Here is a 225,000-nt window from a genome sequence, read left to right as displayed (position 1 = left end):
GAGAGTACAGTTTTCAGTTGAGACTGAAGAAGTCTGGTAAATGTTAATCTAGTCTCATAAATCAAATTCATGCAGCCTGGAGATGAAAAGTTAGGCAATGTGAGAATGTGTTTGGGATATTTTTTGCACCAGCATGTTATTTCTTTTCTTCTTTTTTTTTATTCGTGCATACAGCCATGGGTCAGCACTAATGTTTTTGTTTGTTATTTAAGCCATACTGCTTGGACCTTCTGGAGCCGGAAAGGTGACTCGTGGCCCTCAGCTCGGAGAGAAATACTGCATTTGACACCTGGAGGCCGAAGGCATGCTGACGTCCACGGTGGCTTAGGGCTGTGAGCTTGGCAAGAGCTCGGCTGTGGACGAGGAGATGACAGGAAGAGGAAACGCAGAGCGGCAGCCATCTAAGCTTCACAGGGCACACACGGCACCACGCAGAAAAATCACTTTCCTGAGGCCCAGCCCAAAGCATGTAAAAAGATATCCATCTCCATCTCCTGACACTGAAATCTCTGCTCATTTCTCTTGTTTTTCCCTTATCAGTGAGCCACTCAGAGTGTGTGTGTGTGCGTGTGTGTGTGTGTGTCTTTTACACGAGCAGTACAAGTAAATGAACTTGAAACAACTTTAACATATAATGCACAGGACTTTCCAGCTGTGCGCCCTCCTGTGGAACACAGAGGCAATTGATTGTCCCAAGCTGTTCAGATCCACTGCGCGAACACCTTCTGACACTTTGTACCGCATTGAGCCAGCAGAGGGAGCGCCTCTTGTCAAATCCCAGTTGGACAGCAACTGCCCTGCTTCTGTCTGTGTGCTCTGGTGTGTGTGTGTGTGTGTGTGTGTGTGTGTGTGTGTGTGTGAGACAGAGAGAGAGAGAGAGCGCCACTTGCTGTGCATTTAAAAACCAAACACTGAAACAAACCAAAGCGAATGAAAGAAGCAGAAAGACACTGTATTATTTGTTGTAACCGATGATGTCTTGCTCTCCAATTGTAGAGTGCATCCAGAAGGCATATGTGTGCACGAGAAGATGACGCAGTGCTCCAAAGGCCTGGTTCTGCTGTCCCTTCTGCTGTCTCCTGCTGCAAGCGCTTCTGTGCAGGTAAGCTTCTTTCGAAAAAGGTTTAGAGCTCTATCTCCGGATAGGAGTGTCTGACAAAGACAGCGCAGGCACCCTTGGAGTCGGGGAAGGATTCTGCATCCGTGGATGCATCACACGACCGTTCTCCAACTACTGCCCCATCCTGCAAAGTTACTCTGAACGATGCCTTGTCGGGCGTCCACGAATGCGCCTGGACACAAGCAACGCAATGCCAGTTGAACCAGGCCCTCTGGACCTTCCTTCCTCCGATTGGGACCGTTTCGTCCCATCCTTTTTGGTCCCATTCGCCATATCTCCAGAACCGAAAAAGCCATCGGCGTGGGCTCTTCACCACAGTGTCCGGAAACCACCGGAACCCCCACCTAGACACCAACATCAGCCCTCTACACCTCTTACTTTTTCAGTTATTCCACTTTTGTCCCATCCTCTCCTGGCTATTTCCCCATAACCCTAACCCTAACCCTAATTTAACCTAATTTAACCAATTCTAATTGGACAGCCCATCCCAATTTCGAACCCTAACCCAACCAATTTGTTTATCTCAAATTTCTTAACCCTAATTTGGAATCTAGCCCTATTGTATCTACCCCCTGATCTAATCTGGCCCTAAAATTTTACAATTTTTAAAAATCCCATTTTTACTTCATTTTTGGAAATTAAATCTTAAACCTCAGCCCAGTACTGGATCTGAAGCCCAAGTAATCCTAATCCCAGCTGAAACCTAAAGTCTAACCCAAAGTCACATCTCCTTTCTAAATTTACTCCCCAAGTTGGGTTGAGTCCTCCCCAAGCATGGTCGAGAGTTTTGTAGAAAAAGCCAAGTCGGCATTAGTAGTAACCTAAAATTGGAAGAGAAAGAGGACAGATGTAGGCCAAAAGGAAGGGTAAAGGGCAGAGGTCAAGAGAAGGGAAGAAAAGGATGATGAAAAGGGAAAAGACAAAGGGGAAAGAGGAGAAGACTGGAAAAGAAGAAAGAAAGAAGAAGGGAAAGATTAGAGCCAAAAAGTCTGGCAGAATTGGAAAAAAAGCAAAAAGCTGAAAAAGATATTACAAGAAAGCCAAAGAAAGCCAAGGAGGCAGGATCAGAGGGGAGAGTATAAATAGGAGGCTCAAACACAGAGCTCTTCAGTATGCCCTCGCCTGAGGAAGAAGCAACACCTTCAAAACGTCACGACAAGGGCATACTCGTTTAATTTTTTCTACTTTATGTTAATTTGTTATTAGTGTGAATGCTTGTAAAAGCATTCACAGTATTGTTCTTCTAATCTTTATTTTTCTATTTTATTATTATATATTCCGTACGTTTTTTGTACTCCTACTCCTTCAAAACCGTTCAACTTAGAAAAACCATTCAAACACCATTAGATCCCTCTTCTTTTGGACATGACTGCTTCTATTTTTCTCATTTTTAACATTTATATTTTTAAAATTATTCAACTTTTTTCATCAAAAATTTGCCATGTATTTCAATGGGAGACTCTTCAAATTTTCATTAAATTTCCTAATTTTTCAACTCTAACTACTTCCACATACGTTGACATAGAGCCACCATTCAAACTTTAAAATGAAGCCAAGACATTCAACTATTCAACTTGTATTTATCTTTTCAATATCTATTATACTTTTTCTTCAGTTCCAGTTTAAGTTTCATGCTGTTTTTTCACCCGTTTCAGAGTTTATAATGGGTGTGTATGGGACGGAATGTTGGGGCTAGAGTGAGACAGCTCAACTGCTAGAGTGAGAGGAGCGAAAAAATTAATCTTAAAATCTTTTCTTAAAACTGCTGCTGTGTCCGCAGCGTTTGCTCTACAGGTATGATTTTACCCTCAAAACGTAGCCATCGCTGTCCTCTTTCATCCAATGTGTTTACTATTGTACTAGGTGTTATGGTTCTTTCTTAAATGTCACCAATGCACAGCCACCTCCCTCCAACTCTTCCATAGACTCTAATGTTAAAATAGCTCAGAAGGTTCGTTTGAAAATCAGAAGAGCATGGTGTCTTTCCACTGTCACCACGTCAATATAATAAACTCCACAGGCATGAAAACTGAGAGTTCAGTAGACCAGACATTGCTGCCGCTCACGGTGAAAGAATTTTGTCAATACGACCTGTACTTTTCATTTGGGAACGATTTGTTTCGGGCTGACTTTTCTGTTCATTTTAAGCATCAAAAGTGAGGCGCATGTCTGTGTCCTTGTGTAGGGAGCCATTGGGTGCAGTCACTATAGCAACCAGGCTCACACCTGCCTGCCTAACGAGCTCTCTCTCACTCTGCCATGATTCATCTTAAACACTTCTCTTTCAACTGCTGCTGTGTCCACAGTGTTTGCTCTACAGTCATCATTTTACCCTCAAAACATTGCCATCGTTGTTCTCTTTCCAACACTGTGTCTTTCAAAGCTCAAACATTTAAAAATTTTAAACTGTGTGGATCCAATTGGAGGGATCACATTTTAGTTATTCAGTGATTCAAAGACTATGAACTTTTAATATTCATTCAGATGTTTTCTGACTCTAAATTGTGTTTTCTCATTTCTTATGTTTTTCTCATTTACAATTAAAACATTTTCAGCTGTTTTCCAACTTCTTCTGTGTGGATGTCAGCTTTTAGCAGTTCAGCACTTTTGTTTTCAGGTTAAAATTTCTGTATTTTTCATCTCATTCAACATTTTTAACTTAAAATTCAGCAATTAATTCATTTCAGTGCATACATTCAGATTCAAGCATTCACACTGCAGTTTCTTCAGAAAATGCACTTTGTAGTTTTAGTTTGTTATTTTGGGGGATTTTATTTCATGTTTTATTTCATGTTTTATTGATTTTCCTTAAAAGCTCCAATCAGAGATCAATTTGAAACTAAATTTGAAAAAGACCACACAGAAAACAAATTGGGATTAATAAACAGTTTATTGGGATCAAGTCCAAAGTCACGGACACAAAAAATGACAACCTGAAAAAAAGAAGTACTTACCTGTGAAAAGTAACGGACATGGTAAAAAGAAAAAAACTTGAAAAATAAATACTTACCTTTAAATTAAAAAACAATTATGGAGGTAGAGGGATGTGAGGCTGCGGACCATCGGGGTTGATGGTGATTTGTCATGGTCCTGGGTCGGTGACCCAGCGCTTTCAGTTGATGATTATCACTTTCTAGTTTATTTCTGATCTTGTATTGGTTGTTGGTGTTTGGTTGTGTTTATCTTCCCTACCTGCGTCTCCCTCGGTGCTCTGTTCATGTCCTCGTGTTGTTATGTAAAACAGTCTGTGTTTCCTGTTTACTTTGTAGGGTTGTGTCTCGTTATGTCCATTAGTTCCAGCTGTGTCCCCTCCTGTGTGCCATTTCCTGATTACCTGGTGTGTGTATTTATAGTGGGTGTCGGTCTGTGTTCGTTGTCGGCTCGTCTGTGTTTCATGGTGTCTGTTCCTCGTCTGTGTCTCTCTGCCTCCCACCCCATTTGTATGATCCGGTTTGTTATTTAGCTCACCCAGTTTAGGTTTATGTTCTGTCCTGCCCTCAGTTCTGTTATTTGTACACTGTAAATTAAACCCTCACTCTTATCATCACATCGGCTGTCTGCATTTTGGGTCCTCCGTTTCCTCCACACCACACGGCTCACCCCGCCAGCCGTGACATGATTAGATTAAAAAACCGTGGAATCACGTAAAACATTAAAAACAGTGTATTCAAAATAATATTTTCTAAAAAAACAGTTTCATAGGACAGGGCATAAACATCAGTGTTAAAAAAGGAATATAGTATGGTAACACAGTTAAAAAACGGTTATTTCGTGACATCATTTCACAAAAAACAAATACAGTTAAAAAAATATTAAATATTAAAAAGTTTATTGTACAATGTTTACAGTTAATATTTAATGGTAATGGTAAAAAGGATTCACATACAGAAGGTTAATACAAATTTTACAAAAGGAGAATTGGAAAGGGGTTGACAAAACAAAAAAAACATTCATAGACAGAAGGGTATAAAGGGAGGTGGAGTCAGCCAGGAGCTCATTCGGATTTGGAGCATTGAAGAGTGAACATCTCTTACCAGCTGCAGCACTGTGCATTACAGCCACATTTTCGCAGCAGTTTTTTTGTGTGCCAAGCGCCTGAAGAAGACCCTTGAGGGGTCAAAACGTTGTGCGTACGGCACACTGTTTTTTGTAATTAATTAAATAAAACTTTTGTTTTAATTTTTCTTTCTTTTTTTCTTTTCATTTTTTACATTTGTATCTCGCCACTTAAAAGCTCAAATAAGAGTTATAATTATTTAGATAACAAAGGCGAACCCACATTACAAGGACTACAATAATACACAAAATATAAAACACAACAACACAAACACAACAATTTGCCAAAGACTGAGGACCGGATGGCCTCAGCAGGTTGGACCGTTGTCCGATATGGAAAAAGGCAGAAGCTTTCCTGTAATCGTGACAACCAGCAGGGTGGGTTTCCTTCGGGAGGGATGGCCCGTGCATTTCCTGCCTCACACAGGTGGCAGGCTCAGTCCCCTTCCCCTATCTCAAATTATAGCATCATAATGATTACAGGACATCAGATTACTTGTTCTTATCACTTAATAATGCAGAGTTCATCATATAGAAATAAAAAAATAAAAAAAGTGGAGTGAGCCGTGTGGAGATGATGGAGGATCAAATAGCAGGCAGTCGTAAAGGTGTGAATGTGATTTATTGAAAACCAAGCACGGGGAGAAAAAGGCAAACGAAGATAAACTAACTATACGGGGACAACTAAACTACTGAACACAAACATGAATGAGAGCGAGCTGAAGCAGATGACGGTTGACAGCAGGGAAACACACAGATGAAGCAGGGTGGATACACAGATGGACCAGCAACTACAAAGACAGAAGACGCGACTTAAATACACACAGAGAAACACAGGGAGATTACACAGAGGTGGGGGTTAGGGGAAATCAGATTTGGGGGTCTCCCACGCACTGGCCATACCTGCTCCCATCTCAGGTGTCCACGTCCCCCGCAGCAGGCCCCAAAGAGGGGGGGGGTTAATTTCAGACCTGCGTATACGGTCCCATCAGGTGGGGGGGAGGCATGAAGGGCAGAAGTTAAGATTATGGCCCACACTGAATCTTGTATGGGGTCTACTAAGGTTAGGATTAGGGCTCGTTTCAAGGGCGGGGGCGTGCCCAATTAGTCTTTCCAATCAGGTTTTGAGACGGTTAGGTTTAGGGCTGAAATCACCTTTTGTATAGGTTCCACTGAGGTAAGCAACTATATACAGTACCTGAAATCATGTTCATTTAAATCCCTTTTCATTAAGACCTTTTGGATATGTTGTATCCAATTTAGCGATCCAAATTCTTTCAGCTCTCCTCCTCTGTTCTGCTGTCCACCTTGGATTCGTCTGCAATGCTGTGGCACCAACCAATTCCCAGCCATGTGCTACAAAGTGGTTTACCAGGTACGTGTGAGTGTTCTTATGTAAAATATTGTATCTGTGCTGGGTGAACCTAACCAAAAGTGTATTTCTTGTTTCTCCCACATATTGGATTCCACAGACCCTACAAGTGATTAAATATACACAGTTTTTAGATCTTGGATTCCCTTTGCACAGTGATAGAAAAACATTACCATTGAAATAACTATGCACCCACTTGTGGTGCTGGAAAAATTGCCCTTGATCTCTGCGCTTAGGTTCAGAGAGAGGTGAGAGTTTAGCCTTCACAAGGAGATCACCCAGCATATGTGTATCCTGAGCAAACCTTTGAAAATTACTCCTGATAACTCTGGCCAATTTGCAGGTGGAAGGAGAGTATGTGATCACCACTGGGATGAGGGGAGAAACATCAATTGGCTTGGTCTGCAAAAATGAATTGAAACATTTTCTTAAAAAGGACCAACAGTACCCCCTAGTGGAGAGAGCTGAGAATAAAATCTTGACCGCTTCCCCAAAATCAACATGTTGAGTGCAGATCCTGTGAAATCTCAGTAATTGGGATTTAATTATCCCTGCAAATGTGTGTTTTGGGTGAAAACTAGATCTGAACAACAAGGCATGTATATCTGTAGGTTTGAAAAAGACTTTAATATCCAATTTGTGGTCATTCAGGAAATTTGGGCCCTTAAATGTGGTTGTGTCTAAAAAATCAATTGAGGATTTGTTAATGGTGGATTTCAGTTTGATGGAAGCATTATGGTCATTGAGAGTCCTCAAAAACTCCTCAAAGTCTTGCTCAGGATGTTGCCAAATACCCCAGATATCATCCAAGAATTGATAATAATATAATGGCTTTTTAGCACATTTCTCCAATGCAGAGGTCTCCCACTCTGCCATGAAAATGCTGGCATAGGCTGGGGCAAACTTTTTCCCCATAGCCGTACCCTTAATCTGTAAATAGAATTCCCCGTTGAACTCAAAATCATTCCTCATGAGATTTATTTCCAACAATTGTAGCAATTCTTTATCTGGTCTTCTCTTATCTGGATATTTTTGAAAGATTCTTCTAATGGAATTAATTCCTTCTCTAATGTCTATATTTGTATAGAGGCTGATATCAATGGAGAATAAAAAGGCATCAACGGGGACTTCTATTCGTTTCACTTTCTCTACAAAATCATACGTATCTTTAATATAGCTTGCATGCCTAATAGACAGAGGGTTCAGAAAATGATCCAAATATTCAGCTGTGTAATACGTCTCACTGTCACAGTACGAAACAATAGGCCTTCCTGGAGGAACCTGGAAAGGAATGCTCCATTTGGCAGGATCCTTATGGATCTTGGGCAGCATGTAAAAGAGCCGTCCCCTTGGTTCAGCGGAACCCAGTAAATAGTTCCTTTGTTTTATGTTAATGAATTTCTTTTGGTGTAAATTGTTAATGATTTTTTCCACCATTGGCACCGTTTCTAAATAAATCGGTTTATTTAATTTCAAATAATATGTTTTAATCTTTAATTGTCTGTAGCCTTCCTCCAAATACTGTTCTCTATCAAGGATCACCACAGCACTTCCTTTATCCGCCGGTTTGATGATGATTTGTTTGTTTTCTTTCAGTTCTGTTAAAGCTTTCAATTCGTCTGTTGTCAAATTGGGTTTAATATGGTCTATATGGAATTGGTTTTGGAAGTACTCATCGTCAGATCTCACCAAGGTAAGCACCTGAGGTGGAAGCTGGCCGATCGGTGGAGACCAGTCTGATTTTGGAGTGAAAGGCTGGGGTGCAGAATCATTCTTCTCTCTGTAGAATACAGCCAATTTCACACGTCTGTGATACTGTTGGAGATCATACTTACACTGTAAACGTAAATTTTTATTGTAACCTTTTGTGGGAATGAATGTAAGGCCTCTATTTAGTAGGGTCCGCTGAGCAATGGAGGGCTGGAATGTTTTGCACAGGTTAATTACACCATCAGTTACTTTCTCATCACTTGTCCCCTCCCGGTTAAACGGGCTTATGGGGATTCCCCATTTACATACATTTCCCAATGCTGTAACATGGTTTCTGCAGTTCCATGTGACCAATGAAGGTCATCACCTTCTGTGGTGAACACGTCTGGAGTGAGGGCCGGAATGTGATCCTTTAAACCTGCAATAAAATTGTTCAGGTGCAATAATGTGTCTTGTTCTACCTGAGGAAGGGCAGAAGAAAAGTTAATTTCAGGCACATAAATGTCAACCTCAGGGAACTTTTCACGAGCTGCTCTCAGTGTCCTTTTCAGCTCCATTACTGGCACATTCTTGTGTCTTTGGGTCCTGTTGTTAATACCAAAGGATAAGATTAATTTTGTCACCGATGTGTCAGCGGTTGCTTTCTCCAGTAGGTTCTCCACATGCCACCATTTGGCTCCCGGGAAGCTGTCAATTTGTAGGCTGTCAGCTGCAAAAGGAGGTAGTCTGCTGACATTGGAATCGCCAATGATGATCCAGGGCTCCTTAACGTGTAGGTGCCAGTCCTTCAGCTTCCTGCGAGTGTTGGGATGTCTCGTTGGGGTCCGCACCTGTTGTCCGGGTGAGGCTGGTGAAGGAGGAGAAGACGATGAAGAAGACAATTCCTCTGCTGCTCTTATTTGGAGCCGAGTCTGTACACAGGAGTTCAGTCTGTCTAAGCTGCTGCGAGGCGGGCCCAGGTACGTCGCTGGTTGTGGTTTAGCCACTGTTACTGTGTTAACCCGCTTTGTCTTCTTGGGGGTGGATTCCCCCTGTATGAGGTCAAGCACCTCAGTGTTCATCTCCTCCACAGGCTGTGGTGGCGTGATGGAGAGAGAGGGCGGCTCATCCTGGATTGGAGTCTCTTGGAGTGCGATGAGGATTCTCTTCACTCTCTGGTCCCTCGGTGCCGCCGGATTGGGCTCTGCTGTTTGTGGAGTCTCTGGAGGGGAGGTAGGTCTCAATTCACTCTCCTTCTCTCTCTCAGAAAAAGGCGACCAATCTCCAGTGATGTGATCCATCATTGTTGCCGTTGTTGTTTTAGATGTTGTGCTCATTGCAGGCGGGTCATGGACCTGTGCTGAAGCGGTTATCATTCGGCTGGCGCCGGTCTGTGGTGGGGCGGGTTGTGTGTGTAGAACAGTAGGCTGGGTTAACTCAGTAAGGAGTTCGATCGTGTCCAGCTGCATCATCTCCCCGCTCTCTCGTGGCTGTCGTGTCGGTTTGCTGGTGATATTCACATCCACTGTTCCAGTGGCTGCCCTGAAATCCGCCAGCTTCGCCACGATCTCCGCTTTAGCCTGTTCCAGTGATTTTGGGTGAAGGCGTCGGCCCAGGTTTCTTTTTGCCCAGGACGTGGCGATCTCAAAAGGGCCTTTCCAGTCATGTCTGGGGCACTCAAGCAAATTATTAGTTTCCTCCTCTATACTATTATTGTAATGTTCTCTGAGGATTAGGATAGCTGTGTGGGCCCAGTTCTTTGCATTGCCTTCAATTAAAGACTGTGTTCTTCTAGTGGGGATGGCTGGTTTGATGACAGTCATTAAATTGTGGGTTATTTTATTCAAAGACGGAGGATAAATGTCATTTGATACGTTCTTCAAGTGATGGACCGCCTTAATGAGTCTGTGAATTATACGGACCTTGGCAAAAAATTCGGGTCATCTGATTGTATTCTGTCTTTGGGCGGCCCAGTTCGTTCAGAACAGGTGGGTTTTGAATAGCGATTACCTCGGGCTGGTCTCCGTTCAAACTTCTGTCCCTGGTGTCGGGCTGGAAAGCGATTCGCGGCCGGCTGTTCCCTTCTCCAACTCTGGTCCCGTGCTTGGAAAGGGCGATGCTTGCTGTTATGTTCCCGTCCCCTAACAACTGTCGCGTAGGACCTCCGGCCGTTGCGGCTGGGGTAGCTGCTACGTTGGGTCGACCTCTGTCCGCTCGTTCCGGTCGACCAGTAGCGATCTCCCCTCCGGTCTCTTCGTCGGCGCACCACAGTCCAATTATCATCCATCTCCCAGGCGGGCATGTTTAAAACACTGTCTCTGATCTCCGTTTAGCTGCGTGGTCACTACAAGCTATAAAAAGTAGCATCAAGCCGCTCTATGCTAACAGATGAGACACACTGTGATTGTTTAAATCAATGAGTGCTTTATTTTAGCGTAACTCAAAAGTTCAGAAATTCAATATACTTGCAAGCCAAAACGCGACGTTTCGGTTCCAAATGAACCTTCTTCAGGCTGGCTTGCGAAAGAAGCAGTAATAAATCCAACAATAAATGTCCGGAGCAGATTGCGTGCTGTCTGCAAAGCGTCCATAAAGGTTGCATGAGTTGATCTATAATATATATAAGTTGATCTATAGTGTTACATCATATTCTATAAGGATGTTATGTGTTTGTAGACTTTCTGCCCAGTTTGACCCAAGGCTCTGATATCTATTCTGTATGACTTAAAGCAGTTATGACATGGTCTGATTTTCTCACCCAATAAAGGAATATTTCATATATCAGTCTACTCTTCATTCTATCAGAAACAGTTTTCACAGCTCGTACATTTTGTTTTCATACATATATGTAAGCATTGAGCCAAATTTAGTAATGCCAACATATTAAACAAACAATATTTGTCTCTTATATATATCACATCTATATATACACTGTCAAAGATACTCGTCTTTGAGTGAAGATTTAAGGTGATAGGACATATAAATAACTGCAACTTGAATCTTTAGTATCATGAACAACATTAGCTAATTGTTATTTACTAACTAATATTAAAATGACTGTTCAGTACAGAAATGAAGCCCAACAATCATGTTTTACAGTCCTGTGGTCTCAGCCTCAGATACTCATTAAATCACACAGAGTTCATGTAGAAACAAATGAACAAAATGTGTTCTCCTTCATTTCTGTCAAACAAAGCTGTATGAAACGTTTCCAGCGGTTAGTATCATGGTTGCTAGGCAACCTGGGCAGCGCGACGAAGGCTAGACCGTCCCATTTCACAAGCCTCGCACTTCCGGCCTTAGCTGTCTTTGAGTACGCCCCTTGAGGACCGTTAAGGCTGCGTACTTCAAGGCTGCAGACCCTGAATTGGGATACAGCCGCAGTTTGTTGCTGTGACTTCACTCTGAGGTAGTGATGGTAAATTTGATTCTTTTTACTGAATCGAGTTTTAATGAGTCACTCACCAAAGTGAATCGGATTTTTGAGTCATTTGATTCACTGAGTCAGTTGACCAGAGAGTGCAAAAAATGTACATTTTCACTCAAACTTAATTTGTTTCTCTTTTCATGTAAATCCTACTGCTAAGATGAATGATTCTAAAAGAAAACAACTATTTTATAGAGAAAAAAAGAGCAAAAACATTTCTAAAATCTAAATCTAAAATTTCCTATCAAAATTGCTAAATAAACATTTATTTTGTTTATTTTTATTTTATTAGTATTTTCCTTAAATGCGTTAAATATATATTTTCTCATCTAAATGTCCACTGAAATGTGAGCCAGGGGGCGGTAATGCGTCTTAACATTGGTTGCCAACCAAGAAGAAGAAGAAGCTGTGAGCCAGGAGGGAGGGGGTGAGTGAGTCCTGAGTGATTCGCTTACGCTCTATGATTCGGCACAGGAGGGAGGGGGTGAGTAGCTCAAATGTGCTGTTAGCATGTTAGCAGAGCGATGCTACTGTGAACCGAGGAGCTATTTTCTTGATGTGAGCTTCTACTCAGGGTTTTTTCTTCCAGTTCAGAGCAGGAAATTTTTTGTTAAGATACTGGATGTTGTTTTTCTCCACAATTTTAATTATAAGCTAGATACATTGCTGCTAACAGCAACAAGGATGAGTCAGTGAGTCAGTTGGGCTTGTGAATCATGATTCATGAGTCAGTAAAGTGATTCTCGAATATTGAACGATTCGTTCATAATTCGCGCATCACTACTCTGAGGGAATCATGGGAGGAAGTGTTTCAAAGTCCAGCTGAGTGTGCGTTTCTAACACCCTCGGATCACAGAGAGTGTGTGTGTCTGTCATTGTGTGGACCAGCATGGAACAGCAGAAGAAGATTCTATGTGTGGGGCTGGTGTGTCTCGACATCATCAACGTGGTGAACAAATACCCTGAAGAAGACACTGACAGCAGGTTAGCACCCAGGCTAACTCACAGCAGGTTAAGCTGCAGGCCAATTCTGACAGCAGGTTAGCCTGCAGGCTAAAGCTGATAGCAGGTTAGTCTGCAGGCCAATTCTGACAGCAGGTTAGCCTGCAGGCTAAAGCTGACAGCAGGTTAGTATGCACTCTAACGCTGACAGGTTAGCATCAAGGCTAATTCTGACAGCTGGTTAGCATCCAGGCTAAAGCTGATAGCAGGTTAGCCTGCAGGTCAATTCTGACAGCAGGTTAGCCTGCAGGCTAAAGCTGACAGCAGGTTAATATGTTAATATGCAAGCTAACTCTCCAGGTTGGTACAGCTTATGTTGAACCAGCTGTTTAGAGAAGTGGATCTCTAAAAATCGATTTACTGTGACATTGTATACAGTCAGGATTAGGGGTTTACGGGTAAGGGTTTTTGGGGATGTTTAGGTGTCAGGGTTGGCAGTTTTTTTAGGTCAACGTGTGGGCAAAGGTCACACTTTCATTACGTAACAGTTTTCAGTGCAACACTATCGACATTTGATACTCCATTTAGTTTTTTATTTTAAAAATGAAAAAGCCAGAATATGATGTAAATGATAATAATGCATCTCCTTGGTGCTGCAACAAGCCCTAACCCCACAAACAGGGGTGTCACTAATCTGAAGAAGAGAATTCATCTTTTACCTCTCTCCTAACATGAGGACATTAGCATCACTGGTTCTCCTGCTCTCTTCACTCGTGTGAATGAGGCCAAGCGGACTGATCTTCTATTATCTAAGTTTTTCTGGCTGAGGCCCTGGCACTAACCTGACTACGACCCGGCTGTCCCCCAACCCTTTGCTTTTAAGTGTGGTTGATAACTGTAGCAAGGATTGCAGGCTGACAGTTTCTCCAGCACATGAACGTTTTTATATGAGTAAAACAGCATACAGCATACTGAGTGGCAGGCTTTTCAGCCCCACTCTCTCCAGCTCAGTGCTCCTCACTTCTCCTGTATAGCACACACCTCACTTCTCTGAGATCCTACTCATAGGGGCGACATGATTAGGCCTTGGGGAACAGCTGTGTGTGTGAGGCTCCCCTGACATTGTGAACCCACTGCTCTGCCACAATGACTTTGTTCGTGATGCACTGGTGCTTGTTTCTCATTGGCGATGACAAACACACTCCTTTGACTTTAATGTTAGCAGCTTCTTTTTGTTTCTGTGTGTAATGTTTGACTCCATGAAGCCTTTCATCACTCCTGCCATCAGACTAAGACCACCAGGTACCGGAACAGCTTCTTCCCCACAGCTGTCAGACTCCTGAACTCTGCCTCCTGACATCTGACCCACGTTAAACTCATGCACTGAACATACACACACCCACAACCACCTACACACACAATGGACAACTGTACCCTCAATCACACAATGGATGGACTGAACCACCACTCACAACCACCAGCACTTTATATACCTCTGTAGAAATTATCCACATATCTCACTGATCTTAACTGCACTACTGTATAGCTCTGTGTAAATAATCATTCTGTACATACGATAATTTTTAATCCTACAACTGTTTATAACTTGCATAGTTCACATTTCTGTATAGCTGTATATCTCAGATTTCTGTATAGTTTTTATTTCATATTTATATCCTGTTCATAGCCTGTACATAGCTTGTACTCACTACAGCCTGTACATACTTATAGTTATAGAATATTCATAACATACTTCATACCGTGTACATTATAACATACCATAATAGACCCATTTCTGTAATATACTCACATATCTATATTATTGCTAATATATATTGTAATATATCTATATCATGGCTAAAGCACTTCTGGATGGATGCAAACTGCATTTAGTTGCCCTGTACCTGTGCATGTGCAATGACAATAAAGTTGAATTCTATTCTAATTCTATTCTATTCTATCAGTATTGAAAATTAATGATTGCCCCTCTGATGGATGATGTCATCACTTTGTACCTGCAGATGTCTGTCGCAGCGTTGGCAGCGGGGAGGAAATGCTTCAAACTCATGCACAGTGCTGTCGCTGCTCGGAGCGCCCTGTGCCTTCATGGGCTCCCTGTCAGCTGGTCCTGTGGCCAAGTGAGTCCTTTTCAAATGCTCATCAATAAATCCATTTGTTCAGAAATACAAGAAATACACATCATCAATGTTTGAGGGCAGAATCCAGACTGTTAATACCACCGTTTTTTACTGAAACTGTGGTATTTTGGAGATTCTACACACACACATACACAGAAATGAACATTATCAACCTACTGAAATAAAAGACTTTCTGCTACTTATCTGGGATATTTATCTGCTCAGTTGTTTAACTGACTGTATTCTGATTAAAAAGTATTGCTTTAATTTTTAGCAGTATAAATAAAAATGATACTGGCAACCACCAGTCTTTAATTAGGTGTTTGTGTGATGAAAATTTAAAAATTCGAAGTTAATTCCTTCTTATTGCATTGACAAAATTCATTAAACTTCACCTCATACTTTAACCCCGATATCAAGTCGATGAGACTGGAAAGCGTTCACTATGTTTAATAACCGCACCAGTTGCATCAGTTTGAAAGTGACTTCCCTTCTTATTACATTCATGAGGAAACTGGACCTCTTACCTTAACCTGAGATTCAAACCTGTTAGAGAATTTTAGCAAATGCACGCGAGATATGAATTTTAAAATCTTACGGTGCCTGATTCTCAAATTATCACATTAACAGACCTAGGCGTCCATGCTGCCAGCCTGGCAGGGTGACAGCAATACCACATCAGCCTTTAATGGCTGAGGAGTAAAACCTGTAAACATCTGTAAACCATAGATTCTGTTATTTTACCAAAATATTTTCAGGTTATATTTTTAAGTTTCGAGTTCACATTCTATCACAGGAAGGTTGGACGAAAATATTGTAGCTGCCAAGAAATCAGTCATTTTTGCATAAAGTAGTAATAAAGTAAATGAAGCAGGTTAAAGGTGTGGAGATGGTTCTTGATGTTTGAAGCTGTGGTGAAGCACAAAGGGGGAAACTCCTCTGGTGCTCACATTTACAAAGTGCTCTTCAAAGGGTAAAAAAGAAAGCCAGCTATTTGTTCACCATCAGTTTCACCTGAGCACTAAAAACAGGAGATTTATCATCTTTATTTAACATCCAGTCAAAAAGTGCATTACTAACATACTTGTTACCACCTCTGACTTTAATTTTTCTGTCTGCCACGTGGAGGATTTGTGTTTCAGGAAGCCACGTCAGTGTAAACAGTTACCTGTCTGTAGTTTTATTTTGGAAGATTTTCAGAAGTACTGCATCGATGTGTCTCTGCTGTCTGAGCACCCTCAGTGCTTCCTTCCAGCCTCCATGGTCATCAGCAACACCAGCACAGGAAGTCGCACCATCCTGCACATGAACAGGTGTGTTTGTGTCACTAACGGCATCTGTTTCAGGGTCATCGTAGAGGAGCTCCGCCCCTCCCCTTCTGCCAGTCAGAGTTCGGGTTTCTGCCAGAGTTTTATTTTCGAGGGGACATGATCTTTCCTGTCTGTCTTTCTGTCAGTTTCATCATGGCTGACTTCTCGCAGCGGGACATCGACGTGTCAGCGGTGGTTTTGCAGGTCGAAGGTCAAACTCCATGTGCTTGTTGTGTGGTTTGTCCATCCACTGGAACTCGAACCGTCGTTCTCTCTGATACGTAAGGCATCAGGTCGTCGAAGAGCTGCGATTTTCACAGCTCACGTTAGATATTAATTAATAATGATTATTACAATGATCGAGGTTTTCATCCAGCCTGTTTGATCAGTGTGTTATTTCTCACATCATGCCCGGCTAATCAGCACAGCAGTGAAATAATCAGTCTTCCCTTTGACAAAAATACATTTTTAAATAAAATTCTGCAGAATCTTTCCCGTTTCTTTTGATTCTCTTTCTGGTCACCTGAACAAACCCATCAGTGGTTCAGGTGAGGCTTTACTGATTGGATTGCACCACGCCCTCTCAGACTCTAAGCTCCATCCATTGGCTGCTGAACGTGGATGAAACAAATACACTGATGAGTTTAGTGAATCTGCCATCAGGAAGCATGAAAACCTAAATGCCAGCCTAAATCTGGTCTAATGACAACTGGGCACATGAGCCACTGCAGAGCAATGGCTCCACCAATCAGATGAGGTGAATAACAGATGACTTTTTATCAGGTCAGAGGCGAAGTTGGAAAATGTGGACCAAACTCTTTAAAGGAGTTTCCTAGAGCAGTTTGTGTGAAGGTCGCATAGAGGAAACTGATGACGTTGGTATTCTTTTCATTTTGACCTCAACAACCACTGTAGCTCATTCATTTCCAGTTTCTGTTAAAAAATGTCCTGGTTGAGATATCCACAACGAATGTTAGGTGAGCAAAAGAAAAGCGTGAAGCAGTCAGTAAAACCTTCAGGTAGGTAAACTGTTTATAAAGCAGCTTCCCTTTTCTCGCTGAGCCTTGTCACAAACTTTTCTGTTAGCTCTGCAGTGGTTTCTGGGGATAATTCATCATAAATTATTTAATTTCTGCCAAAGTATAAACAAGTTTATTAATCAAAAGTTAGTCTGTATGGGTTTTCTTCCACTATAAATAGAATAAGCAAAGATAAGCAAAACTGTGCAGGTGTTGTTGATCACACTTGAAGCCTAATATGGCGTCTTGTTGCAATAAACACCAAAGTATGCTTTTCTACAGTGGGCACCAGAGATGGGCAGTAGCGTGTTACTGTAATCTGGTTACTTTTTTCAAGTAACGAGTAAAGTAAGGGATTACTATTGCAAAAAAGGTAATTAGATTACCGTTACTTTCCCGTAATCACCCTGCGTTACTGTGTTACTAAAACCGTGATTTTTTTTGTGAGGGTGTCTCATGACAGTGACGTAAGCGAGTGCGACGTTCGTGGCAACAGCTGTGTGCAGATCAAGAATGGATAATATATCGAGTCTGGGAGCGAGTATGACCGCGCAGCATTTAAAGCGTGAAAGTACTGACCTTACTTTGAGTTTGATTCCGTAAAAAGTGACAAAAACATTAGCTTCTGCTGTTCACTGCGTGGGAAGAAACTTCTTTTTACAGCGAAAAAAACCCCTAAACATCCGAGCAAGCACTGAGTACGCTACCAGGGAATGGGAAGGAAATTCACAGACAAACTCGCGGATTCTTCCACTGACCGCTGAGACACACCTGCACCAGGGCAAACATCCGCCTACCTCACTTTTTACTTGCACCTATTTGAAAGAGTGAGTGTAAACACAAAAAAACCTATTTTATTTTATGTGCTGGAATGTGCAGAAAATAGGTTTAAATGTTAAATTTCTTGCAGTCAGAGAATGTTGCATATAATTTAATGTTTGCTTGATGCATAAAGTTAAAAGATTAAAACTAATAAAACAAATTTTAAAAAGAGACTTTTCCATTTGATTACATTTTATATGATGGATTAGGCAGAAAGTAGAATTGGGCTGAAAGATCTATCGCCTTATTACCTATTCAGGTTGTAAATCATGTTTTTAAAAAGTAACTAAGTGACTAAGGTAACTAATTACTTTTGAAAATAAGTAATCAGTAAAGTAACAGGATTACTTTTTTGGGGAAGTAATTAGTTACTGATTACTTTTTTCAAGTAACTCGACCAACACTGGTGGGCACTGAGGGACAAAGGCCTGAATATAAGAGATATTCATGGTTTAATGGTGAAATTTCTTTACATTGTTGTAGGAAAATACGAAATGAGTGGAGTGATTTATTGAAAACTATGCAAACAGTTGCCCTTCCACAGTTGCCCTTCCACTGAGACCATTTCTAATGAGACTTTAATGACAGTAGATGATCAGCTGAAGTTCCAGATTATCTGTCAGGTCTTTTTTCCCCTTACTTAAAGACGTGACTTTCAGATACTGTTCATCTTCTCTGAACAGTTATTTTTTTGTCCTCCAAGTTTCCTTAGCTTTTTAACACTAGGGGTTATTTTCACTCTGGCCTGCAACAGGCCTTTTTTTTTAAAAGAGGCTGAGTTCTCAGTATATTTTTATTTTGACAACATTTTGAAACTGACCTGCAACAAAACTAATGAATTCATTATTATGACATGATAGGGTGGGGCAAGGTCTCACAATGGGTTCACCCAAAACCTTGGCTGATGGTGACCCATGCTCATTTTTCATCTTGGCTCATGTGATTGCATATATGATCAACAGTGGGTCCATCACCCTCTTAGGGACACTACCAATAGGTCTTAAAAATCACCAATTGCTCTTAGAACTGAAGAGGCATCTCGGATGAGAGGTGAGACGTGTTGAGAAACGTAAAGAAGTCCACACGGTTTTCTTTCCAAGCTCTTTAAATTATTGTAAATGTACAAGAGTGAAAGTTTATCACACCATCCACCTCTGCCTGTAATCCAGCATTCCCCTCAGCAGATATAAACACGTTTACAGCAAATACAAAAATTGTTCCGGTCTATTTTGTCTTCCAGGGGCCAGAGCAGGCAACATTGAGGGAAATTTAAAACTGCTGGCTAAATGTAAACATGAATTCAGTAAAATTGTAATTCACTTCAGCAGTAATGACACCCGGTTACGTAATTCCGAGGTCACCAAAATCAATGTTGAATCGGTGCGTAACTTTGCCAAAACAATGTCAGACTCTGTAGTTTTCTCTGGTCCCCTCCCCAATCAGACCAGGAGTGACATGTTTAGCCGCATGTTCTCCTTAAATTGCTGGCTGTCTGAGTGGTGTCCCAGAAACGATGTGGGCTTCATAGATAATTGGCAAACCTTCTGGAGGAAACCTGGTCTTGTAAGGAGAGACGGCATCCATCCCACTTTGGATGGCGCACCTCTCATTTCTGGAAATCTGTCCAAATTTATTAAACCCCCCAAAATATGAGGCAGGGGACTCTCCTGGGAACAACAAGCATAAGCGGAGGTGCAGCAGACGGGGAGGAGCTGACTGAAGGCGCTTGGTTAGCAAAAGAAGGTTAACCCTCCCGGTCATACTCCTTGCCAATGTTCAGTCTTTGGAAAATAAAATAGACGAATTCCATGCTCGAATTTCCACGCAAAAGTCAGGAGTGCTCCATACTGTGTTTTTGCAAAATACTGGCTGGGGGAGAGAACACCCGATAACACCAGATAGTTACAGGGTCTTCAGAGCGGGCGAAGTACTCCGGGCAGTGACAAGATACGCGGCGGAGGAATGGCCGCCCTCATCAAACAATCGTGGTGTACTGACTGTAAGATCATTTCAAAATCCTGCTCTGAAAATGTGGAATTTCTGACTTTGATTAAGGCCTTGTTATTTGCCTAATTTTATACAGCAGAGCAGTTTACCAGTCCTGCTGGTTTGGTGTTATAATGATGTGATAGGAAGGTTAACATGAATCTGCTAAATGCAGGGAGAATCCAGAAAAAATGGCCATAAGCTCTGACCTCACTTCCTGTCTGTCAGGAACCTTCCAGATGTCACAGCAGAGGATTTTTCAAAAGTTCACCTTCATCAGTTCAAGTGGATCCACTGGGAGGTGAGTAAAGTCCAGTAAACGAGCCAATCTAACCTAGTATTAAACTGACATTGGTAATCAGAATTTTAAATTAAGATCATAAACACAACCTGTTAATGATGAGTAACCAATCAGAAAACACCTGTCACCATCTTAACACCTTTCCAGCCTGCACTCCTCAGAGGTTTGTGCTCATTTAGAAACAATATTTTCACCAGAAGACTTAAAAAACAACAACATTAATTTGAAATTGATCAATGATGATTAATTCATTAAACAAAAGTGCACTCTAACCCACTGGAAACCGTTTTGTCTCATAAATCTTGTTTGTTTGCTGTCACACTTTAACTCCTGTAGGGCCGAAACGCAGAGGAGCAGGTGAAGATGATCCAGCAGGTAGAGCGATATAACAGCATGTTGCCACAGCAACAGAAGATCACCATTTCCGTAGAGATAGAGAAGACCAGAGAGCCGCTGTACCAGCTGTTTCCTCATGGCGATGTGGTGAGAGCTTCTGTGCCAGAACCAGGAGAACATGAACTGCCCACTCTACCAGACAAAATGTTATTGCCTGTTTTCTGTCACGTGTTGCGAGTTCATCGCGGTTTCATGTCTTTAGGTGTTTGTCAGTAAGGACGTTGCTCGTGATTTTGGGTTTGAGTCAGCTGAAGCTGCCCTGAAAGGACTTTACAGTCGAGTCAAACAGGGGTGAGCGGTCACAGGTCAGCAGTGTAACATTAGTAACAACCATAGAAATAAAAATATGATGCCATCCTTCCTCAGGGCCATCCTGATCTGTGCCTGGGCAGAAAAAGGAGCTGATGCTTTGGGTCCTGATGGTGTGATCATTCATTCTGATGCATTTCCTCCTGAAAGTCTCGTTGATACACTTGGAGCTGGGGACACCTTCAACGCCGCTGTCATCTACACACTGTCCAAGGGTGAGACTTTTAAACATCTATGTAGCAGGAAGCCAGCAAAACCTCAGTATTCTGTAGCAAAAAGCTTCATTAATATAGTGCTGATCCTGATACACTACAGAACAAAACCTGTTTTAACATATATCCGTTGTTGTAAGTGTACATGGATTGGCTCTTATATAATCCTTTTCTACGCTACTTGAGCACTCAAAACTTTATACAACATGCCTCATCCACCCATGGACAGACAGTTTTCTATCCACAAGCTGTGCGACTTGGGGTCCTATTTTGGCATGCACACTGGAGCAGCCAGGAACCCAATCACGACCGTTCAGGTCGGTGACCTGCTCCCATGACCCCACGGAGGAACAGATGAGATGAAAACATTTCGACACAGGACCATCACAATAAGACTGTTAATTAAATTAAAACTGTTAATTAAACTTCCCTTTAATTAACTTTTATTTATACAGCACCAAATCACAACAACAGTCGCCTCAAGGTGTTTTATATTGTAAGATAGACCCTACAATAATACATACAGAGAAAAACCCCATATGACCCCCTATGAGCAAGTACTTTGGCGACAGTGGGAAGGAAAAACTCCCTTTTAACAGGAAGAAACCTCCAGCAGAACCAGGCTCAGGGAGGGGCGGGGCCATCTGCTGTGATTGGTTGGGGTGAGAGAAGGAAGACAGGATAAAGACATGCTGTGGAAGAGAGACAGAGATTAATAACAGATATGATTCAGTGCAGAGAGGTCTGTTAACACATAGTAATGCCCTTTAATTCCCCTTTACTTTTAAATAAAATAAATCAGTAACACCTGAGGACTGATTAATTTAAAAGATCAATGTTTTCTGTCTATAGGTGGAAGTTTGCAAGATGCCCTAACCTTTGGCTGCAGGGTTGCTGGCAGGAAGTGTGGTTTCCATGGTTATGACAGCATCAGCAAAGTCTTCGATGACATGCAACCACAAAGTTTGTTTTAGGGAAACCCAGTCCACAAAAGCACATGACCACATGAAAAACAATGTGTAAACATGAACATGCGTGTTAACATGAAAGTGTTTGAAGTCACAACTGAAATTTTATCTAATTTTCAGTTTAAGGAAAATCATCTGTGGTATAAGGGATCTGCATAATTACAATCAGTAACTGACATTTAACATCCATTAGTTCATTCATTCACAGATCAATAACTGGATTATTGTTCAATAAATTATTAACTGAAGTGACAGAAGCAAACGTTTCTTTGGAGTGTTTTTACTTGGTGGAATTAAATCTCACTGATCAGTGATCGGGTTGATTGTTTTTGTCCTGATAGTTTGTTTTTCATTAAAACAATTACCACTCAATGGTCAGACACAGCTTCCTTTCATTCTCTCTACAAATAACCGTGTCAGGGTACTCACTCGCAAGGTCTGGTTTCCTGCGCAGAAAGGAACAAAAAGACAACAAACATGTTTTTATTGAAGACCCAATTCTACTAACGATTTCCAGTTTAACAATCAGGCATCAAACGACTGTTGTACTCCAGCTTCTCACAGGTGAGTTAAGCATCCCAGGTGCAACTGGCAGTGGCAAGCAGGAAGGGCCACCTCTAAAACACAAGGCATAATTGGCACACATACACATGAGTGAGAGCGATGGAGAGAGGAAATTGAGTCATCAGAACCACAACAATAGCAGAAAGCTTGCTGAGCACCAGTTCAGCTCACTGGGATGAGCAGGTGACCATATGCCTCTCAGTTTTAAGAAAGGCTGGTGACGCCTGTTATAGAGTCTGGCAGCTGCAGGGATTATATACAAATATTCAACTGGGGGTTAGGGTTTAAAAATTAAACCAGGTCTAAATTTAAAAAAAAGACTTATAAGATAGACCTTCTGAGTATCACTACAAAGATAACCAACAGTGGTCCTCATACCACAGTTTGATATCAGCAAACACTGAGAGCATACATTGATATGACACCACAGCCATGCTATCATTCAAACACTGATAACAGCATAAATCGAATTAAATCGGGACTTGATGAGACCTTTCAAGTATCACTAGAAATATTATAAACAGTCGTCTCCGTACCACAGTTTGCTTTCAGTAAACACTGATAGCATACCACATCCATGTTAGCAGTGTATAAACGGATGGTTTAGCATATATTAGCACAGGTATCAATAAAGGACTACCGTATTAAACACTTTTACTAACCTCAAGCAGATGGACAGGCGCTCTGCAGGTGGGATTGAGCGCCTGTAGTTGTTGTCTAGTTGGGCGATGCTTGGACCGCCGCGGGACAGCAGCTCCTCAAACTGGGCGAAGGAGAGACGGTGGTATCGCTGAAAGCGGCCGTCATCCAGGCGCAGCTCCTGGAGCAAGTGGTGAAACTCACCAAACTGCTCATGCTTCTGGAGGACCTGATGGACCCAGGTACGGCGAGGACGTCCTTTACGCCGCTGCTCTGCTCTCCACAGTAAATAGAGAAGGGAGACTCTCTATTCAAACACTAGATCAACAGCTGCCATCTTGCAAACATACCATCTGGCACTACTTCCTCCCACATTTCCACGAATAATTGCGTTGGACACGCGTTGAGGTGCGAATGTGCACGGGTCAAGCTAGGGGCGTCTGGCACGTTTTGGTCGTGTCCGTCGCGTTCAGTGTGAACACACCGTAATGACAGAATGGCAGCTGTTTTTTATGAGCGGAAGTTTTAATTCAGTTCAATTCAATTTTATTTATACTGCTCCAATTCAAAACAAGTCACCTAGAGGCGCTTTATATTGTAAGGTAGACCCTACAATAATCAAACATAAACTGCTGACAGGTCTCAGGTTTAGCTTTCAGTTTATTTTGAACAGGTCCATACTCTTTAATGTTCAGGTAAGTACAGGTGAGACAGGTTTTCCAGCAACAGCACAGATGAAAAATAAAATCTCCTGAGTGGTTTCCAGTATTATCATGTAGTTTTAACCTGTTTACACTTCCTAATGAGACAAAAAGCGAAAGATTCATCAGGTCAAAGACATCTAAGTACATCAGACACCGAAGCATTTTCTCCCCGATCGGCTTGACAGTGATGAATCGTGTTTCATGTGTAAACTGAGCCAATGAGGAGGCTTCCAGCTACCTGACATTCAGGTGTAAATAGAAACAACATGAATCAACATGAAGTGAGAGGTTTTAGAGAGAACATGAAATATAAATTGATGTTCTCGGGCAGAACGTCAGTTCTTTAGAATAAACTAACAAAAGGTTAAAGAAATAAACCTTGACAGTTACCACATGATCACTTTTCTGCCCACTGGAACAACACCCTCAGAGGGGGGGCAACTTTAGAGTTGTTCTGACACAGTGTTGTCATGGATACAAGTGTTTCCCTTCATGTTTGATTCAGTCCTTCGTATTTATATTGTTTGACCTTCACAGCGTCAGCGTGCATGTGACCTATGGTGAACAACACTGTCTGAACTATAATTACCTGTAATCTTGAAGATAATCTATGAATAATACATTAAACTGTGAGAAGGAGTAATAGTGTCTGTAACTGTAACCTTGTTAGTTTGGACTCATTGCAAGGTGTAAGGCTCACTGTGCTGCTGTCAGTTCTTTTCTGATCTGTTCATCATATACTCATCCTTTTAATGATGTGTTGTATATATTCACATTAATTGTAGATCTATGTAAACCCTGCGTATGAACATTTAGGCAGTGCTGGTGGTGGCGGTGGAGTTGGCAGTCTGTTGCTCCATCTCTGAGCTTCCTACCACCATTTCTCTCAGCCCTTTGCTGAAGTGAAGATTTGCTCCGATCACGATGAAACCCTGCAGAGATGGAACAGCTCCTGTCAGCCAGGGGGCAGCACTGAGTTTATTTCTGCATAAATCTGACTTTTAAAAAAAGAAAGCCTAAAACAAATAAAATGATAATACAAGACTTTATTATAAAAAAATGTGTGACGCCCACAAGTGTATGGTCACAATTGTAATTTTTTTGTAAATTGTTTTTTTGATGGTGGTATTGCACTTTTCATTTAGAGTTATGGAGAATGTAATTGCGTGGCATGGCCACAAGGGGGAGGTAGTGGTGAGCGCGATAGGCCGTTGCAACGCTCCTGTGCCTCAGACGAGGAAGAGCCTGCAAACCGAATGCAACTCATGTCTCCTATCAATGCTTTTCTGTTAAAAAAAAAAACAGGTTAGTAGCCCAAGTTTGCTAACTGCAACGCACACATAAAAGCAAGAAACCTTTTTCTGTCTTAATTTAAAGACCGCGAATGTTGTGAGAGAGTGTGTTTTCACAGATTGAGATAAAGCTAACCTTACCGCCATTTGTAATGGGAATCCGCCATTTCACTTGTATTCTAAAGAGGTAACTGGTCTTATTATCTGTTTTATTTTATGACAAATGCAGCTCTTAGACACATTTCTTTTATACTGACATTATTGGAAGTTACAGTTGATTAAGATTATTCCAACCTACCCAGTTATCATGTGTCAAACGATTGTAAACTGTTTGTGAGCAATGGAAGAATTTTTTTTTTTTATTTACAAATGTAATATATTGTTTGAATCTGTTAAAATATAAAGAATGTATAATGGAATATTAGCAGGTTAATTGCAGTGTTAATGGTACTGCACAGAGATATAATTAATGCTTAACAGCAGTAGAATTTGGTTACAGATTTATTGTAAAAAACCATACAAAATAATAATTGTATATGATTAAGTTTATTCTCGCAAGAAAGCAAGGTAACCAAAAGGGTTTAACCTATGGACCTGATTGAATGTGTTTTTGATGTTAAAAGAGAAATGTGTGTGTCTAAATGAAAAGAAAAGAACGCTGTTTAATTCTGTTAATAAATCAGACAAGGAAGAGCCTGCAGACCGAATGCAACTCATGTCTCCTGTCTCTGGTTTTCTGTTAAAAAAACAGACCCTATTGAAGGCCAAATGCACCAATCTTACATCTCTGAGGTATGTTTTTGTTTTTTCTTTAATATGGCAGTTGGCAGAGGTGCACCAATCAGAGTGCACTTACATCAGTCACAGGATTTTCCTGTTTGGGAGAGTATCTGTCCTGAATGCAGAGCTAGAAAAGAACTAATCAGCAGTTTGAAGAAGTTGGGTTGTTCTCAGTTCCTTCAGAGTGTGTTGGATCAATTAAGACTTTGGAAAAGTTCCCGAGGTCTCACAGCTCACCATCACTGACCAGAAAACAAATTCTGAATTACAGCTGCGGAGCATCAACTCCAGAACATCTGAGGACTGAACTTAAGAGATTCAGTAAGACAGCAGTCCTAAGCTCACAAACTGTTCCATCCCAGAAGAAGAAAGAGTCCAAATCCTGAAATGCTTCTGTGAGTAAACCACAAACATCTCAGTGCTAAAGTTGTCGAAGGAATTAAAGTCCTCACAAGTGATGTTCAACAGTTAAAGATGAGAAAATCCAGCAGATCCAGAGGTTCACACACAGAAATGTCATATCAGGTCATTTATCTTATTTAAATCACAACAACAGTCGCCTCGAAGCGTTTAGGTTGAGGTAAAGACCCTACAATAATACGGAGAAGGATCACCACTGCATTTGGTAACAAGTGCACTCGTGGGTCAAAATGTTCACCAGTACTGAATATCCAGTGACATGGGAACAGTAAAATAATTCTATTTAACCTCAGACACACACAGCTAGATGCTCTTCGGGGTCAGTCGGCTCACTGAAATGATTTATCTGCCACCTCAGTTGTGGTCCCAACTCGAGAACAAGAGCTCAAACTGCCCGACTGACATCCTGAAATATGACCGAAAACTCCTCTCTCTTCCTTTTGTTTCTTAGCAACATCAGGACCCGCTCATCATCACTTCACGTGTACTCTGTGTTTGTCAGTGCATTTTTGAGGACAAATTTTCCATAAAAGCACTTTCGATGTGCATCTATTTACACAACAGGTTTGCACTCAAAATATTTGAAAATTTATTCAATTTTTTTCGCAATCCACTCAATGTGTTACAACTAATCAAAATCAATTTTATGTTTTATTTTCATAAATATGAAAAAAGGCTAAAACTCCTCAAATAGTCGAGGGGTAAAATCACACTCACGTTATGATATTCAACCACCTCCTCAATGAAATCCATCCCATCAGCCAGCGGGATCCGAACGCCTCTCTTTGTCCAGTCTAAGAGAGCACACACAAACAGAGTGACACTGTCACGGTGTGTTCAGGGTCTGTGAGTTTTTTGATTGATGAATTAGGTTCTTACTGTTGATCAGTGGAACTACAGACATCTGCAGCATCGTCTTTAGAGGAGCCTGCAGAGGAATCAACTGCAGACACACAGAGAGGTTTTAGGGTGTATACGCTTCATGTTTTGGTCAGAACATGTAAAAATCAGGGAGAAAGTGTTTGTTCTGTAGTTTTGTGTCTTGTGGAGATCAGAGAAATATTTTACTGCTATTGTTCATGGTCATCATCATTATCATTGCATTAATAACATAATCTACAGCATTGATATTGTATTCAGATGTTTAAACATATTGGCACCCAATCTGCCTTTATTACAGGTGCAGTTATAACCACTTTAAACTGTTGAGTTAAATCTATAATCTTAAATGCTTTTGAATGATTTTCATAATCTTAAATGTTTATATGCAGATTATATTGCATTATAAAAGAAAGGCCTAACTCTGAGTACACTCTGTGCCAAAGTAGACAGGAAGCGCAGGCTTTTGCAGAGCGTGCTTGTGAAAGTGAAACTAAAGCAGAGTCTAAGTGTGAGTTATTTTGAGGAGCAGTTTGGATGGGGCTATTTGAATAACCAGGTTATTCATTGTTATCTTTTATTCTTTTATATTCTTTTATTAAGTTTTAAGTAGTATCATTTGATTAAAACATTTATTCAATATAAAATGTTTATGAAACACATATAGTTTCAGTTGCGTACGTGCTGGCCTTCTGTCTGGTGGAAAGGTTTAGCTGGTGAGGTGAGAGGTGAAACTGAGTGCATTTCAGGTCGACACAAACACACACAGTAGATGGACTCATTTATAGGTGAAGGTTTAATCATATTTTGCTTGTGACTGCAAAATTGTGCCTGCATGAGTGACAGTTTGTTGCAGAACTGCTGCTGATGTTCCAGACGATAAGCGAGCGTCTGGCAGCGACAGGAAGACACCTGGCATGGAGACGAGGCGATGTTGCTTTTTCAAACTGTGTTAAAAGTCATTGTGGTTTTGAAACTTATGCATGTGATGACGCATGAGGGGGCATTATAAATTTCCCTGATGATATAAAACAACTGATTGTGTATTGTTCGAGAGAGATCGATGCTGTCTGCGTACAGTGTTCATCTCTCCACGCGTGTGTTCATTAAAATCATCTTAACTTAACCCGGCCGGACCAGTGTTGTTATTTTGGATTTCTTCCTATATCCCTCCTCAATATTTGAACCCTTAACAGTCTCCTTGCTGTCTCATTGAACCAATTACTGTAAGATGAAAACAAACTTACCGCCAGAGACTCGAGAGCTGACTGGTTGGAGAAGATCTTAAACCTGAAAGGTGAAAAAAAGTCAATAAATAATCAATAATCAAGTTGTGCCATAAAACGGTGGATCATTACGAAGCCAGTTTTAACCAACATGGCGATGGTGTTGGTGATGAGTTCGTTCTGTTGGAGAACCGGTGTGAGAGAATAATGTGGTGGGTTAGAGTTTTTCCTTCCTGTGGAAGGTGAGCGATGACAGGTGTAGTCCGTGGTGTCAGGGGTGTGTGTGGGTGAGAGGACCCAAACGCAGGAATAGCAGGTAGGTGAAGACTGGTGATTTATTGTAGACAATGGAGAAATTAACAGAACATGAGATGGCTGACTGACTGGACGACTGAAAGACTGGCTGAATGACTGAATGGCTGACTGAGCATAGGGCACACACAGGAACAACAACATCAATGACAAGACAATGACCAGGTTGAAACTGAGGGCTTAAATACACCGGCTGACTGATTGGAGACTGGTGAGTGAGCAGCTGAACACAGAGTCCAGAGTGAATCGGTCCTGGTGGGTGGCCGTGTGGCCAGCGGTGGCATTGGAGTCGATCTTGTGGGCGGCCACGTGGCCAGCAGTGACGCTGGAGTCGATCTGGCGGAAGGCGGCGGCGGCCACTCAGCAAGTCCAGAGGCCGGCTGCGAGGAAGACAGCGGCAGCCACTCAGCAGGTGCGGAGGCTGGCCGCGAAGAAGACGGCGGCAGCCACTGAGCAGGCCTGGTGGCCGGTAACGGCGAGGAAGGTCAGTGAGCGGCCTGTAAGGTGGCCACCGATGCCAAACCCGATGTGGACGAAGCAGTGGCAATCGCTTGATCAGGCGGTGTGGAAACGTCTGGCTGAGGAGAGAGAGCTCACAGCTGGCTCTGGGTGCTGTGACTGCAGATTTGGGAACAGAGCTAAAAACTGACTGGGAAGTTGAACAGCAGGAGACTGGACTGCAGACTGGAGGACAGGAGACTGAGCTACAGGTGACTGAACTGAGGATGGTGACAGTGCTGCAGCCTGAGACAATAAACCGGGAACATGAGATGGAAACAGATCTGCTCATTTACTAAGGGAGTGAGCTAGGGCCTGAAAAGCTGGATGAGGATGTGGATGAGGTGGTGAACGGGCAGGTCAACATGCTAGCTCTTCCAATCCATCCTCCAGAGCGCGAGGGCAATGCCTGGAGAGCCTCAGCTGAGTCTCTAGGGAGGTCAGGTTAGATCCTGGCCGCCCTCACCTTGGGTGCTGGGACAGGCGTGGGAGCTATCTGGACATCAGTCACCCCCACCCAAGATACAGGAAGGGGGGTAGGAGTGGACTGAGGTTCAGCTGCCCTCGCTCTGGGAGCTGGCACGGAAATGGGTGTTGGCTGGGCATCAACTGCACCGTCCCGAGGGCCTGGCACGGGTTCGGCGACGCGCTGAGCCCTAGCCACCCGAGGAGCTGGGACAGGCTGAGCGTTAGCAGCCTTCAACTGAGCAGGTAGAACAGGTGAAGGGGAAGGCTGAATCCGATCAGTCTCTTTGGAAACAGAACGATAATGAGTAATAATTGGATAGTCCAGAATGTAATCACAGTATACAGTCTTTGATTTAGATCATTGGCGAGCAGTCCCTGAGTTGTGGTGAGGAGAAAAAAAGTCAGTTTAGCTCACCACCGGATCTTGCTGCTCCAAACCGGTAACACGAAGGCTGCATGAGCCTCGTCTCCCCTGAACAAAAACAGCTGAGCTGCTGAGCAAGGGAGCCTCCATAGAGCCGAGGTGGGAGGTGGAGCCGTCGTGGCACAGGGAGGTTGAAGGTCCAGTGAATGAAGCGGCTGGCGGGCAAGCGAGGAGCGGAGCGGCGGGCGAGCGAGGAGCGGAGCGGCGAGCGAGGAGCGGAGCGGCGAGAGAGCGAACGGCCGAAGCTTGGCCAGTGATGCCCACTCTCCGCGGTGAATGCTCCGATGCAGGTGAGGCAGCAGGTGGGGGACCACGGCGTCTCCGAGGGCTGCCCAGAGCCAGGCGAAACCCCTCGAAGATGTGCTCTCTTTCAATTCAATTCAATTCAATTTTATTTATATAGCACCAAATCACAACAAAAGTCGCCTCAAGGCGCTTCATAGATACAGAGAAAAACCCAACAATCATATGACCCCCTATGAGCAGCACTTTGGCGACAGTGGGAAGGAAAAACTCCCTTTTAACAGGAAGAAACCTCCAGCAGAACCAGGCTCAGGGAGGGGCGGGGCCATCTGCTGTGATTGGTTGGGGTGAGAGAAGGAAGACAGGATAAAGACATGCTGTGGAAGAGAGACAGAGATTAATAACAGATATGATTCAATACAGAGAGGTCTGTTAACACATAGTGAGTGAGAAAGTATATTATATATAAATAAAAAATTGAATTGAAAGGTGACTGGAAAGGAAAAACTCAATGCATCATGGGAATCCCCCGGCAGCCTACGTCTATTGCAGCATAACTAAGGGAGGATTCAGGGTCACCTGGTCCAGCCCTAACTATATGCTTTAGCAAAAAGGAAAGTTTGAAGCCTAATCTTGAAAGTAGAGATAGTGTCTGTCTCCTGAATCCAAACTGGAAGCTGGTTCCACAGAAGAGGGGCCTGAAAACTGAAGGCTCTGCCTCCCATTCTACTTTTAAATACTCTAGGAACAACAAGTAGGCCTGCAGAGCAGGAGCGAAGTGCTCTAATAGGGTGATATGGTACTACAAGGTCATTAAGATAAGATGGGGCCTGATTATTTAAGACCTTGTATGTGAGGAGCAGGATTTTGAATTCTGGATTTAACAGGAAGCCAAAACAGGAGAATTCTGCTCTCTCTTTCTAGTCCCTGTCAGGACTCTTGCTGCAGCATTTTGGATTAGCTGAAGGCTTTTCAGGGAGTTTTTAGGACTTCCTGATAATAATGAATTACAGTCGTCCAGCCTGGAAGTAATAAATGCATGAACTAATTTTTCAGCGTCACTCTGAGACAGGATATTTCTAACTTTAGAGATGTTGCACAAATGGAAGAAAGCAGTCTTACATATTTGTTTAATATGTGCGTTGATGGACATGTCCTGGTCAAAAATGACTCCAAGGTTCCTCACAGTGTTACTGGAGGCCAAGGTAATGCCATCCAGAGTAAGAATCTGCTTAGATACCATATTTCTAAGCTTTTCAGGGCAGAGTACAATAACCTCAGTTTGATCTGAATGAAGAAGCAGAACCCCTAACCCCTTCCATAGAGGCCAGCAGGTGGATGAGGGAAGGGGACGCAGGAGGAGGAGAGACCCGAGGCGGCCGCCGGTCCGAGTGTCAGGTGAACTTCAGGTAAGAAGTTATGAGCTGCAGTCTATCTGGGTCAGATATAAACCAAGTTTAGGTGGAGTTTATTTTCGTTGTCAGTTGAGTTATTGTAACTGTATTGTAGCTAGCATGACGGAGTTTCTATACAGCTGGGTGGGTGCTTTGATGTTACTGATGGTGAACTTTGTTTTATTCATAAGGTTAGTTAGTAGAGTTTCCAACCGTCCCGTAAAAAGACGGAATCGTCCCGTATTCAGTGAAAATATTACGCGTTTCTTATTGAGGTGAAAAGGAACAGTTTGTCCCGAACTTCAGCCAGGATGGAAAAAGACACAAAGCTGCAGTTATTCTGTGTCTTTGCTGCACAGCTGCCTCTTCTTCTCTCATTCTCTCCCCCTCCCTCTCCTGTTGCTACCTCAATCATGAAACTGATCAATGATCAGCTGATCGGCTTTTCTCTCATGTTTGTTTATCGCCCACTTTGCGCCAGAAACAGGAAACCAGCGGATGTCGCGTTAAACAACAGCAGCACGTTTAAGCTTGATCAGCTGTTGTTAGAATTTATTTAATATTAATTTCTAGTATCAGCTGATGTTTGCTGGAGCCACAGCTGTAAAGCTGCTGGTCATGATGTCGGTTTGGATATGTGATGAGAGGGAAACATGAAGATGAAACCAGGAGATGTCCTTACTGAATCATCAGAGCTGAACAGGTGATGGAGAAACAGGTTTACCTTTTAGGTGACATGAATGAGTCAAAGGAGCTTGCAAAGAAAAGCGTCTGGACTTCTTTAAGTTACTTGAAGACGTTTCACCTCTCATCCGAGAAGCTTCTTCAGTTCTAAGGTCAAATGGTGGGGAGTCCCAGATTTAAACCTAGTGGGAGTTTCCCCCCACAGAGGGACAAAAGGACCCCCTGATGATCCTCTAATCGCCTGAGTCAAGGTGTGAAACTGGGTGTGGGTCCCAATCAGCCAGGGTTTCGGGTGAGCTCATTGTGAAACCTGGCCCCACCTTATCATGTGATTTCCTCAGGTCAGATGTCCCAGGATGTGAGTGGGCGTTAAGGCGTCTGGGGAGGGAACTCAAAACTGGATTATAGATGGCAGAGAGTTGGTGTCGTTAATATAGAGCGTTATTAAATTTATTGTTAATGCAATCATATGGCACACTGACTTCTGAGGAAATTTTAGATGCACTCATCATCAGAAAGGTTGCCGACTCCTGGGTTAGAGAATAAGCGAGGCTATATAAAAGACATGAGAAGCCAAGCAGGGAAGATAAGGGAGAGAGAGAAAGTGCGGCCGCCTCCCTCAAGAGCCAAGGAGTTACAAGGATATACTATGTTTTGTATTAGTATTACCTTGTGTGCAATTTTGCTTTTTTCTACATGAAATATTGAGGGGGCTCTGAGCCTAAGAATTTCTTTGCTGGTAGTGATGTGCCACTCTTACATATATAGGATCAAATAAAACTTGAAACTTGAGACTGATTGATTTTCACGGTAAAGAAGATCAGTGGAAATTTTGATTTTAAGGTTTTTGAGATATTTGTATTCAAATATTGCTACAGGAAAAAAAATCTTGCCACAGATTTCAATGTGCAAACACAATCAAGTGAGTGTGGGGTGACTGGGTTAGGCCAATCTGATATTTAATGAACAAAGAAGTGAAACGTGCAAACCTGCGTAGGTCAGCGTGAACAGACAGACGTTTTCCTCTCATGGAAACTTTGGCATTGAACTTGGTCTCCTGCAAGAAGGGAAAAAGACACTTTTAGTTTCCACCTCAAAGTCTGTGAGTTTTTTTCTTGTTGAGAGGCTCAAAGATCATAAATCACAAGAAGGCGCAAACACTGAAGCCACAGGGATGCTTCAACCACATTTCTGTCACGGTTCTGGGTCACGTTGACCCAGCTTTCTGTTTTTCATGTTTTGGTGTTTTTCTAAATATGATTTATGATTTAATTAATCAGTGATACTGTTTTGATTATGATTATTATTTAGTAGACTTTGGTCAGTGTCAAGTCTGTCTTAGTAAAGTGTGTTTTGTTTCCTGTTTTACTTTGAAGGTTCTTGTTCCTGTCTGATGTCAGTGTTCCAGCTTTGCTCTCCCTGTCTCGTTAGGTCTTATTTCTCCCAGCTGTGTCACCCTTCTGTCTCTAATTCCTTGATGACTCCCTCGGTGTATTTAAGCCCAGTGTGTCTTTGTGTCCCTGTTGCGTAGTTAACGTCTGTCCACCCTCTCTCCCTCTGTGTGCTCTGTTTGCCAACCTGTCTAGTTATTCGGTAATCCCAGTTTAGTTAGTGTTTTTCTGTTCTGTTTCATCCCAGCAGTAAAGCTGTGTATTTTGAGTTTCTTCCGCCTCTTCGAGTCCTGCATTTTGGGTCCTCTCCTCCTGCCTGCCTACACACAGACACAGACACAGCTCAGGAAGAACGATGGGGTTTCAGCAGATCAGAGATATACTGGGAAGCTTTGCCATAGTGATGGTGAGATGAAGCCTCATGATGAACTGAAGCTTTCCACCCAATTGGTCGACTCATGGTTCGAAGCATTGTGATGATTCATTTGCTCTACTGCGCCATCAAGTGGACAATTCAAGTGAAGCGGGCTCTGTGATTATAATGATGTGCAAACCTCTAAACTGAATAAATAAATTGTTTTCTTGGTTATTTATCCCGAATATTGTCTCAGTATGTGTGATACAAAAGAGAAAGTGGAAACTATCAGGACAGAGTTTTGGTATGATTGTGTAACTGTTAGCCTCAGACAGTCAGTCAATAGTATAATTCAGATCATAGATCAGTACATTTGCATATTTTTATAACTATAAAAAGAAAGCTGACACTTTCGAGACTTTATCTAATGTGTAAGCATCACAGCAGATGCCTTAGATTAGAATCAGTGAGCTGTCGGCTTTCAGCCCCGACCGTGTCCGTGCTGTCTGGTGAGAAAGGCAACATCTCGCTGATTCTGATGCGTCGGCGCTTTGTGTTTACGTCTTTGTGCAGAATTGGTGTACCTGTTCTCATTTACTGTTTTAGCTGTTTGGTGGTGGTTGAAATGTAGTAATATTTATATTAATAATCGATTCAGGATTTTAATGAATCGATATCATGTTATCCAAGCTAGAATCGATTTTAATCGATAATCAAAACCCGCTAGTACCTGTGTAATCATGCTTATGTACATCTGGATAATGACACAAACTAGTATTTGGCGCTTCACTTTTTAATAAACTAAAAGACAGAAATCAGATTATAGGATCTGTAGTGTTGTTTATTTATATTATGGTGCTTATCATTTGTGATATTTATTACTGTGTGCATACTTTATTAGGAGAGATAAAATAAAATAAAAAATCTCTTCCTTGCTGGTTCCATCGAAGAAGAAATGCTCAAGTAACTATGTAACACGTACGTAATCCAATTCCACAACACAGTGTGACGGGAAATCAGCTGTGTTTTTCTGCCCATTTTATTTCGAATCTGGCGCGAACCGGTGAACCAGTCCCTGAATCAGTCACGTGGTACGGACTGCCCGCGAGGCCTCGAACGTCACTGCATACGTAATCAAAGCAAGCCTCGATACGCGCTTCACAGACACGCCCCCGAGATTACCCGACACACTATTCGACGCTTCGACACACAGGACACATCACTACTTTGCCATGTAGGGTGCTACAAGTTAAAACTAGAATTTTAAGGTGAAACCTAAAATACATTTAAAATGGGGTGGTTGTAGCTCAGGTGGCAGAGCAGGTCAGCCACTAACCAGAAGGTCAGTGGTTCGATCCCAGGCTGCTCCAGGCTGCATGCCAAATATCCTTGTACCCCAGGGCAGCTGTGGCTGCAATGTAGCTGCCATCACCAGTGTATGAATGTGTGGATGACTGAACGTGTAAAGCGCTTTGGGGCCCTTGGGGACTAAGTAAACCGCTATACAAATGCAGGCCATTTATTTTACACTGGCAGCCAATGAAGAGAACCCAAAACTGGAGTGACATGTGAGCTTCAGCTGGTGACAGGTAAAAGTCTTGACGCAGCATTTTGCACAGTCTGAAGACAAGTCAAAGCTGATTTGTTAAAACAGAAGAAAGAGGACGGTCACAATAATCAGTAAGAGCAGTTCAGCCTTTTGACACCAGCAGAGTTTAGAAATATTCATTAGATGATAAGGAAGTCATGAGAGGCTCCGTGAGCCTGCGGTGTGTTTTTAAAGAACAGCTGTTATCCTCCGTCCGGTTAGGGTGGATTTGGAGTTTGTCTTTCTGCCTCAGATTAAAAGCCATCAAACACATATAATCAGCCTTTTAAAAGGACCAGTGCAGCCATCCAGTCTTCACCAGATTATCAGGTCACCAATGTGGCAACCAGACCAGCCCAGCTAAGACAATTTCTATCAAAGGCAGAACTGTTATTTCAGATATCACTGACTCATACAAACAGTAAAAGATCTGTTAGATATGACATGACCCATTTTAAAACAACACCAGTAATCCTAAACAAGTCCTTAAGAACATTATCATGACGCAGTGATCAGCAGTATCACAGTGTACAGTCTTTAGAGTCTGCTTTGGTTGTGTCCAATGTGTGTGCGTCTGTGTGTGTGTGTGTGTGTGTGTGTGTGTGTGTGTGTATGTACCATGGTCATGCTGCTCAGCTGAACCGGAGGCTGACCTGGAGGCAGCACCATCACATTGACGATGGCAGTCATGACAACCGTGGCTCCAGACGTCTTGATGGAGGTTTTGGGCGGAGAGTTGACGGCAAGCTGGAGAGACAGTGGAGCATCCACCAGTGCCGGGTTCTACCCAGAGTACACAAGGAGAACAGAAAATCAGGCTGGTGTTACACACTGAAAAGTTGAACTTTATTAACTTGTTAAGCCCCAGGGTTATTCCTAACATTCCTGCTTGAAAATGACGTGCCCAGAGCTAACTGACTATTTCTCAGCAATTACAAACTGTGTAAATCATCTTGATATCAAAATAAAGCTGACACTTGTGAGACTTCATCAAAAATACAATGATATCACAGCAGAGGCCACTGTTTCAAAGTAATTGAGGACAAACCCATATCTTCATCATATCATACTTGTCTGATCGCACTCAGTTCATTTAACTCAAATCCTTTACTTCTCAGCCCTTTCCTCTGACCACTGGCGTGCCCCAGAGATCTGTCCTGGGCCCCTTCTTTTCATTATCTACCTTCTACCGCTTGGACACATTTTCCGTAAATACAATATCCATTTTCACTGTTATGCCAATGACACCCAGCTTTATCTGTCCACTAAACCTGATTCTGCTCTTCCCCCCTCCTCCGTCGCCCTCTGTTTAGCTGAACTAAATTCATGGTTGTCTTCTAATTTTCTCAAACTCAACAGTAATAAATCCGAGCTTCTCTTGGTCGACACTAAATCAACATTATCCAGAACCAACAGTTTCTCTGTTACTATCAATAACTCGCCGGTCTTCATTTCTTCCTCTGTGAAAAGTTTGGGTGTCATCCTCGACAGTACTCTATCTTTCAATTCACACATTAATAACGTCACTCGGTCTGCATATTTTCAATTGCGCAACATTAATCGTCTCCGTCCTTTTCTCTCCCCACATGCCATTCTTGTCCACAGCCTTGTTACTTCCCGGACTGATTATTGTAATTCACTTCTTTATGGTCTTACTCAAAAATCCACCCACAAGCTCCAACGCGTCCAGAACTATGCTGCCCGTATCATCTCCAGGACCCTTCTGTCCACCACATCACTCCTGCCTTGCAGCAGCTTCATTGGCTCCCGGTCAAATATCGCATCAATTTCAAAATACTCTTGTACACATTTAAGGCTATTCATCATGTCTCTCCTCCATATCTCTCTGATCTGGTTAAGATCACCGCCCCATCTCGTTGTCTCAGATCTTCTTCTTCCCTTTCACTCTCCGTCCCTTCCCCCCGTCTTGCCACCATGGGGAGCCGGGCTTTCAGCTGCTCCACGACTCTGGAATTCCCGACCTCCTGATTTAAGAAACATCTCTTCCTTCTCAAAAATAGCTTATCCCACATAACCTTTCCACTCTGCTATTTTACTTGTTTTTGTCTTATGCTTTTATGATTCTGTAAACTTCTTGCTTTTATGTTGCTTTTATGTTGCTTTTACTCTACTATGTACAGTGACCTTGAGTGTTTTGAAAGGCGCTTTCAAATAAAATGTATTATTATTATTATTATTATTATTATTATTATTAAAACACAAAAATATAAAGCCAAATATTGTACCTATGTTTGTTGTTGCTGGTGTTTGGAATTAGGACGCTGCGGCTGTTCATATGTATATTCAGCAACTGTATGTGCAAATAAAATATGCTGCAAAGCACAAATATGGCTTCGGGTCTGCCGTGGAGTTTCACTTAAGCAAAACAGTCAGAGCTCTGTTGAGCCAACCATCCCTTTAACGTTAACTAGTAATGACTTCATGAACTTCTTCACAAATAAAACTTTTATCATTAGAGAAAAATTACCAATAATCATCCCACAGATGTAATATTATCTACAGCTACTCTTAGTACCATTGATGTTAAGTTAGACTCTTTTTCTCCAATCGATCTTTCTGAGTTAACTTCAATAATTACTTCCTCCAAACCATCAACGTGTCTTTTAGACCCCATTCCTACAAAACTGCTCAAAGAAGTCCTGCCATTAATTAATTCTTCGATCTTAAATATGATCAACCTATCTCTAATAATCGGCTATGTACCACAGGCCTTCAAGCTGGCTGTAGTTAAACCTTTACTCAAAAAGCATCTCTAGACCCAGCAGTCTTAGCTAATTATAGGCCAATCTCCAACCTTCCTTTATATCAAACATCCTTGAAAGAGTAGTTGTCAAACAGCTAACAGATCATCTGCAGAGGAATGGTTTATTTGAAGAGTTTCAGTCAGGTTTCAGAGTTCATCACAGCACAGAAACAGCTTTAGTGAAGGTTACAAATGATCTTCTTATGGCCTCTGACAGTGGACTCATCTCTGTGCTTGTCCTGCTAGACCTCAGTGCAGCGATACTGTCGACCATAATATCCTATTAGAGCGATTAGAACATGCTGTAGGTATTACAGGTACTGTGCTGCAGTGGTTTGTATCATATCTATCTAATAGACTCCAGTTTGTGCATGTAAATGGACAGTCCTCTTCACACGCTGAGAAAGAGCTCACCCGAAACCCTGGCTGATTGGTATCCACACCCATTTTCACACCTTGGCTCAGGCGATTAGAGGATCATCAGGGGGTCCTTTTGTCCCTCTGTGGGGGGAAACTTCCACTAGGTTTAAATCTGGGACTCTCCACCATTTGACCTTAGAACTGAAGAAGCTTCTCGGATGAAGGTGAAACGTCTTCAAGTAACTTAAAGAAGTCCAGACGCTTTTCTTTCCAAGCTCCTTTGACTACGATGACCTGGATGACTGAGAACCTTCACAGATATGATGCATTGAGTTTTTCCTTTCCAGTCACCTTTCTCACTCACTATGTGTTAACAGACCTCTCTGCACTGAATCATATCTGTTATTAACCTCTGTCTCTCTTCCACAGCATGTCTTTATCCTGTCTTCCTTCTCTCACCCCAACCAATCACAGCAGATGGCCCCGCCCCTCCCTGAGCCTGGTTCTGCTGGAGGTTTCTTCCTGTTAAAAGGGAGTTTTTCCTTCCCACTGTCGCCAAAGTGCTTGCTCATAGGGGGTCATGTGATTGTTGGATTTTTCCCTGTATCTACCTTACCATATGAAGCACCTTGAGGCGACTATATAAATAAAATTGAATTGAATTGCAGAATCTGTTTACCAGTTCTTTAATTGTTTGTTGTTTTAGCTGTTTGGTGGTTGTTGAAATGCTTTTGTGAGGTTTTAGCTGGGATTCTGACATTTGTGCTTTACCCAATATCTGGTGGTGCATCCCATTAAACAAACCTCTTTTTTAATGAGCCTTTACTCTTGCACTCCATCTCTGTTCTTTTTCTATTGTGTTGCTCTTGTGTTTCAGTCATGTGTCTGCTGTGTCTGCTCACCAGCATCATGATGAATCCAAAGTAGGTGGTTCTCAATAACATCTCCAGATCTTTGGGCATCTGAGCAGGTACAAGAAACAAACAGCAAACAGGAAACTAGTGACTTCTGTGATGGTTTTAGATGTTCTGGTTTTTATGGTTCTGGTTCTAAGTCTAAATGTTTTGTTTATGCTGGTTGACCTTTTCATTGACTATGTGCGTCTGAAAGACTCCGGCCGTGTAGTAGGAGAACAAGCCACTGTCAAAGAAGAACTCGGACAGTGCCAAGTATACCATCCGGTCATACTCTTTGATGACGGGTTCCACAGCATAGTTCACCAACGAGACGTTCTGGTGAGAAATGTCGAAGAACATCCCCTGAGGAAACAACAGACACAATTCATTTATGGTCTCTATAAAAACTATATCAGGTAATCTCAGGTAATCTTCACCCTGAAGTGCATGTCGAGGCTCCGGGACGTCACCACGGGATCATCAATCAGCGAATAATCGATTCCAATAAACTCATCAACTTCTGTCCTCACTGGGATCGTCTCCAACAGTGAGTTCACAAGAACCAGAGCGGCATGATCCAGAGCCGGGCAGATCTGAGCGAAAGAGATAGAGGAGACGGGTGAGAGAGAGAGAGGGAGTTATGGGACAGGTGACACAGGTGACACAAAGGAGACAGGTGAGGGAGATGACACAGGTGAGCGCAAGAGGTGAGGGAGAGAGGGATGGGTGAGGGAGGTGAGACAGACGGATGGGGAGACAGGTGAGGGAGGAGAGACAGGAGAAAGACAGACACGTCAGAGAGCGACAGGTTACCAGGTACCTTTTGGTTGAGGAGGAAGCGCATGCCTGTTGTCAGAAACCGGGCCAGGAAGCCGTAAACTCTCCTTTGAAAAAGACACAGAGCTTCCTGGTTGGCTGATACTGTCACATAAGTCACATCATGCATTTATTGTTTATTGTTTATTGAATCACTGTAATTGATTACCCCAGCGTTCCACTGAACTTTGCACTCATTTTGCTGATATTGGCATCACAAGTGATGTTATTGATCTTCAGCCGTCCCTCCTCGTCTCTGATCAGGTTCAGAGCTGTGTTGATGTTCACGCCCTCAGCCGACGCGTTGATGTTTCCTGTGTCGTAACTGAGAGGCAATAACATTATCATCAACAACAACATCATCTGCAATTAGTGTTCCTGTGAGCAGCAGCTCTAGTGGAGTGATTTGGTTCTCTATGGTGGAACTGCTTGGGTTGAACCATGTGTTCTGGAGGAGAACTCACAAGAACCAGTAGAGGATCCGTCTGTTGAAAGTCAGTGAGATCGATGAGTTCTGAACATCGAATAGCAAACCAACATCAGGGATGAACCGCAGATCAGCGTGAGTCAGATTCAGCTCTGTAATCTTCACACTGAGAACATAGCCGACAGAGAGGTGATGTTACTAAAACACATGTGGATGGGTCTAAATGATCACTTCAAATTTTGTGGGGTCACGTACTCAGTGATGGTGTACTGGAATCGTCCGTCTTGCCCCTTCATCTCCGGCATGCTGATGTTACTTAGCTCCTCTTCAACAAATTTTTGAGTTTCATACTTCACTGTAAACACAAAACAAACCTGATGATGACATTTCTAAAGTAGACATTTAAAGAGATTTGGCAGAGAAAGTTCTTCAAACTTCCAAATAAATAACTAAATAGATAACTACCTCATCAGTAACTCTCTGGAGTTTAGAAGGACTTAGCAGCTGAGCTCAAAAATGTCCTGAAGGTTCCCAAACTCATTTAATCAGAAGAACTTTTCAACCTGACCAGTGATGTTTGGGAGTGGCAGAAAGAGCACTTTGACCAACATGTCCTCCATGTCATCCATCAGCTCCTTGTTTCTGTCAGTGATGGCCTCTGTGATTGCTCTCCTTTCTACAGTTCTGCTCAATGTAAACTTGATACAGTCCTGATCAAAAGATGCCTTTAAAAGGCAAAATCTGTGCAAAAATGTGGATTCATTGTCATTTTCTGTCAGGTAGTCAGACTGTCATGATGTCATTCTGACTTTTGTGTCTCCCTCTCTGATGTCCATGACGTTCTGACGGCAAAGACAAAAAAGCTTTCCCTTTCTGAACGTGGTCGGGTTGTTGAACTGCATAAGCAGTCACAGCACGCCGTCACTACTGAGGTGGGACGCCGTAAGACAGTCATTTGGAATTTCTTAAATGATCCTGAGGGTTATGGAACAAAAAAGTGAAAGACCCAAAATAATGTCACCAGCACTGAGCCGGAGGATCCGATTGGCTGTCCATCAAGACACTTGACAATCCTCGACCCAAATTAAGGCCGTTTCTGGTGCCGACTGCAGCCCCATAACCATCACATGGCATCTGAGACTGAAGCGCTTCAAAAACAAAAACACTTCTTCAAAGGCCTCGTCTACGTGGACATAATACGCTGGTCAACTCAGAGTTGTCATTAGCTGAATAAAACATGGTGGACTCATCTGTGTACATTACAAGATGAGATTTACCCAGGACATACGGCAGATCATTCATGAAAACAGAGAAGTGGGTCGAGGCAGCTGCCCTGGGGTAGACCACGGCTCATGACGAAGCCCTCTGAAAAATACTGTTATAATAAACCTTTTGCCTTCTTCCACACAAATAACTTTTCATCCAGCACAAAGCAGCTGCTGAAAATCCATAACATTTTAGTTTATCAATCAAAAGATCACAATTTATTAAATCAGATGCAGCAGTGAAGTCCAAGAATACCACCCAGACCACTTTCCCATCATCTAGATCTTTATACCAGTTATCTGTCATGTGAATGAAGAGCTGGTGGAGTGACCAGGTTTGTAAGCATGTTGAAACTTAGTGAGTCAATAATTTTCTGTTAAATAATACTGAATTTGTCCATAAACAACTCTCTCCATGACTTTACTTTAAACAGGGAGTAATCGGTCTGCTATTGACACCATTAAAACCAACATTCTTATTTTTTGGAATGGGAATTATTTTCAATTCTTTTCACTGCAGTGAAAATAAGCTGCATGCAAACATCTATTAAATATGTGACATACAGGAAGAGACACAAACTTGGCCTTAAATGATTAGGTCTTAAAATGGGCCTTAAATAATCAGGCCCCATCTGATCTTAATGACCTTGTAGTACCATATCACCCTATTAGAGCACTTCGCTCCCGCTCTGCAGGCCTACTTGTTGTTCCTAGAGTATTTAAAGTAGAATGGGAGGGAGAGCCTTCAGTTTTCAGGCCCCTCTTCTGTGGAACCAGCTTCCAGTTTGGATTCAGGAGACAGACACTATCTCTACTTTCAAGATTAGGCTTCAAACTTTCCTTTTTGCTAAAGCATATAGTTAGGGCTGGACCAGGTGACCCTGAATCCTCCCTTAGTTATGCTGCAATAGACGTAGGCTGCTGGGGGATTCCCATGATGCACTGGGTGTTTCTTCTTCACTCACTATGTGTTAATAGACCTCTCTGCATTGAATTATTAGTCATTATTCATCTCTGGCTCTGCTGGAGGTTTCCTCTTGTTAAAAGGGAGTTTTTCTTTCCCACTGTCGCCAAGTGCTTGCTCATAGGCGGTCATATGATTGTTTTAGGTTTATAATGACTCATATACTCACACATGTCCAGTCCTCTGTCAGTGATACGTATTTTACAGCCTGCAGGTTCAGCAGAGGCCATGACAGACAAAGACCAGAGGAAGAGGAAGTGCACAAAATAGGAAGTCATCCTGAACCTGAATATGCCAACCTGAAACAAAGAAGAGTTCACATAAAATAATCCCACCTTTGTATTTCCATCTGCAAGGACAATAATACAGGTTTTGTAAGATGTCCTGAACATGCCATTTTTAATGTTAAACCCTTGAAATAGAGCTGAAAGAAAATGTTTGGACCTACAGTGGGGGGAAACCTAAAATAAGAACTGTGCACTGAAAAGTGCTTCTAAGGTTCTGGTTCTGGCTCTTGGTTGGACTGTTTGGTAATTGAGTTTAGATGTGCACAGATGTTGTTTTCATTGTTAAATGTGCTTTTCTGGCCTTTTTAAAGAGTCACAGTCATGCTTTATAACGACATTTGTAGGATCATCTATTTCTGGTCCATCGTTTCTCCACAGCAGAACGTCTACCATCGAGTCAGGGTTGAGTCATCAGGAAAAGGAGGCAGGAGGTCATTTATGAGGTCTTGGGGATTTTTTTAATAGACTTTTCAGAAGAGGTGTTTGTACCCTGAGCTATGACTTACAGGCATCCTCACTTTATTTTTTTCTCACTCAGTTTTTTTCTAAAGCCAACTGCTCAACGATAACACGAAGTGTTTTATGAACCATTTAAAACCTGAAACAAGAAGCTGCGTTGGGGGTCAAAGATGATGATGGCCACACAGATCTGTGGGGTGAACACATTTCTCCATACAAACACAGTTCAACTTGAACTGCAGTAACCTCTGTTCCTCTGTTGCAACAACAACCCTCCCCCTGCTCCGAGTGCCTCTCAGCAGCTCCTGGCCTGATTTCTCTGCTTTTCTGACAGGAAGTGAAATTGTTGACTTTCTGATTAGAAATGTCCACTTTGTGGTTCCTTCTTTTACTTTATTTTAGATTTTAACTGTTTTTAGACTGCAGTCAAGCAGTCAAAGGTCTTCAGCAGGAAAGCACACTTCTTGGTTTCTCTTTGAGCTGAAACGTTTTCTCTAATCCCATTAAAATGTCCGCCTATAAAACCAAAGTCACAGCTCCACAGCTGTTAGAAATAAACACCTCTAAATCTAAAACACTGAACCATCCTGAGCTCTCTCTACTCACATTAATGAACTTTTTTGAGTTCTGGTCTGATGTTGGTCTGTCTCCAGATTCCTTGTACAAAGAGTTGCCATAAATTGCAAAATTCTGATGTTCTTATCATGGGTTGATTTCCTTCTTTAAAATGTGGACTAAATCCTCTCAAAGATGTAAACAGAGCAGCTTGGACCTTAAAAGCGCTCCTAACATGAGAAATTGTAGAAGCACTTTAAGAGGACAAAGAGTTTCCTCAGCAGCGATCAGTGGAAACAAAGTGTTGTGCTACAGGAAAACCTGGATGGCAAATAGAGCTCCCAAAATCCCATCAGTTTGTTTTGTCAGGCTTTAGAGGATCCAACCCTCTCTGAAATGTGACATGCAGAGCCAATAAAAACAAACTGTATGGACAAAGTGTTGATATTAAAGGTAGATGGACTCATCAGCTCACTGGCTAACACACAAGAAAACCTTCAACCTTAAAAGCAGCTGCTTGTCTCCTACAATCCATACAGGCTGGTGGAAGCAGGTGGAGATGACTCACTGACTTCATGCACTCAAACATGTGATCGTGGGCTTACAGTCAATTCATATATATAAACATGAGTATATAAAATGTTTGATGGTACAAACAGCCCCAGCAGTTACAGCACTTTCAGAAAGACATCTACTGTATTCAAACGTATTCCCCACTGCTGTATGATCCACTATTGTAAATGTAAATGTTGTTAAGAAGATGGTTTGAGGTAAGTTATTTGGAACTATCTTCTACCTCACAAAGTGTCAGTGCCTAAAACCCAAATTCTCTTTAATGGCCACCAGGGGGCGATGCCTGTGGCTTCCAAGACCTTTCCAGTCCTAAAGAAAGTCCACAGATGCTCTGACATGTGTAAACACTTTGCTGATGAGTTCGTAGTGCATCTTGACAGATTTTAAAAAATTAGATGTCATGATGAGCCTTGAACAGAGAACAAGACCTGAAAGACCACACACACATTACTCATCAGGTTCGAAGCTTCCAGCAAACTTCCAAAAAGCAGAGCATCCTCACAAATATTGACACAAGCTCAGAAAGACCACACGAACATTACTCATCAGGTTCGAAGCTTCCAGCAAACTTCCAAAAAGCAGAGCATCCTCACAAATATTGACACAAGCTCAGTCTGTAATCAGTGTGTTTAATAACAGCTCAGTGTCAAGAGCCAATCCGCATCCAGCTGCTGCTGCACCCACATCTAAACATCTGGCTCACCACTAACTGCTAAGGGCTAACCTTTAATTACACTCCTTCAGAGTCCTCATTCGTTCAGCTACTGAAGCTCAAACACAGACTCCACACCCAAACGCTGACCTCCAACCTCTGACCTCCCAGTCTCAGAGGCAAACAAAGCAGCAAATTTTCCCCAACAAACAATGAAAGAGTTAAATCAGTGACCTCATAACATTTTAATTCAGTCTAATAAGTCCAGCAGTTTCAGTTTAACCCTGTCCTGTCCTGCAGTCTCTCAGTGACACTGTGGCGACGGGCGAGCTTCCTCCTGCTCTAAGAGTCTTTTTAAGGATCTCACATCTCATTAAAATCTCTCCACCAGACACGGTCCGTTTTGAAATGTTTTCCTCAGTGAGCTGAAAGCCTGGATGAGGATTATACTGGAACAGGAGGATATGGGGGGGTACAGTTTAAACCTCCTCTTCCTCAGACCTGCATCCACTGAGCTGCAAATTCAAACTAACAATCACAATAAATAAAAAACCTCGGATGGGGCTCACCTGTCCATGATGTCACGCTCTCTGTTTGTTTACCTGCCTGTCTGGTGTCAGCTGACCTCTGTCTGTCTGTCTCTTCTCTGAGTTGAACTCTTCCTTTTGTGTCTCCCTCTCTGATGTCAGCTGTTTTTCCTGCCTCTGAACTCTGCTCTGAATGTCTGAGTGATGAAACTCACAGATCAGCAGCTGGAGGATGAAGAGGAGGAGGAGGAGATCACGTCGCAGTTTCTGGTTTTCTGTCCCTGTTCACTCTGAGCACCGATGTCTCTGTGGAGACTTTTATCCCGAGGGAGTCACAGACTCCTCCCCCTACCCCTCACGCTTCCCCCTCCTCCCCCTCCCCCTCCTCTGCGTTTCTCTTCATGTTTTAGCTATTTTCTCTTTTTCTTTTGGAGAGGTCTTGAGTGAGCTGAGGGGTTTTTATTGTCTAAGGGTTCAAACCGACAACAAAACAAAAATACTGTCATGAACTCATCATTGGTGGTTTTATCTAACAGAAACTGACTTTAAAAAAATCAGAATGTGCCTCACAGTAAAAACAATAATATTGGCATAAAATAATCAGGTGTTTAAAAACCAGAACATTTATTATTAATGTTCTTTTTGCATAATATTTTAAATAAATTTAGTCCCTTATTCAGATTTCAAGGATTATTTTGAACATACAAAGCTACTTGAGTCCTCCTGGTCTCAAACTGGGAGCTTTCCTGTGTGAGGCATAGTCACACCATAAAATAACAAAATAAAAAAAAGTAATAATAATTTTAATCCATATTAAAAACAGTACTGTTCTGGTAGTTTGAGCAAAAGAAAAAATAAATTAACAAAATAATATTAGTTTCCCATCACATCAATCTACAGATTATAAAACTGTAAATAATAAATGATCAAAGTATTACAATGCAGTAAATTAAATACTTTTGTTGTACCTTTAACTTAAGGTGCTTATGCTTCTACTTCATTTGTATTATAAAGAACCCCAGAGAAACCCCAACAATCAGACAACTTCCTTTAAGAAAGTTTGGAGACGGGAGTGTGATGGATGGGAGTCCAGCCTGGAAGTAATAAATGCATGAACTAGTTTTTCAGCGTCACTCTGAGACAGGATATTTCTAACTTTAGAGATGTTGCACAAATGCAAGAAAGCAGTCTTACATATGTGTTTAATATGTGCGTTGAAGGACATGTCCTGGTCAAAAATGACTCCAAGGTTCCTCACAGTGTTACTGGAGGCCAAGGTAATGCCATCCAGAGTAAGAATCTGCTTAGATACCATATTTCTAAGCTTTTCAGCGCCGAGTACAATAACCTCAGTTTGATCTGAATTAAGAAGCAGAAAGTTAGCGGCCATCCAGGTCTTTATGTCTTTAAGACATTCCTGCAGTTTAACTCATTGGTGTGTGTTACCTTCATGGACAGATAGAGCTGGGTGTCATCTGCATAGCAGTGAAAATGTATGCTATGTCTTCTAATGATGCTGCCTAAGGGAAGCATGTATAATGTAAACAGAATTGGTCCTAGCACTGAACCCTGTGGAACTCCATAATTAACCTCAGTGTGTGAAGAGGACTCTCCATTTACATGCACAAACTGGAGTCTATTAGATAGATATGATACAAACCACTGCAGTGCAGTACCTGTAATACCTACAGCATGTTCTAATCGCTCTAATAGGATATTATGGTCGACAGTATCGAACGCTGCACTGAGGTCTAGTATATGATCTATAGCCTTAAACATTCAGAAGGACATCTACTGTAATGAAGTCAACTCCCCACTGCTGTGTAATCAATTATTGTAAATCCAAATGTTATCAGGAAATGATCGGCGAAGGGAGGGAACACTGTTAACCCTGTCATCCATGAATTATGACAACCTCAGTCAGGATTTTTATTCACCTTTAGGCATGAAAAAAATATTTTTGTACTTCATTTTTTTAAACATGTACTTTCAAATAGTTTTTTACATGTCCACTTAGGTGGACAACATACGTTTTGACTTGTGAATTTGACAAATGAATAAATACAAATGTTTTGTGTTTATGTGCAAGTATACCTTCGACACTGACACAAATACAAGAAGGCAGCCTTTGAATTGCTGTCCACTGTAGTGACCAGCCAGCATTTTAAGGAGAACGTCACTCCTGGTCTGATTGAGGAGGGGACCAGAGAAAACAGCAGTCTGTCGTGGGTGTGTTGAAAAATGATTACAAATACGAACAGGTTGGCGGTGTACCAGAGGCCTCTATTTTGGATTATGCTTTCGCCTCATCATCAGCCAGCTGGCCTTTCCCCCAACTGCTCAGGACAGTCTGCTTGGGCAGAGTTAAAGGCTGCTACGTGACCTTTGGCTGCACCGACTACAGCGACCTGGTTAGTTGTAGTCAGTTTGTTCCCAGTATAGTTTAGTCTTTGTTCCGTTCACCTTTTGTCCATTTTTATTTTTACTTTACAAGTGCCTGCGTTTGGATCCTCCTTTATTTTTCCACACGGCTCATCTCACTCGCCGTGACAGTTTGTTTATAATGGAGCACTGTAACGAAAAATAATTTCCCCTAGGGATCAATAAAATATTCTGATTTGTCCCACAGTGGGGACATTTTGAGTGCTACTGCAGCAAAGATTATAATATTAAGAATACTTGTTAGATTTGAATGGTTATGATTTTATGGGATTAATATAGAAATATAGGAGGCCAAGCTGAAAATGTTTTAATCTTCACTGAGCGTAAAGCAGGATGGTCACGATTAGAAATGCACACATTAAAGGGACAGTCCAGGGTCAAAGAGGCCAGAGGGAGAGGCTGAGATGTTTGGACATGTACGGAGGATGTTCACTTGTCCTCAGCAGGGTCATGGGAGAGGGGCTGAGCCTATCCCAGCTACCATAGGGTGATGTACACTAATGACAGGTTGCCAGGAAACAAGCTTTTATTAAAGGGAATGTCTTTCTTCAGCTTTTAATAATAAACTTCTTAACCAGATTAAACTTGATTTTCAATTCAATTTCAATTCAATTCTAATCTTTTTAATCAATTTTAATCTCATTGGTTGAATTTTAGACTCAGTGATCTCAGTGTGTGAGAGTAAACCTTTCCAAACAGCTGACTTCTTCTACTGGCTCACCTCAGGGTTTTTGTCTCTCCCCTTTACTATATGTTTTGTACACTAACGACTGTCCCAGTAACAGGCATTTCTTTAAATATGCAGATGACACAGTTATTGTAAGCCTCCTTCATGGTGGAGAGGATTCCCGTGGGCCTGTTGTGGATGAGTTCTCTTCTTAGTGTGATCAGTCCTTCTTAAAGATCAACACCTTGAAAACTAAGGACATGGTGACTTCAGGAAGACATCCTCCCATCCTGCACTAACAGTGGTAGATGGTGCAGCCATTGAACTGGTGGACAGTTGTAAATATTTGGGGGTTGTTCTTGATAAGGCTCTGTCCTTTCAGTCACATCTTGATGCTACAGTGAAAAAAGGTCCAACAACGACTGTACTTTGTGTCATGATCGGGAGTCTGCGACTCCGTGTTTATGTTATTATGATTCTGTGGTTTTGGTTATTTTGGGGTTCTTGTACATTCTCTGTTCACGTTTCTGTGTTCCCCAGTCTGTGTGAATCTGTGTGTTGTGTCATTGCGTGTATGTGTTTCCTGTTTTATTGTGAAGGTCTGCGTCTTATGTGAGTGTTTTCAGTTTGCCTCCCTTGTCTCGTCACGTTAATCACTCCCAGCTGTGTTCCCCACCTGTGTGTCATCTCCCTGTGTCCTCTGAGTGTATTTTAGTCGTGTCTTCTGTCTTAGTAGTTGCTGGTTTGTCTGCGTTATTCCCCTCCGTTATTCCCTGTTTGTTCCTCCGTCTTCCTGGTGATTCTCCCTGCAAGGTACCCTCGTTTGTGTTCTGGCTTTGTGTTAAGTTTTCCCAGTTTAGAGTATTTTCTGTTCCTCGCCCCCTTCCTGTTGTGCTGTATTTCACCTTTTGTTAATAAAGCTCACTCACTACTTAGCAGTCCGCATCTTGGGTCCTTATCTCCTTTCCACACGTCTGCTACGCCAGGCGTGACACTTTGTAAGGAAACTGGGAGGTTTTAACGTTTCATCTGAAATGATGACCCTTTTTATAAAAGTTTTATTGAATCTGTTTGAATGTTTTGTATCATTGGTATGGTACTGTGTCTTTGACCAATAAGACCAGACTTGCTAACCTGGTTAAAGTGGCTGGTCAGATTTCAGGGAGGTCTCAGGTCCAGCTTGTGGGCTTTTATAACAGGCAGGTGCTGAGGAAGGCGACCTCGGTCATGTTATGTTCAGACCGTCCTCCCTTTAATGATCTTCAGCTGCTTCCCTCAGGTCGTTGGTATAAAGTGCCTGCAGTGAAGACATAGAGTGTCCTTTGTACCTGCTGCTATTATCATGGTTAACAACACTAAACCATGAGTGTTGTTGCCATTGCACTTTGTTGATAACATTTGGGCCGTCCTCTCTGGGGGGTTTTTCCTGTGAGTTGTGCTTGTTTACTTTTATCTGTGTGTGGACAAACTGCAAATCAATTTCCCACTGGGGACAATAAAGTTACCATTGACCACTTACCAATCTGTTGGGTTGCCAACACATAGGCAGACAGCCATTCACATTCACACCTATGGGCAATTTAGAGTCACCAGTTAACCTAACCCCACTAACTACACGTGCAGGCGGAAGCTGGAGTCCTCGCAGAGAACCCATGCAGACACTTTTCATCATCAAAACAGTCAAGCTTTCCTGATGTGACTGAGATTTTCAGCTTCAATGAGATGAAGTGTAATATTTAATGGAGGATAACCTGTGACATAAAAAGCAAAATCAGAGAAAATTTGGGATTAATGCGAGCACACTGAAGGGTTCACAAAGGCCAAACAATAAAATTATAAAGAGAACCATGGAGTTCAATAATATCTACATTCTTTATAGCCACTCTCTCTACTTTGCACATGTTCAAATCAGCTAAGCCTCTCTGACTCTGAGCTGTCTCTCTGATGGACTCATTTCTAATCCTGTCCAACCCCTCTCAGTTCCAGTGAACATCTGGATCATCTTCAGCTCTGCCACCACCATCTCCAAACCATCCATCACAGAATCCAAGACAGTCAGGTGTTAATGATGATGTTAAACTGCTCAGCAGCAGATTTAAATAATCCAAGACATTCATTCATTTGAGTGCAGGCGTACAATAATCCAGTGTGATGGTTGGAGGCTCATTTGAAAAATCTACCACTTCTGGCTTTAACACCCTTATTTACGTATTGTTTGAATGGGACGCTGTGACGTGTGCTTTCTGAAGCACCGTCAGATGTATTACGCTGGCTGTAGTTTTACGCTCGAGCTGACGGGGGCAGCAGTGCGCCTCAGAAGTGCCGGAAAGCCTGGCTAAGGAAGAAGAAGTCAACCGGAAACAAACGATTGCGTTTCCTGTTTTCATCAACACACACGTGTGTGACTGTGTGGACGACGTCTTCAGAACCCGTTCAAACCCGGACATCGGACCACCATGTTGGAGCAGCTCGGTCTGATCGGGACGATCCGGGACGAGGATCCGAGTCCCGACGAGGCGGAGACCGAATCCGAGCAAGAGGTGAGTCGGATCCGGGACCAGAGCCCATCCGCTGGTGTTGGTGTGAATAATTTTCGGTGAGGTTCAGCGGCTCGCTGTCATTTCCTGCGGACTGTCCCGAAGAACAAACATTATCTGACACTGAAATCAATGGGATTAGTTACCGCTCACTGAAGCTTTAAGTTCACCGTAATATCGGGCCCGTGGGACCTGGTGTTGGACCTGGTGTTGGACCTGGTGTTGGACCTGGTGTTGGACCTGGTGTTGGACCTGGTGTGGGACCTGGTGTGGGACCTGGTGTGGGACCTGGTGTTGGACCGGTCCCACAGAGCATCGCACAGCTGAGTGTAAACTGAGGAGAGCTGAGTGCAGCAATGGCCACTAATGCAGCATCGCCTCTCCCGGTCAGTCATAAACACATAAGCAATGAAGCCAACTATGAATCCAAAACCAAACGGGGGTTAAAGGTCAGAGGTGAGCGGGGGGTCTGTGTGCGGGGGCCGGACGGGGGCTTCTCCCTTTGATGTTTGGTGGTTTCAGCTGCGGGCAGTGTTGGGGAGTAACGGAGTACATGTACCGCCGTTACGTGTTTAAAATACAAACTATGAGTAACTGTATTCCGTTACAGTCACCATTTAAAAAGGTGGTATTTAGAATACAGTTACTTTGTTGAAATAAATGGATTACAGGCGGTCTTTTCCTGTTTCATATGTTCGGCTATGCTCTCTCTGTTTTTGGTTTCCACGCCGGTGGAAACCCAAACAAAACACGCATTAAGAGGCTCTGATGTCTGTGTCTCTATCTCGCGGCCCGTGTCACCTCTACTTGCAGCCGCATAATGACGTGAAGAAATATTTTTTTAAAATGATTTAGTATGAAGGCAACAGGCAGAGAGTTACAGGCATCGCCCTACAGCATGCAGCCTGATGGGCAGTGTAGTCCGTGCTGCAGGGAGGATGGACCCGTGATGTGTCTGTGAGCGAGGGAGGGAGAAAAAGGAAAAGTACGAGCTGTCTGAGCAGAAACTGGAGCTGGAAGCATGTAAATATAATAATAACCACTGCAGCCAAGAAGAGAGCCTGACGAGCCCAGCTGTAAGTAAGCTATTAAGACTCGACTGTACGCTGTTCGTGTTTTGACCAAGCGTCAGATCTGACTGCTCAGCAGGTCTGGATCTTAAAGGCTGTGTCTGCAGTATCAGCTGCTGTGGTGACATAAAGAAGCGTGCTGTGAACTCCTCTCATAATGCTGAAATTACAGAATTAAACCTGAAGTTACCTGATGTTGCATCTGTATGCAGTTTCTATGGAAATGCCACCGTCTGCGAGGTTTATTGCTGAAGGGTTACTGGGAGGGGTCACTCACCTGTCGTCTGTCTCACCTGTGCTGTGTCTGTTCCAGGAGGAGCCGATCGTGCTGAAGAAGAAGAAGAAGAGTCGCGGGTCGAGAGATTTTAACTGTGGCTTTGAGTTTGGAGAGAGAGACGGGCCGAGCCACGACGATGACTGGGCGATGGCCGATGTCATGAAGCAGCTCAAGAAGAAGGTAGAGCAGAACCACAGTTACTTCATCACATGGAACAGCGGGAAGAGCATAACGCTCTCCACCTGTGTTTGTTCTCACGTTCTGCGTTCTGTCTGCAGAGAACCTTGACAACTCTGGACCAGAAAATAGAGAAAATCCGCCGAAAGAGGAAAGCTGAGGTGAGTGTGAGGCTAACGAGCCTGCAGGTTGGAGTAGGTTCTCTTTAGAACGTGAAACCTTGTTTCATGTGGAATATGACAGCATGAAGTCACCTGACAGAAATACCCACAGTGCTTTGCAGTAGTAAATCTTGCACAGGTTAAGCAGAAAAGCACAGGTGAGTTGACCCTGGTATCAGTCTGTTTTCTGTGCGTTTTTACCTTCAGGAGAAATCATCTCAGAGTGACGCTGCTGAAGCTTCATCAGAGAACCACCAGGAGGAGGATGTGAAACCTCCAGCTGGAGAGACAGATGCTAGTGATGAGGACGACGATGAGGACGAAGATGAGGAGTTTGGCTCGAGCGACGAGGAAGTTTTGACCAAATCAGGTAAGAAACGTGTTTTTAAATCTAGCAGGAAGAATTCTTCCAGACGTTATTGTTTGTGACTAAAGTTTGAGCCTGAGACGATGAGTGGCGCTCTCAGTTGTTAATACTGTCAGCGAAGTTTGTTTTTTTTACTTCCTGTTTCCTGTCAGACACGCTCAGAGACAAGGAACGCCGGGGGAAGAAGAGGAAGGTGGCAGAGGAGGTGAGGAAGACAACCGAGTAAATTCCCGTGTTCGTGTCGCGGGTTACATGTTAACAGCCATCGTTGTGTCCAGGCAGCAGAGTCGTTCTATGAAGACGCGTCGCAGTACGATGACCGACTGACTTTCGATGACATGAATCTGTCCAGGCCGATTCTGAAGGTAAGACCAGCACGTCGGCTCAGACCTGGACGTCTGCTGCTGTGTGACTCGTCTGAGTAAACTCGTGTTCCTGCAGGCCGTCACTGCTCTGGGCTTCAAGCAGCCCACTCCGATCCAGAAGGCCTGCGTCCCTGTCGGTCTGCTGGGCAAAGACCTGTGTGCCTGTGCTGCTACTGGGACAGGTAACACTGGGTCCCGTTTATCATACTGGGTCCAGTTGATCTCAGTTTAATTGGACACGTGAATTCCTCTTTTCTGTGCAGGGAAGACGGCAGCCTTCATGTTGCCTGTGCTGGAGCGATTGGTTTACAAGCCCAGGACTTCCCAGGTGACCCGCGTCTTGGTTCTGGTTCCCACCAGAGAGCTGGGGATCCAGGTTCACTCTGTTGCCCGTCAGCTCGCCCAGTTCACGTCTGTCACCACCTGCCTGGCTGTTGGTGCGTCTGTTTGTGTTCGGTCTGACTCCGTCTGACTCTGGTCCGATTCAGACTTGGTCTCATCTGTGTTGATTTGTCTTCAGGTGGGTTGGACCTGAAGTCTCAGGAGGCAGCTTTGCGGGCCGGCCCGGACATCCTAATAGCGACACCTGGTCGGCTGATCGATCACCTTCACAACACGCCGAGCTTTGAGCTGACGCACATCGAGATCCTGATCCTGGACGAGGCCGACAGGTAAACGGGGGAATCCGTCACACCAGAAACCAGAACCTGCCGAGACACTTACCTGTTGTGTGTGGTTCCCTCAGGATGCTCGACGAGTACTTCGAGGAGCAGATGAAAGAGATCATCAGGTTGTGTTCCTACAACAGACAGACCATGCTGTTCTCTGCGACCATGACAGAGGAGGTATGCATGCTTGACCATGTGTGCTGCTGTATCATTGGATCACCGAGTGACTGTCCTGTGACGCGTGTTTGCAGGTCAAAGACTTGGCAGCGGTGTCACTGAAGCAGCCAGTCAGGATCTTTGTCAACAGCAACACTGACGTGGCGCCGTTCCTGCGGCAGGAGTTCGTCCGGATCCGACCTCACAGAGAAGGAGACCGCGAGGCCGTGGTAGCTGGTAGGTACTCGTTATACCGCAGTAACATGGAGGTACCAGTGACTACAGTTGTACCTGTTTGTGTTTCTCAGCTCTGCTGACTCGGACGTTCCAGGATCACGTCATGTTGTTCACTCAGACGAGGAAACAGGCCCACAGACTGCATATCCTGTTGGGACTAATGGGATTGAAGGTTGGAGAACTGCACGGAGAACTGAGTCAGAACCAACGACTGGAGAACCTCAGGTACACATACCCCGGAGATTAGAGAACCTCAGGTACACATAACCCGGAGATTAGAGAACCTCAGGTACACATAACCTGGAGATTAGAGAACCTCAGGTACACATAACCCGGAGATTAGAGAACCTCAGGTACACATAACCTGGAGATTAGAGAACCTCAGGTACACATAACCCGGAGATTAGAGAACCTCAGGTACACATAACCCGGAGATTAGAGAACCTCAGGTACACATAACCCGGAGATTAGAGAACCTCGGGTGCACATAACCTGGAGATTAGAGAATAAGTTGCTCCTCCATATTAGAACGGCCCCCACGCTTGATATTTTTAAATCACTTTAAAAAACACACTTTTTCTCCAAAGTGTTTTAGGAGTGGTACCAGACTTTTTGGTCGCTTCTTTATTTTGTTAATTTTATTTATTGTCTGTTTTATTCGTGTTTTACTACTAATTTTATTTATCTTTTACCTTGGGCGCGTTACCTCTTATTTATGTGTTTATATGTGTAAAAACCACAACCAATACAGCCTTCGTTCTCACAATATCACACGATTGATTTTCCCAAACCTTCGGTCAACCGTGTCGACTTTGAAGTGCTCTGTAAAAAAAGAAGCTACGCTCAGAGCCATAAATTGGAGAAACTCGGGGTTAGAATAAGGAACTTTGCTCTTGTCATGTTGTTGTTTTGCAGGCGTTTCAAAGATGAACAGATTGATATCTTGGTGGCGACAGATGTGGCAGCCAGAGGTTTGGACATCGATGGAGTCAAAACAGTGAGTGTCATGGCGGGGTTACCATGGTGACGTTCCTACAACCACTGAAAGATGAATAAAGACAGAATTCGATGGTTTAATGAAATATGGTCACAAAAGAAGAAGAAAAGTCACATGACACAAACTTTTCTCCCCCTTGTTCTTCAAACTGTTACCATGGTAACCAGAGTAAACAGAAGCGTTAAAGCTGCTTTTTAAAACGTGTTTCGCTCGCCTGTCCTTCAGGTGATAAACTTCACCATGCCCGGCACGGTCAAGCATTACGTGCACCGCGTGGGGCGGACTGCGAGAGCGGGCCGATCGGGGCGTTCGGTGTCTCTCGTCGGAGAGTCCGAGAGGAAGATGCTGAAAGAGGTCGTGAAGTCAGCCAAGAGCACCGTGAAGGCTCGCGTTCTGCCGCCAGGTAAACAATCCTGTGAGCAGGTGGCCCAGGTGAGGAGTGTCCTCCAGGTGAGAGAACCCGTCACTGAAATGTGTATTTGTGTCATTCAGAAGTCATCCTGAAGTTTAGAGACCTGATCGCCAAACTGGAGACAGACGTGGAAGCTGTGATGAAGCTGGAGCGAGAGGAACGAGAGCTGGCTGCGTCTGAGGCCAAGGTACACCTGGATACCTGCATAACTGCCACTAAAATACCTGTTTTTAATTTAAAAGCAAAGCTGAACAGCAACAAACAGGATTTATTTAAACCATGTGTGTGTTTGTCTGTGTGTAGCTGAGTGTGGCTCAGAGGCGTCTCACTGACTCCGCCTCCTCTGATCAGTCACAGCGGGTTTGGTTTCAGACCCAACAGGAAAGGAAACAGAGCCGCAGTAAGTACTAATTCACACTCTGTGGTATGTCGTAAGCACTGTGTGACTGTGGGTCGTCCTTCGTTCAGTGTTGACGGCTGACCAGGAAGTAGTAGTGCTGTCACAGTGCTCGGATGTTAAACTCGATCCTGTTATCAAAGGAGAGTGAGGTGCTCTAATGGGCGATCGTGGCTCAGAGAGTTGCCAATTCGTCTTGTAACCGGAAGGTTAACGGTCTCAGTTGTTGTGTCCTTGGGCAAAACACTTCACCTGCCGCCTACTGGTGTTGGCCAGAGCCTCCACCAGTGTGTGAATGAATAGTGGACTACAAGGTCATTAAGATAAGATGGGGCCTGATTATTTAAGACCTTGTATGTGAGGAGCAGGATTTTGAATTCTGGATTTAACAGGAAGCCAAAACAGGAGAAATCTGCTCTCTTTCTAGTCCCTGTCAGTACTCTTGCTGCAGCATTTTGGATTAGCTGAAGGCTTTTCAGGGAGTTTTTAGGACTTCCTGATAATAATGAATTACAGTCGTCCAGCCTGGAAGTAATAAATGCATGAACTAGTTTTTCAGCGTCACTCCGAGACAGGATATTTCTAATTTTAGAGATGTTGCACAAATGGAAGAAAGCAGTCTTACATATTTGTTTAATATGTGCGTTGAAGGACATATCCTGGTCAAAAATGACTCCAAGGTTCCTCACAGTGTTACTGGAGGCCAAGGTAATGCCATCCAGAGTAAGAATCTGGTTAGATACCATATTTCTAAGCTTTTCAGCGCCGAGTACAATAACCTCAGTTTGATCTGAATTAAGAAGCAGCACAGTACCTGTAACACCTACAGCATGTTCTAATCGCTCTAATAGGATATTATGGTCGACAGTATCGAACGCTGCACTGAGGTCTAGCAGGACAAGCACAGAGATGAGTCCACTGTCAGAGGCCATAAGAAGATCATTTGTAACCTTCACTAAAGCTGTTTCTGTGCTGTGATGAACTCTGAAACCTGACTGAAACTCTTCAAATAAACCATTCCTCTGCAGATGATCTGTTAGCTGTTTGACAACTACTCTTTCAAGGATGTTTGATATGAAAGGAAGGTTGGAGATTGGCCTATAATTAGCTAAGACTGCTGGGTCTAGAGATGCTTTTTGAGTAAAGGTTTAACTGCAGCCACCTTGAAGGCCTGTGGTACATAGCCGATTATTAGAGATAGTTGATCATATTTAAGAAGCTTTTTTGACTGGACTCTCACACAAATGCAAAACAGAAGATGAAGCATTCTCATCCCCAACGCGTAATACCGACGATTTGTCCTAAAGCATCTCATAGTAACGCTTCCGCGTCCTTATGATATGTTCCGGATTTTCCATTGAATCCAACAGAATTCCACTCACAGCAGTAACACACACTCCAGCCGTGTATTCCACCCTAACCTTAACCATATGAAACCTTTACATGTATGGATTCATTCCAAATGGCTGTCATGGAGCCAAACACGTAACATACTGAGGATTTGTCACATAGCATCGGTGTGTTACGAGCTGGGATGAGAACGTGTTGATCTCGCCTTTGGCTTCACCTGCATTACGACGGTGCCGAGGTAGGCCTCCCCAGCAGGATTAGTTTGCGTCGGGAGCACGCGCTGGGCGCTCCAAATCACGGACAAACAGTGTCCCACAGTTGTTTTTGTTTTTAAGATAACAGAAATTGTCAGCCGGCATTTTTTCCCCAACTGCTGAGGACAGTCTGCTGGGCGAGAGCTAACAGTAGCTACAGTACTGCTCCAGAGCTATACTGAAACTAGCACCACTAACAGCGGGCTGGGAGGTCAGTTTATGATCATTAATATGCAAACGGTCACGATCATTGATCAACACCTGCTGATCATTGATCAATGTCCATGAGTACCACTCACAGAGTGGGGAATGGCTGCAATCACAGCATTACTGACAGATGGACCCTTAGGCCCAATGGGCAATTATAGTATCAGTTCATATAGTTAATATATCAGAGTATTGATTAGTACAGTGGAGTCCCTTTGTGTAACGGTAGTACTGTGTTCAGTGTCCAAGGCTCTGCAGGAGTTTGATCTCGCCGTTAGAGGGAAGAAGAAGAGAGAGAAGTTCCTGAAGGACGGCAGGAAAAAGGAGCTGACGGTAAAAAACGATCCAGCATTAATCAGTACTCACCTCCGATCAATCACCTGCTTACCTGTTACCTGTCTGTCAGTCTGAGGAGCGTGCTCAGTTTGAGATTTTGAAGGCCCAGATGTTTGCTGAGCGAGCAGCCAAACGAGAGCGCCGACCGAAGAGGGCGAGGGCGATGCCAGAGGATGAAGCGCCAACTAAAGGTATGTGATGCTGTAAACACGCTAACAAACACACTAACCCTGATAATGTCCTCGCTCTCACCAATCCTCTGTGTGCAGCAGCCAATCAGAAAGCAGGAAAAGGAGGCAAGAAGTCGGTGTTTGACAAAGAGCTGACAAACACCAGCAGCAAGGCCCTGAAGCAGTACCGAGCAGGGTACGTAAGGTAGCCAGCTGTCTCGCCGTCTGTCCATCTGTCCCGTCTGTCTCACCGTCTCTCTCCCTTACAGACCGGCCTTTGCAGACAGGAAGCGTCTGGGTGTGGACAGGAAGCGACCTGGCAGTTCCAGGTAAGTTTCACCTGTTCTCTGGTGTCACACTGACCTGAATGAGGTAAAGATGGCTGACACTCTGCTCTATCTGCCAGGTTCAGGAGGAAGTGACAGAGCACGCAGGAAACGCCTTGTTTTTTTCTATTTGTTTATTACAGTAGTTTTAAATAAAGTTTCAATGTGTATTAAACCCATTGTGTTTGTTTTTTTATCTCTGGGTCATTCAGACGGGCACAAAACGAACCAAACTAAAGGTCACATGACAAAACGTGAAAAATGAAACGTAAACTGGAAGCTGAGGAAGAACGGGCGCGGTGCGGGCAGATCAGCTGACCTCAGCACACCAATGGAAGTCTGTTGTATGGCAGGTTTTCATTGGCTGAATACTGAGCAATGGCAGCAGGTGGCTGTGGTTCAGAAGTTAAAGCGGGTCAGCTGCCACTTCAAAGACTGCCTGCTCCAGTCCACAGGCGTCCACAGGCGTCCACAGGCGTCCACAGGCGTCCACAGGCGTCCACAGGCGTCCACAGGCGTCCACAGGCGTCCACAGGCGTCCACAGGCGTCCACAGGCGTCCACAGGCGTCCACAGGCGTCCACAGGCCAGATATTGAACCACAGGCCAGATATTGAACCACAGGCCAGATATTGAACCACAGGCCAGATATTGAACCACAGGCCAGATATTGAACCACAGACCAGATATTGAACCACAGACCAGATATTGAACCACAGACCAGATATTGAACCACAGACCACTTCTAACAGAAGGGAACAGAAGCAGTTTGGACGCAGAGGACCAGAGGAGGGCGCTACAGCAGGAGAGCGCTAACAGTTATCAGCTGAATTTTTTAACCACCGTTGGTTTAAAGTGGAACATTAAAACACTCGACTGCTAACTCGCTGCTCCTTACAGTTGGTTTCGTTCAGACTGCGTCCGAGCTCGCGGTGCTCCTGAAGTGATCTGTGCGTTTGAGCCGATATGATGTCCGGCCTCAGTTTGTGTGAAAGTCACAGAGAAGACTGGAGACGCTCCGGTCTCGTGGAAGCGTTCAGCGTGGAGACGTGCGGCCGTCTGCAGAAACAATATGAAGTGTGAGTTCTGATATATGAAATGGTGAGTTTTGAGGTTGTCTTCAAACAAGTGCATCCAGGAAATAGGTGTTTAGTAATGAATATTTTATATTTATGAAAAAAACCTTCATGCAGGAAAAGTAGCAAAAAAAACAAAACATAAAACATAAGACATGGACACTTTTGTCCATGAACAAGCTGAAGGGATGGTGATTGTTTTTTTTAACAAACCCGGAGTGTTAAAAAACACTTAAAAACATGTTTATTTCTCATCAGCATCAATAGTAACAAAAACGCAATTTAGTTTTCGCTGTCAAAGTCAATTTAACTGACGTGTTTCCAGTTACTGTGGAGGTCACAATATGGCGCTCCCCAGTGGCTGCAGCCAGGTACTCTTGGGGCAAATAGGCAGACTTTTATTTTGATAGGTTTAGTTTGGTTTCCTGAAGTAATTCCTTACTGCCCCCTGTTGGTTGGATTAATTTCATCTAAGAAAACATGAAGGGCCAGATTTACTAAGAGCTGTAGCACCATGCATATTTTTGACATTGTATTCTGCAGCATTCTTGTATTACAACAACTTCAAAGGATAAAACAGGGGTCTCAAACGTCAGTCCTCGAGGGACGCTGTCCTGAAACTTTTCCATGTGTAAAGTTGCAGCCTGGATAAAATTAGTAGGTCATTAGCAAGACCCTATAGCACTTCGCTGCATGCTGAGGTGGCAATTCAGCCATTTGATTCATATTACAGCAGCTCTGAATGAACATGGTGCAATAAAAGTACTGTTAGGAGTACATTTTTCCAAACATGTCTGTGAAGGTTCTCAGTCATCCAGGTCCTCGTAGTCTAAGGAGCCTGGAAAGAAAAGCGTCTGGACTTCTTTAAGTTACTTGAATACATCTTCATCGGTTTGTGGTACATCTGCGTATGTTGTGAGTGATAAACTCATCATCTGTGAAATTACAGCCTTTAAACAAAGTATAACACAAGTAAAGAAAAGCAAAATAAAATAAAATATAATAAAGTAAAATAAAACCAGGAAAACTCCAACGCCGATCAACAGTCTCTTTAGAATCTGAAGCCATGTTTAAAGAATGTACATTATCTGGTATGTAGGTGCAGCACATGGTGTTGAATAAGACACAATCCTCCTTTCTCAGCCAGGATCATGTCCAGTGCTACACGATATTGCATTACAGCAATTCGGAGAGCGTCCATTTCTTGGTTATGTCCCTCGTTGACCTTGCAGGATGCATTGAGGAACAAGCCGAATCTATAGTCCAGTGTCTCACTTCCGAGAGCATGTTTTCCAGTCCCTATCCATGGGAAAAGGGCGTGGAGAACTTTCTGTCCTGTGATAGGAATACTTATGACTCTTCTACTGCAGAAAAAACCCCTCTGTGGAAAGGGTGCTGGGTCCAGTTATCTTACTGCTGTTATGATCCCAGCAGTCTTCAGAGTGTCATCGTATGCACAGTACAGTGACACAGCATTAGGTGATGTTCATAGGAAACTGCTGTCATCACCACCATAGCTTCTGGTTCCTGTGCTTTTCACAGAATCATGATGTCATCCTCGGACTCCCCCTGCACTGTCGATGGAGCTTGGCACGCTCCCCTCATCCTTCAGGTGCCCGTCTGTTGTCCAAAATCTCCTCTGTTGGCCTCTGGAAATCCCCCTTGGCACAGTTCTCATTCCAACGCAGCTTATATATATAATGTTCATTGTTTCATGTTAATCCTGGGCCCCTCCTCTTGACACATGGACACTCCCATGAGTCAACTCATCAAACCTAGATTCCTGTCTTAAAGAAAAAGGTTAGCTAGATCACGTCCCAGGCAACATCAGGGCATCTTCCCCTCTGGAGCAGCACCACCTCGGACCTATAATCCTGCAGTAAAAGATGTTAGTGTGATTTGCATATTAAGTTTGCTTAAAAACTGGCTCCGCCAGGAGCCTGCATACACACCATCATGGCCTGAAAAACAAGATCTGGAAGTGAAATCAAAATAACCTTCACATTTTCCCTAAAACACAGTGTAACAGCATCACCACTCATAACCTGTAAACACAGTTTCTTCACACATAAACCCAGAAATCCTGCAGTAGAAAAACATTAACTAGTTGTTCTGGTATAAATCACATGATCAAATCACATGAAGAACTGTAATGCTGTAGAAAAGAAATGTAAATGTTAGCGCTGCGCGGGTGTATACACTGTTTCTCACAGTAATCTCTGAGCAATACAAACCCATGAATAACACCCCTGGTAGATTCACAGACACAGAAAGTGGCATTTAAAGTTAAATCGGTATGCAACCTCGGATGTTGCTGTCATCTTTCTGCTCCTGTAAAAAGAAACACATAAATTCATCCACCCTTTTGGCCTGTCTAGGTGGAGGTTAACTTTGAGTCGTGGTCAAGTCTTGTCAGCTTTTACCAGTCAGTCAGTTTGTTTTTATTTCCATTCATTCATCCATTCTTTCTTTCTTTGCTGATAGTGGAAACTATCGCCGCATTTGATTTCCACCCTCAGCAAAATGACGTCATTTCAAAAGAAAAAAGAAGAATTTTAGATCGGATTACCTCGCTGAATCCTTTTTAGGCAGGGACTCTCATTTTCTAATCGTCCCAAATAAGTGGCTTTCTCCTGAGCCCATTTTGATGTGGAGAAACTCACTTGTAACAATTTTCTTGACGACGTATCGTATAGCGCTTCTAATCGTGCAGATCTGCTCAAACAGAGATTATCGAACAAAACTTTCAGTGCACAGTGAAAGTATCAAAATAAAAAGGCCTTGTTACGTCATGACACAAGCTCCTCATCTCAGGAGGGTAAATCATACCATTAGCATGGTTTATCATACTATCATACTAATTGGCAGGCTCAACTTCACAACAAAAGAAAAATCATCAGCTAGATTCACTCCGAACCAACCATCAGCTGCACAACACACAACATAAGCCTAACGTCTTATTAGCTATGAGTTTAATCCCCAGATCTGTGCTTCTCACTCATTTAGGCCACACACACATTTTATTCAGTTTTCCTTTTTTCCTGTCATCATAAAACATGTGACATGTTGTCATGCACTTCACAAAAGAAGTTTGTTCTGACGTATTCAGAGTTGCGTATCTAGGTACAGGATTCACTCACACATCAAAACAGGAAACTCAGTGTTTTAGAGTCTCCACTCTAACAAACTCCAACACATCTCATTCACTCGCGCTAAGATTCAGTCACCTTTCCTCAATCTAAGAACGATCAACTAATTTGCATATCAGCTATTAACCCACTAAGATGACAGGACAACAGAAATGCATGTTCAAAATGTTATCACAAAAATAGAATTTCCCTCATACAGTAAATTACTTGTGCTGCATCAATCAAGCAGGAAGCATCTCCCAGTTTACTATATTAACAACTAAATTTATTATCTGATCAGTGGTTGGTCAAACCAGAATCTTTTTCCCCACGAAAGTTAAACTGTTGTCCTGCAACCTAGAGAGTCAATTTTTTTATTATTGGATAAATTCAGCATTTGATAACAAGTGTCTGTTAAATTCACACTATTTTAACACTGATGAGAGATAACAAGCTAATTTTCATTGCATGTGTGTTTGTGTTATTAGGCAGGTTTAATGCATGTCTGTGGAGCTGCATCTCCAGCAGGGCATGTTCTTAAAGCTGCCTTTCCTACACACTTCTCTGCTATTATTTAATCATTTTGTAACTAATGTGCTATGAGTCCACTGATCTGTGCATCACACGAGGTGACTTGAACAAGATGATAAACAGACTCACATGCTTAAGATGTTGTCTAATCTTCATGAGCTCTCTTGTGTTTGTGTTAGTAGGGTTAATGCATGTTCTGCTTGTGTGTGTGATTTTGTATGTTTCTTTTTGCAGTGTTTCAGACTCTTTCACAATTTTCCCACTTAACCAGTCAGTTTTGTTTTTCCCAGGTTTGCTAACCCAAATTTTAATTTCCCACTTTAAACACCAGCATTCTCACTTACTCTCACTGTTGTCCTCTCCCACTTCAACAGTCCAACAGCCGGCAGTTCTCTTTCAGCTGTGTCCTGTGTTTCACTGTCTCTTCTTGCCATTTTCTCCAAAGGTGGCAAATGTCAAACTCCAACAGTCTCCTCAGTTCTCCTCAAACGTTCTTGTCACATGCACAGTGAAGTTGCAGCTTGTTGGGAACACAGTGCCATTCATCCAATCAGGCAGGATGATGGGTTTGCTCTTCTTCTCTGATGCTGTTTGTCCACACTGCTGCTGCTTGCTGGGACTCTTTGCTCAGGACTCTGCTGCTGTCTCTTTATCTGCCATGTTATTGCTCTTTGGAGCTGCATTCCTTGTCTTCAGGGAGGAGTGAGAGCTCGCTTGTGAGTTTAAGAGACACATGGTGCTGTAAATAAGTTAGCCAGAAACTTGTCCTGAATGTTTCTAATGATGTTAAACTATAACTTTCTTCCGACCGCTGCATGTGGAAAATTGATTCAGGTCTGCTTGTCACCTGAAAGTGACAAACTAAGACATTTTCATTATTATTATCACTGCTTAACCAACACACACAACTCTCTCTCTCTCTGTTTTTGTGAACTGTCCTTTCTTAAAAGCAGAAAATGAGATTGTAGCTGTTCTTGGCTGATCAACACAAAACCTTTTTCCTATGATTATTTTTCATCTACAATGTAAATTTTGTCTCTTTGTACTCTTTTTTTTTTTTTTTTTTTTAATAGCTGGTGACCTGCAGAATCACCGTTCTCACAATCAGAGGCAATTACTTTTACACAGCGCACAAAAACACTGTGACGTCAGACACATTCACACTCACTTTTTTCATCTGCGTAAATAAATCATTTGGCCAATGGCATGTGCTATCGTGATCCATAAATATGATCACAAGTTTATTTAACTATTTTCAACCCTCCAAAACAAATAAACAAAAACATGATGCTATGAACACTCTACACACATGAGTCAAGATTCAGGAAAACTGCTCACGGAAACGCTTCACACTCCAGTTATCACAGTTATCATAGTTCTGTTTCCCTCTCTTTGAAGAGTTCTCAGCCAGCTCCTGATCTGATAATGTGTAGCTTGCTCATCAGCTCAGAAAAAACCAAAACGTAACCTCACACAGTGGTTGCGTGCTTTGCCCCACAGTGCAAAGACTTGCACTTTCATATTCAATTCAGCTTCTCCGTCATGTAGTTTTCAGCTGTTTCATACAGGGTTCAGCATATTAGTATGAATACATTAAAGATAAGTTGTAATTTAACCTTTTGTTTATGTTTATTTTACTTTATTCCTCTTGTATTTATATCTATTCAGTCGGGTCTGTTTCCAACCCTTTTTAAACTACTTTGATCTGCAGTTTTTACTTGATGAGGGATTATTATGTTCTTCCTGATATGGGTGAATGTATAACGGGTGGTGCTGCAGATGCGGCTGCAGGAACGGGTGGTGGATTAATAAAAGGATTTCGAGGACTGCACAGTGTCTCGTCTGATTTTACGTTGAATACTGTTTTACACGCCCCCGTATCACAGAGTGCGATCAGTAACATACCATTAACGTGTACTGTGATCTCGGGTTTGTCTACAGCTTGTGAAACTAATTGGTGAACATTGAACACCTGTGTCTTCCTCACTTTCCTCAGCTTGTTCTCTATCCTCTAGTCATTCATCCTCATGCTGACGCCTTCCTGTCCCTGACCTGCAATTCCTTGAGAAATGACCTTCCTCTCCACATGTCCAGCATTTGTTATCTTTCTCCTCACCATCTCGTTCTGAGCGTCTGTAACCTCTCCCTCTGTAACTTCCTCTGCCTCTTCTCTGTCCCTGCCTTTGTCCCCTGAATCCTCCTGAAAATGCAATCAATCCTGTGGCTGGATCTACTGTGAAAATACCTGCGTCTTTCTCTTTTTTTGTAACTACACGGAAAGCATGTTCTGCATACTGCAAAGCCTCAGGTAGAGGCCCTGTGTTCCTGGTCACCCAGTGTTTCTCTACGTATGTTTTTATGGCAGGTATTGCTGCCGTTGGTGCAGGAAGTGATGCTGGTGCATAAGGTGGAGGGTGGCCGCACGCAGCTTGAGTTCCGCCTAAAAGGGGATTTTGCATTTTTGATTGCTTAGCTTTCCGTTGCTGTTTTTTATTTTTATTTTCTTGACGTCTATTTACTTCCTCCTCCCAGGCTGCATGAAGCTGCAATTCGTGTGCACGTCTACTTTTCTTTTTTAAGTTCTTTGTGTCATTTAGTTCCTCTACTAAAGCTTCTTTTAGCTGAATTACAGCTGAGGGGTTGCATTTTCCTTCCCAGCTGGGACATTTTGTTTCTCCATCTACAAACACTAATTTGTCCGGCGCCTGGACATTTTTTCTCTAACCACTGCTCGTCAGCAGTGAGTTTGGTGGGCTGATTACCCATTATCACACAACTGCAGAGCCGTCTCTGCCACGAGACGCGGGGGTGGTTGCTGACACGCCCTTCTACTTCCTGCTAATCAGGAAGCGGTGTCAGTTTTATGGGATGAAACCCAACCTTTCCCCTTTGTCACCAGTACTTGAGCTCCTTACAGTAAATAAAAAGACAGTAACAATGGAAGCAGTTCAGCATCTTACTGTGCTGTAAAAAATCACTTACTTCCGACACACAAACATTTACACACAGTCGCGCAGATCCTTACGGCGGATCACTCCTAAACCCTTACGGCGGGTGAGACCTTTAACGTGTTTTACTTTACAATCCTTTCGGCGGATTAGTCCTATGAACCCTTACAGTGGGTTAACCTTATTACACGTATTTTTAGAAATCCGTACAGTGGATTAGACTGTCAAACCCTTTCGTTTTACGCGAGTGTGACTGAGTGGATTCTTTACCTTCCAAGATCTCTCCGTCTATGTTTGAGGTCTTTCACTGGATCCCAGCGTCGTGGACCACTGATAAGAACACCGGCCACTCCTTCCATGGAGGAGGGTGTCAAAAAAACCTTCGGTGCGGGGTCCCCATGACAACAGGATACAGGTAGATCTCTGGTTTGGAGTCACAACAATCGAGTTGCTTTTTCCAACTCCGACTCGGAGGACCAAGAAATGTAAGGAGAAAAACCTCAGGAAAGCAAAGAATCACGGGCCCAGAGTTGATTCATGTACATGGGCGAATCCTGTGCAGGAAAGCGCCCAGGCATCTGGTCAGACTTTATTATATACTCACGTAACACTCATGGGTGGAGTACAAGTTAGGAAAAAACAACTTCTTATCTGGTGTTTGCATACGAGGCTGCACAGGATGCAGCCTTGCAAGGCGAAGATGGATAAGTTGATTAACGATCTTGTAGTGGGTTAAAACAATACATGTGGGTGTTGTCTAAACTTGAGCAGACACTTTGTTCCAGTTAAAGAATTTGCTGACACGCTATGTACAGGCATTACTACAATTTAAATAAGCTAAACAATTATCACAGTTGAATAAAGATAATAAAGTAATATAATTCAAAATCTTTCAACAGTTAAATAACCAGAATATTAAAAAACATATAAACAGAGTTCATTGATACTGCTGCAGCCTCTAGAAAGCAGAATAAGATACAGATCCCATACATAGCCAAAGTTACCTGAAAGCTCGTGGTTCACCTGAAAGTTAAAACCCTGCATCCGGATCTACTTCCTAAATTTTGGACAGGAAGTAGATAAACAAACATCTTTCCAACTTTTCTTTGTTTAAACGATTAACAAATGTATTGGTGAGCTGAGATTATGTGATAGCATTATTTTATACATAGAAACAAGCAACCAATCAGGTGAAAGCGTGTCCCAGCAGTGTGCCAGTTGGTGACAGTGTGGACAGATGTTTGCTGTGCAGAATCTGTCACGTAAATCGTACCATCATGGGCGCGGCCGCTGAGCTCTGTACATAATAATCCTTTGCTGTGAGCCTCCAGCTGGTGGTTTAAATCTTCATGTTTACTTTTTATTCACATTTTGATGAATACTTTAAATGTTCTGCTGGTTGTGACTCTGGATTTCTCGCAGCTTCATTTGGTTCCAGTCCAGGCCCGGTCCGAGTGTGGCGACGGGGCACAGAGCTCGGAGTCGGAGTCTGACTCCCCCTCAGCGATGTAGGACCGGACGGCGGTGCAGCAGGCAGCTCCTCCCCCACCATGGCGATCTCCCAGGTTGTTGGAGGAGTAGAATCCATTGTTGAGGAAGTCCAGGTTGTCTCTGGACTGGGAGATGGAGAAGCCACTGAAAGAACGCTCCAGCGCCTCGTGGTCCACCGATGGAATGGAAATAGAGGTGTCACTGTCAGGCTTCCCCTCCTCGCCTCCTCCTCCCATCCCATTGGACCCCTCTCCTGCCCTCTCCTGTTTCTCCGCCCCCCCTCGGTCTCCGGTGCTGTGACGGCTCGATCGGTTCCCACTGTGTCTCTCCCCAGATGGAGGAGGGGGCAGTCGAACCAGTGACCCATCCCCCACCGGACTTGGAGTATTACCCTGGCTACGATGAGGAGGGGGCGGAGCCTGCTGGTGGAGCTGGGAGCTGATGGGCTGCCAGGAGGTGGAGGGAGGACATGTGGGGGCATTGTAGTTCCTGTGTCCGGTGGAACTGCTGGAGCGAACCATCTTCGTCACAACCCGAGCCTTCTCCACATGTTCACCTGGCAACCCTCTGTGCAAGATGTAAACACATTAGTAAGTAACCGCCATTTATCAACAGGAAGTTCTGAGATTATCAAAAGGAAGTTGTTTATGAACAGCCAGATGGAAGATAACAGATTCCTTTTTGCTAAAGCATATAGTTAGGGCTGGACCAGGTGACCCTGAATCCTCCCTTAGTTATGCTGCAATAGACGTAGGCTGCCGGGGATTCCCATGATGCATTGGGTTTTTCCTTTCCAGTCACCTTTCTCACTCACTATGTATTAACAGACCTCTCTGCATTGAATCATATCTGTTATTAACCTCTGTCTCTCTTCCACAGCATGTCTTTATCCTGTCTTCCTTTTCTCTCCCCAACCAATCACAGCAGATGGCCCCGCCCCTCCCTGAGCCTGGTTCTGCTGGAGGTTTCTTCCTGTTAAAAGGGAGTTTTTCCTTCCCACTGTCACCAAAGTGCTGCTCATAGGGGGTCATATGATTGTTGGGTTTTTCTCTGTATTGTAGGATCTACTGTACAATATAAAGCACCTTGAGGCGACTGCTGTTGTGATTTGGCGCTGTATAAATAAATTGAATTTAAGTGAATTGGATGGTCGGGCCTTTAGGTCAGGTTCAAGTTAGATTAAAATTGGGAAATATTTATTATATTTTTCTCATCACTACTGTAACTTTGATGACGCTACCCTTTACTTGTATTTTCATTTACATTAATGACATGATGAACGAATGACAAGACACTGACTGCACGATCTTGGCGATGGATTGGCTCTTCTCCAGCTGATCCACTGGACTGTGATAGGGTGGTGCTGGGTCTGGCTCCTTGGATCCAAAGTAGGCGTCGGTCTCAGCCTGAGGGATTCCCATTCGCTGGATATAGATATTAACCAAAAAGTCGAGCTTTCTCTCCATGGACAGGACCTAAGTGAGAAAACACCAGCAAAACAGACTCATGTCTGAAACCATAGCAGAAAAGCCACCAGGTGTACTCTTTATAGTCTGTTGGTTACCTGCTTCTCCACCTTCCCCAGACGTCCCATCATGCTCGGGTCTTCAGGTAGCTCCTCACTGGCTGCTTTGGGACGATCCTTATCTGCAATTGGTGTTCCTCTGCCAACGATCTGATCCACCCTGCCAGTCAGGAGACAGAGTGAGTCAAGCCATTCAAAACCTCATAAAGTCTTACCTCACGCAGTTTTACCTAGACTGGAGGTTCTTGATACGGGCGAGCATGTCCAGGTGTCCGGCTGAATACTGTTCAATCACATCCATGACATCGTAGGGACGAAGACTTTCCTTAAACTTCCTCTTGGATACCATGAAGCGCATGATGCTAAGAGAGGAAACAAGACAGCCAGCAGTCACACCACACAGACTTGTCTGAAATCAAAAAAAACGACTCTGAATACTTAGAAGATATTCTGAGGCTTTTCTGTACAGGGTGCTGTGTGGTTTCTTTATCCAAGTCCTGGTGACTAGTTTGAGTTGCACGCTGTTTACCGGCATGCTTTGGCATGAGTGCCTGGATTGCTAATGAGGTCAATCAAGTCTTGACCACATCCATCTACAGTCTGTGGAATGGAGATAAGGAATGGTCCATATCTCTGCTTCAGTCCTGAAAATTGTGGCTCACAGTCCTGCTGATAAGCTCTGGGCTCAGGGTCACCACAATGGAGAAACATGGTTTCAGCTTGGCCCAAAGATGAAGACCAGATCAAATCTACAAAGAGCAGGCAAAGACTGTTTCGTTCTCTGACAGTCGAGTCAACCAGAACTTTGAAGGGTTATCTTTAAAAACGTCAGCGATACCTGGGATAGAACAGTAACGTTAGGGTAGGCCACATTGTGTTCATCCTTTTATCACACTTTGTAGACATTTATATATTCCATCCATCCATTCGCTTCCGTTTATCCTTTTCAGGAGCCTATCCCAGCTGTCTTAGGGCGAGAGGCGGGGATACCCCGGTCAGGTCGCCAGTCTGTCGCAGGGCTAACACACAGAGACAGACAACCATTCGCACTCACGTTCACTCCTGCATTCACACCTATGGGCAATTTAGTTTCCAATTAACCTATCCCCACTAACTGCATGTCTTTGGACTGTGGGAGAACCCACACAAACACGGGAAGAACATGCAAACTCCACACAGACAGACCCCGGCCTGATGGTGGAATTGAAGTCAGGACCTTCTTGCTGTGAGGCAACAATGCTAACCACCGTGCTGCTCCATGATATTTCTATATCTTACTACAATGTTGGTTTTATTCTGGGGGTTTTAGGAGGTGAGGTTATAGCGGGTGTAGTGTGCCTTGTAGACGGTGGGTCATGGAAGTCCCGGAGGTAGGGCCCCTCCATTCCCACATGCTCCAGGATCAAAACAAACATGGAAGCTAGCCCACAGCTTGTTTGTTTACATGCTGTTTCTTAGTCTCTGCTCTGAAGTGAGCTGAGGGGGGTAGCATACAGCATACAGCAAACTAAGGACAGCCAACACTTCTGGACATTCAGCGTACGTCCTGAGGGAAGCTGGTTCTCTTTGAGGAGGTTTTATTTCTACTGGAGCTGCTGCATGTCTCAGAATTTAGTTCTGATCCAGATTCCAGAACCAGACAGCTGGACTGCTGGAGAGCTGCTGAGGCAAGACCTGAGAGTTCAGATAACTGATATGCCTGAATGCACCAACAAAAAACACATGAGAAATGATAATAACAATAATAATTATAATGTCTTAGCAGAGGTGCTTTTATAACACAACAGAACACAGTGAAACAACATAAAGCAATGAAGCTAACTGAGGTCAGACTGACTGCTCTTACCCAACAGCTGATGGGGACCTTTGACCCTGGGGTGAGTAGAAATTGAAAAAAAAATACAAAAAAAGAAATAAAAGTAATGTGAATAAAAAACATGATTCAGTGCAGAATAAACAGCAAATAAAGGGTGAGCAAAGCGATGAATGGTGGCAGAAAAACGAATATTTGCAGGAAACTGTTCGTACCAGATGGCTCTAATGGTAACCTTTAACGCTGGGGTCAGGTCCTGAGGGACAAACTCACAGTGGCAGCTCTTGTTGTCATCAGCCATGTCTTCTCCAGGAAGGCTGGCCTCTAAAACGGCAACAAACAGAATGGATGTAATTGACCACACACACACGGGACTGCAGAACCCGTGGGACCCAACATGTCATTACAACCAGAGACCTCAAACTAGTTCACATGATGTCTGGACAACAAAAACCAAACAACTAAAACAAAACTAAAATGTTGTCACAAACACGACCTGCAGGTGGCAATACAGCCCCTCACGTCATAATGCCCAACAAGACGCCACTGCATGTAAACAAAGTAGGAAATGTGACTCGCTTTTATCCTGCTGAAACGCTCATGGTAACCAAAGCTCTGCACAGACTGAAACCCCATGTCCCTGTTTACCTCTGCCCTGATGGCCTCCCTCTGTGTATTCTGGTGTGTGTGAGTGTGTGCTGACCTGGGGAGCTCTTCTGTCTGAACTCTTCGTCCTGCATCTCTATCAGCACTACAGGAGGAAGAGGAGAGAGGAAACACCTTCATCACGGAAGATCACACTCATCATCACAGTCACCCAGAAAACCAAACAATTACCAAATTTTATACCTGCAAGTGTTAGCATAGCTTAGCACACACCGAATGTGCTAGCCTAGCTTAGCACACACCGAATGTGCTACCCTAGCTTAGCACACACCGAATGTGCTACCCTAGCTTAGCACACACCGAATGTGCTACCCTAGCTTAGCACACACCGAATGTGCTAGCCTAGCTTAGCACACACCGAATGTGCTAGCCTAGGTGTCGCTACCCGATCCGTACCGGAAACCCGATCGGTACCCCGCATGCGCGAAAGGTGTCTACTTCCGGTCGAAGCGTTTTACGATAGTTACGGGTCAGAGTATCTGTTAAGATGTTAAGAATAATAAGTATCTCTTAAAATGTTTCCAATAATGAAACATTTCAATATAATGTAGACAAAAACGAAAAATAAAAAGATAGTTACGGATCAGGACTCCTTGATCCTTACTGTGCATGTGCAAAGTCGGACCGTACAAATTGGAGCTGTGTCCCAAAACGTCGGCTGCATCCTCCGGAGGCCGCATTTGAAGGCCGATTACATCACAGACAGGCGACGAAGGCTGTCCCAATTCGCCAACTCCTTCAAATGCGGCCGACAAATGCGTCCTTCATTTCCCCTAATTTGAAGGATGGGTCGGGTGTGTCCTTCGTGGCCCACCATATCCCAGAATTCATAGCACGGCCCAGCCAAATTTCAGCTGTTTCAATGGCGGCCGCTACTAAGTTTTAAAATTACTCTTATTATTCTTTCTGGGTCACAAAATAAACTTTTAACATATTTTCAGGCGAGAAAGTAGCTGTGTAAACCTCAAATATCTGCTCAGTTTATCAAGACATTGCATATTTGCAAAAGTGTGCCGACGTTTTCGGAGACGTCTGCTACCCACCAGCTCGATAGCAAGCCGGGGGGGGAGGGGGATTCAGTGGTCACTCCAGCCGATGAGAGCAGCGGACTCCCGGCTTCATCGTTTTCAGACCCCCGCTCTTTCGCTACTCAGGTTAATCATGATACAAGTCACTCGGATAACTGAAAAATGTAATTGTTTGCCTTTTTTCTGTGTTTTATTTGTTCCGGAGTAAATCGGTTTGGCTGAGATCAAAGTTATTAGATTATTAGATAAAATAAAACTTTATTAATCCATCGAGTGGGTTCCTGAGGGATTTTCACACAGCTGAATAAACGTTAAACAGAAAACTGATTAAACAGAAGTGTGAGACGGTCGAGAATTTACTCCAGTGTCCTGTTATATTTTAGATAGCAAGGAGCAGACGGCCGAGTTTATTAAACTCCACCGACACAGCGGTGACGCAAATCTGAAGGCCAGACCGTCCAATTTCACAGCCTCGCACTTCCGGCCTTCTCGGTCTTTGAAGGACCCGGCACACGTAGACTGCGAATGCCGGGTCCTACGAAGGATGCAGCCGACGTTTTGGGACACAGCTCGGGTCTACCTGATTCGTACCGCGCATGTGCAGGGGTTTTCTTCTTCTTCTGTTTGTTTAATGGCAGTTTACTCCCCAGTGTACGAGGACACCGCCACCTGCTGACCGAGCGAATAAACCCTATTGTAAACTGAATTAGCGTCATTACAAACGTGTGTTTAATTTGATTTAGTGATAATCGAGTGTGTTTATTCTTGTCTGTGTGGAGAGGATTGTTGGAATAGTGATGATGATGTCCGCTATCACTGTCAGTTGCCAGTAAACACTTAATCTGGCTGATGAATCTTCACGTGACATGTTACAAAGTCTGTGTTATTAACTCTGTAATTAGCTGCCATTCTTCTTATTTTACGGCGCTGTTGTTCAATCGGGAAACGCTCTCTGTTGAGGAGAAAAGCATGAATTTGTTTGTATATGGATTATCCATTGTTTAAATGTCCCGGTTGTCAAAAAGGAGGCAGAGCTGTGGAGAAATGCTAGGAGCTAACTGGGCGCTAACCGTATCATTCAAATATATTGAATGTCGCAATGTTGGCAAAGAGAGGAAGTGACGTAAGATTTGCGCATGTGTGGTACCGATCGGGTTTCCGGTACGGATCGGGTAGCGACACTAGCTTAGCACATCGAATGTGTTAGCCTAGCTTAGCACACATAGAATGTGTTAGCCTAGCTTAGCACACACAGAATGTGCTAGCCTAGCTTAGCACACACAGAATGTGCTAGCCTAGCTTAGCACATCGAATGCGTTAGCCTAGCTTAGCACACATAGAATGTGTTAGCCTAGCTTAGCACACACAGAATGTGCTAGCCTAGCTTAGCACACACAGAATGTGCTAGCCTAGCTTAGCACACACAGAATGTGCTAGCCTAGCTCAGTGTGACTGGAAGATGAGGAACGCTGTGATCTAAAATGGATGCAGAGCTTAAACTTGACAGTCAGGTTGTAAGATCTAGCTTTTTTTAATGTGAGGCACTTCATCTAAAATAGACCCTATTTTATCAAGGAAGCTTTTCGAGACGGTAATCCATGCCTTTGATACATCGAGGCTGGATTACTGTAACGCACTTTATTGTGGGGTTAGTGATGCGTCCATCAGGCGTCTGCAGGTTGCGCCTAATCCTAACCCTGCAGTGCGACGTTTAACTGGCACATAAAAATCTGAGCACATTTTTAATTAACTCCAGTGGCAACCTGTGCATTTCAGGATCCTTTATAAATCTCTTAATGGCCTGACTGCCCCCCTCCCCAAAACTACTACAGCCATATACACCTGCCCGCTCCCCTAGGTCTGCCAATCAGCAGCTCGTTAAGGTACCAAAGACTAAGTATAAATTTAAAGGTGGCTGTGGTTGTGCTGTAGCTGCTCCAAAATTGTGGAATGATCTGCCCTCGCACGTTAGGCAGGCCTCTTCTCTTTCTGACTTTAAGACTCTTCTAAAAACACATTTTTTTATTTCAAATTGCTTTATAAAGGTGGTATGGTAAATGGACCCAACAATGGACTATGGGAAGCGCTTCGGCTCCCTTAAGGCCAAAACAGAGAGAATGAGGAGGAGCTTCTTCCCTCAGGTATCTGGTCCCTCAACCAGGTGTAGGACTGGACTCTCTCTCATTCCTGTACATCAGCAACTGTTTATTCCCACACGGTTTATTTGCACAGTTTTATAACTTCTTAAATTTGTTTATCTGCACATTCTATTTGTTTTTATTTATAATTTTTACCTTCAATTTTACTGTAAATTTTTACATTTTAAACGTGTATATTATGCAAATTTCTGGCTAGTTTAGTTTTATGTTTAGTTTTTTATGGTCGGGCATTGCACAGCAACAAGCATTTCACTGCATGTCGTACTGAGTATGATTGTGTATGTGATAAATAAAATTTGAATGTGTAAATATTAGAAGCAGAGGGAAGTTTATTTGAAGAGCAGAACCAGAGGGATCCCACGAGCTTTTCTATAACGCTGGAAACAGAGGGTTTACGTGAACTTTACATGAACGCCGTGAACTTGAATGCTAGAAGTCTGATATCACGTCTCAGATTACAGTTCCTGAAACATCCAATAGCTAACTGCTCATTAAAGGGACGTCCACACAGGAAGAGGCTGCACAGCCAACGGAGAACATAAATATCAAAAGCATTCAGGTAAACAATGACATGTGAAATGACTTCGAGGTGGGCGGGTCCTTTTGTTAACCGCCTAAGACCCCAACTCTTTCATGGCAGCATTTTTAATTTCTCTTTGCTATTTGGGCTGATTGGGACCTGATAAATGTAAAAACAAAGAATTACCTGATTTTTTTTTTTTTACCGGATTTTTGTATCTGAGAAACATGAGATCGACATAAAAGAACATTCGTTTCAAATTTCGATCGAGCAGTGGCAGTATAATGTCCTCGTAAGTGGATATCAGGCACTTGTAGAGCAACATTTAGTATTTTGGTCTAGACCCAAAATGTGATGTCCACATATGTGGACGCAGGTCCTCGGAGGTTAAACTGATCTCAGCTTTGAGGACAGAGAGGAACCACTGACTGACACAGAAGAAGGGGGAAGTCCACCAGAGGATTATCCCACTGTCAGCTACAAATGCATCCACTGTGGGCAAGGAGTCTGCTCTAAATGCTGATATAAAAACCATTGAAACTGTAATCAGAACCAGTTAAACCAGTCAGAATCATTCACACACCACCACTGATGCTCAGATGATGAGCGTGAATCAGTCACACCTCCAGTTTCCTCTCACGACCTTCTCCTCTCACCTCGTTCTTTGTTTTTCCCCTCTCTCTCCTGCATGTGTCACAGTGACCTCAGGTGATGTCTAATGAAAACAAAGAGCTGGGTTCCTCCACTTTTGTAGAAGAAATTCTTTATTTGACACAAACGTTCGTCCCACAGCAGTGTGGAAACGGCTCCGGCCACGCTCACATCCACTGTGAAGCCTTGGACATTTGCACCTGTACCATTGTAGTGCTGTGAGCCCACACATGATGGCGCCATGGTACTTTTTTATGTCCGATACCGATATCATAAATTTGGATCTGCCGATACCGATATTTGTTTTTTTAATGTCTCGCTGTTCATACTCACATTTTAAAAAACAAAACAAGCTATTCTGTTACTCTGTATGCAAAAAATACACCCCAAATATTTCACAGTTCAGCAATACTGATCTTTGTATTTACATATTTAGCAGAACTTTAAGTATTTAAAGTAAAATTCTAAAATAATTTAAAATGCAATTTTATGCAGATTTCAAAAAGGTCTTTGTTCTGAAAAAAGTGCAATATCAGCACAAAATAATCTTTATATTCAACAACTAAAAAAGTGGAACCTTTTACTCTTAAAGCTGAACATAAACAGACACCCAGCGTGGAAAACAGTGCAAATAAATGCAAACACTTCATGACACTCACCTGATCAGGATGGATGTCAGTGTGAGCCGTTTCTATCACATTTAACCTAAGGCTACATTTTGTGTCCTTTACATACATATAAACACATATTTTTCATAGTTTTTTTCTGAACCATGAAACTGTTTGGCCATGTGTCGTCCCTGCGTCGGGAGCACACGCTGGGCTCTCCAAATCACACACAAACATCCCACATTCCTGATTTTTAGTTCACAGACACGTCTCATAACGACTAACTTCTCCTGAAACGTTGGAGGGTTTTATACAGTAAAGTCACAGTTATCAGTCATTTGTTAAAATAATAATTTTCTGTTGTAACCCTCAAACTGAATGGTAATGTAACCACAAACACTTCCACATCTAATGTCTTTAATGGAGTCGGACTAAACTGGATCCACACTCCGTGCCGGCGAATGCTCGCGGCATGGGGGCAGCGGGTTTCTCCCCGATATCCGATCCAGTAATTTAGGTCAGGATCGGATCGATACCGATGCTGTATATCGGTCCGGTCCAGAAGAGTTTGTTCACCCTGAGTCGTCATCACTGGAGCTCAGATTCCTAATTTCAGCTTTTTAATCTGATGATCGAACTCTGAGCGGACAGATCAGAGAAAGTTTGCTGATGGAGGTGAGACAGCAGCAGACTCTGGATCAGTTTGAATCCAATAAAAACGGTCCTGCCAGGTAGGTGAACCCTGATTCACTGATTCCTTCGGGTGGATTCGGTTCCAGGCTGACAAACACGATGATGAAGTCTTCTAAACCAAACATTTAATCTCAAAATAACAGCAGTTTAGTGACTAATGCTTAAGTAAAGACAGACCTCATCTTACAGTGTCCTGGTATGCAAACAGGACAAGCTGCTGATTTTTCTGAACATGTGATTTCAGTGCAGATTTTTGGGCGACTGGTATCGACACTGCTCGGCTCGGCCGGTCTTACCTTCAGAGTTCTGACGGGATGCCGCTCCCCGGATCCTGAAGGCCTGCCTGGTTCTGCTGCGTTCTCCAAAGCTCCAGCTCTTTGGAACCTTGCTGGGACTCTCTTCCAAATTGGGCTCTATGCTCGGGGACCGCCGCAAGGCCTGGACTCCCCCAGGACCTCCAGGTACTCCAGGACCAATGCCAGGAGCAGGACCCATTCCAGGTGCAACTCCTGGGCGAACGGGAGGAACCAGTAAGAAGGAAGGAAGACAGAGTGCTACTTCAGGTCCTGATTACAAGTAACGCTCTTTGCTTAAATGGCTCCTCCTGGATATGACTGCCAGTCCTTGATGAGCACAAACCAGTAACCACCAGCTCACAGGGGTGCAGTGTTACCTATGTTGCCTCACAGCCTGAGGGTCCTGATCCAACGATCAGTGGATGGCGTGTTGTCTGACTCTATGTTTAAAGACTCCTTTAGCGCGTAGATGACATCAGTATCAGGATTGCTCCCAGACCAAAAACAAGAACGTTAAAAAATATCAACACCCACCGTGCTGAGGAGAACCTTTGCCTTTGGTTCCTGAACTCCGAGGAGACGAGAAGACCCTCTCCTTTAGACTCACCTTCTGACTGTGGGAGGGAGGAGAAAGACCAGGAGATTTTTAGTCACATCTGGAAAATGATCAGCTCTTTGGGTTATGGTCATATAATTACATAACTAACCAAACAGATACACTTTAGTCTTCCTAGGTGATAAAAACTAAGGAGCTTGGAAAGAAAAAGACTGGAAGACATTTCACGTCTCATCCAACAGTCTTATTCAGCTGTGAGACCTCACCCCATCAGGTTTGGTCTTACAGTGGTTTCACCCGAAACCTCTGGTGATAACGACCGACACCCTTTTTTCACTCCTTGGCTCATGAGATGAGGAACGTGATTAATAATGGGTCAACGAACCTCAACCAAGACACTTCTTGGATGAGAGGTGAAAGGTCATCACAAACATGTCAGAAGTCCAGGTGCTTTCTTTCCAAGCTCCTCATAGTACGATGACCTGATGGCTGAAAACCTACACAGACACACAGGTGTTAAACCTGGAAATATTCCCTGATTGCAGAGACTCAGAGGAACAATTTAGGGTGATTGCTGCTGATGACTTAGACAACAGAGGGTTCACCTCTTGAACTTCACCAAAGGAAATATTCAAATAGAAGGATGTAAGGCAACATGGATCTAAAAGGCTTTATGTGACAGCGTTTCTAAAGCGATGGTTGAATAAGATGTTGGGAAATCTGATGTGAGTCCTTGGAGAACACGGACCTGGGAGAAGGTTCAGGCTGAGCATCCTTCCTGCAGGGAGATAAAGATTGCCATCAATCACTGACTTTAAAGACGATTATTCATCAGATTATTAAAGATTATTATTGTTCTTCAGTTAAACACCAATGAGCCAAACAGTGACATGGTCAGCATGACATCACCCTTTGGTTTAAATGTTCTAAATTCAATTCAGTTTAGTTTTATTTATTTAGCTCCAAATCACAGCATCAGTCGCCTCAAAGCGCTTTGTATCGTAAGGTCAAGACTCTACAATCATATGACCCCCTATGAGCAAGCACTTTGGCGACAGTGGGAAGGAAAAACTTCCTTTTAACAGGAAGAAACCTCCAGCAGAACCAGGCTCAGGGAGGGGCGGGGCCATCTGCTGTGATTGGTTGGGGTGAGAGAAGGAAGACAGGATAAAGACATGCTGTGGAAGAGAGACAGAGGTTAATAACAACTATTAAATGCAAAGTGTCTGTTAGCATTTTAGCTCCTGAAATGTTCTCAGGTGTTCTCAGGTGTTCTCAGGTTAGTTCGAGGAGGTTTTTGGCTCACTGGTGCAGTTATGGTGCAGTCGTTGTGTGGAAACTTTCAGACCTGAATGAGAGTCCGGATTTGTTCTTCAGGTTCCTTAGTAAGTCCAACTGATTGAGAGGAGGGATCAACCTGCAGACACAAATTTCACAATCACACAGTTTCAGAATCCCTGAGGAGTGATTGGCTGCAGGTGCACAGGTGCAGTCTTACCTATACATGGGGACAGACACTGTGCTCTCGTAATAATCCCAGGTAGATGTCAGATCGGTTCGGCTCAGATTTGTGGCGTAAACCCTCCAGGCCGCCTGTCGACACAGGAAGGAAGCAGCTGACTCCTAAAAGGTCTCACGTGAGGGTGCCAGTGTAGATTCTCACCGCACAAAGTCAGTGTGATGTCAGAGCATGGCTCACCTGTATGAGTCCTGCTGCAGGGTTTCGTCTCTTCTCAAAGTGTTTCTGTCTGTGCTGCTCCTGAACCTTCAGAGCAAAGCCAGAACCCAGAATCCCCTGAAGAGAAACACAGACAGGTGAGCTGGCACGAACAGGTGTCTCAGGTAAACCCAGGTAGATAAAAAACTGACTCACAGCCGGCAGAGCAAAGAATGAAACTCCAATCAGAGTGAAGGTTGCAGCCAGCAGACGTCCATTCCAGGTGATGGGGAACTTGTCTCCATAACCGATGGTTGTCAAGGTGATCTGAGACACAAACAAACCGACTACATCGTCCCATCACGGAGGAGGAAACACCAGTTGTTTCAGCTCAGGTGTACACACCTGTACCACACCTGTGCTGTCAGTACTGATTAGGTGAATGTGTTTTTTACTGCCATGCTTTTAGTTCATGTATTTTGTTTTGCACTACGCATATTTTATATGTCATTCGGTCATTTATTGCGGGAATTCTCAGGAACTTTTGTACTGCATTGGTTCTGCTGGTGCACCTGAGTGAGGTGCACGGCCATGTTGAAGCAGCAGAGGCCAATTTAAGTTGGAGGAAGTTCAAATGTTCTTAAAAGTATGTGTGACGTGCTCAAAGCATGGGTCAGCCAGCGAGGTATGTTGTAGTACGGCGGTCCCCGGACGGTTTAATGTCAGACAATATTTTCACGGACCGGCCTTTAAGGTGTGGCGGATAAATACAACAAAATAAAATAATACAACCGAGACAAAAGCGGTGGGATTTAGTAACAATAAACGTGAATTCACTGTGTAATTGTGTAACTTTATTAGCAGCGTCCTCCTGAAGTGCACCAACAACACAGAGTAACGTCCTCCTCTCTGCCCCTTAATGCTCTCCGGTTGCTATGGTAATGCATAAATATTTATTTCAAAATAAGACGCACACGGGAAAGATCCAGGGAAACAGTTAACGATAAAAACCCTGAAAACCATAAATTTCACACCCGCTGCTGTAGATCATTTGTCTCTATTTCACCCGTCTTACTATCTCATTGAATTTTATGCTGTTTGAGTTCGAAGGCGGCGTAATTTGTGATCAAGGTGATGCTGTAACAACAGCAATCCTGAGATTTTACAGCTCAGCAAAGCCAACCTCATGCCAGTGATGCTGTTTATACCTGCTGCTTTGCAGCTCAGGTAACTAATCACAGGTAAACACCTGATCTCAGGTGAGGTGTGGGTGTGTATGTGCATTCATCTTACCAGTCCCCACCAGAGGGCGTCAGCATATGTCTCAAACTGTTCATTATCTTCTTTTTCTGCCAGGTAAACGAGGAAACTTGCCAGAATGAGACACAAGAAGCCGATGTACCAGGCTGTGATCAGCTCCTGCAGTGGGCGAGAGACTAGAGGGTAAAGTCAGGACGGAGAGCGCGGGAGGCATCCTGCTGAAACGCCTCAACCGGCTTCTAGCAGCACAGCAGCTACTTTAAGCTCCTCCACAGCTCGAGGTTCACAATCCATGACACACTGAAGGTTAAGGATATTCCCTTAGACTAATTTCCTCGTCCGTTAAGAGAAAAAACGACTACACCTGTGAACTAGTCTAAAAGTAAGAAAAGTTTCGACTACATGACCTGACAGTTTATGACATCAAGGTTTGGAGGTGCCGGTCAGAGAGCGCACCCTGAATTTCTAAAAGTTTGTGGACTTTGAATTTGAAGGGTGAGCCCTGCGTTTGTGAGCTCTCCACCATGGACATGAAGCTGGTGCACGGTGACCTCTGCAGCACCAACTTGAATAGAATAAAATAGAATAGATCTTTATTGTCCTGTTACAAGAACAATAAAAGATCGTTTGGAGTCTCTGTGTTAGCAGCCTGCAGATTTTTACATTGAAATTCCTTCAGAGAAACCAAAAAGAGACTTAACGATGTTCCTGCACAGATCTTAGTTATATACGCCATATAAAGGAGCAGCGTGATGATCGGTGGTAGTGCACACAGGGAGAGACCAGAGGTGGGAATGTTGGTTCCATTATAATAAAGGTAAAATATCCGTACATGTAAACAGCACAGTCGACGTTAAATTAGGGTGGAGGCAGGACATGCTGGGCTGGAGGTAGCTGGGCTCTGCTGGTTGGCAGTGCAGAGGTTTCACTGAAGGTTTCTGGATTGTTTTCCACAAACTTTCTCCGTACATGTTGCAGTTGGTCGTGTTGTCCTTCTCCAGTTGTTGCGTCTGAGGTGGACAACCAGATGTAACTAACCCAGATGCTCCTTAGTTGACTGGCTAGTTGAGGGTTAATGTTTTTCAAAATCATTTTAACAACATCACCTTCACTTACAGTCGGCTTCCAGCGTGTGCAGAGTGATTGATACATGTAGGCAAAGTCTCTGATGCTCTCAGCCTCTTTTTGGACTGTGCTCCGCACTCTCTCAGCCAGCTCATAGTCTCCTGATAGGAACGCATCATTTCCAGGTTTGGATTTCATGGGATCCCTTGAGGTTCCATGTAGAACATTACAAAGAGTAATAAGCCCCTCGTCAGTGAGTGGGTTGAGGCCCAAGAAGTCTCCCCCCTCTCTAGGTACTGACGAGGATCAGACTCATCAGCTTTTCCAAATGTTGGGAAAGGCACTTTGATAGGCCGCTTCCCCCCATTCTACTCCTCGTTTCACCTCGGACGGTTAGTTGGTTACAACCTGGGTTGGCCCCCACTCTTATATGTTTCTCTCAAATATGTCGTCTGAATAGTTTGCAACCCTGCATGTCCAGGTGCCGGGACAGAGAGAAGGATCCTCCTTACATCAGGTATGAGTTTGGTGGTTATTTGACTGTACTGGTCCTTTAAACTTCACTCGTTTGACAAGTTGTTTTCTGTGAGATTTGTGTTCATTTGTTCCATTTGAAAAACTGTTTTTTGTGTTCAGTGCTCGTGTTTAGCTCCTCCTCCTAGTCGTGTTGGTTCTCCACAGGTTTTTAGGCCGTTCCAGATCCTGATCAGCAATATTTGATGACGTGAACAGATTCACTTCCTGTGTTCTTTAATTGATCAAAAATGACCCCATGGGTTGTTTTTCTTCAAAATCTTTAAAATGAAAAGTTGTAATATATTCATATTCCAGGTATTCCTCATAAAATATGTTTGTAACATGAGGCCATTTGCATTTTTATTTATTTTTTCATTAATTTTAAAAAAATGCTGTTTTTGTATCACTACCCCACTCTTCCACAAGTGGGGTCAAAAATGACCCCAAGCAGTTCCTGTGGGATCTTCTATGAAACTTTCATTCTTAGCAACTCTGACTGTCCCACTTACACTTCTGATGGATCAGGAATTAATTTTTACACAGTAACGTACATGATTTATAGTCAGGGCTGCACATAAGTGGTCCGCAGGTCTGCATTCGCTGTCAAAAGAAAAGTATTCCCACAAATTCAGAGAATACGTGCTTCTTTTGTGGTGGAGGAACACCAAAGTAATTGCTTACGGAGCTTCTTCGACATCTTTAAGAGTTATGAACAAATGTCTGTCCTCCTCCAGAACATCTAATGTACGCAAACGCGCGTTCCAACTTCTTATCTGGTGCGCGTCTTTTATTTTGACAGCAAATGCGCACCTGCGGACCATTTATGTGCAGCCCTGTTTATAGTTTCCTGTGCATTTCAAACATCATACTTTCTGATTTTTTTTTTTAATATCTAAAGTAACATGGCTGCTATGAGGCCAGCTAGGATCCCTGTGGCCCTACAAATGATCCAGGACGGATGGGATGAAGAGCCCATCGGAGGCACTGACTCAGAATCTGACATCTCAGATATAGAGGACCCAGACTATTGTCCACCCCCCCACTGAACAAGGCCAGTCAGATACAGAGGAGTCCTCTGATGAGTCCTCTGAAGAGGAAATGGATATTGAGCCTAACAGAATGAGCTCTTACTGCTCTAGCCACAATATTCTGAATTAGTCGGCCAGGGCTTGCACCTGGGTTTAGTACTGTCTCCCCAATAGATGCATGGAAGATGTTCATGTCTGATAATATAATAGAAGAGGTGCTGACATGCACAAACATGGAGGCACGAAGAGTAGCCACAGACAGGGGAAAAGAGTGGAAAAATGTAATCAAACATAAGCTCCTGGCCTTCATTTGATTGACCGTTCTTGCAGGAAGTGAGAAGAACTGGGATGTACCAGTCGGTGTGCTTTTGGGAGTCCTCTGCATAACCCATTGTTCAAGGCCACTATGTCAATTCAAAGATTTAAAGATATTCGCAGTTTTTTGCACTTTGATGACAAGAGGACCAGAGCCTACCGACTGAAAACAAACCACATGGCAGCTTTCAGCTACATGTGGCCTGTTCCTGGTCAACTGCAGGCAGAAATTCAACCTCAGTGATTGTGTTACAGTGGATCGACATGTGCCTTTCAGAGGGAAGGCCAGCTTCTGCAGTATATGCAGAGCAAGCATACAAAAGAGATACAAGTGATACAAAAACGGAAATTTCTTAAAATTAATGAAGAAATAAATAAAAATGCAAAGGGCCTCATGTCACAAACATGTTTTATGAGGAATACCTCAAATATGAAAATATTACAACTCTTTGTTTTAAAGATTTTGAAGAATAACAACCGAGTTTATAGCAAAATGCATTGTTTCTATTTGGGGTCATTTTTGACGCCACTCGTGGAAGAGTGCAGGTTGTGCATCCAAGGGTTAAAGGAGCTGCGAGCTCACTCAGATCCATACCTCGCAGTGAATTATTGGAGGAGAGTTTCGTTTGCTGATACCGTCTCCATTTCCAAGGGTGACGCAGCACTGGGAGCCATTTTGTGTTTCTGTTGTTTCAAATAAAGTTTTTTCTTTCTTTATTTAATGGGTTTATAATTAATGAACGAGTCCCATCCGAGGTGTCATTTTTCTATTTGTCAGTTTATATAATGAAGGTTTGGGGGAAGCAGTCAGGTACAGCAAACCTCACAAAGGATGTAAACATGTAACAGAGCTTACCACCCTCAGCACGAAACAAACCACGGCTTCGTATTCACACACTGAAAGTGTAGTTCATGGCTCATGTTTGGTCCACGTTTTACCGCTCACCAGTCCACTGCAGTGACAAACAGCACAGGAAGAAAAGTCCGCTTTTTCCAATCACTCAACGAAAGGAGTCTCAAACCAGCTGTGCACAGCTGCACACAAAGTCCAGCCTGGAGCAGCGACCGCGCCTCACCGCCACCTCCATCCACAAAGAAATCCTCCTGCTTCAGAGCCAGACGATCCCCGGTGCTTTCCACTGGCGTGCTTCTTCTGAAGGCTGACAGTGGGGCCTTCCACCCGGAAACACTGGGCTGCTCCGTGTCGAGGACCACTCCAAAGGGAATTGGGGGTGTGGCGGTGAGTTTGCACGAGGTGATCCGAGTTCAGAGCAGCAGACACGTGAGCACTGGGCGTTCATCCTTTGATGAACACGCAAACAAAGTCAGATTCCTTTGCAGAACGTAGATAATTCAGCAGCTTCAGCAGCTTCCACGCAGGTTCCTGTCCGCACCATCACGCATTCCACACATTGCTGAACGTCTTCATGCGTTCTTAAGTCCTTTGTCAGTTCTCTCAGTCACAGCTCGCACCTTCGCTATACACCTAATGGCTCATAACAGCAGCCCCACTGTCCTGCGTCCCCACATGTCTACAAATCCAAAAGACTGGATGGTCAAACCCCCACGATCACTCCACAGTCCAAGGTCCAACGATCACTCTGAGCCTGCTTCCTAACACTGTAGACCACAGGTGTCGAACTCCAGGCCTCAAGGGCCTGCAGGTTTTAGATGTGTCCTTGATCCAACACTGCTGATTCAGCGTTAATCTGAAATGACGTTAACGCCACAACGCGGCAAATCTCCGTTAACGAGCTACCGCGGATCGCCCCGTGCGTGGGGCTGGACGGCAAACACGTTAACGAGCTAACTGCGCTAACACACTAGTTCCCACCCATGTAATTGAGCATTGCTGACACATCTGACATACTGTTTTACTTTAGTCCATGACAGCTTACCTTCAGCGCTCGACAGTGCAGCCTAGGCTGCACTGTCGAGCGCTGATCCACTGAGCGCTCAACACAGACAGCACCGTCAGAAGGAAAGTTGATAAAATAAATAAAAAAAATTTGTATTGTTCGACACATATGCGTACCGAACCGAAAGCACTGTATCGAACGGTTCAATATCGATATGAGTATCATTGCACCCCTAGTAAACAGGTAACCAACAAAAACAGACTGACTCTAAATTTTATTTATACTCTTTTCTATTTTGAGGCATATGTGAAACATTGATCTAATCAATAACTCCGATCAATACAGATGAAAGTAATAAACCAATACTGCAGCTCAGTGTTGTGGCTTCTCTGCAGACCTGGTATAGTAAGTTCTCAGATGTGGGGTTAAGCACAAGCTTTGACCTTTGACATCCATCAGTCTGGGTGCCAGCTGAGCTCAGTGGGTGAGCGGGCGACCACACAACTGCCGAGCAGCGGCTCGGGTTCGACCCGACCCGTGGCCCTTTGCTGCGTGCCATCTCCTCCCTTTCTATTCACCATCCAATAAAGTCATAAATACTTCAAATAGTGGACCAATCTCAGACCTGTAGATATTCTGATTCTTTGATTTCAGTCAGTTTTTAAACTTTCGTGTCCTGTTCCAGATTCTCAGTGTTTCATCACAGTGAGCTGATCTGTAACCACCGACAAGTCAGCGCCACGTCAGCTGGCGTCACACATACGAGTTTTACCTTGCTGTGAGCGTAGACCACCGATCCCAGCAGCTTCCAGGTTCCTCCTCGGCGATCCATACGGATCATTCGGAGAATCTGAAGGAACCGCAGCGACCTGATGGCCGACGTGGCGAAGACGTTTCCCTGAGTCCCTGCAGCCAGGACTGATATGGATGCTATGAGCACCATGATGTCTGCAGACAGACAGGTTACAGGTCAGAGATGGACTTTGCACCATCATGAACTGGTCCTTTCCATTAGCACTGGCAGTCTAACATGGCCCCACTGGCACAAACCCAGCTTTCTGTTCTCATTACAGACGCTGGGTCTGTCTGTGAAATCATCCTGTTACTTACCACTTTTAATAATAATGGTGATAATACATTTTCTTTTATGCACCTTTCAAAACACTCAACGTCACCTTACACAGAAGAATAAAACAACAACAGACATAAATACCAATTTGATAGGTTTGATTTGTTTGTGGAGGACGAGTCGAGATCTTTTATAGATTTTATGTTCCAGGCGACTGAAATAAACGATGGTGCAACACAGGAGGAGCCAAGGCGTCTAAAATCTCATCAAGTCCATCATTAAATGAGCGTTTAATCAGGGAAGGACGGAGGATTTATGCTCGGGAGGCAGGCAGAGTGTTCAAATTAATGCCCCTGATGCTGCAAAAGGAGATGAGTTAAATTAACATTAAAGACATTCACATGTGGTCAGAGGTGGGGAGATAAGCTGCAGCAGGGGTGTCCTCTGGGTGTTAGATATCACTCTGTGTCACCCAGGATTAGTTCATTAGCAGGCCTCTGGAGAACTACAAGACATGTTGTTGACTGGATCCTATCCAGGCTACCATGTGGCGAGAGGCGGGGCTAACACAGACAGACATTCACACCTATGGGCAATCCCCAGTTAACCTACCCCCACTAACTGTGTGTCTTTGGACTGGGAGGAAGTCGGAGTACCCGGAGAGGACCCACACAGACCAAAGACATCCAGACAGCAACGGGACACTGGCAGAGAGTCGGAGAGGGCGACTGTGTGGAAACGTAGGGAAAGCAGGGTCGTCCAGGTGAGCACAGACCCCCAAACAACACGTTAATGCACAAAGCTGCTGAACCACAGGAGGGCTTCGGACCAGTGAGAACACAGGTTATGGGTGGGAGTTAACAAACATTAACAGGTAAGACAAGGTTCACCAACATGCCAGTAGCAGCTGGTCGCACCAGCGTTCACTCCCACGAAGAATCTGTGATGAAGACAACACCCAGATTTCCTTCCTCTTAAACCCGCCTCCTGCTCTCCAACCTGCTGTTGAGCTGATGTTAAAACCTGGCTCTCACAAAAAGTCCTCAAACTCCATGAAAGCATTTGTTTTAGTGAGTTATCCCACTCACTGACAGACCGTGACATCTCCCACTGTCCCTGCATATCTACATGTTGTATAAAAACATCTGTAGCACGACTGCAGCAGCTGGACTCCTGGCACATGCATGTTTAGCTCAGTCTACTGCTACTAGCTTAGTTCTGTTGATCAGCTCCTTCTAATAACTCCAAACTGACGGCTCGACTCATACAAGCAGCCGTGAATTCCCCCGAAACTCTGGAATCATCTCCGTCTTCAAACTGCAAACATACTTCCTCTCATCAGCTGTTTCAGCTTCAGACTAACTTAAACTATAACTCTAACTTTAATTATTCTAATCTTTATTATTCATTTATTTTGTTGTACTTTTACTCCGGGGGGTGGGGGGGGGGGGGGGGGGGGGGGGGGACAACCATTCACACCTATGGGCGAATGACCAGCTACCCCAACCCTATGATAGCTAAATCATTTGTGTTGCATTGTTTACTGGTTGTGCAGCACTTGGTGCACGTCTGTATAAATGTGCAGTGCTGTCCCTGCCCGCAGAGGCCTCTGCTGTGAGGCAGAGCTCTGGGTTTGTTGTACGGTCTGACCTTGAGGTCCACTCCTGTGTTAACACGCCTGAATGCTGCAGATTTCATCAGCAGCAAGGCTGGATGGTCCAGCTCCACCCTAAACACAGCTGGAGATGCTGAGATGAAGGGAGTGAAACCACAGCCGCGCCTTTTGTAGAACTTTGGAAGTCCAACAGGTCCTTCTCACTGAGCTGAACTGTGTCTTGTTGAGGGTGAAGAAGAGGAACAGAGCAGCAGAGGCTGCACAGCAAACAAGCGGTGGGATCGACTCTGGCGTGACTTTTAAACTCTGCTTCTACAGACCAGAGGAAGTGAAGACCTTTATGTCCTCGGGGACATTTGTGGATGAAGCTCAGAGATAATGAAGCAGACGTGACTGAACGTGACCAACAAACACACTCAGCTCCGACCCACCGATGACGCAGAAGGGCTTCCTGGCGAATTTCAGTCGACCTCGCCACCCTCTGTACCGACAGCAGCACCCGGCAGCCCAGATCCTCACCATGTACTCCACCCCGAACACCACGATGGTCACCACCTCCTGTTACACCACAACAACACGCTGTTAACGATCAGAGCAGCACGTATGTGCTCAGAAGAATATCTACAGCTTTATGTGAAGAATGAAACGCTGCAGCTGAACAGAACCGTCACTGACTTTATATTTGTTTCATCTCCGCTTACAGCAGCATCACGTGTGCCATCAGCTCCACGCTGAGCCAAACCTTTGACACTAGCAGGGGTGTCCAACTCCAGGCCTGGAGGGCCGGTGTCCTGCAGGATCTCACCCTGGGTCAGCACACCTGAATCACACGATGAGTTCATCAGGCCTCTGGAGAACTGCAGGACATGTTGAGGAGGTCATGAAATCAGCTGACATGTCTAAACCTGCAACACCGGCCCTGAGGCCTGGAGTTGGACACCACTGAGCTAAGCCCTCTGCTTCCTGTGATTTGCATAAAAAAATTATGGTACAAAATTTGAAAACATATTGTTTTTGGGTTTTTTTGCTTCTTATATCTTCACAAGTTGTTAAGCTGTATTTTTGTGAACGATGGTGCGTCTCTCTCAGACGTTTCTTTAACAGTGAAATCTGCATCAGTGTTTGAACATGTGTGTGACCCTTTCCCCGCCTGGATCTCTGATCTGGGACGAACACATTCAAACTATCTGCAGTTCAAATATGACAAAAACTTTATATATGTGCTGCTGGGGGGGGGTCAATGTTACTAGTTGTCTTTTGCATCATATTGCAAAAGACAACTAGTAACATTTGTGATTTTTATATGAATCTTTCACAATACTAAAGATAAAGTGTGTAGAATGATTTTCATCAAGAACTTGTTGGTCATAAAGTGGAGAAAATTTCAGGTTTCATGCTGTGTGTGAGTAAATATGACTTTGTTGCACCACAAAAACAAAAATATATTATTAGATCGTCCACATGAAACCAAGTTCTGGAGTTTAACGGTGTTAAATATGTAGACTGACTCTACCAGCCGACTTTGTTGAGTCTAATATTTCAGGTTAAAGTATTACTGTAAAATAAAAACAGAACCACGCACATATTTAACACACAGCACAGTCTGATGCTGTTTTATTATCATGTGCTCAAATATGAGACTTTACTCGAGGGCTCGACTTTCTTCGTATTATAATTATAATTATATATTATAATCAGCATCACATTTCCTGTCTGTTCCAAAGATCCTGGTTCAGTTTCACTCCGAGTGGAAATTTCAGGCTTTTGTCTTTGGAAATATTCATGTTCAAACATTGGCTTGAGTGTCAGTGTTTGAGAAAAAGGCCTGAAAGTCGGTCTAAAATATTCACATGGACATATGTGGACATAAATGTAAGCACGATGGTCGAGCACGATGTTTGCGTGGTTACCAGGATGTAGAGCGCGTCCTCTGAGCTCTTCTCGTACTCTCTGATGGTGGAGAACACAGACAGAACCAGGCAGGAGAACACCAGCAGGAACCTGAACACAGAACAGGAAAGATCTGCGTTTCAGGGAAAATAAACATGAGTGAGGTGACCTCACTCTGAGAGACGGCTGTGGGGAAGAGAGGGCGGAAATATTAAGGACCGCCCAGCTGTCCCCACCTGCCCACTTTTCTCCTGCTCGTTACATTGGTGCGCAGGTGTGCGGACAGGTACGTACACATAGGCGTGGTAGATAAAGGCCCATCCTCGGGGTCTCTCCAAGACGTTGTACAGGAAGTTCTGCAGGCGTCTGTAGAGGGCATTTCGTTTGGGAGGCTTCTTCCCCCCGGAGACGCTGCTGCGCTGCCGCCGAGGCCCCTCGTCTCCACCTGCACACAGAAACATGTCAGACAGGCACACGGACGCTTATATGTGCTGCTGGGGGGGCAGTATGGGAGTGATGTGGGAGTAAATCTACTGTGAAACCCTCTGTGAGGGGCAGCCAATCAGAGGAAAGCAGAAATACTTAATTATTAATCCCAGCCTGTGGTCACAGTAAGAACAGTAACGAACAAGGAAAAACAATCCAGTTATTATTTACTAATTAATAATATAATTACAGAAAAGCTCTTAAAGGGGGAGGAGCTAAAACATCTGATCTGAGGTGTCCAGAGCAAGATAAAGAAGGATTATTCTGAGCTGTGAATCATGCAAAGCTGCTCCGGTGGATCAGCCAATCACATTCAAGCCTCCTCTCAGTAAACACCTGCACCGTGAAGCTGATTGGTCCTAACCTTCAAGAGAAAGGTTTGCAGGTTTTAGTGACAGAGTGACCACGTGACATGTCCTGTATACGTTTAAGTGAAATCAGCTGCTATGGTTATTAAAGATAACACACAGCTGCTCACCCGCTATGAGCAGAGCACCGTCCCTACTGGAGTCCGTCCCTCCGGCCTCCAAACCCACGAAGCCGACCTTCAGCTTCTTCTGGTCGGCCTGCGCTCCGGGGAACACCCCGCCGTTGCGAGATTTCTGCACCATGGCGGACCGACGATGTGCACCGATTCACCGAGCTACAGCCAGCCCGCGGACCGAGCATCGAGGCCGGGCAGGGCCGGCGGGAGCATCGGGGCCGAGGAGGAGGAGAAACGGAGAGGAGGAAGAGGAGGATGCAGCACAGACGAACTGCAGATTGGCTGATCAGCAGGTTTTTGACTTCCCGCACGAGGAAGGAAACAGAATGACGTCACCGCGTCAGAAACATTGATCACTTCGATCAGCTGCAAAAAAAAAAGAAAAAGAAAAAAAAGGCGTGATCGCTTATCACCGTCTCCACGGTAACGTGATGTCGACGGCGGTCACCATGGCAGCACGAGGTGTGGGCGGATGGAGATTGTGGCGACAACATCATTAACCAAAGAACCAATCAGGTTGGTGATGACGACAGACCCTGCAGCGTCAGCAGAGCCTGGTGACAGTGGGAATGAAGAACCCTTCTCTATCCTCAGGAAACTGAAGCCGTTTTCCTGCTTCAGAATCAGAATACTTTACTGATCCCTGGGGGAAATCATTTTTTGTTACAGTGCTCCATTATAAACAAACATTAACAAAGACAGACAATAATAATAATAATAATGGATTGGATTTATATAGCGCTTTTCAAGGCGCTATATAAATCCAAAATATATATATATATATATATATTGGATTTATATATCCAATATATATAACCCTAATATATATATATATATATATATATATATATATATATATATATATATATATATATATATATATATATATATAACCCTAACCCTAATATATATAACCCTAATATATATAACCCCTAACCCTAGCCCAAACATTAACAAGACAGACAATAATAATAATATTATTATCCAATCCATATACTGTCACACTCGTGGTGCTCACCACGGTGTCCTGTTAGACTTCATGACTGTGGAGAAGAGCTCATATAAAATCATGCATGCCTGCAGGGCACTCGTTCCTCCTTCAGCTCCTTGATTCATCTGCAGTCTGAGACACACTAGCCTCCTCCACCACACCGCCAACAGCCGCAGCGACAGAATGATGTAAAATAACTTTAGTCCACATCTTTAAAGAGCCTGATTTGGTTTGTCACACTGCTAAAGACAAGATGTGCATCAGGTGAGAGAGCAAAAGGAAATTCTTATAAACAGCAGGATCATGTCAACACAAGGAAAAGCTCAGCGCTAATCATCAGACACATTGAACACCAACACCCTGAATTATTTAAACCTGAACTTTACATTTAACCAAAATTATGACAAACATTTGTTTTATGTAAGATAAATACATGCATATCAAAATAAGCCAGCGCCCTCATGTTTACAGGCAGAATCACGGAGCCTGTGAGGACGCTGCAGGACAGGAAGAACCTGATGGTTCAGCCTCACAGCTCACCTGTTCTGACTGTTGGACAGCCTCTGAGTTCAGTCTGCCCCCTGCTGGTCAAACAGACTTTATATTATATTCTACACATTTAAACAGCTCCACGTCTCCTCTGTGCCTTTGGATCCAGGTGTCACACAGTCGTGTTCTCAGAGAGTTCCTGCCGCTGATTAAAGACAGCACTGCAGCATTATTACACAAATCACTGAGAAATTGTTTGTTCTCACTAAAGACAGGCGCTACCTGCACTCGGCCACGCCCCCGTTTGCACATAAAAAGGAAACAGGTGGAGCTGGAGGTGACGGAGGAAACGAGACAAAAGATGTTTTATGATTTTGTGCATTCTCAGTTTTTCTTCTTCAAACTGGAAACACGTCTGCTCGATGTGCAGCTCACGTCACGCTGCAGAGGACCCAAGATGGTGGTGGAAGGGGGTGGAGTCTGTCCAGTTAAACATAAGATGAACCTTTATTAGTCCCACACGTGGGAAATTTTTGGTGACAGCAGAAAGAAGGAGCTGCTCAGTGCTGTCAGGGTGTCCTGCGTGCGCTGGGAGATGTTGGACACCATTTAGAGACGACATCAGAGACGAAGCTCGTTAAAAATCAATTTTTATTTTAAATCAAGCAGCAACTTTCTCATTTACAATAAAAATAAAAAAAGAGTGGTGGCAGTGCTCGTTTCCATGACAACCAAGAAGATGACCAGGTGACAAGCTGGTCCAGACGAGTGACGTGATTGGCTGAGGTCTGGAATGTGGTTGCAAAGCAACACAGAGGAGAGACGTGATGATTTGTTGACAGTGTGAGAAAAATAAATCAGATTAGAAGCCTGACAGGTCAGGGGTCAGAGGTCAGAAGGGCAGCTTCTTGATGAATCTGGTGAACATGGTGAAGGCAGCAGCTGGTTTGTCTGTTGGAACCATGTGACCTGAACCCTGCGGGAAGACAGCGGCACAGGTCAGAACAGTCGCCAGAAATCAGGCCTGAGGTGTTCACACAGAAACGCCCCGAGGCGGAAACGAGACGCCCCGAGGCGGAAACGAGACGCCCCGAGGCGGAAACGAGACGCCCCGAGGCGGAAACGAGACGCCCCGAGGCGGAAACGAGACGCCCCGAGGCGGAAACGAGACGCCCCGAGGCGGAAACGCCGGCCGTTTCTGCCATCTGGTGGATTTTCTATGAAGTGCAGTAAGTGTCAGACTACATTGACCATGTGCCATTTTCTTCATCTACAAAGACAATTTGATTTGACGACATTTAAAAACAAACAAACTGAAATGTTAACCCTTTAAGACCGACCATAGAACCAAGTCCGCCAGAGCTTATATTATATGTTTACATGCTGTGGAGCCATTTTTGGGAGCATTTCAAGTTGCTATACATCAATACAACCATTACAGCCCAGATTTTAATAATATGTCTGCATTAAGTGCATAGTAATTACATAAATTGCAAAAAAGTGCAATAAACTACAAAAAAATTGAAAATCGGATCGGCAAAGCCTGTTTCTGGAATATTATGTTTTTGTTGCTGCAAGTGCTTTTATGCAGTTTTTGCAAAACTATATGTGGAAGGAAACTGTGACCGAGGACAAGCTGATGGCATAAGATGTAAGTACAACTCCTCCGGTTTCATATGCAAAAAAAAAATTATTGCTCTAGCTCACGTGGTTGCAGAGCTACCGGGATTTAAAAATAGTTACGCAAAACAGAGCGTGCAGCTCCGACCAGCTTTAAAGGGTTAAAGCAGATTTACACCAAACGAGACATTTTTGTTTGTTTCTTCTTTATAAATAAAGATTCTGTAGAAACCTTAAGTGGTCCGATGATGAAAGAAAACAGCTGACTTGAAACAGAACCCCGCCCCCAAAACATGACATCACACAGTCAGTGAGGATGATGAAGGTGGCGTTTACCTTCACGGTGAGGAAGACAATGTTATCAAACTCTTTGACGAAGCCGCCGACTTGCTGACCGTCCACATCTTCGTAGATCCACGGACGCCTCTGGACTTGCACCTGAGACACAGGTAAGCACACCTGAGTCAGCTGATAGATCAGGTGACTTTGCAGAGGAAAACTCAAAGATCTGAACTCCACCTGCTGCTGCAGAGACTCCACAAACCACTCGTCCCCCATGAAGTTGCACGCCATGTCCACGTCGCCATTATACACGAGGATGCGGTACTTCTGCACAGAGAACACAACCGTCAACACCTTGCAGTCCATATCAGACAGGTGAAACAGGTGAGTCCTGTTAAAGGCTGGAAACATTTACACTGGGAAAAATGAAAATAAAAAACATGGGCGGAGCTTCACTGACTAGAGCGCCGAGCAGCTTCAGGTACTGTTTCCTGACATCCATGTAGAGCCGACCGTAGTTCCGGTTCACCTCGGAGCTGCGAGCGCAGAGCAGAGAGTCAGCACAGGTGAGGTGGACAGGTGAAACAGAGGTCAGGTGTGTGCATGTGTTACCTGCAGATGACCCAGTCCAGAGCTTTGGGGCTGATGTGGAGGGCTTTTCTGACCAGCGGGTTGTTCAGGTACAGGTTGGAAGGGGTGGAGTTGGTGCAGGGGGGGTCCAGGCGGACAGACGGGAGCAGCGCCGCCAGACTTTTGACTTTCTAAAGTGAGAGAACCACCTGTTCAGGTGAGCGCTTTATAGATACTGTTTGGATCATCAGGTGACCTGAACTCACCTGCGTCCACAGCCGGTTCCACTGATGGTGAATGAACGAGTTTCCCAGATCTCGGATCACCAGCTGGCCTCGCTCGACACTGACAACAAACAGGAACACACCTGTGAGCGCCATACGTGCTGCAGGTGAGCTCACGGACAAAAAAGATCACAGGCCACAGCTCACCTGAGTCTCTGCGGGACTCCACCTGGGCAGGAAGCGTACAGGTTGTATATGTTCAAACCTGAACTGTAGACGATGGTCTGAACCTCTCCCACCTGCAGAGGAAACACCTGAGACATCAAACCAGAGAGCCTACAGGGAGACGTCGCGTGCACCGCAGGTGAACCGGGTCGTACTCACGCTGTCCATGCAGTTCTGGTTCGGGTTGTCATAGAAGTTGCATTTCCCGTTGCTGCAGCAGTAAGTCTGAAGCTCCGCCCACAGGTGGCTGCCAAGCAGGCCGTGGTAGTAGGCGAAGTACACCAGCGAGTTGTCGTTCATCTCGTAACTCGACATTCCGTTCCCCACGGCGATGCCCTGCACCACAGGTGAGTCGGTGAGGCAGGCATGATGCTGATGTTTCCACAGCCTGAATGTGACACGCCTGCTTTTACCACAGGTACACCTGCTGCAGCTCAGGTGGGACACCCATTGATCACATGGTCTACAAGCAGCACGTCACAGGTACACCTGTCTGCAGTGTTTTCTAATGACGTCACTACAGGAAGCACGTTCAAAGTGAACAGTGTCACCACAAACTCAGGTAAGAACAGATTTGTTTAATGCTTTGAGTTTCTCTGTGATTTGTAAAGAAGACGGACTAATAACAATAATAACAGGAAATGGAAAGGTGGAGGCTTTATCCAGGAGCAGCAGCCTGAGCAGAGAAGCCCAGACCTCCCACACCTTAGCCACCGCCTCCAGCCCACCTGAGCAACATTGAGGCGTTCAGAGACCAGCCGAGAGAGTGATCTCTCCATCGTGTCTGGGTCCGCATCACCTCACCTGCCTCGTTTTCATGTGGAGGAAGCAGCTCTACTCCGAGTCTAACCCACGCTTCACAGAAGCTCATTTCAAACCTCAGAGCTCACCACTGAAGCCGTTTATAATCCAGTGGAAGCAGCAACGCTGTGCAGTCTTCGGAGCCATTTTCACAGGTGCATCAGGTATGATACAAACCACTGCAGCACAGTACCTGTAACACCTACAGCATGTTCTAATCGCTCTAATAGGATATTATGGTCGACAGTATCGAATGCTGCACTGAGGTCTAGCAGGACGAGCACAGAGATGAGTCCACTGTCAGAGGCCATAAGAAGATCATTGGTAACCTTCACTAAAGCTGTTTCTGTGCTGTGATGAACTCTGAAACCTGACTGAAACTCTTCAAATAAACCATTCCTCTGCAGATGATCTGTTAGCTGTTTGACAACTACTCTTTCAAGGATGTTTGATATAAAGGAAGGTTGGAGATTGGCCTATAATTAGCTAAGACTGCTGGGTCTAGAGATGCTTTTTGAGTAAAGGTTTAACTGCAGCCAGCTTGAAGGCCTGTGGTACATAGCCGATTATTAGAGATAGTTGATCATATTTAAGATCGAAGCATTAATTAATGGCAGAACTTCTTTGAGCAGTTTTGTAGGAATGGGGTCTAAAAGACACGTTGATGGTTTGGAGGAAGCAGTTACTGAAGTTAACTTCAGAACTGTTACCTGCTGTCAGGTGCGTCATTACCTGCAGGTTGAGGCTGGCGTCCTCCATCACCCTCTCAGCGAGCGTTGGGATGTAGATTCCTCCGTAGCTCTCTCCGGTCAGGAAGAGCTCATTCTTGCTGTACTCTGGAAACAGGCGGAAGAACTCCTTCAGGGCCAGGTAGTTGTTCATCGACACCTGCAGAGAAAAAGAAAAAGCTGAACACCTGACCTCCGGGCAGCCAACCGGCAGCTGAGTCACTGAGGGTCACTGACCTCTGTGTCATTGGTGGCGTATTTCTGATCGTCTGAATACGAGAAGCCGACGCCTACTGGGGACTCCAGGTACAACATGTTGGCAATCTGCACACAGATAGTCGACCAATCAGCTTTGACCTCAGCCGTGCGACCTCAACAAAAGTCACATGACAGCATACCTTGTTCCAGGCGTACGGGTTGTACTCCAGCGTCGCACCGTCGCTCTGGATCTGAAATGACAAAAGGTCAGAGGTCAGGTGTGGAGTCATAGTATACCTGTAGGGGGCAGGTGAGCAGAGTTCACCTACCAGGAAGGGTCCATGTTCGGTCAGCAGTCCGTCCAGCGAGCTGCAGCCGGGGCCGCCGTTCAGCCACAGCACCAGCGGGTCCGAGGGCGGTTTGTCCTGCGACTCAACGAACCTGAGAACAGAAGAAGTGGTCAGCTGACGGTCAGGGGAGGCGTGTCTTCAGGCGTGTCTCAGGTACTGACCAGTAGTGCAGGTGTTTGCCGTCAGCCACACTCAGGTATCCAGAGTACTGCTTGAAGCTCGGCTGTTTCTGCAGACCCGGCAGGTACGTGATCTCGTCGGCCGCTGGGGCCGCTTCCGCGCCGAGCCACGCGGACAGGAAGTAACACGACAACAGCAGCAGCTGCATCTGATAGCAGACAGGAAGTAAAAACATCCAATAAAAATGCTCCTCCTGAGATTTCACCTTTATAATACTGAGGTAACGTCCAGCAGCTGACGTCCACGTGTTCCTTTCACTTTTGTCACACGATCACATGACACAGCACAAATGATGTCATCTCTCCTGCAGGAAGTTACTGACTAGCTCTACTGTCAGTTTTACTGACTGAGCAGGTTATCACGGACAGATCACCAGAAACAATCACTGATCACTCTGACTTCACAGAGCTGTCGGAGCCCTGCCACAAAATAAAATAAATAACCCTAAAAAATCCAAACAAAACAAAAAGTAAATAAATAAAAAGCAGGAGGCCGTCCTCAGCATCAGCCTTTCAAAAAGGAAACAAACTAGAAATTAAACCTCAGTGATGATGTTGAAGTTTTAAAAAGGGTTTTTCATCACATCCAACCCTGATTTTAGGAAAGCGAACTTAAAACACAAAGTTCAAAGTTCACCCGTTCTCTGAGGTAAACCTGTGAAACACGAGCACAGCAGGATCTCACACGCACACGTTAAATTAGGCAGAATTTAAATGAAGACTGGTGGGTTCCTCTGACGGCCACGAAACACGTGATTTCAGCAGGAAGTGAGGTTTGTGTTCGCGGACTGATCACGAGACTTTCTGATTGGGGATCGATCAGAAGTCACGTGATTACTTTCCCCCTGAATGAACGAAAAGTTACGTTTTGGTTGAAAAGTTGATTCTGTTCATCTGGACGCTTTACTTTCGGACGTGACTGAGCATGCGCCAAGAAAATTTACATTTGCAGTTTTTTGAACGGAGTTTGGCAGAAACACGCAGTTCGTGTCAGAATAACTGTTCAGCGACCGGAAACGGGTTTCAGTTTCAACACGAAACGTTTTCGACCCACAATCAGCTCGATTATCGATCAGAAAGCGATCAGTTTCTCAGAGTGCTCGTTAACTGTCATGAAACAGAAGGCAGTGTGTGTACGCGCCCTGATACTCTCACACACATTTTAAACCCGGAAACGGGGACTATCACGCGCAGCATCAACTTTAACGTCTTAAATCAGACAGAATCCAAACGGACCTCTGAATGGAGACCTCCCTCTTTCACTCACCTCTTCTCTGCGCGTCCACCTGCTTCACCTGGGCTCGTGCTCTGCAAATAAATTGGACACACCACGGTGAAGGAAAACAGCAGGTCATATGACAGCGGCAGGTCACATGACCCCTCCCTCCCCTCCGTTTTTTTTCAAACTTTATTTGTAGGGTTTTTTTTAGGATAACCTTTTTTTAAATCAACGATTAAGAACAATACGAATACAGACTCTCGAAGAGGATAAAACAGTAGAAGAATATTCAAAGGCTCCAAAACAACAGAAAGAGTACCAGAGGAGCGTTAAATATGCAGAATAACAACAAAAAAGAGTCCGTAAATCCCTGTCACAGTGCTCTAAGAAGAAGGCGGCCTGGCCCTACCAGACTTTATGTATTATTGGGCTGCCAATATTGTGACATTATCCACCTAGATGCAGGCTTTTAGGGAGGGCAGAGGGCCGCCTTGGTCCACTGTGGAGCTAGACGGTCATCTCACCATATCCCCTGTTGCAATAATGTGTTCAAGTCTACCCGTCAGTCACAATGTTAATTTTAAAGATCCTGTGGTTAAGAACTCTCTCAATGTCTGGTTTCAGTGTCGACGACATTTCAGGCTGAGGCGGTCACTCGTCTGCTCCCCTGTTGCATCAAATCATCTGTTTTTACCAGCTCTGAGCGATGCAGGGTTCAAGGTTTGGTACAGCAGAGGAATTATCTGCTTCTCTGCTCTGTTTGTTAAAGGGTCATTTTTATCCTTTGAAATCTAAAGATTTTGGAATCCCGAAGAACCACTTCTTTAGATACTTACAAGCGCGTAGCTTTGCAGTTAAACACTTCATATCCAAGTCTACCTAATGACTGTCCACTTGAGGACTGTCTGCAATCTCGACTTATTGCTAGAGGCCACATCTCTCAAATATATAGCACACTGCAGCATATAAGGGCAGACTCTGTGTCCACAGCCAGGAACGCCTGGGAGCTGGACTTAAACCTTCAGATCCCAGACGACCTACGGGACCTTAGTGTGAGCAGGATCCATGAATCCTCAATCTGTATACGGCATTGTTTAATACAGTTTAAAATTCTTCACCGGGCGTACCTAACCAAAGCTAAACTAGCCAAAATATACAATACCTCTGATGATAGATGTCCGAGGTGCAAGCAATCACCCGCCACTATGAGCCATATGTTCTGGACCTGCTCTGATTTGAACCGGTTCTGGGAATTAGTTTTTAAAGCTCTTTCGTATGTGTGTGGGAAAACAATCGATCCCAGTCCGATGACAGCAGTCTTTGGTGTACTCCCAAACCAACACGGGATAACTTCTTATCAAATGAATGCAGTGGCTTTCTCATCTCTCCTGGCACGCAGGCTAATTCTTCTTAAATGGAAGGATTCAGGTCCACCAGTGTTTGTTCAGTGGTGATGAGGTGATGAGGTGTTTGCAGACAGAGCATCCGAGATACAGTTTGAGACGGTCTCAAAGTAAATACTACAAAACCTGGTCATCCTTTGTTGAATATGTGGAGAAGTTGTCATTTATGATGTAATACTGCTTTTATCTGTGTTTGGGGTTTTTTCTCTTTCTTTCTTTAAAGCCACCTACTATCTGTAGCAAGCCGGAAAGAACTGCGCACAATGCAGCTTTTATTTATGTATTTATTTTATTCTATTTTTGTTTGTTTTGTTTTTTGGGGTTTTTTTTTTGCCTTGTTCACATGGTAGTATTTGTTGTTTGTGCCCATACATTTTCCTGCATCCAACTTGTTTGCCACTGCGTGGCACAACCGGTTTCACAATGGCAGTGTTTGTAATCGCAATTCGAGTTATATTTTTCTGTACTTTTCTCACATTGGAAAATCATAAATAAAGTTGTCCAAAAAAAAAGTGCAGAATAAGAAAAGGGAGCACAGGCTAAACAAACAAACACTGGAGGCAAAGATGGAAACAGTAACGACAAACACGTCGTCTGATTTCAGTTTCTTTAGTCACATGATGTTTAAAGTCACTAATGGACCATGTGAAGGACGGTTTACTATTTCTCCACTTGCTACAGTGTATAAGGTATTTACCTAATGTTAGTCGCAGCAGAGATACGTGGATGTAAATGATCCAGAAGGTAATATCAAATTAAACTGTGGGATGTCATTGACTTTCAGTGATAACCAGCTGTGCAGTTCTTTTTAACTCCATTTTTATTTATTTTTAATGAGCAGTGATGGATCCCACACTTCCTCCATACAACTGTGCCCACATGCATACGCTCGCTCAGGGTCCAGCTACAGCATGTTAAAGAAGGCAAGCATACATACATAAGCACTCTTTGGCCTCACACGAGGCAGTCCTCCGGTCTCCCCGTTCCCTGTGCCATCCATAAATAAATGTGTGTGTGCGCTGAGAAAGAGAGCTCCCAACACTAGGTGGCGCTCTTCACTGTATTAACAAAGGCAGCATGGGTCCCCCGTTTCTCAAAAACAGTCTCTATAGTCTGAGTATGTAACGTGTTCCCTCAGAGAGGCACCACACACTTTCTGGATCCAGATATTACATGTGGGAGGTTCTGGTTTTAACCACCTGATGGTTTTTAGGGCTGCAGTGAGGAATTTATTTATGTGAGTTGTGGCTTTGCAGTCAGTAAGTTCTGGACTCCTTCCCAACACGAGGACGTCATGGAATATTTACTTTGAAAACTGCCTCCAGTTTAGGGCAGAGCCCAAATATTTGGGTATGTTGGCAGAGTGTGTCCACAGTTCCTCCAGCATGAACATGTGTTGGGCCCATCTGAGCAGTTCTGTAGAGTCTGGTGATAATTTTCCATTTAAACTCTCTCCAGCTGACCAAAAAACAGCTGATACGGGATCAGAAAAAGAGCACAGGTCCACCTCAAATGTAAACCTCCTCAGATACTGGGCATATATTATTAATTACCTTAAAATGGGTTTGTTTAACTTTTGGGGGAACAGGCCACTTAACAAATTCAGAAAACGCTTTTTCCATGAGTGACTGATGCCCGTGAAAGGCCTGCAGACGTCTGCCCAAGTCAAACTCATGGAAAGGAATTGATTTGAAGTTCACACTAATAAACTTATTGTTACATTTGCTATCATTTAAATTACAGTTTCCCATTTTTAAACTTGGCAGCGCTGGTTTGACGTCAGACTATAACAAAGTGTTGCATGTTAGCTGCTTCAGAGCTAATGGGATAGCGTGACAAGCCTTTCTGCAATGTTTTAGTGGACAGTCTAAATTGTGTCTCTTCAGAAAAGATACAAAATCCAATAAAGCATCGTCAGAGTCCAACAAGTCAGTTACAAACAAGATGCAGCTCAAACCAGTTCCTGATCAATAATAACTTTCTGTTAGCGGTTTAACTCTATTGTTCCATATTCTCAACACGTGGGGAGAGAAGTTGTGCAAAAATCATTTTCCAGAAGTAAAGAATCTGTTTGTGGAAACTAGGTAGTTTAACAGGAATTGTACTGATCTCAAAGTCACATCCTAATAAAAAATCAATCCCTCGTAATTCCTTGAATGAAGATCTGAGGATACGACACCACATCAGCCTGGAACAAACAAGCTCTGAGCCAGTTAATCTGAAAAGTTCCTGCCACTGATTCAAAAGGCTCTAACACCGCCCTTCTCATGATCTTTAACCAGCTGGGATCTCTTAATATATTTGGGGGTTTTCCACAGGAATTGAAAAATAGTTTGCTTTCTTAACTGTTTCTTCTGTGGAGAAACATGCAGAGAATGACGTGGGTAAATTAATTTAGAGAGACCTTCAGCTTGGAGAGGACGACTACCAAATGCAGTGATATCCCTGGTCAACCAACGACTGGCAGATGTCTTCATGTCGTGAAGTTTGTTTTTGTTTTTTGTGATTAAAGTTATGAGACCTTGTTTCATTGTGACAGATTAGTTGATGAGATAATAAGCACTGTAGAGCAATGATCTAATGTGATCCCAGAGAAAGGAGTAAAATTCCACCGTTAGCCCGTCAGCTCCTGCTGATTTGGGTATTTGTTCGATTGTCCTGCGCTTCTATTGCAAGTTTACCCTTCATATGATCCTCCACACCCCCGTCCAATGTTCCAATAAAGCCTCTCTCAGCAAACACAGCACATTCGCCGCTGAATAGTTTGACTTATAAAGGTTGCTGCAGAATTGTAATGTTTCCTCATTTACTTCGTCTCGGTCCTCAAATCTCCTCGATATCCAGTGATTGAATCTTCTTTTCAGTTCATCTGTTTCTCTAAATTAAAGACGTAGGAAAAGTTTTCCTCTCCCTCCTCCATCCATCCAGCTCTTGAACGAACATAGTTGGTTTTCTCTAACAACAGTTTGTCACATTGGGATTGAAAATTATTTAGTTGTAATTGTTCATCCAGTGATGAATCCTGTTTCCAGCTTGTTGATGCCTCAATAATGGTTTGTTGCTCCTGTCTTTTCTGTTTATTGGCACATTTGAACTGCCGTCTGTTTCACTTGGAATTTGAACCATTCCTATTTGCTCACCTGTGACAAATCCAGTTTATTTCCACCATTAGATTTTTCACTTCAATACAGAAGTCGTCATTATGCAGAAGGCTGTTATAAAATTTCCAAGTAAGAGATCGATGTCTGTCTTTAGTTAATGAGATGGACGAGGAAATCAAACAGTGGTCAGTAAGAGGCTTCACAGCTGCAGATGTCGTTCATCAAACTGTTAGATCTTAACCAGCAATCAGTCCTTGAACGTTGTTCACTTGAACCAAGCATGAGATGCAGATTATTCAGCCTCCAACAGTCACACAGGCTGTGTCCCAGTCCAGCGACCGCACGCTGCGGAGCACGCGCAGTTCGTGTACTACGTACGGCGCGTGCTAGGAAGTACAAGAAGTGCGGAAGTGAGAGGCTCGTGAAACGGGCCTTCGCAGCGCTGCTCAGGTTGCCTAGCAACCATGATACTAACCGCGAGAAACGGTACATACAGCTTTGTGTGACAGACATGAAGGAGAAAAATGTTTTGTTGTTCATTCATTTTTATGACATCACTTTGATTAGTTGAGGCTGAGACCACAGGACTGTAAACATGTTGGGCTTCATTTCTGTACTGAACAGTTATTTAAGATTAGCTAGTAAATAACAATTAGCTAATGTTGTTCATGAGACTAAAGTCATCTCACTGTGTAAATATAATATGGACAATATTATAGTTATTATATTAACCATTATTAGTTATTACAGCAGTGAGTTTGAACTCTGGGTCAAAGATTCAAGTTGCAGTTATTTATATTTCCTGTCACCTTAAATCTTCAAAGACGAGTATCTGTGACAGTGTTTATATAGATGTATTATATATAAGAGACAAATATTGTTCGTTTAATATGTTGTCATTACTAAATTTGGCTCAATGCTTACATACATGTGTAAAAAGCAAATGTACGAGCTGTGATAACTTATTTTTAGCTCCATTCTGCTGCTGATACATACTTTAGGTTTCTGAACATTAAACTTGTTGCTGCCTTTCATAGTGTGTAACTTGAAGACCCTGAGTACTTTCTCCCACACTGAAAACACTGGATGATAACATTATTTGAACATTACCTAATAAGACTGACTCAGGACAGACAGTTAGTGATGTTAAACTTTCCTAGCAGTCCTTCACAAACAGGGAACAGTCTGTCTATTCTCTCCATCTGTCAGCTGCTGCTGGCTCTTCCTCCTCCTCTTCCTCACACACTGCTGAGTTTGTCCTGGTGGATCATCAGGGGTGCAAAGCCTCACAGATGATGTGCAGCAGTGGGTCCCTCAGTCTGTCCTCACTCTGGACACTTGCAGTCGTCACACATGGAAATCAAATGTGTGATAAGCTGCAGGTTTCAAACACAAGTGTAACTTATAAACACATGTTCATACTTTTATTCCACAATCAGAGAGAAAGAAACAGAGAGAGAGTGCAGGACAGACAGGTGACAGTCTCAGGTGTACACACTGCTACAAACAGGAGGATTTAGTGTTTGTGTTATTACGAAACAAGAAGAGTCCCAGATGGTACAGTGGACACATGTGTGACTCTGTGATTAAAGCATCTTTCTTTCAGCTTAACGAGTGAACCGTCAGCTCGTTCAAACACACGTTAAAGTCCGTTTGGTACTTACTTTTGAAAGTTCACTCTTCGGCCGCTCCGCTTCTGCCGTATTTTTCGGCAAAATTATCCACACCCAGCTCTGAATTGTGGGATATATGGGACGATGAAGTACACACCAGACCACACTTCAAATTTGGGGAAATCGACGGCACAGTTGGAGTACAAACAGCCGTCGTCGCTGTGACGTAATAGGTCTCAAAATGCATACTCGAAGTGTGCGGTCGCTGGATTGGGACACAGCCATGGACTGACTTTGGTGACCGAATTAAGAACACTTTCATCTAAAGCAGGGGTGGGCAACTGCAGGCCCCGAGGGCCGGTGTCCTGCAGGATCTCACCCTGGGTCAACACACCTGAATCACATTATTATTCTATTACCAGCCTCTGGAGAACTTCAGGACATGTTGAGGAGCTAATTTAGCCTTTAAATCAGCTGTGTTGGATCAAGGACACATCTAAAACCTGCAGGGCCCTGGGGGCCTGGAGTTGCCCACCCCTGATCTACAGGAAGCACTGAAGCTCCTTTCCTTAGTGTTTGGAACAGCTGATTATCGCCGCCATGCAGCTACTTTGGAGCACGTCTCTCAGTGAGAACCCTTCCTGAGCAAACGGGACGGTTGCAACGCACTCTCAGACGCCACAGGCTCCGCCTTCTGCTGACACCGCCTAGGCTCTGATTGGCTTCTTGAAGTGATAACCATAAAAACTACACAAACTAAGTGGAGTCACACTGAAAAACTTTATTTAAAAAACACAAACCAGAAGTTTAAAAAAAAAAAATCTATACAACAGGTGAGTGTGAAGGGGTGGAGCCTCTTCAGGGCCGTGGGGGAGGTCTCATCCCAGGAGGAGGTGGTCCTGAAAGAGCAGAGCACAAGTCCCATTGGTCTGATAAATACCACGATGTGATCCGATTGGGTGTTTCCAGAGTGAGACCTTACCTCTCATGCCCGGCGGAGGAGGCCTCATGCCTGGGGGGGGCATACCCATTGGAGCGCCGCGACCCGGACCAGGTGGCATGCCCATTGGAGGACCCATTGGTGGTCGCATGCCAGGGGGCGGTCCCATCATACCTGCAGAGAGGGGGAGAGATTAAAATGGACCAATCACCAGGGAACAGCTGACCCTGTAAGAGAGTAAACTGATTCTTGATAATGAAGACGTCACATGATCACTGAGCAGCGCTCTGTTTAAGAGGCTCCTCCCCTTGTGCTCACAGAGGGCCACAGAGCAGAAGCCTCACACCTGGGCAGGTGATCACTCAGTCTCCAGGTGAAGAAAAGGAGAGGAGCAATGACCGCACCAGAGACTCCTCAGCTCGACGCTGCGTGCCCGCCATGTTTACACTACGAAACCTAGAATAACGACCCCACATCTGACTCCACCCACTGATTCCTCCTTCTGCTGTGATTCTGTTTATGCAGGTCACATGCTGACGGTCAGCACTATGAACTACAGGCCCAGTGTCTCCTTCTCTACAGGTGACAAAGGAACCACTGGAGCACCATGAGGAGACTGCAGGTCACATGACTGAGGAGACTGCAGGTCACATGACTGAGGAGACTGCAGGTCACATGACTGAGGAGACTGCAGGTCACATGACTGAGGAGACTGCAGGTCACATGACTGAGGAGACTGCAGGTCACATGACTGAGGAACCTGAACGCACCTGGCGCCTCACCTGTAGCTTCCTGGGATTTTATTTGTTTTTAAAGAAACATCACATCAAACTTGGTCTTGTTGCCAAGTTGTCTTACAGTGACATCACTGACCTGGAGGCGGGGCTCCTCTGCCCATGGGGGGCGGGGCCCCTCGCCCAGGTGGGTACTGGGTCGGCGCCCCAGCGATGCTGGCGCCTGCTGCTGCGGCGGCAACCGTCCCTCGACCCTGCGGCGTCATCACCTGCCCAAACACAGGAAAGGGTCATCACTGAGCGTGCTCAGACACACACACACTGAGACCAGCTGGCATCACCATATTTACCTGCTGCGATGGTCCGCCCACACCTCTGACCGGCCCCGCAAGGCCAGCTGGTGCCTGAGGCATCGGAGCGCCAGCGGGAACGCCGCGACCTGCTGCCCGCCCCACGCCTGGCCCTCCGGCCACGCCTGCCAATGGGACACGAGCGATCCCCGTCTGTAGGCGAGGGGTCAGAGGTCAGAATTAATTCAACACAAACAAACACAGTTTCACGAAGCTCCTCCCGCAGGGGCCACTCACGTCCTTAGGGGGCGGGCCCTCCACCGTCATGGAGACCAGGTTCTCCCCCCTCAGCAGCACCAGACCCAGAACACGTTTCTCCTCACGCTCCGGCTGCTTCGAGTTCTTTGGCCTGAAAAACCCAGAAATCCGTCACGGTGTGACGGTGTACAAATTCATGGGCTGCATCCTCCTGAGGACCCGGCCTTCGGTCTACGTGGGCCGGGTCCTCAGGAGGTCGGGTAGGCCGGAAGTGCGAGGCTGTGAGATGGAGCGGTCTAGCCTTCACATTAGCGTCACCGCTGACTCAGAGTTCAATAACCTCGGCCGTCTGCTCCTTGCTGTCTAAAATATAACAGGACACTGGAGGAAACTCTCGACCGTCTCACGTCTGTTTGATGTTTATTCAGCTGTGTGAAAACCACCCGGGGGATTAATAAAGTTTTATTTAAAATCTAATAACTTTGATCTCAACCAAACTGATTTACTCAGGAACAAATAAAACAAGTTGTCTAAGTGACTTATATATCATGTTTGACCTGAGTACAAGGGGATCTGAAAACGCTGTGCCGGAGTTTGCCTGGCACATCGAGCTGGTGGGTAGCAGACGTCTCCGAAAACGTCGGAGCAGTTTTGCAAATATGTGATGTCTTGATAAACCGAGCAGATATTTGATTTTACAGCTACATTCTGGGCTGAAAATATCTTCAAAGTTTATTTTGTGACCCAGAAAGAGTAATAAGAGTAAAATTAAAACTTGGTAGCGGCCGCCATGGTTGGAAACTGCAATTGGCTGGGCCACGCTATGAATTCTGGGATATGATGGGCCACAAAGGACACACCCGACCCATCCTTCAAAAAACGTTGCGTCGCTGTGACGTCCTCAGGAGGATGCAGCCCATGAATGTGGACACCTTCTGTCATTCAGTTGCAAAGATGAAATCAGATCAGGGTGAATGAATGTGATTGGTTGAAAAGGTGTTCAGGTGTGTGCACTCTGTCTCCATCAAGATGTGGGACAGGAAGCTTTAATGTTTCCATGGATACAGTTTAAAGCTACCCCGCTCTGATGTGCAACCATCACCTTAGAAACAAACCACAGCACTGAGCACGCTCAGACGAATCATTCACTGCAATTGAAATCTTTATTTTCCCGCTCTGTGCCAAAAGGTTTCTGCTGCTTCAGCTCAGACACTTGTGTGACTGTATCAGATTACACTCACTCGCTGTCTGTGGAAGACAGACACCTTGATAAAACCCAGAGTTAACCCTGGCTAGTGACATGCAGCAGTTCGATTGGTTTTCTCTGTGACTTTTAACACCTGTAGCTCCGCCCCTTAATGCAGTGTATAGGCGGGGCCAGAGCACTTACTTGATCTTCCTGAACTCGTCGCAGTCACACAGGATGAGGTTCATGTGTTTGTCGAAGGCCTTGAAGGTGCCGATGAAGATCCGCCCATCCTGCAGGATGCACCTCATCCTGAAGTCGATGTGCTGCAGCATCTTTGAGCTCTTCCCCACCGTCTGACCAATCAGAAAGAGGCGCTGTGTTACATCATCATCATGACTGACCATTGGAGCCACCACATTACATTATCAATACCCTCATCAAAAACATCAATATCATCAGCATCTGACCAATCAAAGAGACACGCCAGTTCCATCATCAACATCAGTTCTCAGAGCTAAGACAGGTGAGGGGTCAGAAACCAGGGGCTCCCATCAGCATAAATGGTAAATGGCCTGTATTTGTATAGCGCTTTTACTAGTCCCGCCTAGGGACCCCAAAGCGCTTTACACGTCCAGTCATCCACCCATTCACTCTCACATTCACACACTGGTGGAGGCAAGCTACAGTTGTAGCCACAGCTGCCCTGGGGCAGACTGACAATCAGAGCATATCAGAGGTTACGCGGCTTCACCTCAAGGGCAACGTGCTTCACAGTGATGAGACGCCCAATGGCATTCAGCCACCTGCAGGTGACAACGCCAGAAACAAAAACAAAGTGGGCGGTCCCAAGTTGAACTTCATAGCTTTGAGGTGAGCAACCAAACCAGCCAATGACAGCAAGGCACAAGGCATTACAAGGCAACTGCAGCTGAGGGGACCTCCACAAGACGATCTAACAGAACAACTTCCTTTGATGACAGAGAAACATGTCTGTGAAGGTTCTCAGCCATTCAGGTCATCGTAGTCTAAGGAGCTTGGAAAGAAAAGCGAAAGAGGCGGTGTATCAGAGAAACTCAGGAGAGTTTTCTCCAAGCACGATATCCCGGTGTATTTCAGACCCAGAAACACACTCAGACACAAAGTGGTTCGTCCCAAAGACAAAACTCCAAAACACAGAGTTAACAATGTGGTGTTTGCTGTACAGCAGCGAGGAATGCCCAGACCTCTACATCAGAGAGACCAAACAGCCACTTCACAAGCGCATGGCACAACACACAAGAGCCACCTCCACAGGACAAGATTCAGCTGTCCATCTGCATCTAAAGGTCAAAGGTCACTCTTTCGAGGATGCCAATGTTCACATTTTGGACAGAGAGGACAGATGGTTTGAAAGAGGAGTGAAAGAAGCATCTATGTCCACTGTGAGCGACCATCTTTGAACAGAGGCGGTGGTTTACGACACCAACTGTCTGCCATCAAATCCAGGTTTGAGTTCCCTCCCCAGACGCCTTAACGCCCACTCACATCCTGGGCCATCTGACCTCAGGAAATCACATGATAGGGTGGGGCCAGGTTTCACAAAGAGCTCACCCGAAACTCTGGCTGATTGGGACCCACACCCATTTTCACACCTTGGCTCAGGCGATTAGAGGATCATCAGGGGGTCCTTTTGTCCCTCTGTGGGGGGAAACTCCCACTAGGTTTAAATCTGGGACTCTCCACCATTTGACCTTAGAACTGAAGAAGCTTCTCAGATGAGAGGTGAAACGTCTTCAAGCAACTTAAAGAAGTCCAGACGCTTTTCTTTCTAAGCTCCTTAGACGATGACAGAAACAAAGCTCAAACTGTGACCGGGACAGGAAGGAAAGTGGTCACTGTCCCACCGTTTCAGAATAAAACCCTGCTGAACTAACAGAGACTACAGTAAACTGAAGCTCGACTTCTGTGGGAATGCTACGTTCTAACTAATGTTACTGTACACTCCTTTTATTCCTACACCGCAACCTTCCACGCCAAGTTTGTGCCAACCAAATGTGTAGTTACATTTCTCAGGAGGTGCACATCAGGTTATGGCTTAAGTTACAATGCAGAACTGAAGAATAATTCATCTGTAACCTGGGTCAGCACGGGTCGATAAGGTGTTAGAGCACACAGGTGCTTTCATAATAAAGGGTCAGCACATATCAATAAAACAGTGGAACTATAGATAGTGTCTTCCATCTAACCTGCAGGCTGATTGATTGATAATAAAGTTGATTCTGTTCATCTGGACGTAGTGTTTTGTGGGAGAAACGTTTCATCACTCATCCAAGTGACTTCTTCAGTCTCAGCTGACTGCAGGTTTCAATCTTATAAACAGGACATTTGCATAATGACTGAAACCAGCCCACTGAGGGAACAATGGGCTGCGAGGTCAGTTCCTTAATCATAATTATGCAAATTCTCATGACCATTGATCAACAACCACTGATCAATGGCCATGAGTACCATTCACAGAGAGTTGGGGAATGGCTGCAATCACAGCATTGTAAGATGGTGACAGATGTACCCTTAGGCCCCCTCCTCGATTCAGAGATGGTCTTTATACATGGAGCTGGACTGGAGCAGCAGGGATCGAACCAGCAACCTTCCCATGCCCTGCTTTGTTCCTAAGCTACAGCCACCCAATGCTGCAAGCCCCTTTCCCAATAAAAGTGCACCACTCTGACCTGTGACCTGTCTGTAGCACAAGTTAAATAAAGTTATTTCAATAAAGTTAGCTCGACCCTGTTAGCTGTTAGCTTTCGTTAGCCTCTCTGTTTGCCACCGAGTTCGCTCATCGTGTGCGCCACTCCAGCAGCTCGGGAAGATCAGGCCTACCGGCACGGAGACCAGAAGAGTGTCCCGGTAAAATCCGGACTCTGCCCCCGGAACCCCAGGTCTCGGTTACGCCCCGAGGTGGACTCGAACTCGGCATTGATGATAGAGCCGGGTCTGATCAATAACACCCCCCGCCTCCCTGACGTCTGTGCGACGTTCCCTCTCCCCGCTGTAAACGGTTAAATGAGCGGTAACTGAAACGATACCGCGCTGTCCGCCGCGACAGCGACCCGAACCATCGCCGGAAACGGTACTCACCATGTTTGCGATTCCGATGGCTCTGATTCACACCGGATTAAAAAATTCTGACCCACGGAGATCCCGCCAGGCCGCCTTTAACAGGAACTACAGGAAATGATGCACAGCCGACCGGAAACTGTGGCAACGCCGAAAAGATTCCCCCTGTGCGATGAACAAAAAGTTCCTGCGCGAAGACTCAAATTGTTAATCACGTTAATTAACGTTAACAAGTTCAAATAAAGTTTCACGTTCACCGCTCACGGATCGTTTGCATGTACGTGCTTTCTGACGTCATTAAAAGAAATCTTCTGCAGTCAGCGAAGCAGCTTCACTTTGATACTGAATCACCAAACAGCTGGCTGCTGGTCTGAGATCAGCTAAATGATTTTACTGCTGCAAATTTTGGTACCCGTCTGATACCAGGTGAACCCAGGGTCAGCACCGATGTAAGGAGAGCAGTGCGTCCTGATTTATGAGATCTAAGGCACTCAGCTCGGCTGCTGTAGTTTAAATGTGCTAAATGATGTAAATAAATCAGTGCCCACAGACATGTTTTATGTTCTTTTTTTCATTCAAACCTTTATTTAAACCTTTTTTTAATTTTATTGCTATGTCTGGTTTTATTACTATGTGCATATTAGTATTGTACAGTACTTTGGTCTACCAGGTGTGTTTTTAAAGTGCTATATAAATAAATAGATGATGATGATGATGATGATGATGATGATTTAAACCTCAGTACAATACAACATAGAATTAAACAGTACCATATTAATGGTGTTGTACTTACAAAAAAATTGTATACCATAGACAAACAAATAAAAGAACAATTTTCAGAACCTACAATATAAATGTGTTAGGGGGAAAGTAACTGATCAAGCAAAGAATAAAGTGATTGAAAGATCTTGATTTTTCACAAACACCAATAGTTTTTATAGCTTTTGGGTTAGTGGAGTTCTTAATTGAATTAAGATACTGTTCAAGTTCAAAGGAGAATACATAAAAAGAGGGATGTCTTCCTAAACATTTGGACTTATTTCCAAAACAGTACAAATCCTTTAAATATATTTTCTGAGATAAAAACACATAAATTCTTCCAAAAATCTTGTACAAGGTTACAAAACCAAAAAAGATGTGTAGTAGATTCCTTGGAAGTTTTACAAAAGCTACAGCTTGTATCAATGTCTAAATTGAATTTGCTTTGAAGATAATCTTTAGATAGGTAAATTCTGTGTATTAATTTATAAGAAACATCTTTAATTTTGTTGGTAATTAAAAACTGATCAGGGAGTCTCCAAACTTCGTTCCACATAAAACCATCTGACAGCCGGTTCCAGAAAAAAAATGACATATGGTAGCGTGGTTATGCTACTCTGATATAAAGCTCTGATCGATTTATTGTTGTTTTTAGATTGCTTAGAAAAGCAAATCTTGCCAACAAAAGTTTGTATGAGATGCCAACGGCCCGTGGAATGAAGTGATATTAGGTTGATTCTTAAACAGCATACAAACCCCTGATGGTATTGATCCAAACACTTTTGTATAATCATCACGATTTATAGCTAAATTAAACAAAGTTCTTCATAGGAGAAAAGCGTACCATTTGAATCAAATAATTGGTCGACTAAAACAATGTTATTCCTAAACCAACGATCTAAGAAGAGAGATCTTCTTTTAAATAGGACATCGTTGTTATTCCAGATATAATAACTGTGTGGACTAAAGTTATGCTTGTAAACAAGAGTCCATGCTAAAAACGCTTGACGATGAAAAGCAGAGATTTTTAAAGGGATTTTATCAATATCAAAATTACAGGTAAGGAAAAATTCAGTGCCACCTAACTTAGAAAACATGAACACAGGTATGATATCCAAATGGAAGAAGGATTAGTAATTCGATTCTTAAACCAATTTATTTTGAATGTGTTATTTAAATTGTTAAAATCTAACACATTAAGTCCTCCATTGACAGAGTTCATAAGAACTGTTTTTTTAATGTAGTGTGTCCTATTTTTCCAGATAAAGTTGAAAAGTAACTTATCAACCTCTTTGAGTTTATTATCAAGGTGCAACCTTCTGCTTTAGTTATTAATACTCTGCCTTTTAACGACAAATCTCTTAAGAGCCACTGATTAAATCTGTGTTTGAGTTTCTCTAGAATAGGATAGAAATTTTGAGTGATTCTCCTGATTGTTGGTTATTATGATACGTTATGGTATAATGTTTTAATCTCTGTAGAGAAGTAAGTGCCAAAACCATACTTATAGAGCTTGAAATATAAATTCATGCTCCACCGTATCGAAGGCCTTGTAGAAGTCTAAAAATAATATGAAACCATTGCAATTTATGAGGTCAGAATAATCCAGAATATCTCAAACCAATCTGATATTGTTAGTTATGTCTTTTGGGCATAAAGCCAGATTGTGTTTCATCAATAACAGAGTCAAGAACCATCTTAAGTCTGTTAGCTACAATTAGAGCAAATACTTTATAATCATTATTTCGTAAGCTAATTGGTCTCCAATTATCAATCATTAATAGGTCCTTATTAGGCTTCGGAATCAACGTGGCCAAACCTTCATTCATCGTAGTGGGAAGTTGTTGGTTTCCTACACTTTCTGCAAACACCTCAAGAAGAAAGGGAGACAACTCTTCAGAAAAAGTTATAATTCTGCAGTAAGACCATCCGTACCTGGAGATTTATTATTTTTTAATAAATCTCCAGGTACGGAGAGATTTATTAATTGCCCAATTGCATTTTTGACTTCTTCTAATGAGATGGGTTGATCACATAATATAGAATCTTCTTGGCTGATAGATTTAACATTCAGAGATTCTAAGAGATGATCTGAAGCTTCCTGAGAAAATGTAGAGCTATAAAGTTCCTTATAGAAATGAGTACAATGTTTAATCTGTAATCCTCTGTTATAACCCCATTTATCATTAATTTGCTAATATTGTTTATGCTTGAGTGTTTCTTTTCTAAACTGAAGAAATAATGGGAATTACGCTCACCTTCAAGCCATTTAGATCTTGATCTGATAAAGGCTCCTTTTGCTTTGTCTGAGTATAAACGATCTAATTTATCTTATAATTTAGCAAGGTTCAATTTATCCTCTTCAGTTAAAGTGTCAATTTGTTTATTAGATATGTTTTATGTTCCGTGCATACATGAACTTACAGGACAGAACCACAGTATGAGTCCTGTCCCGATAGCATGGACCTCATGCCTCACTGCTCTCCACCACATCAGCTGCCTTAAACATACTGGCCTGGTACTTACTGCAGCGGCTCTTATACTGCCTTTACAGATTAGACAGGCTTCTTCTCTCTGTCTTTAAGTCACTTCTGAAAACCCATCTCTTCACCCTGGCCTTTGACACCTTGTGAAATGTTTCGTTTTGTTTTGTTTTAGTTTATTTATATTAGTTTTTATTAGTTGATTCTATGCTGTTTAAAAAAAGGCTTTTTAATTTTAATTGTATGTATTATGTTTGTTTTTTTCTGTTTTGTTTAATTCTATTGTTCTTAACTTATTTACTGTACAGCATTTTGGTCCTGTGCTGGGTACTTTATAAATAAAGTTGTATTGGATTGGTCTGTATTTACTTTTGATTGGGCAATCCTGAAGTTTCTGCTCTCTGATTGGTTTATTTTGGTGTTTAATATTTAAAATCACCGTGTGTCATCCGTCCAATCCACGCTGAGGCTGTGAAGGCTGAAATGTGTGACAGGTAAATGAACCTGCGATCAGATTATCGATCAGTAGATCGATCCTGTTCGTCTCGTCCAGAGTTTCCCGTCATTCCGCTGCTGAACGGTTTCCATGGTAACCGTGACCGCGCCGCCGGACGCGCGCCGCCGCGATACGGAGGCGAGACGGTGAGTCACCGACAGAAAACAGCTCCGGTAACCGACGGAGCGACAGCAGCAACCGACACACCGAGACGGGTTAGCACGTTAGCATGTTAGCATCCCGCTGCCGCGTGAGCCGGAGGCGCGAAACGGCTACGGACTGTCAATGAGGCTGATGACGGCAACTACCGCAGTGACATCACAGCAACAGACAGCAGCAACAGCATCGCCTACTGCAGGGCAGCGGCAACATCGCCCTACAGTCTGACTGCAGAGCAACTACACGAGAGCAACCGGAGACAGCAGCAACAAACTGACGGCAACTGTGCAGAATTAAACACGTCCTGATTTGTTTCTGCAGCAAACAGCAACTGATCCTACGCCAACATGTTGCTTAAGCCTTCTGCCTTCAGCAGGGACTGCAGCAACTAAAACCTACAACATCTGCAGCAGCAGCAACTCCAGCAACCTGGAGTTTATCCAGTTGACATGTGAGCATCAACACGTTGCTTCAGCTTGGGAGACAGAGAGCAACTTCATGAAGAGCAACCAGTGACAGAGCTACGATTTCACTCACAGCAACGCAACCTACCACTACAGCAACTGCCAACAGCAGGTGAGCAACATGCGAGTGTGTGTGTGTGGGGGGGGGGGATTTTTAAAGCTGCAGCTGGTGCCTACCTGTAGTCATGGTAACAGGTAGCATGTACCTGTAGTAGGTGTAGCTCATCCTTAAACATCCATCAGAAGATCAAAGAGAACCAATAAACCTCAGGATTAAAAGACGGCTTAAACTATAGGTGAGTCACATGGTTTAATCTCAGTCATCAGGTGGTGACATCATCTGGCCATCCAGGTGAGGGAAGGATTAAAAAAACCCTTACCTGTCTGTGAGGAGGCGGGGCTTGAGCAGAACACTTCACCTGCTGTGAATACTGCTTTGTTATTGGTGCAAACAAACACACCTGAGCAGCGTTCAGCACAGATAGAAACAACAGAAGCTCCGGTCCAGCTTTTATTCTGTTCATACTTTATTTTTTCACTTTGATCGGTAAATAACTGATCAATAACTGATCAATGAGAGGGACAGTCCTCGTGCTCTTATTTAAAAAGTAAACGGTTGTTTCTCTCCAGGAGGACGTCTGCTTCTGACTGGACGGATGGACGTCCTTTCAGACTGTCTCGCTGATCAGCTGACCTGGACTCAGGTGTGTTTCTACCTGCAGACGAGGAACGCAGAACTGTAGCTCGGTCATAGTTACAGTACTCGACTTGTTTAGTAATCTCTTTCATTGTTTGTCTCACAGTCAGGTAACAGCCTCAGTTAAGCCCCACCCAGCACCCACCTCCCCCTCACGTCAGGTGAAGACAACAGTCAGCAAGATGAGCCTGTTGAAGGAGGTGGAGCCAGGACAGGAAATGGAGGGAAAGGTGAGTCTACCCATCATGCATCCCTGCGGTGTCGCAGAGAGAGAGAAAAGATTTATTTAGTGAAAACATTTCGAGTTTGGAGAGATCGAACAAAGACCGCGATGTGTGCGGGGGGACTTACCTGTGGCTGTGCTGCATTCAGGTGCAGACCTGGGCTCAGTCTCTAGTGTACACGCTGGAGGAACTCGAGTGTAAGATCTGCTATAACCGCTACGACACGCGCAGCCGGAAGCCCAAACTGCTGGGCTGTCTGCACCGAGTCTGCGCCAAGTGTCTGAAGAAGATGGTCGACATGGGTGAGTTCACCTGGCAGGTAGACACGGTCACAGCACGGTCAGCTGCTGGATCACGCAGATGCCAGCATGACCGTTACCTGGTCACATCACCTGTTGTATCATGTGATTCCAGGAGAGTCTTCGCCGTCCATAATCAGCTGCCCATTCTGCCGCCACGAGACGTACGTCCCCGACGAAGAGGTGTGGCCTCATTTCCTCCTCTTCGATGGACATAGTCTGACAACCTGAACTCACACTGTCTCCTCCCTCTCTTCCTCAGGTGTGGCTGATGGAGGACGACCGGCACATCCTGGCGGTCCTGTCGTGTCAGGATCGTGCTCGGCGAGGAGGTGGAGCAGGAAGTGGCAGCGGTGGGGAGGTAGTGCTAAGTCCCAGCAGTCTGACAGGTAAAAACCTGAGAGTTAGAACGAGATAGTCAGCCAATCACAGCCAGCCGGTAGATTTATCCAATCAGGAATCTCCGCGATGAAGTGACCTGTTTGAGGTGATTGAGCGGTATTCTTCGCCGTCAGTGGTCAGCGGTATCCTTTATTGGACACCTTAGATATTGATTACTGGTTGGTGTATCCATAGTTTTCACATGACGTCAGCGCTCGGGAGACACGCCCACCTGGAGGGTAAAAACAGTACTTTGCTCTCCAGCCTTCCTTAAAAAGGAAAATAACATAGTGTCTGGAATTTCTCTTGGTAAAGCTCTGCGTCTGTTCCCAGGGGGCGGAGCTGCAGGCAGCGGCGAGGACGCATCCCACCGCTCCTCGGACTGTCTCGTCATCACCATCATGGAGCTCCCAGAGGAGTCGCCGTCCTCAGATTCACTGAGCATGCTCAATGTAGTGGGTCTGTACCACGCTCCCAGTCTGGACTCGCTGCCCTGCAACCTCCCAGGTCAGAAATGCCGTGCCTGGACATCCCGCAGCTTCCCACGCTGCCTGCTGGGGGCACTCTGCCTGGTAAGTACCAGTTTAACCAGTTTGAACATAACTATCTAAATCAGAACCAGTGTAACCGGTGTGTGCGGCTACCCCCCCTGTGTGCAGGTGTACTTTAGCTCGCTGCCGTTGGGGATCTACCTGCTGATGATTGGTCAGCTATGGCTGGGCGTGGTCCTCGTCAGTCTCGTCCCGTCCACGCTGCTGCTGCTCGTCCTTTACGGCTTCTGTCAGTGTCTCTGCCACGAGCTAATGGAGGCGCTTGCTGCCCGCACGCACTCGCTACCGTGACAACAAAATGTAGCCATAGAAAAGCCTGTAGACTGAGCCATCACACTCTGACATCACTCTGACCCTGCCCTTTGTGAATACCAGCAAGTCCCCCTCACACATCCCCTTGGTGGAAATACGGCCAATCAGTGTTGAACTACGTGATGACATCATCACATACAGGAAGTGGAGACAGTCCTCTCCAGTCAGAAGACATCTGCTGACTAATCAGAGACATGTTACTGTCCTGGGCACCGATCATAAAACTGTTTTACCTGCTGATTACAGAACACACCTGTACCTGTATCATCTGTTTATCCCACAGTCACATGACCTGACAGGCTGTTAGCCTAGCTTAGCACTTACACTAGTCACAGAGGGAAAGCTAGCCTAGCTTAGCATGTGTATTTAGCTTTGAAGCTGTGCTTATTCTAAGCTATGCTAACAGTCCCGATGTCCTGTCTGTAAAATGATTCATGAACCCTGTGATGATGATGAGTGTCACTTCCTGTCCGTGTAGTGGGCGGAGCCTTTGGAGAATCAGCTGTTTAGTTTTGTGATGAAATAAATAAACATAAGTGACATGAAGTGTTTGAATCATTTCCTGCTGCGAGTTCCTCTCAGGTGAAAGGTTGTCACATGAGTGACACCTGTGGGACCTGTGGGTGGAGTCCCAGGAGCATTTGGGCATCAGCTGGTCGCTGCGAGTTAATTAAAAACACGCTATCCTCAGAGAGAAGAGCAAGAGTGTTTATAGAAACCTGGCAAGAGCTGCTCTCCACCACAGAGGAAGAAGCTGCAGCAGGTACAACTTCTTTCACACAGGTGTTCTATAAAGGCACATCCACAGGTGGGTCATACAGGTGATTTTACTTGTCTAAGCATCACCCAGATTTAGATAGTTTTAGATGTTTGAACAGCACCTGTCCTACCTCTCTCCTCCCTCCAGGTCGACATCATGAGTCGTTGGCGTCGTTCAGTGGACGAGCTGGCGGCACGGCGGCGACAGCATGAATGTGAGCGCGCTCAGGATGCACTCAGTCGGGTCACTTCATGTTTCCAGCAGCTGGTTGCGTTGGTCGGTAGCTCAGCCGACGGCAGCTTCCTGCGAGATGAGTTGGATGAGACGAGAGCTGTGGCTCACCGGATCTGCAGTGGTAACACCTGTCTGTGGTTCACCTGTCCTTCTCACCTGTGTTTCTCGCTGTCTCACGTGTTCACCTGACTCCATTGCTCCATCTCCCTTATGTGTCTTCAGGGCTGTCCTGCCGGCTGCTGTGCTTGCTTTCAAACTCCGACTTTGCCCCCTCAGGTGTGCAGGACAGGCAGGTTTTGGAGCGTCTGTGGGTTCTCTTCCTGTCAGCATTGGAGCACTTCCTGTATGACCTGCGTAAGGCCTGTGACCTAATTGGGCAGTTCCCCCTGACTGAGCACAGCAACAGGCGCTCGCTGGTCAACACAGGTCAGCTGACTTTAGTTCTGATGTGAGATTGGCTAACTTTCTGTAAAAGATGTCCGTCGTGGCCGAGTCTTGAACCAGTAAATCAGCTGCAAGTGTTTTTGGTTGAATGTCTAAATCGAGGAGTACTCTACTGATATAAGGTTTAAGTTGTTCAGTCCAATGAGCAGCTTGAAATGGTACAAAGGTAAGCGGTGAACTGCCAGAGGTTAAAAAAGGTAAGGTTAGCTGAAACTGAAAAAATAATGCACATTTCAGAATTATACATAAAGGCCTTTTCCAAGGAAACACACAACGTGTTAAAGGTTTAAAGCTGTTCTGCAGCAATGGCGGTTGGTCAAGCCTTGAAAGCCGGTGCTACCAATTCCTACAGCTGTTCCAACTTTCCTGGATTACTTCCCTCTGCATGAAAGCAGTGTTGGAACACACTGATGTACCCTCGTGAGCGTCAGCTGAACAGTTTTGTGTTGGTACAAAAACGGGGAGAAAAAGGCGATTAACAATGGAAGAGAGACAGACCATCACAACACTTATAAATGTTTGTCTTTCCAAACTGTGACAGGAAGAGGTCTGCAGACCCAAAGACTGAACCAGAGGACAAGTTTCTGAGTGAAAGACAGATTTTGTGTTATAAGCCGACGCAGTGACTTGCAGTGTTGAACCATGACAAGCGTTAGTTTTGATTGTCCAGGAACAACACCAGCACGGGGACATCAGATTGTGCTCTTATCGTTACTGACCCGTTATCGACCTCTCACTGATCTACTTTATGTCTGCGAGGTCATAAACTCCAGGACCTCAGTCACCAAGAAGCTGAACTTACCTGTGAGTGTTTTCTCATCCACCTGACCATCTGTTCCTCACCTGTCCTTCTGAATTTATAGGATGTGTTGATGGCGTGGTGGGCGTGGCAGCTCGGGTGGCCTCAGTCCAGTTGCCATGGCTCACCTCGGAGGTGGAACCAAGCCCAGATCTGACCAATCACATCACAGGACTGGAAACTATGATGAGCGAGATGCAACAGAGGGTGAGGGGAAGCATATGAACACTTCCTGTTGGACTTCCTGTTGGACTGTGAGGTTTAACTGTTGCAGAGGCACCCACGTGTTCGGTCACCTGTCTGCTCTTTAGTTTGCTTTATAAACGGCTGAATTCTGTGCCGCTGCTTTGTTTTTTGTTCTGAGTGTCTCACCGTTGCTCTGCAGGTTCCCGTGGCGTTCTGGTCGGTGGAGGCGACCCAGCCGGCGTGGGCTGAAGCCCGCGGTGAGCCAGATGACCTGGTGGAGACCCTGGAGGACCTGATGGAGGTTGAGGTCATTGCCGGTTCCAAGAAGACGGCATGCTGTGGGCTGGGCTGCGTCGGGTAGATTTAAGTGTTTCCATTAAAACGGGAGAATCGTGTTTTAGAGGAAACAGAAGAAAACCTGGGTTCATTTGTCATTGTGATGTTTAAACAATCAATATTAAATACGTCTAAATAAAGCTGGCAGATCAATATTTGCAGTGATTAATGATTAACATGTCACTGGATGGTTGAACGTTCCTTTAGTAGGAGGTGACAGAGGTACATACTGAGATAAAATACACAATGCATGGATTCACCTGCAGCATAACTGAGGGAGGATTCAGGGTCACCTGGTCCAGCCCTAACTATATGCTTTAAAGGAAAGTTTGAAGCCTAATCTTGAAAGTAGAGATAGTGTCTGTCTCCTGAATCCAAACTGGAAGCTGGTTCCACAGAAGAGGGGCCTGAAAACTGAAGGCTCTGCCTCCCATTCTACTTTTAAATACTCTAGGAACAACAAGTAGGCCTGCAGAGCGAGAGCGAAGTGCTCTAATAGGGTGATATGGTACTACAAGGTCATTAAGATAAGATGGGGCCTGATTATTTAAGACCTTGTATGTGAGGAGCAGGATTTTGAATTCTGGATTTAACAGGAAGCCAAAACAGGAGAAATCTGCTCTCTCTTTCTAGTCCCTGTCAGGACTCTTGCTGCAGCATTTTGGATTAGCTGAAGGCTTTTCAGGGAGTTTTTAGGACTTCCTGATAATAATGAATTACAGTCGTCCAGCCTGGAAGTAATAAATGCATGAACTAGTTTTTCAGCGTCACTCTGAGACAGGATATTTCTAACTTTAGAGATGTTGCACAAATGGAAGAACGCAGTCTTACATATTTGTTTAATATGTGCGTTGAAGGACATATCCTGGTCAAAAATGACTCCAAGGTTCCTCACAGTGTTACTGGAGGCCAAGGTAATGCCATCCAGAGGAAGAATCTGGTTAGATACCATATTTCTAAGCTTTTCAGCGCCGAGTACAATAACCTCAGTTTGATCTGAATTAAGAAGCAGAAAGTTAGCGGCCATCCAGGTCTTTATGTCTTTAAGACATTCCTGCAGTTTAATTTCCATTGTCAATATTATTCAATGAAATTTAGGGCAGTGTCAATAAAAACACACTGAGACAGAGCTGTGATGTCATCAAGTACTGCCTTTCCAATCAAAGGATGAATTCACTTGCGCTCAGGTGAACTATAAAGTGTACTTGAGTATTGATGTGATGATGCAGCAGCAAAGAGAAAAAAAAAAAAAAAAAAAGACCCCACCCAAGGCTCCTCCTTTTCCTCCTAGCCTTTCAAAGTAAAACCAGCTTAAGAGAAGCCCAGCCTGCATGCGGTGTGTCAGGGGAGGACAGCATATTTCAGCCGCTCAGATCAATAACACACTGTGTGTTGAATTAAGAACTTTATTGACAAACATAAAAATATGATACAAACACGGAAGACAGACGAAAGTGAGGAGGCGGAGCTTCAATTCTGGAAGGTCGAGTGTAGATGAGTTCTGAAAGCTGAAAGACAAACAAACAACATCCATCAGTCCTGCTGCACGCAGCCGTTAACGTGTTTGAACACAGCGGGGTGTTTACGTGGTCTCACCTTCCTGGTTGTCCCACAGTTCGGCGGCCACAGCATTGAGAGGACTGTCGTTGTTCGGCTCTGAGGAGGAAGCAGAGTGACAGTGAGGTCAGAGGGCAGAGCTCGGACAGCGCTGGGGTGATGACGCATTTACCTCCCAGCAGGCTCTGGATGGACAGCAGGATGGAGCGAACGTCGTAGAGCGCTGACCATTTGTCCTTCAGGATGTCGAGGCAGATGAAGCCGTGCTCGTCTACGTTGGGGTGGAAACATGGTGTGACAAACTTTACGCGTGGGGCCTGGTACGGGTAACCGGCAGGAAACTCCAGAGAGAGGCGGTACCTGAGGCCCTCGTACACCTGAGCAGGTAAGACAGAGCAGAGTTTAACTTTCTGCTGAGAGCAGAAACCCAAATGATCCGCGTGTACATACCGTCCCCTGAGCGCCATCGATGGTTCCAACCCACTTAAACAGATTATCTGACTCTGGGAACGCTGAGATCCCCTTATCACCTGACATCTGCACCAGAGAGAGAGACTGGTCACATGACTTCAGGACACATGGAGGGTGTCACATGACCTCAGGTGTTACTGGTTAGAACACTGATGAAGACTGGACTCACCATGAGCGTCATCAGCTCCTGCTGCAGCCTGCAGACACAAACAGGAAGCTCAGAATCTGCTGCACATGCTCAGTTCAGTGTTTCACTGCCTGTCTCCTTTGTTGTTCAGGTGTTTCCTCCTGAACTCAACTCAGCCCTTCATGAAACTGCAGCTCAGACAGGTGCTGTGCAGAGAGGATCAGGTAAACTTGCCCAGACTCAGACTGAGGCAACTGTGATACTACGTTTGCCTGTCACTCCACACCTGTAGGAGCTGGCCCCCACCCCTCACCTGCCTAACAGCGTCACTTTTAGCCCTTTCACACAAGTACCTACTCAGCACGACTCTAGTTTTCCGTTTCTGGGGTTGTTGGTTTCCCTAGTTGCCAGGTTTTAAATATGGCGCTTTGATTTTCGTGAAGGACACGCCTTCATGACTCATCGGTCGACGCTACTGACTAGCCAATGGGTGGCACCCAGTCCGTTGACGTCACATTTTAGGATAGCACGTACTATTAAAAAAAAAACAAAAAAACCCCCCCTAAAAACCGAGCCGGTACTAGTGGGACAGGGCCACTGGTGTAACGCATCATTGTTTACCAACAGCTGTACTAATAAAGTTTAATCAACCGTGAACAGGAAGTGTACCTGCTAACACCTGTCCGACAGTCAGAAATTGGCACTGAGAGCTGACACAAACACCCAATATGAAAACACACAAAATGAAAAGTCTCTCTCTCTCACACTCACACACACAAACACACCGTTTGGACACGGAGCCTCTGGCCGCGCTGCCGCCGCTGTCGCTGCCTTTCAGAGCGGCGGTGCTGGAAGCTGCAGCCGCTGCGGGGTCCATGTTCTGGGAGGCCATGAGCGTTACCGTCCTGTTCTGCTGAATCAGACAAACTGAGGTTAGAAGGCCCGGGTTCCTCTGCGGATCACCTCCCGTGTTTCTCCCTCTAAGCTAACAGCAGCTAAACGCTGGCACCGGATGCAGCTCCGAGGACTCTTCTCCAGCTGGATCCGCCTCTGGGGCCACCGTTCGGGTGTTTTACTCAGACCTTACCCCGTTAGGTCGCTCCGGTAACAGACGAGGCTCACCTTCACTGTGACGACGTCGTGCTAAAGGTGCTAGCTGTTAGCTCCACCGGTCGGCTAGCCTGTTTATTACCCAGAGGAGACTATAAACAAACAAAAACTTTTCCCGGTACGGACTCACCGGTTGTCGGTCGGGGTTTGTCGGCCAGAGTACAGCTACTGTCTGTTGGATTCAAACGGAACACGCTCCCGCCCCCCGATTTAAACCGACTGTTTCTTACACAGTCGGCCAATCAGCGCCCGACCTTTGAAAACAAGCCAGCTTTGGCTGGCCAATGGCAGGCCTGCCAAGTAAAGGGAGGTGCGTTGTGATTAGGCAGCGTGAACGACGAAATGATCCAAACGTCTTTTAATGCTGACGTCATAACAGAGCCCAACAAGTCAGAAATCGGTTTTAGTAAACAAATAAAATTACATAAATATACATTTGTGTATTCACTTACCTGTCATAATAAATATGCCTGTAAATAAATGCTTTACCTTCTGTTTGTGATTACAGCTGTTTCAGAATAACTTAAATTAAATATCAGACTGCTGTCTCTTCAAGTCTAGCTTAGTGAAAGGTGACCATCAGATGATGTCACGGGGAGGCTCTGAGAGCACAGATCCACAGTGAGAATGATGTAATAGCTCAGTTAAACTGGAAAATGAAATGCTGTTAGCTCGCAGGTGATACAGCTGTCTTCATTAAAGATGAGTTCAAAACAAAGATGATAAACTGCATTAATGCTTTCTCTGGAGTATCAGGTCTGACTTTAAACATGAAAATGTGTCCTGTTCCTGTTGGAGAGGCTCGTGTCCTTAAAGGTTTTCCTGTCAAAGAACAGATGACTTATTTGGGAACTAACATCTGTCGAGATCAGTCTGAGAGGGTCATTTCTAATTTCCAGCATTTAAATCCAAAAATGAAAAACAGATTTGATCTGTGGCTCATGAGCGATCCATCACTGATCCTTTTATCTTAAACAGGGATATTCACACTCAGTGTATCCTGCAAAAGTAAAAATGTTCCTAAATCATTCGTAAAACAGTCGATGCTGCACTTTATTACTTTGTGTGGGAAAACAGAAATAAATCAATATTATATATATATATATATAAGGATCCAAAATAACATGCGTCCCAGCTAGTGAAGGGAAAAAGGTCATTTTCTTCCATATCCTGTGTTTGTGAGGACCTGTGATGTTCCCGTATCTGTGTGAGAACACAGTACAGTGTTTCATGATGACACAAATGGACCAAATATACAGACAGCACTGAATAAAGATGTTCTCAGAGATGCCATTAATATACTGGATAAAACACATATGATTCATTGTCCTGTAACCCCTCACTGTCAGTTTTACTGGAACAGTAACTTTATGAATATTAATGAGCCATTGATATGGATATAATAAGAAGTATTTAATCACCAACAAGGTCGAATAACAAACCAATTTATTAAAACTATAGAAATGATCTGGATGAATCTTGTACTGTAAAACTGTAAAACAGTCAGTGAAACAATTCCACATCTTTTTGAATGATGTATTTCATTTTTTAACACATACACTACATTTAATGTTTCCTTTTTATTTTCATTGTCTGTGGAGGTTCTCAGTCGTCCAGGTCATTGTAGTCTAAGGAGCTTGGAAAGAAAAGCGTCTGGACTTCTTTAAGTTGCTTGAAGGCGTTTCACCTCTCATCCCAGAAGCTTCTTTGGATCTTGGGTCAAATGGTGGAGAGTCCCAGATCTCTACCAGATGCATCAAAGAACACAGCCAGTCAAACCAGTGTAGCATTTGTTGTCCCGGAGTTTAAGGCCAAAATAGGACAAAGGATCAGTGATGGACTGTCAGTAGAATAGAATAGAATAGAATAGAACAGAATAGAATAGAATAGGATAGGATAGAATAGGATAGGATAATCCTTTAATTGTCCCACAAGGGGAAATTTGGGTGTAACGGCAGCAAGAAGGACACATATGCAAACAAACAGTACACAGGACACAGAACAGAAACATACACAATTTTTACATATTTACATGAAGGACAATGGTTACTATAAACAGAATACTGTACAGTTATTAAATTAAATAAAATGAAATACAGATAAGAGGCAACCCCTAGTTATAGTGTAAATCGGCTGATAAAATAGTGCAAGTTACAGCGCTGATGTAAACATCTATGTTTGTTGGGAGCAGTTCTGATTGTGCAGTCTGACAGCTGCAGGGAGGAAGGACCTGCAGAAACGCTCCTTCATGCATCGAGGATGCAGCAGTCTGTCACTGAAGCAGCTCTGCAGCAACATCTACATGCATGGGCTGGGAGACTCTGTCCATCAGAGATGTTATTTTGGTCCTTCTGTCTCCCACCACCTGCACTGGGTCCAGGGTGCATCCCAGAACAGAGCTGGCCTTCCTGATGAGTTTATCCAACCTCTTCCTCTCAGCTGCTGATAAACTGCTGCTCCAACATACCACACTGTAAAAAATGACAGATGCCACCACAGAGTCATAGAAGGTCTTTAAAAGCGCTCCCTGGACTCCAAATGACCTCAGCCGCCTCAGCAGGTAGAGTCTGCTCTGACCCTTCCTGTAAACAGCATCAGTGTTGTGGCTCCAGTTTATTATTCAGGTGAACACCCAGGTACCTGTAAGAGTCCACTATCTCAATGTCCACTCCCTGGATGTTCACCGGGGTCAGTGTGGTGGGTCTGAGTCTCTGGAAGTCCACCACCAGCTCCTTGGTTTTCCCGGCGTTGATCAGCAGGTGGTTCTGCTGACACCAGTCCACAAAGTCCAGAGTCCACCGTCTGTTCTCTGAGTCGTCCTCACCTGTGATGAGGCCGACTATGGCAGAGTTGTCAGAGAACTTCTGTAGGTGGCAGCGTGGGGAGTTGATGGAGAAGTCTGCAGTGTAGAGGGTGAAGAGGAACGGTGCCAGCACAGTTCCCTGTGGGGCCCCGTACTGCAGACCAGCGTGTCAGAGACACAGCCCTGTGTCCTCACATACTGTGGACCTGTGAGGTAGTCCAGTATCCACTGGGACATGTGGAGGTCCACTCCTGATAGCTCCAGCTTGTCCCTCAGGAGTCGTGGCTGGATGGTGTTGAAAGCACTGGAGAAATCAAAGAACACGATCCTCACAGTGCTTCCAGGCTTCTCCAGGTGAGTCAGAGCTCAGTGCTGGAGGTAGATGATGGCGTCCTCCACCCCAATGCCAGGCTGGTAAGCAAACTGCAGCAGATCCAATGAAGACCTCACCAGGGGGCGCAGATGGTTTAGAACCAACCTCTCGAGGGTCTTCATCAGATGCGATGTCAGGGCTACCGGCCGGTAGCTGCTGAGGTCCTTGGGATGGGAGGTCTTTGGTACCGGTACCACACAGGAGGTCTTCCACAGCTGTGGTACTTTCCCCAGTGACAGGCTCAGGTTGAACAGGTAACCTAGGATGCCACACAGTTCATCTGCGCAGCATCTCAGGAGCCTGCAGCTGACGCCATCTGGACCTGCAGCCTTGACTTGATCTTGCGAAGCTCGTTCCTCACTTGAAGTGCTGAGATGGAGTGGATTTTGGGGGAGGGGGGTGTATGTTGGAGTCCACAGAAGCCGGGGGTGGGTGTGATGACTGGGAGCTGGGAGGTGTGAAGTCCTGAGATGAGGGTTAGGTCATTCACCCACCCCAAGTCTCCTGCAGCCTGGGGGGTTGGTTTTTGTGAGGAGAGCCTTAATTTCAGGATTTATCCATGGCTTGTTGTTAGAAAAACAACGTACCTTTTTGATGGGTATGGTGTTGTCCACACAGAAGTTCATGTAATCCGTAATGCAGTCTGTGGTGCTGTTGAGGTCATCCTCCAGGGGGCTGCAGAGGTTGTCCCACACAGTAGAACGGAAACAGTCTCTCAGGGCCTCTTCAGTCTCTGCCGACCATTTCCTTACTGTGCGTTTCACAACTGGTTCTCTGTGTACCAGAAGTTTATACACAGGGATGAACCAGGTTGTGATCTGAGGCCCCCAGGGGAGGGAGAGGTGATGAGCTGTATGCCTCCTTGGTGTTGGCATACAATAAGTCCAATGTTTTATTGTCTCTGGTGTAGCAGGTGACATACTGGGTGAAGGTGGGGAAAGTGGAGGACAGGGAGATGTGATTAAAGTCCCCAGAGATCAGGAAAAGGGCCTGAGGGTGCTGCGTTTGGAGTCTGCTGGTCACAGTGTGCAGGACCTCACAGGCTGCTCTTGAATACTGTTAGCTGTTCAATGGGCAGAAGACATGAGCTCGTTAAAAACAGCCATTTGTTCAGGCTCGTCATTGGTCAGTTTACAGAGTAGCCGCTCAGAAAGCAGATGTCCTAGCAGAGGTTCAGCAACACTTCACAGAATACACATGACGAGACTTACAGGTGTGTTTTTACGGATTCCAGCTCACTGTGGAGTCAAAGCAAATGAAATGCAAAGGAAGCCACAAAACACGAGGTAGTCGACCTGGGTGTTAGCTTCTGTCAGACAGAGATACAGAGTATGGTAAGAAATGAAGTAAAGATGGCAAAAACAGTGGGAGGAGGAAAAGAGGGGACGTGATTGGATGAAATCCAAAGGAGGGAAGGAGAAATGAGGAGCTCAGAAAGGAGTAGGAGAGAGGAGGTGGCCATATCGAGAATAAACATAATACAGGGAAATGTGACGACTGTGGAGAAGAGGAACATGTTATATTCGGGTGTCAGAAATATCAGGTGGAGAGAAGACAACTGACCCAAAACGTCAGCGAAAAGGGGTTTGGGTTTTTTTGAGCAACGCTGCAGTCCCCACTCCACACCAGTTGGAGGCGGTAATGCACCATTCAGTTGTTTGCCAACCGACAATAAAGCTTAGAGGAAGAAGCAGCAGCGAACAGGTAAGATGAACGCGCCTCCCGCTTTCGAGTCGTTCCTGCTGTTCGAAGGGGAGAAAAAGATCAGCATCAGCAAGGACACCAAAGTCCCGAACGCCTGCCTGTTCACGCTGAACAAGGAGGACCACACGCTGGGCAACATCATCCGAGCGTAAGGCCCCGAGACACGGCCGCAAAGGCATCACACCGCTACATCCAGGCTAACAACAGGCTAACAACACCTAACTAACAACAGGCTAACAACACCTAACTAACAACAGGCTAACAACAGGCTAACAACAGCCCGCTAAAGTCATCCGAGCGTAAGGGTCGCAGACCCGGCTTCACAGCTGGCTAAGTTGAGGCTAACAGCCACACAGACGCTGAGCAGCGGCTCAGAGACAGATGCTAGCACGCAGCCTGCAGGTGTTTCAGTCTTACAGGTAGCGTAGGAGGTGTTTTTCAGAAAACCAGAACATAGTCTTGGAATATTTAATCTCTGCTTGCTTTTTGTTTTTAATAAACCATGACATGCTGCTGATGGGAAACAGGTCTTAGTGTAAGCCACCACAGGCGGCTGTCCCAGTGCCTGATCATAAAGTCAGCAAAGTTAATGAACTGATCCTCAAATATTCTTACTGTGAGCTGCACAAACACCATTCACACTAAACTGCTCATCCTTACAGTCTGTCCACCAATCAAATGACTTTCTGTGTGTGTGTGTGTGTGTGTGTGTGTGTGTGTGTGTGGTCAGTCAGCTGCTGAAGGACCCTCAGGTTCTGTTTGCTGGTTATAAAGTTCCTCATCCTCTGGAGCACAAGATCGTCATCAGAGTGCAGACCACACCTGACTACAGCCCACAGGTAACACGCACACACCTGTGGGATGTTCCAGGAAGTATGTTCATCAGACTCTGAGTTTCCTGTTCCAGAAGGGTGATCGGTTAGTTCATTCAGCTCTGAGCGTGTCCCCACTGGGTTATGTGCATACTATTACAGACGTCTCAGCTTCTACAGGATCAGGATAGTTTTGAAAGAATGACACATTTTAAATCAGGAATGCAGATCAGAGCTGTGAACGGATCCAGACGGGATCAGCTGGGACATAACCGAGCAGACCTGGATCTGGGATTGATCCGATCTGAATCCCTGATCGAAAATCTGTGTGGATCCATCCTGCTGTGCAAGTGGACTCGGTTTGCTGATCCGTCACGGAGCCCATGTTCTGGCTGATCTGGTTCTGGGTCGACCTGCCGAGGCTCATTTTGACTTTAAATGACCGAACCTCAATCTGATTACATTTCAATGTAAAATGTAATCAGATTACAATCAGACTGTCTGCAGTGACTCTAAACACATTTAGTTCAGCTTTAGTTTTAAAGCCATCTCAGCCTGAACTTCACTCAAATAAGATCCATTTATCCATCAGAGTGATTATAATAAGAGTGTTACCATGGTAACTGCCTTTCTGGAACAGGAAACCTGAGTTTCCCTCATAAACTAAACTTGCTTCTTGGAACACACTTCTGATTACAGCTCTTAGTTACAGGAAGTGAAATTAAATGACAGGAAATGATGTCGTTCCTGACAGGAAGCGTTCACGAACGCAATCACTGACCTGATCAGCGAGCTGTCACTGCTGGAGGAACGCTTCAGAGTCGCCATCAAAGACAAACAGGAAGGCATAGAGTGACCCCGCCCCATCATGATGTCACTTCCAGTTACCTGTCCTCTGTTTGTCTTCTGTTTTAAATAAAGCCTGTGATGCCATATCCTGATGAGTGTGTGTGACATACCAGCAGCTCAGGCGCTGGCTGCTGGTTGAAGTTTAAAGTGCTGGTCAACATTTTTCTGTGTTTGCTTTAACAGATCATTACACTGAACTGTTTGCAAACAATAACAGAAAGAAGAAATACTCTGATCAAAAACAGCTTTTCCTTCATCTACAGCACAAACCTGCTGTGACCTGATTAGCTCAAAGCTACAGTTCAGTTTCTTTCATATATTTACTTAGGAGAATGAAGACAGGTTAATTGTATTTCAGTAAGTGCAAGTACTGTGTTGTTTTCTTTTTTCAATAAAAATATTTGCAAAAAAAAAAGCTCCGGTTCATACTGAGTTTACCAGTTTATAATTTATGTTTGCGTTCGAGTTATGAAAATGATTAAATATGTTTTCATAGAAAAAGTCCAACTCTTCCCACTCGGGTTTTATTTATTTACTTTTTAGGTCAATTGTGTTTATACTTTATGTCAAAATGAAAAGAATAACTATAAAGTGAAACATGAGGTTGTGCTGAAAAGATTGATAGCAAGGAAAAACAGTCAAGGTGAAATCAAAGCAGTTATTCATGCGACGCAGAGGGTTATGAATATAATCCACCCACTGTTATCTTCAACGCCCTGTACCAACACAGAGCAGCTACCTGAACGCTGCTCCAACAGAGGTCGATCATCCTGTTAATAATTTCACCTCCTCACTACGTGCGACTCTGGATACTGTAGCTCCGGTGAAAACTAAGGTCTCTAATCAGACGTACCTGACCCCGTGGTATAATTCTCAAACACGTAGCCTAAAGCAGACGACTCGTAAGCTGGAGAGGAAATGGCGTGTCACAAATTTAGAAGATTCAGTTTTGTTTATGTAGCACCAAATCACAACAGTCGCCTCAAGGCAATATTGTAGAGACCCTGCAGAGAAAAACCCAACAATCATATGACCCCCTATGAGCAGCACTTTGGCGACAGTGGGAAGGAAAAACTCCCTTTTAACAGGAAGAAACCTCTGGCAGAACCAGGCTCAGGGAGGGGCGGGGCCATCTGCTGTGATTGGTTGGGGTGAGAGAAGGAAGACAGGAACAATTTCAACAAAGGCTGTAATAAAACTGACCCTGTTTCTCCACAATTTGACAAAAGCTCTATTTTTAAGCCGCATTGAAAATGTCACAGAGCCCCTCACATTTCATTCACTGTGATATCGTGGGAGGCCCGGGAGGGAGCCAGCCTTTTTGGCTGCTTCTCTCAGAAATGTGAAAAGATATTTATTTGCTAGGCCCTGCAAATTATCAGAAGTTCATAATAATATGGTGGAAAATTGGAAAGATATGTTATTTACTTAGAAGATAGTGATTAAAGATTTGTGGAACTCAAGCCAAAGGGTTTAATCTTCAGGCAGTCCCCAAATCTTTGCTCCACATAACCTCCGACAGCTGAGCACCTGCGTCCAGCTGAGCACCTGCGTCCAGCTGAGCACCTGCGTCCAGCTGAGCGTACCTGCGTCCAGGTGAGCGTACCTGTGTCCAGCTGAGCACCTGAGTCCAGGTGAGCGTACCTGTGTCCAGCTGAGCACCTGAGTCCAGGTGAGCGTACCTGAGTCCAGCTGAGCGTACCTGCGTCCAGGTGAGCGTACCTGTGTCCAGCTGAGCACCTGAGTCCAGGTGAGCGTACCTGAGTCCAGCTGAGCGTACCTGTGTCCAGGTGAGCGTACCTGAGTCCAGCTGAGCGTACCTGTGTCCAGGTGAGCGTACCTGAGTCCAGCTGAGCGTACCTGTGTCCAGGTGGACCATTTGCTGTGGTGTTATGAAAAACTGCATCAGACATTTCCAGCTAAAGTCCTGCCATATATTGGAATTTGTACATTTCCACGAGGCCTTACATCCAACCAGTCTTCATACTGGAAGGTTTCCCTCATTTCCTGTCTTTAACACAGCTCGTAGAGTGAGGCTTCCTGGTCAACGACTCTTTGTGAAATGTACCAGTCGCACCCATAACTAAGTTGTTCCCATTAGCCTCCAGATAACGATCAGTATTCGATCATCTAGATCAGTCTTGGTGACAATGTTCTGCTGCAAGTAGTTCCTTAACTGCAGATATCTAAACCAGTCTGAAGTTTTAAGCTGATAATGATGATAAAGTCCCCTTAAAGGATCAGTCTTGACAAGATGACGTCTTTTACTGTTTTGTTTTGTGTGAATGAATAAAAGGTCTTCACACTGTTTAAATGTGCCATCCAGGAGGCCAGGCCTAAACCCAGGGTCAAATGTGCACCATTGACGTATCTGAATTTTACCGTCTAACTTTCCTCTTTTACTTTGTCCCATATTTTCATTTTGATCCGGGGGTTTGGGATCATGTTTACATGCATATCCAAATGAGCCAGACTTGCTTGGGTTGGTGGGTCTTTCAGTGTTGAGTGTTCAACGTTGTTCCATCTGGCAGGACAATAAACAAGAGGCTTGATTTGAGCTGCATGAAAATACGCTTTAAAGTTTGGTAAGTCGGGGAGCGCACCAACCACAGGGACAGCAGCAGATCGCCCGGAGCTTATGCAAAGTTCACTCCCACCGCAATAACTGGATGGCTGGAAGTGGGGTCGGAGGTCACCTTGGTTACGCTTACCTCTCTTTTCTTTATAAAGTTGTAATGGTTTATATTTAACCCCAGGTCTTCTACTTTGCCAAATAAATCTGGAAATGATTTTATCAATGAAAATCCTTCTGGGTGGTTTCCACTGGGAGCGCCTGGAGCAAATCGAGATCCCACAGAAGCAAAGTTCATGTTCACACAATGTGGCTCAAACTGAGGAAGCTCCACCTTCTTTTATCTTTAATCTTAGTGAGTAAGGGAGCATATTTATGTCTTTTGGCAAATAAATACCAAACATTTCACTGAGTGCTGATCCATTAAGGAGTTTTTCACAGTTGTTTCAGAGGTTTGTAGCTCAATGTTAAGTTGTGTCTTATGTACTTTGTAACCAGAGGAAAATGTTTTATTAGGCTCACATATATATGTTTATGTACTAAGACATCATCCGCACACATGAATACCTTTAATACTTTCTCTGTAAAGAGGAGCAGAGCAGCCTTGCTTCGAACCGCGCTGCAGTGTGATGAGACAGATGTCCATTAATTTTGATCCTGGAAGATGGATATTAGAGTATGAATCAGCTGAATACAATTACGAGGTGTCCCAATGTCTTCCAGAACTTCCTATAAGAAAGCGCAGCTGACTGCATCCACACTCACCAGTAGAGCCTCTAGTTTGGTTTGTTGAATATAACGTAAGACATGTGACGAGCATCTAATGTTGTCATGAGCTCGTCTCTGCAAAACAAAGTTTGATCCTTGTGTATAAGATGTGGGAGCATTTGTTTCAGCCCATATGATCCAGAATAGCTCGCTCACGAAGGAGGCATTTTTGATGTGCACTGCAGGCCTTTAGTGGGCATGGTAATAACTCCAGAATACTCTGAAGGAAAGCCTCCAGGTGTCTTTCTAGCTTTCAGCCTGGAGGTGGCACCATTTAGTTCTCTCTCTGTGATCTCAGCTATCAAAATGTTATGTTGTTCAGCTGGAGCAGGTAAGTGAAGTAGGCGCTGCAGGGGGCGCACCTGAGCGGCAGCGACAATCCTCGCCGGCTGAAAGGCTGAACTGGGTCCTGTAGTGTTGTTGTTAGTGTGGCTGCGAGCTGCACAGCTGCAGCCGTTTGTGTGTAGATGCTGAGTGGAAACGTGGTCGGGTCTGCCTTTTGTGATTCCTCTTCTCTATGCAGTATCTGGTCCTTAATGTTGCATCGTGTATTATCCAGAGACAAAAGTCAATGCTTCATACGTCTACGTAGGTAATGTCTCCGTAGCCATGATGTTCCCAGAGAGGAATATAGTCCGTCTTACCTAAATATGAGATTTGTGAAACACTCTGAGATCTTCAGTCGTCTCCTGAACACCTGAAGCTTCTCTCTGTGTTTCTTCTTGTGTGGAATCAAACACACTACAGCGTGACGATCCCTCTCTCAGCGTGGTGTCCATGTCCCATGTGCCAGGCGGACAGTCTACTGGTATTGCCATAAAATGGCCACATAATCTAGTCAGTATATGAGTCTTAACTGGGCATGTAGGAAGTACTGTTTCAGTTTGAGGGAGAGCCATTCCTCCTTTAGGTAACTGCAGAGTTTCCTGTCTGACTGCAGGTCTCTTGCCTCTGCCAAAACAAACCTTGATATTATCTCTACGCTCTGCTCGGCCTGTCGGTACCACTGACTGTGTCCGAAGTCCCTCAGGCTAACTCAGCTCTGTTGGATGCCTTCTTCAGCCTGGTGGGTCCCTTCACCTCCGGTGTCCACTGTCTGGTTCGGGGGTCGCCACCACAACAGGTACCGAGTACCTCGCAGCTCCTTGCAGCAGCTTCAGCAGTGTAGGTGCTGAAGCTGGTTCATTGGGACTCAATGTCCTCAGTGTCCCTCAGAAAGCTGTCAAAGGTCTGATGGAGGTGTGAAGACCTCGCAGACCTCTGCCAGGTGTTCCCAGCACACCCTCACCACACGTTTAGCTGCGTCTATCCAGTTTCCTCCACCTGCGCTCTAAAAACCAAAACTGACATTTACTTAAAGTTTTTGAGGCAACACTTTTACACTTAAAATATTGAGTAGATTGGAAACCAGTCTGATCAATATACTTGATCGATTGAATAACTAAAGCTTAAACATATTAAGTTGAAATGAATAATTGTAGTTTTACACAAACATGAAAATATTGAGTAAATAACACTGACATGCTTGGTCATGTAACTGAAATATAGACGTCAGTTAATCCAAAATGTTGTTCCATTTACTTCATATTGTAAACTGAACGTAATTAAAAGTGTACTTAATATTAAAGATGGTAAATGGCCTGCATCTGTACAGCTTTACTCGTCCCTAAGGACCCCAAAGTGCTTTACACACACATCCACACACTGGTGATGCAGCTACATTGTAGCCACAGCCACCCTGGGGCGCACTGACAGAGGCGAGGCTGCCGGACACTGGCGCCACCGGGCCCTCTGACCACCACCAGTAGGCAACCAGTAGACAACCGAGACTGTCGAAGCCGGGGCTCGAACCGGCAACCTCCTGATCACAAGACGAACTCCCAACTCTTGAGCCACGATCGCCCCTGACATTCAAACATGAATGTTCTTGTATTTCACTGGTCGTCTAAGACTAAAAAACCAAACAAACTAATATGTAGTTGTGTGTTTCATAATACATGTATGAAAAATGACCACATGTTAACATTTCTCCAAATGAAAATTTAAGTTTCATAAACATGGCAATAAACAGGCACTACAAAGTCAAGAGCCTTTCCCCTTTCAGCTCACAGCCTCACATACTTGAAGGATGAATGTCAAACCAGGACACAAACGCTCAGAGTATTTAAAAAACAAAATGAACAAACAATGAAAAAGGCTGATGGTACTGAATCACTCTACGTTATCAGGGTCCCTTTAACCAGTACACAGCTTCCTTCCTTGTCTTTAATTTGTTTTTCTAAAGCAGATTTTTATTGACTTTGAAAATAATTTTGAGACTTCTCTTTTCCGTCCTCGTTTAGAAGAACTGCTGTTTATGGTCAGAAGCTCTTTGTTGATCTTTAGCAGCTGGTGTGTTTTTCTCAGCTATACTTCTGTGATGGCATCAGCCACACAGGGTAAATTTCCATTTTCACTTTATTAGTTTGCTTTGCAGTTTGCTTCATCAATCATATTATGAGGCGCACACATAGTAACATTGTGTGGTTTTTCTAAAATGTTTTGTTATATTAATTATGTTTCTCTTTCTTTGAGTTACCTGGTGTGGGCGGTGGCTGTTTCCTGTCTGGGCAGAAGGCTGAGGACTCTGTGAACAAAATGCCTGCTCAGCAGGACCAACCCTGGGCTTCCCAGGAGCTGTTTTAGGTTTAGTTGGGTTATTCTGTGCTTAGTTAATATTAGTGTGTTTGTGTTTCCCCCCTATTGTGTGTAAATGGTTTGGCCAAATCATTATAGAAGCGACCCTCATGTGTCTTTGTAATTAGGTCAGTTTGTGAGTTAAGTTGTGTCTCACTTTGTTTAAGTTTCTGGAAACTGTGGAGTTATATTTAGTCGACCTCTTTTATGGGCCTGCTAAGTCTGTTTTTGAATTGCGTTAAATTTGGACTTTTTGAGGGTTAAAATAAAGAAAACCCTTTTTGAAGACACTTTTTTGCCTGTGTCCTCTTTGCTTTGGCTGCTCTGCCTCGTTGCCCCTCGTAAGCTGTTTTACCACCAACTCTGTCAGAGTTTTGAGCTCAGAAGAAGGCTGGAGACTGGCCTGTCATTGGCTAAGACGGCTGGGTCACGTGATGGTGTTTTCAGTACTTCTGGATGTACCAAACGTGTAAACATCAGTCAGAGCAGGAAGTCCAAACAGGACTCGCCTGCAGCTCTCACACTTTCATTTTCACTTCTTGAAAGTGACGTTGAATTTCTGGTCTTTCAGGTGTTGCTCCTGCTTTACCTGCAGCTGCTTGTCTGGTTTTGTTGGCTCTCCATTTACAGGAATCAGACAGTTTACACTCAGTGACTTTGAGGTGGGAGGAGTGACTAACAACGTGTGGGTAAAAAACCAAAAACACCAGATAACGATGGCCTCAGGTGATCAGTAGAAACTTTCCTGAGAGCTTCCTGAAAGCTCTGGAGGAGGTCGTAGATGTTTCCTCTGGTTTAAACTGAAGATGAATGAACATGAATTCTTTAAACCTCTGAGTTTTTGTCCTTCCAGCCGGTTTCATCTTTAGTTTGCTGTAATGCACAGACTTCTATGTTTGTGGGAAACCATCAGAGTACTGATGGGGTACACAACTACACCCTCTCCAACAGTCTGGGAGGGGCCCTTTATACTTTCAGCTTCACGTGATGAAGGTTTCCTTCATCCCACCAAAACATTTCTCGGACCACGATCCTGTTCCAGGAAGCAGCTGAGCTCAGGGAACGTTAACAGGTCTCTTTTAAATCAGACAATGCCTCTCAGTGGGGCTGCATGTGTAAATAAAGGTTAAAAACAAAAACAAACACTCTGAGGGGGTCACCATAAATCAGACAGCTCGTTGTTATGTATTCTCTTCCAGAGGATGCCTCCACCTGCTTCCTGCTCTCGCTGCACATCAGAGTATCGTCTGCAACCTTCATTCTGCTCCTCACTGATCCTCACAGCTGGCTAAACCACACACATCCTGTACTACAGTAGAAATGCAGATACTACTGTTAAAAACAGTAAAAGTTGAAGTACCAGCTCTAAAATGTGCTCAAAGTAAGAAAGTAGCTCTTTAAGCACAGCTGAGTCTGTGCTGAGTCTGTGCCACATTAATGTAATAATACAATAACATCAGTAGATGGATACAAGTGTTAGTCTCTTTTTTAAATTACACTGAGCTTGAATCAGAAGGGAAATAAAAACGTCTCTATTTCCTGTTGCCTCCATTGTGGAGCTTTGCCTCTGAACAGAACAATGTGCAGTCACATCACCATCAGCTGCAGCGTCTCAGTGTGGGGACAGACTCAGTCATGTCTACTGGCTGTGATCAGCTGACCTGCTGCTCTCTGTGGGTGTACACACCTGGATCCATCCAGATGTGAGCAGATGTTTCCTGAGTCCATCCTCCACTCTGACAGCACGCTGTTTATGCTGTTTACTATAAAGTTGGTATGAAGGTGGAATTCAGTGAAGGAGTCTTGATGAAGCTAACTGTGAGCATGAAGCCGCTGTGCAGCCGTCACACTGGTCTTTACTTCAAACCCATCACAGGGCAGCAACCTCATCCTGCAGCCTTTACATAACACCGTGAGTCTGCCTCAGTTTGTTTAGCAGCAGCTTTATGAACAAACATCATGTGACACGTACAGATTTAGAAACATGAGGACTTCCATGTGAGCTTTAAATGAGCATCCTTCTTTGAAATCTAAGCTCTCTTCTTCCTCTCCTTCTTTCTTATCTTCCTCCATCTCTGAGTGAAGCTCTCTGTCTTTTCTCTACAGTAACAAAGTGTTTGTACTTTGTGCATGTTGCAAACCTGCCAGTTAAGCTCTGGACGTACTGGAGCCTCTCCAGGGCTTCGGTGTAAATCCCACTGCAGTAATCCAGGTGGAACAGTAACAAAGTATTTGTACTTAGTTACTTCCCACCTCTCCTAATCGCCTCTCTCACTTTACCCGACCTCTGCCACAAGTTTCTGGACTTCCTAGAAAAAAACCATCACACCCACCCTCACAAATCTCCGTTGGGTCCTGGTTAAGTCACGCCCCCCTTCTGTCAGTGCCCCGCCCCCAGGACCTGTGTCAGATGTTGCGGCCTCAGCCAGGTGTGCTTTCTGTCCCTCACACCAGCCGCTACACCTCTGAGGACAGAACCCCACCCTCTGGACGTCTCTCCCATACGAGCGTCACACCGCCCATCACCTTTTTCCTGTTGGTCATTGTGACTCTAAAGCGTCCTGGAGTAACTTATTGTTGCCCCTGATCATCACCTCACCTCAGCAACTCTCCATATCTTCATACGAGTTGATCTTAACCAGTGAAACTATTTAACTGTTGTTCTACGTGATGAAGAAAAGCTGCTGTGACAGAAACATCTGTCAGCACGACTCTTTAAACTGGAAGGAGCTCGTTGACTGTCCAGCTTGTAGAAAGTGAAAATGTTTCTGTGTGTAGCGTGAGTGCTCGTACAGTCTGAGGCTGAGCTCAGCCCTGATCAACTTCCTGTTACTTGAAACTGTTTTTAAACCACATAAACAGACACAAACACCTCAAAGACTCAAACATTTTTTAATTTTTAAAAACGGTACAAACAAAAACAACTGGTCACATGATCGCCGTCCTGCACTCTGATACGGCCATTTCTTATTTAATCTGTGGTTACTACAGATCTACGGGGGCGCCAGGGGTCAGGGGTCAGCGTCTCTCTGAGCTTCCATGGCTCTCTGCATCTTCTCCACCATCCACTGAGGAACCGAGAACGGCTTCAGCTCGTCCATCCTGACGTCCGGACAGTCCCTGAACGCACCGCACCACAGACACACACACGCACACACACACACACACACAGACACGCACACACACGCACACGCACGCACACACACACGCACACACACGCACACACACACACAGACACGCACACACACACACAGACACGCACACACACACACACACACACACGCACACACAGACACGCACGCACACGCACACACAGACACGCACACACACACACACACACACACGCACACAGACACAGACACACACGCACGCGCACACACACACACACACGCACACACACACACACACACGCACACACACACGCACGCACACGCACGCACACACACGCACACACAGACACGCACACACGCACACGCACGCACACGCACGCACACGCACACACACGCACACACAGACACGCACACACACACACACACACACACGCACACACACACACAAACACACACACAGGTCAGACTTGTTACTGAACTAAAACGATCGAGTCTGTTTGAAATCGGCGCCTCTGATCAATACGTATCAGCTGATATCAGTCAGAGTGGTGTGAGCGCCAAATAACAACAACAGTCACCATTAAGGTGTTTTATATCATAAGACAATAACACAGAGATAGCCCCAGTAATCAGTTGACCCCCCAATGAGCGAGTGTTTGGCGACAGTGGGAAGGAAAAACTCCCTTTTAACAGGAAGAAACCTCCGGCAGAACCAGGCTCAGGGAGGGGCGGGGCCATCGCTGTGATTGGTTGGGGTGAGAGAAGGAAGACAGGATAAAGACATGCTGTGGCAGTAGGGCGGGGCCATATCATACCGCTCACAGTGTAATGTTGGGCAACGATAAGAAAATGAAACATGGAGATAGAATTTGGGTAAAACACGCATGCACAGTGCCTTTGTTTACATACACACATGGTGGAAAAAGCATGGCGGCGACACAGAACGAGAAGAGTGAAAGTGGATCGTTGAATGAAACAGATGAAGCTGAACTGGTTTGTAAAAATGCTGCAGCTTCACTGGTGTGGAACTGGTTTAGCTTTCGTCAGATACACAACAAAGCACTATTTTTGGTAGCGCATGCTAGCGGGCCGTCGTTATTACCGTGTTGTTTGGAAAATACGGCGCACTTAAAATCATCCTTTGATTTTTCTGAAAGTCGACAGAGCCCCTTATAATCCCGTGTGCCTTATGTATGAACTCTGGTTGTGTTTACTGACCTCGAGACGATTTTATGTGCACGGCGCTCGAACATCTGTCAGATGTTTCAGTACGACTTTGCTAAGCTACGAAGCCGCACCGCTTGATGGATTGTTGGAGCATTACGGCTATCGTAGGCGGAGCCTCGCGGAGTGATACGTACTGTGCTTCAACATAATATTACCGTATTGTGTGTGTATGACCTCTTTTTAAGTGTTGTGGATGTTATACATGGTTATGCTGAGGATATGTCGGCCAGTTTCCACTGGAAATGCCTTTTGTTCAACTGTCAGACAGGAATTTGCATTTGCATTGTTAAATTTTTATATAACTTTAATGCAGATAAAAACAGCTGCTTGTTTAAGTGAAAATACATTGATGGGTTTTTGCACTAATAAAGCTGAGGAGTGTTAAAGTGTTTTGTCTCATGTCAATTATATCGTTGTCGCAAATTTTCAAACGTATATCGTGATAAATATTTTTGGTCATATCGCCCTGCTCTATGTGGAAGATTACTAACAAGTATGATTCAGTGCAGAGAGGTCTGTTAACACATAGTGAGTGAAGAAGAAACACCCAGTGCATCATGGGACCTATTGCAGCATAACTAAGGGAGGATTCAGGGTCACCTGATCCAGCCCTAACTGAACTTCCAAGTGAGCAACTGAAGCATCGACCAATTAAAGACTCACCAGGGCAACCAGAGCCTGACCTGAGAAATCAGGAGTCTCGTGTTGGTTTGTGCAGCGTTTCCCTCGTTGCCGGGTTTTAAATACGGTGTTTTTGATTTGTGTGAAGGACACGCCACCATGACTCTTCAAGTGATGGCACCAACTAGCCAATCAGTGACATGCAGTCTGTTGATGTCACACTTTCTGATCCCACGTACTTAAAAAAAAAAAAAGCACCTGGTACCAACTAATAGAAAACCCCAAAACGGGGCCGTGACAGAACAAGCTGGAAAGGGCTGAAAGTCGTCATCAGGTCTCCTTCACATCTTTACTTCACCATTGAGCAAAGTTCTTGAGAGCAGGAGGCAGGAAGTGACGCACTTACCTGTACTCATCGCTGCGGGACAGATCCTGGATGTCCTCCTCTATCAGCAGGTAGGCCTGAGCAAGACACAGGAAGTGGGTTAGCATAACCCTAACTATGCTTTAAAGGAAAGTTTGAAGCCTGATCTTGAAAGTAGAGATAGTGTCTGTCTCCTGAATCCAAACTGGAAGCTGGTTCCACAGAAGAGGGGCCTGAAAACTGAAGGCTCTGCCTCCCATTCTACTTTTAAATACTCTAGGAACAACAAGTAGGCCTGCAGAGCGAGAGCGAAGTGCTCTAATAGGGTGATATGGTACTACAAGGTCATTAAGATAAGATGGGGCCTGATTATTTAAGACCTTGTATGTGAGGAGCAGGATTTTGAATTCTGGATTTAACAGGAAGCCAAAACAGGAGAAATATGCTCTCTCTTTCTAGTCCCTGTCAGGACTCTTGCTGCAGCATTTTGGATTAACTGAAGGCTTTTCAGGGAGTTTTTAGGACTTCCTGATAATAATGAATTACAGTCGTCCAGCCTGGAAGTAATAAATGCATGAACTAGTTTTTCAGCGTCACTCTGAGACAGGATATTTCTAACTTTAGAGATTTGCGAGCCACAGACGACGCGTCTCATAGTTTCTCACCATCTTCCCTCCTGTCGCCCTCATGTGGTGTCGCTCTGCCAGCCACTGCTTATCCTTGGCATCAGCTGCGTACTGACACACACACACACACACACACACACGCACACACACACACACACACACACAGTCTTCAGACCACAGACTGTATACCAAAGATGGACGTAGATGTCAGATTCCTGTGACATCATGCAGCATCTTACCTTGAACAGGTCGGCGTGTTTGATGTAGATTCGTCCTCTGGTCCCGCCCATTCCGAGCGCCCTGCAGTGACATCACAACATCATGTTGTAGCGCTGTTATGGAGGTTTACGTGTAAACGTTTGAGTGTTGTGTGAATGCCGTTTCCTGTCGGCGGCGCCTCTGCGGACTCACTTGTTGGCTCTTGAGCCGAGCACGAACGTGCTGCTGTCGCTGAGTCTGGACGGATCCCACTGAAACACAGACAGCATCACTGTGACATCATCACAGCGGCGACTTCACACCCCCGACATGAACGCTGTAGAGCACAGCGCCCCCATCGGGTCACACTGGGTCGCTGCCACCGTGTTATTGGGTCTGATGATGATGATGATGATGTCAGTAACCACTCACCTTGGGCCCCTCCTTCTTGACGGGCTCAGACTTGGGCTTCACCCTGAGGACACAGATGGACGTCGGTCAGGTGTGTTCATCTACCTGTGCACTGACGATGATGTCACCTATTAGATACTCACACAGAGAAGGTCAGAGGTCGATCAGATGAGGCCACGGGACCCGGACGCATCTTTCTCTGAGGACAGGAAGTGATCAGAGTCAGTGATCGCACTCGTGTGTGCGTGTGTGTGTTTGGGGGGTGGAGTTACCTTCTTGTGCAGCGGGCTTCCTCTCTGGCTGCAGTCGTCATCAGCAACTCGTTGCCTCTGCGGGAAACAAACAGGTGAGGCACGGGACGACCTTCCCAGGTAAGCTGCCTGCTCCGACACCTACCTTCATCATCGCCTCTGGCACCGCCCTCTTCACCTCAGCCTCCGGGAACAGCTGCTTGGCCTGGAGATGAAATCATAGGGAAACAGATCAGGCTTTCCACTCACAGCTCACTAACTAATCCGGCTTCACAGGTACACCTGTCAGGTGAGTTCAGGTGGTCAGCATCAGAATGCCTCACGTGTTCGAGGACGTTCCTGCACGCCTCCTTGATCAGGTGATCGGTCTGAATGTCGTCTCCAACGTTCTCCTTCACGTTCTCTGCCGCCTTCTCGAAGAACTGCAACACAAACACACCTGCTCGCACAGGTCAAACCAAATGACTCCACCCCCTCCCCTTTTAGTGCGACTGCTAACCTTCTGATATTTACTGAACACGGCCATGATGTCTTGGTTGAAGCTGGGCTGGAGCACGGCACGCAGCAGGTCCATGGACACCTGAGGATCCGTGTAGCTGCACAGACAGGTGAGGACAGGTGAGCAGGTCTGTCTGCGTCAGCTCGAGGTGAAACCCTGACACACCTGGACTCCTGTCGTCTGAGAGTTGTTGATAACGTTTTTTAAAAACAAACTGAATGGCCGCGTTTACGTTTCCCTTCCTGTGAGCTCAGAGGTCTGCGCTACGAAGCCTGGCTTTCATCACCATGGTAACTAACACTGTGAACCTCACCTGCTCCAGAGCAGGTTAAGATCCAGATCAGAGATCAACAAGTACGACATCACTTCCTACTGATCAACGAGCACTCCAGAAAATAGTGTCAGCAGCCTCGGACGGCTGCGGTGACAGTGGGAGGGGTCTAAGGATTTTAACAATGTCTTTGTGTTTCCCTGACGACCATCAGTAACCAATGATAAATCACCTCGGCTTCAGTTCTTGATTGTTTTCTGTTGGCAGTTTTGGTCTTCGAGCATTAATATGTGATCCTGCACTGCACCAGCTGACCCCAGGTCAGATTTGTATGGCGCCATACAGAAAAACGACTGCTGTCAGGAGCGCGGGACGTTTCCACTCGTTCTGTGATTCACAAGAGGCCGTACTTTAATAAACCAACCGAATGAAGCACAAACCCTGCGTTGCATTGTTTCCTTCATCGGGCTGTGGGACAGGAAGCTTTGATGTGCAGCCGCCACCTTACAAACAGACAGCAGTGTGAGCGCGCTCAGTGACAAAACTATTAACTAGAAGCACGATTTTTACTGTGTGCCACAAAAGACTGAACAACTGTCTCATTTGCATTTTACTGATAAGGCGCTCATGGGGATCGTTTTCTGTGGAGAAACAGTGATGTGAGACATGAAATGCCAGTTTGCGATTGGTCACAATCACAAAAATCCCGCCTCTTTCATGTGAACGTGCAGGAGAAACCCCCTGTGAACTTCGTGTGACCTCCAATCCTGATCCCAAACTCAGGCTACGTGGATCCAGCCAACAGAAACATATCCTGGATGTTGCACTCTCGTCATAGCACAGAGCCACAACCATCACAGGAAGTACGAGCCAATCAGATCCAACGGTCCACTTACCTGACCATCATGTGAGAGCGCCGTCCTCGTCTTTGGATCTGTCTGTGTTTGATCATCAAGTTCCACGGCTTCTACACACACACACACACACAGAGATGAGTGTAACTGTATGACGTGTGAACAGGTAAGAGCAGAGGACACTGAACAGGTGAGCACACCAGGACATTTTCAACCCAACGTTATTTAGAAAACAGAGTGTGCAGGTGTTCAGGTGAAGCGCACCTGTGTTTCCCGACAAACATTAACATATAGTAAAAGATTGCTGCCTATAGAGTAATAGATTACTTTCAACTGCGCAGGTGTTTGGCTTATCCTGACAGCAGACACGTGACTCAAACCACCTGAGAGCCAACTCTGACAAAAACACACCAAAAAGCGGGGGCCGGGGCTCCGTCTATTTCCTGGAGTTACCCCAACCCCCGTGTTTAGGCTTATTCCGTGACGTCACCAGCTTTCATGAAAAAATATTCACGGTGTCGTGTGACCGGATGTTTGTGCGGTGGCTCGCGGCCTCACCGGGCTCTGCTCCGGGTGGTCCGGCTGCTCCGGCCCGTCCTGCTGCAGCCAGTCCCGGCCTCCGTCACTGCGGTGCGCCCCCATCTGTTCCGATCCGGGTCCAACCGGGCCAAAGACCGCGCTAACGGCAATCAGCGGCTGTAAAGGTGTTTACGGTTACTGCCCCGAGCTGACCGACGATCAACTGACACTCAGCAAACAATAATCGATGCGTGGCTACCACTTTGCCTGTTTATTGTCTGTTTCCCGGAAACTTCGCTGCTGCTTCTTCCACTTCCGGCAAAACCGAATACAACCGCACTTCCTGTCACCGCTTCACAATAAAAGCACTGACTTCCGGAGGATTTGTGATTGTAAGGAGGTCACCTGTGCAGACAGGTGTAGGGGTGGGTTTAAAAATCGATTTGAGTTTGAATAATGTCATATCTGATAAACATCGTCACACTTTCCCCCAAGACAAAATCAGACTTCCTGCACAGCTCTGTCTCTGTGTGCTCTGCTTCCCTTCAGCAGCATCAGGTAATGTTCACATGTTGATTCATGGTTTTCTTCAGTTTTTGATCTATGGCAGAATATTTTTAAGGTTATTTGTATTTGTAAGGTTATCTATAAGAAGTCAGGCCAGGTTTCTGCTTCCTGTTTTTTTGTTTTATCCTCAGTTACTTTGACACAAAGGCCTCTGCTGTGATGCTCACACCTCTGTTGAAGCACAGTGTCAGCTTTGTTTTATACACAGATATAAAAATATGTACTGATAAATGATCAGAATTAGAATACTTGTGACTGACTGAATCGAATCAGTTATAGAAATCAGTGGCGACATTCAGCCCTGAACAGGTGTGCCTCTAAATACAAATTTAAAAAAAAAATAGAAAAAGTTGCATTTCCTGCGAAAATGCAGTGTGAATGCCGTGTAGTGCACTCTGAAAAAAGCAGAAGAAGCAGAACTATCTGCTGAAAAGAGGTGTAGAAGCTTATCTCTTTGCCTAAAACTGCTTTATTTAAAAGGGCAGAGTAAGTGCAAGAGGAGAAGATGTGGAGCATCGGACACAGGTAGGATTCGAACCTGCGCTCCCTGGTCTTAAGGCGGCTACTCATCTCACTGAGCCAAACCGGAGCAGAAGAGGCTTGTATTGAAAAGAGGTGGAAAAAGCTGAACTTTCTGCTGAACGTGAAGGAGCTGCTGAAGAGCTGAGAATGGTCCCATTGATCAAAATGGGCCAAAAAATGGCATAAAAAGCTTAATATTTCAAAAGGTATAAAAGCTATGAGCACCAAAAGATATCTGGCATTAGCAGAATCAGAACAGTTTAAATTTTGAACGGTGAAAATCGGATGAAAACTGAGGGAGTAGTTAAGCAGCAAAGAAACGGAGCAATAATAAAGTTTAAAGAGAAACAGGAACACAATCGTGTGAATGCCGTAAGGCACAGCACACGCTGTCATCACGTGACTCACTAACGTCATACTGAGCACAATGTAAAAAGGAGATAAATACTGACAGGCACCAAACATATTGTAAAACTGCTATAAAACATAAATACTAAAATTATACGAAATGTTAAAATTATACAAATTCTAAAATTAGATGTCGTCATATCACTGAACTCCGCTTTAATGCAAGTGCACGAGCTGTAAAAGTGCGTAACGGCTGTGAACACATGTGACGTCAGGTCCGCGGGATCGAGCAGCCTCGGCAGCGTTTTCAGTCAGAAGCTTCTCTAGAGAAGGTGGGTCATCAGCTTATCCTCACCTGCTCCTCTGGGCCTTGTGCTATGAATTTCAGGATTTCTGGTCATTCAGCGCATTCACTCGAAGGAGGCGGAGCTTAGGACAAATCATAAACGTGGACAGGTGTGCTGTCAGCAGGTATACGAAGATAGGAGGCTAGGATAGGAAAGCATCTTAGCTGTGACTCAGACGATTACTGCAGTTTGTTTTGCTGTGCAGTCTGACGAAGAATAAATGCATCAAAATGTCATCACCGTGTGCACCAACCGTGTTCTCAGAGAAAACCCGCCATTTTATTCTGTTCATGGTGATGGCGCCCGGCAGGCAGACTCCGGGGTGACGTCACAGGTGAGAGTGTAACACTGACCAACGTGAAGTTTAAACTGTCAGCACACAGAAACGACAAATAATACTTGCAGATGGTCTTACTGTAGATTACAAACATTTACACTGGTGTGACTGTGTGAGGTCATGTGACTGTAGCAGAAAGAGGAACAGCACTGGTTTTACTGGTTTCAGATTTTACTGGAGTACAGACACTATTTACAATCTGCAGAGGGGCCAACAAACAAGATGGACCACTTCCTGTTTACAGCCAGGCTCTGGCGAGCCGCCGCCTACATCACAGACAGTCAAAGAGTGAAGCCAGCAGGTGAGACAGATGAAGTGAGATGTCTGCAGCTGCAACATTAGCGACTTTGTGCTATGCTAAGCTATCAGCACTTCTAGCTCCGCCCTCTGACAAACACCTGGAGTTTGTGCACAAGTAACTGGGCACATGGACGCAGCTATGACCAGGACACACACCTATGGAGGCGGGCCCAGTGGATGAGCCTCTGATTGCATCACCGGAGCATCGTGTGCGCGTTTCACTGCTGCTGCCAGAGCAAGCCAATCACAGCTCAGTATTCACTGTGACATCAAAGAACCAGTGCGCGGCTCACGTGCACACTCCTGGTTCGGAGTTAATCCACCACACGCGCGTTAATCCTTACATGTGAGCGAGTGTCACAACGACAATTACGTTCACGTGTAAAAATCCGCTGTTCCATCGCGTCCTGCGTCACGTTTCTCCTGGTGCATTTGTTCCCGTGGACACAGATTATGATGGCATCTCTGTGAGCGGTTCGGCTCGCCAAGAAAACTGCAAAAAGTTTCATAGTGACCTTTGTGTGATGGCGAGGGAAGCATTTAAATGCACGCCATCACACAACGGTGACTAAGACAGTTCATGTCAGGGTTTGATGCCAATAACAGAGTGGCGTCCTGCGGTGCTTTACATTACTGTCACATGTCGAAGCCGTGACGAACGTTCTTAACGTGACCAAACAAGTGAAGCTGCAGCGGCACGAAACACATGACCTCGTGCTGAACGGGAAGACGAACGTAAGAATGGCGGCGCTCGCTCTGAGGGTCAGGAACATCTTCGAAATAGTTCACGCACAGCGGATGATGATGAAGACGATGTGAGGAGGAGGAGTCTGTCTATCGCAGCTTTGTCGCTTTGGTTTCACACCGGCGCTTTAAATTAAAACATCAACAGGCTATACACTATATACACTGCTGCCAGCCCCGGAAACAGACGCCTCATTGGGCCACAGCCAGCCAATCCCAGAACAAACATTTGTTTTAGTGTCAGGTTACTGAGTGGGAGGAGCCAGAGAGCAGAAAAGAGGGTAAAAATGTTTGAAACACTTAAAAATAAAATAAAAAAAACACCAAGAAAACTCCCAAAAGTTTAAATAAAAAAAAACTTTAATTTTTCTGACAAACGTTCGATGAACCCGAAAAAAAAAGACGTTAATGACAAAAAACTGTCGCGTTCACACAAATGTCTGTCAGTTTGATTACATGAGACCCCGCCCCCTCAGCGTCAGTGACCCCGCACTCTAAGGCGTCTGTCTCCGAGCAACAGTCTGAATCTGACTCCACCTCCTCCACCTAACTGTTAATCCTCCACCTCCTCCACCTCATGAGTCCGTTTCCCCACACTGACTGGCCGGGCCATTATAAGTAGGCGGGGCCAGAAGCAGGACTGAAAAAACAAAATCAAACCCCAGAAAAACAAAGATCTGTCCAATAGAAACAGTAGCTGCCTTATTGACCAATCAGAAAGCCCTATGGGTGCGGGGACCAGAGTCCTCCGTGGTCACAAGTGACATTACAGGTGAGGGGGGGTTATTGCTGGAGCTCCAAGTCGCTGCTCACTGATTGGCTGTGATGTTTGTTGCTGAACAACAGAAGCCACAGCTGAACAAGAATCAGCTGCAAGTTTAAAAATAAATTTTAAAAATAAAAAAGCTCCAGAGCTTTGACCAATCACAACAGAGCGGGGTTAAAGCCAGCAGAGGGTGGGGCTAATTCAGGCTTCGGCCACCCCCTGGTGGCATGTGGCATTATGGATAAACATTTGCTACAGGTGCTGGTGAAGGACAATCTGAACGAGACAAGTCAGAAAACAAAACTTGAAACAACTGTCCAACAGGCGAGAGGGCGTGGCCTCCACAAGCCCCGCCTACACGGTGGATGCTTTGTCTCGAGGACTGCTGCTGCTGCTGCTGCCACTATCACCGCTGCTGTTGTTGTTGTTGTTGTTGTTGTCGTGGCCACCGGGTGACAATACGTTACTCTGTGTCCTATCAGATGTTTTGGGGGCGGAGTCTCTATCTCCAGGAGAAATGTGGGCAGGGCCAGGGGACGACAAGGAGGAAATGCGGGTGGAAGATGCGCGGTATGCTGCCGTCAGCTCGGCCAGACGCTCTGGAGTAGGCGCCCACTTCGCAAAGCCGGCGTCGTTCTGCAGGAAGAGAACGGCAGTACCGTGTACAGCCCGGTAGTACATCTCATCCCTGAAAATATATAAAGTAATCAGAGTATTAGGCTACTACAATCAGAGTGATTCAGTGTACACAATATTAGCATTACAGTAGTACGAGTACCTTTTGCAGATGTGCTGACTCCCTGATCGGTACTCATGCTCGTAGGCGGGAATGCTGAGTTGATGACGCAGGAATCTACTTCCTTCCATGCGAGTCAGAGCTGGAGTCACGGGGTCACGCCACTCAGGCACGAACACGATGAACGACAGAGGCTCCGAGGACTGGTCCAACAGGTCCTGAGAAAGACAGGAGACGGATCAGAAACCCTGGATCACAGTCCCTTTCAGAGGCCGGATCAGAGACTAGTACTGACCTCGAAGTGCGTCACCATGGCGTCCATCAGCTCCTCGCAGAACGGCGGGTTGGCTTCAAACGAGCCGCTGACCGGACAGAAGGACAGGAAGGGCCTGAAACACATGCCAGATCGTTACGCTGGGACAGGGAGAGTGGACCGACTGTGCAGCGTCCAGCTGTGTCACCTCACCCTCTGGACCCGAAGAAGCCGTCGGTATCAGGGAAGGCGGAGCAAAACTGTTTGAAGTAGCAGTTGAGCGGCGAGGCAAAGCACTCGAAAGAAACGCCAAACTGACGGTTCAGCGTCTCAAACACCGACACCGGCAGCGCCCCCTGCAGGCCGCTCCCCTCGTTAGCACCACTGCCGAACATCACCTGCACACACACACACCTGGTTAGCTTTGAGCAGCTGATGAAGCAGGTAAACAGCGAGCACGCCGTCAGCTGACCTGGTATCTCTTCAGGAGGCACCAGACTCTGGACAGGAACTTGTCGAAGCGAGGGTCGTCTATACAGCTGTACCTGTACAGCAGCTCCTGCAGCGAGACAGAGTAATCTGATTACAATGCGTTACTCACCAGCTTTTTGATGAGTACTTTGATTACTCTTTTGAGTCCTTGTATTACTATGTAAAAAGTAAACAGATTACACCGGAGGTACTGACTAGTTATGTACTCGGATTACAATTTTTAAGGTAATCGGATTACCACGGGGCTACTGACCAGTTTGCTGAAGTGTCCTCTGTTAACTTTGACCATCTCTCCTCTGAAGCGTAAACACGCCATGTCATTCTCAAAGTGAAGCTCCACACGAGGCAGCGGCGGCGACGGGATCGCCAGACGCACCGGGTAACAGTAGACGAGGCGGGACTGCGGCGGGGACGCACACGCCTCTGAAACATGCAGAGACAGAACACTGTGGGCTCAGACAGCCAGGTACACAGGTGAATCACACACAGGACTGAAGTGTACCAGTGGGCGGGTCCTGCAGCAGGCTCAGGTGTGTCTGGCGCAGGCGGCGGCTGTACTCCGCAGACAGCTGGTAGATCTTGGAGCAGATTCCCTCTACAGAATCTTTGGCGACGGCGGCAACGTGAGGACCGCACTGCTGCCTCAGGTGCTCCAGACGGTCCTGCAGATACACCAGCGACAGGCGACTTGAACAGGTGATCTACAACCAATCGCGTAACGAGTACAGATGACGCGACGGTCACAGGTTACCATATAGTCCTCCTTGCTGGCGGAGTGATCTCTGCGCAGCCAGTTCATCGTGTCCTCGGCGTTCCATTTCACCACCTTCCTGCTCTCCGGGCTCGCATTCCTGCATGGGTGACAGGTCAGAGGTCAGAGGTCAGAGCGCGGGCCCACCTGATAATCTCAGCAGTGGGTCAGCTGGTCCTACCTGGAGTCGATCATCTTCTTGGCAGCTTCAGCGTATTTGAAGAGCAGCTTCCGAGCCTCCTCTTTGTACTTAATGCGAGACAACCTGCCACACGCAAACCAATCTCTGATCAATATATTAATCTGCACGTGATCTCTGATCAATATATTAATCTGCACGTGATCTCTGATCAATATATTAATCTGCACGTGATCTCTGATCAATATATTAATCTGCACGTGATCTCTGATCAATAAGTTCAGTCTGTTTCTAGTGTCAGACATTTATCACTCAAATCTCATGTTCTCCTCACAGCAGGAGCACGAGACGCCAACGCCACTCGATTTTAAAGTCACCTGATGGGAATGTCGTTCATGACCTCTCGGAACATCGACGGGGAGATAACAGGGTCACAGTCACTGGGCAGTAAGGGGTCGTGACCTTTGTCGATTACTTTCCTCTCCAGCAGCCAGCGGTTGAAGGACTCCCGGGGCGGATCGATACCTGAGCAGAGAACCAACACCTGGTCAGAGCTCACATTCACACTCGGGACAGCGCCAGTCTCTGATGACCTTTGACCTTCGCCCTATCTGAGGATGTGTCCTCCCTCCACCTCTCACCTGTGGGGGCGGAGCTACCTGTACACTGCACGTGTGGCATACCTTCCCTCTGGTGGCACAGCTCGTGGTAGTGCTGCCTCAGCTTGGTGACCAGCTGCGCTCGCTGGAGCTCGATCTCGGGGTGGGGGGGCAGGTGGTGGCGGGCGGGGGCCTGCTCTCGGATCACGGCGTTGGTCTGCACGTCCAGGTCCCAGTAAATCCTGAAAACACCGACCAATCAAAAAGGTCCTTCGACAAAACAAAACAAAACAACGTGCAGTACTCACACAGCTGGTCTGTACGGCGCGGGGGCGGGGCTCGGTGTGGTGGGTGTGGCGGACTGGGCCTGTTTGTCCTCAGGGGCGGAGCTCCAGGGTTTGACCCCAGGAGTGCTGGGAGAGATGGGCGTGGTCGGCTCCACCTGGTAACAGACAGACCTGGTCAGGGTTCGCTCACCTGCACTCGGAGCATCACGCGTCAGTCTGCTCGCACTCTGCTGTGATTGGTTGTCAGGTTACTAATCGTGGCATAAGAAATGTAACAGCGGGCATGAAGGTCAGCATGTCAGCCAATCACAGCAGAGCATCTTTTGGCTCATCCAACCTAGGACTCCGTTTTACCTTAGCACGTTTGAAGCTGTTAGGTCCTCCCCCCTGCTCCTCAGAGCTCCTCCTCTTCCTCTGACCATTACCAAGGTTACTGTCCCCGCCCTCTGCAGGAGCCGCGTTCAGACCTAAAGGATCAGACTGCAGACACAGATCGATCAATAACTGCACATCAATCAATAACTGTAAATGATCAGCACAGGCAATACTCACAATAACATCATGCTGGCCGAGCACTGGCACCTCCCACAGGCTCTGATTGGTGAATCTGTTGAAGTAATATGGCCGATTCTCCCGCCGAGACCAACACTTGGACCATCCAGCCTGAACCAACTCATCTGGGGGGGAGAGAGAGAGGGGGTAATCGGGGTGGAGTACGGTGGGTGGGACAGGTAAGAGGCAGACGAGCGTACCTGGGAGCTCAGGTGCTTTAGAGGCAGTGGACGGAGAAAGGGGTGGTCCCTGAGATGAGGCGGAGCCAGAGGGAGCCAGCATCATGGCCGCCTCCCCCTTCACCAATCCCTGGCTGTCATTGGACATCTTGGCAGTTAGAATGACATCACGTGCCTTCAAAACAAAACACAGGTGAGAATGAGTCAGACAGGTGTGCAGCTGCACTCAGAGGTTTTAAAATAATGGTATCGGTTTGAAATATAAATGTATTTTGACAGAAATGCCAGAATCTCAGCTCATTTCAACACTCGCCAAACAGCAACGATTAACGAGCAGGTAAAAATATATAAACAGAGCGAGGATGGTTCACGACACGTACACGCCGTCGGGGCTGAAAGCCGACATCTCGTCACTCTCAGACCAAAATTGACTGAACCAGCAGCAACAGAAGATCCAAACTACGTTTCACGTTTGATGGTCACGAGTTTTCTCTGACTTTGGCTGTTTTGATTCCACCAGGATAAAAAAAACACTTCCTGCACAGCTCGCTCGCTCTCAGTGTGCTCTGCTTCCCTTCAGCAGCATCAGGTAATGTTCACGTGTTGATTCATCGTTTTCTTCAGTTTCTGAATATTTTTAACATTATCTGCTATAAAAAGTTATTCCAGGAAAATCTGCTGCTGGCTTTTTGTTTTATCCTCAGTTACTTTGACACAAAGGCGTCTGCTGTGATGCTCACACCTGTCTCAGTTCAGCTTTGTTTATACACAGATGTAAAAATATGTGCTGATAAATGATCAGGATATTAGTGACCGAGTGAAAATCAGTGAGCACACCCAGCCCTGCTCAGAGGGCCATACAGATCAGACAAACTCATCTCTAGTTTGATCAGCGTTACAGGTGCTCGTTCAGGTGTGTTGGCGCGTGCGTGCATTCAGGCATCTGTGTGCGTGTGTGTTGTGGCGGTCTCGGTGCTTGCTCCGCTCCCGCGGGTTAATGTGGCGCGCTGACGTCAGACGGCAGCAAACAGCCGATCAGTGATTAAACTGATCACAATGATCGATGGGCTCAGACAGATTTTAGCGCGCTGTCGACACGTTTGATCGTGTTTTCTTACACGCAGAAATGAGCGCCATGGTTACACGCATGCGCGGTGCAGCTTTCCCAAACAAACAGGGAGGAGGGAGAGAGGGGGAGGAGGACAACAAAAGGCTGCGGCGGCTGCTCGGGAGCCCGGGACCGACACGGACACGCGGTGACGGCCGGTCCGGCTCTGCGGTGGGGTCAGGCGGGGCAGCACGCTCAGTAAAGGTCGGGTTCGGAACCTTCGCGCGGTCACATCGGCAGTTAGCCGCCATTAGGCTCAGAGACCTGCGGCTGTTCAGGCGCCACTTCACTCACAAGATGGCGGACACGCCCCTGCCACAGCGTCGCGCGCCCTCACTAACATTTCTGTTCCGTGCTCCGAGCTGGGCCGCCCCGCGCGCCGCTGTCCAGCCCCCACCGGGAGCTGACACCTTCCGCCGCGTGTCGGTGCGCCCGGAGCCGGCCCGCGGGACCGTCGGCGCTTACCTTGGCCGGTTAAGTCGCGGACAGTTGCGGGTTCTGCGCGTTGTTTCGGGTCCTCCGCTCCGCTCCCTCCCCGCCTGCTCAGACATCTTTACAGGGACCCGGACAGAGCAACTGCGCAGGCGCAGCGCCCGACCTCCTTCCTGTCCCGAGGTGTTCCACTGCGGGCGCCATGTTGAAGAGGTCAAAGACGCTGAAAGCCGAGAGATGTGACCAAAAACATCCATCAAAGAGTTTTAACACACACACACATCAATGAACGTGAGGGTGATGCCCTCAAAGGCACATTTTAGCCCTAATTTATTTAATAATGCACAGAACTCAGGTGGCGTGGCTGTTTTAAAACATATGTTTTGCTCAGCAAGTGTGATCCAGCTGGCCACTTCATTTGTCAAGCCTTTAAATCTCATGACTTAACTCTTATAATAACCAGTGGCGGAGCGGGGGAGTGGCTTACTGGGCTTAGTTAGATGCCTGGCTGACAACTGTATAAAACAAAAACTACACACAATATTCGAAGCACATAGTGCACACTGTGGGAATTTACGACTGTGCGTAAATCCCCCCTAATATTGGTATGATCCGAGCTCAGACACTGAGGGGCGGGGCAGCTGCTGCCTGCGAGTGCGCTGTTGGAGAAGCGCAGACAGAGGAGAACTGAAGTTCGACCAGGTACCCTTGAACAGACAATTTATATAACAGTTTTCCACTCAACATGTGAAAATCTGAATCATTTTGGTTCACGAGCAGTGGTCCTGCCATCCCTGTAAAATCAATATTCAATCCCAATCCTGGAAAAGGATCCCTTTCATCAGGAATCTCCAATCCACTGGAATAGTCCAACAGCATTTCCTTTTCAAATGCAGTCAACCATCCAAGCCACGAGTCCAGAATACACCTCGTGATGCGATGTCATTTCAAACCAACCAAAGATCCAGCTGCTTCTGTGTTCTGAAGGTCTGGTCCAGCCACCTCCACAATTTGTCTTAGTTTGAGAACCTTTGACTCAAGCAGCCTTTTTCGCAAAAGCAAAACCTGTTTTCAGTTCTGATCCGTCACATCCAGAATCAACCTGACTTTGGTACTTACATGTGTTCCTTGCATAAAGACTGACGGTCATCTCTAATGGTATCCAAACACGACTTCAGTCTGTCTGCTACAGATTGTAATTTCACATTATTGTTAATCAGTGCCCTCTGAACTGTGTGAAAACTTTTTTTAAAGAACAAATATCCGTCAAACATGCTGTGAAACATGTCTGAACTTTTCTGTGGTGCCTGTTTTATTTACAGCCACATTAGAGACAGGCACGTTTACATTCAGCTCTCCAAAATAAAAGCTGAAAGCTGTGTTTTATGTTGTTTTTGTGGAAAGTACAAGTTACAGTGATTTAATGATGTTTAAAATAATTGATGAATCATCTTATAAATCAGGACACACTGTTCTCTCCGACAGGCTTCCTGAAGGATTAAAAGCGTTTCTATAGGTAACACTGGTCCTGTTTTTAATTGGTATCCGACCAATAACAAAATTTGCAGTATTGACACACACGTGTGGATACTTCTTTAACACGCTATGGGTAGCCCGGCCATGCCCCACAGCTTGCATATAAAACCTCTGTGCAGAAGTGAAACCAGCGATTGTTTGATGTCCACTTGGTAGTGCATGTGTGTGCTTAGTGCGCTCCAACCCTGCTTTGCTGCCAAAAGGCACAAAAGCACCTATCTGTACAGGTGCAACATGTAACGGAGTGGAGAGACTGTCACTCAGAGAACCAAGGTCACAGTGTAACCACACAGTTTGTTGGCCTTCACACCAAACTGCAGAACATGAATCTTCATATTTACAGGATCATCTTGTCTTTCCTACGGAGCTGCTTGCACAGAGAGATTATCAACAACATTCAAACTCGATAAGACTGAGTGTAAATGAAACAAACACGTCTCTAAGCTCCACAGCTCTACATTTACATTTCAAAGACTAATAGACATCCTATTTTATTATAAAAGCTTTATTCTGACCCATGAATGTAGAAAGTTATTAGTACTCATGTATGTCTGGGATGTTTGTGGATGAAGCATGTATCTGCTCCTCGCAGCTTTCGCTGGCTGACCGTGACCGGCTGTCAGTGAGAGCAGAAGCCTGTCTGTGTCTGTACTCGGATACAAATGGAGATAAAGCTGCTCTCTTTCTGTCATTCTCCCCTCAGGATACGTGATGATATCTGCCAAAAAATATCAAAATAAAAACACAATTCAAAGATTTCTAAACTTTATTCAACACACTGATGATCAGCTGCTGCAGGACTTTTTCCAACAAAACAACCAATCAGAGTAGGAGAGTGTGTCCCTCCAGGCAATTAATTTAGCACCAGCTCTGATTAAAGGCAGAGGAGTATGTTGATGAGAACCAGGTGCAGGTTTCCCGTTGTGAAGGTCAGAGGTCAGAGCTCTCCTGCTGCAGCAGCAGGTCCACAGCAGCCTCCACGTCCTCCACCATGTGACTCGGCTCCATCAGGTCAGGCTCCGGTACCAGGTCTCTGTGACCGTGAAACACCGTCTCCATGATGCTGCTATTCTGGTCACTAGGCAGTGGGAAACGGGGATTGTAGACACCTGTGCACACCTGAGGACAGGTGCATGGGAAGATAAGCATTTTTGCACTCTTATTATTTTGAACTCAGATGTGCTTTTATTTTGAAGGACTAAATCGCTGATGCTCAAAATCAAAATTAGGCTTGATAGCCCTGATTTACTGACTTGGTGTTGGCTCTCTGCAATACAGTATCACTTCCTGTTCCTGTTCCTGTTCACAGATGTTTTTGTTTAGCCTGTTTAGTTTTAGATAATGACTTATCTTATGGTGTGATCGTCACATGCTTTATCCAAAGAGCACTCTCTGTTGATTCACCCACTAATTACAGTCACAGTATTCACTCACTGTCTTTAGGGATTCACTAACTTAGCTTAGCTTAGCTACGCTTAGCTTGCAGCCGAGTCGCTAGCAGCAGGGCCTCTTCACCTGTTCGTCCTGCACTTTCCTGCTCCTTGTGTCAGACATTTAATCACTCCTTGGCCTCCTTTACTAATAACAATACATGTCATAAATGTAGCCTGTTTAAAGCTCTGGAGGCCAGGATTACTGAATTGGGGAGGTGGGAAGTAACCAGGTAATTATACATCGTTACTGTGCTGAAGTAGAAATTTCAAGTATATGTATCTGAGTATTTAATTTTTGCTTTTTTTGGAAGCATAGTCCTAAACAGAAGCCCCAGGTACACCACCAACCCGTTCATGTGTCTAACCGTTTTTCCCCACTTGGTGACACACCTGCTGGGGGTCAAACTCTGGTAATTGGTGATTCTGTTCTCAGACATGTGAAGCTAGAGACACCGGCAACCATAGTCAATTGTCTTCCAGGGGCCAGAGCAGGCGACATTGAAGGAAATTTAAAACTGCTGGCTAAGGGTAAACGTAAATTCAATAAAATCATAATTCACGTCGGCAGTAATGACACCCGGTACGCCAATCGGAGGTCACTAAAATCAATATTGAATCTGTGTGTAACTTTAGGCTTTTAATTCATTTGAAAGCCCGATGCTTAGCCTCGTCCACCGCAGCTGTAAAACTCAGAAACCAGTCTTATTGGTTATCATCTACCGTCCACCTGGACCTTACACAGAGTTTGTCTGATTTCTCAGACTTTTTATTTGATTTAGTGCTCAGCTCAGATAAAATAATTACTGTGGCTGTTTTTAACATCCAGGTAGATGCTAGAATCACAGCCTTTGCACTCCAACCTCATTATTTAAATTCATTTTTTAATGACCATCCACCATTCAAAAAAAGAAAGAGGTAAACCTCAGAGGTGATGTACGTACCAGGATAGAGTGGCACTGAATTGCAGACATCGGCTCCTCCTCTGCCATCACCTCACTTCCCATTCCCCGGGCAACCAGCCTGGTGGTGGTTGTCACAGCAGCATGCCGCTGAGCCAGGTAACGGTTGTACAAGTTAGCACCATAGATGTCCGTCATTAGGTTGTCACTAGGAAACAAGAAGACAGTTGGATTAGCCAATAAAGTAGATACTGGTTCCCAAAGTGTGACGCTGGGTCACACCATCAAGTGATTGCTGGTGGGCTGCAAGATGCAGCGTAAAATACCATCAAAATCTATAATTAATTAAACTCAAACGCATTCAAAACTTTGTTGTGGAAAATCTTAAATTGCACCACCATGTGAGTGATAACATTCTACATGCATGCATACAACTGGTGTCAGGAAAGAGCTTGCTATACTAAAGTGAGAAAGTGACGTTACTATTACTAATATGACATGATTAAAATATGTGATTGACACAGCAAACAACATTTCCAGTACAACTACAAACAAAGCCATGATTAAATTATACTTTATTTTTTATTTATCTGACCAATTCCCAATTAGGAACTGCTTTATTTCTCAGTTGGAAAAGTGAAACTGCCACAATAACAGGACAATCAAATAGAGAAGGAGCCATCAGCAGATGTTGTTATAGATGATCTTTTACTGATGATGTTACAGATGGTGTTGTTATAGATGGAGTTACAGATGTGTGGCTAGAGACGGTGTTGTTATAGATGATGTTGTTACAGATGGAGTTGTTACAGATGTCATTATAGATGTTGTTAAAGATGGTGTTTTTACCAATGCTGTTACAGTTGGAGTCGTTACAGATGTTGTTGTTACAGATGGAGTTGTTATAGATGTCATTATAGATGGAGTTGTTACAGATGGTGTCGTTACAGATGGAGTTGTTATAGATGTCATTATAGATGTTGTTACAGATGGAGTTGTTATAGATGTCATTATAGATGTTGTTACAGATGGTGTTGATATAGATGTTGTTACAGATGGAGTTGTTACATATGGTGATGTTACAGATGGAGTTGTTATAGATGTCATTATAGATGGAGTTGTTACAGATGGTGTCATTATCAATGTTGTTGTTACAGATGGAGTTGTTACATATGGTGATGTTACAGATGGAGTTGTTATAGATGTCATTATAGATGGAGTTGTTACAGATGGTGTCGTTACAGATGGTGTCATTATCGATGTTGTTGTTACAGATGGAGTTGTTACAAATGTCATTATAGATGTTGTCACAGGTGGTGTTGATATAGATGTCATTACAGATGGAGTTGTTACAGATGTCATTAAAAATGTTGTTACAGATGGTGTTTTTACCAATGTTTAGGGATGGGTATTGATAAGATTTTCACGATTCCGATTCCATTTTCAATTCTGTTTAACGATTCGATTCTTTATCGATTCTCTTATTGATTTTTTTTTTTTTTTTTTTAAAAAGGAGAACACTAAGGTCACTTAGCTTAGATCTTTGTTTTATATCTTCTCTTTGAACAAGATAGAAATTTAGGAGTAACATGGCCTTACAAACCCAACAGTGAGATCTTAACAGATCCAACCTACGGCTCTTCAATGGGGTGTCACAGGGTCCCCAGGAAAAAAAAATTGTGAATGTAAAATAATAAAATGTTGGGTCTAAATCAGACCCCGCTGATCCCAGAACTTATTCCCATGAAAGAAAGACAAGGCAACAGCGATCGATCTTTTTACTTGCAAGGGGGGCCTTGTCCGTACCTCAGCACATCACAAAATTACCTCTCCGACTGCCCCCTCTTGCTCCCTTTTATTGGCAACGTTCACACAATAAACAATAGTTTACAACACGTACCTTCCCCCCGTAACCCCCCTTGGTTACAAATGACAAGGCACTGTGTGTCTGTTATGTGAGAATGTGTGTGTGTGTGTGTGTGTGTGTGTGTGTGTGTGTGTGTGTGTGTGTGTGGCACGCTGCTGATCAAAGGGTCATATAACATAAAAGCACAGGAACATCCTTGGTCATAAAGAGGGCAATCTCCCCTCACCCTAGATAACACAATGAAGCCCTACAAAGGGGAGGACGTTTACCACATCAAACAGACCTTCACAGAGGGTGTTCCTGTGATCAGAAACACTACTGCCCCCCTCCCAGAATCTTAAGGATCTGGGGAGGGGAGGACAGAAAGGATTCTTTAAAACCTATGTACAAATGGCAAACATAAGAATGACAATATTTAACAATTCACCCTGACATAAAATAAATATTCTTCTGTAGCAAGACAGAATATCCAATAATGTCCCTGCCTACAATTAAACACATTCACTTACCGAAAATCGGGGGCATCTGCTGTGGCAAATGGGTGCAAGCCTTTTACCACAAACTGAGTCACTGCTCGGTGACATTCGTCTATCCTGGCCTGAAAGGAGACGCTACGGTAGACTGCAGCGAGAACTGCCAGCATCTGAGCCAGACTCTGTTTGTCTCTCTCATCATGGTCACCTAAATGCACAGTAATGGCAGGTTTTGTAATAAGGCAGATCGCGCTAACATAATACACACTGTTAGTTGATTATTTACCTGCCGTATTAACGGGAGAGGACGTGCAAACGTTACCGCTGCTGCTGGGTTGAGATTCACGAGTCCGGAGCGGAATTAAAAACACGACATTCATTTAAGGTCATCGCGTGTTTTGTGAGCAAATGCTTTTGCATATTCGTAGTGTTTCCTCCCTTAAATGAAATATCTACTTTGCAAGTATTGCAAGTTGCCCTGTTGTCATCCGTTCTCGTAAAGTACAACCAAACTTTTTAGCGTTTGAGCCGCCATGTTTCCTGCCAGGTAAATGACGCTCCGCAAAGTGGTGACGTCATTCGGGGCGACTGGAATCGATAAGGGAATCGATAAGGGAATCGTTTGCAAAAATGGCAAACAATTCCAAGGAATTGAAACAGTGGGAACCGGTTCTCAACAAGAACCAGTTTTCGATACCCATCCCTACCAATGTTGTTACAGTTGGAGTCGTTACAGATGTTGTTGTTACAGATGGTGATGTTACAGATGGAGTTGTTATAGATGTCATTATAGATGTTGTTACAGATGGTGTTTTTACCAATGTTGTTACAGTTGGAGTCGTTACAGTTGGAGTCGTTACAGATGGTGATGTTACAGATGGAGTTGTTATAGATGTCATTATAGATGTTGTTACAGATGGTGTTTTACCAATGTTGTTACAGTTGGAGTCGTTACAGATGTTGTTGTTACAGATGGTGATGTTACAGATGGAGTTGTTATAGATGTCATTATAGATGTTGTTACAGATGGTGTTTTACCAATGTTGTTACAGTTGGAGTCGTTACAGATGTTGTTGTTACAGATGGTGATGTTACAGATGGAGTTGTTATAGATGTCATTATAGATGTTGTTACAGAGGGTGTTGATATAGATGTTGTTACAGATGGTGTTTTTACCAATGTTGTTACAGTTGGAGTCGTTACAGATGTTGTTGTTACAGATGGTGATGTTACAGATGGAGTTGTTACAAATGTCATTATAGATGTTGTTACAGAGGGTGTTGATATAGATGTTGTTACAGATGGAGTTGTTACAGATGTTGTTGTTACAGATGGTGATGTTACAGATGGAGTTGTTATAGATGTCATTATAGATGTTGTTACAGAGGGTGTTGATATAGATGTTGTTACAGATGGTGTTGTTACAGATGTTGTTGTTACAGATGGTGATGTTACAGATGGAGTTGTTATAGATGTCATTATAGATGTTGTTACAGAGGGTGTTGATATAGATGTTGTTACAGATGGTGTTTTTACCAATGTTGTTACAGTTGGAGTCGTTACAGATGTTGTTGTTACAGATGGTGATGTTACAGATGGAGTTGTTACAAATGTCATTATAGATGTTGTTACAGATGGTGTTTTACCAATGTTGTTACAGTTGGAGTCGTTACAGATGTTGTTGTTACAGATGGTGATGTTACAGATGGAGTTGTTACAAATGTCATTATAGATGTTGTTACAGATGGTGTTTTTACCAATGTTGTTACAGTTGGAGTCGTTACAGATGGAGTTGTTATAGATGTCATTATAGATGGAGTTGTTACAGATGATGTTGTTACAGATGTTGTCGTTACAAATGTCATTATAGATGTTGTCACAGGTGGTGTTGATATAGATGTCGTTACAGATGGAGTTGTTACAGATGTCATTATAGATGTTGTTATAGATGGAGTTGTTATAGATGGTGTCGTTACAGATGGAGTTGTTACAGATGTCATTATAGATGTTGTTATAGATGTCATTATAGATGTTGTTACAGATGGAGTTACAGTGTTGTTGTCATTTGTCACAGATTTCGATATGGATGATATGGTTACCCCACGGCATAGATGGTGTTCAGCCTGCGGTTGCAGTTCTGCTGTCGTAACACCTGCTCAGCATACTGGTAGGTGACCAGACTGGGTTTTCCCAGCAGTGCCTTGTACTCCAGCTCCCGGCCCGTCAGCTTCCTGTAGACTGACTCCAGACACAGTAAGAACATCCCATGGCCAAACCTACAGCAACACAGCAGCGGTCAGAGCCATCAGCAGGACGCCTCCACTTTAGCACCTGTGGGAGGTCTGTGGTTGTTACCGTGGTGATGGGGCCTCAGCCATCCACAGCAAGTCCGTGTTGCAGGCTAAGACTGGCAGCTGTGCTGAGAGCTGGGTGTCATACCCACGCTCTGGCCTGCCATTGGTCAGAAGCACGTCAATCAGCAGCTGCAAATTGGTCTCCCATCTGACTGGCTCCCCAAACAGGATGATCGCTATGGAAACACCGAAAGTCAGAAAAGGAGCTGATGAAGAAAAGCCATTCCACTTCCTGTGTGTTGGCTGTCTTACCTTGTATCTGGGGGAGACTCTGTGGTGGAGATGACTGAAACAAACAAACAAAGTGATGATGGAATGAACAAACATAACTCTGGAAGAAGAAACACTAATGAGCATGTGCAGTGCAATTTAACTTACTGATTACTGTAATTTTTGCTTTTTTAAAAAAATCAGCACTATTTACCAGATAGAACGAAGTCTCATTCTCACCAATCAGAAAGTGTTTGCACAAATGGCTCTGAGTTTAATGTCTGCAGGACTCACAGGAAGTGTGGGATTCCTGCTGTGGTCCACCATGTCCAGCAGGGGGTGGTGTTCTGAGAGCTGCTCCATGGTCATCACCCTCTGAAAACCCAAACTGGAAGAGCCATTCAGGATTGCAACACCCAGATTTTTCATTCAGAAAATTAAAGTCCCGCAATCAAAAACTCTGAGTGAAAAACACCTCACAGTGTCTCATCATCCAGACAAATATTAGGAAAAATTGTTAAAATCAGATTAACAAGCAGGATTAAGGTTAACCTGGGGGGTATTCCAGGAACTGTGTTCATCAAACTCTGAGTTTAAAAACAAACTCTGAGGTGATCAGCCCTGAACAGCTGATCAGAGTTAGTTCAGCCAACTGAGCATGTTCAGCCTGAGTTAAGCATGTGCGCAAGTAGAGAAAGGAAGCCAAGAAGCCAAGAAAGCGCTTTGATTTTAATCCAGGGAACCGAAGAATGCAAAGACATCAGTTTAATCACTTTGCACCACTGATTTCATCAATGCAGACAGAAATGATGTCATTTTTAATAATGTCAGTTATCACAACTTGAATCCATCCATTCGCTTATCCTTTTCAGTGTTGCGGGGGCGCTGGAGCCAATCCGAGCTGTCATAGGGCGAGAGGCGGGGTACACCCTGGACAGGTCGCCAGTCTGTCACAGGGCCAACACACAGGGACAGACAACCATTCGCACTGTCATTCACACCTATGGGCAATTTAGATTGATCAATTAACCTATCCCCACTAACTGCATGAAATAAAAATATAGAACGGAGCCCATGTTCTGATCTGGTTCTGGTTCTGGGTCGACCTGCCGAGGCTGACTCAGGTGATTTTCAGTGGTTAATGTAATCAGATTACAGTCAGACTGTCTGCAGTGACTTTAAACACATTTAGTTCAGCTTTAGTTTTAAAGTCATCTCAGCCTGAACTCAAATAAGATCCATTTATCCATCAGAGTGATTGATTATAATGAACCAGATGATTGATCGGTGTGATTGATTATCATAGTTTCTGTAAAAACATCTGCAGATTAATTGTCTGCTCTGAGCTTGGACAGAATTGACTTGAATGAAGAAATGAGTCAGCTGGTTCAGGTGCAGCAGAGGGGAGGAGTCAGAGAGAAACCATGGCAGCCAGCAGGTTAGTTTGGAGTCTGTTACCATGGTAACTGACTCAGCGTAGATGTTAACAGTATTTCTGGAACAGAAAGGTTTCCTTCATCTCAGGGTTAGCGCACTCAGAGCTGCAGCTAAACCTGGAACTCCTCGTGATCTCTGTGAGCACCAGGATGAGGTCCTGTCCTGTTTTCTGACCCTGATGAACTTTGAGGAGGATACGTGTTGGCGATGTGCGTCACCGGCCCCTGTCCAGACACAAGGACGCATTTATCGTGGAAACTCTTCATCATCTGCAAAGGACTGTGGGAAAGGACCACCTGCTCCGGTGTGATCTACAGACAGACAGAGACATGAGTGGTCCGAAGAACAGCTGTAGATAAAAGATGGACCCAGCCACTGACGGCGCCTCCACGAGACAAAGTGACGCGCTGATGCTCTTTAGTGTAAGCCGGGCTTTAAAGATGGACGCTCGGAGGTGCTGTAGACTTGACGTGGTCCCACGATTCTACATTCATGTCAGGAGGATTCAGGATGAATCCTGGCGTCCAATCACAGCACAGATATGAGCAACAACACAATGAATTAAAACATTTTAGGGCTGTCAATGTTAACGTAATGCAATTAAAATTTTAACACAAGTAACCCATCTGGAGCGCAGAATGACTCAAACTGCCTGAAACGTCAGTTTATCCAAAGTCGGTCCGTTCTGCGATCCACGTGGTCATTGTGCTAAAAATGTTAACACGTTAATGTTAACACGTTAATGTTAATCGTGTTAATGTTAACACGTTAATGTTAACCGCGTTAATGTTAACACGTTAATGTTAACACGTTAATGTTAATCGTGTTAATGTTAACACGTTAATGTTAATCGTGTTAATGTTAACACGTTAATGTTAACCGCGTTAATGTTAATCGCGTTAATGTTAACACGTTAATGTTAACACGTTAACACTGACAGCCTTAAACAATGTTCATGTCAGCTGAGCTGCTCCTTAGAGACAGGAACAGTTACATCCAGCTCTTCAAAATAAGAGGTGAAAGGTGTGTTTTATTGTGTTAACTCATTACTGTAAAGTCAAAGTCAGTAAAATGTGTTCAGAATCAGCAGATAGATGATTCTGCTCTCCTGCATCAGCTGCCTTTAAAGAGTATCGGTACTCGTATCAGTAGCTCTACCAACCAGAGCCAAGCCCTCGCACCATGTGACAGTCATGTGATGTTAGGGCTGTCTTCCTCCTCTTCATCACCTCCTGAGTTGAATTTAGAGTCATGGGACCTCTTAAAGTTATAAATTAATGACATTAAAGCTCAACAGAGTCCCGTGAACACGGAGAAGCCCTCAGTGTGTTTGTGCAGCCGTGTCACAGCCGTGTCACAGCTTCCACGGCGAGAACAGCCGAGCGCAGATTAACTTTACCAGAATCACCTGAGACACACACACAGGGAGGGCGGAGGCTCACTGAGAGGTGAGGAAACAGGCTGACTATGTTAAATTATACGTAAGAGTCCAAAAAAGCTCAAATAATCGATCGATAAACGGCGCCTACACAGCTGGAATCAAAACAGGAAGTTCTGCAGCCTCCTACCTGGACGTCCAGCAGGTGAGACAGCTGCTGGGCTTTGTGGCGTCTCTGGCAGCTTCCTGCATTGGTGACGAAGACCGTGGGAAATAGGAAGTTGTTGTTACTGTCCAGGAGCTTCCTGAAAGCTCGCCGAGCAGCTGGGATCACGGCGGACCCACGCACCAGGACGCCATCCACATCGAAGATGACGCCCGCCTGACGGACAGGTACGAGAGAGAAGTTATTCGCTTTTCCTCCATCATGTGAAGAAGCCCACTGTGGTCCGACGAACAGTAATCAATCAATAGATTATCAATAGTTATCAGTCACACACTGACCTGCCTGCTGGAAACACGTCTGACCGTCTGCTGCAGGAAACCTCGACACCACATGACGCGCAGCTCCCTCTGCCACTCATCGCTCTTTATAGCCACACAGCTGTGATGTCACCAGTGGGAGGAGCCTGATGCAGCACACTTGTGTTGTCACCACAAAAAAAGCTTCTGTTCAGCTGACGGTATTTCCCTGTGACACAGACGGAGATGAGAGATGGGTTACCTGTGGAGGAGAAGGCGTGGCCTCGAGATAACCTGGTCGTGTGAGTTTGGTCATTAGTTGATTAGCTCCTATATTACGCTGATAACAGGAAAAATAGATCCTGTTAAACACTCAGCTTTAAGTCTCAGACATGGGATCTATAAATGAAGTGTAAACTGTACCTGTACAGGTGGGAGGAGTCACCTGTACAGGTGGGAGGAGTCACCTGGATCCAACAGCACCTCAGCTTCAAGTTGAGGTTCAGGGTCACGTTTGGTTCACTGGAGATAAAGATGCTGAACCAGAACCAGAACCAGAGTCCTGCTGTGTTTCAGCGCTGCTGTGCAGGAAGGACACACACACACACACACAGACACACACAGACACACAGAGAGACACACAGACAGAGACACACACAGACACATACACACACACAAACAGACAGGCACACATACACACACACACACACACACACACAGAGACACACACACACACACACACACACAGACACACACACACACACACACAGACACACACACGTTTCCTCCTCACATCACATGCAGCGTTAGGTTATTAATCAGCCTCATGCTGCAGAACGTTGCCACCAATCAACGAGCAGATTGAAGCCACATGATGACACAGACTGAAGTACTGCAGCAGCCTCAGTGTTGACAGCACAGCGTGGTGCTGCTGATGAACCTTTGACCCCTGCTGAGGTTAAAGGTAGTGTGAATGTGAGAGCCACAGAAGAAGCATTGTTACCATAGCGATGGAAAACCTTTGATATCCAGCTGGAAACAAAAGAATAAAACAAGTTTAGCTGCACAAACATGTTCACAAACATGCCATTTTCTTCTGCTTATCCATTTCACGGTCATGGGGGGTGGAGCCTATTTTAGCTGTCACAGGTGAGAGGATGCACGCCAGTCTGTCACAGATGAACTTTTCCCTAAAAATCACGTTTGTGATTCTTTTTCCCAGTTTTGAGATCAGTTGCACTAAATTACTGTCAAATCTCTACGTTAAAAGCGCCGGAGGAGGCTGCTGCTGTGGTTTGGTGCCGTCATTCAAGTCTCAGGTAAGAATCCGGGCTTTTCCCATCAATGACTGAAGCACAGGTGCACTCTTGTTCCTTTAGTACCGACTGGGAACGACAGTCTCAACAGTCTTCAGGGGTTTCATCAGGTTGTAGCACTGTGTGCTAAAATAGCACCTGCACGGCTCCAAGCCATCCGAGCAGGTGCTAACATCTGACGTCAGACTGCATGCCACCGATTGGCTGGTCAGTGGCGTCGCTCGCTGAGAGCGTCTCATTCACACAAATCAAAACCAACATTTTTCAAACTCCGCAACAAAAACAACGCCATGTTCCCAAATCTGACGGACAGCCACAGACCGAGCAGGTGTATCGTCCACGCCCACCTTTGTAGTAGCGCTCGTGTCACATGCCAATGACATCACAGGACGCTCGACTGTGCTGCTATGACGACGACCACGCATGAGGCACTCTATTGTAATGGAAAAGGGGCTTGTGGCGTTGAAGACCAGCCTGCTCCCGGCGTTTAGCAGACGCAGTTCTGCATCACCTGCAGAACAGCTGATGCTCGTGTGGACGCTGCTTTTGACGTCGCAGCAGCCGACTTTGTCAGGACCTGATGGCGGCTTATCCTGCAAACAGAATTGCTCCGTCTGACGGAGGAAACCGAGCCACTTCCACGCTCTCACCACTTTGTTTCTATCACAAAAGACGCAGCTAATGTCGACGTTTCTTCTGCCAATAAAACTGGCGTCATGTCGGCATGACCAGCTGCTGTGGTGTTGTCACGCCAACCCTGCGCTTATTTTCTCTGTGGAACTTTAAATCTACGTTTGTCAGCAACATTTCTTTCCCCTCAATGAAATGTGTTCACTTCACTGTCCAGCAGGGGGCAGACCTGAGGTTCACTATGAGCAAGAAAAGTAGACGAGAAGAAACTGAAGAGCAGAAAGTTTTTATTAAGAAAAGGTAAAAAACACGCCGGTATGTACAGCAGCAGACGGACGGGTCAGAGCCCCAGCAGAGCTCGGGCCTCCTGACTCTGAGCCTGAAGAGTCTCGCTGGCGTAACGCTGCAGCAACTCCATCTTCTTCCTCCTGACCAAAGCCTCCTCCACCTGAGAGACAGACAGACAGGGAGGTTACTCCTGAACTACGTACCACAGGTGCTTCATCATTAGACCATTCTGGAGGATTCCCATGATGCACTGGTGTTTCTTCTTCACTCACTATGTGTTAACAGACCTCTCTGCTGAATCATATCCATTATTAATCTCTGGTCGTGTCCAAATTCATGGGCTGCATCCTCCTGAGGACCCGGCCTTCGCGGTCTACGTGGGCCGGGTCCTCAGCAGGTCGGGTAGGCCGGAAGTAAACAGCTGTGAAATGTGACGGTCTAGCCTTCTGATTAGCGTCACCGCTGTCTCGTGGAGTTTAATAAACTCGTCCGTCTGCTCCTTGCTGTCTAAAATATAACAGGACACTGGAGGAAACTCTCGACCGTCTCACACTTCTGTTTAATCAGTTTTCTGTTTGACGTTTATTCAGCTGTGTGAAAACCACCCGGGGGATTAATAAAGTTTTATCTAATCTAATCTAATAACTTTAATCTCAGCCAAACCGATTTACTCACGAACAAACAAAACACTGAAAAAAGCCCAACAATAACATTTTAGGTTGTCTAAGTGACTCATATATTACCTATATATATATATATATATAGGTAATATATGAGTCACTTATGATATATATATGAGTAATATATATATAATATATATTACTCATATATAGTTTAACCCGAGCAGCGAAAGTCCGCGGTGATCTGAAAACGATGTGCCGGGAATTGAGCCGTTCTCTGCGGCTTCAGTAACCCTCGAGCTCCCGGCGAGCTATCGAGCTGGTGGGTAGCAGACGTCTCTGAAAACGTCGAAGCACTTTTGCAAATATGCAATATCTTGATAAACTGAGCAGATATTTGATGTTTACACAGCTACTTTCTCACCTTAAAATATGTTAAAAGTTTATTTTGTGACCCAGAAAGATTAATAAGAGTAATTTTAAAACTTAGTAGCAGCCGCCATTGTTGGCAGCTGAAATTTGGCTGGTCCGCGCTATGAATTCTGGGATATGGTGGGCCACGAAGGACACACCCGACCCATCCTTCAAATTCGGGGAAAAGGAGGACGCATTTGTCGGCTGCATTCGGAGGAGTCAACGAATTTGGACAGCCTTCGGCGCGTCGCTGTGACGTAATCAGTCTACAAATGCGGCTTCAGGAGGAAGCAACCCATGAATTTGGACACGACCACGGTCTCGTCATGTCTTTATCCTGTCTTCCTTCTCTCACCCCAACCAATCACAGCAGATGGCCCCGCCCCTCCCTGAGCCTGGTTCTGCCGGAGGTTTCTTCCTGTTAAAAGGGAGTTTTTCCTTCCCACTGTCACCAAAGTGCTGCTCATAGGGGGTCATATGATTGTTGGTTTTTCTCTGTGTGTATTATTGCAGGGTCGACCTTACAGTATAAAGCACCTTGAGGCGACTGTTGTTGTGATTTGGCGTGTGAATAAAAGTGAACTGAACAGACCAAACTGAAACCCTGCACGGTAGGCTGAGCTGCACCTCCTGGGAAATATAAAGATAACACCGCCTGCACAGGTGTGCTGCTCAAAGGTGACGCCCACTCAGGTAGGCCCCGTTGTCGGCTCTATGAAGTAGTCAGAGCTGCTTCCAAGGCTCTGGCTAGAATCAGGCGTCATCCTTGGCAGTGAGGGTCCTCACGCTGCAGCCAAGCGTGTTTGTGTGTCTCACCTCTTTCTGAGATGGAACAGGTACGTGTGCGATGAAGGCGAGGCCTCCATCCTCTCCCTCCAGCTCCTCCTGGTTCTCCTGGTCATCAGGCTGCAGAAATCAAAAAAGATTGTTCATATTCAAGCACATCTGTGTGTGTGTGTGTCAGTACATTAGTCTTTATTTTTCTCTTCTCTAAACTTATTTAACTTGGATGATTTAAGGACGCCCTCAAAATGTCCCCCATGTTTCTGTAAATAACCCACATGTTGTTGACGTTGGGTCACTGGATTGAATGTTAAATAAAACTAGAAAAATTTGCATTTCCTGCGAAAATGCTGTGTGGATGCCTTAACGCTGAAGATGTCTGCTGAAAAAAGATGAAAAAGTTGAAAAGTTGCAAAAAGTTGTATGGCGGTGAAGAAACTGAAAATTCTGCTGAAAAGTGGTGGAAAAAAAGTTGCCCTGAGTAGGATTCGAACCTGGTCCTTCTGGCCTCAAGTCAGCTATTCATCTCACTGAGCCAAAGTCATTCTCACAAAGAAGAGGTGGAGAGACTGACAATTCTGCTGAAATGAGCAGAAGCGGCTGAGAATGGTGCTGATAAGAGGTGAAAAGGCTGAAAACTTTGCAGAAAAGAGTTGAATGAGCAGAATTTCTGCTGAAAAGAGTTTTTTTCTGAAAACAGCAGAAAAAAACTGAAGATTTTGCTGAAAAGGGGTGAAAAAGCTGAAATTTGTGTTGAAAAGAGTCAAAAAAGTTTAATTGTTAACTGAAAGAAATGTTGCCATAAGCGATTTGCCATTTGAACCCGGGCCTCCCAGTCTGAGAACGGCTGCTCATCTCACTGAGCTAAAAGACAGGTCAACCCGGCAAGGAAAATCAGTGATAATATGGCAGAAATGGGCAAAAAATATTGCAAAAAAAAAATTCAATATCTCAAAAAGTATAGAAGTTATGAGCACCAAAAGTCATAGCCGGCATTAGCAGAAAGAGCAGAATTTTTTAAGATTTGAACGGTGAAAATAGCACAAAAACTGAGGGAGTAGTTAAGCGCCAAAAAGTGTACGGAAGCAACCAGAATAATAAAGTATGATAAAGAATAAAGAGAAACAGGAACTCAATAGTGTGGACGCCCTTTCAGGCATCCACACAATGAAATGAAAATCACGTAAACGCCCGTCTGTCAGACTCAGGCTGACTCTGTTCAGCTGGACATCTTCAGTGAAACATCAGGTGACTTCTTCAGTCTCAGCTGACTGCAGGTTTCCAGCCCTATGAACAAGCAGCACTGACTAACAATGGGCTGTGAGGTCATCATCATTGATATGCAAATTGTTGTAACTGCCGATCAAAGACCAGCTGACACTGAAATGTTTCACTGAAAACGATGAACAGCGTCGACCTTCTGGGACGTCCTCACCTGGATGACGTCTACCTCAACGTCTTCAGCTCGTCCTCGTATCACGATACAGCAGACGAGGTAAACATGGCTACTGCAATAATCCAGCTGTTCACATCAAACGTATCGTATTTCGTAACGATCTCAGCCCACTACAAGTACTGATAACCCGGATTAATCCTTAAACCTGCACCCGGATTAAAAACATGATCCATGAAGGAAAACCCGGATCATTTTATCTGGATTACATGTCAGAGTCGCACGTTCACACCAGACGGTGTGTTTCTACGAGTGAACCGCTCTCAGGTGTGCCGAGGTCACCTGACAGAAGCTGATTGGCTGAGCAGGTAAAGACAGTTCACCTCTTCGTTGTAGACGGTGTAGATGCTCTCCTCCTCTTCCTCCTCCTGCTGTTTCTCTCCAGACACTCGAGACTCCCTCTCCGTTTTCCACCTGTGGACCGCCTCCAGCACAACTACACACACACAGGTGAGGTTACCTGAAGCTGAACTATAATCCAATAATTCCATCATCCAGGATTTTCACATATTCTCTGGATTATTTTATAATCTGGGGATTATGAACCTTGTTTCTCGTACTGCGCCTCCAGAGGAAGAAGGACGCCGTCGTCTTCGTCTCTGTAGCCGTAATACTCTGCATCCACATCCTTCATCAGCTCCCCCCTTGTCTTCCTCGGCGCTGGGGCAGCTGGGAGATCGCATACTTGGTGAGGACCGATGTTGTGACAGTATGACATCAAACAGGAAGTGATGCAAATACGTACGCTCCTTCTCGAACAGCTCCCGGACTCCCGGCAGGTCTCTGGCAGCTCCAAAGTATTTATAGCCGCGGTTTCCAGGCACCTCCTTTCCCTCGTGGTCCAACATCCTTGGCCCGATGCGCTGCGACACAAACACGCGGTCAGCTGCTTCGATTGCGCCGAGTGATAAATAGGTTGGAATTATCAATAACTTGCCATGATTACTGATAATAAATCAAGATGATCAATATCAAGTCAGGATTTGATGAAAGTCTCGCAGCACGATGTTACACAGATTACAACATTCAGGGTCACGTGACTCATCGCAGCAGGCTTTAAATCAGTGGTTACTATGGTAACAGTTCTATTAATCTGACCCTTTGATGGCTCAGATTAAACGTGAACTCCTGTGTACGTCTCTTACTGCATAGTCGGGTCCTCCGAGCTCTTTGATGCGGACCTCCCAGTGACCTTTCTCTCTCAGCAGCTTGTTGATCTCATCGTTCAGATCCCGAATCCTGAACTCACCCAGACCAGCTGCACAGGTGAGACACAGGTGAGGCACAGGTGAGACACAGGTGAGGCGGCACAGGTGAGGCGGCACAGGCGAGACGACACAGGCGAGGCGGCACAGGCGAGACGACACAGGCGAGACACGGATGAGACGACACAGGCGAGACACGGGTGAGACGACACAGGCGAGACACGGGTGAGACGACACAGGCGAGACACAGGTGAGACACGGGTGAGACGACACAGGTAAATGGTCTGTATTTGTAAAGCGCTTTACTCGTCCCTAAGGACCCCAAAGCGCTTTACACACAAGCTACATTGTAGCCACAGCCACCCTGGGGCGCACTGACAGAGGCGAGGCTGCCGGACACTGGCGCCACCGGGCCCTCTGACCATCACCAGTAGGCAACGGGTTTAGCGTCTTGCCCAAGGACACAACGGCCGAGACTGTCGGAGCTGGGGCTCAAACCGGCAACCTTCCGATTACAAGACGAACTCCCAACTCTTGAGCCACGGAGAGACACAGGTGAGACGACACAGGTGAGGCACAGGTGAGACACAGGAGAGACACACGTGAGAGAAGGGGAGGAAGTGAGGAAGAGACTTGGACTCACCGTTCTGGATCTGAGCGACTTTCTTTGAGATTTCACTGATAATCTGAAACACAGGACACACTCAGTACACCTGACTGCAGGTACCATCACCACTACTGATACTAGCGCTGCAGTGTGACTACCTGTCGTCTCCATTTTTCAGCTTTAGGAAGTTCACTGCACTCTGAGGCCAGAAAGGGTCTTCTTTCCTACAGGTGAGAGATCAGGAAGACAGGTGTTTATCTGACGGCAGCACTACTGCTATAGACCACAAACGCCTGCAGAGTGATAACAATCGCGGAGAAGATCATCAGGACCCCGCTGCCCTCTCTGCAGAGCATCTACCATCACAGAGTCCAGAAGAGAGCTGCCTCCATCCTCAAAGACCCCCCACACCCCCAACACGGACTCCTCAAACTTCTGCTGAGGACGAAGGTTTAGAAGTGCGAAATCCAGAACATCAACAACTCCTTCCCCTATCAGACTCTTGAACAGCTGACTTATTTTAACAGTAATAATAATTTTTGCACATGTATTTTATTTGTTCTAGTTCTATTTGCAGATATTAACCGGCATCTGTGTGGACAGCAGAGAAAGAATTTCATTGTACAGAGAAATGCTGTTCTTTGTAACCATGACGATCAACGCTTACGATAAACTCACCTTGACTTTTCCTTCCTCCAGCTGAGCCTGCCTGAACCGAGCCAGGGCCGTCCTGACAGACAGAGCAGAGGGACACATTTACCCAAAGAGGAAGTCAGGTGGAGGAGGACAGCAGGAAGAGGAGGACAGCAGGAAGAGGAGGACAGGTGGAGGAGGACAGCAGGAAGAGGAGGACAGGAAGAGGAGGACAGCAGGAAGAGGAGGACAGCAGGAAGAGGAGGACAGGAGGAAGAGGAGGACAGGAGGAAGAGGAGGACAGCAGGAAGAGGAGGACAGCAGGAAGAGGAGGACAGCAGGAAGAGGAGGACAGCAGGAAGAGGAGGACAGCAGGAAGAGGAGGACAGCAGGAAGAGGAGGACAGCAGGAAGAGGAGGACAGGAAGAGGAGGACAGCAGGAAGAGGAGGACAGGTGGAGGAGGAGGACAGCAGGAAGAGGAGGACAGGAAGAGGAGGACAGGAAGAGGAGGACAGGAAGAGGAGGACAGGAAGAGGAGGACAGCAGGAGGAGGACAGCAGGAGGAGGAGGACAGCAGGAGGAGGACAGGAAGAGGAGGACAGCAGGAAGAGGAGGACAGGTGGAAGAGGAGGACAGCAGGAAGAGGAGGACAGGTGGAGGAGGAGGACAGGTGGAGGAGGAGGACAGCAGGAAGAGGAGGACAGGAAGAGGAGGACAGGAAGAGGAGGACAGGAAGAGGAGGACAGCAGGAAGAGGAGGACAGGAAGAGGAGGACAGCAGGAAGAGGAGGACAGGTGGAGGAGGAGGACAGCAGGAAGAGGAGGACAGGTGGAGGAGGAGGACAGCAGGAAGAGGAGGACAGGTGGAAGAGGAGGACAGGAAGAGGAGGACAGCAGGAAGAGGAGGACAGGAAGAGGAGGACAGCAGGAAGAGGAGGTCAGGTGGAGGAGGTCAGGTGGAGGAGGACAGCAGGAAGAGGAGGACAGCAGGAAGAGGAAGAGGAGGACAGCAGGAAGAGGAAGAGGGGGACAGCAGGAAGAGGAAGAGGGGGACAGCAGGAAGAGGAGGACAGGAAGAGGAGGACAGGAAGAGGAGGACAGGTGTGTGTGTGTGGGGGGGGGTCATACAGCACATCTCTGACAGGAAGTACTTACATGGCCTTCTCGGCGTTCCTCGCCTGCACAGAGAGAAGATCGGAGTGAGAAACATCTGGAAACATGTGGAGCTCAAAGAGGAGGTAATGTCATGGTAACCAATAGCACGTGAGGTCACCAAGCACCTCCTCTGAACCTTGTTGGCCTGCAGCTGGGCCTGGAGGTGTTATCCAGGTAAAGATGACACCTGGGCACGAGCTGAGACCCAGACTGCTGCTCCCACCAGACTCCATTAAAATCAGCAGTTTAATCAAGCTGATGATGGATTGCATTTATACAGCGCTGTTCAAGGCACCCAAAGCGCTTTACAATGCCACTCTTCATTCACTCTCACAGTCACACACTGGAGGCAGCTACAGGTGTAGCCACAGCTGCCCTGACAGAGGCGAGGCTGCCCTATCGCACCATCGGCCCCTCTGGCCATCACCAGTAGGCGGTAGGTGAAGTGAGCATCAATGTTCAATACAGCCAGCTGATCGATACACCAGCTGATCACGGTCTGCTTTGGTTGCTCAGTCGTCTCCATGTTTCAGCTGCTCCACCAGACTCCATTCAAAAATCTGCTGTTTTTAACTCCGAGTGTTTAACAGGGTTGGGAGTCGGAGGAGCGGCTCCTCACAGAGCCCGCTGAGCGCTTCCTGATCACTGATTAATAATGAATATTGATTAACGGGCTGTGACGTCAGTGAACACAACAGATTAAAATGCTGACTCTCACCATGTCTGCTGCGGAGTTTAGCCGTTAATCCAACAACCGAGCAGGAACCATCCAAACACACACGAACACAGCACGCACACTAACAGGAAACACGTCACCGGCTCCACCACTGCATCCGGTTTTATGTCTGCACTACTGCCCCCTGCAGGACGAGAGGCCCGCCTACAACGACATGTAAGATAAAATAAAAATGTTCACACAAATGTAGGAAATAAAATAGTTAATGTGAAAGCGTAGAGCATTAATATTCATCTCCTGTATGACGGATGTGCACGCTGAACTCTCTAACTTATACGAGCTGTGTGAGATCTGATTGGACGGTCACTAACCCCCACAAATATTTCCTAAAATGTTTTGTTTGTTGTTTTAAATGTCAAATATTGTATAAGGAGACAAAACTGAAGCCTTTCACTGAGCGAGCAAACAAACACACTGGTCCTGCACACACGTCAGAGCACTGCTGTGTGTGTTCGTATGTAACACCTGCAGTGTGACTCTGCACAGCCTCAGCATGTTGGTGTCTCTGCTCAGAAAGAACTTGTTTTAACATTTAGCTCAACAACAAACAGAAGAATTACATTAGATTTCCTCATATCAATATATAAGTAGGGGTGACATGGGCTGCGAGTGGCCACGAGTTTGAGACCCCTGGCCCAGGTAAGTGAGAAGCAGTAGCGGTTTTAGATACGGGCGACACAGGCTGTTGCCCGCGGCATCACGGGCATCGGCAAAAAAGAAAAAAAAATGCTCGCACTCATGCTGCCCCGACGTCAGCCAGCGCATATTGGGAACGGCATAGGCACCGATCGGTTTTCTATCGCCCATTTGCTGGGAGTAAGGGCGCCACCCGTTTGCGAGGTGCGCCTGCTGCTTGCGGCGCAGAGAGGAGAGGGCGGGGCGGCGGGGGATTCACTGGAGCAGCATCTAATAACCAACTAACAAAATAAAACAAATAAAAACAAACCAACAAACACGAAAACACCAGATATCATGATACAGACATAATTTGCACCGATGTTTTTTTCGAAATTCTATACGCGAAAAGTGAGCGCGAGAGCCCTCGGTGCGCCTGCTCGCTGCTGAAGTCAAAGTAAACTTTATTGTCATCTCCGCTACATACAGTCCAGTATATAGAGAGATGAGACGACGAGGCTCCAGTTACAGCAGTGCAAGTAAACAAACAATAAATATAAAAGGAGTAAGAAAATAAATATACACTTTAGGACTCGGGGTAAAGGGATCAATAACTATTTATAATTTACAGTTTGATGATTTAAAGTCTCACACACAAGCCGTCGAAAGGGGAGGGGCCGGCTGCTTCCAAGTAGAGCACATTTCATTCATAATGTTGTAAATCCAAGCCCATCATGTATTCATGATTTGAATCCTGGGTTGTGTGAAATCTCAGAAATAAACCTTAGACAAAGTGAATCTGTGAACTAAGGTGTAGGTGTGTTAGGTTATGTTGTGGTGATCCTCGAGTTGGGGGATGGGTGTTTATACTGGAGTGCAAAATTAAAACCAATGGAAGATTGACAAGAAAAGGTCAAAGCCATCAGGTGCTCAGTTTAGAAAAAAGAGAAAAGATGAGGAGGAGAAACGAGCAAAAGATGCAGGTAAGCAGATGTGTGATTGGATAATGGCAGGTCATCCTGAACCAATCAGAGTCAGAATACTTTATTAATCCCTAAGGAAATAATGTGGGTTACAGTTGCTCCAAGAAGAAATGGTAAAAATAGCAACAGTAACAGACTAAACTCCAAACAATACATTATGTTACAGATTTTAATATTAATTAGTCATTGTTAATTGTTGATTTGTCCTGTTCTCATTGTATGACGAATTATGATGGCTGTTTGGTAGCTGTTTGCATACTATGCATGTGTGTGTGTGTGTGTGTACAACAGCTTTATGTTAATGTACCAGAGGGAGTGTTCGCCCAGGGCGCCAAACAGGCTAGGACCGCCACTGGTGAGAAGTCTGGTCATGAACACCACAGAGGTCAGAGGTTAATGCTGGGATGTATTGTTGTACATCAGCAGTGAATGACATGTTCATGTACAACCTGTATTAAACCTTTAAAGATTCATTGTGTTTATTTATGTTTTATTTCCACAGTGACTTTATTCTTTCACGCAGATCAAACTTCCTGTCCTTAATAAAACTGAGTCAGTCGTTCATTCGATGTAATCAGTGTAGTTGATGACTGTTACTACACTGGGGCGATCGTGGCTCAAGAGCTGGCAGTTTGTCTTGTAATCGGAAGGTTGCCGGTTCGAGCTCCGGCTCGGACAGTCTCGGTCGTTGTGTCCTTGGGCAAGACACTTCACCTACTGGTGATGGTCAGATTTGGCGCTATTTAAATGCAATCCATTATTATTATGATGAGAGGAGGAGAAGATTCTGGAGGTGTCTGACCGCGAGGAACTAAGCAGGTCGTCAGGGATCGCTCTGTCCAGCTGCTGCAGATGTTAATTAAACCATGAGGCTTTCAGGTGAGCTCTGGAGCTCGTTTCCTCTGATCTGATTGGTCGGTTCGTCTCCTGTGGGTGAGTGGTGCCTGTCTGAAGAAATAAGACAGCCACCGCAGGCTCTGCCCTCATCCTTCTTACCTTTTTATTGTCAGGTAGAACATACACCTTTACAACAGCTCACAGGTCAAATGTACAAAAATAAGATTTTCTGGAGGTTTTGTCCAGACTTCCTGCGGCTTTTTTTCTTGGCGTACGATTCCTCGACCTGCACAAAAACGCACCTGTAAAACATCTGCTGCGACCTGTCCTGATTGGCTCGTTCATCCTGCGATATCATTGGGTGATTGCTGGAGGTGGGGACAATCATTTTATATGGTCCAAAAACAAAAATGAAGTTGGCAAGATACAAACTTCCATGGCTCTGTTAGCCCCACCCAAAGGGCAGAGGGGAGGGGCCTAATTTGGCCTTCAAACGTCACTCTCTCAGGTCTAAAAAAGCTCTGTACATCGTAACACAGCTAAACTAAAACACAGAAGAACAAATGGGTTTTGTAGTCCGCCCCCTCCTCCCTCGTCTGCTCTGACTGGCTGTTACGAGGCTGACCGACAGGCCTCTAGACCAATGACAAGAGGAGGATCAGAGGGCGTAGGTTTGGGAGCGTAGGGTCAGGGGTCAGAGGCCAGCTAGGGGGTGGCTTCGATGGTGCACTCTTTCGCCAGGTGACCTGACTTCCCACAGTTATAGCAGTTCAACTCGGACGCCTTGCTGCAGTGCACCGCAACATGGCCGATCTCCCCGCACCTGCAGAGCACACGGACAGGTTACGCTGGGCCGTTCACCTGTTTGTAGGCTCAGCTTTAGTATTCGTTTACCTGTAGCACTTGACCTTCTCACAGCACTTCTGGATGTGTCCAAAGCTGCCGCAGGAGTAGCACTTTTGCTCGTGGGCGTGGTTACAATCGCGCGCCATGTGACCGGCCTTGCCGCAGTTGTAGCACAGCTGCTCGCGCTCCTTCTTGGGCTCCTTGCAGTCTCTGGAGATGTGACCTCCTCTGCCGCAGTTGTAGCAGGCTGCAGGAAAGATCACACCTGTGCTCACCTGTCTTTAAACTGTTGTGATCTGTAAGCGTGTGTCCTCACCGTCCTCCGTGCGCTCGCAGTCTCTGGCCACGTGCCCAAGTTCGCCACATCGGTAACAGAACAGGTCTGCAACGACACGACAGGGTGAACCGCCGGGCGTGTCACGTAGTCAGCTGTTCACAATAACAGCACCAATGCAGAAGCTGGAAATGGACGCAGGTTTCCACGTCTCCATGGCGACATCTGTAAAAACTACAGGGTTTTTAATCAACTTTAAAATAAACTCGTGGAGGTTTGATGATGGGTGTCACCTTTGCCTCTGCTGCGACCTTTCCCTCGCCCTCGGCCGCCACTCGGACAGTTCTTCACCCAGTGGCCTGAGCGCCCGCAACCGAAACACTCGTTACTGCTCATCGCCACGACCACGGCTGGAACCACAGACAGGAGATTCAGATGTGAAACTTTACCTTCATGAAGGTGCAGAATAAAAAAGAGAAAAGGAAAAACACACCAGGAACACCTGAGATGATTCTCCTCAGTCCTGGGCCCGCCCACACAGGTAGAGTTTACAATAGGAATACATTTGAACACAGCAGATGTCTTTCTGAAAGTGCTGTTTTAGTACAACTTTGGTAAGCTGCACTGCTTGATGGATCGTCAGAGCATTACGGCTGCCGTAGTGAGGAGCTTCGTGGAGTAATCTGGGTCCAAAACTCCGTCATTTTCAGGTCCCAAAGTCAAACGAACACTGAGAGTTAAAAACCGTCTAAATTCTTTAATCTTTAATAAAATCATCAGCGTTGCTGCTTTACCAGGTGTAACAATTAAGTTTAACATCCAGGCATCCATGAAAACAGAATTTATTAAATTTAACGGAGTTAGAAGTTAGCAGGAAGTTAGCTCGCTAGTTTACACCTAAACATTTCATACCATGTTCTGACTGAGAGATTTCTGAAACTAATTAAACCGTACAGCTCTGCTACCACTTCCAACATAAATGAAGACAGAAAACTAAACAGCAGTGACGTTTGCAGGGTTACTGAAGTTGGGCTAGCTGGTATATAATGATGTGCTACGTGATTGCTAGCGACACAGCTATGTTAGCGTAACGTTAGCACAGTGAAGCTGGAGGATGAACGCCAACTTTTTTTCCACTCGATAAAAGTTAACGTGAGGGATTCTGGTGGTCAGGGACAAATGCAATCGCATAGCAGGATGCTGTACACGGGCCAAACTTCAGTCAGGAGAACAACTGAGATTATTCATCCACAATACGAGGTTAGTTATTAATATACTGCAACAACATGGGAACAGAGCAGCTGCAGAGAATTCAACATTAATGAATCAATGTTACGGAAGTGGAGGAAGCGCAGTTTTTGGCTTTCCCCATATTTCAAAAGTGCTTGATCTCTTTGCTATGACTGTCACCCGCCATAATTTGCAGATGATAATGGTTTTAGCTGCTGTGATGCTTTCGACCAAAACAGGCGCAGCTTGATGACATTATCAACATGCGCTATCGCGATATAGTCAAAATCTCTATCGTTGGCCAAATTTATATCGTTTCTATCGTATATATCGCCCACCCTACTGTCGACCATAATATCCTATTAGAGCGATTAGAACATGCTGTAGGTATTACAGGTACTGTGCTGCAGTGGTTTGTATCATACCTGTCTAATAGACTCCAGTTTGTGCATGTAAATGGAGAGTCCTCTTCACACACTGAGGTTAATTATGGAGTTCCACAGGGTTCAGTGCTAGGACCAATTCTGTTTACATTATACATGCTTCCCCTAGGCAGCATCATTAGAAGACATAGCATACATTTACACTGCTATGCAGATGACACCCAGCTCTATCTGTCCATGAAGCCAGATAACACACACCAATGAGTTAAACTGCAGGAATGTCTTAAAGACATAAAGACCTGGATGGCCGCTAACTTTCTGCTTCTTAATTCAGATCAAACTGAGGTTATTGTACTCGGCCCTGAAAAGCTTAGAAATATGGTATCTAAGCAGATTCTTACTCTGGATGGCATTACCTTGGCCTCCAGTAACACTGTGAGGAACCTTGGAGTCATTTCTGACCAGGACATGTCCTTCAACGCACATATTAAACAAATATTTAAGACTGCTTTCTTCCATTTGTGCAACATCTCTAAAGTTAGAAATATCCTGTCTCAGAGTGACGCTGAAAAACTAGTTCATGCATTTATTACTTCCAGGCTGGACGACTGTAATTCATTATTATCAGGATGTCCTAAAAACTCCCTGAAAAGCCTTCAGTTAATCCAAAATGCTGCAGCAAGAGTCCTGACAGGGACTAGAAAGAGAGCAGATTTCTCCTGTTTTGGCTTCCTGTTAAATCCAGAATTCAAAATGCTGCTCCTCACATACAAGGTCTTAAATAATCAGGCCCCATCTTATCTTAATGACCTTGTAGTACCGTTCCTATTTTTAACATTAGGCTTCAAACCTGCTCATAGGGGTCAAATGATTGTTGGGGTCTTTTTTTCTGTTCTATTATTGTAGTGTCTTTACCTTACAACACAAAGAGCCTTGGGGCCACTGTTGTTGTGATTTGGTGTAATATACATAAACTGAATTGAATGGAGCAGCAGGGTCCCATCAGATTCACTCTGACCCCTCATGCGAGACACCTGGGGAAGCTGTAGAGCTGCTTTTAATGCGGACAGGTAGGGGACCACAGGAAGACAGGTGAGGACAGGTTCTGATTGTCTCAGGTCTTCACCACGATCAGACTTTTTCCTCTTGTTCATCATGTAATAAGATGCCTCTTCACAGAGCAACAGCTGATCAATCGTGTATCGATCCTCTCTGTCCTCCTGTCCCACCAACTGTGCTAACCTGCACCGCCCCCGCGGCTCATGGCAGCCCGACGCCGTTAACAGGCCACTCTGTGCGGCCACCAGCCAAAGGCTCCCCGGCGGATGAGGTCCGTTATTACCGGGGGCACGGCTCCCCGCTCCGGCCTGTAAGCCTGTAAACAGCCCGTCATGGCAGCTAGCCTGCTAGCAGCTTAGCATACGCTCCGCAGCGGAGGAAACACCGACACTGTCCGCTCCGCAGCGCCTCTTCCCCGGGGCGGAGCGGCGCGCCGGCCGGCTGCAGTGAGCCCTCTGCAGGCAAAAAAGAGCGGATCAAGCCGCCGGAGCTCCGACTCACCTCAGACCCGAAACTGTGGAGGTTTGTTTGGATGCTGCTCTGCGCCACACGCGGTCTGCACACGGCCCGACACACACACACGCACGCAGACACACACACACACACACACACACACACACACTGATAAACACACACAGACACTGATAATCTCACACACAGACACACACACACACACACACTGATAAACACACACAGACACACACTGATACACACACACACAGACACACACACGCATGCAGACACACTGATACACAGACACACACACACACACACTGATAAACACACACACACACACTGATAATCTCACACACAGACACACACTGATAAACACACACACTGATAAACACACACAGACACACACTGATAAACACACACACACACACACACACACACACACTGATAATCTCACACACAGACACACACACACTGATAAACACACACACACTGATAAACACACACACACACACTGATAATCTCACACACAGACACACACTGATAAACACACACACTGATAAACACACACAGACACACACTGATAAACACACACACACACACACACACACTGATAATCTCTCACACACACACACACACACACACACAGATAAACACACACACACTGATACACACACACACACACACACACTGATAAACACACACACACTGATACACACACACACACTGATAAACACACACACACACACACTGATACACACACACACACTGATACACACACACACACTGATAAACACACACACACTGATACACACACACACACACTGATACACACACACACACTGATACACACACACACACTGATAAACACACACACACACACACACACACTGATAAACACACACACACACACACACACACTGATAATCTCTCACACACACACACACACACACAGATAAACACACACACACTGATACACACACACACACACACACACACTGATAAACACACACACACTGATACACACACACACACACACACACTGATAAACACACACACACTGATACACACACACACACACACACACACAGATAAACACACACACACTGATACACACACACACACACACACACACTGATAAACACACACACACTGACACACACACACACACACACACCTTGTTTACTCACCTTTAGCCTAAAGCTGATGTTCTGGCTCACCTGTGCTGAACTCACCTGTGCGCCGATACAAACAGGAGAACCTGAGCAGGGTTTGTGTACAGTGGGAACAGCCTGCTGTCTGACACGATTATGAAGAATGAAACGCACAACAGTGTCTGATCTGCACAAAACACCTGCACACAGACAGACCTGAGAGCTGTTGGCTCCGCCTCCTCCCTGTCAGGTAATTAAACACATTGGCTGCTTTCTCGCATGTTTAATATGGCGAAGAATGAAGCCTGTGCCACACTGAGCAGGCTGAAAGTGAGAGGATGGTTTACAGGTAACTGATCAATGAGCGCGTCACCAGCAGGGTCGAAGGTCACAGGAACAAAGACGCAGCTGCAGGAGGAGTGATCAGGAAGACGAGGCGTCAGGCAGACAGGGTGAGTTTCAGCTTCGTGCTTAGTCAAAACTTTCCACGGGACCACAGCTGACCGTCAGCTGATCCTGTTTAACTGGTTTGTGGGTTAGAGCCGAACCTCAGAGTCACAGGACAGTGATTTATTTATTTTCAGTGTGATAAATGAAGCTGTTTGTTGGTCACTGTGCTGATTCTTCTGCTGATCCTTTGACGTCACTCTCTGATAATCAAAACTCACCTGAAACAGCTGCTGAACAGAGCGGCTGTCACTTCCTGTCTATTCCAAAAAACTGGCCGCAGTTCAGCTGGTGGTGCAGCAGGGGGCACTGTGAGCTGAGGATTTCCAGCTGCTTCTAGAATTGTATTTATTTTATTTCTCCGTGAATCAGTCCAGCGTTCTGCTGCTGCCTGCTGATTGGTCAGTTAGGGCAGGACGTCGTCGTCCCTCGATGGCGCCTGTTTCTAAATGATACCTCTGGCAGATGCCAGGAGTGTAGCTAAAGCGCAGCAGAAGAAGCAGCTGGTTGTGGTGGTTGAATGTGAAGCTATCGTGAGGCCACTGGTGGCTTCATGCCCCAAATCAACATGGAGGATGCAGTAAAGTGACTGGTGATGCTCTAACATCCTTGATATGCACAAAAAGTAGAAACTTCAGTAGAAACATCAAAGAATAGAACAGCATCTAATGTCATGAACAGCTCCACTGAGTCCCATTCATTCTGCATGAGCTCAAGGGCGCCCCCTGTGGAACAGGAAGTCACTAATGGCCTTCACCAGTGGTCATGTAGGGATGTTAACTTTAGACACCTGACAACCAAAATGCTCTGATCCTCCTGCAGGTCCAGCCTTCATGCCATGTTGGGGCGACTCGCCTTCCACACTGGACGCTGCAGGTTTCAGCAGTGCTGCTTCCTGTCCTTGCCTCCTCCCCGTCCACCTGAGCTGCACAGACTCCATTACTCAGCAGGCAGTGGGAGCCGGAAGCTGAGGGCGGGACAGGAGGCGGGGCAGATAAGTTCCGCTCAGGTCGACCGGATCTTAAAGGTGACAAACATCAGACTCTGAAAGCGTTAACTGGTGATGTCACACATCTTAATGACTGTTTGTTTCCAGGCCAATGAATACAGCCTCACACTCCCCAGAGGCCCCGCCTCCCATGGCGTTCTGGGTTTTCATAGCAACATGTTGCCATCCAACCTCCCCTGCGAGGACCGTCAGAGCAGCGCCACCTGCCTAGCGGGCCGTGGAGGCGTGTTGTTCGGTGTGTTCGACGGTCACACGGGGCCGGCCTGCGCCCACGCTGTCAGTCAGAGGCTCTTTTACTACGTTGCCGTGGCAGCGCTGCCGCTGAGGACACTGGCGGAGCTGGAACGGGCGGTGGAGGAGGAGCGGGCCGTAACACCACTGCTGGAATGGCATAAATACCCCCAAGACCTGAGCCACCCCAATGGAGGAGTGACGTCCTTCCATAGCCTCCGGAACTACTGGCAGGAGAGGCTGGAGACCGAGGATGAGGAGGATGAGGAGGAGGAGGTAACCAGGTGTCCTGACACATCACAGAATCACATTCACGGACAGTGCAGGTCCAAAAAAACCCAAAATGTGCCTGTATGTCAAAGCCTTTACCTGGTCTCAGGTGCAGGTGGACTTTTCAGAAACTGATTTTCCTGTTTTGGTTTCAGCAGAAAGTTCACCTGTGGTGACATCATTATCTGTCCTCTCTGATTGGCTGCAGGATGACAACAGAACGACATCAGCTCTGGTCAGTGCGTTCCATCGCCTTGACTACGACCTGTCTGTAGAAGCCCAGGTGCATCTGTCCCTGACCTCCCCCAGGTAAGAACAAAGTTGTGTTTTCTTCAGCAGAACCTGCAGGTGAGTCTGTTTCAGCAGGTTAAGCCTCTCTTTGCGCCCACAGGCAGGTGTCTTTCCCTGGGGAGGGGTTGTCTCTGACCTCCCCCCTCCGGGTGGCGCTGTCTGGTTGCACAGCCTGTGTCGTCCACATCTCCAACGGCGTTCTACACGTGGCCAACCTGGGGGACAGTCGGGCCGTCCTGGGCGTCCAGGAGGCAGACGGAAGCTGGTCTGCGATCAACCTCACCAATGACCACAATGCGCAGAATCCCGAAGAGCTGCAAAGGATTCTGGGAGAGCACCCAGCGGAGCAGAGGACGGTGGTCCGCCACGACCGCCTACTGGGCCTGTTGCTGCCCTTCCGGGCGTTCGGTGACGTCCGCTTCAAATGGAGCGTGGATATGCTGAGTCGGGTCTATGAAACTCGCCCGGACGTCCTGTCTGCGGTCGGCGAGGCGGTCCGGACGATGCCGCCGCACTACCTGACCCCACCCTATCTGAGCGCTGAGCCAGAAATCACCCGACACCGTGTTGGACCTGCAGACAAGTTCCTGGTCCTCGCTACTGATGGACTCTGGGAGCTGATGCATCGACAGACGGTCATCCAGCTCGTGGGGGATCATCTGACAGGTCAGAGCCAATCAGTCACTGATCCTTTAAATAGCAACACAGTAAAGCTTGTAACTATTAATATATATATTTCACCTCTGTAACATTCTGGTTATTTATAATTGAAATATTTGTATATGTTAGCGCTATTACATACATTTTGTAAACTTTGTAATATTTGGTTTTATTTAATTTACTTCAGTCTGTTACTGTTGTTGTCTTGGAGCGACTGTATTCTGATCATATCTAATAGACTCCAGTTTGTGCATGTAAATGGAGAGTCCTCTTCACACACTGAGGTTAATTATGGAGTTCCACAGGGTTCAGTGCTAGGACCAATTCTGTTTACATTATACATGCTTCCCCTAGGCAGCATCATTAGAAGACATAGCATACATTTACACTGCTATGCAGATGACACCCAGCTCTATCTGTCCATGAAGCCAGATAACACACACCAATGAGTTAAACTGCAGGAATGTCTTAAAGACATAAAGACCTGGATGGCCGCTAACTTTCTGCTTCTTAATTCAGATCAAACTGAGGTTATTGTACTCTGCCCTGAAAAGCTTAGAAATATGGTATCTAACCAGATTCTTCCTCTGGATGGCATTACCTTGGCCTCCAGTAACACTGTGAGGAACCTTGGAGTCATTTTTGACCAGGATATGTCCTTCAACGCACATATTAAACAAATATGTAAGACTGCGTTCTTCCATTTGTGCAACATCTCTAAAGTTAGAAATATCCTGTCTCAGAGTGACGCTGAAAAACTAGTTCATGCATTTATTACTTCCAGGCTGGACGACTGTAATTCATTATTATCAGGAAGTCCTACTCGTGTTTCTTCTCCACTCACTTTTTTTCATGCTCCATTAGGGCTGTTCAATATAACGATTTATATCGTCATCCGATATAATGATATATATCGGATGACGATATAAAAACGTCTATCGTTTCATTTTACGCTATCGTTTGTTTACGGCAATATTTGTTCATGTTTTGATGTCACTGTAGTTATTATTAATTTATTAAAGTTCTCTCTTTCTCTTATATGTAATATAACCACACTACAGACGGACAAGCGCCTGTTTTTATGCGTTGTCGTTAGCAACAATGACGGTAACACCATCGTGTGTCCGCTTGTTTATGTTCCACATAAACCTTTCACAATAAAGGTCAAGATCCTGTTGAGACTTTTCAAAATAAACTGAATCACGTGAAAGAGCAGATTATTCACGGATGAGAAGTAAAAAAGACGCCAGGTGCTAAAAAATAAACCTTAGACTCAAACGTTAGAACAGGCTTTTCCCCGCAGCACGCCGTGTAATAAATACTCACAAAGAAAATGGCGCCGTTACAACTTATGTCTAAAAATGTATCGTTTCATACATCTGTTAAACACTCGACTCCAGATACATGACGTGCAGCTGGAAACACTTCACGCAAGTCGAGCTGCCCGAGATTTACAGAATTTACAGAAAATGTTACATTTCTGTGATTTATATCGTTATCGGACGATAGATGTTTTATATCGGGAGATGAGATTTTGGTCATATCGCACAGCCCTATGCTCCATATGTTTACACACCAGAAGGTGAGTTCATATTTTACCCTGAACCACGCCCTTATTCTGAAACTGTCCCATTGCCGTCCCAGCATCTCATCACATGCCAGTCTTCACCTGTTTATGTTTTCAGTTGGAGTTTGAGATTCTTTTGAAGACTGAGGTCACAGATAATCACTCACAGTGCTGCACATGAGGTGTGAGCGTGCTCAGACGTGTCCACCTGGCTTTACTTCCTGTCATCGTCCTGACTCTGTGTGCGGTTTGTCGTTGCGCAGCCCTCCAGCAGCAGAGACCTATAATTCCCTGCGAGGGCACAACGCTGGGCGACCTGCAGCGCCTCTTGCTGGAGAGGAGGGGGCGGGTCCTGTCGGCGCCTGAGGACCAGAATATCGCCACCCACCTGATCCGCCACGCCCTTGGCGACGACGGGTACGGAGCGGTAGCTCCAAATCGTCTCGCCAAGATGCTGAGTCTGCCTGTGGATCTGGCCCGAAGGTACCGTGATGACATCACTATCACCATCATTCACCTGAATGAGATCTAACACCTGCAGGTGATTACCTGCATGGTAGTCACCACGCTGACCAATCAGCAGCAGGCGTGCTCATTCCAGCGCTGATCTTCATCCTTTTCCTTAACTGTATCCCAGCTCTGAATGGTCGAGGGGTGGGACACACCTGGACAGGTCACTGATCAGGTGTTTCTGTTATTTTGTCTGCCTTCAAGAAGAAACTCGACACACACACAGGTCTGAGAAAAGCTCCACGAACAACACCGGAGCGAACCTCACACTTCAGGTGTGGAGCAACACAGTGAGCATGCTCAGTGAGTTGATGTTCTGCACTTGGAGTGGAGAAGTGGCGCCACCTCCTGGTGGCACACTGAAAACACCTGTCTCACCCACGTCCTGAGGCTACGTCCACACGTACCCGGGTATTTTTGAAAATGCAGATTTTTCTATGCGTTTGCACCTTTCGTCCACACGTAAACTGCGTCTTCGGTCAGTGAAAACTGAGATTTCTAAAAATGCCGGCCATGGTGGATAATTTCGAAAACTCTGTTTTTGCGTTTACGTGTGGACGACAAAAACGGAGAAAACGCAGAAAACACAGCGTCAAAGGTGTGCGCCTTTTTTGACGTCACACTGTGCGCCACATTATTGTTTCGGTGAAATGAATTTCTACAATACTGTTAATTGTACTCTGTGCAGAGTTTAAATGCTTACATACACACACACAGTTACTGTCCCTCCACACATACGACTCAGTTCTGCTTCTATGTGTCACTACCCGATCGGTACTGGAAACCCGATCGGTACCCCGCATGCACGAAAGGTGTCTACTTCCGGTCGAAGCGTTTTACGATAGTTATGGGTCAGAGTATCTGTTAAGATGTTAAGAATAATGAAACATTTAATATAATGTAGACAAAAACAAAAAAATAAAAAGACAGTTACAGATCAGGACTCCTTGATCCTTACTGCGCATGTGCAGATGTTTTCTTCTTCTTCTGTTTGTTTAATGGCAGTTTACTCCCCAGTGTACGAGGATACTGCCACCTGCTGACCGAGCGAATGAACCCTATTGTAAACTGAATTAGCGTCATTACAAACGTGTGTTAAATTTGATTTAGTGATAGTCGAGTGTGTTTATGCTTGTCTGTGTGGAGAGGATTGTTAGAATAGTGATGATGATGTCCGCTATCACTGTCAGTTGCCAGTAAACACTTCATCTGGCTAGTACCATCAGGTAGTGACTGCTTCTATGCCCCATCCTTGTTTACTTTTTCCCACCGAGGCTTCTAGACTTCTGATTGGCCAACATTTCTACACGGTTAGGAATATATCGCCACCTGTTGCTTTGGCATGTTCCTAGCAGCGTTTTCCTTCATTTCTGCGTTTACGTTTGGACGGGATTATTTTTTAAAACGAGAACAGAAAATCTACGTTTTCAAAAACACCCGTGTACGTGTGAGAATCACCAATCGGAGACACAGCAGGACTTCCTGTGAGGAGGTGATGGGGGCTTCTCTCTGTGCTTCTCAGACTGTTGCTGTTTTTACTCGTTAATAAAGTTCCTGTTTGACTTCCTGTAGGTCCGGCCTGTTTTTTTCACCAGAGTTTCACTTCCTGCTTATCCTTCAGCGTGTTAATGCCGGCTTGTAAACGATAAAGCAGCATTGAAACAGGATGCGAGAACTTACCTGCCTGTAGCAGAGGAGGGGGTTAAACAGCGCCATCTACAGGCTGAACACAAACATGTGGCGTCCCTTCAGAGTGGGATGAATTGATGCCCAGAGTGTAACCCTAACAAACTTCACAGATTGTCCCAGAGATTAAGTGGTTCCCAAACGTTTTTGCTCCCCCCCCCTTTGTTTTACAAGAAAAAGTTTGGTTTGGAAACATATTTGGCGATGCTTCATCTCCTGCTTTGCGTTTGTGTGGGAGCCCCGTCAAATAGCTGTCCATGATGCTAGCAGTGTCCGGTGAGTCTGCTGGCCGTGCAAGAACTTGGAAGTTTGCAGCTTCCATTGTGTACAGATCTGCACATGTCAGCCTTTTAGTGTGGGGGGGTCTAAGGCACACCTGTGCGGTGGAATGGGTTCATGCACACAGATTTAGACAGATTTGTGAACGATATGAGAGTAATGAGTCTTTTATGTTTGTAGAAAATGTTTCAGAACTTGAGTTCAGCTCATGAAAAATGGGAGCAAAAACAAAAGTGATGCATTTATATTTTTGCTCAGTGTATCTGCCAAAAGAAGCTTCATCATTAGTGGAGAAGCCATGAAATAACCATTACTTTTCTACTTCCTTCCTCACTGAATGAAAAGATAAAAATCCCTCCATGGCAGCTCTTTTGATTTCAGGTGCTCGCAGCAGGAAGCTCGGGTTACATTTAAAGCAGTGCAACTCCCTGAGGAAGAGGAGGGGTGGAGCTGCCCAGCTTGCAGTCCGGAATAATCCTTCCACCCAGAGCGACAGGTGTGGATGCTCCCTCCTGGCTGATGGAGATCATGTGGAGAAGCTTAGACGTCAATGTTTTTTTGAACCAGCAGGAGAAGACCTAAAGTCCAGTGTCCACTGAGAGACCCGTGTTAGTTATGGTGATATCGAGGTAAACACAGACCATCATCACTGACACACTGTAATCTACTGTGACCTGCTGCTGAATGACCTGCTCTGCTCACAGCCAATCAGATCGGGCGTGTGCCCGTCAGAATCAGACGCCACAGCTCAGAGTGACAGAAAATAAAATTTAATCAACAATTTTTACAAAATGAAACTCGTTTACAAAAACATTTAAACTGCAAACCAATCATGTCATCAGGCCACACCCTCGCAGCTCACAGAGCTCAATCACTGGACGATACTTGGGGGTGTGGCCGCACAGAGACTCTACAACGGGAAGAAACGGTGGCGTGGGGAACCAGCCAATCGAGACCGGGCAACATGTTTGTATCAAACAAACGGCTGCCGACCTCTGACCTCGGGAACCACACTGAGCATGTGTGACGACCAGCAGGACAGGGCTGGGCTCTGAATTACAGTGTCCAATCAGAGGGCAGCATTGACAACGAGTCACCGGCGTGGGGGTGGGGCCAGCAGCTGCGTCGCAGTGACACACTCCGGGAACAGGTTGTGGTAGGTGGGCAGGGGCACGTACGCCGCGGTGATCATTTTACCTGGAAGGACAGGTAAGAGTGTGTCAGAGGTGCTCTCTGATTGGCTGACCGATGACACACAGGTCATGTGACGCAGAATCTTACCAGCAAAGAATCTCCCATGCAGGGCGTTGACGGCAGCCATGGCGGCTGGGATCGAAGGACACTTGACATAGACGTTTCCCTGGAAACAGCAGAGGTCAAAGGTCATCGCAGTGAAAGTAAACAAAAGTCAGACTTTAGGAACAAACGAAGGTCAGAGTCAGGAAAATAAAAGCTTTGCCCCAATAAACTTCGCTCTCTCCACCGCGGCCGCAGCAAGGAGCTCACGACCACTGTTGAGTCGATAAGGTCAGAGGTCAGGTTCTTACCTCAGTGGAGTTTTTGTCAACGTAAATGTGAACAATGCCGCCATGTTTGTTACACTCCTCTATGACGTCATGCTGGATGTCCAGCTCCCACCCAGGAGCCTCCTCACTGAAACACACACACACAGGTCAGGTGAGGCCCACAGGTCCTCCTCCTCACCTGTGGACACACGTGGGCCGAGATATTTACCTGCTGGGGTTAAACATGTTGGACAGCTGGAAGCAGTGCGTCGCCAGCGGCTGAGACGGGAGGTTCAGAGCAGGAGAGTTCATGTTCATGTTGAGAGTCGGGTTCATGGCCGCTGAAAGAATCCAACACTTCACATCAGTGAACAGGAACCAGCAGGTGTGACACGAGTTTCTCGTGTTGCTCCAAATCACGTTAGTCATCTCAAGGAGCTTTATGATGTAAATAATACAGAGAAATCCCAATAATCATACGAGCCCCTATGAGCATGTTACTATGAGGAAGGAAACTCCAGGCACGTTTTTAGCATCTACATGGATGTTGAAATCACCCACAGTAATTATCTTATCTTATCTGAGCTCAGAACTAAATCAGATAAAAAGTCTGAGAAATCAGACAGAAACTCTGTGTAAGGCCCAGGTGGACGATAGATGATAACAAGTAAGACTGGTTTCTGAGTTTCACAGCTGGGGTGGACAATGTTAAGCATCAGGCTTTCAAATGAATTAAAAGTCTGTCTGGGTCTTTGGTTGATTAATAGGCTGGTGTGAAAAATTGCTGCCACACCTCCCCCTCGGCCTGTGCTTCGAGGTTTCTGGTAGTTAGAATGACTCGGGGGTGTTGATTCATTTAAAGTAACATAATCATCCTGCTGCAACCAGGTTTCTGTAAGGCAGAGTAAATCAATTTGTTGATCAATTATTAAGTCATGTAATAGGGATGACCGATCACACATTACGTATCGGTCCGATACTGACCTAAATTACTGGATCGGATATTGGAGAGAAACAAAAAATGTAATCCGATCCATTAAATATCACAAAAGCACCTCACAAAACTTGCGACATGGCGTAACTCAGCTCATAATCGTAGCGCGTCGCAGCAGTGTGGTCACGTGATAGAGCGGCTGTGGCGTGCGAGACCTGTCGCCGCTCTGGTTGAGCATTTGTAGCTTCGCTACCAAACCGGCATTTCATCTCCGAGGAAGTTTTCCCAGAGAGAAGTAAAGCAAGTGTGTAAGTTCATCTCTGAATGTTTGTAAAGCATTCTCACGTTAAGCTTAACAACCGATATATGGAGCGACTGCCTCTCTCTCTCTCTCTCTCTCTCTCTCTCTCCTGCTGCTACTTCAATCATGAAACTGATCAATGATCAGCTGATCGTCTCTCTTCTTTGTTTTTGTCCCACTTTGCACCAGAAAGAGGAAACCAGCAGCTGAACAACAGCAGCACGTTTAAGCTTGATCAGCTGTTGTTAGAATTTATTTAATATTATTTCTACACCAGGATCTTTTTCTACAGCTGACGTAACTGTGCAGGGGCGGAGCTAGCAAAGTGTAGCCAGGGGGGCCGGTAGGGCATGAACAGGGAAAAGGGGGCACAAAGACATACTTTTCTTTCTTATTCTCATTTAAAATGTCGAGCTTTTAATAAATAATTATCTGAATCGTACACCCAAAGTTTTAATCTGATGTAAAATGTATAGAAGTCCATTACTGTATATAGTAACTGTTAAGTCTAATATACCCTAGTAAGCTGTAGTACTTTTTCCTTTGGGAACCATCTGTGCAGTCTGCAGTTCTGTAGAAGAAAGATGTTGAATCTATTTAATTATTCTTGAAAAATAATTTATTTCTGTGCATTTTTTTTAACACATGCATTAAATTAAGGAGTAGGTTTAAGTTTATTAGATTGATCAGTTTTGCTGATCTGTGACATATTTTGGCTGCGTGTATTTCTTGCTTACAGATTTAACAGAATAGCTTTAGTTGAGTTTTTTAAACTTGAGTATGAACTTATACAAAATGCAGCAAGATATAAAAAACTGTTTTATTGATTATAAAAGACACTATATCGAATTCATATCGGTATCGGCAGATATCCAAATTTATGATATCGGTATCGGACATAAGTGGTATCGTGCATCTCTATCGTGTACTAACAGAGACCTGATATTTAATAATCCACATTTCACTGTTTTACTCTTTGGAGCTGACACAGTCTCTATGGAGATGGGGTTTCCGGGGGTTTCTGGGGGGTTTGTTACCCCAGAGAGAGGTGTGTAAGACTGCAGCTCTGCTTCCTGTCCCAACTCTGTCACATTTTGGGGGGTTTAATAAATTTGGCCAGATTTCTGGAAATGAGAGCTGCTCATCTCCAAAGTGGGATGCCGTCTCTCCTAAAGCCCATGTTGTTGTTACCTGTCACTGCAGCCATGGCTCCGATGGCAATAGCCCCACTCATCTGCAGAGCCTGCTGAGCAGCAGGAGGCATCTGCAGACCAGTACCTGCACACACACAGAAGTCAGAGGTCACACAACAGTCGGGGTTACAGGTGTGATTTCAGGTGTGACCTCAGGCTCACCCTCAGCCAGGCGGGCCATGAGCTGCAGCCTCCCGGTGGTTCCCAGGTCGATGCCGGTGTGTTCCAGCTCATCGCTGTCAAGGAGGGACGACGCCACGGAGACGTCGGTCCGCTCGGTCACGTGACCCACTTTCATGGGTCTCCCGGCTAACTCGAAGCCGTTCAGCTGCTCCAGAGCGTTCTTGGCGCACTCTGCATCTGCAAACTGACATCAGAGCACATCGTGTGACGCCCGACACGTCATAACGGGCTCACCTGAATGTGACCAGGTGACCCACAGGTTCACCAATCAGAGGTTGGTGGTTCTGCTCACAGTCTCTGTCACTGGAATCAAACTCACGGTGATAAAGCCGTATCCTTTGGAGCGCCCCGTCTCGCTGTCCATCATCAACTGGATGCTCTCAATCTGAGACACAAACACGGCATCAGAGGGTCAGCTGAGAACAGCCGAGTGAGTGTGTGTGTGCGTGTGTTCGTCTCACCCGTCCAAATGGCTCAAAGATCCCTCGCAGCATCTCCTCAGTGATGTTGAAGTGCAGCGAGCCGACGTACAGCCTCATCGGTCCAGATGTCCCTTTTTGCAGGTTGTTGGCTGCAGCAGCAGCAGCAGCAGCGCGGTTCTTCTCTGCCTGAAGACACACAGACACACACACACAGACACACGCACACACACAGACACACGCACGCACACACACACACAAGCACGCACACAGACACACGCACACACACACACACACGCACACAGACACACGCACGCACGCACACACACACACACACACACGCACGCACACAGACACACACACGCACACAAACACGCACGCACACAGACACACGCACACAGACACACGCACGCATGCACGCACACAAACACGCACACACACACAGACACACGCACGCATGCACGCACACAAACACGCACACACACACACGCACACAGACACACGCACGCATGCACGCACACAAACACGCACGCACGCACACACAGACACACGCACGCACACAGACACACGCACGCACACAGACACACGCACGCACACACACACACAAGCACGCACACAGACAAGCACGCACACAGACACACGCACACACACACACGCACGCACACAGACACACGCACGCACACAGACACACGCACACACACACACGCACGCACACAAACACGCACGCACACAAACACGCACGCACACAAACACGCACGCACACAGACACACGCACACAGACACACGCACACACACACACGCACACAGACACACGCACGCACGCACGCACACAAACACGCACGCACACAGACACACGCACACACACACACGCACACAGACACACGCACGCACGCACGCACACACACACGCACGCACACAGACACACGCACACACACACACACGCACGCACACAAACACGCACGCACACAAACACGCACGCACACAGACACGCACGCACACAGACACACGCACACAGACACACGCACACACACACACGCACACAGACACACGCACGCACGCACGCACACAAACACGCACGCACGCACACACACACACACAGACACACGCACGCACACAGACACACGCACGCACACAGACACACGCACGCACACAGACACACGCACGCACACAAACACGCACGCACGCACGCACACAAACACGCACGCACGCACACACACACACAGACACACACACACACACACACGCACGCACACAGACACACACACGCACACACACACACACACACGCACACACAGACACACACACGCACGCACACACACACAGACGCACACACACACAGACACACGCACACACGCACACAAACACGCACGCACACAGACACACGCACGCACACAAACACGCACGCACGCACACACAGACACACACACAGACGCACACACACACAGACGCACACACACACAGACACACGCACGCACACAAACACGCACGCACGCACACAGACACACGCACGCACACACACACAGACACACGCACACAAACACACACGCACGCACACAGACACACGCACGCACACAGACACACGCACACAAACACACACGCACACACACAGACACACGCACGCACACAGACACACGCACGCACACAAACACGCACGCACGCACACAGACACACGCACGCACACACACAAACGCACGCACGCACGCACACGCACGCACGCACGCACGCACACACGCACAAACACGCACGCACACAGACACACGCACGCACGCACGCACAGACACACACACGCACGCACACACACACACAAACACGCACGCACACAGACACACGCACGCACGCACGCACAGACACACACACGCACGCACGCACACAGACACACGCACGCACGCACGCACACAAACACACACGCACACAGACACACACACGCACGCACGCACGCACAGACACACGCACGCACACAAACACACACGCACACAGACACACACACGCACGCACGCACAGACACACGCACACACGCACACAGACACATTAAACGTTGAACATTTAGAATACTTTGATGTACCTGAACTTGAGCCTGTGTGTGTGTGTTCCTGTCTAGCCATCTTTGTGAGGACCAACAGTCTTGTGAGGACACACTCACGGTCCTCACAAGTTTGAAGACATTTTTGAGGCTCAAAATGTGGTTTTAGTGTCAGGGTTACAGTTAGGTTAAGGTCAGGTTTAGGGAATTGTGGCTTAGTTGTACTTGTTTTAAGCTTAGGTGCACGGTCCCAGCGGCCGACTGGACCCTTACTCTCCCTTCAATGTGACTTATATGCTCCTCCTTTGTTTGCCTCCTGCTATGTCAGCCTTAGCCATCTGATCCTACAGTCTTAATATGTGTGCAATACAAGGGGAATACAGAGCTTTTGGTCCCCATTTTCTATTAATGCAACCAGTAGAGAAACAGTCTGAAATACTTAATATGTAACAAAAAATGAAAATGGACTTATCTCCAACAGGTGAGCCGATGCTCCCTCACCTCTATGGGGGAATCTCACCCTCACAGAATTCAAGTTTTTATTACATTTTTTTGTTTTATTTGTGTGTCAGTAAACACAGCACTCACACGACATTAGTTTTGGTTGAACTCTTTATTCACACATCAATGTTAGTACTTTCTTGAGCGAGGGAGGATCAGCTGTCAGTGTCAGAATTAGCCACCAATCCTGGCTAATTTTATTCTATAAAAAAACTATAAAAACCAATAAAATTATAAAAAAATTATTAATAAATAATAAAAAAACAGACCTGTCCTGTCCCCCTTTACACCAAATTGCATTAAAAAACTTTTAAAAAAAACCTTTTGCACAGGGAAAGCATTATGTCAATGAAGGTCCTCACTAAGATAGCTGAACGGGGTTGTGTGTGTGTCTGTGTGTACCTGTGAGGCCTGTACAATGATGGGAACTCCCAGCAGCCTTTGTCCCGTCAGCCCGATGGCCAGAGGAACTGAACTTGCCTCCACGAACTCGATGTAGGCGATGCCCTTTGACCTGCGGGAGTTCCTGTCTGAGATCATCCTGACGTCCCGAACCTAAACACAGGAGCAACATTAGTTGCCATAGGAACCAACCAGCCGATCCACCGGAGTAATCGGAGTAAAGGCAGTGCAGAGGTAGGGATCGCCGGGACGTTCCCCTGACGGGACCGGCCGCGCTGCTGTTCACGTATCATCAGTATCCATCGTCTGTCTGACACATATATGCATCATGTTTACATCATGTTTGCATCATGTTTACATCATGTTTACATCATGTTTGCATCATGTTTACATCATGTTTACTGTGTAACCACTCTGCATTCACGCGTCACACGTTTAGCCTGTCCAGACGCCGTGTCCTTCCACGAGGAGCTGATCCAGTAAAAAGCTCACACAACAGAAACATAACTATGGATTCGATGGTGTTCACCGCGTACGTGGGATATCCACGATCAAGCTGTCAGTGTGATCACGTACCACAGGAAGTGATATCACTTCCCTAAGGTTTAAACCCCTCCAAGGCCTATGACAGTTCTGACACTTTCCACGCCGATGGTGGAACGAGTGGGCGGGCTTGAGGGTCCGACTGCTCACAGGTACGATCGGCCGAGGCTCGAGTGCACGGCGGCGACATTCTGTCTCCGTTTTCTGTGACCAAACACAAACGCACACTCTGTAACGTGAACGAGTAAAAACTCCACCAACCAGAGAAAAGAGAAGGAGCGCTCGCGGCGAGCCACGAAAGCATTGAAGCGCTGAAGGTTTAAACCCCACCAATCAGACGACGCCTGCGGTCAGCACGCGGCGAAAGAGGGAAGAAGAAACTCCCTGTGACCTGCAGTCACCCCCACACGCTGAGGAGGCGCTGCAGCAGGTCCACGATAGAAACAGGAAGTTGGCGTCTCACCTTCCCCACCGCAGAGAAGAACTCCTCCAGGTCTCGGGGGCGGATGCGGGCGGCGAGCTGCATGCAGAACACCGTGCGGGCGTCTCGCTCCTCGGGCGTCAGGTTATCGATGGGCTGCCTGCAGAAAGAACGCCATCAACACCAGTTATTGATCCCGTGAGACAGGCACAGACTCCTCCCCTCAGACCCACGCTCTCACCTGATTGGACTCTTCTCCTTCTTGACGGGACTCTTACTCCTCGACCGCCGCCGCCTGAAACACGCACACAGGGTTGTACTGCAGATTCTACTGTTCTACTGAACACTTCCTCTAAGTTTTCAAGTTAAAAGCCTTCCTCTGTGTTAGAGCTGCCACAAACGATTATTTTAATAGTCGACTAGTCACCGATTATTTTTGCGATTAGTCGACTAATCAGATCATCATCCATTGAACATAAAACGTACAGCTTACTGCACCAGCAGCATCTGCTCTTATATAACTATCATTAGCTTACAGCTTTAAGTGTTTAAGCTATGTGCTAACTAAAAATAAAGACAAGATGATAGTTTATTACATTTTAATGACATTTGCAGATTGTTTCGGTGAAGTTTAATAAACTCCTTGCTATCTAAAATATAACAGGACACCGGAGTAAATTCTCGAGCATCTCACACTTCTGATAATCAGCTGTCTGCTTGACGTTTATTCAGCTGTGTAAAAACTATAACTTTAATCTCAGCCAAACCGATTTACTCAGGAACAAATAAAATACTAAAAAAAAGCCAAAAAATAACATTTTTAAGTTATCTAAGTGACTTATATATCATGTTTAACCTGAGTAGCGAAAGACGGCGGTGGGTTTGAAAACGATTAGCCGGGAGTCCGGTGTTCTCACGGCTCTAGTGAGGCTAGCCCCCGGCTAGCTATCGAGCTAGTGGGTAACAGACGTCTCCGAAAACGTCGGAGCGCTTTTGAAAATATGTGGTGTCTTGATAAACTGAGCAGATATTTGAGGTTTACACAGCTACATTCTCGCCTGAAAATATGTTAAACGTTTATTTTGTGACCCAGAAAGAATAATAAGAGTAATATTAAAACTAACTAGCTGCCGCCATTGTTGGAAACTGGACACAGCTACGATAACGGACACAGCTGCTTCTTCTTCGGGGTTTAACGGCAGCTGGCATCCTTGTACATGCAGTGCTGCCATCTTCTGTTTCAGTCCGTTATTACACTCTTAAATCCTACTACTTATTCCTGCGTCTTTGAGAAGCTAACAAGGCTTCAAACGACGCGTCGACGATCTAAATAGTCGACTAATCGTGGCAGCCCTACTCTGTGTGTTAGCTTTTAATGTAAAAAAAACACCAGGAAGCATCTTACTGCTTGTGGTGGTCTCTGTAGCGCCCACCGCGCTCTCTGCTGCGGCGGTGCTCTCTGCTCCGGCTACGACTCCTCCGCCTGTCTCGGCTGCGGCTGCGTTTGCGCTCCCGACTCCGGCTCCTCTTCCTGTCTCGACTGCGGCTGCGCTTCCTGTCGCGGCTGCGTTTCTTCCTGCGAGACACACAGCAGCCAATCAGAGCACGTCGCGACGGTCACGCTTTCAGTCTGAGATGGTTTGCACATGTGCAGAGTGGATATATTGGATGAAGGCGGTACGACGGCGTGTCAGGGCCACGTCAAGACAACGTGGAGATGTGCTGGTGTTTCAGGACAAACTGCCTCCAGGGTCGTGAAGTCATACTTCAGTTTTAGTAACAAGGAAGTGATTCCTCCTTTAGCGCACAGACGCGGCGTGGTGATCGGCGTCAGGACGCTGACGAGAAGGTGCAGATGCACGGTTACCGATGGTTACAGCCCGGCGCAGTAAACGGGACGGATGTTGCATCACAATAAGAGCTGATGAGTTTGTCTCGCTCATCTTTGTGCAGCGCCTACAGCAGCCGTCTTGAAACAACAGTCATCTCCACATCTCGCCTTTTTTCTCAAAATGATCAATTTTGTTCTTGACGTGGCGCCAACACGCCGTCCTAAGATGGCGCTGCCAAGCAGGAGGAAGAGAAGAAGAGGAGGTGAAGGAGGATATGCAGAGGACTGATGTGACAGAGGAGGATGCTGGGATAGGAGGAGGAGGAGGCAGATGATTCGCTGTGGATGTGCGGGCGGGTGAATACCTCTTGGAGCGCTCGTCCTGTCCGTTGGGGCTCGAGATTTTGGCGTCCTCCTAAGCGGGGTCGACAGAGAACAGCATGAGGTGGTGTCAGGGAGTGTAGGGGGTGGGGGTGGGGGGGACAGGAGAAAATATAAACAGTTTAATGAGCGTCATTCAAACAGGAGGGGGAGGGGCTGTGTGTGTGTGTGTGTGTGTGTGTGTCAGACACACACACTCCAAAGTCCAGCTGCTCTTCAGGTGTGTGAAACTCCTGTGACGCCCTGAAGCAGACAGGAGGATTACAGCCTCGTTTCCACTCGCACCTTCTCTACTCGCTCGGGTTTAGGGTTTTCCAGGAACTGCTGGTACCTAAAAAAGTACCTGGTACCTAAAAAAGTACCTGGTACCTAAAAAAGTACCTGGTACCTAAAAAAGTACCTGGTACTTTACTCTTTTAATACCTACTTGGCCGGGCATCCAGGAGATCTGAGCCAATCCAAAACTGTGACATCATCAGACTGCATGCCAGCAATTGGCCGGTGAGCGGCATCACTCGATGAGTCACGAGAGCGTCTCCCACACAAAAAACCAGAGAACGCTGCGCAAACCATCCCGCCGTGCAGCAGCGAGGACGCCGTCCTCCGCTGTTACGTTGATCGTGTCACATACGAGACTTTCGGCCACGTTTCTATAGCAACACGTCGAGGTGCTACTTGTAATGGAAAACAACAGAAAACGAGTTGAGTGGAGCAGGTGGTAGTGGAAAAGAGGCGTTAGTCACTCAGAGCCAAGAACCAGAACCAGAGCTTAGGACACGCCCTCACCTGCACTACATAAATAATGTCTGATTAAACTGAATAGCTGCACACCTGTGTGAAGTCACACCTGTGTTGTGCAAGGTCGCACTGTGCACTTCCTGCAGAGCTGCTGCTCTAAATCGCGGCGCTTCCCTCTGGCGGAGAGCAACGTTGCTGCTCACCTGCACACAGGTAGGCCCCGCCCACCCCCACGTCCCGACCACCCGCATGCTAAGCTAAGCTAACTCTTCACTGTTCGACTTCATCTCCCAGAATCCTCTGCACTACCTCACCAGTGGAGGGGGGAGGGATGAGGGGGTCGGACCAGAAGCAGGTGACAGTGTAACCAAGGGAACTACAGTCATGTTACCATGGGCACCAGAGTACAGCAATGCATGATGGGGACTTTTACTACCTTCTGAGTGAGACAGATCACAGTGGCTTTCAGGGGAGCAGAGGTGAGAAATCGTTAGGCAAGTCTACAAAGAGAGATAGATGTGCGTTTAATTATGTGAAGGACGCGTCATCATCAACATCATCATCAGGGTCAGCCGCGCTCTGCTGCTCACAGCGCCACAGCGGATTTCAGTGTTTGGTCACATGATCACGTGTCAGCTGAACCATCAGCCAGCAGGCGGGCTGTGCTTCGTCTTTTGTAAACAGCGGTGAACGTTAAGCAAATGAAAGCGTTAAAAAACTGACATTTTATTGGTCAACGCAAAAATGTATCAACACGGAGGAAAATCACAAACGTAACCGACCGTGACGTGAAGGTCAGAGAGGAGACAGGGGGAGGGGCTTAGTGGCCAGAGGTTTTTCATGTTGAAAGGTTTTTCCTTGCCACTGTCACCACATGTGTGCACACCGGGGGGCGTCTCCGTGTCACCGTCCTTACCTGACAGCACCTGTATACGACTGCTGGTCTACAATAAAGTGAACGCCTCCCAGCTGAGGTTTTTCATGTTGAGGAAAATATCTGAATCTCCTCGGGATCCCTCAGGTGGTTCTGCAATAACCCTCTCCTCCTCTCGCCGCGGCGCCAAACCGATATGATCTGATCAGATCAACTTTTTAAAGTTTCAGGTTTGTTGTTCATTAAATGTCACAAACATGAGGACAGAGCTTTCTGTTACTCAAGATTCACACACCGATTTTAAACTAAGACTCCTCCTCCATGGTTTCCTGCTGCAATGCACTCTCTTATCTGGCACTTGTTTTTATATATTACAGTTTTTTCAAAATAAGAGTCCTCTTGCTGCACTCTGCGTTCCAATAGTCCCTTTTGGACAGATTTATTAAATGGAGTAAATTATTGTGACATCACAGGGTGATCTAACAATTAGCAGTTCCCAGTAAAAACCAACAATCGGCTGCGAGAATGTTAATTAGTGGCTCAACAACCCTGAGGAGGGGGGGCGAGGGGGGGCGAGGGAGGGCGCTGCAGGCCCGCTAACCAAAATAATCCAGTGTGAGCTCAGGTTCAAGTGTTTGTCTCTGAAAACAGCGAGGCAGATACATGAGAGGAGGCTGAAGGATTTAACAAATAAGTCTTGTGACAGAAACCAGTGAGCAAAGGTCTGAGGGTCTGAGGATTAGGACTCAGGTGGAGCTCGGGATTCATCACAGGAGAGCTGCATCATCACAAACTGAAGTCTGTGTGAACAGCTGACCTGGACGATGTGCAGAAGAACAGGAACGCCATTTACCGTCCGATCACGAGGCGTCCCACGTTACTGTACGAGCCGCCCACGCACTCATCTGATTTCCATCTATTAAACAAGGCGGGACTCTTTCACTGTCAGTCTGAGCAGTTTGCAGTAAACTGTGTCTCACACACTTAAACAGGCTGTTCCCATTTCTATGACCTCCATAAAACATCAGGGTCACAACACGTTGTGGCGAAGTAAGATGCACATTTTGTAGTCCATTGTCTGCACGTCTGCAGTTTTAACATGGCAGACATGCGGCGCCACGCTGTTAATGAGAGACGAGCGTGAGGTCATTTCAATTCTCTGTGCACGGCTCCTCTCTTTTCCTAAGTCCTCAACACGGAAAGTGAAAGTGGTTAGGAAAAAGAGATGGGAGGGACTTTTGGAACGCAGCCCTGGTGTCAGTCTGGATCCCTGTGGAAGGTCCAGACAGGAAGTGATGTCAAAGAGCCTTAACGCTGCGAGTAGGTGAAGGAGGAGGAGTTACAGATGAACTTTGAGCTGACATAGTTTTGTTCATTTTCCAGCTCGCTGAGCGACCAATTAAACTGCTTACTGACGTCTGAAGGTGGGGTCAGGTGAGCAGCAGTGGGTGGAGCAGCAGAGTTCGGCTGACGGTCTCGTGAGCAAAGGACAAACAGACTCTCACCTTCTTGTATGGCGCCTCCAGCATCGCCTCGATGTCCAGGTCATCTGCCATCTTGCTACCTGCGCACCTACACACGCCGAGATAAAGAGTTTAATCACCTGCCACAGCTGTCCAATAGGTACAAATCCATTACCAGCTTATCAGTATCAGTTACCATGGTGACCAAACAGGTAAACAAAAATACCTGGCGACACGCCAGGTATTTTTGTTTACCTGTTTGGTCTGACGTCACTGTTACGCCTGTCAGAATCTACTTAAAGTGTAGACAAACATCATCTGATGACGGGATCAGCAGGTAAACGTTACACCTGGACTCCCGGAGGCTCAGCGTAGACAGGTGAACAGCACCTGGCTGTGAGCCTAACGTTAGCCTCTCAGGTGAACACGCGCTCAGTGACCCCCCCCCCCGGCCGGAAAACCACCATCGGTGAGTCCGGTGTTTGCGCGGGCTCGGCCGGGAGGCTCCAGGTGAGTGTCACCTGAGTCCTCCACAGCAAGCAGCAAGCTCAGCATGCTAACAGTAGCGGGCCTTCCGCCGTTTCTCCGCGCTAGCGGGCTCCGAGTCGGGCTGAAGCCCGGCGGACAGGCCGGTACCGGGCTTACCTGGATGCAGAGTGGCTCGGCGGGTGTCAGCGAGCAAAACGTGTCTGTGTCCGGGTAACGGAGCCTCTCCGGTGCTCGTCCGGGGGACGCTTCTCTTAGCTATAATGGCGAACGACGGGAGGGCTAGTGCTCTCGCGAGATCTGGATACAGCGAGATCAAAACAAAACAGCCGCGGAGTTACAGAAACTGAAAACTCAAACAAACTAAAGCAGTTTGACTTTGGCCACGTTAATAAACAGCCAATCAGAGGGCGACACCTTTCGCTCGGGACACGCCTCCCCGAATCTGCCGCTCACAAACACCGCAGCCAAGATTTCAAAATACTAAAGTACTATAAAAATGTCTTTATTATTTCCGTCCGTTTCTAGGCTACCCAATCCAAAAATATGACGACGTCAGCTCACGTCAGTATCCACACGTGGAAGAACTGCAACAATCTCTCATGATCACCAAACACGTGAATGGAAATAAAAGGATGAATACCAAAAGAAAAGATTCAAATGAGCTCCATGATGGAGCCGCAGAGCAGAGGGAACCTGCTTTCATCATCAGCACGATGAAGACTTAAAGACACTCAGTCACACCTGTTCTCACGTGAGTTCTCGAAGAGGTTCTACGTCCTTTGATCTGGTCAGAACATAAAAGCCTTCAAACAAACCATCGCTGTGTGGAAATGATGAGTGTGCTGTGGTGCAGTGATACAGACGTCACAACAAACAGGCAGATTCAGGTGTGTTCACCTTTATTAGAAACAGAAGAGTCACCTGCAACGCACAGGTGTGGCAGCATTTCATCAAAGCACGTAAAAACTCAGAGTGTGAACTTCATTCAAACACAGGCATTCAGGTCCAATCAGGTACCTGAAGGCCTGGGGTCAAAGGTCAGTGAATGACTGTTCCTTGACACCTTTCAGCTGATCACCACCTGTCATGGAGCTGGACAGGTGAGGGTGGGAGGCTGGCAGAGGGCTCACATTTCTTCTTTCTTCAGTCATTAAAGTCTTTTAACGGAAAACACAGATTCTATTTGACGCCTCATGACCTTTTATGTGACATCACCATTTCATGACCTCATAAGCGTCTCACGCCAGCCAATTAGATGTCATCCTGCTCCGCTCGCTCTCTAGAGGAAACCCACCTGCTGACGATCACTTCCTGTGGAGAGAAAACTACATCACCAAAGTGTTTCATCAGCAGGCAACCCTAAACCCCGCCCCCATTACTAGCAACTTGGTCATTGAGGCGGAGCTTCTATTCATCAGCTCGGCTGATTGGCTGCTCTGCTCCGGTCTCACTCTTTATTTGCAGATGGCTAACGTGGCTAACGGGTAATTGCTCTTAGTTAAGTAGCTCATGCTAACATGCTAACATGATAGCAGGTCGATACGTCAGTGTTGCTGAAACAGCTTCACTGACCCCTGACACTCCTCAGCGTTGATCAGTGTGATGGACGCTAATCAGCTGTTACTGGCGGGTGGAGCTGCATGAAGTTGACCTAAAAACCGAGATGTTGGGATGGAAGCAGCTCCTAACCCTGGGTTTCATCTCCATGGCAACCACTGCTTCCACATCCATGTTCTACGGTTCATCGGGCTCTCAGGTTCAGAGGCAGCGTCTCAAAGGTCACGTTCCACACTGGCTGCAGGACTGTCTCGGGGTGTGATTCAGGGTCTCGTCCTGGTGGGACACGGTCAGAACAACAGGGAGAACGACGCCGCTGCTAGGATCTGACATCAGCGTCTGAATGGTGCACATCTTGAATCTTCACAGGCCTGAAGTTTAGGAAGAGCAGAGGCTTCACTTAAAGTGTCAGAGCACTGATATGTGGTCAGAGGTTTCATGTGTGTCCAATGAGGAATATCTGACCTGAAGGACATCAGCATCAACAATCCCAGGAAGTTGATTCTTTTCATCTGGATGTACCGTTTTTGGTGGGAGGAGCTAACACTGGGTTCATGATCAGTTGATTTATAATGCACAGACTAACAGTCACAAAGCGAGACAGGTACGGGTACGAGTTTGGTGCCCGTTCAAAGGGTCGGGGAGCTGCAGTCAGCTGAAGAAGTCACCTGATAATGACGGTTCTCCCACTGACTACATCCAGGTGAGCAGAATCAACATTTTCGGATTTCCTCCCCTGAATGATTGAACATCAAGACACGACAGGGAGTTCGAACATTTTGACTTCTCCTCGTCTAAAATAAGTCATTCCAGCTCCATGTTGTCCTGCTCAGAGGAGCTCCATGAGTGGGTCACGCACCTGCCTACAGAGTGAAAGGTGCCAGTTCGATGCCTTTAGAGTCGGTCATGAAGAAATGTCCCAAACGAAACGCGCTGTCGCCACGGTGCCCCCCGCTGCTGTGTGCAGAAGGCATCAGCTCTGCATGAGTCACAGATCAAAATAATCCTTCTTTGTCTGATCCTGTTTTAGCTTTTGGGAGCTGTTTTAGCCCCCCCCCCCTATTATCGATAGTTTCAGTTCTGGTTTCTTACCTGGACCTTCAGCCTTCTCAGACACACAGGTGAGTCCAGCTCAGCCTCTGATAGGTCGGCTGGATAGATGATGTAGCACAGCATCAGCTCCTGTAAGACAAACACAGGCGGTTCTCTGAGGAAACCAAGAGCAGAGAGTTCGGTCCACGCGGGATCGCTCCGATGGCGTGTACCTTCGACACGTTGGCGGTAATCCTGCTGAGAGCTGCCAGAGAACGCCACGAAAACGGGCGCAACGGTGAGGCCCTGAATGCATCGTCAGCCCGTTCAATTACCACAGAGTAGCTACAGGAAGAGGATGGAGACAAAGTTATGGACCCTAAGAATAATCAGAGAGGTCAAAGGTCACGAGTTTAAAACAGAAAATATCTGAAATACTTTGAAAGCAAAGATGCTTCCCAAAGATACGCCTCCATAGAATCACCGCTGTGTGTGTGTGTGTTTGCTACCTGGCGTGGTAGAAAGGTGGTCCCTTCCTGTACAACACTGAAAACAAACACAGCATGATCAGATATCACACCTGGCCAGTCATACTTTAGACTCCGCCCATGAGTTTAGGCTCCATCTCTGGGGTTCATTCACGTTTTCTGACTAATAGCAACTAGAGCAGGGCCAAAAATATTTATCATGATATATATTTGAAAATTTGCAATAACGATATAACTGACGATATAATTGATGTGAGACAAAATACAACTGCAAAACTTTACTAGCACAAAAAACAAACATCCATTTATTTTCACTTAAACAAGCAGCTGTTTTTTGTGCATTAAAGCTATGTAAAGATTTAACGGTGCAAATGCAAATTCCTTGCTGAAGGTTTGACCAAAAGGCATTTCCAGTAGAAATGTGCTGACATATCCTGAGCATAACCATGTATAATATCCACTGAAGTTAAAAAGAGCTGCTTTGCAAAATTAAACTGCAGTGTGCCAAATAAAAACGTCAAATACGTATTTTTTGGACCATAAAGTGCACGAGATTATAAGACACATTAAGCGAAACAAAGCAGTCAGATAAATCAAACTCCGTTTACAGCATCCTGCCATGTGATTACATTTGTCTGTAACCATCAGGAACCTTCACGTTAGCTTTTATCCAGTGGAAGAAAGTTAGTGTTCATCCTCCAGTTTCACTGTGTTTATGCTAACATAGCTGTGTTGCTAGCAATCACGTAGCACATCATTATCTACCAGCTAGCCCAACTTCAGTAACCCTGCAAACGTCACTGCTGTTTAGTTTTCTGTCTTCATTTATGTTGGAAGTGATAACAGAGCTGTACGTTTGAATGCTTCAGAAATCTCTCAGTCAGAACATGCTACATCATGTTTAGGTGGAAGCTAGCGAGCTAACTTCCTGTTAACTTCTAACGCCGTTAAGTGTAATAAATCCTGTTTTCATGGATGCCTGGATGTTAAACTTGATTGTTACACCTGGTAAAGCAGCAACGCTGATCATTTTATTACCGATGAAAGAATTTAGACCGTTTTTAACTCTCAGTGATGCTGCAGTGTTCGTTTGACTTTGGAACCTGAAGAGACGGAGTTTAGGACCCAGATTCCTCCCAGATTTACGAGCACCTTAGTCCGACAAATACCGCATGTTCTACAAAAATGTGCTTTGTTGTGTATCTGATGGACAAACAACAAACCAGTTCCACATCACTGAAGTGGCAGCATCTTTACAAACCAATTCTGGTTCATCCGTTTTACTCAAAGATCTGCCGTGCTTTTTCAGCCATGTGCATATGAAAACAAAGGCACTGCACGTTTTACCCTTATTCTATCGCCATGTTTTCTTATTGTTGCCTAACATTGTACCGGTGTTACCGTGAACGGTATGATATGGCCCAGCTCTAATAGCAACCCCCGCCCAAGTGTTTGTGTGTTTGTCTTACTGAGGTCTACGCCATACTTGGCTCCGCCCCCTCCTTTAGGGACCCACCCCTTGCTGCGGAAGTGATGATAGACTGCATAGGAGCTGACGAAATCAGGACGCAGGGACCGAAACGTCCTCCACAGCTGCACGATGGACAGGGGTTCCTGACCAATCAGAGGTTAGTAGAGCAATAAGGTCAGAGTGGGAGGAGCTTTGAGTGAAACACATGAGGCGGAGAGAGAGACAGTTACCTGCTGCAGGTAGACGGACAGGCAGCCCAGACTGTAGACCAGGAAGAAGGCCTGAGGGCGACACAGACAAAGAACCTGAACCTGTTGTGACCCCAACAGCAGCTCTGAACACCTCACTGACACCTCGGAGCTCCACCTGAACCAGCTCCACCACCAGCTCCACCGCTGTCAAACCTGACGGAGCTGAGGATCGTTGGTAATGTAGGGCCTGCTGTGTGTCTGACACCCCTGGAAGTAACTGTGAAACCTGCTCAGTGCAGCTGAAAGCCTGAAACCACACAACCTTCAGACAACCATCACCTTTATCTACCTGTGGGAGTGGATGATGCTGTCGTCGTGGAGGTGTCTAAATTCTTTCATCGGTAATAAAATGATCAGCGTTGCTGCTTTACCAGGTGTAACAATCAAGTTTAACTTCCAGGATCCATGAAAACAGGATTTATTAAATTCAGCGGAGTTAGAAGTTAGCAGGAAGTTAGCTCGCTAGCTTCCACCTAAACATGATGTAGCATGTCCTGACTGAGATTCAAACGTACGGCTCTGCTGACACTTCAGACATAAATGAAGGCAGAAAGCTAAGCAGCAGTTTGTAGGGTTACGGAAGTTGGGCTAGCTGCTATATGCTGATGTGCTACGTGGTGGCTAGCGACACAGCTATGTTAGCATGACATAAACACAAGAAGAAAAACAATATCTGAACCTGAAGTTCTACTTAAACAGCTGTTTGCTCAACTGGAACCCCCCCCCCCCCCCCCCCCCCCCCCCACACACACACACACACACACACACACACACACACACACACACACACGTCAAAGACGACTACATGAGGAAGACGGTGCATTACCTCCTCCAGACTGAGCTGCAGGTACTCGGAGAGAAAGAACGGTGTCCGCCTCACCTCCCTGACCCCGCCTCCAGTCTGCGCGTACACACACAGTGATCAGATGTTAGCTCCAGCTTCCTGCGATCATTAAAACAAGGACTTTTTCCTCCTCCACCATGAAGACCCACCTCACTGTCAGAGACCACCAGGAGGAAACCAGGACCAGGAACCAGAGGAGCCGGATCAGGATCCGAGTCAGGATCACAGTCCAAGGTGGAGTCGGAGTCCTGTTCTGAGCTGGAGCTGTTCACAGAGATCACACAAACTGAACTGCATCATCTGCATAAACCTAGACCACCTGACTGTGCTGAGAGCCATAACACGAGGAGAAACCACATGGACCCGTTTATGAACTTTGACCTGAATGCCATTGTCTGCCTACACAGATGTTTAGAGTCAAATTACTGACAATAATCGGCCGAATTCAGCCGAAGAAGCAACGACATATTGTTTTACTTTTAGGTTTTATTTGTCCTCTCATGTTTGTCAGGTAAATGAAGCAGAATCTAAAATTGACTGATTTTTAAATGGACCCTGGCAGTGAAACAAAACACTCTACCTGCAGCTTCTCTTGGCCTCCGGCTCGACCTCTGACCCCCGTCTTGACCTCTTCATCTGGGGGCTGACTCCTCCTCCTTGCTCCGGCTCCTCCTTCCCCCTCTCACCGTTCTCCTCTGCCTCCCCCTCCCCTCCCATCTGGTTCCTCACATCCTCCATTTGTATTGGCTGAGAAAGCCTGAGCAGGGTTTGATGAACAGCCTCTTCATCCCATCCCTGAGCAGACAGAGCTGACCCCACCCACTTGAGCAGCTCCTCATACCTGTGAGGTAAGAGGTGACATCACTGTGTGAGCAAACGACAACAGGAAGTGGTGCGATTAAGAATATAGACAGGAAGTGGTGTCACTAACCTGGCCTGTGAGACCACAGGTAGAAACACGCCTTCGTGTTCTGTAACAGAAACAGAGACCAGCTGACTCCAGAGAGCAGCCCTGATTGGAGGAGGCCGGAGATGATGTCATTGTGCAGGTGTAAACTCACGCTCCCATTGGTTGGAGATGCTGTGCTCCGGTCTGGATCTGGACAGAACCCCTTTACCAAAGTAACCCTGAAAAGAGCACAGGTGTTCAGCTGTCAGCACCTGGCTGCACTAAGGTGGATACAGGCAGAGCAGTGGGCGGGACTAAGCCTCTTTCCAATTTGATTGGCTGAGCTGTGAGCACACATGAATGATTGTCATCTCTAAAACCTGTTTCAGTCCAGGGCGTCGCTGTGGACGACTATAAATCCCTCAGAGTACACACTAAACTGGACTGGGTTTTAAACACCTCTGCTCTCTACAGGAAGGGCCAGAACCTCTGGGGTCCTTCAACATCTGTCTGACAATGCTCAGGATTTTCTATGCGCCTGTTGTGGTCAGCGCTATCCTCTGTGCTGTTGCATGCTGGGACAGCAGGTTGAGGGTCGCAGACGCCAACAGACTGAATAAACTGATCACAAGACCAGTAACGCTGTGGGGACGGAGCTGGGCTCCGTTAGGGTGGTGTCTGAGAGGCGGGTGTTGTCCAAGATAAAGACGATGCTGGACAATACCTCCCACCCACTCCATGACGTGCTGGCCTGTCACAGGAACACGCTCAGTGGGAGACTGAGATTACCCATAATGCACCACTGAATGACACAAGAAGTCATTCCTGCCTGTGGCCATCTCTGTGCAACTCCATCTAATACACACACATGGTGGAGTCGTTAGTGTTTGCACGTCCTCCACAGTGAAAACAACGTTTTACAGGTTGAAAAATGTCAATCATGTATATTTAATCTCAGTAATAATCTGGATATTTATCATTGAGCTGTTTGTTTAGTAGTGCTATTTCTTATTTTTTGTGACTTTGTAATATATTGTATTTAATTTATATATTTAATTTAGTTGAGTCTTTTATTGTTACTCTTATTAATAAAGGATTCTGATTTAGTCATAAGTGCATCAATTCAATTTTATTTATCCAGCGCCAAATCACAACAACAGTCACCTCAAGGTGCTTTATATTGTGCAGTAGATCGTACAATAATGGGTACAGAGCAATCATGTGACCCCCTATGAGCAGCACTTTGGCGACAGTGGGAAGGAAAAACTCCCTTTTAACAGGAAGACACCTCCGGCAGCAAATTGCTGATGCACCTCACACTGCACCTGCTGGTCAGGATGTGACGTCAAATTGTGCGCTCGACACCAGGACCGGCGACAAACCAACTCTATTTCAGAAAGACACAACTTGTGTCCCAGCGGCCGGTGCTCACTGGAATAATTAATCATACTGGGACCTGGAGTTTGGACCTTACCATAGAAAACTCCTGTTAGCCAACACAGTAAAGAAAATTTATTTTAAAATCAAATAAAAATCATTCATCGTTTTGACCCCACCAGAACTTTTCTTGTACGATATAAAAAAGACTGATGTTAACTGAAAGAAGAGATTCCTCACGTGTCTTTGTTTATGTTCTTTCCTGGCACGATGTCTGTGCCTTTGTTGTTTCTATGATCTGTTCTGACCGCTCTATTTGTTATGGAAAAATATTGTTTGGCTTTTTTGACCCTGGAAATGAAGCAAACGAAGTTTATTTGATTCATTTACTAATCTTACTAAACCTCGTATACATCAATCCAAATTTTCTAATGCAAACATTGTGACAACATTCCCATAAAGCTGCATGTTCGATGTTGTTTCAGCCCCAGGTTGTGTCTAACGGTCACTACACGAACCCCGTGACCGTCTGCGCCCGTGTTCTCACGCGCGGCTGTTAGCTCTGCAGGAGGTGGGAGGGGCTCAGGTGAGGTGGGTGTGGTCAGACCTGGTCGTGGATCTTCTGGCTGTGTTCCGGATCACAGACCAGCACGTGCTGATTGAGGAGCTCTGCCTGGAAGTGGCTCCTCTCGCGCGGGCTGAGCGGCAGCGGAGCCTCGAGCTCCTCGGTGACCCGGAGGCGGCGCCGGGGAGCTCGGAAGTCCGCGTACATGCTGCTGGGGTCGGACCGGGACTGCGGGTTTGGCACTGCTAGTTGTTAGCCTCCGCGCGGTTTGTTTGGCTGTGGCTTCACCGAATCTCTGTCCGACAGGAACTGTCGGTCTCCTCCGTGTAGTTCCGCCTCCAGTTCTTCTTCTTCTTTTCCCGTAACCCGTTACCGCCCCCTGCGGGCTCCTGTCATCCTGAATCTGACGAACACTTCCTGTCAGGCTAAAAACGGAAGCTGTCCCTCCGGTAATGAATTGATCCATCCACGCTGCCAGCACCACCTGTGAGGATGCGCTCCATCCATCTGCCACTAAAGCCTCTGAAACAGGGGCGGATCAACGAGGTGGCACCCTAAAATGATCTCTCGACACCCGTACTGCCTCCCTGGGTTTGCATGTGATAATGTTGTTTATTAAAATAAGTTGGCATTAACACTTTGAGCCAGAGGTGGGACCAAGTCATTGTTTTGCACGTCTCAAGTAAGTCTCAAGTCTTTATCCTCAAGTCACAAGTCAAGTCTCAAATAATGTCAGGCAAGTCTGAGTAAAGTCACAAGTCTGGAACTTTGAATTTGAAGTCCTTTCGAGTCTTTAAAAAAATGAAAAAATATTGTTGCAGTTATATGCTAAATGTAAATATGAGACCATGTGATTTTTAAATCTGTTTTTCTCAACACATGACGAAATAGTGAACTTAGAAAATATACACAAATTGTGAAATTGCACCTCTATAAAATGCAGCTCAATTAAACTTCGCTCCAGGAATAATTTTCACCGACAGTTCTGAGATAAGCTGCATGTTATTCTTGGATGCGCTTGTAGGGCTGGCTTTAAAATCGCATGACAAAAATATCATACACATTAAAAAAACTGTCACCAACGTAGCCTGGACAACGTTTGCTAGATAGATGAAGTCAGCTATCTCATCGTAGCAAAAGAGAACCTACCGTTCTTTATGCAACTTCAACTGTCGGAGAAAGTTGAAATTGTTCCATCTCTGTCTGTGATTCTCTTCTTGCATGTTTTGCATTTCGGTTTTTTGTTGACTACTTCATAGTTTATGTACCTGGAAAAAAAAAACATTTTTGAGCGTTTTTTTTTTTTCTTTTTAAAAAAATCTGGTTAGTTTGATTGGCTGTGCTACAGCTCACGCACACATACGTACGGAGGGTGGTTTGAATAAATGATGCACACTTTCTATATAATATGCGTGTAAAATGTTATATTTGGGGTGAAATATTAAGTCTTTTCAAGTAAACCGGTTCAAGTCCAATTCAAGTCCCAGGTCACTGATGTAAAAGACCAAGTCTTAGAGCATTTTTTCAAGTCAAGTTTAAAGTCATAAAATTAATGACTCGAGTCCACACCTCTGCTTTGAGCCTAGCTACACGTTAACACTAAATATAAATAGTAACACATATCATGTAATGTCACCCAGAGCACATTTTGAGCAGGCTACTAAAACCAGAGTTATAGAAAATATATGCAATGATTTTTTTAGAGCGAGATAGAGGGATATGGACAGCGAGTCATGAGATGTGAGAGATTTGTGATGTTTGTCATGTTTGGAGTGTGTAGTTCGTGTGTTGTGTAGTCATTTGTTTTGTGTGTCAGTGAGGGCACTTATGAACGTCACAAAGGCAGACTGTAAACTCTGTGTCCAGGACGAGTGATCCACTTCCTGTTGTCAGACCTGCAGGTTTATACCTGTGGGGGTTCTCCTCTGTCTTGTGGTGGACAAACTATGTTTTGTACTGTGGGGCATCTTATTGTGTCACCTGATTGTTCTTTAATTTTAGTTTTAGGTGTATTCTTAAAAGGTTGTACCAAGGGGGCGTGGTTATGGCGCTGAACTAGGCACACGTATTTTTGTGAGCTCCTGGCGATATTTTAGTAAGTTCCTGAAAACTGTCCTTTAACTGCGTGAACAGTGATAACTATTGCTTGTAACGAGTTATTATCGTATATCCGCGACATTATGCCGGCTAAGAAAGCACAAAATAAATCTAAGGCACACTCTTCTCTGAGTGAGGAAGACGACATCTCTGATGCTAGCAGTCAAGCTAACTCTGCAGGTGATGCTAGCCCTGGGAGTCTCCTGGACGTGAGTACTGGAATGGCCCATAACATGGATGTTATTCAAATACTCGACGGAATCAGAAATGACTTTTCCACAAAACTTGATGTGGTCCTGTCAGCGATCCAAGATGTTAAAAGAGACGTGCAGGACTTTTCGGTGCGCATGGATGGGGCAGAGATGCGCATTAGCAGTGTGGAGGACGCCGTTAACTCAGAGAAAGGCAAGACAGATGCGCTAGTTAAACAAGTGGCTCTCCTCACGAACAAACTCGAGGACCTCGAAAATCGCTCTCGTCGTTCCAACCTACGACTAGTTAATGTGCCGGAGAAAATAGAAGGAAATGACGCGGTGGCTTTCCTAGAGAAGTGGCTCCCCGAAGCGCTGGGACCAGCAACATTCCCGAGACAACCTCTCATCGAAAGAGCTCACCGGTTGCCCGGCCGGACGCAACCCAACCGACCACCCTCACCGAGAGTCCTCATCGTGAAGTTTTTAAACTTCCAAGACAAGGTTCGGGTGATGCGGGCGGCTATGGCCAAAGGGAAAGTTATTTGCGGGGGTCAAGAGGTCATGTTCTTCCCGGATCTTTCTACAGATCTCCACCGACGGAGGAGGGGCTTCGACCGGGTGAAACAGCAGCTCAGGGCGATGAACGTACGTTACGGATTAATTTACCCGGCGAAGCTACGAGTGTCATCTGGTGGACATACGCATGTCTTTGAGACGCCAGCAGATGCGGAAAAGTTCATCCGAGGTTTGCAGAATACAGAGGACTAGCAGATTATCTAATGGGAACTGCTGAATCCTTCACTATCTGCCCATAACAACTGTAGTTTGAAATTGTTGGATTTAATGGTCAATATCGCTCATCCTTACTGTTGAATTTTTTGGGGAGAGTATTTTTCTTTTTTGTGTTTACTTTGGTTTACCGTTCCTTCGTTCTCCTCAGTTGTATTGGGCATTTTATTTATCCTTTATAGATAACTAGCCACGCCCACTCGTCGATTGGGCTTTCATTTGTGTCTTGGAGTGCTGGTTGTTCGACATACAGTTGGCTCTCCGGGATGAGAGTTATGCTACAAGAAAGTTTGTAATGATCATTGTATACATACTTGTTCATGTAGGATATACATTTTCGTCAGGAGACGCAATTGTCCAGGTGGTTTGGTTTTGTTTGACCATAATGTCAGCTCGGTTTGGTCTAGCTGCTCCCTTGTTTACATTGGATCAGCGTGTGCACTTAACTGCACCCCAAGGTCAGGGGGAGGGCGGGGTAGGGCGAGGGGCTGTCCGGTTCAGGTTGACAGCTAAGGGGGTTCATTTATGGCAGATTTTGTGTTATTTGTTTGTGTTTTTGTATTTTTCACAACGTGTTGCTTTTTACTGGTTTACTCCCAGCACAACAGTTAGAGATACTGAAAGGTTTACCAACAACCAAATGAAGATACTATGTTGCACAATCTGTTGTATTAATAAGAATTGATGACTTCATATAAGAATTTTAAATTTACTTCTTGGAATGTGAGAGGAATGGTAAAAGTGGTTAAACTAAAACAGGTTATTACCAGGCTTAAACAACTTGAGTCATCAATAGCGTTTATCCAAGAGACCCATTTACTCAGAGAGGATCTGGTGAAAGTACGTAGGAGATGGCCAGGCAAAGTGCTAGCATCCTGTTGCCCTTCGCATGCGAGAGGGGTTATGGTGTTAATTCATAATTCAGTGCCTTTCCAAGTAAATAACACTATTTATGATAAAGCTGGCAGATTTTTGGTGGTTCAAGGAACTCTCTTGAAAGAGAATTTCAATTTAGTTAATGTTTATGGCCCTAATGATGATAACCCTTCATTTTTTGAGAATTTATTTCTATTGATAGCTACCCTTCCTGGTAGGATAATATTGGAAGGTGACTTAAATTGTACTCTGGACCCGAAGCTTGACCGCTCATCAGGGATAGACACTTCACACTCTCAAACAAGAAAAAAAATACAACAATATTTGAAAGATCTGAACCTCTGTGATCCATGGAGAATTCAAAACCCCAATAAAAGGGAATTCTCATGCTATTCAGCAGTATTCAAATCCCACTCCCGAATAGATTATTTTTTAATTTCCTCATCTTTGCTACCCAATATAACTAAGTGTATATATGACAGCATTGTGTTGTCAGATCATGCCCCAACCTCACTATTTTATGAGGTGGAACAAGTGAATAGCCGCTCAAACAAGTGGCGCTTGCACCCTAAATGGATACATGATTCTGACTTTATGAAATTTGTAGAAGAACACATTGATCTCTACTTCTCAATTAATACAATTCAAACAACTGCAGCCGTTAGGTGGGAAGCTTTTAAAGCATATATTAGAGGACAAATGATAAGTTTCACCAGCTCTAAATTTAACAAATTCAAACAGACAATGAACGAATTAGACAATAGAATTAGAGAATTAGAGAGAGAAGTTAACATAGATGATTCAACACAGAAAAAACAGGAATTATTGACCCTTAAAGCTAAATACGAGGAGCTGTCTATGCTTAAAGCTGAAGATGGTTTAATAAGATTGAAACAGACGTTTTATGATCAGGGTGAAAAGCCGGGTAGACTACTAGCTTGGCAGATAAAGAAACTTGAATCTGACAGAGCCATTAATATAATTAGGAACGATCAAGGGGAATTATCTACAGATCCCACAGAAATTAATAACACCTTTGTCTCGTATTATAAAACCCTATATAAATCTGACAGCCCACTGGACCGGGTAAGCTAAAATACTTTCTTGGATAGATTGATCTTTCCCTGTATTTCTGAGGATATGAAAAATGAATTGGAGAGAGAAATAAATTTCAATGACGTTTCTGATGCCATTACAAACATGAGAGGTGGTAAGGCTTCGGGTCCTGACGGGCTTCCGATAGATATTTACAAGCTATTTAAAGCAAAATTAATTCCCCCATTATTAGATGTTTATTTGGAATCCTATGAAACAGGTCGCCTCCCTGCTACATTTCGTAGTGCCCTGATAACTCTCATTCTAAAACCGAGCAAAGCGCCAGCCGAAAGCGGTTCTTACAGACCCATATCGCTGTTAAATTCTGACACCAAAATCATAGCTAAAGCTCTGGCTATGAGGCTGGAGAGGGCTCTTCCAGCCATTATACACGGAGATCAAAATGGCTTCGTTCAAAATCGTCAGGGGTTCCACAACGTGAGGAGAGTTCTCAATATAATCCACGAATGTGAAGAGTCTCCTGATACTGCAATACTATCACTCGACGCGGAGAAGGCGTTCGATCGAGTTGAATGGCCCTATCTAATTGAGGTGCTTAAGCGTTTTGGATTTGGTGATCACTTCCGCCGATGGATTGAAATTTTACTTGCTGATTCGGTTGCAATGGTATCTACCAATAATCTCATCTCTAGTCCTTTTGAGCTATCTCGAGGCACCAGGCAAGGGTCTCCGATTTCACCTCTGCTTTTTGTACTAGCCATGGAACCTTTAGCGATAGCAATTAGATCACATCCCTCGATCCATGGTATTAAAATCGGGGAGATGCTACACAAAATTGCAATGTACGCTGACGATACTATTGTGTTTCTATCACACCTTGCAGAATCAATACCATCTCTCCTGAAGTTATTCGATCAATTTAGCAGTTTCTCTGGGTTCAAAGTGAACGAAGAAAAATCATCCATTATGTTTTTAAATATGAACGAGAGGTTGAAACCAGTTGTATCCCACCCATTTGTGAATGCCGCAGAGGGATTTAAATATTTAGGCATCAGAGTAACCCCAACGATAAGCAATCTTAGTTCAGCCAATTATGAGCCCTTGGTGGTAGGGTTGTCGGATGAGATCACTAGATTAATATCATTGCCTCTTTCTTTACTGGGAAGAATAAACATAGTAAAGATGACTATATTACCTAAATTCCTATATATCTTTCAGTCAATTCCGCTGGCCCCTCCTCCTTCTTTTTTTTCCAAGACCAGAAAGCTTCTTTCTAATTTCATCTGGAACAATAGGAAGCCAAGACTCAGACTCTCCCTCTTGTATTTACCATATGATAGGGGAGGACTACAGTTTCCAAATTTAAAATGGTACTATTGGGCTGCTCAGCTGAGGACCACTATGTTTTGGTTTTCAAACGATATCTCCCTTCCCTGGTTAGCAACTGAAAGAATGTCCTCAAAGGGTCTGTCGTTAAATAGCTATTTATACTCAGCACCCTTTAAAACTTTAAAGAAAATTACTACTAATCCCTTTGTAAAAAACACTGTTGTTGTTTGGCATGAAGTACAAAAAATGTTGAATGACTCTCCTGGGTTGTCCTGTTTCTCCCCAATTTGGGGTAATGAACTCTTTGCCCCGGCTAAGAATGACATGGGCTTTAAAGCTTGGCTGAACAAGGGCATTGTGAAACTACAGGACGTATATGAGGAATATTCTCTAATGTCATTCAGTGAATTAAGGGCAAAGTTTGATTTACCGCAGAAACACTTTTTTAAGTATCTACAACTTAGAAGTTTTATTCTGGCACACTTAAACAATTCAGTGCACCAACCCCCACTCTCCATCCTAGAAACTCATGTTACAAAAAACTGTTTTGGTAAAAGACTGGTGTCCCAGTTTTATAGCATGTTAGTTGAAAACCATAAGGATAACTCTGATAGTAAAAGACGGGAGTGGATTAGTGACTTACAAGAAGATATTTCATATACTGAATGGGGTAAAATATGTTCAAAAACACACACTCAAACCATTAACACTCGTTTGAGAATGATACAATTTAATTGGATAATGCGAACATACAGTGGGGCAAAAAAGTATTTAGTCAGCCACCGATTGTGGAAGTTCCCCCACTTAAAATGATGACAGAGGTCAGTAATTTGCACCAGAGGTACACTTCAACTGTGAGAGACAGAATGTGAAAAAAAAATCCATGAATTCACATGGTAGGATTTGTAAAGAATTTATTCGTAAATCAGGGTGGAAAATAAGTATTTGGTCACCTCAAACAAGGAAAATCCCTGGCTCTCACAGACCTGTAACGTCTTCTGTAAGAAGCTTTTCTGTCCCCCACTCGTTACCTGTATGAATGGCACCTGTTTGACCTCATCATCTGTATAAAAGACACCTGTCCACAGCCTCAACCAGTCAGACTCCAAACTCCGCCATAGCCAAGACCAAAGAGCTTTCGAAGGACACCAGGAAAAGAATTGTAGACCTGCACCAGACTGGGAAGAGTGAATCTACAATAGGCAAGCAGCTTGGTGTGAAAAAATCAACTGTGGGAGCAATCATCAGAAAATGGAAGACATACAAGACCACTGATAATCTCCCTCGATCTGGGGCTCCACGCAAGATCTCATCCCGTGGGGTCAAAATGATCATGAGAACGGTGAGCAAAGATCCCAGAACCACACGGGGGGACCTGGTGAATGACCTGCAGAGAGCTGGGACCAAAGTAACAAAGGTCACCATCAGTAACACACTACAACGGCAGGGAATCAAATCCCGCAGTGCCAGACGTGTTCCGCTGCTGAAGCCAGTGCATGTCCAGGCCCGTCTAAAGTTTGCCAGAGAGCACATGGATGATACAGCAGAGGATTGGGAGAATGTCATGTGGTCAGATGAAACCAAAGTAGAACTTTTTGGTATAAACTCAACTCGTCGTGTTTGGAGGAAGAAGAATACTGAGTTGCATCCCAAGAACACCATACCTACTGTGAAGCATGGGGGTGGAAACATCATGCTATGGGGCTGTTTTTCTGCCAAGGGGACAGGACGACTGATCCGTGTTAAGGACAGAATGAATGGGGCCAAGTATCGTGAGATTTTGAGCCAAAACCTCCTTCCATCAGTGAGAAATTTGAAGATGAAACGAGGCTGGGTCTTCCAACATGACAATGATCCAAAACACACCGCCCGGGCAACAAAGGAGTGGCTCCGTAAGAAGCATTTGAAAGTCCTGGAGTGGTCTAGCCAGTCTCCAGACCTCAACCCCATAGAAAATCTGTGGCGGGAGTTGAAAGTCCGTGTTGCTCTGTGACAGCCCCAAAACATCACTGCTCTTGAG

The 225,000-nt window shown here is 45.4% G+C and overlaps 18 protein-coding genes across 31 annotated transcripts; 6 read left to right on the top strand and 12 right to left on the bottom strand.

The window, feature by feature from the left end:
• Window positions 1-12,439: 12,439 nt before the first annotated feature.
• Window positions 12,440-22,381, top strand: khk (ketohexokinase). 4 transcript variants are annotated; one of them, XM_035912537.2, is made up of 9 exons: window positions 12,440-12,648; window positions 14,628-14,744; window positions 15,923-16,057; window positions 16,201-16,335; window positions 20,110-20,182; window positions 20,519-20,665; window positions 20,781-20,869; window positions 20,945-21,102; window positions 21,952-22,381. In XM_035912537.2, exons 1-9 carry the CDS (start codon window positions 12,554-12,556, stop codon window positions 22,071-22,073), a joined length of 1,071 nt encoding a protein of 356 aa, XP_035768430.2. In that variant the 5' UTR covers window positions 12,440-12,553; the 3' UTR covers window positions 22,074-22,381. The 4 variants fall into 4 exon arrangements, with proteins under 4 accessions (XP_035768430.2, XP_006801917.2, XP_006801916.2 ...); XM_035912538.2 differs by having other exon boundaries at window positions 12,441-12,648; window positions 15,937-16,057; XM_006801854.3 differs by lacking the exon at window positions 15,923-16,057.
• A 1,531-nt stretch (window positions 22,382-23,912) lies between these two features.
• pltp (phospholipid transfer protein) lies at window positions 23,913-46,764 on the bottom strand. Of its 2 annotated transcripts, none has more exons than XM_006801856.2 (15): window positions 46,689-46,764; window positions 43,590-43,719; window positions 41,447-41,546; window positions 41,229-41,357; window positions 40,934-41,089; window positions 40,769-40,832; window positions 40,386-40,541; window positions 40,135-40,311; window positions 39,955-40,014; window positions 36,547-36,711; window positions 33,584-33,651; window positions 28,593-28,635; window positions 27,346-27,409; window positions 27,184-27,260; window positions 23,913-24,906 (listed from the first exon to the last, which is right to left on the bottom strand). In XM_006801856.2, the coding sequence occupies exons 2-15, from the start codon at window positions 43,696-43,698 to the stop codon at window positions 24,787-24,789; spliced, it is 1,488 nt and encodes a 495-aa protein (XP_006801919.1). In that variant the 5' UTR covers window positions 43,699-43,719; window positions 46,689-46,764; the 3' UTR covers window positions 23,913-24,786. The 2 variants fall into 2 exon arrangements, with proteins under 2 accessions (XP_006801919.1, XP_006801920.1); XM_006801857.3 differs by lacking the exon at window positions 46,689-46,764 and adding an exon at window positions 46,516-46,629.
• A 5,186-nt stretch (window positions 46,765-51,950) lies between these two features.
• Window positions 51,951-60,219, top strand: ddx27 (DEAD (Asp-Glu-Ala-Asp) box polypeptide 27). 2 transcript variants are annotated; one of them, XM_087841172.1, is made up of 21 exons: window positions 51,951-52,122; window positions 53,503-53,646; window positions 53,745-53,804; window positions 54,012-54,174; window positions 54,324-54,376; window positions 54,450-54,536; window positions 54,613-54,718; window positions 54,800-54,973; window positions 55,057-55,207; window positions 55,282-55,381; window positions 55,456-55,597; window positions 55,669-55,822; window positions 56,513-56,594; window positions 56,820-56,997; window positions 57,087-57,193; window positions 57,310-57,406; window positions 59,456-59,547; window positions 59,621-59,741; window positions 59,823-59,916; window positions 59,990-60,049; window positions 60,127-60,219. In XM_087841172.1, the coding sequence occupies exons 1-21, from the start codon at window positions 52,039-52,041 to the stop codon at window positions 60,140-60,142; spliced, it is 2,265 nt and encodes a 754-aa protein (XP_087697298.1). In that variant the 5' UTR covers window positions 51,951-52,038; the 3' UTR covers window positions 60,143-60,219. The 2 variants fall into 2 exon arrangements, with proteins under 2 accessions (XP_087697298.1, XP_087697297.1); XM_087841171.1 differs by having other exon boundaries at window positions 59,820-59,916.
• A 469-nt stretch (window positions 60,220-60,688) lies between these two features.
• On the bottom strand, window positions 60,689-93,472 carry kcnq2b (potassium voltage-gated channel, KQT-like subfamily, member 2b). 4 transcript variants are annotated; one of them, XM_087841169.1, is made up of 19 exons: window positions 92,973-93,471; window positions 92,303-92,453; window positions 92,029-92,119; window positions 90,550-90,676; window positions 88,207-88,382; window positions 82,685-82,810; window positions 81,608-81,718; window positions 81,434-81,529; window positions 81,233-81,327; window positions 81,083-81,151; window positions 80,483-80,512; window positions 79,713-79,792; window positions 79,179-79,439; window positions 73,261-73,308; window positions 72,773-72,881; window positions 70,975-71,106; window positions 70,784-70,904; window positions 70,519-70,694; window positions 60,689-69,786 (listed from the first exon to the last, which is right to left on the bottom strand). In XM_087841169.1, exons 1-19 carry the CDS (start codon window positions 93,103-93,105, stop codon window positions 69,153-69,155), a joined length of 2,766 nt encoding a protein of 921 aa, XP_087697295.1. In that variant the 5' UTR covers window positions 93,106-93,471; the 3' UTR covers window positions 60,689-69,152. The 4 variants fall into 4 exon arrangements, with proteins under 4 accessions (XP_087697295.1, XP_087697294.1, XP_087697293.1 ...); XM_087841168.1 differs by having other exon boundaries at window positions 79,179-79,391; window positions 92,973-93,470; XM_087841167.1 differs by having other exon boundaries at window positions 79,179-79,391; window positions 81,434-81,718; window positions 92,973-93,472.
• Window positions 93,473-95,092: 1,620 nt separating this feature from the next.
• Window positions 95,093-101,009, bottom strand: ctsa (cathepsin A). 2 transcript variants are annotated; one of them, XM_087841165.1, is made up of 14 exons: window positions 100,903-101,009; window positions 99,618-99,784; window positions 99,436-99,547; window positions 99,307-99,357; window positions 99,146-99,232; window positions 98,913-99,068; window positions 97,539-97,715; window positions 97,362-97,453; window positions 97,197-97,275; window positions 96,973-97,121; window positions 96,821-96,896; window positions 96,598-96,687; window positions 96,415-96,516; window positions 95,093-95,434 (listed from the first exon to the last, which is right to left on the bottom strand). In XM_087841165.1, the coding sequence occupies exons 2-14, from the start codon at window positions 99,782-99,784 to the stop codon at window positions 95,351-95,353; spliced, it is 1,422 nt and encodes a 473-aa protein (XP_087697291.1). In that variant the 5' UTR covers window positions 100,903-101,009; the 3' UTR covers window positions 95,093-95,350. The 2 variants fall into 2 exon arrangements, with proteins under 2 accessions (XP_087697291.1, XP_087697292.1); XM_087841166.1 differs by lacking the exon at window positions 100,903-101,009 and adding an exon at window positions 100,327-100,360.
• Window positions 101,010-107,732: 6,723 nt separating this feature from the next.
• snrpb (small nuclear ribonucleoprotein polypeptides B and B1) lies at window positions 107,733-113,655 on the bottom strand. Its single transcript, XM_006801860.3, has 7 exons — window positions 113,500-113,655; window positions 110,584-110,735; window positions 109,233-109,344; window positions 108,996-109,148; window positions 108,785-108,914; window positions 107,954-108,085; window positions 107,733-107,870 (listed from the first exon to the last, which is right to left on the bottom strand). Exons 1-7 carry the CDS (start codon window positions 113,500-113,502, stop codon window positions 107,830-107,832), a joined length of 723 nt encoding a protein of 240 aa, XP_006801923.1. The 5' UTR covers window positions 113,503-113,655; the 3' UTR covers window positions 107,733-107,829.
• Window positions 113,656-117,168: 3,513 nt separating this feature from the next.
• Window positions 117,169-120,849, top strand: LOC102782859 (E3 ubiquitin-protein ligase RNF182). The gene is made up of 8 exons (XM_006801861.2): window positions 117,169-117,951; window positions 118,470-118,543; window positions 118,643-118,766; window positions 118,909-119,062; window positions 119,175-119,242; window positions 119,322-119,448; window positions 119,774-120,012; window positions 120,100-120,849. Exons 3-8 carry the CDS (start codon window positions 118,719-118,721, stop codon window positions 120,280-120,282), a joined length of 819 nt encoding a protein of 272 aa, XP_006801924.1. The 5' UTR covers window positions 117,169-117,951; window positions 118,470-118,543; window positions 118,643-118,718; the 3' UTR covers window positions 120,283-120,849.
• A 370-nt stretch (window positions 120,850-121,219) lies between these two features.
• Window positions 121,220-123,087, top strand: zgc:109913 (regulator of G-protein signaling 9-binding protein). The gene is made up of 4 exons (XM_006801862.2): window positions 121,220-121,418; window positions 121,520-121,723; window positions 122,605-122,747; window positions 122,926-123,087. The coding sequence occupies exons 1-4, from the start codon at window positions 121,220-121,222 to the stop codon at window positions 123,085-123,087; spliced, it is 708 nt and encodes a 235-aa protein (XP_006801925.2).
• Window positions 123,088-124,454: 1,367 nt separating this feature from the next.
• ube2c (ubiquitin-conjugating enzyme E2C) lies at window positions 124,455-126,575 on the bottom strand. Of its 3 annotated transcripts, none has more exons than XM_006801863.3 (7): window positions 126,458-126,575; window positions 126,003-126,127; window positions 125,260-125,287; window positions 125,070-125,156; window positions 124,792-124,996; window positions 124,659-124,718; window positions 124,455-124,570 (listed from the first exon to the last, which is right to left on the bottom strand). In XM_006801863.3, exons 2-7 carry the CDS (start codon window positions 126,107-126,109, stop codon window positions 124,533-124,535), a joined length of 525 nt encoding a protein of 174 aa, XP_006801926.1. In that variant the 5' UTR covers window positions 126,110-126,127; window positions 126,458-126,575; the 3' UTR covers window positions 124,455-124,532. The 3 variants fall into 3 exon arrangements, with proteins under 3 accessions (XP_006801926.1, XP_035768451.1, XP_006801928.1); XM_035912558.2 differs by lacking the exon at window positions 126,458-126,575 and adding an exon at window positions 126,305-126,396; XM_006801865.3 differs by lacking the exon at window positions 126,458-126,575 and adding an exon at window positions 126,340-126,396.
• A 4,583-nt stretch (window positions 126,576-131,158) lies between these two features.
• Window positions 131,159-133,283, top strand: polr2j (RNA polymerase II subunit J). Its single transcript, XM_087841399.1, has 3 exons — window positions 131,159-131,355; window positions 131,938-132,046; window positions 132,774-133,283. Exons 1-3 carry the CDS (start codon window positions 131,213-131,215, stop codon window positions 132,873-132,875), a joined length of 354 nt encoding a protein of 117 aa, XP_087697525.1. The 5' UTR covers window positions 131,159-131,212; the 3' UTR covers window positions 132,876-133,283.
• An 8,477-nt stretch (window positions 133,284-141,760) lies between these two features.
• Window positions 141,761-148,174, bottom strand: dnttip1 (deoxynucleotidyltransferase terminal interacting protein 1). The gene is made up of 13 exons (XM_087841163.1): window positions 147,875-148,174; window positions 147,359-147,429; window positions 146,192-146,288; window positions 146,016-146,114; window positions 145,838-145,897; window positions 145,714-145,770; window positions 145,585-145,640; window positions 145,463-145,505; window positions 145,244-145,302; window positions 145,072-145,132; window positions 144,872-144,943; window positions 144,249-144,304; window positions 141,761-142,004 (listed from the first exon to the last, which is right to left on the bottom strand). Exons 1-13 carry the CDS (start codon window positions 147,956-147,958, stop codon window positions 141,896-141,898), a joined length of 924 nt encoding a protein of 307 aa, XP_087697289.1. The 5' UTR covers window positions 147,959-148,174; the 3' UTR covers window positions 141,761-141,895.
• A 1,935-nt stretch (window positions 148,175-150,109) lies between these two features.
• On the bottom strand, window positions 150,110-157,431 carry pcif1 (phosphorylated CTD interacting factor 1). The gene is made up of 16 exons (XM_006801866.3): window positions 157,328-157,431; window positions 155,776-155,929; window positions 155,576-155,700; window positions 155,378-155,503; window positions 155,045-155,178; window positions 154,821-154,978; window positions 154,515-154,662; window positions 154,180-154,263; window positions 153,999-154,098; window positions 153,750-153,909; window positions 153,501-153,670; window positions 153,228-153,314; window positions 152,969-153,153; window positions 152,798-152,891; window positions 152,545-152,720; window positions 150,110-152,454 (listed from the first exon to the last, which is right to left on the bottom strand). Exons 2-16 carry the CDS (start codon window positions 155,900-155,902, stop codon window positions 152,121-152,123), a joined length of 2,208 nt encoding a protein of 735 aa, XP_006801929.1. The 5' UTR covers window positions 155,903-155,929; window positions 157,328-157,431; the 3' UTR covers window positions 150,110-152,120.
• Window positions 157,432-159,615: 2,184 nt separating this feature from the next.
• On the bottom strand, window positions 159,616-169,890 carry LOC102784666 (haloacid dehalogenase-like hydrolase domain-containing 5). The gene is made up of 10 exons (XM_087841398.1): window positions 169,767-169,890; window positions 169,386-169,572; window positions 169,072-169,263; window positions 167,702-167,814; window positions 166,361-166,454; window positions 166,109-166,142; window positions 165,858-166,032; window positions 165,602-165,778; window positions 161,205-161,370; window positions 159,616-159,949 (listed from the first exon to the last, which is right to left on the bottom strand). Exons 2-10 carry the CDS (start codon window positions 169,437-169,439, stop codon window positions 159,761-159,763), a joined length of 1,194 nt encoding a protein of 397 aa, XP_087697524.1. The 5' UTR covers window positions 169,440-169,572; window positions 169,767-169,890; the 3' UTR covers window positions 159,616-159,760.
• Window positions 169,891-171,559: 1,669 nt separating this feature from the next.
• On the bottom strand, window positions 171,560-179,256 carry isy1 (ISY1 spliceosome associated protein). Its single transcript, XM_087841162.1, has 11 exons — window positions 179,166-179,256; window positions 178,448-178,470; window positions 177,338-177,389; window positions 176,818-176,883; window positions 176,696-176,738; window positions 175,993-176,105; window positions 175,593-175,710; window positions 175,394-175,516; window positions 175,171-175,283; window positions 173,428-173,517; window positions 171,560-171,737 (listed from the first exon to the last, which is right to left on the bottom strand). Exons 1-11 carry the CDS (start codon window positions 179,166-179,168, stop codon window positions 171,630-171,632), a joined length of 852 nt encoding a protein of 283 aa, XP_087697288.1. The 5' UTR covers window positions 179,169-179,256; the 3' UTR covers window positions 171,560-171,629.
• Window positions 179,257-181,767: 2,511 nt separating this feature from the next.
• Window positions 181,768-190,629, bottom strand: cnbpb (CCHC-type zinc finger, nucleic acid binding protein b). Of its 2 annotated transcripts, none has more exons than XM_087841161.1 (5): window positions 190,527-190,629; window positions 183,032-183,148; window positions 182,781-182,846; window positions 182,513-182,711; window positions 181,768-182,441 (listed from the first exon to the last, which is right to left on the bottom strand). In XM_087841161.1, the coding sequence occupies exons 1-5, from the start codon at window positions 190,627-190,629 to the stop codon at window positions 182,324-182,326; spliced, it is 603 nt and encodes a 200-aa protein (XP_087697287.1). In that variant the 3' UTR covers window positions 181,768-182,323. The 2 variants fall into 2 exon arrangements, with proteins under 2 accessions (XP_087697287.1, XP_006801933.1); XM_006801870.2 differs by lacking the exon at window positions 190,527-190,629 and adding an exon at window positions 185,912-186,008.
• Window positions 187,074-193,563, top strand: LOC102785524 (pyruvate dehydrogenase [acetyl-transferring]-phosphatase 1, mitochondrial-like). The gene is made up of 7 exons (XM_006801871.3): window positions 187,074-187,267; window positions 187,367-187,469; window positions 188,287-188,491; window positions 188,561-188,980; window positions 189,183-189,283; window positions 189,366-189,931; window positions 191,756-193,563. Exons 3-7 carry the CDS (start codon window positions 188,303-188,305, stop codon window positions 192,022-192,024), a joined length of 1,545 nt encoding a protein of 514 aa, XP_006801934.2. The 5' UTR covers window positions 187,074-187,267; window positions 187,367-187,469; window positions 188,287-188,302; the 3' UTR covers window positions 192,025-193,563.
• Window positions 193,564-194,722: 1,159 nt separating this feature from the next.
• Window positions 194,723-210,881, bottom strand: LOC102791903 (RNA-binding protein 39-like). 2 transcript variants are annotated; one of them, XM_087841160.1, is made up of 15 exons: window positions 210,815-210,881; window positions 207,719-207,785; window positions 204,586-204,635; window positions 203,795-203,965; window positions 202,631-202,684; window positions 202,432-202,549; window positions 201,426-201,578; window positions 198,545-198,691; window positions 198,403-198,468; window positions 198,063-198,267; window positions 197,899-197,985; window positions 195,702-195,813; window positions 195,515-195,620; window positions 195,249-195,327; window positions 194,723-195,164 (listed from the first exon to the last, which is right to left on the bottom strand). In XM_087841160.1, exons 2-15 carry the CDS (start codon window positions 207,767-207,769, stop codon window positions 195,061-195,063), a joined length of 1,503 nt encoding a protein of 500 aa, XP_087697286.1. In that variant the 5' UTR covers window positions 207,770-207,785; window positions 210,815-210,881; the 3' UTR covers window positions 194,723-195,060. The 2 variants fall into 2 exon arrangements, with proteins under 2 accessions (XP_087697286.1, XP_087697285.1); XM_087841159.1 differs by lacking the exon at window positions 210,815-210,881 and adding an exon at window positions 208,322-208,459.
• tsen2 (TSEN2 tRNA splicing endonuclease subunit) lies at window positions 208,480-216,978 on the bottom strand. Its single transcript, XM_006801872.3, has 12 exons — window positions 216,682-216,978; window positions 214,870-214,936; window positions 214,740-214,779; window positions 214,389-214,649; window positions 213,958-214,072; window positions 213,791-213,865; window positions 212,944-212,994; window positions 212,712-212,856; window positions 211,264-211,300; window positions 210,988-211,099; window positions 210,815-210,904; window positions 208,480-209,476 (listed from the first exon to the last, which is right to left on the bottom strand). The coding sequence occupies exons 1-12, from the start codon at window positions 216,844-216,846 to the stop codon at window positions 209,417-209,419; spliced, it is 1,218 nt and encodes a 405-aa protein (XP_006801935.2). The 5' UTR covers window positions 216,847-216,978; the 3' UTR covers window positions 208,480-209,416.
• Between the last annotated feature and the right edge of the window lie 8,022 nt (window positions 216,979-225,000).

The sequence above is a fragment of the Neolamprologus brichardi genome, chromosome 5 (assembly GCF_056152115.1).
Source record: "Neolamprologus brichardi isolate AB-2024 chromosome 5, ASM5615211v1, whole genome shotgun sequence".
Taxonomy (NCBI): Eukaryota; Metazoa; Chordata; class Actinopteri; order Cichliformes; family Cichlidae; genus Neolamprologus; species Neolamprologus brichardi.
Note: the sequence above shows the minus strand (reverse complement) of the source record. Positions and strands in the feature narration are given on the sequence as shown.

What these genes read in the sequence shown, in the direction of transcription:
- ddx27 (XM_087841171.1), top strand. Translation starts at nt 52,039, where the DNA reads ATGTTGGAGCAGCTCGGTCTGATCGGGACGATCCGGGACGAGGATCCG. An exon ending in GGAAGTTTTGACCAAATCAG is followed by an intron (nt 54,175 to 54,323) that starts GTAAGAAACGTG and finishes GTTTCCTGTCAG; the next exon opens with ACACGCTCAGAGACAAGGAA. An exon ending in GGCTCGCGTTCTGCCGCCAG is followed by an intron (nt 56,998 to 57,086) that starts GTAAACAATCCT and finishes TGTGTCATTCAG; the next exon opens with AAGTCATCCTGAAGTTTAGA.
- tsen2 (XM_006801872.3), bottom strand. Translation starts at nt 216,846, where the DNA reads ATGTACGCGGACTTCCGAGCTCCCCGGCGCCGCCTCCGGGTCACCGAG. An exon ending in GCCAGAAGATCCACGACCAG is followed by an intron (nt 214,937 to 216,681) that starts GTCTGACCACAC and finishes TGCTCTTTTCAG; the next exon opens with GGTTACTTTGGTAAAGGGGT. An exon ending in CCACCTTTCTACCACGCCAG is followed by an intron (nt 211,100 to 211,263) that starts GTAGCAAACACA and finishes CTCTTCCTGTAG; the next exon opens with CTACTCTGTGGTAATTGAAC.
- ctsa (XM_087841165.1), bottom strand. Translation starts at nt 99,784, where the DNA reads ATGCAGCTGCTGCTGTTGTCGTGTTACTTCCTGTCCGCGTGGCTCGGC. An exon ending in ACCCGTACGCCTGGAACAAG is followed by an intron (nt 99,233 to 99,306) that starts GTATGCTGTCAT and finishes ATCTGTGTGCAG; the next exon opens with ATTGCCAACATGTTGTACCT. An exon ending in GGAGTCCCGCAGAGACTCAG is followed by an intron (nt 97,276 to 97,361) that starts GTGAGCTGTGGC and finishes GTTTGTTGTCAG; the next exon opens with TGTCGAGCGAGGCCAGCTGG.
- LOC102782859 (XM_006801861.2), top strand. Translation starts at nt 118,719, where the DNA reads ATGAGCCTGTTGAAGGAGGTGGAGCCAGGACAGGAAATGGAGGGAAAG. An exon ending in CGTACGTCCCCGACGAAGAG is followed by an intron (nt 119,243 to 119,321) that starts GTGTGGCCTCAT and finishes TCTCTTCCTCAG; the next exon opens with GTGTGGCTGATGGAGGACGA. An exon ending in AAGTCCCAGCAGTCTGACAG is followed by an intron (nt 119,449 to 119,773) that starts GTAAAAACCTGA and finishes GTCTGTTCCCAG; the next exon opens with GGGGCGGAGCTGCAGGCAGC.
- LOC102784666 (XM_087841398.1), bottom strand. Translation starts at nt 169,439, where the DNA reads ATGTGGTGTCGAGGTTTCCTGCAGCAGACGGTCAGACGTGTTTCCAGC. An exon ending in GACGTGTTTCCAGCAGGCAG is followed by an intron (nt 169,264 to 169,385) that starts GTCAGTGTGTGA and finishes CCTGTCCGTCAG; the next exon opens with GCGGGCGTCATCTTCGATGT. An exon ending in GAGTCTCCCCCAGATACAAG is followed by an intron (nt 166,033 to 166,108) that starts GTAAGACAGCCA and finishes GTGTTTCCATAG; the next exon opens with CGATCATCCTGTTTGGGGAG.
- polr2j (XM_087841399.1), top strand. Translation starts at nt 131,213, where the DNA reads ATGAACGCGCCTCCCGCTTTCGAGTCGTTCCTGCTGTTCGAAGGGGAG. An exon ending in CTGGGCAACATCATCCGAGC is followed by an intron (nt 131,356 to 131,937) that starts GTAAGGCCCCGA and finishes GTGTGTGGTCAG; the next exon opens with TCAGCTGCTGAAGGACCCTC. An exon ending in CACCTGACTACAGCCCACAG is followed by an intron (nt 132,047 to 132,773) that starts GTAACACGCACA and finishes CGTTCCTGACAG; the next exon opens with GAAGCGTTCACGAACGCAAT.
- cnbpb (XM_087841161.1), bottom strand. Translation starts at nt 190,629, where the DNA reads ATGGAAGAACGCAGTCTTACATATTTGTTTAATATGTGCGTTGAAGGA. An exon ending in CAGTGTTACTGGAGGCCAAG is followed by an intron (nt 183,149 to 190,526) that starts GTAATGCCATCC and finishes CTGTGGTTCCAG; the next exon opens with CCGTGGTCGTGGCGATGAGC. An exon ending in AGGTCGCAGCAGAGGCAAAG is followed by an intron (nt 182,847 to 183,031) that starts GTGACACCCATC and finishes GTGTCGTTGCAG; the next exon opens with ACCTGTTCTGTTACCGATGT.
- dnttip1 (XM_087841163.1), bottom strand. Translation starts at nt 147,958, where the DNA reads ATGGGGGCGCACCGCAGTGACGGAGGCCGGGACTGGCTGCAGCAGGAC. An exon ending in GAAGCCCGCTGCACAAGAAG is followed by an intron (nt 145,641 to 145,713) that starts GTAACTCCACCC and finishes TCCTGTCCTCAG; the next exon opens with AGAAAGATGCGTCCGGGTCC. An exon ending in GGGCGACAGGAGGGAAGATG is followed by an intron (nt 144,305 to 144,871) that starts GTGAGAAACTAT and finishes TGTCTTGCTCAG; the next exon opens with GCCTACCTGCTGATAGAGGA.
- pcif1 (XM_006801866.3), bottom strand. Translation starts at nt 155,902, where the DNA reads ATGTCCAATGACAGCCAGGGATTGGTGAAGGGGGAGGCGGCCATGATG. An exon ending in TCGGCCAGCATGATGTTATT is followed by an intron (nt 155,504 to 155,575) that starts GTGAGTATTGCC and finishes CTGTGTCTGCAG; the next exon opens with TCTGATCCTTTAGGTCTGAA. An exon ending in GCTGTGCCACCAGAGGGAAG is followed by an intron (nt 154,663 to 154,820) that starts GTATGCCACACG and finishes TTCTCTGCTCAG; the next exon opens with GTATCGATCCGCCCCGGGAG.
- zgc:109913 (XM_006801862.2), top strand. Translation starts at nt 121,220, where the DNA reads ATGAGTCGTTGGCGTCGTTCAGTGGACGAGCTGGCGGCACGGCGGCGA. An exon ending in GGCTCACCGGATCTGCAGTG is followed by an intron (nt 121,419 to 121,519) that starts GTAACACCTGTC and finishes ATGTGTCTTCAG; the next exon opens with GGCTGTCCTGCCGGCTGCTG. An exon ending in GCGCTCGCTGGTCAACACAG is followed by an intron (nt 121,724 to 122,604) that starts GTCAGCTGACTT and finishes CTGAATTTATAG; the next exon opens with GATGTGTTGATGGCGTGGTG.
- snrpb (XM_006801860.3), bottom strand. An exon ending in TGGGCGGACCATCGCAGCAG is followed by an intron (nt 108,915 to 108,995) that starts GTAAATATGGTG and finishes GTGTTTGGGCAG; the next exon opens with GTGATGACGCCGCAGGGTCG. An exon ending in CAGAGGAGCCCCGCCTCCAG is followed by an intron (nt 108,086 to 108,784) that starts GTCAGTGATGTC and finishes CCCTCTCTGCAG; the next exon opens with GTATGATGGGACCGCCCCCT.
- isy1 (XM_087841162.1), bottom strand. An exon ending in TCGGAGGACCCGACTATGCA is followed by an intron (nt 175,711 to 175,992) that starts GTAAGAGACGTA and finishes TTTGTGTCGCAG; the next exon opens with CGCATCGGGCCAAGGATGTT. An exon ending in CTGTTCCATCTCAGAAAGAG is followed by an intron (nt 171,738 to 173,427) that starts GTGAGACACACA and finishes TCTGTCTCTCAG; the next exon opens with GTGGAGGAGGCTTTGGTCAG.
- ube2c (XM_006801863.3), bottom strand. Translation starts at nt 126,109, where the DNA reads ATGGCCTCCCAGAACATGGACCCCGCAGCGGCTGCAGCTTCCAGCACC. An exon ending in TCGATGGCGCTCAGGGGACG is followed by an intron (nt 124,997 to 125,069) that starts GTATGTACACGC and finishes TTACCTGCTCAG; the next exon opens with GTGTACGAGGGCCTCAGGTA. An exon ending in ACTGTGGGACAACCAGGAAG is followed by an intron (nt 124,571 to 124,658) that starts GTGAGACCACGT and finishes TTTGTCTTTCAG; the next exon opens with CTTTCAGAACTCATCTACAC.
- kcnq2b (XM_087841167.1), bottom strand. Translation starts at nt 93,105, where the DNA reads ATGGTGCAGAAATCTCGCAACGGCGGGGTGTTCCCCGGAGCGCAGGCC. An exon ending in CTGCAGCAGGACTCATACAG is followed by an intron (nt 81,328 to 81,433) that starts GTGAGCCATGCT and finishes CTGTGTCGACAG; the next exon opens with GCGGCCTGGAGGGTTTACGC. An exon ending in ATCCCGTCAGAACTCTGAAG is followed by an intron (nt 73,309 to 79,178) that starts GTAAGACCGGCC and finishes TTCCTCCTGTAG; the next exon opens with TGCTGATAGAGATGCAGGAC.
- khk (XM_035912537.2), top strand. Translation starts at nt 12,554, where the DNA reads ATGGAACAGCAGAAGAAGATTCTATGTGTGGGGCTGGTGTGTCTCGAC. An exon ending in ACCATCCTGCACATGAACAG is followed by an intron (nt 16,058 to 16,200) that starts GTGTGTTTGTGT and finishes TCTTTCTGTCAG; the next exon opens with TTTCATCATGGCTGACTTCT. An exon ending in TACAGTCGAGTCAAACAGGG is followed by an intron (nt 20,870 to 20,944) that starts GTGAGCGGTCAC and finishes ATCCTTCCTCAG; the next exon opens with GGCCATCCTGATCTGTGCCT.
- pltp (XM_006801856.2), bottom strand. Translation starts at nt 43,698, where the DNA reads ATGACTTCCTATTTTGTGCACTTCCTCTTCCTCTGGTCTTTGTCTGTC. An exon ending in TTCCAGTACACCATCACTGA is followed by an intron (nt 41,358 to 41,446) that starts GTACGTGACCCC and finishes CTATGTTCTCAG; the next exon opens with TGTGAAGATTACAGAGCTGA. An exon ending in AAGTTCAGTGGAACGCTGGG is followed by an intron (nt 40,833 to 40,933) that starts GTAATCAATTAC and finishes TCTTTTTCAAAG; the next exon opens with GAGAGTTTACGGCTTCCTGG.
- LOC102785524 (XM_006801871.3), top strand. Translation starts at nt 188,303, where the DNA reads ATGTTGGGGCGACTCGCCTTCCACACTGGACGCTGCAGGTTTCAGCAG. An exon ending in AGGTCGACCGGATCTTAAAG is followed by an intron (nt 188,492 to 188,560) that starts GTGACAAACATC and finishes GTTTGTTTCCAG; the next exon opens with GCCAATGAATACAGCCTCAC. An exon ending in AGGAGGATGAGGAGGAGGAG is followed by an intron (nt 188,981 to 189,182) that starts GTAACCAGGTGT and finishes GATTGGCTGCAG; the next exon opens with GATGACAACAGAACGACATC.
- LOC102791903 (XM_087841160.1), bottom strand. Translation starts at nt 207,769, where the DNA reads ATGGCAGATGACCTGGACATCGAGGCGATGCTGGAGGCGCCATACAAG. An exon ending in AAGGAGAAGAGTCCAATCAG is followed by an intron (nt 202,550 to 202,630) that starts GTGAGAGCGTGG and finishes TTCTTTCTGCAG; the next exon opens with GCAGCCCATCGATAACCTGA. An exon ending in CATGGCCCGCCTGGCTGAGG is followed by an intron (nt 197,986 to 198,062) that starts GTGAGCCTGAGG and finishes GTGTGTGTGCAG; the next exon opens with GTACTGGTCTGCAGATGCCT.